The sequence below is a fragment of the Aythya ferina genome (assembly GCF_964211825.1).
Source record: "Aythya ferina genome assembly, chromosome: 1".
NCBI lineage: Eukaryota > Metazoa > Chordata > Aves > Anseriformes > Anatidae > Aythya > Aythya ferina.
The window spans coordinates 89747145-90035502 of NC_140296.1; the positions used below are offsets into that span (position 1 = coordinate 89747145).

At 41.0% G+C, this 288358-nt stretch overlaps 6 protein-coding genes and 2 long non-coding RNA genes across 30 annotated transcripts in view; 5 read left to right on the plus strand and 3 right to left on the minus strand.

Moving 5' to 3' along the window:
- The first annotated feature begins 4421 nt into the window (after positions 1-4421).
- Positions 4422-14656, plus strand: ATP6AP2 (ATPase H+ transporting accessory protein 2). Its single transcript, XM_084526364.1, has 9 exons — positions 4422-4526; positions 6642-6772; positions 8780-8908; positions 10037-10132; positions 10328-10465; positions 10758-10811; positions 11740-11889; positions 12684-12800; positions 13645-14656. The coding sequence occupies exons 1-9, from the start codon at positions 4469-4471 to the stop codon at positions 13837-13839; spliced, it is 1068 nt and encodes a 355-aa protein (XP_084382490.1). The 5' UTR covers positions 4422-4468; the 3' UTR covers positions 13840-14656.
- Positions 13871-22002, minus strand: LOC311440058. Its single transcript, XR_014695186.1, has 2 exons — positions 19692-22002; positions 13871-17268 (listed from the first exon to the last, which is right to left on the minus strand). It is a non-coding gene; the product is annotated as an uncharacterized lncRNA (long non-coding RNA).
- Positions 22003-26014: 4012 nt separating this feature from the next.
- Positions 26015-63470, minus strand: MED14 (mediator complex subunit 14). Its single transcript, XM_084526558.1, has 31 exons — positions 63159-63470; positions 61486-61512; positions 54885-54990; positions 54026-54199; positions 53135-53264; positions 50922-51050; positions 50428-50535; positions 49761-49893; positions 49087-49237; positions 46797-46908; positions 45683-45808; positions 44972-45050; positions 43226-43385; positions 42654-42848; positions 41942-42076; positions 41425-41501; positions 39803-39963; positions 39381-39527; positions 39200-39291; positions 37978-38130; positions 37473-37742; positions 36496-36651; positions 35846-35957; positions 35045-35176; positions 33677-33859; positions 32758-32993; positions 31905-32084; positions 31611-31718; positions 31015-31140; positions 30253-30442; positions 26015-26617 (listed from the first exon to the last, which is right to left on the minus strand). The coding sequence occupies exons 1-31, from the start codon at positions 63338-63340 to the stop codon at positions 26544-26546; spliced, it is 4344 nt and encodes a 1447-aa protein (XP_084382684.1). The 5' UTR covers positions 63341-63470; the 3' UTR covers positions 26015-26543.
- Positions 63471-115663: 52193 nt separating this feature from the next.
- Positions 115664-216560, plus strand: USP9X (ubiquitin specific peptidase 9 X-linked). 2 transcript variants are annotated; one of them, XM_084505698.1, is made up of 45 exons: positions 115664-116013; positions 141722-141975; positions 143885-144030; positions 144350-144429; positions 149312-149424; positions 150190-150408; positions 151477-151592; positions 151841-152092; positions 152169-152307; positions 153898-154050; positions 158602-158706; positions 160137-160343; positions 160911-161047; positions 165946-166079; positions 172292-172379; positions 173664-174006; positions 175641-175736; positions 177691-177902; positions 179572-179812; positions 180010-180159; positions 180265-180385; positions 180818-180948; positions 181212-181490; positions 182223-182348; positions 184899-185024; positions 188067-188233; positions 190797-190905; positions 191474-191620; positions 191740-191886; positions 192626-192833; positions 194478-194698; positions 195107-195297; positions 195722-195895; positions 198177-198318; positions 198498-199248; positions 199769-199892; positions 201160-201385; positions 202465-202594; positions 205775-205960; positions 207620-207840; positions 209861-209949; positions 212189-212345; positions 212721-212933; positions 213435-213530; positions 214984-216560. In XM_084505698.1, exons 2-45 carry the CDS (start codon positions 141880-141882, stop codon positions 215116-215118), a joined length of 7644 nt encoding a protein of 2547 aa, XP_084361824.1. In that variant the 5' UTR covers positions 115664-116013; positions 141722-141879; the 3' UTR covers positions 215119-216560. The 2 variants fall into 2 exon arrangements, with proteins under 2 accessions (XP_084361824.1, XP_084361823.1); XM_084505697.1 differs by having other exon boundaries at positions 115667-116013; positions 192626-192848.
- A 9360-nt stretch (positions 216561-225920) lies between these two features.
- RPL8 (ribosomal protein L8) lies at positions 225921-229518 on the minus strand. The gene is made up of 6 exons (XM_084505712.1): positions 229459-229518; positions 229024-229167; positions 227716-227857; positions 227118-227336; positions 226339-226454; positions 225921-226120 (listed from the first exon to the last, which is right to left on the minus strand). Exons 2-6 carry the CDS (start codon positions 229159-229161, stop codon positions 225962-225964), a joined length of 774 nt encoding a protein of 257 aa, XP_084361838.1. The 5' UTR covers positions 229162-229167; positions 229459-229518; the 3' UTR covers positions 225921-225961.
- Positions 229519-234458: 4940 nt separating this feature from the next.
- LOC311429626 lies at positions 234459-235551 on the plus strand. The gene is made up of 2 exons (XR_014688303.1): positions 234459-234638; positions 234731-235551. It is a non-coding gene; the product is annotated as an uncharacterized lncRNA (long non-coding RNA).
- An 18955-nt stretch (positions 235552-254506) lies between these two features.
- DDX3X (DEAD-box helicase 3 X-linked) lies at positions 254507-274025 on the plus strand. Of its 3 annotated transcripts, none has more exons than XM_084505709.1 (17): positions 254507-254576; positions 258867-258924; positions 259993-260043; positions 264595-264718; positions 265912-266052; positions 266138-266237; positions 266762-266897; positions 267319-267404; positions 268003-268101; positions 268178-268338; positions 268524-268668; positions 268762-268906; positions 269214-269395; positions 269486-269603; positions 270218-270374; positions 270996-271123; positions 271492-274025. In XM_084505709.1, exons 1-17 carry the CDS (start codon positions 254553-254555, stop codon positions 271572-271574), a joined length of 1938 nt encoding a protein of 645 aa, XP_084361835.1. In that variant the 5' UTR covers positions 254507-254552; the 3' UTR covers positions 271575-274025. The 3 variants fall into 3 exon arrangements, with proteins under 3 accessions (XP_084361835.1, XP_084361834.1, XP_084361836.1); XM_084505708.1 differs by lacking the exon at positions 254507-254576 and adding an exon at positions 256217-256401; XM_084505710.1 differs by lacking the exons at positions 254507-254576; positions 259993-260043 and adding an exon at positions 256217-256401.
- A 7871-nt stretch (positions 274026-281896) lies between these two features.
- The window catches only part of NYX (nyctalopin), an 18833-nt gene continuing 12371 nt past the window's right edge, over positions 281897-288358 (plus strand). For 15 of the 20 annotated variants that reach the window (XM_084505650.1, XM_084505639.1, XM_084505651.1 and 12 more), the window contains exon 1: positions 286192-288358. This exon is cut by the window's right edge and continues 1279 nt beyond it. The gene's annotated coding sequence lies outside the window, so the exon portion shown is untranslated. The other 5 variants (XR_014688028.1, XR_014688029.1, XM_084505645.1 and 2 more) reach the window with 3 other exon arrangements.

A 288358-nucleotide genomic window follows, 5' to 3' on the forward strand; every position in this document is an offset into this window, starting at 1 on the left:
CCTTGTTAATCAGAAATATAAAAGGCCACGTTTGCCCCTTTCAGTTGGGAAAGTGATAAAGGCAGATTTCAGAGGCCAGCTCTTAAACCTGCTATAAAGAAAGCATAAATTTGCTTAACCCTTCACCAAAAGGGAGCCAACATACCCTGCATTGCTGTCATGAGTGTGTATGAGTACCACTCATATGCAGGTACCGGTGCTGCCTCGCTAACCTGCAGACAGCCACTGCCCAGCTCACACACCTGAACATACGAGCCTAGGCTGTGTTTTGATGTTATATTGGGGCGTTGTGCCAGAGAAGTGATGATGCTCTTGGTACACTGTGCATTTGGGGCAAGATGGCCTTTTTACCTGTTACTAAAACATGTAACACTCAAACAAGTGGGACAGAATAACTTAAATTCTCGGCTGACCTGGAAGAAAACAGTGAGCACTGATTTCACTCCAGTTCTCACTAATTTTTTGTATTCCCTTGTTCTGACTCAGTTTCTGTCATCCACTTCAGTGATGCTCTTAGCCACTGTTTACCAGCATGGCTGGGTAGTGGGACAGGACTGGGACCCTCAAGAGGCTGCGTTTCATTTAAATTCTGGTTTAAGTACGAGAATACAAATCCAGAGAGGCTGCAGCTGTATTTCTGACCACAAGATGGTGCCAGAAGTGCTCACTACGTACAGAAGCTTACTGACTACCTACCAAAGGCAGCTGACAAATCACTTTGCTCAAGTCTTTACTGCTTAAATTATTAAGAAAATATGAATGAAAATGTAACGAATATAAAATTAAATTTAAATTAATTTAAATATCTTTAAAAACACACTCTCCCCCTACCCTTAATGACCTTAAAATAGCACATTAAAATGTGTTTTGATTAAGCTTGTGACTTTGAAACTACTGAATGCATCTCTTCTGTGTTGATTACAGATCGCCATCTTCCTCAGACCTAAGTGAAAATGATAGCCTTACCAGATTTCAGGGTTGTGTACAGGAACAACATGTTTGTAAAATACATTTATTGAAATCCACCACAATCACTGGAGGCAGAGAGATCACTCAGGGGAGTGGGGGAGATGGGCACGAAATGAGTGCACGGTGGCATGCTGACCTCCAGTGAGCCCTCAGGTGCTAGCAAAGTAATAAACAGGGTTGTGGAGAGAATTGTTATGAAAAGAATCACACACACACAAAATACAGCTATCTTTATATGAAGAACAGCTAGGATCTAGCAAAAAAGAACCCTAAAATGGTGTTCTCATGCATATTTTGAGGCTTTAACTGTAGCTTAGCCCCACAGAAACCTGGCAATTGTCTTTAAACTGACAAAGTCATCTACTGATTGACAGAAGAGAAAGGCACTTCTCCTTCCTTTCACAAACAGTTAGAGAAGACATCTCCACTTTTTAGTGAGGGTAGAACTTACATTTTGCTTATGATTTCAGTCTTCATGAAATCAGCTGATTTAAATTCTGATGCAGCCTAAGCCTTAACTCAGTAACAAAGGGCATTTTTGTTTGTTTGTTTTTGTTTTGTTTTTAAGCCCTTTAGAAATTGAGCTGCCTTTGATTTCATCTTGGTGTCCCCACTTGCAGGAACACTGTTTCTGCTTACAGAGACAGAACCTGCAAACAGGGACAGGACAGAAGAAACCACAAAGCCATTCGATGGCAGGGGCTGGCAACCCTTCACGTGAGACCCATCACTCGCAAGCCGTGTGAATGGCCTGCCAAACTAGGCACATGTGCTTCCAAACAATCACCTTCCCTCCTGATGTCTCAGCATGTCAGCAGCCCCATAAAGGGGCTTTCAGACTTGTCCCAACCCCTCAGGACACAGGCCAGAGGACGTACAACCATCCTGCGTTAAGCACATATTCCACCAGCATGCCAAGATCGGAAAGCACCACAGAAGATGGTGTTTTATCATCTCAGTTTTATTTTAAAAGCTTATGCTTAGCTTCTGTGCATAAATTTTCTGCAGCACCATAAAGCCTGGTACCAAAGTTCTTCTGGACCTGGTAGGTCTAAATGTTACCCGGATCTAGGGAATTCATGCTCTCCTGCAGAATACGACTGGCCTGGTGTCCGCCACAGTTATGGAAATATTCTTCAGTTACCACATGATTTTGGAAATGATGGTTGAGACGATTGCTTCTGCTAGCAACTACACTAGCTTTAGTAGTGATACATGAAACCAAACGATAAGGCATTAGTCCAGTCCAAATGGCTGGCTCTTTGACTTAGTCCTTTTCTCATATTCCCTCTTCTACCATCATTTCATCTTCAACGCTGTTAGACTAGACAGGGCTCTAGGCAAAGGCAGCATCTAAACACCACATGAGCAATTCCTGCTGCAGCCATTTTTGCACAGCAGACTACTAAAAGAGCCAGTGAATCCTGATATTCTGCCTACAGCTGGCACTTTGATTTTGTGACTGCTACTAGCAGTATATGGCTTAATAAAAATTATTTCTGACCTAATGTGCATGTAGTCTCATATTTTTTTACTTGCCCTGAGCAGGAGCTCAAAATGAAATCAGTTTAATAGAATAATTTTACTGCATGTAGATTTTGTCACAAACGTTGCTTACAGGATTACAAAATTCACTCTCTTCGAAGCACAGCTGGGATCTAAATTAAGCCTAGAGAAAATAGCTAGAACTCTGCCAGCCTCTAAAGCGATCGTATTATTCTCTTATACCAGGGCTTCACTGCAATGCAGATACCCAGTGGGCACTGAAAAGCAGCGCACAGAGTTAGTGAGAGCTGACTGTTTCATAATGAAATGTATTGCTTCTATTTGTTATTTTTTGCAAAGAAGAAACCAAGATGAGAACAAGAACGTGTAAGATAGAAGAGAGATTTTTTTTCACAAACCGTCTTTCTATTGCGACTTCAAGAAGAAAAGTAATTCAAAGCAGAAAAGGAATGGAAGAATATCCAAATGCCATACTCTGATTTCTGTTCTATTTCTATTTCTATTAAGACTTAAAAAAATAAATAGTTCTGTAAATATGAAAAAAGTAAGTTGAAACTCTTCATAGCATGGCTTCCATAATTAATGCTTTATGGAAAACAATCTCAAGATAATCCGAACAAAATCTGAAATGACTGCTAACATGCCTAGATTTGAAATGCAGAGATAGTAGCGGATACAAGAGAACTAACTTCATTAAAGCCATCTTATTTACCCTGTCCCCTACTTTAACACTTCACATTTTAAAGAAATCCTTGATTTAGACAAAGGAAGAAACTTCTTCCCTTACATTCTCCTTTCTGCTCTGCACTTTCCACTACATCTCCATCTAAGGATGTCATCACATACCCCTAACGCCCTCCAGCAGTTTCACAACCTTACTGCTTTGAGGCACTGTCCTGCCCTTATTTCTATCAACATTTTGGGCGTATATCCAGTCCGATCGGGGGCTGGACTAAGGGTGACTGTGCAGCTCACAGGAGCTTGCAAATACTACAAATGAGGTAGCACACTTAACCTTCAACTGCAACCCATGGACATACACGTTGTGCGAGCATCGTTAGCTTACAGGATAGTTTTTAACATGTATTTCTGTTTTTCTAAGTGAAGAGAATGGGCCAGGGTCACTGAAAAAGCAGTTATTCAATTTCCTTGTTTAATGATTGTCATCGTTATGTTTTCTTAACCCTGCTGAGAAGGCAGGAGAGACCACAAGCAGTTTGGTCACACTTTTACTGTGGTATCCACAGACTCTTTGCATTTGCTCTACAGAAGCTGCTGTGTGGTGCTGGTTTCGTGATGCGCCAAGCAGAGCACTAATTACGTGGGTGTTAATTGGAAGTGCCCGTGACTCGCACAGCGTGGTTTATGAAGGTTATGGCGATTTAAGGGGAGGCTGGCCGTGGTGCTGAGGGACACGGTTGAGTGGTGGCAGTGGTGTCAGGGGGTGGTTGGACATGGACCCCTGGAGCCCCCCTCCAGCCCTAATGGCTGTGTGACCCCCCTATCACTAACGGCTCCCTGCGCACACCCACTGCCCCTCACAGCGCCTCATGGAGCCTGTGATTGGTTGGTTTGCCTGTCAATCAGAGCTTTTCCCTCCCCCCCGCACGGCCGTGCTGAGGGGGCGGTGGGAGGGGCGAGGCCTTGACCTCTCGCGCTTCGATTGGACCAAGCGGTTGTCAATCGGTCCCACTAGGCTCCGCCTCCTTGTCAATTTACCGGTAGGGGGAACTGCCGCAGAGCTCCCCCCGCGATCTGATTGGCCCAGCCGAAACGCCACTCAAACCACGGCCCCGCCCCCCAGCGCGGCAGCGCCTCACCTGACGGGCCGGGCCGGTGAGTGGGCGGGGCTGTCCCCTCGGTCCCGCCCCGCCGCCGGGAACGCCGCTCTCTCATTGGCCGCGGCGGCTGCTCGTCAGCGCTCGGCAGCGGGGGGCCGGGCGTCTTCCCGGCTGGGCCTGGCAGTGCGGCGGCAGGCGGCGGCGGGGGTGCCATGGGGTGGCGGGGCGCTGTGCCCGCGGCGGTGCTGCTGGCCGCGGCCTGCTTGGCCGGTGAGAGGGCAGGGACAGGGAGGGAGTGAGGTGGGCGGCCGTTAGTGGCTGTTAACGGCTGTAGCGGTCGTTAACGGCCGTTAACGGCCGGTCGCGCGCCTCAACGGCCAGGCCGCAGCGGTTGGGAAGGGGCGCGCGGGGGTGTGGGGGTGGGGGAGGGCTGGGGTTGGGGGGCGAGCGGCGGCTCAGGCTGGGCTGTGGGGACTGGGGGCTAGGGGGGTGTCGTGTTGTGGGGTCGGGGGCTGGCCGGGGAACGAGGGGACCTTAAAGACCCCCTGGTTCCACCCCCTGCCATGGGCAGGGACACCTCCCCCCAGCTCAGGCTGCCCACAGCCCCATCCAGCCTGGCCTTGAGCACCTCCAGGGATGGGGCACCCACAGCTTCTCTGGGCAGCCTGTGCAAGGGCCTCAACAGCCTCCAATTACATAATTTCTTCTAAATATCTATCCTAAATCCATCTTCTTTTAGTTTAAACCATTCCCCCATGCCCTATCACTATCTAATTGAGCGAAACTGTAATTGTCAATTTCTTCTTAAGCAAACTGTCATGGAAACCTGCATGTTTTTCAAGATATGGTTTGCTATGCCATTACGCTAGATAGGAGGCCACCCAGAGAACCTATATCAATTTAAAACAAAAGCGTTTTTGAACCGGCTCCGTATGCATCTGTTGATTTGGCCTCCTGCCTGCCTTTTGCCACCCTTCCCTGACCTGCTTCACAGCACTTTGTTCCTTTAGCGTGTTTATTGTAACATAGCTCAGGTTTACTGTCAACATTGGTATGCATGATCATGACCCAGGTTTAAAGCAACATCTTCAAGGTCGAATTGGTTAAACTAATGTCAAGAAAAATTATAATTGTGCTTCACATCAGTTACTACTGATGCTTGCTTTTTTTATGTGTGTATGTGTAGGGCCTTTAGGTTTACAGATCCCCTGGAGAAGTACTTTCTATAGCTGCTCAGGCTGGTAACTAATTTCCAGTGGTCATGAGAGTAGCTGCTTATATTTTCTTTAAAAGTTTACCACAAATGTGTAAGTTTGAAGCACGTAATCAGACTGATGGTGTAATTGGAATTGAAGCTTAGGTGGCCTGCAAATGTTTGTTGCTTCCTTCCTTGGTTTTCTTAAACATCATATCAGATAATTTTTATGGTAGAAGCATATTTCTGAAACTCTGCATTGTGTGTGTGACTGCTCACATACAGATTTGCACCAAATATGTTTTAGAATTGATTTAGATAAGCTGTTAGGTGTTTGTGTACACACAGTCTTGCTGTTCTGCCTAAGTGACGTTAAATAGGCAGCTAGACTGAAATAACTCTCTCTCTTATTTCTATGTAGTCCTCTCTGACTTTATTACAGCATAAATGTCATCGTACTACACCCTACAAGTATATGTAGTCAGCTTTGTTGTTGAATGTAACAGGGAAGAGAGGAAAGAGGGATCCCAGGTAAGTGAAAAGCCAGCATGAGGAGTACAGCGAGTGGTGGCTTTGCACAGTCAGCCGAGGCCCAGTGCTGCATCAAGCGAGAAGTCTTGTGACCTCCCGTGCTGGAGGAGGCAGGGCAGAGACACCGGAGCTGTTCTGCAGGAGCCAGACTGTTCCTGGCAGCGCTCTGTTTAAACCAGCGCTGATGAGCTCAACCGATCCTGGCTGCTCTGGGCTCAGCGTTCAGGCTGTTTACTACACAAATAGAGGGGTTATGCTGTGCAGATCTGGAAGGAAACAGAGCCGTGTTGGTGCATGGCTGCTGCTGAGCTGGGCGTTTGGATTCTGCCTGGCTCTGCTGAGGGTTGGCTTTGCCAGGCCTGAGTTGTCACACAGCTCGTGGCCTGCTAGTGAGTAGGTAGAAGCCTGCTGTGCTGTTGGCTTTAATCATCGTTCAGTTTTTGTCACCGTGTATTTATCTATTCTTAGTCTTTGCTGTATAGATACCTTGCCTCCTGTTACCGAGCACTAAAGCCAATGTTACTCGTTACATATTCGGCATAAAGTGGTAGGTATGAGCAAGACAAGAATGAATGAAAGCTCTGGTATGCTTTGCTTCTGTGAGGAGAGAGAGAGAGACTGTAAGAAATGTGACAGCTTGCTTGTTTGTCTGTTTTCAGGTGTACGCAGTGATGAATTTAGTATCTTACGGACACCTCAGTCAGTTGTTTTTCGAGATGGAAGTTGGCCAATTCCTGGCGATCGGATCCCAGATGTGGCTGCATTATCCATGGGCTTTTCTATTGAAGAGGTATGTTTGGTATCTTGATTTTTGAAACAACTCGAAAACTGCAGACTTGCTGGGTTAACATGCAAATCTTCCTATCATGTGCTGGAATATATAAAATATCATCCTGTCTTGAGGCATGGATGACTTGTCAGAGCATGGTGTCCAAGCCCGGAGCTGTATCAGTCATATGAGCAGAAGGAGGCTGTGCTAGCTGGCTAGTTTGAATCATCAGCTATAGAAGGAAGCAAGCCTGCAGAGTCTGTAGCAGTCACGGTCATCAGTTGTTCAGAGGCCCAGCTACGTGCTGTTTCCCACCCCCTGTAGTCTTGTAGCGAGAACTTGTGGAGTCCTGTCCAAATTCTTGTGAGCTATCCAGAGGGATCTTTTCTTGGGTATTCTGAAAATGATGAGAAATGTCTTGGCTAAGCAGGCGTTTTCTCAGGTCAGCAAGTTTGTCTGCTAAGCATAGTTAATTAGAACAAGTGAAAAGGTTGCTTAGGAAGTAATCGAAGCACTTGAAAACCTAATTTGTTTCCCAGATTAGTTTTTTGGACAAACATAGCTTTAGTGATACTTGAAGTGGGACAGACAAGTAAAGGTTCATGGACAGATTCCATGTTGCTTACTGATTTTTTTGCTGGGCTGCAGAAGGGACGAGTGACTACTGAAGTAGCCTATGAAAGTTTTTAATGGCAAGGTGTCTTAGCAGTGTCTGTGTGCAGCCAGATGCTGAAAACTGCAAGCTGGGATATCCTCAGAGTGCTGGCGGGGGAGTTCAGTTCCCATTTCTTCCATACAGCAACTGGGCAAGAGGTCTGATAACGCTGGTTTGAATGCAGGTCTGTTTACCCTGTATTTTGGGACTTGTTTAACATAGCACGGTGTCAATTAATTATGCTTGTAATCGTGAAACTAGTAAAATAAATTTCTACGCCTAGTGTTCACAATAACTATATCTGTATTATTAAGAAAAAAAAAAAACAAACACACAAAACAGAGATCACAAGGTAGGCACCTTCCGACACTGCTGTTGAGAATACTGTGGGTCCAAAACACTCGTTTTGCAGTTTACAACAAGGCTGTAGTCTAGGAAACTAATCTGACAGCACAGTAGGATACACTGTAAAGATTTTTAAATATGTACTGCATTAGATTGGCAAAAATAGTCATTAGGTAGTCTTCCCCTTGTTGAGGGAAGGTCAAACTGAACCAAGTTTTCGTCCCTGTTGATGTTATGAAAAGTTTTTTTTCTTTTGTTTAAAGTGACACAGTTCATAATGTCAGTGACATTTTACATCCAAAATCCAAATGATTTGGTTTCATAAAACTTTTTTTTTTTTTTTTTTTAAAAAAAAGGCAGTTCCATCTTTTACACAAATGGAGAAATATGTTTTAATTCATGACAAACAGTTGAGTTTGTATTTGTGTGCCTGAGTAAACTAGCCATGTACCATTAACTGTGCTCTTGCCAATATGTAACTGTAGTTAGTTACTAAGGAATCCTTTTATGTCTCTATGGAAGTTTGTGGGTTTTTAAGTTGGTGATGGTCTGTTAGTACTGCTAACACCCCTCCTCCCATTTCTTTGTGGTACTGACATATCAAGATGTTAGTGTTTTAGTGTGTATAAATATGTTTCTATGCTGTTTTGTGGAAGGTTTTTGTTTTGTTTTGTTTTAAAATCAAAGCTTTACTTAACGAATACAGACTGTACTTTTACTTTTCTATGGGAAATAACTCTTGAAGTATCCAATATGTATAATGTTCTCTCAATGCAGACTTTGTTGTGAAATTGCTGGTAGCTTGTAGAGTTGCAGTTTCCTCATGGTTAACTTCAGACAGCGTTACTCAAGATGGATGCATTCTAGTCATACTTATTTCCCCATGAAATTTCCAATAGGGTGTCCTGTACAGAGTTATTGACAGGATAAGTTATTTTGCTGTAACGGTCAGGGAGGATTCCCCTCTCTCTGTCCTCCTGTGTAATACAAGTGGTTGTTTTGTTTTGTCTTCTACTATTTTGTAACAGGACCTTCCCTGGCCTGGGCTTGCAGTGGGTGATCTGTTCCACAGACCACGAGCTACTGTGTTAGTAACGGTGAAGGGAGTAGACAAGCTGACCTTGCCTGTGAAAGGAATTTCTTACCCTATTGAGAACGTGAGTGTCCACATCTGGAGCAGTCTTTCCACTTCTGTGACTCTTTTGATCTAATTAGAAGTGCCAGGCTTTCTACTGTAGTCCTTGAAGTTCTCATAATTCTTAACTTTGCTTGAAGTTCACGTATCCCCCTAGAATGATGGATCAGGCTGTGTCGATAAATAATCCAGTCTGACTGCTGTACAAGGTCAGAGGCCTTTGAAATTAATGTAGGCTCTCCTGCACTGAGTTTGTTTGACAAAAGCACGACAGAACCCTTACATATAGGGTAGGAGTCTTCAGTCATATTCACGCTTGTAACTTGTAAAAGTTCAGAGGTGTACTTAATGCCTATTTATTTCCCATTAAAATAAATTAAGATTCCTAGTCTTCAGCTTTTTCGCTGCTGTGGCTTCAAATGAGCTGCTTCAAATGTATACTGGTTCTCCAGTATTCAAGAATAATTTCAAATGATTATTGCCAAGTTCATGTTCGGGGCCACTGGGTACTAATTATCCTAACCTACAGACTTAGCAATATCTATTAGAAAAAAGATGTTTGTGCTCTTTAACTAATGAATGGAAATGTCATTCTGCTTCTTTCTGGATAAAACCTAGAAATAAGTGTTTAGAAAAACTTAAGAGTTTTATTCGCATACCTGTAATGGCTCTAATGCCATGCTAGGACTTCTTTTGCTCTCAGTAATTTGCATGTGGTTCATTTCTTTGGTATTTCAGCAATTGGTCTTTCTACCGATATATTTTCATTCCACAGCTTTCTGTGGTTCAAAACTTTCAATTTATGGCAACGTGGGTTCAGCCTTTTGTATTGCTTTTATATTTGTTGGTCTGGCTTCCTTGGGAAATGAGGCTATACTTTCAGCTTAAGTTAGCCTCGTAATGACACAATCGTGGCCTCTTGGAGTTCTTAAAAATGTGTGGTGTTCACCATATTTGCAAGTAGTCTGTTAACAGTTGTGCAATTGTTATTTTGTACCTTGGCTCTGATTGGTATCTCTTTGAGCAGAGTATGAATAATTCCAAAAAGAGTGTCTCCTATTTTTCCAGACTTCCGTAGTTAAGTAGTTTTCTCCTTTGATGTCATTACATCTGGCTTTACCCCAAAATCTAACTAAACTTTGTGTTTCAGGCTGTTCCTTTCAGCCTGGACAGCGTTGCGAATGCTATTCATAATTTGTTCTCTGAGGAGACTCCTGTGGTCTTGCAGCTGGCCCCCAGCGAGGAAGTGAGTATTGCTTCAGTTCTGATTACAAATGTTCTAAAACGGAAGAACACTTTCCACTTGTATGGTTGGAGCAGAAGCAGTTACATGAAAGTATTTTACATTGGAGTATGATTTGCAAGTATGGTTGGTTGTTAATGTGTGATTGGAGCAACTAAAAAACGAATGTCTCTTATTAAACAATGGCTATTCCTGCAGAGAGTGTACATGGTGGGCAAGGCAAACTCTGTATTTGAAGATCTTTCTGTCACGCTGCGCCAACTGCGAAACCGCTTATTCCAGGACAACTCCATTCTCAGCTCCCTTCCTCTCAACTCCCTCAGCAGAAACAACGAGGTAAAGAAAAAAAAACAAAAACATAACCAATGAGTACTTGTAGGTTATTTTTAATATACTTTTCCACTTTCTTCTTCCTTTGCCTAGAAGAGCACCCTTTTTCTAATTGAATTCTAAAAACTATGGTTTAAGTTCTTCTGTAAGTAACTTTATTAAAAGTAATTGCCTTCTAGTATGTTTTGATGCTGGAGCAGACATAACCTGTTAGAAAATATGGAGGCTTGCAACAAAATAAGGCTTCTCTGACTCTCCTTTCATCATAAGAAACACATCTTTTTGTCTCCTTCCCCAGGTTGACTTGCTTTTTCTGTCAGAACTACAAGTCCTACATGATATTGCAAGCCTGGTAAGATTTTTTGTTTGTTTGTTTGTTTGTTTTTTGTGAAACACTTCCTACACCTGAGGTCTCAAACTTCAAAGATACTGTTTAAAGGTAGAGAAGCCATAGCCAGGGTACTTGGCAAACAGTGATATGTGCTCAAGTGTATCATTGTTTGGTTGCATCAGTTTAAATGTGTTCTTGAGGTATTTGAATCAGCCTAATTCTTATGGAAGGAAATGAGAACTGGTTCTCTGTAGCTTCTTTTTTTGTTGTGTTTTGAGGTACTATTTCTCCATACACACAGGAAGTACTCAATGAGGAATTTGCAGGTCTTTCGTAGTTTTTTTTACCTGAGAAGTGTAATGGTAGTTAAGAACATGTTCTACCTGTCTACCTGACCCTGTCTACCATTTCACTTCAAAATGTCATTGTTCCATTTACTTGAAAAAGAGTGACTTCTGTAGCATGAATTGTGATGAATAGATAATACTTCTTAAGTAAAATACTTTTGTATGTGGGCAACAGTAAGGTGGAAGTTGCAATATACTCACTTCTGCAGGGCCAAGCTTCAGTGGAGGGAGTAGTAGTATCCAGGTATTGTAGTTAAGTTTTTTTTTCCAACTTTTATTTTTAAGGCAAGTATAGAGAGAGGATTCTGACAAGAATAAAAGTATGTTTCTTTTACTAGAGCTCTAGATTACATGTATGCAATCTCATGTTGTAAATAGATGCTACATGATGATCGTCTGCTTTCTTCTGTAGCTTAAGGAAAAATAAAAACAACACACTTGTGGACACCTTTGTAGTTAAGTTGGCCAAAAATCTCTGGTCAGTGTGGAATATGACTGGAAAGTGAAGCTGGATTAGTCCCAGCATACTGAATTTGTGAAAATGTTTTTCAAGTAACCTGTTTATGAATTAAATTCTTCCTGTCCTCAATTGTGTCCCAAAGCTGTCTCGACACAAGCACTTGGCCAAAGATCACTCTCCAGACCTGTATTCTCTGGAGCTGTCTGGTTTGGAAGAAGTTGGAAAACGGTATGGGGAAGATTCTCAGCAATTCAAGGATGCTTCTCAAATTCTTGTAGACTCCTTGCAAAAGGTATACTTTCTAGCTAAGGAACAAAACGCATAGCAATACTAAGGAAAGACTTTTTTTTGCGTTAACAACATAGGATTTAGCTTTTTGATCGTGTTCTGCTGTGAACTGCCACTTAATTAGTGATGGCCTTACTGATTTTTTTTTTTTTAATTGATTTCTACAACACATTTGTTCAGTTATAAAATTGAATAATAGAACTTGTTGCTGTATAGAATCATGTCAACATCATGTCACAGTATCTTAAATGCTTTGGATGAAGGAGTAGGAATGTGTTAAAACCTTATATAAGATATGAGCTGATACATCTGTCTTTCCTAAACAAACATCTTGCATTTAAAAACCACCAGCATGTCTCACCAATACTGGCCAGTGAAATGTGGAAATCTTTTTTTATCCTGGGGTACAGTGATTAGTCTCCCCTTGCCATGAAGTTGTGTAAACCTTAATTTCCAACCATTCAAGAAAGTATTGCTTTAGCTGGTCTTACATAATTGTTAGCTGATATTTATTAAGACCTGACACCAGTAAGTTTCAAGTTTCAAAAGCGTGATGGAAAAGTGTAAATTATGAATTTACTAAGGCAAGTAACTGTTTACTCTGAGATGTTGTAAACCAGCTGGAAGTTGGCCCTTTCTTGCTGGAACTCAAAAATAGTAGCTTTTATTTTACAACTTTCTACAATCTTCTTAATCCTGAAACTGACATGTTACGGTTTAGTACATCTTGCTTACAAAGCCCTCCTTAATTCCTGGCTACAGTTTAGGCTTTCAATTAAGTCACTTTTGCTCTTCCAGTTTGCAGATGACATGTATAATCTGTATAGTGGGAATGCAGTAGTAGAAGTGGTGGCTGTGAAGACGTTTAATTCTCCCCTCACAAGGAAGACTCGCTCCATTCTCCAGTCTTCACAGGTAGTATACGTACATTTTTCTGTATCTCACCTATTGACAGCACAAATACATCCAAACTGCATCACTTCTTTACCCAAGCATAACTTTTTAAGGACTAAGGTACTGACTTTGATGTAGGCATGGGTGTGAAGAGGTCAGCTTACCTTTAATGATTTTGAGTAAATCATACAGTAATTTAGTTTAAAGACAGCTTCAAGATGTGGTCTAATCTGCTCAAAGCAGGATTAATTTAGTAGTTTGATCATGCTCCGTAGGTCCTTGTCCAGCCAAGTTCTTGAAATGTCTAGAGAGGCTGCGGAACTTGTAGCCTTGGACAACCTGTTCCAAAATCTAACCACTTTGACCGTGAAAACTTCCCTCGTTTCTTGTTAGAATTTGTACTCCTGCACTGTTTTCCCCAGTATAGTAGTGCACGCAAGCCCTGCTTCATGGGGGTTGAGTAGAGAGAAACCTTCTTTGACCTGCTGCAGCTGAGGATGCAGTTTACCTTCATTGTGGCAGGGGCGGACTGCTGGCTCTGTTCACCCTGTCCAATGGGCCCCCTCTTCGGAGCGGTTCCCCAGCTGGTCAGTGCCCAGCCTGTGCTGTCAGGTGGGGTTATTCTGCCAGGTACAGGGCGTTGCATTTGTCCTCATTGGATTTCATGAGGCTCTTGTCAGCCCCTTCCTTTGGATTCCATTAATGTCAGTCACGTAATCACTTTTGCATTTTGTGCCCTAGCATCAGAGTTGTCTAGACAAAAATGCATCTCTGATTTAGATGGCTTGGATTTTTGATGTAGTCAGAATGCGTTTTGTATGCAAAATAACTTGTTAAAGTAATGCACTTATTTTCTTCATTACAGAGTGAATCAGATAATCCGTATAACCTTGCCTATCCGTACAACTACAACTACTCTGTAATCTTCAACATCATTCTGTGGATGATGATAGGTCTTGCTTTAGCTGTGATAGTCATCTCCTACAACCTCTGGAACATGGATCCTGGGTATGACAGCATTATTTACAGGATGACGAATCAGAAGATAAGAATGGATTGAACTAAAGTGTTCCAGCGCAGGGAAATGATGAAGAGTAAGGTCTCCTTTACTTTGTGTGGAAACAAATACTCTTACATGGTTAACTGTGGAATTTTTAAAGGTGTATTTATTTCCGAGCATCTTTTTTTTTTCCCTCCTCGTCTTAATCCTATTTTAAAAGTTAGTTGTAGCACTAGATTGGGTTTAGAAATTGAAATCTGCTTGTTTAACAATGAAAACACTTCCCCCAAACTGATTGTTATGAAAGTAACATCATTCCATTTTTTTTTTTTAATCGTGTAACATGAGTTTCAGAAATGCCCTGTACTGCCTGTGACCATGTGCAAAACAGACTGAAATTATGACACAGGAAGATTATAAATTGTAGTTAAATTGTTGTGTTGTATATTATGAACCAGTTGTAAATGTTTGATGTAAATATTTATAATGGCTATATGTAACTTTGGAGAGGATAGTTGTTACTCTTTAGTAAAATATTAAATGCTACAAGATCAGGATTCTAGTGGCAGAAATGGCATTTTGATCTCATGATGATGGCTCAGATAGCCAGAAGGGTGCTTTACCAAGAACCGTAACGATTTGGAGATAAATAACACTAGTGTGGCTGGTCTATACAGTGGAGAGCCTGGAAATATGGAAGTAGCACCAGTCTGAGCATCCTGTAGTTAAAGGTTCCTATTATGATGCTTCATGTTCCTTCCATTTGTGTTGATGTTATTAAAAAAATGAACAAACTTCTTTTTGATGATAAGAGTGGACCAACACTTGATTACAGTCCTGCTTCGATCGTTCAATAAAACAAAGAACAGTTCCTGAATGCATGCATTGTTTGTGGCTTCGTGGGTGGGGACACTTCTATTTTGCCTTCCTAGCTCAGCTGAACGGAGCAGCTGCGAGCAGCCTCCCATATCTGAGAGTGGGCCCAAGTCTCTTAACAGCTTAGATTTAACTGTCTTTCAAAAGTAAATGTTGGAGGATCATCTTATATGCGTTCATTTTCTTAAGCCAAAGAGCGGGTGTAGCTAACGCAAACTGTTAATCTGTGGCTTGAGTCTTTTTTAGAACTCCCCACTTTTCAGAAATTTTCAGTTGCTCTTGTGGTAGATGAAATTCCTCTAGAATACAGTAACGTGAGCTAAATCTACTGCTGCACAGTGAATTAATCTGTCTTGCTTCCTGACGTCTGATTTGGAGGGGTTGAAGTTGTGCATGTGTTCCTGTCTTGGAGACACTTCACAATGCTTTGTGTCGACGTGCGTAACTCAGTGCAGCTTTGCCAAAGTCTAGAAAATCCTGCTTAGTTTAGTGTTTTTTCTTTTACAATTCAAAATTACCTTCAACAGGGTTTAAGATTAATGTGGATTAAAAATCCTATTAAAAATAGGATAAATAGATGGAAGAGCGCACTGCTGGTTTCTCTGGACAATTTCAACCTGACAAGAGCATTCTGTAATGTATTTGCAGTGTTTTGATGAGCATCAAATACATCTGGTGAAGTTGTACAACTTTATTATGAAAACAGTGCTCTGTCATCCAGTTTCGATAGTCGTGAACCCTAACGTTTAAAGTGAACTATAATGTGATAGTCTGTATGTTACTTTAAACTTTGACTGCTTTGAGATGACTTAATGTGGAAGACACTATCACAGAACTTCAGTAGAAGCATGATCCAGAGTAAGAAAAGGGGGAGTACACCAATAGTAGAATCTTTCCAAATCAAGGATAATTTAATGAAAATGACTTATGAGGCAGGAGGAGGAGTAACTACTGTCAGGTTACTGTCAGATTATGGGAAACATTTTGCACTGAGAAGTTCACAAACAAAGGAAAGACAGATGTAAATGCTGTGGGAATATTCAGGAGCTTGTGTTGTTTTCAACTGTCTCGGACATAAAGCAGCTGAAGTAGAGTAAGCTTCCTCATGAGATTCTGCTTGTCCTAAACAACACTAAGGGGTTTGAAATGTTAAAATACTCTAAGAAACAATGACATACTAATTCCATGATATTTCATGTCACTCTTTGAAATTTCTTGTCCCTGAATTATGATTTTTGTGTCTTTTTATATTAATTTCCATCTTCCTTAAGGAGATGCTCAAGTTCCATTTCTGAGATTTTTGCTTGAACTTCCTGGTCAATTGCAACATCTTTGCCACAACCTACAGTGATTACAGAATGTGCTGAGATAACCTTATGTACTAAAATCTTGAAATGATGAACTCAGCTGTACCACAGGGCTGCTGTAATTCGTTTAAAGTAAATGGGAAGCATTATTGTAACAGGCTGTGAGGATCTCTCAGAGGTTCTTCACATGGAAGAGGAGTACCCTGGGGGTAAAAGCATATTGCATTGTGGTTCTGATAGGCTAAGTACTGTTGTATCAGAAGTGTTGATCCTTCACCTGCTTTTATTGCTGGTAGGTGGCTCCAATTGCAACTTCCCAGGAGTGTTTCAGGTAGGCTTTTTTTTTTTTTTTTTTAAAAAAAAAAAAGATACTGTATATCTGTCTGGTACTAGGACTTCTAATACTTCTGCAAGATTAGGCTAGTAGCCCTGCGTGTTCCTTATTCTGAGCAAGGAGGAATGTTGATTGTCTGAAAATTAGTCACGCTAAAGCCTTTTTAGTGAGGATTTACTTCAGTTTGCACTTGATACTGGTTTACATCCATTTAATGCAATCCTAGTTCACTTAATTCAGAAATTCAGAGGTCCTTATCAGATTAATAGTCCACTTCAGGTACTGGTGAAGAGTTTCCCAGGAGCCAGTTGTTTAAAGTGACTGTGTAATTAATTGTGTTTCACATCTGCACGCCAGCTAGCTGGGTAGCTATACTGTATTCAGCATGAAGTTTGCAATATAGCTCCTTGAAATGAAGGATTTGCTATTGAGATGGCCATCCCTTCCACTTCACTGCTGCTGCAGGCTCAAACTTTACTTTTTAAAGCAAGTCTTAAGACTACTGCCACTTCCCACCCTCTGTTTGAAGGACACGTTCAAATTCCCACCTCCCGTGTTAGTAGCACACTTGTTCACTTTCATGGCTGTGGGCCCCTAGTGGGTGCTGGAGATGCTTTTGAGTACTCTCGTGTGCCATTTCTTAAATTTAACAGCTGCTTTTAAAGCCACTGTAAGGCCACTGTGCTTTTAGATCGAGCTTTTATATTATACAGCAGTGCTGATCCTGAGCTACTAATCAAATAAGCAATTAGAATACTGATTCCTGAGCCAGGAATAGCCTTTTTGCATTTAGAATTCAATTAATTAATTAGAATGAAAGTGCTGTCAACACCATTAGATGTGCTATTGATCATTACCTTTAGATTTAATCTCCCCAAGAATACAACCTGTTAAAAGGCTTGTGATGTGGCAGAAATTGTAGGCTTTGCGTACCATGCTACCAGGAGAGCAACGAAACTGGCACGAGAAGTTCTGTGAAGAAAGACAACAGTGAAGCCTGTAATTTTGTTTTTGAAAGGGAAATTATCACTGTTTCACTGTTTGCTCAAGGCATTCTGATGAGGCCAGGGGAGAGTGAGGGATGTGGGGGAAAATATGAACACCCTATCAGGATCCTGTCTGAAGTGGCAAGGGCAGGAGCGTGGTCACACAGCACCCACTGTCAAGCAACTCAAGTGTTGCTTTTCATATTTGGATTGAAAAGAGAAAGTAAAACATACAATAAAGGGCTCTTTTAAGAGTCAGTGTGATGCTTTTTCTAGATAATCCCTCAAAGCCCAAACTTGGCAGCTCAGAGTTATAATTTAGGGTTTGGGTTTGCTTCAGCTCTCCAGACTGCTCCATGGTAGACATGGCAACTTTCAAAGTCCTTCCAGCCTCTACCCTGCTGCTGCAGCACACAGGCAAGTAAAGCCCAAACCAGGTCTAAAATACACAAATGCTGTGTTTCCAATTTAATAAAAACAAAAGGAACTGGAAGAGAAGAAAACATTGAAACGCATGTGTTCAACAAGCTTTCATCTGACTGCTGGGATTTATAGGTCAGCTACAACGGAGGTGATACATGCAGTGTCACTGGGCTGCGTGCAGAGATTTCAGCAGCTCCCTTCCCTGCAAAGCTAGCACGGACGCTGGCACCGCTGCTGCCAAAAGCCCAGGTGGCCACAGTCCTGTCAGACAGGATTGATTTTCAGAAGTTCAGGTACAAGAGCGCACTGACTGGAGCAGGCCAAAACAGGAACAGACATGCAGCACTCCGACAGTGCTGTGATCCTGAGGGGTTATTTAACAAAATTATTAGGAATGCTGTTCTCAGATAGATGCTGCTTTGTGCTCCTTATTGACCTATGCTTGGAGTGCCTGAGGACAGCTTTTCGCATATAAATCCTATCCTTTAATAGGGACTATGATGTACTTTCAGAGTTAAAAAGGTTCTTCTGTTGTAGAAGAACAGTTTCACAGTAGAGAAATCAAATTTCGTAATGCCACCAATGTCATCCAACATCATCAAAAAGACACAGCTAAGTTCTTGGCATGAATGCACATCATAAAACACCTTAGAATGCTTCGTAAGGGAGACAAAATTAATGGTTGCACCAAATGTTTTTAGAAAGACTGTCAAATTCCACTTTAATTATGCTCCAGTGCATGAATTTACGATGACAAATTTATATGCCCTTAATTTAGCAAGCATATGCTTTATATTAGGCAATGGGGACAGAGTCGGTATGCTAAGATAAATTCACAGTGAGTTAACTGGGATCCTACAGCCGGCACTGTAGGGTCATGGGCTTCTGGAGGACCTAAGTGCTGCCTATCTGCCGCCCTGCCTTGTTTTACTTCCTTGAAATGGTATGGTCAAAGTGCCCAGGGAACTGACAAAAAGAAAAAAAAAAAAAAGTCTGTTCCAATACCCGTATAATCAATTACAGCATTTGGAACACAGCAGAGCTAAAAGGGAGTGCTAACTACATCCTACAGCAGGTCATCAATCAAAATCCTGACTAATGTATGAGAGCAGTATGGAAATAAAAAACCCTTTAAGTGATCAGAAAGCTCTCAGCTCCTCAGAATCTATTCCTGTCACTCCGCATCCCTGCTGCAAGGGGTGGGGTGGGGAGAAAGGAGGGAAAATATACAAGAACAGCTGTAGCAATTATCTTCAATACCTCAAATATTTCAGCAAGTTGACAGAGCTGGGGAGGCAGCTGGACTCCTGCCACTGCTCGCCACAGCCAAGCTGCCACAGCTGCCTGGCTCTGAAGGGAGCACTTCTCTAAGCTGTGTTTGGGAATGTGCAGCTCTGCCTGACAGAAAGCTTCAGGGAACTGAGAGCTGGGTTGTAGGAGCGATCCTGGAGAGCAGAGAGGCTCTGCCTGGCATCTCTGAATGCTCTGCGCTTTCCAAGGAAAGCCTGGGGGCACCCAGGTGGTCACAGTAGCTTGGGGTAACCCGAAAGGAAAATGCACCAGAAGGAGTGCAGTCACCTGCACGTCATGAAGAAGTGGAGTGAGGAGGTGGAACAGGCCTCTGTATAAATTGGTCTTAATCTCTTTGTGCATACTTGCATGTACACACACAGGCACACACTGTTACATCAACCTTTACATTGGGAGAAGAGGTTTCATCCCTCTATTGAAAACATTTTTTTTTTTAAAGTGGAAATACATTCTTTCCATCTTTTAAAGATTTCAAAAACCATATGCACAATATTTTCTAAAAATGAGGCTTTATAAACTCAGAAGGCTAATAGGAATGCATGCACCTAAAAGGGCATCCTGTAAAAGCATTTGCAGGAAAATTGTTCCCATACCACTGACATTCACAAAGGTGACTCCATCTACTGGAAAATAGCTTATTTTTGGTACTTTGGGAGAAAAGAAAGATCTTCGTACCAGAAAGTAAACAAACAGCAACCTCCTCTCTAGACCATCCAGGCTTATTTCAGTTGTAGTCATCTGAAACATCAGTTAGAAAATATTTGTTTGAAAGCACCTTACTTCAAGCAACGGTGCTGCTTCAAGGGTCTTTTTCCTTGACAAAACTGTGCTATTCTGCAGTATCTATTGGAATCACTACATATATGCTTGTGGATTCTTCTATTCTTTTTTTTTTCTTTTTTTTTTTTTTTTTTCTTTTTGTAGAGGTTATTGTGCCTGGGGAGGGAGGTGGGGGAGAGATTCTGGCCTTTTGCAATTGAAGTCATTATCACGGGACCAGCTTCCTCATCTTGAATGAGCAGCCTAGATGTAAACATTACAAAACATTTTAGTTCCTCCTCCACTTCCCTTTTTCCCCCCCCTTTTGTCCCAGAGGTTCCTGGGGGTTCATCCACCGAGCAGTCACCTTTATGGTGTTCCTCCTTCCCAGCCCGTGTGTGGCCCTTACATGGCCCAGACCTGGTTCTGAGCAAATCCCAGCACTGCCAAGATGCTGAGTGCTGGCAAGGGGTCTCCAAGCCCCAGTCACCATTATTTCCAACACTGTGTAAGAGGCAGTAGTTACTATAACCTAAATTAGCCCTTTGGTGCATGGGAAAAATATCTAAAAAGCTCAAGTCTTTTAACCATACCTCCTTCCTACTTCCTTCACGAGGCTCCCTGTAGCATACAACACAGCTTTTAGCTAGAAAATAAATAAATTTACATTCCTACCTTCATTTTCTTTCCTGCTCAAGTTCTTCTTCTTCAGTCTCTATTAAAATTCTTTTTTAGTTGTGTTTCTAATTTTCAAAGCCTTGTAACCTCTGCCTTTCTTTCCTTCAAGAAGTTCTTTATAATCAGCATCTCTCATAAGTGCCGGAGCAGCAGAAATAAACAGACAAAAATACTCTGACAGAACGAAGTATTCCCACAAGAAGCGCCTCATTTTCTTGGTATCAGCTGTCTCATCTGAAACTGCGTTCTCTAGCCAGAAATAAACCCTCCTGAACTCATTCATGGGCTCTTCCCCCAAACTGCCAAAAAAAATACAGAGGTTGAAATGATTTTAAAAGCACGGGCTGTGATCCAGAGGAAGGATCTAGAAAAGACCAAGATATAGGGAATGCCTGAAACAGGTTCCCGTGATATTTAACCCAAAAGCTGCCCAGGCTGTGGCCAGATGGATTTGGGGAGCTCTGCATTTTACCAGACGCTGCCACAGAAGCTGAGCCTGGGGGCAGCCATTTTGTGGCTTGCTGAAGCCACCACAGCCATGGAGCGGGCTGGGCTGCCGCGCTCACCCAGCCTCCATGTCATGGGTGTTTCATGGCCTCGTGCCCTGAACTGTGCTTGTGTGGCTGAAGGTGGAGCTGCCCAAACGGGCCAGCCCGGCTGCTCCAGCCCTGTGTTGTGCATCAGGCTCCTGTCAGCACCATGTCCCCAACCTGCACCCCCATGGCTGCTTCTGCCCAGCACAGAGGCCAAAGAGGCGGCCTCCGCTTGTCGTCTCCAATGTATTGGTTGAAGCTGAAAATCAACGCTTAATAAGCCACCATCCTATTTACACAGTCAAGAGAGAAAGATTTCCTGATATTGCTGTATCTTCTATACCACAGCATTGAAAAAGCACTGTACCACACTGCCCTGCTCCATTAGGTTGAAGGGAGGCGCTCACATTTCTGCTGCCTCCAACACAGAGCCCACAGGAGGACTGTGGTGCTAAGTACAGAGAAAATAACTCAGCTTCCACATCAGAAACATTTATGAAGATAATCAGTGGGGCCAAATCCCTCAGATTAAAGGCTACAGAAGGCCAGATGATGGCAACGGAGCACCGACGGCCAGGACTGAGATGGAGGAAGACCGTGCAAAGGGCAGGCGACCTTCCCCAGCGTGGACAAGGAGGAAAGACCCTCCAACACTAAGCCTTGGTTTGGAAATACCATGCTGTTTTCATGTTCCATCCAGAGGGATAAGCATGTGTCCCCACTGAGCGAACAGCAGAGCCAAGTAACCAGTAGCTGCAATATATTACATAGATAGAGGGGGAAAATAAATGTTTATTTTTATTTTCCTACTGATCCTCACATCCTAAGTACCCATGAGGTCAGAAGCATTCATATAAATAGAAAGCCTACTGCAAAATTTAGGAAAATATGTGGACAGCAGAGAAAGCCAGGCTGAGGGATATTTTCCTCCACCGAAATCAACACTTCGTGCAAAAGAATATTTTCACTATCATTATCAGAATTGCTGTTAAAAAAAACCAACAAAACAACAACAACAACAAAAAAAAACCAACACACCAACAAACAACAACAAAGCTTGTTGAAGGTAAAATTAGATTTGTTCTATAAAATCATCTGTGACAACAGCAGAGCAGAGGAGGAGGAAATGCCACATTTGCTAAAAGCTTTATTTTAACTCCCGAGCTATGGAGGAGAACAACAAAGAGCTGTGCGTGGAGGAGGGCTGGAGGAAGCTGTTATCTAGACAATAGCAGAGACTGTCAAAAACAGGCTCTTTTGGAGAGCAGGAAAATGGGATTCTGACAGCTCGGGTTTTGTAAGTGCTTGTCCAAAATTAGAGGTCAGAAAGCACAGAAGTGAGCGTTGGTTCGCAACTGAACCATAGCCAATATTTACCTTTTGTTCCTAGGGTTCCTGCATCAGATTCTGCCCAAAGACCCCGAGGTGCAAGAACGCAATAGAGGCATTACAGGGTGTTAAAATCATGACCCAATTTCTCTGTGCAAAATATTACGGAAGCAGCCAAACTTGGGACAACACTGCAGGGTCCCAAGGGCCAGCAGGTGGGCTCAACCTGTAATAAATTCCAGGATAAAATACTGTGAATGTTTTAAGCATCCTCCCACAGATGAAACTTAAAGAGTGAAAGAAAACACGTTTTCCTTTCAACATGGGTTCAGAATGACATTAATATTAAAAAGGGAAAAAAAGAAGCGTTGGGCACAGTGGAAGGGTTCCTAGAGTTCCTCTCACGCACAAGGGCAATGCGAGTCAATCCTCCATGGCTGGCCTCCTTGCAACAGCTCGCCCCACAGCATGCTATCATGAGCTTCATTTAGCCTGCCAGCCCCTGAACCAAGTGAGTCCTGCACGGTTCCACACGTGGGGGAGCAGGGAAAAGATTTGGGATGGGACCAGGGGCTGTGTGTGCTTACCTTTATTTATTTGTCTATGTGACTCAAAGGGGGAGGAAAAACTGGAAAAGCAATGCAATACATACATACATATTTCTTTTTATATCTGAATAAATGAAATGAATCTGAGTTTAAAGACAGGAGGCCACCGACAGGCCGGTATTCCCCACTAAACTCAAAGCATAACCCCCCCCCCCCATTTCACCTTTTTTTACAGCTGTACGAGCAGTCAACCCCTAGGCACCTTCTTTGACCCCTTCTTCTTTGACCTTCCTCTTCCCCCCCTTCCTGGGCTCAGCTTCTCAGCAGCAGGACAGGTGCCAGCACAATGAGGGCGGCTGCCCGTTCCTAGCGGGCTGCCAAGGCGTTACCAATGCTCACGGACATCTTGGGCAACGTAGGGCTGTACAGCACTGTGTCATGAAAGAAAAGAGGTCTTGAAATATTCCGGTGAGCCTCACTTCTGTGACTTTCTGAAGTTAAGGGGCCCGAGGGGTGCTGCTCTAACATCACTGCCTGGCCACAGATACTACTGATGCTTCAAGGCCATGCCATTTAAAGTAAAGGAAACAAACCGAATAATCCTCTTTTAGGATGCCCAGGAGCCCACGTGCTGTGTTTGCTCACCAACAGCGTGTTTGAATAACAGGTTGTTTCCTTCAGACTGAAATCTTTCCTTATTTGACTAGCTGCAAGTGGCCTGTGGCATCCTGTGCCCAAACTACAGACAGCAAGAGGTGTATGTGTCTGGGGGGGGGGGAGGCAAAACTTTTGTTTTTTAAGCGCCCATCTGCAGCAGGAGATGAATACAGTAGTGGAGAGCATCTCTACATACCTGATTTTAGGCCCAAGGAGCGTGCTTTCAAGTCTCAGACGAACAGAAGATGAATTGACATCTGCAGAAATCAAAGGGAATTGCCACCCCCAGAAGCCCCTTTGCAAATCCCGTTTCTGTGCACAGGGACAAGTGTCTTGAGCTAAGGCAGCTGTGTGCAGCTGTGCTGCTCCGCACAGCCCCCAGCACAATCCTTCCTCGCTCAGCATCTCTTATCTCTCCCAGCAGCAGCCAGACGTTTCCTTTAAAATCTATTACATGGGGTCATTTCCCAAAGACGCTGATTACTGCTCTGGAGGAACGTGCGAGGCTGGGAGTACACAGGCAGGCAGCGCAGCACCGCTTCCTCATCAGGTCGTGACATTCGTGGAGACAAGCTGGAGGCCTTAAAAACACTTCCTCAAATACGAGCACACTGCTTATGAGACTGCGTATCCAGCCTATGAACCACCAGCTGCTCTCAGGATGTCTTAGGAAAAGGCCCACATATTTTAAGTCAATGAGATTTAACCTAAGTACACATCTCTCACATTATGACAGGGTTATACAAGTCACAGCTTTGAAACTACAGCCTAGATATTATGTGCTTAACACATTTCAATTCCACATTAATTTCTTGAAATGCATTCCTACCTTAAAAACATTTGAAATTCTGTGAGTACCAGGAAAATTTGGGCAACGAGAACAATAACCACTTGAGCTAAAATAATAGCTGGCATACCACAACTTCTGAAATGACACTGTTGACAGTTTAATCGTACATCTAACCCAAATGGTCCAAATTATTCTCCCAGTAGTCTATTGTACTAGTGATTTTTCCACGTAGATTTTGCTTTAAAATGCCCGCTACCTGGAGTAACTTTTGACTAATAGATGAAACACATGCTTAGAGACAAACTAAAGCTCTTGACAGAAGAACAGCTTCTGGCTTTATGAAGCTTTGTTTTGGCTCAAATACTCATTATCAGAACTTGTTTCCTGCAGTCTTTGAAAACTCAGTTAAAACATTTGCAATTTCAGAGGCAAACCACAGGACGCTCAAACACACAAGGACAACAAGTGATTTAAAACTTAATTCAAACAAATCTCACCTTGATTCAGCTCCTTATCTGAGCGTTTGGTTGGCTACCAGAAAACTGAACACATGGAAAATGAAAATTAAAACTACACATGTAAACAGCCAAGGTTACTTCTCAGAAAGGAACAGAGTTGTTGCTGGCCTGTGGGAAATGCTTCCTTTTTCTAGTAGTCTTTTTCTTTCAGAAATTATTTAGGATAAAGGCTTCAGATGTGGTGTATGGTAACAGAAGTGGTGTATATACAGATACACACACACACAAAGAGCCACGAAAACTCATTAATCTCCCAAGTCTCAGGTTGGGAATGTCACCTCATACCCACCTGTCACTAGTTTACGTGTATTGCTTTCTCTCCACCCTGTGGAGACTCCTCCACATTCATTTTCAAGTGCTGAAGTTCAGTGGGGCCTTCATCCTCCAGTACACTCAGCTGCCCACGAGCACGAACAACATCAGATATTTCTCTGCATAGCAGAAAGCTTCCTTTTGGCCTGGGAATGCTCAGACCTCAAACCCAGCCCAAATCTCCAGCAAAATATCCAGTCTTTTTCAGACATTGTTCTATCACCTCTCAGTCTGATGTCATTGGTTTAGCTGAGAAAGACGGAACTACAAAATCTTTCCCTATTGATTAGCAGAAGCAACATTTAAAGATTGCCAGGGTTTTCACCCCAGTGGATAAGCTTTGTGTTTCAGAAACAAACTGTAATCACCTGTTAGACACAACCAAGCTAGAATAGTACTTACTGATAGAGTACCAACACTCAAAACCACAGGTTCAAGGCTGCAGTCTAAATCAGAAACCAATGAAATGATTGTAAATAATGTAAGGGCCTTGACAGACTCATTCAAGAATAAAGAAAGAAGCCTTGTGACGGTTGTCAGGGCAATAGGAGCCTCGAATCCAGCAAGGTAGGCTAGAATACATTCACAAAAGGATTATTAAAATTAGTTTGAAACATCCTTCTGCTTAGTATTTGAGAATACTAATCCATGAAAACAAATGATCAGATGACAGACTAATTCTGAAGGACAGAAATTTTCTCTGATTACAACTGCAGCCTTCTGTCACCACTCACAAAGTTACCCACAAACAATTCAAAGGGTAAACGTGAGATTGTTTCTAAGGTTCACATATAGAGATAGCCATGTAGGTGAGTACAAGAGACCTGGCCAGTAACTTCAGCAGAAAAGGAATAACATTTAAGATTATACAACATCCAGTTTAAGAATATTTTTTTTTAATCCAGTTTATTAAATATTGCTTTTTGGGGACATGTTTACAACAAGCCCAAATAAATTGTTTAAGGATTCAAAGCAGTCATATTAAAATACAGCTTCAATATAAAGTTTGTCACAGTTTTACAGTATTCAAAAATGACAGACCTGCCTTAAAAAAAGACTATTACACCAAAACATAAGAAAAACAAAAAAACAAACAAGTTTGGCATTTTCATACTCTGTATAGTATAAAACAGAATATTAAATCTATTACCAGCAAGCTGATACTTCAATCTATTACCTAGTCTGAAGTGTCTCCCATTAAAACACACTATACAACAGCACTATACAAAAGTCGTGGTGATACTTATTTGATGAAAGTGCATCCCTGAAAGTTTGCCAGTTTATTAGTTAGCTCTTAAAAAAAAGTAAAATTAGAACGTCCTCTTTTAATTGAAGGCTTAATTTCAGAGAGATTATTTTTTTTTTGCTGTTTTGTCTCATTTTCAGCCTTCTTTTAAAAGTGTCTATGGACGCCCACCAGGGGGCAGCGTAAGATTAACCATCAAATCCCGAACGGCTGCAAATATTGTGCATTCACCTGGAACAGGGAAAAAAGACATGTTAGCATCACACGCAACAGCAGAGCAACAGGCAGGGCTTAATTCTAACAAGCAGGCGAGGCAGCGCGCTACTCGCGCCCCCTCCACGCTGGGACGTGCCCTCTGCCTGCTGGCACACTTCGCAGTGTGGCACTACTGCTGTCGTAGCCCCATACAGGGAGGAGGTCCCAATCATTTACAAGTTTAGCTAACACAGTGACGATACAAGAGGTTCACAGTAACTGGTGGTTGCAACTTGCAGATTCCAGTGACCTCCAGGGAAGGCTGGATTTGAAATGAGTCCAGCTGAAGAAAGTTCAGCTTCCTCCTGTTGGTCACGAAACTGCAAGAAGCCACTGACAGCAGCTCTGAGCTTTTAATAGCTTTGAGTGTCACGAGTCTATGACAGAATTTATCACATATATGGCCCTGCAAACTGTATTTGTATGTATGTTATAAATCAAGAGTGCTACATTTTATCAAGAAAAAAACAAACCAACCAACCCTTTTTCAAATTCCATTTGCATTGATTAAGAACAGAAACTAAACATTTCAGAAGACCCAAGTATGACACAGCTGGAAAATGTTCTTTTGCCCTAAGCTTACTTTTGGAAACACTTTTAATTCCAAGACTGGGCAAAAATCACTTTTTTTTTTTTAAATTAATTGTCTTATTTTATTTTCCCACCCAACTGAATTGCTCTGGTTCTAGCTTTGGCTTTGAAACCGCAAAACAAAATGCAGAGCAAGTAAACTTTGCTTGAAACTGTTGAAAACAGAAAAAAAAACAGCCATAGCTGTCACGAGTTTCAAATACTGGCATTTTTTTTAAAAAAGACACACACATTCTGAAATAGCTTTAAAAATGGAAACCAACAGAATCAAGAGGGTTTACATAGACCAGCAAGAGGTCAAGCATTATTAGACAGAAGTAACTTTCATCTACTATTCCCAATAACAGCATACAATGAATAGCCCCTATTGTACCCTGCCACCACGGGCTGAATTGTTCCTGCATATTTTAAGAAGCATCAAGCAGAAGAGACTGCATTTTGTTGCTGAAGAAGCAGCTGTGTGAGCAAAGAGATGAGAGCAGAGCACGCGGGGTTGTATTAATCCTAACTGCCAAACTAGTGACTCCCAGGACTATTTGGGGCAAGTCATTATCATATCAAAGCTACAAATCAGGGCTAGTATCACTGAAAACCAGACATTAGGCAATGCTTAGTGATGAAGCGTTTTAAGAAATATCACACGAGTCCCTTGAGCTCCTCTCTACAGGTCACCTCCTGCATCAGCAGGGACTTTCCTTACCAGACATCAGTCCACTACATAACGCAGGTTGTAGGCTTAGAGCTCAGGGTTAACCCTGTTATTCCAGGGCATCGATTCCATCTCAGTTCACATAAAACTATTTCCCCAAAATCAAACGTTTTTCTCCCCCATGGAGTCATTGGTAAAGCGATCTCGGAAAGGCAGCGTACTCGCACCGAGCCAGCGCTTTACTGTTAAACACAGCATCACGTGCTTGTCCACAGATCTGAAAATAAAACTCTTCCAAAAGAACTCACTTTTCAGTTACTACCATTTTATTAAGAGGAAAATTAAGCTGAATACAAAATACTTCCTCACAAAGAGAGAAAGGTAAAAAAGATACAGCCAAAATGAGGCAACACTGATTACGGGTTACAATGAAAGTGCCAATAATACCATACGTGCATGGTGGGAAGCCCTGCTCCTTTCTGACTGAAAGAATTAAAAATTCACTTAACCATGCAGATTGCAATTAATGCAGCAGAAGAGCTAACACAGGTAGGAAAATCCTGAGCACAGCACAAAAGCATCATAAGAGAGAGGATATGTGTTTTGGGTCTCCCATGTACTGCTATTGTTAAAGAAGCCTCCCAGCTATCTGCTATAATCTGCTGGCTCTCCCATCACCGTCAACGCCAGAGAAAAGAAGGCATCTTTTCTCTTTTGTCAGATAAAATAATGCAAATTTTGGCAATAAGAACACAGGGAATTGCACGTTCAGTGTCCTCAGGAAAGATCCTACTTTGGGTGGGAGAAATCAACAGACTCATCTTTTCTTTCAGAAATTAGAGGAAAGCCTACTCGAAACATCCTCTGCTCAGCTGGGATTCTTCTTTGCCCGGGAGTAAGGTCCTTCTTGAGGCCAGAAATATAAAAGCTCTTTTCATATGCATTTTTTTCCCTGTCTGTTCTCTGCTCCCTGTACTGCAGTCCTGCGTTACTTCCAGACTCGTATGACAAACAAAGGTTGTCTATCCTAATCTACCTAATGATCACCAGAAGACATCTCACCTAGGATACTCAAGATCAGCTTTGCCAATTGCTCCCTATGCTGTAGCATTTTGTGGAGGGTTTACCTTAAAACACAATTTAGTGCAATAATACACAGCACAACAAGCAGCTACCCTTCCCCATTAGGGGGACTCAATGGGGAAGCACCTTCCAAAAGAAACACTCGAAGTTTAGTCAAAGTGTTTTGAAATAAAAGTGCTATTCAACCAACAGTTCTATCCTACACAGAACTCTTACAGGGAACTCAAAGCTATTCTCTCTTATTTACCTACGCTATTACTACATGTTAAACAGAAAACCTTAATTTAAATCTCATCACAGTTCTCCAAAAATGTATACATATCCATACCAATGTAAGATAAACATTACCCATGTTCTAGCAATCAAAATAAACCGTCAGGCATTGTTAAAATTACCACATAACGAGAAGAATAATTATACAGAAGGAGAATTCAACCTCTGGATTCACAATTTCAAGCTATTCACTGGGTTAATGGCAAAAAACTTCCATCTTCAGTGTGCAACTACAGCAGAACTGAAAGATTTTGGCCTTTTGAACCACGTGGGTATTAGGTCCCCAAACCACTGCTTACAGACAACATACTGCCCAAAGAACCTGCTACTGCCGTTCAGCTTTGTCAGATATTGAAAAAAAAACTGAAAAGCGTGACAAACGAGAGGGAAAGCAAAGTACGATGCTGCTCACAGCGCACTACCTACAGGCCAATGAACATTCAGAACAATCTATTTAGCTCAAACACTTCACAGCACGTTTGGTGGAGGGGACTGTATGCTCCTCTGCTAGCGTACACACTGACAAAAGGAGCACACAATCACACCAGTTACTTTTAAATCATTCACAGCACATGGACAAGTTTTGATAACTATTTTAACATCCCTTTATATTCTACTGTTAAGCTTAATAACTTTATAGTTAACCATGAAAACTGACACTTGACCATAGCATATTTATCGTGATTCATTCTGGGCCCATTTGTAAAAACCTTAGCTCCTACTGTGCAGCAAGAGTCGGGCCAACAGGAGGTGCATCCTATTACTTGGGAGTAATACTCTGACAGTGCTATTCAGCCTGAATCACCAGTGTAACCTTCTGGCATAAAACTCTGCTGCACTGCCAGTACTTGCTATTAAGTTACGTATTGCCTGTCATATCAGGAGTTTGTAATCGCTAAAGTAGCATAATAGGAACCCAAGAAGAATTCAGACTTAAGAGAGATTTAGTTTTACACTGGAGATTTGTCACAGATGTCTGGGTGGAGAGAATATATCTACTGGACATGTACAGTACCTGGTCGTGGTGAATTCAGTTCAGCAAACCTCTTTAGAATATTGCTAACCATCATTGGAGCAGCAACAGAAGAGTTCTGTTGCCTGGGAATGTCAGCCTGTTGAGTTGTACCCGAAGCCATATCATAAATAATTGGGACAATAATACTAACAGCTTCCTGGGGGACTGTCGTTTTCTGTGTTAGCTGGAGCTGTGGGGGAAAAAAACAAACAAAAAAAACAAACAAGAATTGTGTTAAATTGAACAATGCATTTCAACACAACTTCCCATATGGTTAAACACTCTAGACCTACAGATTAAGTTCAGTTCCACCCCTTCAGTTTTCACACATCAATCCTGTAATAGAGACATTGTTGCTGAGGAGTAAACTATTTCATTCTCAAGACCACCCTACACTGAGTGCTGCCTTGGAGCTGACGCCTACACATTTGCTCTACCCATCTCCTTCATGCTGTCCTTTCTCAGCACAGCTCGTGTACATCACTCCACCAAGGCAGTAAGCGCCTCAAAGAACAAAACAACCAAAAGTTGAGCATACAAAGATACCTGCAACTCAGGGGGAACTGAGCTTTAGGATATATTGTCAGCATCTCTTTGAAAGCACAAACGTGAAGAGATGCACGCAGATCTAGGCTTCCAGACATTAGAGCAGTCTTAGCTACTATGATTGCCAGAGACAGCACGTGTATGTTTTGCCCCTCACCAGCGGTGACTTCAAAGACATGCAGCCCACAAAATTTTAAAACAGGTAGCTCTACTTACAAAAAACAACATTTTGGATTTCAGCACAACTGCAGGTGTTCCTGGAGGCGCAATTGGCGGTGCACTAGGAGGAATTGTTAAACAGAACTGCACGTTCCATTTCAGCTGACTTGCCTGATCAGGGAACTGTTCAGAGAGAGCATCACAGAGAAAGAACAGCAAAAGTCTCACGTCAGTGTCATTCATCAAAAGTCTCATGTCAGTGTCAGTCAGTGTCAGGGAAGAGTTAGAAAGTAAAACCTTCCTCTACAGATGTTGCCAGGTTTAGCACAAGTCAGAGCAACTCAAAGAACTGAGCATATGGCAAACAAGAATACAGTGAGAAAGACTCCAGCCAGGCTACACATGTGCCTATAGCTCGGTCACATGCCTGAAGTTTTTCAAAATCATCAGTTTAAAGGGAGAATTTGGGGAATTTCCAGGAGAGCTAATAGTAAAATGAGAACTTCTTCATTAACACTTAGTGACATATATAGAAAGTAATTTATGTGTTTGGAGATAAAGATGTGGCACCTTTTTTTCCTTTCCTTTTTTTTTTTTTTTTTTTTTTAAATACAGTAACTGAAGTTGAGTGAACTATGTAGAAGTTAACTTACCAGCTCAAGTTTCATGATGTGAACGCAGTCCCTGAGGATATGCGTTGGAGCCCCTAGTAATTTTGTGAAGGCTATTAGGGTGTTTGCTTTAAAAGGTGGTCCTGCAACCTAAAGAAAGACACCAATTAGTACTGCCTATTTAGATAACAGCTGCACCATTTAATATGGTAAACAGTATGAACAACTGTTAAATTTTTTTTTCCAGCCCTTAAGGACGTATCGCAGTGCAACTCAGCAGAACTACTCAAAACACCAACACACAGAAATATAAATGTTATTGATTGGAGTACGTACTCTTGTTTCAAAGAACTTTTCCAAAACTTGTAACTCCTCCGATTTCCACTGTCCTGTATTTTCAGGTGTTACTTTTAGTTGCAAGGTCTGGTTGGTTTTGGGATTGAGAGCAACCCTGCACTTCAGTGCCTCTGTCTTAAACATAATTACACCTGGTTCGTTGGAGTTTAGTAACTGTAGCTGTACAAAAAGAAAAATTACGTTCAGTGAGTCGTTCATGAAATTGCCTGAGAACACACACATTCACTCTGAAGATTCTAGTGGTCAATCTGTGGTGCTTCCAAAAAGAAATGTGACATTTCTGTGACCTGTACAAAAATGACAGGTAAACATGCCTTGAGAATGAACCTTAGATTTGGCTTCTTTCCCTACTACCAAATGAACGCCAATGAAGCAAAGAAGCACGCATTGTCTGTCTCACTCTAAAGCATCATTCATGACTAGATCAGTTATTGTCAATTGATAACTAATTTCTCAGGCATTCTTGCCAGGCAGAGGCATCCACAGTAACCCTGTGGCTGTTCTGGTTCGCTCACAATTGATGTGCTGAACTCACAGAAGCCAGGGAATCAGAAAATTTGGTCATAGTCCTGTTATTGTATCAGTTACTTCACCTGACCAAATAGGTTTTCCACTTCTTGCGTGGAAAAGAAGAAGAACTAAATGTTTTCTCTATATTTAGATGCTTGAGATGGCAAGTTTCAGAAGTATAGCATAATAAGTTCAATAGCAAATCCTTGTTATATTTGAAGCAGTTTGTGTCTGATTTGAAAGACACAGAGTACAGAAGCATTAAAAAGAACAGTTACGAAGTCAGACTTGCAAATCAATATTAGAACAACCTAAACCATACCGTTTCCTGTTGTATGATCCTCTGAAGATGTCTCCTCATAATAACCGATCCAAGGAATCGCTCAAGAGGGGAACAAAGATAGCTGCCAGCTAGTCCTGGCACGAGCCCAGGAGTAGGAGAGGGCAACAGCAGAATATTCAAGGCACTGTGGGTGAGGATTGTAGGTATGGATGCAGCCCAAGAGCGCTGAGGTAGTTTACGAGGTGGAGGCATGCTCGTTGGCATTGCTTGGGAACCTATTGGTAAGGAAGAAGTACTTGTAGTAAGGAGGGATTTAAGGTGAAACCTAAGACATGTATTCACTCTGTTAGCTTTAACTAGACAAGCAGCAGGCACCCTGGCCAAAACTTAATCTTTCTTATTTAAGAAGTTGGCTGACTAATGATAGGCAGAGCAAAGTCAAAGAATTGGAGCTTTGACCCTCCACCAATGCAGTCTCAGTTAAATTTAATCCTACTCCTTTCTCCCCTTTTTTTCTCAACATACCACCAGATACCAGCTTTGTACAACAAACTGAATGAAACCTAAAGATGGCTAGATAAGTCTTGCAAGAGCAGCATTACAGCTCTATAATCTGAAAAGTTACTATCTGCATAGGTAAATACGGTTATCATAGTTTTCATTCCAAAGATTTTTCTCTCAGTAATGGAGCTTTCACAGTTTAAGACTAATCTTCGCAGTTCAAGAAGAAGCATCAGTCCTGTTGAAGTTTATGCTGTATGTTTCAACTCATCTTCCAATTTGTTATAAAAGACTTGGAAAAAAGTCTAGGCTGGAAAAAAGGCTTCAACTCCTTAGGTATTTTACTACACAAAGACTGTAAGGACTGTTAGGCTGAGACAAACCTATCAAAAACGATCAAATTAGAAATATTAAACGTGAGTGTTTTGCAGTTTTTAACAGCAGTAACGTAACCTACTTGTTCCAGCTCGTGGGGAATGAGAGGCATCTGGGACAGGTGAATGAAGGGAAGGGTTGGCTGGTGACATTCCAGGCATCCGTGCTGCTGGTGATGGACCAGAGACCTGGGGAGATCCTGGCCAGTTCCCTGCACGCTGACTGGGTGACATCATGGTGTATGGTGAGCTTGGGTCTATGGTACCTACAGATGTTACAAGACCATCATCTTTAAAAAAGATTCAAGGTTTTCTAACCTAGAAGTCTAAAAAAATCACAGAAACATAGAAGGGTTTCGGTTGGAAGGGACCTTAAAGATCATCTAATTCCAACCCCCCTGCCATGGCCAGGGAACACCTCCTGCTACACCAGGTTGCTCAAAGCCCCCTCCAACCTGGCCTTGAACCCTTCTAAAATGCTGATCAAAATCTACTGAGTGTGAAAATGTCTTAGATTCTTTTACATATTACAACCGTATGGATAAAATGTAATGGGGAGAAAAATAAATAAATCAAGATACAAATTCAAAAAGGGTTTCTGGTTTTATTTTTCAAAAGGTAAAATAAAACTGAACATTAAGGCAAATCAGCATGTTTAACATAACTGAAACAGAACTAAAAAGCTCTTGCATCTAGACTTAGGCTTCTACTGTTCCTTAGTAGTTAAAAGCCTCAGAGACTGTTCTTAATCTATGGTGTGTCTTGTAGTAATCTTTGCAACACTACTTTTGGTTTGGTACTCCATTATAACCACTGATTAGATCAAGCTTCTTAAACAATCTACTATATAGCTCTCTCAGGTTCTCTCAGTAATTATAATGGTGTGCTAAAATTACTACCTGAACTTTCATTGATCGTGATCCGTGGAATGGTTTCCAATGCACTGTGATTACAACAAACATTTGTTTTGGCAGCTTTCAAAAAACTTAATACATGAAAAGACAGAGATGTTGCTTCCACGTATGTATGTCAAATCAGCAAGACTTTGATAATGTTTTCAAGTTGCAAGGATTTGAATTTCTAATCTGTTCCAGTTTTATTTTGAGTAATCTTAGTGAAAATAAAGCAACTATTCTAACAAGAGAGCGCTCATTAGAAGCTGCAGCCATGGTTCAGCTACAAGTCCACATGGAATTTCCCCACATTAGTAACCAGGAAACAGCGACTGATAGACAATTTTTAAAATGTTAGTGAAGACGTCAACATGCCACGCAGTTACTTTTGACTACCGTTAACAGTTACACCCACATGTATAAAAGCAGCTGCTTAAGACAAATACAAAACTCTATTTTTTTCCCCAAATTAATTTAAGTATGCCCAGGAACACTTAATTTCAAGCAGCAAACATGCTCCCCCATCTCTATATCCAGACATGCCAGTAAGGAACTCACCGTGGGGGCTGGCAAAGTTAGCTGTTTGTCCCATTGTGATTCCAAGGGAGGAAGGGGAAGGTGTTGGACCAAAGGATGCTGGTGATGGTGCTCTCAAAGCTCCACTAGGTGAGCTCGCAGCATGCAAGTTTCCTAATCAAAGATACAACATCACAACACACACATTTCCCATTTTTCTGGTATATTTTTTTCTATCAACTGCTACAGCTCTCTGCTTTTTAGGGAGACAGCAAACGAGATTCACTAGGATTTGTGCTTGCACTCAAAGGCTGTATTTTGCACATGCATGAGAATTGTATTTTCCAAACTGATTCACCACACAAAAGAAGCTTTTCAAGATATTTGGCTTGAAGAATGGCATTTCCCCTTTGCCCAGCCCTTCCCCAAGCTTAAACACTTTCAGCTGTTGTACTATAACAGCTGGGAACAGAAAGCTAAGCTTTGGTGGTAAAAACTTTTTATGAAGAAACAGGTATTTAAAACAAACAGGTTTTGACTGAGCAAGCTGTAAGCCTTAAGAATTAAATGGTCCCAAAAGATTTATGCAGCTGAAGATGACACCTTTGCCAAGGGCCTTTTTTTTTTTTTTTTTTTTTTAAAAAAAAAAAAAAAAAAAAGCTCCAAAATGTACTTTCAAAGCTTGCCTGGCAGGACTTCACTGTTTTTCCACATCACAAGGTGCATTACCTTGGCTAACCTGGAGCTGAAACACAGCTCAAGTGACAGAAAGCCACGCACACACACAAAAAGCAGCATGTGTGTTGCCAGTACACAATGAGCACACACTCTCAGCCGTCTTACCTGGTGACTGTGTGTGCATCATAGATGGAGAAGGTGTCACTGTGTTGTGATAGGAGGTGGGTGGAGAAGTAAGAGGATATGCTCCTGATGCTCCTGCCTGTTTTGCAAATGGCTGAAAGTGTCAACACAAGACAACAAAAGCCTTTGATCATTTTGAACTCAAAAAGTAAGTATCTGCAAGAGAATACTAAATGAGAGTTTGGTCCCCACCTATGATTTATTCGCCTCACTACACCACCTTGCTCATAGTTCACTATTTTTTCCCAGAGTCTTTGTATAGTTCTTCTGAGACATAACACACCTGTACCTCATTCTTTTTTATCTGCCACATTATAAGGAGATTCCTCCTAACTCTCCGCTCTGTCCCCTCCCCATATCTTTTATCTTAAACAGTTGATTTCCCTCCCTCTGTCCTTTGCTTCTGAAGTAGCAAGTCTCACGTGGCCCTCCACAGCTGCTGTTCACCTGCTGTGGGCTTTTTACACTGGAACAAGAAATGACAAAATAATGTTTTGCCCTAAGGGCAATTCCACTGCACAACACTTTTGTAGTGTCCCTATTTTTTTTTTTTTTTTAATCAACTTTTGGAAGTTAAGTTCTTAAAAACCCACAGTTGTGGAAGACAAACACTTATTTTGTCTGCAGGCTACCTGTTGTTGTGGTTGCTGTGGTGGTTGCTGGGGTTGAAGCTGTGATATCAAAGAATCCATCATGTCACCCCCGATAGGAGAAGGTGGGTTATCGTCTTCATTTACAGATCGTCTTCGTGCATCCTGATTGCTGTCAACAAACATGTTGAGGAACGTCTGTGGATAAATCAGTCTTGTTATCAAACAGTTTCTCTGTTCACATTTTATTATATAAAATGACCACAGTATTTCCTAAGGTTGTTAGCAGTAGTAGAACTAACTACTAGTGGGCATTTAATACACACAGTATGAATAGTTTACAAAATATAGCAATTTATAAATAGTTTTTCAGAGGATATTTAAACTTGATCCCCAATCCCCTTTTTTTCTGTTCAAAAATAAAGGGGCCTTTCATCGCCACCAAACAAGAAACCTTGCTCATGAACACGAAACATCTCTAGTTACCTGAGATACCAACATTTTTTGTTAGAAACAAGGAAAAGTCTACAACTGGTCTTTTCCCATTCCTGTACTTGGGCAGTTCTATAGCGGTTCCAGAACAAGTCACCAGTAGCCAAAACCTACTGGGCTCTTGTACCACACCTACAATTGCTCTGTTTGGTTACAAATGCCCAGATCACCTCCCTCCATAGCATTCTCTTGTACCCAAAGCAATTTAGTGTTCATTTGTGATTGAAGAAAAATCAGCAAACTAATCACAAAGCTTCACCTAGTTTTAATAAAAAATCCTCCCTAAAAAAAGCCTCAACATTATTTTTATCACCTGGTTAAGAAAAAAAAACTCTGATATTTGAAGTTAGCTTTCTTAAAGGAAATGTTTTAATTCAAGCTAATTAATAAATTTACATACGAATCAGAAAATTCCTCCTGCATTCAAAATTTTGGAAGGACTACAGCTCTCTACAAAAGCTCTTCACATCAGCTCCATGCTTCAAGCTCACTTTTACACACATGCCAGAAAACACAGAAATAGTCACCTTTAATCCAGGTGCAGGGTAAAACCCTTCAACTATTTTGCTGTTGTCAAAAAGACTGTATGCTCCATCACGTATCGCTACCACGCCACGACTCCGGCAGTAGATGTCAATGCAGTACATATTCCTAAAAGCCAGCCTGATATGCGTGGGTGACTGTGGCAAAATTGAGAAACACTGATAGGCAGTGTTGGTGCGTTGAGTCAGACCCAGCATGGGCACAGTTGGAAGTTTGTTGATGGCATTTAACGGAGCCTGAGTGTCAAACAGAACCTGAAAGAGAACAGATATTGAGATGAGGTAGCTTACCTTTAAGTACAAGTCTGCAAAAATCTGGGTGGGGGAGAATGATAAGGGCAAGAAAGATAGAATGCTCCCCAAGCCACCTTCTGCCAATGAAATTCATAAGCAATCATAATACACACCTAATTTTGAAGACAAGAGTTTCATCAGAACCCAGCTCTTATTTACCCTGCGCTTTCCTCGAGAGAAATGTTTAAAACATTACCTGTAACAACAGCACCACATTTGGTGTTTTATTGAACATCTCCTGGAGCTGGTGCAGAATTGTGTTGTGACAGTTGCTGCAACCTGAGTTTGGGCCAACAGTTCCCAGTGAAATGTGGAACTTCTGGAGTATGGAGTTCCACTGAATGCTGATCTACAACATCAAGAACATGAAATGATCTTGGAAACTAGAATTAAGAGGTTAGAAACAAGAAAGCTGATTTGCTGTCATTTTCCCCATTTTTCATGAAACCTCAACAGATTCCTAACTCACCTTCCTCAAGTTCCTGAGGTTCTGAAAAGAATGCTGTTAGCTTTGACACAGCTAATGCATTTAGTTAGTTTGCATTTAGTTAGTTGTTGTCAACCATAAAACTGGACAATTACTCTGCCAAGTCAATCAAAATGAACTATCTCAACAAAGGTGAGATTAAGGAAAATAAACTCGAGAGATTCACACCACAGATACGGATTAAGAGTTGCTGGAGGTAGGCTGATTTTCTCAGCCATATCACACACACATATGCTGATACGTAAGGAAGCGACATGCAACATCCAGACTGCTATTCAGTGAGATTAACTGTCACAATCAAATGGATATAGAAGAACTCTTAAAAATTCAGCTTAAAACACGAACAGAAAACCCTTTTAGGATGCAAATTTCAAGTGCATCAACTACTTTGCATCAGTTGCATACAAAAATACATTCTTTGTCTGTAATAAACATTACAGACACCAGTTACACCTCTACCCTGCATTTAATGCAAGGGTATGAGCAAGTACATAGTTGTCGAAGTAATTAATATGCTGTAAATTCGAATACTACAGAATAAGCTAGACTTCTGAACAAGAGAACAGTACTGCTACAAAATACTTAAGGACTGCATAATTTGAAAGCACATTACTACATTTAAAACTAAGTCCTTTCTAATAAGGCAGCATTAAGCATATAACCTATGTTCAGATCAAAAGATTGACATATCCCAGTATAACAGGGAGCAGTGGCAATGCATTTGTTAGAAAAAAAAGTTATTAAGCCATCTTTCACCAGCCAGGAGCACATTAACTGTCCTTCACACTACGTGAAGTACATTATACAAGTTCTCAAAAATCTCCACAATAATGTAACGCAAGGAAATATTTTGTAGCACAATTCTGAGAACTCTACACCTACCCATTCTGTTTTCAAATATACATTTTCAGTGCACTTAGGAAATACTTACTGAGCTCCCCTTGGTAGTTCCATAACAAAGGATAAGTTTTCGGTAATTGTAGATACGAACTTCTGAGAAAACGTTTAAGTGGTTAGGTATGTCTTTGAAGAGAGGAGGGAAAAAGAGAGTGAGAAAAATTGTAGTAATCTGGCAAACACAATTTTCAGATCAAAGGAGATTGTTTCTGTACCTGGTAAGGATCGTGCAAACTCCAGGACACATTCATAGAGCCGAGCGATACTGTTCCAGTCATTGAGGAACATCTCAACAACTTTGCGACCTCCAACTGGTTCAGATAACTGGTTTTCATACGTCAGGTAAACATGACGGGTTGGTCCTGCAATGTTAGGAGAACAGCAAATACTGATTGAACCAGTAGTTCCTAACCAATAGTTTACAGACTATAACCAAACCGTGATAAGCAACCAGGAAGCATACTTAAATAATAAAAAGTTCATCAACTCAACAGCCAAAAAAAGTCTGATTCAGGTGCACTGTGGCTCATGAGAATTCTTAAGAGCAGACGGTTATCCGTATCGCCACAACAGCGGAACTATACTGGAGCAGACAAAGTAAAACACAAAGGAACAAAATTTACCTGACCTCTCTTACCTTGCTCCCTGGATGAAGTGCTATTAAGCGGACAATTTGCAAACACCAGCTCAGCCACCCACGTGCGATTATTTCTACCTTGTAACCGGAAAGTGCAATCAAGAAGAGATCGGTCCAGAGCCTTCTGCGTTTCCTCATTCACACCTTTACAGGGAGGAATTCTATTCGTGAAGAAAAGAGGTCCTCAGTTGTACACAGTATAGCCCCCAAACTGCAAAATACTACTTTTTTACAATTCCTGGAAGACTTTCAAGTCTGGACGTGAAAGAAAGAACAAACCAATGGCAAGACAGACAGCTGGACTGCACAGATGGATATCTTATTCCTCTTCAAGGACTCTAATAACTGTGTTATAAAAGCAATCTGAGTTGAATAAGTATAAAAACTGCTCTTAGCACCTGTGAATTACAGACTACTAAGGGATCTGATGAATTGTCCTGATCTCCAGATGGAACTATAAAGCTTTTATCCAGAGGCACCAGGCCCTACCTTTTTAAGACTGATGCCTTTATACCACCACATATTGCAGCAGCATAAAAGAAGATTATGCTTTAGGAGGTCTATTTTTTTCTTCTTCATTCTTTGGGATTAACACAGAGACCAATAGCATTAAACAAATTCAACAGCCTACATGATGCAAAGGAATATAAAGTTCGCAGGTGATGCAGTTTGCCAAACCGAAGGAAGCACTCCGTATGCTGGTGGACAGGGCTGCCATTCAGAGGGACCTCGGCTGGCTCAAGGATGAGGTAAAAGAAACCTCATGAAGTTCAAAAAAAAACACCCACAAATTCAGTCCTACACTTGGGAGCAGATAACTTCATGCAACAGCTCAGGGTGGAGAGTGACTGGCTGGGTAGCAGTTCTGCAGAAATAGAGCGTGGGGGCCCAAGAGAGATGCTGAACAGGAGTCAGCAGATGCCCTTGTAGCAGTGGCAGACCACTGCATCCTGGGCTGTGTTAGCATCAGCTTAGCCAGACAAATCAAGTGACCACTCCCCTCTGGTCAGCATTTGAGATGTGTCCCACAAATCCCTTGGAGAATGGAAAATTTGGCTGATCAGCCCTGCTTTGAACAGAATGTTGGACCAGATGACCTGCACAGGTCCCTTTCCGTGCTAAATTACTGTAGGACTCTCAGATGTTTCCTCCACAACTTTTTAGCCTTGAGTTTGTCTTTTTTAGGATTCCTTGCATTTTCCTCTGCAGTATTAGATACTGGTCATTGTTAAATAACACACGGAGTAAGTAGGCCTCTGACCTACCTAAAATTACAATTACATGTTCCTCAGTCACCACCATACTGCATCTTCCTTAGCGCTGCCTGAATGTCCTATCTGAAGGACTGAGCACCATCAGAGGCTGTTTTCAGAGCTCCTCAGTTTAGGCTAATGACAGAAACAAATCATAGTTGGCTCTGAATCTACTCTTGCCTTCCTCTTTCTACTACACTGCTTCACACAGGAGTGCAAGGCACACAATAATTGTGTGAAATGAAATGGAACAAACTCTCCCTCCACCCCACCCCTCAACATTTTTAGTGTTACTCTCCAAACAATCCTTTTTATTTCCTCAAGCATATGTAATGTAATGAAAACAGACACATGAGCATATCCTCTTACTTTAATAAACGTATGGCATGGCTGAAGCCATCTCCTTCTACTTGTACTCCTTGGTGAGGAATGTCCATATTAGATAACTACAAATGAAAAAGAAAAACGTTATCCCATACAAAAACAAGTGAAGCTTTTTCAAGCTTCTTTTTCTGTCTCTTTTCTTTTCTCCTTTCTCTAGGGGTGACAGATGTTTCACACCCTCAAGCACTGGAAGGCCAAAAAACGGGCTGTGCGAATCTGGTATAAAGTAGTCTCTCACGCCCTCCCCACAAGGATCTCTTTCATCCTCTCATTTTCCCTTTTCCCTAAACTTCTCAAGTCTTTTGTAGTTAGTGCTTGGTATTACAGAACCAGCTACAGCAGGAATAGAGCAACCCTGTGTAGAACATCAGCCACCCAGGCTTAGCTAGCAAAAGAACTAGGAAGTGAACATGTCCACAAGTTCTCCAGACAGTCACATCTAGACAAGAGAATCAGGAGCAGTGGAGGGAAAGAAGCAAACAAAGTGTTTCTGAATACGTACCTCCATACGAAGCCCTATAAACGGCATATTTGTATCACACATGGCTACTATATGAGCTAGGACTTTATTGAAGGCACACATTTCTCCCGACCGTTTTGGTTTCTTAGGTTCTATGGAACATGTATCACCAGATAACTGGAATTAAAATAAAGACAAATGTACTTGCACGTTTGGAGTAAACATTTTTAAAAGATGTCAGAGCACCATCTCACTCATTCATGTTCTAAATGAACCATGCCCTGAGCACAAACTCCTAAAATGATTCGTTCCACTTCAAAGCTACAGAAATTGAAGTAATTTAATAATCACCTCCTTCCTCAAAATGGTATTTACCCATCACCAAGTCAGGTCAACCTGACCCGAAGTAGCTCTTATCAGCTCCCACAAGTCTTTCAGAGACTACGTGGTCTATATGGCACTAAGCATATCATACAGATACCAGCACTTTGCTTATACTCTAGCTACCTCTGCCCAGCATTCTGCCTTGGCTCTTCAGGCCAGCTGAGAAGGCCTGGCACCAATTAAAAGACAATAATCGTTGCAAAATAGTTTCCCAACACCTCCCCAGGGAAGCTAGCCCAGAGAACCAAGCGTCAATGTAAGTTGTCAGCCACACAAACTTTGAAACAATACTAAAACTGGTACTAATGCTCAGAACACGTCTTTGGTTTCCACACTCTAGTACTAGCCCGAAGGCTTCTGAAGCACATACCTTGCGCTTGACACCACTTTTCATTTGTTTCCCACTTTTTGTGTCTAGTACCAACTCTTCAATGTTTGGTTTGAACTGTTGTAATAAAAGTGCAGTAGCAGGGCTGTCATCTCCTTCAGCATAGCTCACAGAGAGAAAATGGTACTTGTACTCTAGTTCTGTGGGGTTGCCAGAAACGTCAAACATCTCTACAACCTATATTTAAACAAAACAACAAATCAACAAGACCCTCAATTAAGAATATGTCTACATCAGTTCCTATCCTTCCCCCTTTCAAAGAAAACATACTCTTTTTTTTAAGATATTTATACTCGTGGCTCAGAAAGGGATCCAAGAAGAGAAGGCAGACTAAACTTTCAGGAAGTAAGAAAACAATGCTACAGCCACAGAGTAATAAATATTTATGTCCCTCCTCTCTATGAACCTAACTGCTTAACAAACCCACTGACAGAGTAGGTAGAAAAATGTTAGAGGCAAAAGGATTACAACTATGACTTTGTTCCTAAAGTTAGAGTTACCAGTACAAACTGCCTGAGAAAAAAAGATAAAGAGGCATTTTTTCAGTTACTTACAATGTAGTACTGTGGAAGGCGAGTGAGTTTGATAAACAATTTGTGTTTGGAAAGGTTTCCCACTGGATGGCTAGCGTAATTAGCTAGCTGAAGAGTTTCACTGCTTACGGTAGGCAGATGCTTTATAGACTGTTTGCAACGCTGCTGTCCAAGCCAGAACCTTACAATGAAATAAAGGCATTAGTACCCCAAGACTGTTTTTAAATTATTCTAGTACATTGCTGCTCAAAGCATTAGTGTCAAATGAAGACCCAGTCAGATTCCAAGACAACACCTAACATTGCCAAACAAGCTAAACACAGAAAATCACACAGAAAATTTCTTGAGTTTATATTTTCTTACTACTATCTTTATATATGGTCTTCAGCTTAGATAGCTGCTAATTTATGAAGAAAAGCCCTGACATTATTTGCTCAAGGAATATATAATCATTTTTTACAGAACACGATATAAAATTACAATATAAAAAAAGAAGGGATAAGTTGTAAACCATGCAGATTACTGTCATTTTATGATTTAGCATTTTCAATTATTTTTGGTATAGAAAAGTAGGTCTTTGCTCCTGTACGATGGTACACAATACGCTAAGAAAGTCACCTAGGACGGATTAATGTCACTCTAGATTATATTATAAACAAACTCATTCACCTGAGTAAGTTTGAAAGTGAAGAGCCACAGCAAGACACCAAATTTATTCTGATGTTTGGATTTGAACTTTATTCTGCTCCGATGGATTTTGACCATAGTGGCAAGACTAGAAAGCCCAGCTAGGCTCTAAGGGCCTCAGAAATGCGTGGCTTAATTTCTCAGTGAAAATTCCACTGAGCACAGCAGTAAAAGGTGTGGGTGTTCAACGTCCCTCCATCAGGAGAAGCCATGTTTATTCTCATAGATACATATGAGGTATCTGTCCTAAAAGACATTTCACAGGACTGCCTAGCTTCCTCAAAAACAGCAGCACTACCCAAGCCATTATCCGGAGTACATTATCTATAACAAAGGGAGGTTGATTAGTTTCTCCAGGGTGCCAGTGCTTCATGCGTCATCATGCTTCTTTTAGAAGCAAAATTCCTCAAACAGAGGGTTCACTCTGCAATTAGCTCAGAGTCCTGGGAATTTCCAAAAAGACTAAGCAGGTGGAACTCAATTTTCATGCAGATGCAAACCGTATTTGTATTAGTTGCTACAGCCTCTTACAGGGGAGCCAAATGTACCTTGTGCCTAAATCTCAGGGCTTTATAAAGGGCAGAGGTTTAAACCAGCAAGGGCTGAGGTGTTAGAAGATAGACAAGATACTCTTTAAATCATTCCAGGCCAATTCCTGGTTTTCCCTCTGTATTGTGAAAAAGGAGATTGTTCTTGCTGAGAAACAAGCAGAATTCAGCTGTAGAAACAGAGTGGAGTAGAGGAGATGGAAAATGAGCATTGTAACAAAATGAGAACCCCAGGAAGCAAGAGATTTGCTACTGAAAAAGTGAGAAGACCTCACACAACGTGTGCACACAGCAACACCTGAGGCTACAAGCAACACCACAAACTAAAGGAGGACTACGGAATAATCTTCCAGCAAAACCAGAACTTCCTCCATCCATTTAGAGGAGACAGCAAATACTCAAATTTGCATAGAACAGAGGAAGGATATTCCCTACTGTGGCAAAAGCACAAAGCCAAGCAAGTATGCTCATCCAAAATACAAACACGGTGATTCATTCTGCGCAAACTAAATTAATTATACAAGTCACTTACTTGAGCTGCTGGAGCCAAGGAATGATACGTTTCATATCATCATTAACAGACTTCTCTATATCATCCAGCGTCAGCTGATCTGTAAGAATATTAGGTGAGTAAATGATCTTAACAGCTGTTCTTAAAACAGCAAACTTTTGACCTGTTAATGAAAATGTCTCATCTAATTTAACAACCACAATTAAGACACAGAACAAACGACCCATAATGCCTGTAGAACCAAAGTAGTACATTTTTATGCAATTAAGTTAAAAGAATTAACTTTTCTCTCTCTCTCTCTTTTTTTAAGGTAATCTGAAACCTCAGATTACCTTAAAAGTTCGACTTGAACCAACATCTCAAAAAATTTGAAGTCACATAAATGCAATTCTCAGTTAGGCCCATATGAAATGACTGCATCAATTACCAGTACTGCCCAGGGATCATGAGCCATAAAGAACAAGAATTGCAAATGATGCCTAACAATGCTTAAGTCTGTCTTGCTCTTAAAAGATGCTTAACTGAGCCATAGATCTTGAACACAAAGATCCACTTTTCCATTCCCCATAAACTCAAAGACCTATCTGATTAGTCAACATGCAGTGTTTATTTGCTTAACTCTTATTTACTTACAGAGCTTCACAGATTTGACAGAACTGTTCACACAAAATAACCTCATAATACAGGGTTGTTACAAGATATCAAATACAGCCTGTTTTTTCACCTACTTACCAGCACCATAGAGCATCAGTTGAAACATTCCAGAATGAAGATCGACAAAAACATGCAGACACTCTGATCGACCACATGGTTCCAAAATTGGAATTACAAGAGTTGGAAGAGCTGTCTCAATGAATGCTAAAAAAAAAAAAAAAAAAAAAAGGATGTTAATAATTTGACACAAAAATCAAGCCCATCATATTAAAACTCAGCCCATTATAACACTCATACATGTTTGTTTTTAATAGGAACAATCTACTTCCAGCAGTCCTGAATTCAGTACGAGTATTTGCACATTATTACACTCAATATAAAGAGGGAATTGAATACAAGAATTTCTCTATGAAAACAGTGCTAATAATAAACCAGCCAGAAGAAACAGACTAAATTTGACAAAGATTATAAATCCTTGAATAACTTCTAACTCACTGCTTCAAGATTATAGGTTCAATTTGAATCACAAATGTTTTGAAAGCAATTAAAGCAAGGTCTTCACCCAAAACCAATTCAAGAAAGTGGAAGATTTGCTTTCGATTCCAAACAAGTTTCACAATAGACAATGTTTAATCATTCTAGCCAAAATCATAGAATCATAGAATATCCCGAGTTGGAAGGGACCCATAAGGATCATCAAGTCCAACTCCTGGCAGCGCACAGGTCTATCCAAAAGTTTAGACCATGTGACTAAGTGCACAGTCCAATCACTCCTTAAATTCAGACAGGCTCGGTGCAGTGACTACATCCCTGGGGAGCCTGTTCCAGTGTGCAACCACCCTCTCGGTGAAGAACCTCTTCCTGATGTCGAGCCTAAACTTCCCCTGCCTCAGCTTAACACCATTCCTGTGGGTCCTATCACTGGTGTTTACAGAGAATAGGTCACCAAATATAATACTCTATCAACTTTACCTATTATACTACATTAAAGGTAGATATTGTTGCGTATTTCAGTTATCAATGCATAATCATTTAATGCTAGGTCTTATTTTTGAACACACTGTCTTTTATTTTTGTTCATGTATTTTGTTCAAATTAATGAAAACAACAAACAACAAAAAAAAAAAAGGGAAAACATTCCCAGGCATAAAGGGAAATAAACTTGAAATAATGTTCAGGAGAAAACACATACAGTTGTCATTAACATTGTAGCTCTTAAGAATGGCTTTCAGCTCCTGGAGTTTCTGATGAGATCTTGCATGGACACTGTCTATTAGGAGTTTTTCTATTGATAGATGGTCAATCTGTAAACAAACAAACAAACAAAAAAAAAAAACACGTGAGCAAGTTCAAGTTTGATGCATAAGCTTTATGAACTAGCACACAAGAACAATGCTTAATAAGATAATCATTCTGGAATTAATTTGCTGAGAACTGCGGTGAATCAAATAGTATTCGGGTCACTACAAAACACGACAAACATATGATGTTGCCTGTGAAGCATGCAGCGGGAGGGCTTTTGAGAGTAGAAGAAAATGTAAAAGAGAAGTTTTACAAACTATGCTGTTATCACTTGCTGTGCACACCTACTTGTTCTGGATAAAGGCTGGAGTATTCTCCACCTTGGCATTTTTAACTAGCCTAAGCTAAGGAAAAATAAACAAAACTCTATTAGAATGTGATTGCCTCTACAAAATCACAGAATCATAGAATGGTTTGGTTGAAAGGACCTTAAAGATCATCTACATGTAGTTCCAACCTCCATCCCCCAGCCATGATCAGGGACGCCACCCACTAAACCAGGTTGCCCAAGGCCCCATCCAACCTGGCCTTGAACACCTCCAGGGCTGGGGCAGCCACAGCTTCTCTGGGCAACCTCTCCCAGTGCCTCACCACCCTCTGAGTGAAGAATCCTTCTCATGTCTAACCTAAAACTCCCCTCTTTTAGTTTAGAGCTGTTACTTACTGCTTGTCCTATCCCTACACTCCCTGACAGAGTCCCTCCCCAGCTTTCCCGTAGGCCCCTTTAGGTACTGGAAGGCCACTATAAGGTCTCCCCGGAGCCTTCTCTTCTCCAGGCCAAACAACCTCAGCTCTCTCAGCCTCATTTCATAGGAGATGTGTTCCAGCTCCGGTCCTCTGATCATTTTTATGGCCGTCCTTCGTGGTCCAAATACATACATAACTATAGCATGAAATATAACATACTAGTTTTAGTTTTGCTAATAGGGTAACAATAGGGTTAAGATGCAGTGACAGAGTGTGAAAATGAGCTACCCTACTGAATCTAGGAATTCTCTACAGGCTTGTTGCACTTCCAGCACTGAAGCTCATGTCACCAGCTTATATTCAATGTAAGTGACTTGTGCAACACAAATTGAAGCATTCGCATTCATATCCATTCGCATTAGTTACATTCTTTACATATTTTGCATAAGCAAAGCCACGGCTTACTACAGACCCTTTCTCTAGTTAACATCATGCTGTTTTGAAAACTGTTCAAGGTGAATTAAACCCAAATTTTATTCTAGCACAGGAGATAAATGAAGAAGAGTTTTATACCAGTGCAGAATTACAAAGAATTTTAGTACCTGCCTTCAGGTATACCAGAACAACCTTCGCCTAAAAGACAGCTTTCCAAGGCAAGGTCTTAAAATCAAATGTTTATCCATTCACAAGAATATTTCAACTCAGCAGCCAGTCAAGTCCCTGTCTTCACTAACAATTGACTACAGCTTCTACTGCTACAAGAAATTTTCAGTACACTGATGTATAATAACCCACTTAGCCATATGTTTGAGCCAGCTTTGTGTATTATCTTAAACAAACAAATGCAACATGCTATCTACATCATTAAAGCTAAGATCATTATTCAAACAGTAGAGCAGCAGCATTTTTACCATAGCCAATAAAATTTCTAAGCTCTGAGCAAGTAGTTAAAGGGAACCAGCATTAATATTGCTAAATCTCAAATTTACAGCAACTTCATTAGTGATAACTTAAAACCAAGCCTTGAATAACCCTCATAACAAGAAACCCACATTAACTCTTTTGTACATTTCCAAACCATAACGTAAGATTTTCTAAACTCAATAGCACTGCTGGGAAGCCAGCTCAAGCTACATGGGGAAGCTGAGTTTCAGCGGAAGGCTATGCAGCATCTCCAAGACAGGAAAGGGAAGAACTGGCTCCTTACGAAGTATTTCACACCAAGCACTAACCGTAACTGAAACTTTGCTGCTGTTCCCTCCCAGCCCCAGAATTTTGTCATCAAAGGTGGTATAAAAGGCACTGAAAAATAGGTGTAACGTTAAAGAAAGTGAAGACCACTAGTTTGTAACAACAATTTAGTCACAACATAACACACTGTGACCTAGAGTAACACGAGTGTAAATCTTAGTACTGCTAGGAATCAAAGCAGAACAAATGTTTTTAAGTTGCTCATTTATAAAACAGATGCCAATGGCAAAGCAAACTTTTACCTTCATGGCTCTTTCCATCAGCTTGGAATCACACGCTGGCAGTGGAGGTTCATGAGATATTTGTAAGGGTTTTGAAACATCAGTCTCATCAATCTTAATAGTGACCTTGTGAACAGAAGCAGTCCCCGTTTTCCTGCCAAGCACCTGTTGGCTTAAAATAAAAAGAAAAATTAAAACATGTAATTGGAGTAGCACGAAGTATGCTTTCCGATAGCTAACCCTTGATTCTGAGAGTTCTGCAAAAAATAGTATTACCTAAGCTGAACTGAAAAAACATTTTTGTTTAACCGTTTAATGCAGAGAGATTAGTAAACTATACCCTCGTAAGTCTTAGATGGCTGCAAACTCAACGTAGGAATCAGAAGAACCCTTGGATTATGTATTTTATTTTGTCTAGTGTAAGTCAAGCAATAGCTACAGTGAAAGACTAACAAAGAATTGTCCATTTATTTATATATTCACATAAATACAAGCTGATTTTATGACTGTATCCACTGTTCTCATGCACACCCCTCACTTCTTTGCAAGTACAGCAACATGTAGGTACTTAACACGAATCTCAGAGTCCCACATCAAGAAGAAAATACAGTTCTGAAAATTCTGACTCAAGCTTGTAAATGAAAAGGTTCCTATTGTTTCATTTATTGTTAACAGCCCTTTTTAAATCAACTTACTTCCAAACAGAGAGTGAGAGGCACTTTCCTGCATGATATCGCTCCACTTGCACTAGGTCACCCCAGCGCTCTCGAATCAGCATTAGTGTTTGTGAATGCAAGACTTCCAGCTGAAGCGCTAAGCAGAAGGAGTCTGAGGAACAGAGTTAAGAAAATAGAACACATCCGAAGAGTCTGTAAACTACACAAATCCATTTCTGTATGTGACCTAAACCCATTCGTCACAAAAGTCAGACGAGATGCTACCTGAAAACACACTAATGAACTAATCCAGAGATAAACACACACAAACAGAATCCAAGGGTTGTTTTGTTTGTTTTTTACACTACAGAACTACAGTTCTACAGGAAGAATTGTCAGCTCACATGCCTTTAATACAGCACTGTATTCCATCTCCAGAATCAGCACATGCAAACAGCTGCTGCTTCACTGACTTACTGCACTGCCTGATGTTTCAAGCACCTAACCTTTGTTAAGTGTGTAAAATATTTTTTTTTTTAATATACGGGCAAGTGAGAATAACCATCTCCAAGGCCATCACTTTTTACTCTACTTCCAGACGCTTCTCCTTAGCTTAATAGGGCATCCATCTTCCTTGACTTCCAGCTACTAGAAACAGTAAGACTACATCACACAACTTATTCAGAATCAACTTTCAGAAGGATACGCAGACAGCTGTACATGTCCTGAAGTGGCTTTTCATCAGCGAACAGCCGGGACTGGACCAACTGATGGATGAAGTTGATCTGCATACTGTGAACCAAGGCTCGACCATCTTTCAGGAATTAAAAATAATTCACGAGACATCAGGAAAGCAGGTATTTAAAATAATTAGATTATAAAAAAATAAATTAATAAATTATAAAGAGAGAGACAACCGTACAAAGCAACTGCCAGGCTGGACTTTCTAACAAAGTAACACAATCCTTGGTTTACTCTGTAAATTTTACTCAGTCTACTGTAATGCCACAGACTACTACTGGTAAGGTATCAAAAACATACATTGTATGGTGAAAACCAGACATCTATATGCTGCTTCATTATCTCAAGTTGTGATATGCAAGACAGTGTATAAACAAGATCTGCTGTACCAGAGATAAACATCACGTTTAAATTGAAGCGTAAATATTTTATTATTATTATTATTATTATTATTATTACCGCCAGTTTCCTTGTCTTCAACCAAAATTTCCAGCTTGAGAAGGCGCCAGGGGATGTCAGGGTCATCACCCATCACAGTCAAGGTGGCCTCAAACTCCCCCTCAACTCGGAATTTCACACGGCCATTAGCTAAGGAAGAAAAAAATGTTTTATTTTCCTCAGTCTTACAAGATGCCTTATACAGTGGGCAGACAGTGATAAGACAAGGGGTAATGGTTTTAAACTAGAAGAGGGGAAATTTAGATTAGATGTTAAGGAGGGAATTCTTTACTCAGAGGCTGGTACTGGCACAGGCTGCCCAGAGAAGCTGTGGGTGCCCCATCCCTGGAGGTGCTCAAGGCCAGGCTGGATGGGGCTTTGGGCAATCTGGGCTGGTGGGAGGTGTCCCTGCCCATGGCAGGGGGGATGGAACTGGATGTTCTTTCAGATCCCTTCCAACCCAAGCTATTCTGTGATAATATCAGTGTAGTAGCTCCTGGCACTCACATGGATTACTTCCCTGTAATCTTTGCTCTGCTGCGTATGTTTCTGTTCCACTCTGAAGACGTGACAGCTACTTATGTAACAGGACCAGCACCAATAAGCAGCGTGGACAGAAGTCCCCAACTGTCTTGCACAGCAGCACTTCAGTCAGGATAATTTAGCCTTTGTGCTACTTTAACACAGAGTAACATTGAGTTGACTGCTAGCATGTCAAGTTACATAAACAAAATGTCTACGTTAATTTTCCAATTCTTTGCTATCTCAATAACTAATACTTGAAGCAATATCCAAAAGAGGTTCATGAACAAAAAGTCCAGGCTAGCATGGGAAACATATAATGTTAATTAAATGATTTGCAACGACATAAAAATATTTTAACTTCATTTTTATGTAGTTTTTAAGATACACTTTTGCACAATTTAAATATATGCACACAAGCAAAGATTAGGTACGCTATTTATGCAATTGACACATATGTCCTTACACTTTTGTAAACACTTCTATCAGTTTTAAGAGCTGGGAACAAAGATGGCCAAAATTATGTAAGTAAGGTCATAAAGGGAATGAGTAGCACAGCAGACAATTTGGTGCAAATCATTAATATAAACTGTGGGTCAATCTTTTCAATCACCTAGCAAAATGTGTCATACATACACCTTTACAATTATTGAAATTTAGAAAAATTCCTACTGCAATTTTAACCATTGAAACTCAAAGTTGCATATTCTGAAGCATACCAGACATGCTCTTAAAACAAAGTAAGTCCAAACCAGAAACTACTAATCATTGAAATGTTAACTAAACAATCTGAAGACTCAGATGTGTATTTACAATACATTTACACTACAGACAAAAAACAAAGGCTCTATTACTATGATTTTTCAGAAACAGCTTCAGTCTAGATCTGTGGGGTATGAGTTATATGTGCCTAATATTGTGTTAGTGAAAAGTATGGCCTAAGTCCATCCCAGACCTATTTTCTGTCTGCGATTCTGCAATAATCTAGTTTATAGCCACCCTGCCTGTTAAAAAAAAAAAAAAGACAAAACGTCATCGTAATGTCTACCACTACTTAGGCTAAGTGAAAACAGATCTCAAAACAGATCTCTGTTAATAAAGAGATCTGGAGCTGCAATGAGCCACAGAACAAAATGTGTGCAGAAATACGAACAGATTTCATGCGTGAAGATGAATATCAAAACAGACTAAAAAAAGCAACATTTGAGTAACTTGCTTAAGCTAAAATTCCAAGTTTCTACAAGAAACACCAACCAGTATAATTATATCACATTTTTAAAGTAACTTAAGGCAGAGCAGTCACACTGTTAGGTTTAACATGGACCAGGAAATGAGCATCTCTATTTGTTACAGTATTGTCTTAGAAAAGGGGAGAACCTTTCATAATACACTTGTTGAAAGAGCAAGGCAGTGTCTACAACCTTTTGCTACCACCTGCAAAACGTTTCTGTTTGAAAGTAAATATTTCAGCAAGATTCTGAGTGTCCTCATTTTTCAATATGGGAAAAGACATAATTTGACATGCCGAGACAGAATCCCAGTTTTATAGATCAAAGATGCCTGATGACTGCCTAACAATCTCACTTCAGTTTTTAGCTCTTTTTTTTAAAAAAAACAAACAAACAAACAATCAAACAAACAAAAACACTAAAGCAACAATTTTAAGTCAGTTGGAAACAAACTGTTCTTCAAGAAGTAATTCCAGTTCTTACCAACTGTAAGATTTGCCAACTGGGGAGGGAGATCTGTAGTCACTAGTCGATGTCGAAGAATCTGGTTTAGCTGATGAAGGGTGGTTTGCTTTTCACTCTTTGTAATTGGGTCAGGAGGAATAATTTTATCCTGTTAAAATAAACACAAAATAATCTATACATCTCAAACACATTTAATACATTACCAGAAGCAACGACAGAAACTTATCAGAAGTCTGAAAATATGAATACTACAAGCTAATACATCTGAGGAAAGCTGTTTCCAAACCTCCCCCTCCCCCCCAGTTATTTACATTTTACCTGAGGCTGATATCACGGAATAAAACTGCTCAACTTGGATCAGTCAAAACAACTCTTGGCCTTACAACAGGCTAAACTCCTTGTTAAATACTAACATTTGAAAGCCATTCCTTATCTATAGCTATAGGTCTAAGTCACAGATACTGCTGTTTATATTTCTTCACAAGTCTTCTTATTTTGCATTTCATCAGTAAGGAAAGGCAGCAGCATTAAAGAGATCAGTGATTAGTTCAGTACATTTCCAAATATAATATGCTATAGCCAAAACAGAGAACATCAGATGCCACTAATTTTTACACCACATTTTTCTGGGATGGTGTCTTAGCATGTACAAATTGATGAAGAATGCAAAGAAAAGTTGTTATTATACTCACCCTAGAGCAGAACCAGTTTAAACTGAAAGAATGTTTTACTGGGAAAGGAAGCCTTTTTCAAATAGGAAGTGTTCTGTCAGAAACTGACGCTACAGAGACTTGGCGTTACGCCTGTATTAAACTACACTTCCATTTGCACATATCAGAAAATTAGGTTCATTAGCATGCATTTGATTGGGATCCCTCTCACCCCAAAACATACTGTAGTGTTATTTACCCTAATGCAGGTAGGCAGACGTGGGTATGATCCAGTTGTCAGAACATCAATTGCATATGGGATAGCAAAACTAGGTAGCCGAGCATGAACCAACGCATCTCTAGCTAGAGATGCCAGACGATCAGCAGTGTCCACAAACAGAATGGCTTGCTGATCTAAAAAACTTGATATCATCTGTAGAAGACAAGGGGAAGGAAAAAGATTGTCAAAAGAAAAAAATCACAAGTCAATGGCTGTTTACATTCAGCTCATCTGGAGCACATAGGACTGAGATAATTCTATCCCTATCTGTTACTTCCTTTCCGTTCAAGTAATCACATCTGTAAAACAAAGAATGAATGTTCCGGCCGTTTCTTACATTCAGATGCTGAGGACACTTTAAATCTGCATGCCATTTCTGATGCTGCGAAGGATCTGTGAAGCCTCACAGCTCTTTATCTGATTATTCCTACCGGAATGCTACCAAACTTGTTTGTCATCACTCCAGGCTTGGTGTTTGGTTTGCAACATTCTGGGCTGTACTCATATTTAGCCAAGAACAGGATGAAAATGATAAGAACTAACACACTGAGATCGCCACCTTCCCCAGCCTATCGCCTAACCCCCGAGCACTCCTAGAAACTCTGTGCAGACGTGTCTTTTTCATTTGCTGCCACTGAGTTTTTGGGAACATGACCTGTTACGAGACAGTATTATACATTTTTTTAATAGGAGGAAACTGGTTGTCACTTAGTATACCTTTGCCTGTGAAATACAAGTTTGGGTTTGTTTTAAACTTCCATAGCAAGGAAAAGTCAGGGTGTACCAAAATCCCATAGCACTAAAAATTATTCCATACCAACCTCTGTTACCAACTTACCGCACACTTTTCCACCTTTCCAGCATTATTAGCCCATTTGACTAAGGCTAACAGACGAACAAACAGTTGACGAGTGCGGCTTGCAAACTGTACTATCTCTATTTTTCTGCAAAAACAAGAAACAAACAGACATTAACCAGCATTCAGATAAATAGTAAAGCTGCAATTCAACTCTTTACCAGTTAAAAAAAAAAAAAAAAAGCTGCAATGATAACTTCTATTGGTGTTAATGTAGGCGTCACTAATAGACTGCATGTTTGAACAGAGTATGTGCTTAAAACAGTGAGCTGAATTTTTTTTCCATAAATGCTAACAACGTGCAGAGATTCTAACCAACCAAGACTGGCTGGGGAAACAAAAAAGCATACTCATGTGAATTAATTACTAATTTGAAGAGAAACAATTCCCTAGTGAACTCAACTACATTATCTGTTATACCTTCTATGATTAAGTTTAAAGTAACGAGAGAAAGCAGACAAGAACATTCCTCACCACAACAGGTATTAGCCTCTACCAAACAGAACTTGTATCTCTCCTTCTGATCCTAACCTGTAAAATACATACTCATAACACAGATAGAGTCTGCTCCTGCCAAGTGTTGGTGTAATGAGGTAAACCCTTTTGTGTCCTACATAAAGCACAATCTGATTGTAGCAGGTGACTGTTTAGGCCAGAAGTACCACTAATACCATCTATTAGTGGTTCAGCCTCCTGCATTACGTATTATAAGCCTCATCCAAAAACGTGGGCATCAAGTCAGTAACTTCTCTTCATTGCAGAGCATGTGTTTCAGAATGCCATCCAGCCCGATATTAAATTTTCATATGATAGACAAGCTGCTATGTAAGTATCACTCTAATACTACAGTAACTACAGGAATCAAAGCAAGATGTTACAAATTTTAAAAGGTTAACAAAAACATAATGGTATTTGGAAGATGCCTACGGTGAGATTTGAGAATGTCAGAAATCTCCCCAAAAGATCCACCGCAGAGGATGCTAAAATCTAGAAGTAGTTACGTCAACCAAACATTTGTGCTGAAAAAGACACGGTAGCAAGAAAAATTCAAACTGATGTTCTGTGGTTGGAAATCAAAGGGTATCAAAAAAAATAAAGAACAGAAAAAAGTGCAGCAATTTAGTAACATTTTTTTTTAAGTACAGTATTCCAGTAACTGTTTCATTAATACCACTATACAAAACTATAGAAGGCTTGTTATTTCAATATGAGACAATCCTATTCCCATAATCATGGCTATCACCCCTAAATCACAACTGCACTTAGAAATCAACATCCATCTACACCTCTACCAAGAACCCAAAGAGTTTTTCCAATATTGCCGTGTTCTTTCATTCTTCATTACAGATACAGAACCTCATGTTGGGCTGCACAAAAAAGAAATTGTTCAAGGAAGATGAAACTTCAGGAAAGAATACATTTACAAGTCCTATAAATGCAAAGCAGAGCACATTAAAAAGCTTTTTAGTGACCATGTTTAAGAAACCCTTAAAAATAATTCATCTTTAATATAACCAAAAATCACAAATGCTTTGTTTCTAACAAAGCCTGTTGCAAGGAGCAGAGAGCCGAGCAGGTTTGGCAGAGGCCAGCTTGACTGAACAGGGAACCCCTGACCAAACTTAATGCAAATGGGAAGCACAAAGAAGGTGAGAGAAGGCAATACACAAGAACTGTTCAAGCATGCAAGTGTAGGAAAATCAGAACTCAGAAGCAAAACTAACTGCAGATGAAAGTCAAGAAGGACTTCTATAGGTACTTCAGCAGCAAAAGACTAAGGAAACAAAAATCCAGTGCTCAGCAGAGCAAGATGCAATTGACATGGAAAAAGCCATGGTACTGAGTACATTCTTTGCCTTGGTCTTTACTGCTAAGTTCTGATCTCGGATACTTCACGTCCTTCATCCTAGTGGCATAGTATGGGGGTGTCCTGGTTTCAGTTAGGACAGAGTTAATTTCCCTCCTAGGAGCTGGTAGGGTGCTATGTCTTGGATTAGGACGAGAAGAGTGCTGGTAACACGCTGATGTTTTAATTGTTGCAGGGCAGTGCTTACACCAAGCCAAGGACTTTCCAGCTCCTCGCTCTGTCCTGCCAGCGGGCAGGCTGGGGGTGCAGCAGGAGCTGGGAGGGGACAGCATTAGCTACAGTAGGAGAACACCAAGTTAAGGACCACTTAAGCAAGCCTGAAATACTAAAGTCCATCGGAGCAGGTCTTCATGACTGGAAAAAGACAAACAACATGCCAACCTTCAAGAAGAAGGATTCAGGAACCCATGTGCCAGTCAGCCTAAGCTCAGTTAACAAGAAATATTATGTAGAAAATCTTTCCAGAAGCTACGTCCAGGTAAGCAACAATCACGAAAGCGGTTTGGGAGCTGTCAGCACAGATCTGCCAAGGACAAGCCATCCCTGAACAACACAACTGCCTTCCACAGGACAGCCAGCTCCACGATCAAGGGGAGAACAGAAGATGTATTTACATTGACTTTTCCACAGCTTTTGACAAAACTGCCCATTAGTATCCTTACAGCCAAGTTGGTAACATACGAATATGTAAGTGCCAGACATAAAAGGCTGACTGGCTGCCAGTTGGATTTCCTCAACAGTGGTTACTACTCATGTTTCTTAAGGGTCAACACTAGGGCCAATACAATTTAACACTGCCATCAACAACCTGTATGATGTGAAGGAATGCACCCTTTGAAAACTTGTGGGTCACGTCAAACTGGACAGAGCAAACAAAGGGACATCAGTTGGACAGAGGAACTGTTTGACATGAATCTGAACTGGGTTCACTTGGCAATGGTTTGGTAGCAAGGGGGTTGCAGGGGCAGCTTCCGTAAGCATAGCCTCACACCAGATCAGAGCCAGCTCCAGCTGGCTCCAAAAGGGACCTGCTGCTGGCCAGAACTGAGCCAGGGAGCAACGCTGGGTGGGCCTCTGGGAGAGCAGAGTTAAGGAAAGGAAAAAAACACCATGCAACAGCAGCTGGGAGAAAGGAGTGAGAACATGTGAGGGAACCAGCCCTGCAGCCCCCCAGGTGAGTGCAGCAGGAGGGCAGGAGGTGCTCCAGGCAGGCAGCAGCAGCTCCCCTGCGGCCTGTGCAAGGAGAGGCCCCTGGTGGAGCAGGCTGTCCCCCTGCAGCCCATGGGTCCCACATGGAGCAGATCTCCACGCTGCAGCCCCCCCATGGGTGGAGGAGCCCCCGTGGAGCAGGTGGATGTGGCCTGCAGGAGGCTGCGGCCCATGGAGAGCCCCCGCAGGAGCAGGCCCCGGGCCGGAGCTGCAGCCCGTGGGCAGTTTGCTCCTGGGGGATGAAGCTTGAGGAGCTGCTGCCTGTGGGCAGCCCATGTGGGATCAGCTGGGGAAGGACGGCATCCCATGGGAGGGACCCCATGGGGAGCAGGGGCAGGGAGGGAGTGGCAGAAATCAAGCCTCAGGGACTGACTGCAGCCCTAAGGAGGGCACAGGTGGGGTTGATGGGGGGAAGGTGTCTTTATTTTACTTTTCTTACCACTCTAGTCTGGTAGTGGTAGGCAATAAATTACATTAATCTCCCTGTGTTGAGTCTGTTTTGCCTGTGACAGTAATTGGTGAGTGATCTCCCCGTCCTTATCTCAACCCTTGAGCCCTTTCCATTGTATTTTCTCCCCTTTTTCATTTAAAGAGGGGGAGTGAAAGCACTACTGTGGAAGTCAGCTGCCCAGCAGGGTAAAACCACCACAGAACCTCATGAAGCAAAGACATGCAAAGTCCTGAATGTGTAACCAAATAAAATCATGTAACAGCAGAGGCTGGAGACAATGCAGCAGCTGGGCAGATATGCAGAAATGGACCTGAAGGTCCCGGTGGACAGGCATCAGCAACGTGCCCTTGCAACAACAGCAGGCTGTATTACCACAAACCCAGCCTAGCTCAGGGAAAGTGATTATTTGCCTTGAGTCAGCAATTGTCACACTGCACCTGAAGCATTACACCCAGTTTTAACTCCCTAGCCTAGAATGATTATCACCATACAGAAGTTAGGGGCCAGCACACAGGAGATACAAAGAGCAGCTGAGGAAACTTTCTTTGCTTTTGCTTAAGAGGTTATGGTTAGATACTCCTGCTGTCTTCAAATATCTAAAGGGGTGTTATGGCAAAGATGGACACAGATTCTTCTCAGAAGTGCAAAAGGATAAGGAAAGGCAGCCACAAACTACAACATGGAAGCACTAGTTAGATACTAGGAAAGCAAAAACAAACAAGCAAAACAAAACAAAAACAACACACACACAATGAGTTAGTCAAAGACTGAAGCAGGTTGCCCAGAAAGATTGCAGGAATTCTATCCTTGAAGATACTTAGAACTCAACTGGACACGACCGTGAGCAAATTGAACCAGCTTTGAAACTGTCTTTTACTTCAGGCAGAGATTTGGGCCAGGTATCTCCGAAGCACGTTGCAAACCAAAATTATGTATGCCTATGAAATGAGTGAAAAAGTAGCTATTTTGTCATTATTAAGGAATGAAAAATGAACATTTTTATAAAAGACAGGCAATTGTACTGCTGTTGAAGTTATGAATAACCCATTTTTACAACAGCTCTGAACTCTGTTCTCCTTAAAATCTTCTCATGTAGATGATAGCCTTTCTTGCAAATTTGAGAAAGTAACAGACTGGTTCACTAGCTACTGCAAAAGAAGAGGGAAAATTCTTGGTTTTAGGAAGTGTTTATGTAGTTGTTGGAAGAATAATAACAGGAATTGTTTGTTGGGAAACACAGGTATAAGGTTCTACCTTCCATTTGCCAACAAAAGAAGACAGGGCCTTGCAAAGGCTTTGTAATCTGGGTTCCAGTTAAAAATCTTATACAGGCATTACTGTATTTAGAAAAAGAATTTCATGTACATTACACTGTTGGAGGAAAAAGGAAAAGAAGATAAAGAATACTGAGCAAAACAATTCCCATTACCAAGAAGAAAGTCCCTGGATTTTCCCTAGAATTCAACACTATTTTACACCACGTTATGGTTTTTAATCCAATTGCTTTCTTGACAGAAAAAGATTAAGGGTGATTTATTCCTATCAGTGATAATTATGCTAATAAACGATGTTTTGCAAAGAAAAGCCAATATTATATTAAGATTTATAACTTTCTATCAGTTTTTCTCTTCACAGCTTCTCTTAGCTTGGCACCATAGTAAAGAATTTAGATTTTATGTGAACTTTATTAGAGGATAACAGCATCACATCTTCATCAAAGTATGTATGCCATGTCACTAGGCTAGCTTCAAGAAGCAGTGCTTAAAGCACAGCTACTGCTGCCATTGCAGATCTCAAAGCTCAGAAAAAATTGAATAATTTGGGTAGTTAAACTACTCCCCTTAAGAGACATCCTACAGAGCTGGAAAGCCATTTCATCAAGAAGAGCTATATAAGTCAAAGTTAACATGGATATGAACATTTAGTTTCAAGATGCTTTCAATGCAGGACATCCTTTGTGACCATTCAAGACAGTCCTAAGAGAATACAAGTAAAAGAAAGTCAGCCCAACATGTTACTTCAACCCTGCGTGCCCCACACAGCAGGGAAGCCCCCAGATGAGTAAGAGGGAACTCTGGACCCAAGCTGAATGTCATAGCTTCAATAAATATAGTGAAATTTTCAAATACAAGTAGATTTTTTTTCTTTATAAAATATTATGCATAAGAAAAAGGAGGTGCAAGTAATCATCCCAGGTTATGACTTTCTGAAAACGGGATCAATTTCACAACAGGTTATGAGAGTTTTGAGGTAATTGAATTAATGCTCATCCTGTTACACAGAATTCTTTACTAGCATTCTTAGGAATATCGTCGCTGTTATGTGTCTCTGAAGAAAAATAGGTCAATAAGAGTGTTAATACAAATAATAAAGGAAATTAAGTTTATTTAAAAGAATAAATAATGAAATCTCATAAAATTTATTCAGAGAGACAAAAATCAAGCTCTTTAACCTTTGTGGAAGGGGATGGCGGACATTTAAAAAAGGAAAGCCTGTTCTGGTCTCTTACACTTGTACTCTAATAATCTTAATAATGCAAAACCACACAGAACAGGTGAAGAACATGGCTCTCTTAAATGATATCCTTATGATAAGGAAGACAGGTAACACAGAAAAAGGCAGAAAAGTTTTTACCTTGTTTCCATTGTTGAACTGCTACTTCTGATCAAAATGTTTCTTTATCACACTAACTAGAACCTATTTAAGTTCTGCAGCTCCCTTGCACATTAGATTTACTGTCACTTCACTGCCATTAAGAGAGAAATGCCCTTAACAGATTTCACCTACTATAACAACAACAGTACATTACTGAACTGTGCAAAAAAAAAAAAAAAAAAGAGCCCCAAAACCACCCTCCCCCACAAAAAAAAAGTTAGTATTGCCATTGATGCTGAGGAAAATCTTGAAGCTATGTGGTGACAGCAAGACAATGAAGGCTTATTTTCTTGTATAAAATATAAAATTAGGAGAAAAATAGTCTATTGAAACAATTCTTAACATTCTAAATAAAACTGTGTATTTTAATAGGCATTACAGACTGTCTTATCATAACTCACCTTTCCATATCAGTCTTTCTTGGTAATCTGTATTTAAAAAAAAGGAAAAAAAAACATATTACATATTGTTCCATTCCATGTCATACCACTATAAGAAATCACTAGTAACCTTCAACTAAGCGCATGAAGAACTTACACATACCTACAAAGAGCATAAGAGCATTTCAAAGTTTCTACAGTTGCAAATGTTTCCTAAATACAAGGAAATTGCACGTTTGACATCTCTAGAAAATGGTCTAGTTTAGGCAGTAGGGGGTGGGGAGCAGGGAGAATCAGGTGTGTGCTGATACCTGCTGGGACCCTCTACCGGTTAAGCTGGAACTGACCAAATGAATTTAAAAGCTTGAAGAACATTAAAATCCAAAGGCTTCTGCTAAACCAGGAGAGCCACACATACAGTACCACTACCTGCGCTTCGCAATTTAGGTTCTCAGTAAGCATCCGTGACAAGCATTAATTAATTCATAGTAGCGATCCTAAATCATGTACAGCAGGTGTTAAATTTGGCTGTTTACTGACTCGCCTGAAGTGAGTTTCTCTTTCAGCAGTCTAGACGGGAAGAAGTGCCCATACTGCGGAGCTTTCTCAGCTACCTGTATGACAGATTCTGCTGCAGAGAGAAGACTGTAGCCCTGTAAGTCACAGTGTTCTAGAGGTGTTACAGGCACCTCGTTTCACGTAGTTTTCATTCCAGGCCTAGGCTGATGCTGGTAAAGGGGCAAGAACTCATTTTGTTGGAAGGAAGAATACTTCCCAGACAAGCTTTTTATTAGCCAAATCCACACTTTACAGGGAAATACAGCAGAAAACTCTACCTCATTCCACTTTTGGAGGAGACATCACATAGCTTATAAACTACCTGGCGAATCAAAGTGCTGAAAGCAGTCTCCATGTGTTTCTCAAGCTAATTTACTTTGTACCTTAATTACACTCAAGTCAAAAGAACCAGTTCCACACCATCAAACAAGCACAGAAGACATCAGAGGCACACGCTCCTACAAGAACGTGCACAGAATCAATTGCTGCCTGCAGATACCATAAGCATACAGGAAAGATACTGAGTAAATTCTGGAAGCTTTCCGTAGCAAACTAAGAGTCCTTGTCCTTTCTAGAGTTTGAACAGTCTTAACCCCAAGTTTGCATGCTCGCCAGGTATTGTGTTGTATAAGGGTTATATGTGTTTTTGTCTCCCTTTTGCTGTGTGTGTCGCATCTTAAAACACACACAAACCTCACAGGAATCTCTAAAGTTAAGCAGGCTAAAAGAGAAAGAGGTTCGCTCGCTGTCTGAACGCTTTCAGGAAAGTGTCCCTTGGCCCAAAAACATTCCTTTGTTTTGCCACTTCAAACACAACAGCATTAGAAGAACAGACTGCGAAGCAAACGTAAATATTTTCTTTTCCTCCCAAACACCCAAGCGGTGTTTTAAAGAGTGCTTGAGCAACTCCCAGAGCTGCAGCACCTGAGAACGGATTAATTAACGCCTTAGCTGCGTGCATTTCGTGCAGTTTGACATCAGCAGCAACCCCACAGCTGGGCTTTTTGGCTGTCCCGGTGCGAGGCAGCGCTCCACGAACCGGGCACCGCCGGGGATGGCCGAGGAGCCCCGGAGCCCCCCGGAGCCCCCCGGGGCCGGGCCACAACGCGTCGGGGAGGGAGGGGGGTGTCACTCACAGGTCTGCCAGCACGGTGAGCTCGGCGTAGGTGCGGTGCAGCAGGAAGTCGATGAGGGTGCTGAGCCGGTAGCCGGGGCTGGCGGCGGCTGTCACGGCGCCGGGGGCCGGCGGGGCCGGTGCTGAGGCGGGGCCCCCGCCGGCCGGCACCAGCTGGTTGCTCTCCAGCTGCACCGGCGCCATGGCGGCGGCGGCGGCAGCGCCTCAAGGCCGGACAGGAGCGATCTCGGCAGCCCGGGGAGCGAGGAACCGGGAGGAATCGGGGGGCGGCGGAGCCGGGGGAGGGGGGAGCGGAGCGGAGCGGGGCGGGCGGCGCTCAGGGCCCGCCGGGCGCAGGGGCCGCCGCCATCTTGGCGGCACGGAACCGGAAGCGAGGGGCCGGGGCGGACCGGAAGGAGAACCGCGGCGGCACGGCCAGCGGCGGCGGCGGCGCTCCGGGGGCGACTCCGCGAGGGGGCGTGGTTTAAATTGAAGGGGCGTGGCCTCGTGGAAGGGGCGTGGCCTCGCGGAGGGGGGGCTGGTCTCGCACAAGGGGCGGGGCCTCAGGGAGGGGGTGGGGCCTGCGGGGGGAGGGTGCTTGCGGCCGTTGGCGGTGGCCGTTGCGGGGAGCTCGCGCCGAGCCGTTGGGGCGGGGCCGCCTGAGGGGGAAATGGCGCCGCGCAGAGCCCGTGGGGGGGGAGGCTGTGTGGGGAGAGGGGCAGCCGGGCTGCTGCGGGTGTCCGTGCGCAGCGCGGGGAGTCTTCCTGAGGCGCCTCGGGGTGTTTTTGGCTTCCCTAGCAACTGTTTGGTTTTTTTTGTATAAAGAAATATACAAAGAATATATAAAGTATAAAGAAATGATGTGGGGGTGAGGAGGGGAGCGGTGTAAATCCCGGGGGGGGTTCGTTAACGGCTCGCTCGAGTGTTAAACCGTAAATTCTTGCCGGGTGACTACAAAGAGTTCCCCAAAGTAGACGTAATATAGGCAATAAATAACCCAAACCTGCAAGAGGTAGCAAAATGCTACCACTTCTCCAAGTTTTTTAAAATAAATTCTACTTGTTTTTTAAAATGCAGACTTTTAAAACATCTCTTCTTGCTTATCTCTTTCCAAGAGAACACTAAGCAATAAAAAACAGTTTTTTGTTTGTTTGTTTGTTTTGTTTTTTTCCAACGTGAGAAATGTGTAATCAATAGTTAAATAAACATGCATCTGTGCCAGGAGCGAGGAGAGTCAGTTGTGCTCCTGCAGGGAGTGCTCACTGCGCCAGGTTGCGAGCCTGTTGCCGGCTGACGAGGAGCAGCTTCGCCTCTCTGCCGTAACCACTGTGGAATCACAGAATCGTTAATGTTGGAAGAGACCTCCAGGATCACCTGGTCCAACCACCCCCTATCACCAGTATCACCCACTAAACCCTGTCCTCAAGCACCGCATCCAATCTCTCCTTGAACACCCCCAGGGACAGTGACTTCACCACCTCCTTGGGCAACCCGTCCCAGTGCCTGGCTGCTCTTTCTGAGCAGAAATGTCTCCTCATTTCCAACCTGAACCTCCCTGGCACAACTTAAGGCCATTCCCTCTAGTCCTATCACCAGCTACCTGTGAGAAGAGGCCGACCCCTAGCTCCCCACACCTTCCTTTCAGGTAGCTGTAGAGAGCAATGAGGTCTCCCCTGAGCCTCCTCCAGACTAATCAACCCCAGTTCCCTCAGCCACTCATCGAGGCAGTACGTTGAGCAAAGCAGTCTGGCTCTCCATCCTGTGCACCCACCTAGAGCAGAGTGTGGGTTAGAAAGGGGCTGGATTGCTACAGTGGTGAGCTGTGCCAGCCCCATTACTTGGTGCTGTGCTCTGCAAAAAATAATTCTGTAGACTGCTTTGGTGGAAGTGAGACAGATGTACAATCCTTAGACTGGCAGGTGGGCGCTGCTGGTTGTTTGGGAATTTTTTATTCCTAAAACCGTTAAAATATATTCAGAGCTATGTTTTACTCCTGCTTTACCCCCCAGTACAGGTAAAAGAAATGCCTGCTTTGTGCTGCTAAAATTACAAAGGATGGAATGATGAATACTATCGGGATTATATTGTGAACCAAACAAGTGTGTTTTGCTTGGTGTGTATTGAAAGTTCTTGCAAAGATGTGTTTTCCCAAGTGTATGAAAAGTATTTTTCCCCTCTCTGTGCATGAATAAATGCCATGTACCCATTTTATGGCCAACTAGTTGCATTACTGAAGAAAATGCCAACTTCAACATGCACTGGAATGTGATTAGACTGTATATTATAAGGCCTATAACTTAGAAATACAGGCTGTTTTTTTAATTGTTCTTTCTCCTTCTTCCCATCTCTTCTCTTACAATTTAGTCCAGAATAAAATTCCCATTGATTTTAATGGTGCAGGCTGAGACTTTTTGATGAGGCAGGTGGAAACTCGTGATGGGGTCTGACTTTGCCCCTGTGAGAGCTGTTCCTATAGCCCTGGTGAATTCTCCAGCTTTGCTGGAGCGAGGCTGAAGGAGGCTGCCTTTTTCCATTTACCTTGGAGAGGAGAAGGTTCAGCAGAGCTGCTGCAGGGATCACGCTGAGCTCTCCTCTCACGTGGCTGCCAAGGAGAGAAGCCCTTGATACTGTTTTGAAGGAATTGAAGCTCAAGGCTTATGCTTGTGGGCAGACAACAATGGTGCTGTTGGGAGACTCTGCAAGATTTGTTGTTTTGACAGTAAGCTGGAGATGAATATTAGGAGCTCAAAAATCGAGTGACTGGCCTACATAGTACTCATGAGAAAAGAAACATACGTACGTATATATGTGGTTTTGCTTTTTGTTGCCTCTCTGAGGTTGGCAGCGCTCACACCCTTTCTTAAACCACTTCTAAGAAGAATGAGCATTGTATCTAAACTTAAAAATCCTGCCTTAAAGAATGTGGAAATAGGTTTCACAACTCTTTTGGGGTGGCAAAGGCAGAACTATAGGAGGGAGAAAGCAGGGGCTGTTGGGGTTACTGTAAAGGTACCAGGATTTTTGGGGCAGAGGAAACTCCACACCATGTTGTGATAAAGACCTGATGAATTGCACAGCTGTTAGGGAGATTGTAGATAACCTCTGTATAATCTACCGTTCTCCCTAAGGTTGATGAATGGAGTTTGGATTTAATCGAGTTCTAAAAAAGGACAACAAAGCTCCTGCAATCTCACAGATACTCAATTTCTTAACATTTAATTGCACAAATGGAAAACGGTATATCTGGTTGTGGACTGCAGCTGTGGGCTGCAGATCAGGCCTGCAGTCATATCTGCATGTACATAGCAAAATGTCTTAATATTTCGAGACAAATAGCATTCTCTAGATGCAGTTCTCCAAATAAAAAAATGGACTCCCAATACAATATTTAAGCAGAATAGTCAAGCAGAAGCAATGAAAAGGGACGAAAATTAATCCAAATCGCATTCTTTGGTATAGTAATATGTATCTTGGGAGACTGATTGGGAATTAAAGAATTTTGCAGTTAGCAAGTGTAAGAGGATAACAAGGCATAAAATATAATCTGATTTCATTTGACAGGTGTAGTTTATTTTTCTGTTTATAGTTAATCAACTGCAGTTGGTCTGTTTCTGTAGTGCCTTGTTACTGTGATCATGAGAGCTTACTAAAACTTCTGAATCTGCCATTGAATAATTTAAAAGCAATGAAATTTTAACAGTCCTGTATTGCTGTGCTCTCCTGTTGCTTTTTTTGCTAAGAGAGAGACAGTGCCAATTTGTGGGGAGGAGAAGGATGACTGTGTTCACGTGCTCATGTGCCTTTCTTTGTTAGGTGTGGTTTTCCTCCTGCTGTCACCAGCGTAGCTGGCTTGCCTACAGCCCTTGCCTAGATGCAGCGGAGCCCTGCTGGTTTACGGCCCGACTAAGACGTGCTCAGCCAGATGCCAGCCCGGCCAGCTGCTGCTGTGTACATCGTGTCCTCCGCTGTCTGGTAGATGTCTGTCGCTAGCAGCGTGGTAGTTTACCCTGTTATAATGACTGTACTGCAGTTGTAACTGCTTAGTCTGGCTTAAAGGAGGTTTGTGCTCAAAGGAGGATGGAGCATTCCTGCTGCCAGGAGTACACCAAGGAATCGGAACACCACGTTCTCCTGCCAACATTATTATTAATATTCCTTGTGCCTCCAGGCAAACCATTTCCTCTCTCTGTGCCTTGACTTCCCTTCCCTTTACTTCACTTGTGAAATAGCTACAGTAATAATTGCAATTAATATTTACTCAAGCGTGCAGGTAAATATTTTAAATTGGCTCCTCATTGTTACCATAATGGTAAGCCTGACCTCAGATATGGATTTGCTGGTCAACTAAAACCCGTTGCTATTCAGTCACTGTTAGCATCCACAGTCATGGAGCTAACTGTGACAGAGCCAAAAGGAAGGATGGCAGATAGCCTTTGGTTTCCAGAAGAGTTAGACATTTAGTATTCTTTGAAGCTGTGGGATAAATGTTCAGTGGGAGGTATGCAAACCATATTGCACTCAATGGTTGTGAGACAGCCTCCCAGCCATTCTGTGCTTCTGTGCTTTGGAGTTTGGACGTTCTGTTTGTCTGTCAAAACTTTTTTAATCAGAGAACTATCTAATCACATGGATGATAATCACACAGTCCTCCTGGGCTTGACATTTAAGCATTCTTTTAATAGTAAAAAAAAAAAAAAAAAAGCACATGAATATTATATAGTGCAAAGATTTTTTGTTAATCACTTCGTTTATAAAATGTTGTGACATTTCACAATATTATAACCAAATGCCTATACGAATTATGAGTAATAAAAGTTTTGTATCTTCCATCCTTTTCAGAAGACATCAGAGAATCGGATATATTGTGGGTGAGTTTACATCTGTAGTGCTGCGTATCATGAACTTAAAATGCTTCAGCCTTGCATTCAATAAAAGCTGAGGTACGTATTTAAATTCTAATGAGATAACGTGCATCATTATACATTAAACACATAACCACTACCCAAAAATATTTAGCCTTTTCCATTTTAGCCCTTGCATGAATGTAAGTTTTTTTTCTGTTTTGATGGAAGGCCAGTTGAAAAATATTGATAACCTTGTAATCACAAAATAAGGAAGAACAAACAAATGATTTTTTTAGCTTATGTTTTTATCATCAGTGATTGCATTATTCTTTGACAGTTCAGTGCTTCATGACAAATCACTGGTTTGTGACTGTACGAGGCTATTGTACCTACAGTAGATCACACTTTGCAGAAGTGTATTTGTGTGTGTTACAGGAATGGGGTTCATAGCTGGTTACTGCACAAGTGCTCTGTTTTTTTCCTTTATTGAAAGGGTTACAGAGGGAAGCAAATTTTGAAAAAAAAAAAAAAAAGTTTTAAAATAATAAGTTATTTCTCTCTTTTTTTTTTTTTTTTATCTGCTTTGTTCATATGATTAAGTTTGTCAACTATTTATGGAATGGAAGAAAATACATAGTAGCAGCTTGAAAGTTCTCTGGCAGTCATTCACGCTTTGTAAAACAGTGTGCCACTGTGAGATAGAGCATCTCTTGTACAGTGTGTAGTAAAGTACCCTACAGTTCTAATTATATGTTGTGAACAACTTAAGAAAAGAAACATTCTCCAAGTCATAAAATAGAATCTTTGATTTTATTTGAATTTACAAAAGTTCCCTTTCTTATAATAACACAAAAATTGATTATTTTTTAAATGCTGAACATAGCCTTATTGGTCTGAGCTGCTTTTTTGGCTTCTTTACTGACAACGTTGATGTACGCTGTAAATCTTATATTGGTTTGGCTCTGTCAGACTGGAACTAACTCTAGCTAAAGGTCTTGTTATCCTCAAAAGAGTGTATTTTCATTATTATTATAATTCAGTTAATTACAACTCAATTTACTATTTCAACCGTACAAGCTGCATTTTTCTGTGGGTAAAAATGCTTTGTCCACAAGTAATTCTGAAATGGGAGCAAAACAGTAACATCCTTTCTGGACCCCTCATCTTTGAAAAGCTAACAAAGGAGAAAGGACCCCTGATCTAACTCGTGGCAGTGAAACGATGAATTGCACTGTTCAGTCATTGCCTCGAAAAAGTTGACAATATCATCCATAATCTGTGATTCTTCCTTGTCTAACACTTCCTGAGTGTTACTCACAGAGCTTGAAAAAATAAACATACGAAGTAAAAATGCGAAGTGAACACTGACTGCAACATGAAAGTACTTTTGGCAGAAAGAATTTATGTGCAGAAACACCTAAAGAGGTGGAAAGACTATCGGGAAGTAGATCGGATTAGTCATACCCAGTGGGAGAAGGACTGCAGCTGTGAGGTATTCTGTCCTAAACTTAGAAATAGACAGCTCGATTGTATTTAACTGCTGCTGGCTAACACATTCAGACAGTGCAAACTCTTGCACTCTTCTAAGACAAGGGTGGGTATCAGAACGTACTTAATTGCAAATGCTTTGTAGATCTGCAGCTGTGGTCAGATAGCGTTTAAATGCTGATCCTCACACTCACTCAAAAGTAAGGACATACTTAGAGAATTATTCCTGAGTTGCCATCCTCCACACTGACTTTGGAGGCGAAAGGAATTGTCTGAATTTTTAGGCTAAGATACTATCCAAAAAGTTCTTGCACAGCTTCTAGAATGGACTTTTTTTTCTTTCCTTTATTTATTTATTTATTTATTTATTTTTTTCCTGAAAGGATAAATTAGCACTTTTATAGAAGTTAGGAGAAACTTACCTGAACTCTACCTCTGTCAAAAAAACTCCAAGATGTCAGCTTTGACAGAAGGGCTGCAAGAATGGGTTTGACTCCAGAGACTGAAGAGCTGATTACATGTTTAGCTGTGAGACTGCAGACCTGGGGGACTGTGAGTGAATTCCAGGTGCTCTTCAATATGGGGACTGTTAAAATTGAAAGAAAAGCACAGTGAAAAGGCAAAATGTTACATCTGTAGCAGTGCAGGTATACTGGTCCTGTGGAGGATTGCAGTATATTTTGCTTATGGACAAGAGGAACAGGTTGCTCTTGGTAGTCGTTGGAGTACGTAGGAGTCAGTGCCAGTTTTGGAGGCTAATGGAGGTTGAGGGTGGAATCACCTCTGTGAAAGGATCCCAGTTCTCCAGGAAGCACAAACTTCTTATACCAAACTAATTATTGCCTACTATGCCAGAGGGATGTGTGGCATGTTACGTGGGATTGGGCAGCACATAGCCTAGTAGTTGTTTATGTGGGGCACAGACCACGTGTTGAGGTTTGCATATATCCCACCACACATGCACCTTACAATTTACCTAAGAAGACAAAGGTTCCTGGCCCTGCTGATTGAAAAGATAACCGACAGCCAGTGGCATGTTGTAGTGCTGTCCAAGCTTACAAAATGTTAAAAATTGTTACCTTTTCGCATAGCTGAAGAATGCAGAAGATATGGTACAATCTCGCTATATCCCAGCATTTCATTTTAAGCTGAGGTTTAGCCAGGAAGGCTGTAGCCCTTTCTGTCCTTTGTTTGTGTTTTAGAAAATGATCTGAACCTGAAAATGGGTACTTCTTGTGAAAATGCTTTCTCAACAGAAAATACAGCACTGTACAATGGCGCTGTACCACACACAGAATAAATCATGGGGGGGAATGACTGAGCTGCACCTCCGTACATCACGCATTAAAATTGTTTCCTTCGGGCTTGAGAGCATGACTGGAAAGAAGAGCAATAGCAAAGCTATCTCTCTCCCTCTAGTGCCTACAAAGCCAGACTTTTCAGTGTGACAGCTCAAAGTAAGACTGAAAGAGATGGAAAAAAATGGTGTTTTTCTGCAGTGTATTTAGGACAAGCAAAAGAACATTCACAGCTAATTTTAAGCAGCCTTCAGAATGCAGTGTAACACCTTATTAACTCACTTGTACTTAATCCATTGCGTTCTGGTATTTTTAGAAGCCATCATGCAATTCAGCAGTACTTTCAGACCATATCTTCTTTGTAGTGGCTGACACCGCTCTGTTTCTCATTTTAATATAGAATTAGCTTTGACAATAAGCGTAGCTCACACACAAAGTTATACTGATTTCACTAAATTAATTTAGAAACGACATTGAAAATGCCCACTTTTCCTTCCCTTCCCTTCCCCCTACCATGGCATTTTTAAGTTGGCTGAATGCCTTTTGTTGCAAAGTAGGATGAACTGGTAAAGGCCTACCTTCCACACTTGCCCGTGTCTAATCCTTTGCAAAGCAAGGAGAGTTTTGTCTACTTGAACCTCTTGCAATCTGAAAGTGTAGGAGGGTGAAGTCACCTTCACAGATTTAGGGCTCTTTGCCAGAGGGTTAGCTCCCTTGACCGGATTTGTAGCGCAAGTACCCCTGCAAGTACCTGATCACAGCAATTTGAATGGATGCCCTTTGAGTCTTTTGAAGGTAGTGCTTCTTCATTTACTACCATCTATCTTATTTTTTTTTTGATCATATGGAAATTTGGTACATAGTTGTATCAAGTGTAAACAGTCCTATTTTGTCTGTGCATAGTTTTATCTTGATCCACTATCTCCCAGCCAGGAGACGTACGTTAGCTTTGGGCTGCCTCTAATGGGCTGAAAAGGAAAACAACGTCCTCTAAGCTATGGTTTCTCATTGTTACGTATTATCTAATCGTAGTTCTCTGAAACAGGCCTTTGGAAACATATTCTCTGCACCAGTACATGAACTGCACTTATCAGACAGTTTATGTTAAGTCCTCTCAGGAGCAGAGAGAAACCTGCAGGAGTCTTTTTGATGACTTTTTTGACTTTTTTTTTTTTTTTCCTTCTGAATCTATAATGCATTTGCTTATAGATGTACGAAAAAAAAATCCTCTCTCTAATGTCTCCTAGAGCAATAGTCAGAGGTACAGTATGTAAAATACCACCATATCAAGATGTAAGAATTTAGAAAAAGGTACAGTAATGCCCCACTGTTTGTTTGTTTGTTTTTCTGTAGGAAAACAAGAAATGCAAAACAAAAAACAATTTCTCTTCCTTTGGCTTGGTAGAATGTAGATAAAGAGAGAACTAACATTTCTAGGGACGGTTTTGTGCACATAGGAAAGCTGATGGGAAATCAGTGAACATAGGTACTTAAAACATGGTTATTCCACACTTTTCCTTGCATGGATCCCTTCATTCCACAGGAAGAGTGTCCTCTTCCAGGTCAGCTTATCTGTTTCCAAAGGGTGAAAGAAAAGAGACCACATGATGATCTAATGCAGAGTATCTGCTGCAGAATAGCTGATCAGACCCATTTCTCTATGCAAAGAAGTTCTAGTTTAACTGCAGTTAGTGCAATCAGAAAGAAGCGACAGATCTCTGTGCATGAGGCATGTATCAGTCTAAAATGTGACAAGAGCACAAAACTTCCCCCGGAAGTGTTATCTCAGCCCTTGCCTGGAGTTGTCCCTTCATTTTACCCTAAAGTTTGTCTGTTAAAGAGGTTCACAATTTATAGTTGTATTACATTGCTAATTTCTTCATAATATTTCATTATATGAGGAATTCATACCTATGCCATGAGTGTGCTGGTAATTGCATACTCAGCTCTTGGAAAGAACGGCAAAAGGACAAGTGAATGAGTATGCAAATGCTTATCAATTGTAAGTATTTTACATGGCTACTTGAGTATGGGAGAACTTAGATTCTTCACATGCTCTGGACTGTATCTAATTTTGATGGCCAAATGAGCTGATGTGAATACTGCTACTGTACAGCCACACAGATACAGGTAGTGGAAGCGTGCGTGTACACAGTACGTAGCAGCAGGAAGTGCTGAGCTTGACTGGGGCCATTATTCTCTCCTATAATAACAGCCATAAATCACAATTTCAGAAAGTGCAGGGAAAGTAGCAAAGAGCAATGTAGATGGGGGCTGCCGTGTCCCCTCTCCCTCCGTGAGGAAGGAAAGCCTGTCTTCTATCCCAGAACAATTTAATTCAATAGTCTGTTTGGTTCCTCCCTTCAGGGCACCATTTCATTTTCAAACACAGAGCCAACAAACTATCTGGAAGCAACTGACTTCCCAACAGAGAGCATCCTCCATTTGGTCTTTCTTCCGTCTGACTCCAGTCTCATTGTGTCAGAGGCTTTTAAAATGTGGCTGAAGACATGTGATTCACAACTTGTCAAGGCTGATGGGAATGAGAGCTAACTAGGGTACTAATTAGGCCACTGAAGAACTCTGGTCCAAGGAGTCTTACAGAAAGGTGCTTTGTATTGAACCTATTGTTAGGGCAAGCTCTTACCTCTTCAATATCTGCAGTTCAGACTGTGTGTCTGCATGCGTTCTGAGTGTAAAACGTTACCATGAAAATAGGAAATAAATTGTATAAAATATTATAAATAATAAATAAATATTCAGAAATAAAAAAATATTTCTGCTTAACCCATGAAGACAGGCATACATCCTCTGGATGTGTGCATTCCACGTGTGCTCCCATCAGAGCTTGAGCATGAGGGGCTGTGGCAGAGCACATAATTTCTCTCTGTCATATGAGAAGCAGAAATGACAAAAGCATTTCCAGTACGTTGCTAGGAGAATGCTGTGAGATGACACATGTACATTCAGAAATTACTCTTCTGAACAGAGGGAGTTTAGTTTCTGGGATTGCTGGTTCTGTGTTTGTGTCCATTGATAAAGGAAGGAAGATGTTCTCGTGTTAGGGGAAGGAGGAGGATGGATTCAGCAGGTGAAGGGAGCAGGGAGAAGTCCTCTTTGTTTTGAAAGAATAATGGTCAGTGTGCTCAATACCCAAGAGGTCTTGCTTTTTATTTCTTTGTGTAATCTGTATTTCACAGAATTACAGAGTATACGATTATCTCTTTTGAACTTCTATACTAACCCTATTACTGAGCCTCACACGTTCAAATACCTTGTCTTTGACATGATGTGTCTCGAAGAAAGTGTCCTGTCTTGGTCCGAAGATACCAAAAGATTCAACAGCCAAGATTTTACCTACAGTTTTACTTCAGAGAGGAATCGCTTTCACATTTTGAGTACCGTGCTGCTGTTAGCTCCACTTTTGCAGTCCTCCAAAACAGGGTGGGTCATAGTTGATAATGCTTTTCAGTGCTTCACATATTTGGCCTAACATCCCTACAGGCAGATTATCCTAGAGGTCTAGAGGTGCTGTGCTTGAAGGGGGATTCTGTAACACTCTCATGCTCCGACATCTAGGAGAACATGACAGAAGTATAGAAGGGAAAGAAAGGGAAAAAAAATCATTACTGCATATCCAGAACAGTGAGAAACAGTTCCTCTGTTTCTAGGCATCTAGATTATACTCCCATTAGCAGAGAAAAACTGAGCTATTCAGACCGCTTTTTACTGCGAAAAGGGTCAGTCCTCTTTGCTCTTCAGACTCCCTCCTACGTGATCCTGACTTACCCTTGGGCTGATGTGCATATTCACTGAGCTGATTCCTCTTATTAACCCAGCAGAAGACTGTCCCCTTTTTAATTCTCTGGATTTATTTTCAGCCAGTTCAGTGAAGGGTTAGGTGAGTGTAAAACATGCTGCAAGGAAGCATCAGTGAGGAACATAGGGGTGCAATTAGGAGAAGGAAGAGGGAAAAAGACAGGAAAAAGCAAGATGAAAGAACAGGATTGCTTCTTTCTATGACAAAAAGCCTTATTTACTTATTAAGATCAGCCAAATTTACTTTATTTGCATTGTTAGGAAGGTAATTTGATAGAAGCATAGAATGGTTTGGGTTGGAAGGGACCTTAAAGACCACCTGGTTCCAACCCCCCTGCCATGGGCAGGGACATCTCCCACCAGACCAGGCTGCCCAAAGCCCCATCCAGCCTGGCCTTGAGCACCTCCAGGGATGGGGCACCCACAGCTTCCCTGGGCAGCCTGTGCCAGGGCCTCACCACCCTCTGAGTAAATAATTTCTTCCTTATATCTCATTTAAATCTGTCTTTTTTAGTTTAAACACATTGCTCGTTGTCCTTTAAGGGATGGCTAAAAAGGATGTAGCCCAATTTGGATTAGGCAATTTGGGTTAGGCAATGTAAATATGCCTGTTCTTTACTGCAAAGATCACTGTGGATTAAAGATTTAAAATACAGTTAATGTCTACATGCCCAGAAAACCAAAATAATGGTCTCTAGTTCAGATCTCTAAAAGGCAGTCCATGAAGGCCTCAACTACAACCAGAAAGACCATGTAAGTCCAGACAGTAGTGCAACTACAGAAGCACCGGGTAAATCAGCTATGTGAGGTTTTGTCTCAGGCAAGAAGGTTTGTAAAGCTGATGTTACTTGACATTTGCTTAGACTCTGTCTGAGGAGAAAATCAGGAGCAATTTTCCAGCGTACAGCTTGCTTCCACCAGCGGAGTTTTCCCTGCCACTCCCTGCATGCCACCAACTCTTTCCCCAACTTTGTTTTTCTCTTGTTCGTTCCACTTCCGCCATTATTTGTAAAAACTACTATCGAAAGTGACCTACATAAATAAATAAATTGAATGAATAAATTATGAGGGAGAGAATGAATGTGTGAGTGTGTGTAGGTGGATGACACAGAGAACCAGGCTGGTGGGAGCAGCAGGAGCTATCAGCTCATTTGCTGTCAGCAGCAGAGCCCCAGGAAGGGTAAGGACATTAAGTACCTGATCATGCAAGGTGCTGAGTGCCTTCATCTTCTGTCAGTTTTGGTGGTAATTGAAAGCATTTCCATACCTTGTCAGGAGAGGCTTCAAGGAAGGAAGAAGAGGGCAGCAGCCTACACCTGTGGTTTTCAGTCTTTTTTTAGTTTGTAGTTCCCTAAGGATTTTCCCCCATTAAGGAATCTCAGCTGAGTGACATAGGTTCACTTTTTTATAAAAAAAAAACCTTTCATGGAGCCTTTTAAAATAACCAATGGGCCGTCCGTCAGTGGCCAGTGCAGCTGAACTGTTGGCCTTCAGATGAAGCAGCTAAGCAACTCCAGAGAAACTTCTCTCTTGCAAGAGCAAAGCTGGAAGTGACATTTCAGAGTTGATATCAGTTGTGCCCGCTCAGGGACGATCTCTCCATGGAAGACACCAGCCATTACGTTCATCAAATAGCCGAGCCACTGGCCTCTTGCCACACCACCTAACCCTGGGACTTTTGCTGTGCACAATCACGAGGTGAGTGCTGCAGTGCACCCTGCCGATGTGCCACAACTTGCCCCACAGCTGAAACGTGCCTGTTTTTCTGTGCTGTGGAGCCACACATGCCAGCAGCTTTGCCCTTCAGGCCAGGACATGTACACCTGGAATTCAGCTGTTTGCAGAAAGACAATTGTGTTATTATATGGATAAATATAGGGAAAAAAAGTGTTTTACTTGTCAGCAGTAAGCATTTAGTAACACTGACGCTGCAGCGATCCTCTTTTTTTTTTTTTTTTTTTTTTTTCCTGAAGTAGTTCAAGCCTTTGTATGAGATTTCCACAGTATAAGGTTATATTAATGTACCTGGTAGACTGAGGAGCATTTTAAAGAATGGTTGGAGATGTGTGTGTACATCTGTGTATTTTGTATGAGTACAATTTCCTCTCTCCTTCTTCAAGCATGCAGCTCTCCAGCACTTTTCATAGGAGTCTAGGTATCCCTCACAAATGGTAAACAATAGGGCTAGAGCTAACAAAATAGTCTTGATTTTCCCTTCAAAACAAGTGTAGCCTGTTTCTCATCCCTTCTAAAATGTCCAGCTGTTGGCCTGACTTGAACTGTACTCTTTATATCTGTCCCTTGGAGCTGTTGTGGGAGACCCAAATGATACATTGTGCAGCCAACCCTTAGGTAGATTACCCACTCCCTTTGAAAGCACTGGAAAGGAAAACACAATTTTTCAAATTTCCAAAGCATTCATGGCAGCAGCAGAGAAGATAATAGGACATAACGGATAAAGCATCGTTTGTTGCTGGCTGTGCTTTTGAGAAGATGTGATGTTCTGAATCCATTTTCACTTTAGACTTGGCAATTCCATATGCAGGAGCAGAGAATGATAAAGCACGGGATTCATAAATATGCTTATAACTCCGGTCAAGTCAAAATCCCTCAAAGAGTAAGAAAGGGGCATGGTCTGCCTATCAGTCACAGGTAGCACAGTGTCTGCAGATTGCTCTACAGTGATTGTTCTTAATCAAGACTTTATTCATCTGCGTGGCGCTGTTAACATACCAAGCAGGCCTGGCTGTATCTGGCTGTTATTGACAGCCAGTCCAGTGACCGAGTCTAGGGCTTGTTGCAGATGTGTGTGTAAGCTCAAGGTTACCTGTATTAACACAGGAAGCAGAAGGAGAGAATTAAAAGGAAATCTGGGCAGTCACACCACAGCCTCGTTAGCGTAAATCTATGAGACCCCAGAATGTCTTGTAAATGTCACTGCTGAGTGAAATGCCACCAGCTTTCTGTATCCTTTCTTGTCTTGGACATTTTCTGTCATTTTTCACAGCATGACGTCTTGAAACAATGGAAGAAGAAGTAAGTCTTGGCCATAGGGTAAAGTGGGCAGCAGTAAAAAATGCTGCTCTCTTAGAGATCATGCATGTTATCTTCTATTTGAACTCTTTCTCAGGTGGCCAACAAAAGAAATAATAAAATATCTACATGACACAGAACCCCACATCCCCTTTTCAGAGAGGACTGAGCCCTACAAGTACTTAAGGCCTCACTGAGAGTCAGTGGGCCAGATCTTACAGAATATTTAGGTCAAAGACCAAGCACATGCTTAGCAGGATTTCTAGAAGGATTTAATTACTTAAGGATCACAGTGATTTAAGAGTAGTTGCCTAACTACATAAGCACTTTTATAAACCTACCAAGTATGCACTTGTATGTGTAGATGTCCAAACATATATACATGTATTTGTATGGCACTTAAAAACTCTGAAAATAAGGCTTTCTACGCAGCTCCAGTCCTTTCGGACTGTACAGTTGTGCTAACGTGGCACTGCCTCTCAGCAGGGGCTGGCACAACACGGAGCTAACTCAGACACATGACTTCTCAACCAGAACTGCACTTGTATGCTTTTGAAAATGCTACCTTATCTAGCTAGAACAAAACAAGCGGAGTGAGCAACCCACTCTATCAGTGCCCTCTGCTCCTTCGGGTAAGGATTATCGTCACTTCATTGCACTTCATACAGCCTCGATGGGAAACAAATGAGGTAACTGCTCAGCACTTTTCTCCAAGTATATCATTGCCAGCTTCCTGTGTTTCTCAATTCTTGAATGTAAAAAAAAATAATAAATTAAAACAAAACCAAGGCAATTAAAAGGTGCACTGATAACATTTACTTGCAGGGCTTTGTGAATTTAAATAATTCAAACTGCCTCAGCTACCTTGCCTGATAATCAGAACAGCAATACAGAATAGTACGTGCTTCTTTTCACCTGCACTCTTTCCATCAGTGCTGCAATCCAGTACCCAGAACACCATCCTGAATACAGATTTTCTTTTTCCTGCTATGCTTATTTCCTTTAAGCCATTTTTTCCTTTTTTTTTTTTTTTTTTTTTTGGGGTGTGTGTGTGTGTGTGTGCATGGATTGAAAGACTTACCAACACCAGCTAAGATTCACTTAATATGCCTAACATAAGCCAACCAGTATCCTGTCCTGTCACTCCACTCCATAGTCTTTTCTTTGAAGGAATTGTTTATAGCTGCAATTATTTGCATTATCTGCATAAATATGTAGAAAATGCAGTAGTCTGTTAGTCAGGCATTGCTGTAATCTATTTCAAATTTTAACTCGATAAGCCAGTTCTTCAGCTGCCCAGTTGGATATTTGTTTTGTTTCTCCCTTTGTCTCTCCTGAGGTAATATCCCCGGGAAGCAGCAGCACAGCACCACCTCGGGCTGGATGCTGCACTCCCTGTGCATGCAGATCATGCAGAGGAGTCAAGGGAAATCTGCACCTACTAGGCCTGCAGAGTCAGTCCCAGGTGCCAAATGTTGAGATCAGTACCGTACAGCAAGTCTTTGAATTTTCATTTTTCATTCATTAAAGGACGGTTGGAATGAAAGAAACTCCATTCTCACCCTCCTGAGGCCTGTCACACTCATCCATGTCTGCGCTCACACTGCTGCCTTTAAAGCGAGTACCCTGGGATGTAACAGCACAGTAAGCAGAGAACCATACCATGTTTACCTGGATTGTGGGGTATATTTTTATGGATCCCGCTGCAGAAGGTTCTTTCCTATTCTCTTTAGGTTTTAGTATCTTGTAAAAATATGTCTTCTCCTTCCTCTGTTCATCAGAAATCCCTGACATTAAGCAAAATGTTTCTCTTATTAATCCCCATGGGTACATATTGCTGCAGATTTGCTGCTGAGTGTCCTGGCTCTTCCCAAGATCACCAAAAACACTTATTCTGAACGTGCTTATCTACCTGTAGGAGTACAGTCCTTGGCTACCTTCCTGTGGGCAAGCCTCAGTGCAATAGCCAGTCTGAGGTTACGGGACACTCTCGAGTGCTGGTGGAAAGAGTGCAGGCAAAACTGTCAAAGGTGCCTGGTGAATGCAAAGCAGTCACGTGGGTATCACCTCTTGGGTGCATAAACTAATAATAGCAAAGGAAAAAATGCCTTTACTCACTGGAGAGACTGTGACATGGCACGGCCAACTCACCCACAGTCACCCACATTTCTGCGTCTTTGGCATTCATTTCCCAATTTGCAAACAAACTTTGTTTCATTCCGGTGGGTTATGCCTAAATGTAAAGGGCACCACCTGGGATGATGGGGCCATTATCAATATATACATGCATGCACTTTATTCGTGGAAATAGCAGTGTCAGCTTCTGGGGACAGTCCTTTCTCTGCCATTGAACAAATGGCCAGGGACAGTCCCCTCACAAAGTAAGTCTCTTAGGAGTACTCCTTGAACTCTTGAACTTAAAGAGCAGCATTCACATTCTCTGGCCAAAGTGGTCTCTGGTCTTCAGGGGAGTGTGTGGAAATGCATGTGGGTCAAAAGCAATGGACAAATGTTGTCCTTGCAGTTTGCAGGCAGAAATTTGTTCCTGTAAAAAGAGTGTTTTTGTCGCTCTGAAAATCTGTGCCAGGAATGTAAGAACAGGCAAATATTTGAGATGCAGACTGCTAGAGACAGGAAATCAGGAATATGCTTGCCCTCTTTTTATAAACTTTTCTAGGCATCCAGTTTTGACCATTATTGGCGAAAGGGGTGCTGGGCTAGATAGTGTGTAAGTCTAACTCAGTGAGATATTTATTATTGGATATGCAGTGGCTAATGACTGAAGAAACAATGTGATCAGGAAGTACTTCATTCATGTATTTTTGCATCTCCATTGGCTTTCAGTTGAGATGGTAGGTCTCCGACCCAAATCAGGCCAACAGCTGAGAAATGTTTTTTCAGCACAAGTATTTTTTGTTCCTTTTCCAAGTTGTTTGACCCCACTGAATAGCCTCCATAATCTATTTCACAGTTAAGAAGCAAGAGTAAGCCACATACCGCGGATTATGTGCTCCGTTGCAGTTAAAGGGCAGCAGGTAGAAATGAAAGTTGGTTTAGCTACCAGTTAGGGAAAGGTGCTTGTTGGATAAAAAATAGAGGCAACTGATGCAATGTCCCCTTCCTTTTCCAGTCGCTGCACGAATCACCTCACTTTCAAATACAGCACTCAGTCCAAGGAAAGCTCCATTCAGTTTCTTAGTTCTTGGAGGAGTTTTCAGTTAAAAAGTATTGCAGGATAAGGACATTACTTAGTGTGAAGAGTTGTACACTTTCACTCACCACAGATTTTCCTCTTTTCCAGGCTCATGTGGTGCTCTCTTGCTCTGCCTTGTTACTTTTAGATGTTTGCATAAGAAATGAAGAATGGTGAGATAGAGGAAACAACTTTTTTTTTTTTTCTTTGCTTACAGAATGTGAAATAATAAAATACTACTCTTCATGATATCAGTTGCAAAGACATCCCAATTACGCTTGGGAGAGCTTTTTTTTTTTTTTTTTTGCTCCCCCCTAACATTTGGGCTACACTGACCTCTTCCTGTATCATTTAGAAGTTATGAGGAGAGTAAGTGCTGCTCTGGAAAATTTCAGCTTGTCAGAAGTGGTGCTGCGTTGGTACAGGATGGGATTTTCATTGTATTGCCTGTCTTTTCTGTGACTCTCCTCCTGCTCCCAGCCCCATCTATTTCCATATTACAGTCTTGTTACCACGGGCTGGAATACCACAGGAAGAAAATCATCCTAGTATGGATTTATTTCAAGGCACATTTCTCACATGCTCATTTTGTCCTGATCTTCTGTTAACTATCATAAGATAAAATCGGACAGTTTGACATTTTTATTGCGTTTTCCACACAACAGGCTGGATCAACCTGTGTAGGATTCCCATATGTAACTTACCCGGCTAATTCGTGTGGAGAATACCAAATCCATTGTCCTCACTTGGATTGTAGTTTGAATTAGCTACCTCAGTGTAAGAGCAAACCTTGTTTCAAAATGAAGACGTGCTTTTTCCTCATCTGAGGTAGTTTGTCTTCCTGCACAGATGTAATGTAAGGGAACGTATATTTTTTTTTTCTGTTGTTTCGTTTTCTTATTTCCAATTCCACACTTGAAAGGCAGGAGGAGAATGGAAAATAAATGTTCTGAAAAGTCTGATCACTGCTGATACCACACCTGCCACATGGATGAGGAAGAAGGCAGAAATCCTTTTAACGTGAGGTGTTTAGTTCCTATTCAAAGGATCATGCTTAATATTTTAAAACAAAATCCACCTATTTTTGTCTGCATCATGCAAGACCGCACACATCCTGGAAAAATCAATTGAAGGGTTTCAGTGTTACAAAGCATAGGCACTTTTAAATTATTGCTCTTAGCTTAAGGCTACGCTTCTGTGTGACTAGTTAACCTAAATCTGTTAAAACTCGTTTACAGCTCAGAATTCAGCAGCATTAGCAGTTCTGATTGCACTAAGTTGTTATTGGAAATGCTAGTACTGAGCCCAACTTCAAAATAACTAAAGCAACTAGCATGTAGCTCTTACTACTGATTATTTAGCCTGAATACAAATTAATGAGGATGTAGTATTTCGTCTTTATTTAAATATATATATATATATATATATATATATATATATATATATATATATATAATTTGCTTATTTGGAGGGGCCAGAAAATAACTCGTGGGGAATGGAGTATAAAAACCACTTTTGCCATTGAACAAAACCATTCACAGTTTTACCAGAGGGGGTTTGAACAAGCCCATCAAAATGTCTGCACACAGACTGGCCCTGCAGCACAGGAGCAGCAGCATGCACTGCCACAAGGGAGATGTGTCGAGGTATTTATACCATGCTCATTGCTATGGTAACAGAAAGCCTTATGAAATGTAGACATTACATACAGAAGTGCTTGTGCTTTTCCGCCTCTCTCACACTCGCTCTTTCCTTCCCCCCCACCACCACTGGGGCTTTTATGGATGCTTTTACAGCGAGGAGGCCTGGGGTCAGAGCGTGACTTGCACTGATTCCCAAAACCTTGGGATTCCTGTCCAGACCCCCTCTAGATACTGTCCTTCAGCACTGCATCCTCTGGTCCCTCAGCCATCCACCACTAGCCAGCTTTCTTCAGGCCCCTTGAGTGTGGCTGGGGATTTCATTGTCCCCCAGCAATATCTGCAGGGCATAGACGTGGGGAAAGACCATCCAGACTTAACTCATAGGAAGTCTCCTGCCTCCTCAGGGATGGAGTGAAAATAGTCATGTCCTCACTCCTGTCCTCTGAGGAAATGCTGCTGTAGCACCATGCTGCTCTCTGTGCCTTAAGATGATGGAGAGGGATGTGTGCGTGTGTTCAGCCCACACAGCAGAGCATGGTATTTAAAATGTGGACCATCATGGATTTCTTGCTTCTTCATACAAAACATTTTCTTGCTAAGCAGATGCATCCCAAAATGGTTCCAGATAGGAACTCTTCTGTCTTAATATCAGACACTATGTAAATTTTAGGAAGGTAATAATCATGCTTTTGGACCTCCAGACCTCACAGGCATGTCACAAGACTTTGTTCATTAATATCACTGTAAAGTACCTGGGAGGTAATTGAATGAAGCCAATATCAATAAAAGTATCCTGAATCTCGTTGCAAAGAAATTAGTCTATTTCTGCTTCTGCCTATAAACAAGGCTCACCCTAAGAGCTGGGTAATTGCTAAGCTTTGGATCTCTTAACCCCTGTCTGTACAATTTGCAAAGGTGGGTTTAAAATGATGCTTCAAGTTAATATGCTGATACTAACTAATTTTCTAAAGAAAAAGGCTGACTGCAGGTCTACAGAAGGAAATATGTGGAAACACTGTGCTTAGTTTTATGGCAGTCTGTTGCACTAGCCAAGAAAAATTCAGGACCAGCTTTCAGGCATTTTGGAGCACTTGGAGTTAGGAATGCTGTGGAAGTAAAGTGAGTCTTGCTTCACAGGGACTTCTCCTCCATGATACAAAATAATTGCTGTGATAGATTTAAAAGAAATAGACCCCACTGCCCTGGGCCTTGGAGAGTTTGCTAATGACAGGGAAATTAAGGCAGGAGATTCTGAAATGGAGAACAAAGATGACTAAAGCCAGTAAAAAGGTGCATTATGGTTACAGTATATTGTTGCTTTTAGGAGTTTCTTAGTCTTTTAGTTTAAAAATGGTTGTATTGTTAATGTAGCACTTCTTTTGCTATAGCTACACACTTAAGTAGGCATAATCCAACACCAGAAATTGCTTCCTAGAGATCTAGTATTTTGTACACAGTATGATTTCTAATTGCTTGAATAGTACTGCACTATGGAATAACTTCTTACTCAGTGAGAGTTGTTTCTCAGTGCCTGAGATATAATAACCTCTTGGGAAGTCATGGAGCTGCAAACTATAATGATCTATATAGAGCATTTTTGCTCAGTCTGTACTCTTAAAATGCTCAGCATTCAGAAAAAAAATAATGAATCGGGAGAAGCTGGTAAAGTAAGTTGCAGCAACTGAATGAGATGGCTCTTCAGAATTATATATAGAACCCTTTTTAGACGCCCACAGTCCCTATATTAACAACAGTGATTCAGAAAAACAGCCAGCAGATTCCTGAGCTGAACCGTTGTGCGTAATTTTTGCAGTCCACATTTGAAATGACAAATTGTTTACAAGAACGAAGTGAGCATTGCAAGACACTTTTTCAATAAAGCCTTTTTGCAGTGTAGTCTCTTTATGTGGATAAGAGCTCTCTTCATGTTGCTATTTTTAATATACCGGTTCGTTATATGCGTATATGCATTTATAAAACCAAATTTTCCTCTCTGAAAAATATGAAATAATTCACCCATATATTTACACAGTAATATTCAAAACAAACAAAGTGAGCCTGAAAACAGGAGCAAAATCGTATATCTAATGCCTACAGCAAAGAACGCAGAGGTAAGAAGCTATTGTGCTTAAGCCTACCAGCAAGTCAAGTGCTTGCCACCCAGACACAGAAATCACCTTTTATGTTTTGAAAGATGTGTCCCACACTCACTGAGCAGGACTTCAGGGGCCGAGTGCAGCCCAGGCTCTGCTCATCACTCTTCCAACTCTCCTCACAAGAGAGGGGCCACTTGAAACGTTTTGGTTCGTCAGTCAAACCACAGTAGGCAAATGTTAGCTGAACTCCCTGGAGGGACAAAGCCGTTTGCAGTTTTCATGTCAGTTGAGTTGAGCTAAAGGGGAGGTCTCTCTGACGGGGAGGTCTCTCTCTGGTACCATCTGCTCCCCAGGCATGGAGCTACCACGGCTGGGGAAGTGCCTGAAGATCTCCATGCCAAGGCCCCAGCTGGCATCAGCACCTGGTATGGGGCAGAGGCAATGTTTAGGACACAATCCAAAACAGGAACTGTGGCATTATTTAGAAACTTTTCTGTATGAAGACATTCTTGCTTCTTACCAAGCAGTGAGACAGATCAGAGTCAGGAGTCTTCCTGCTGTAATAGACAACGAACCCTAATGGACAGGACAGGAGCCCCATCGGGGCAGACCCACAGACCCAGTCTTTGGTGCCAGGAGTGGGACTACAGCCACTCTTTGCACAAGGAACCGAAGGGATTTTGTGTCCTTTCTGCTTCCTTCTTCCTCATTCATGGCAGCGTGAGAGGCTGCTGGTTCAGCATGAGCAACAGGAAGGTGGCTGTGCACGTCACGTAGCCACTTCAGTGGGCTGGAAACTAAGGCAAGCAAATACATTTTAAATCGTGCCCTGAAATAGTGTTATTGTGGTGTATAGAGGTGAGGTGAGGACTATATCTTGATAAAGCTCTCACTGCTATTGACCTACCTATGCAGGAGGGTGATCCCGGACTGCAGAGATCCCAGAGGAGCGGTTGCTCGATAACTGCTGCCGTCACCCTGCTGACCCAGGCCGCGAAGCTGTTGTGCAAGAGCAGCCAGCACAAGCCCTCGCTGCCGTATCAGGGCAAAAATTCCCCGGAGGGCCGGCTCCTCACTCAAACAGAGCTTGAAAGCCGCAAAAGAGAGGAACTACCTAATACATAAAACCTCCTTCTCCACCAGAGAAAAGCTTCCAGCATGAGGGTAAGAAAGACAGTAACTTTCCAAAGGAGAATCTGTGTATTCACACAGCATGGCAGATGACCTTCTTAAATGCTCTTGCCCAGGTGAATATTTTGGTTTTGCTCTGAATTATATTCCAGATTCGGTATGGAGCAACACTGACGGTGGCTGTGCATATCATGTAGGCATGTAAATAGACTGCAAGTTGAGTAATAAAGAAAAAAAAGAAGAAGAAGAAAAAAAAAAAGACACCCTAAGGACTTTTATAGGCAATTAGGGCTACCTGGTCAGGCTGAAGGACTGTAGGTATTTATTCTTTTCCTGGCTCCTCTGCTCTAACAGCAGTGGAACAGTTTTCCTAAATACCAATGTTTAATCCACTGCTATCTTTCTCTGGAGTGGGCTTTTCTAGATGGAAACTAGCAGTAACCCCAGCACTTCGCAGCAACAATAAGCCTTTGTTTCCCTTCTAATGCCAGCAAGAGAGGTCTGTCATGGAAGATGAAAGTCACTAGTCGAGAGTAAGGTACATATTCACCAACACTTTATTTGCTGTTTCAGACCAGAGATCAGTTCTGTGCCATCTTGTGAGCTAATATGGAGATTTCATGGGCAATTTCTGAGTCTCCATAGAGGTTAAGGAAAGCCAGAATTCATACAGAAAGAAATCAGAGCATATTTCAAGCACAGCCCCTGGTTTATGATTTCTCCAGTGCTTTTCCTGTTCCCCCACGTGCCTGGTGACAGGACGAGGGGGAATGGGCTTAAGTTGAGCCAGGGGAGTTTTAGGTTAGATGTTAGGAAGAACTTCTTCACTGAAAGGGTTGTGAGGCACTGGAACAGGCTGCCCAGGGAAGTGGTGGAGTCACCATCCCTGGAGGTCTTTAAAAGACGTTTAGATGTAGAGCTTAAGGAAATGGTTTAGTGGGGACTGTTAGCGTTAGGTCAGAGGTTGGACTCGATGACCTTGAGGTCTCTTCCAACCTAGAAAATTCTGTAATTCTGTGATTCTGTGATTCAAAAGGTGCTGGTGCTCCCAAAAAGGGCCTGCAGCCCTCCGTTCCCCTTCAGGGCCTTCCTGGCCCTGTATGGGCAGCACGAGGCTTCCTCCCTGGTCCCCTCCTGGCCTGTGCCTGGCCTGTAGAGCTGGTGTTTGACACAGGTAGCACTTGGCCTCTCTGCAGGAATTGCCACCTGGCTGAGCAGCAACAGGGACAGTTTGCCCCAGTATGTGGAGGTGTCTGCTTATGACAGAGGCTTCCACATGACTAGAAAATGCCTCTCTCTAAAACTTCATGTAACCCAGAACCAGGCAAATAAATAGCAGGCAGGAGGTCCTGGTAAGCAAGGTTTGCCTCGTTCAGCACACATCGGAGGCATCCTGCATCTGTGTGATTTGTGGGAAGGGCTGCCTTTAAACGATGCTCCGACTGTGGCGGCTGGCTAGTGTGGGGCATTGTGTGGGGTTGTGTAACCGCAATGAAAGGCCTTATTGTAATGTGCGCTGCTTATGGCATAGGAAATTGTTGTGAGATTTGCAGGCTAAAGTCTCCTGTTAGCGCTATCCCGGCACTGTGCTAGTTGGGCATAGATTTTGCTCTGTGCCATTAAGGAGCTGTCGGAGGACAACCCAAATGGAAGATGAGTACTTTGGAGAGGAAAGATGAAAAGAGAAGAAAAAAAAAAAAAAAAAGTGTATGGATTGCAACAGTGGAGGTATACTGGAGATCTCACCATTTTTCACTCTAGCCTTTCCACAACACAGGATTACATCTACTGAGCACAGCATTTTTATTTCTTCTACTATACATTCTTACCCAGCATTTCTGTATTTAATGGTAAGTGCATGAAGAATACTAATGCATAAATAAATTAGGACAAAACCCCAAAGTTGATAAAGCCTGATGTAGACAGTCTGGAGCATTACAGAAGAAACCAGGGAAATAAACATAAAAGATCAAGACCTGAATTGGACTAAAAATGGTTTAAACCTATGTCTGGACTCCCAAAGTATCTGCAGTTACATTAGATCACATTTCAGATATTTGGAAGCAATACAAAGTTTCCTCTGTTAGCAAATTACTCCCTTAACTGTCCACTACAGAGTTTCTTTCATTTCCCCTCTGAAACATCTGGTAGTAGATGCTGCAGAAACCCGCAGTCAGCAAGATATGCAAGCAGGGACCTAACTTTAGTTCATGAGTCACTGCAGCGGCTCCAGTGGGACAGTTCAGGTGGTTAAAGTTAAGCATGCACTTAAGTACTTTGCTGAAACGGAGCCAGGGAGAGGTTACTGGCTAGGTGGAGAACTGGTCTGCTGCCTAGCAGCGTGTCCTTAGCTGTTTATAAAAGGGATTCTTTCAAAACATCATTAGAGGACGCACCTCTGCCACGAGAGCGGTGATTTCTAAACACTTTCAGTAAGTGGACCGCTGTCAGCCCTCACAGCTGCCCCATTAGGATCACACTGCTAACTGGAAACACTATAATAGGGTTTGGGGGAGCAGGGAGCAATGGCTTGCAAGGGGCTTGCTTGCTTGCTTTCCTTCCAGCTTTCGTGCTACAAACCCAGAAACAGGTAACAAGTTTGCAGGTTATGTGGGGTTTGTGCTTTGCAGTAGGCATATCTCAGCAGCTTTCACATAGAATACACCACTTGTATTATTGTGCCTACACAGGAGCTGTATGATGCTTCCAGATAACAGTTTTAATAAAATCAGGGAATTATTTGTAACTGAATCATTTCAAAACTCGTTAAGAGTATCTGTGTCACCAGTATTTCCCTTTTTTTTCTGAAAAAAAAAAATAAGAAGAAAAAAAAATAAGAAAGAAAACTTTTGCCAAATACAAAGCAAAATACAATTATCTCTATAGTATTTCTCCTTCCACATTTTTTCCCCAACCTGCCAAAATCGTAAGACTGAAAACTATAAGGCCAGCAGCTTTGCTAGAAAATGTCAGGCAGCCAAACATTTTTCGGAAGAACAACGGAGTCTATTTTATCTTGGGCAGCATTGTTTAAAATTGAGTTTCTAAAGTCCCCAGGTTTCCATTTCCAAGCCAAGGTTAGCGGAGAAATTTCCCTTCCAAAGGTAAGATACACAGCAACTGCAAACAGGGATTTAGGGAGGAACGGCCGTCTCAGCAGTCATTTTGAACATTGGTATCTTTTGACGTTTTAATACTGGTGGCAGTGATTCACCTGGAAGAGAGACTTAGCTGGGATTTGTTTATATGTCTTCCAAACACCAAGCGTCAATCACCACTCTTTCATGTTTCCGCTTTTCCTCCACAGGAAAAGCTCTCAGGGCTTCTGCCTTCCACTGAATCATCGTGCGGCACAGGTTTTATTATTTACTCCCCATTCATTGTGTTAGGCAAGCTTTTCTCTCCTCCAGCAGCTTCATTCTCTGCCAACTGAGCAGGGCTTGAGCTGCAGGCATGCTCCCAGGCTCTGGGTACTGAGTTTATGGTGAATGAGGGGGCCTCCATTTCCACCCGCACCACTCAGAGGCCAAGGTCGTGCGCAAGAAGGCAGAAGGCAGCACAACTGGTTGGGAAAATGTCTATGAGTATGAGGAAATGGCATTATTGGAGACTGCAGAAGAAAGCTTTGGGTTGTTGTCTGTAAGAGAAGTTAGCTCAAGGGACTTTTTTTTCATGCAGCATATGGAAATGTTGCTTTGGCCAGATCCTAGGGATGGATAAAGGAGGCATTGCCACACACCGATGCTCTCCTGCTGGTAAGCAAATATCACGGCCTTTATTTGAATACACAGGCATAATAACTCTTTGGCAGATGACTCATAAACACTACCAGGAGTTCCCTTGAAATTAGGAACATTCAAGTATTTCTCCACTTCAGGAATTTTTCTGGCCCAGGAGCCTTCTCCAGTCCAGCCACGCTGTTGAATTGCCCACCTTCCTTTGAACCCGCTGCTTGCAAAACCAGGGTGGCAGCCAGTGCTCCCGGGCTGGGAGTGCAAGGCTGGCAGGAGGAAGACAACGCACACCGTGGGAGAGGAGCAGCACTGAAATAACAAAATGGAAATGATCTTCCGTGGCATGGAAGCAGAGCGGTGGAGTCAAAAAGCAAGGCCGTCCTCTCCGCTGGATCATCACCTGCACCATTTAAATGCAGACAGTCATACAGTCCTCGCAGGCACGTTTCCTGTTTATTTCAGCTGGAGGAAGTTAGGTAGCAGAGAATACAAAAGGGCCAGGCAAAGGACCTGCCCCAAATGATGGCTTGTGCAGCTGTCCTCAGAGCAAGGCGAGGCTGACAAAGAAGGCTGCAGAGGAGAGGGAGCTTAGGCCAGTAGAAATTCTTTTTCCTGCTCCCTTTCCCCTACTGTCTGATTTCCCTCCATGTATCTTTCCCCTGACTTTTGTGTCCTGCTTCCAATCTTCTGACTTCAAAAAAGTTGTGGTAGCTCTTTACCTACCTGGTCACTGTTTCCTGCACAACCGAGTAAAGAGCACAGCCTGAGCAGGAGTGCTGAGCATCTTGCTGCAGAGCCACAGGTTGTCTGGGGTGAGCTTTTACAGCCTTGATTTCCTCTCGTCTCCCCTCCCTGCCCCAAGCTTCAGTTCAACGCAGACCAAGCTGTCCACAACACGGTCCCATGCTGCTGCTGCTGAGAGCTGTCAGTGAGCTTTTTTTCTTCTAGTGGTTGTACATCTGTGGTCCAACAGGCATGTATACTTCATAAAACTTCTTCTATAAAAGCACATGCCTTTACAAGATCCAAAGAGGTTATTTATCACTAGCCTAAATTTTCTCCCATGAAATGTATGCCCGAACTTAGGCATCTGTTTTTGCCCAGATAGACTCATAGCAATCTGCTGGTCCCTAGGGACACGGGGTTATCGCTCCAAACACTTGAAAATGCTTCCACAGGGCAAAGGCTTGTATACAGACCAATTACTTATCTAATGCAAAATTTTCTGAGGATCACTTCTTCCATTTAGAGAAGAGTCAAAAAAAAAAAAAAAAGAAAAGAAAAGAAAAAAAGAAACCTCTCAAAAAAAAATAATTTTCAGTTGCTCTGTACTAAAGGAATGCAAGAGTACTTGTCGCAGTAGTCACATTAATGCACTCTGTAATTCTGTCTGGAATGGGAAAGGAATATAAACAAATTATTTCATACAGTGTGGTTCTGTCTGTGACAGAGAGGAAGTGAAACTGTTCAGTGACACTATTTAACCCTTGGAGGATCAAATATTAGCAGCCCAGCTTAAATGACGGCATTGTTTTGCATGTTTTCTCTTCCCAAGTAGAAGCAGAGGCAAGGGAATACACACTCTTTTCAAGGAGAAACAAGCTTTCGGAGTGTATGCCTACTTCCTTTCAAAAATATTGCAGAATGAGTGCGTGCCTTTTTCTGAAACTAGGTAAGTATGATTTTGTGCCCCCTCATTTAAACTAAACCCCAGCTTAACCCCAAAGTTAAGGAGGACTGTTTAAGAACTTATTCTAAGAATAAATCTAAGTTGAATATATTGCATACTGTTTTATCAAATAATACAAGGGGAATTTAGTAATCTGTGCTCAACTGTGACTCTTCACGCAACTTTCTGAGTGAGAGTGTTTATTGCCATCAATATGCTCAGCAGCCCATCACTTGCAGCTCCAGAACAAACGAATCAAAATCAGCAGTCAAAACCTGTGCTGGAAGAAATAAAATGTGCAGACACCAAGGCCAAGCACAATAGGTGCCACTTCTTGTACCAGCTGTGCACAAGATGTCCAACCAGTGCACTCTGTTGACAAAATATCCCTGATATGGGATGGGGTATGGCTGAATTGATAAAGCTTTCTGGGTTTCTGCTGTAGCAGAACCACCACCCCTTGGAGGAAACAATTGCTGCCAGTGGAAGCGCTGTATTGCCAGTGTCACTCTGTTTGCACAAGGGGTTTCTTCTGGCAGCAGTGAGTATTTTGCCTCGTTATGCCCCTGGGAGATGTAGGTGCGTTGGCAGTTTCCCATCGCTGGCAAAACGCTGTGACGGAGACCTGGGCATCCACACTGAATAGCGCTGATCCACACAGTGTTATTTCTGAACAATTATTACCTTCAGCATTTACACAGCCTTAAAGGTAGATTACTGTTCAGAATGAAAATTGAGTAGCATCTACCTTTGGCATTTAAGTGAGCCAAATAACAGTTTTCTAAACAAGCAACAACAGCAAAATAGATCTTAAGACTCTAATGTCAAAACAAACTGCATTACAGGTGTCAAGGCTAAACCATAAAGAAGCAGCTGTGTGGTCAGCATCACACTGAATTCATCTGACAGAGCTGAATTTATGGCAATTTTTCTTCTTCTTTCAAAAGTTTTTTGTTCTTTGTCCTTTGGAGAATGGAACGCAGCTCCTTCTTTCATCATTACCTTTCCCTCCAAGTCTGACGCAATTTTTAGTTACTGCTTTATGATGAGAATGTGTTTATGGTTCTGCAAACATGCAGAAACATTTCCTCACGTTTCCTCATCCCTCAGGTCCCGGGAGAGAAATGATGGGATCCATCTGACCAAGTGTGTGCTCCCGCAAGCCACAGAAGGCTCTCTGGAGTGTCAGCTGGAAAGAAACAGGCCCTTGTAGGGCACAATTCCCTCGTTTAAAAAATAGCTGCCTTTGGAGAAGGCAGCCTTTTTGATTTTTCAAAGTATTTATCACCTTTACGTGTGTGTATCTACATCAGGATGGGGTGAATTGCATCCCGAAAAGGCTTGCTTCCCTCCAGTTGGCTCCAAAGGGAGCCTTGTCAGCTACAGCAGGTGTAGCTGTCTACACCACAGAGGTCTGAAGTTAGAAGAGACCAGTCTTGCCCCAAAATGTCGTCCTATCTCAGCCTCTTCTGTAACACGGCTGCACAGACATGCAAGTTTACCCTGTGCTATAGGCACATAATGCCAGTTGAGCATCCCTGGCTGCCTCTGCCAGGAAGCCACCTGCAGGTTGGCCTACACACCAAACTTTAAGCTCTTCAGGTCCACCTCTGCAGCTGGTGGGACTCACCCCGAATGTGAACGCTTCCTTTAGGGCTGCAGGTAATGCTAGCCTTGGACGAGAAAGCTGCTGCATTAGCAGTATGACAACAAACCTGAGCTGTCGGGGATGGCCCTGTTACCGCCCGCCAGATATCTGCTGGTAACCAACCCCCCTTACACACACAGCCAGGCTCCGCAGTGGTGTGGTGCAACTCCAGGTGTGGTTTGACATGATGGCAGAGCCTGTCCAGCAGCTCGCTGCGGCTGCAGAGGCAGCCCCGCTCCCCCTCTGCAATGCCCCGGTTCCCACCCCTCCGCCTCCTCCTCCCTGACACTGGGGCTCCTCCTTTCTACCAAAGTGGGTCGTGGTTTTCCGAGTGCCCTAAATACCAGTTTTCTGTTAATCCCTCTTTTTTCTCAAGTAACTGTTGCTTCATCACCACTTTGTCATCCTTAGCATTACAACAGGAGATCTGTTTGATTACTTTGTGTAATCTGAAGTGGTCCTCGGTCTCTGGTCCCTTTTCCTGTCCTGTTATTTTGGTAGCTGGAACCAACGAGGGACCAGCAAAGCAGCTGGTGGGAACATGACACGCAGCAGCATGAACTTAGCTGAGTCAAGCCTGAATCCCCTCCCTAGGACCTCAAATAAGGCTTCAGCAAAAGGGCAGATATGGGCCCAAAGCCCATGCTGAGTCAGAGAGGTCACCAATGCTGTCATGATCATTTTCACGACCATCACGACTTCTCTGCCCAGATCCAAAGAGCACTGGCACAGAGCCAGGGACTTGGGTCTTTTTTTGTGTGTTAAATGATTTGGATAGCTCTATTTATCTTGTATCTATGTGATAAAGCCATTCTGAAAGACTTCTAACCAAAGCTGCTGTGGAAGTCACTCGCCAACGCTTGGTTCTCTGGCAGCCTTGAGGAAGCTCCCAGGGTGAGATGCCACCAGATGCTCTCAGTCCTTGTGACAAATATCAGCAATTGTAAGGGAATCCTGAGGTGTCACTTGAAATGAAAGGTTGAACTGAAGGGTGTACTGTTTGACAAGGCGCAGACACCAAAGGAGGTTGTACTGCTCTCCCCTTACCCCCAATCATCCCACCCAGCCTTGCTGAGTCTGCCAGAACAGCTGGTTCTGGGTTCACATGGCAAGATAGCACCAGGAGACTGACCAGGTTGAAAACAACCTTATTTTCCCTTTCCCTTTCCCTTTCCCTTTCCCTTTCCCTTTCCCTTTCCCTTTCCCTTTCCCTTTCCCTTTCCCTTTCCCTTTCCCTTTCCCTTTCCCTTTCCCTTTCCCTTTCCCTTTCCCTTTCCCTTTCCCTTTCCCTTCCCCTTCCCCTTCCCCTTCCCCTTCCCCTTCCCCTTCCCCTTCCCCTTTCCCTTCCCTTTCCCCTTCCCCTTCCCCTTTCCCCTTCCCCTTCCCCTTTTTCTTTTTTCCCAGGGACAGAGAGAAGCTGCTGGAAGTGAGCAGAACTATTCCATGTGATAGCAGTATCTATTTGCTTAAACACTGAACAAGTTGCACACCAAGGAGAAAGGTAAAAATGACTGTCAGCAAAAGTTTAGAGGTGGTTGTTAAGTGTGTGTCCTATCAAGACAAATTGTTCCTAGAATGTAGTAAATGTTAATTATTTCTGCATGGCAGCTCTAGAAAGGGCAATGTATTTAAGCAGCACTAGAAAATGTGGTCTATCTACCAGCTTCAAACAGTCCCTGCCGATACGCCTCCTAATTTGGGGCAGTTTGAGATGTCATCCTGCAAAGGAGGTCTGAGCAATAAGCAAAACACATTGGGACCTTAGTTTCAGTTCTGCTTTGTGTTGCTTGCAGCCCAGTCATTTTCTAGTTACAGCCTTTGAACTTTTCACAAGCACTCAGAGTGCTCGATTTCAGGACTGGCTGGTAGGCAGGATGTGTTGCAACTGCCAGGAGAAATTAATTGAAAGAGAAGTGTAAATGAACACCAGTAGCTGCACACGCACACACACAAACACATCAATTTAACTACTTTCATTTAGAAAAGATTGAAACAAATTGGTACAATCTTCTTTATGGACAACATTAGAATGCAGAATGCATTTTGTACCCTTTCAGGTACAAAACCTGAGTGTTTGAACTGCACCATCGCTGATAAAGGGAAGCTGTAGCTGTGACTCTCTACCAGTTATAAGATGCAGTTACAACAAAATAGGTGTAAAAGTAGCTATGAGCTACCCATATTTTTGCAGAAATTACCTCCACATGCATTGCACTGAATTTAGTTGGAGTTGCTGACATTTCTCCTGTAGCAAAGTTATCATTTTGTTTTACTGTGGGGTTTTCATTAATTTGTCTGGGATGTATCTGCATGGATGTCCTAGCTCTAACAAAGCCACTAAAAATCTGTCAGTGATGTCAGGATGACTAGGAGTTCACATTAAATGATTTACCGCAATGCAAAAAGAATTTAATAAATGCATCTCTGTAGCCATTGAATTCTGGCTATTATGTAATTCCTGAAACTTCATGGACATCCATATTATGTGTACTCAGCACACAGGTTAAAAGGTACACGCAGAAATGTATTACTGTTTCAAAGAGAACAAAATAGCAAATAGCCTTGAGCAAAATGAAGCACAGGATCATGGAGCCATAGCATGGTTTATGTTGGAAGGGACTTCAAAGACCACCTTTGAACCCCCAACCCCCCTGCCATGGGCAGGGACACCTCCCCCCAGCCCAGGCTTCCCACAGCCCCATCCAGCCTGGCCTTGAGCACCTCCAGGGATGGGGCAGCCACAGCTTCTCTGGGCAGCCTGTGCCAGGGCCTCACCACCCCCAGAATATAGAGTTTCTTCCTTATATCTAATTGAAATTTACCCTTTTTTAGTTTAAAACCATTACTCCTTGTCCTATCACTACACTCCCTGACAGAATCCCTCTCCTACTTCACTGCAGGCCCCCTTTAGGTACTGGAAAGCCACTATAAGGTCTCCCCAGAGTCTTCTCTTCTCCAGGCTGAACAACCCCAACTCTCTGCCTATCTTCATAGGAGCCCTCTGATCATCTATGAACATACCTAAATAAAATTTATCTTGATTATAAAGACTGTATTGACTATAAAGACTATACTGAAACAGGGGTTCTCTGCTGATGAGCATACCATAAATTATTCCAGCTCCGTTTTCAGATACTAATAATTATAATTAATTATGAGTTGGAGCAAATGGAGTCAAAGATAAAGGGTTAGAGGCATCTGTCCAAACATAAGTGGTACCTACCATCCATGCCTGCTTCAGAGACCGGCCCATTGGCTGTGCTGAGGCAGAGCAGACACAGGTTTTGTGGGAGTGATTCCTCAGCCTACAGCAGACCAGGATGAACTTACTTCTCCACATTTTACACTCCCAAATGCCCAAAAGGACACCTCCCGATGCTTTATTTGCTTATTCAGTTTGAATAGAGATCAGACATCAATCTTTACAAGAGGAGAGAAAAATGTGGTTTTCTCAAGTGTGACTGAAAATAGGAAATTACGATGCCAACAGCTGCTCGGTCTGACCTCTGATATAAATGCTGCCATGGGCGTTTGTGAACACATTTAGGAGAAAAGGGGAAAATGGCGCTTGTTAAATTGATTTATCTGTGTTAGCTATGCTGTATGAAAGTGCTGGCAGTCAGATTACCTCTCCTAATGCTGCAGTGAGAGGCCACATCCCCTGCCGTGTTGAACCCAAATCACCAGATTAATCTGGGAGTCCCTGAGGAAAAGTGGGGAAGTTCCAAAAACATCGACAGCTGGTGGAGGGGAAGTTTCAACAAACTCAGTGCTTCCCCAGCACTTAATCCTAGTGCTCAGGAAATGCTTGCAGTCTAACATTGGAGCAGATTTTTTATGGGGTTAGTTTATGTCGCTTGGAGGATTCATGTGACTGTCACTGCTGGGTTTTGCTTTCATTTTCAGTAGCACTGAATTTTATGGCCTGATCACACCAACCCTTTCATTTTTTATTCAGTTTCAAGTCTTGCAAGGGGATGGTTTCTAATATGCCTATAGTTAAAGGCAAGTTTACCCCTGAGCTGCATAACAAACTGATGTGACATCTAATACAACCTGTTTTCCATCTCACAACATTTAGTTCCTCAGACTATAAGCAAATACATCATTTGTCTAGAAAGGACTTTCATTTCCTTCTGATGCACATTACCTCAAGAATTATTAAACTCGGGGCTTATTTTGCGAAATGCAATTTCCGCTTCATCCAACAACCCCCAGTGGCTGCTGGCGGGGCTGTGCACGGTAGCAACAGTGCCAGCAGAGCTGCTGGGCTGCGAGGATGCCCATGCACATCCTAAAGTGTGCAGGGAGAAACTTTCTCCTCCTCACTGCTCAGAAGGACATGGCAGGAATCAGAGGGCTTGGTGCTACCCTCTTTGGAAGTGCAAACAGGACTTCAGCTGCTCCCTGCCACCTCCCTGGGAAGTGCACAGTTCACAGTAGCTCTGAGCATCTCTATCCCTCTCCATAAATATTGCCTAAAAATAGAGCTGAAATGTGACTGTTTAAGATATAGCTTCATGGTAAACAAGGAAATTGAACACATAGCCATGCAAAGCTTTGTTTATTTTTTCTGTTGGGGTATGTAAACTGTTAAAATGTATTGACTGTAGTTTATTATTTTGGAGCCAATTCCCAATAAGTTTAAGAAAACCTTCTGCTCTTAGGCTGCTCCAGCTTGCTGCAGATCTCATTGGCTGCTTGCACATCTATGAGCTTTTCTGCAGTAGGCATTTGGATTCATTTAGCTTACAAGGTAAAAATGTCGCAGACATATGCCAAGTAGTATAAACATTTATATTATGATTGCCTAAAATTGTCCATTATAACCTAATTTTCAATTGCCTATGACTGAGGTAAACATTTTCCAGTTTTTAAATTAGATTAAAAGTAGGAGTCCATTTTCAAGGCCAAAAGACCCCACTCAAGAAGCTCAGACGTTTAAAAATACAGAGACACTGCCAGTCTAGATAATGACAACATATTCTTATTTAAATGTATGTTGCTTAAGCATTTCTACAGATGATCAGGAATCAGCAATTTCAGCCCATTCATAGAGCTGACAGACTTGTCTTTCATAAGTCTTTTGCATGTGCGTGGTGGACATGCTCAGAGCCACAGGGAGCATCACACACTGGACCTGCAACAAAGATCTGGGTCTCTCAGGCAGGACGTACACTAGGCCTCACCTCCAGTACTGTGTGCAATTTGGGGCACCACAGTATAAAAAGGACATTAAACCATTAGAGAGTGTCCAAAGGAGGGCTACAAAGATGGTGAATGTGTATGAGGAGCAGCTGAGGTCCCTTGGTTTGCTCAGCCCCGAGCAGAGCAGGCTGAGGGGAGGCCTCATGGCGGCCTGCAGCTCCCTCACGAGGGGAGCAGAGGGGCAGGCGCTGAGCTCTGCTCTCTGGGGACAGCGACAGGACCCGAGGGGACGGCATGGAGCTGGGACAGGGGAGGGTCAGGCTGGGGGTTAGGGAAAGGGTCTGCACCCAGAGGGGGGTCGGGCACTGGGACAGGCTCCCCAGGGCAGTGGTCACAGCACTGAGCCTGCTGGAGTTCAACAAGTGAAAAACACTCCCAGAGATAGGTTTTAATTGTAGGTACTCCTGTGTGGAGACAGAAGTTGGACTCTATGATCCTTGTGGGTCCCTTCCAACTGGGGTTGTTCTGTGATTCCATGAAAACTGACACTTTTCCAGGCTTGCGTGGCCAAGGGCAACCGTAATTCTGACATCTGCAAACCCTTGAGCACCTCAGTTTGCAACCTGAATGATCCTGTAGCTCAGTTTGCAGTGTAGGCATAATGTGATGTGCCTGCAGCCATGCCCATAGATGTTTGCCATTTATACCTAAAGCTTTCCTATGAAGGCTTGGAGAAAGACTGACCAGGAGTGTCTGGCAGGGCAGATTCTTGAAAGCCTGGCAATAAGGGATTTCAAAATCCTAATGATCAGTCTCCCTCCTTTCCCAGCTTCCTCTGGATGCTCACAGCTGTGTCCTTCTCAGCTGCTGCATGGGAGAGAGCAGCAGTGCCAGCAGGAGTGGGAGGAGGGGTGAGACAGAGATGTGCCAGACAGTTGACCCCAGCTATCAAAAAAAAAAAAAAAAAAAGCTGCTGCCCTCTCTTGTTTAGAGATGATCAGAGGCTGAACTGGCAAGCTTGCTTTAATGATGACTGCATATCCACTGTAACCTGCCTTCCCACTTGCTCATGACAATTTGTGGAAGTAGCACGTTCCAAGTATGAAGGAAGACTCAAATGCAGCTGAACCTTCTCTGGCACAGCTCTCCATGTCTCCTGTGCAGGACTCCTCCTAAGCCTGTAATTCCTGGGAGCTGGGACACTTTGCCATATGTGGTCTTTAACCCTGGTGGCTGTTCTGCTGTTCCCCATGGTTCACCTGTGCTATGACAAGCTAAGGAAGTCTCCTGGCATGCAGGTAGCTGTTAAGAAGAGCATGCACAAAGTCTCAAGAGTCTATGGAAGAAAGACACCAGGAATCTCATTTTTTTTGCCAAACCACCCCAGCTGTTCACTGCTATCATGCCATTTCTGGCAACTCTGGCTATCGATAGGACTGTCAGTGCTGGGAGCAGATCAAACATGCTGACCAGAAATACTTTCAGGTGGAAGCTGCTAACTGGGCTGCCTTCCTTCTCTAACACCAAAGATTCGCAGACAACCCAGAAAAGATGTAAAGAGGACAAAAAAAACAAGAGTATGGAAAGCCACGTCTATGTGGATTGTAAAAGATCATGTGAACCTTTAGAAATAAGCAATGTCTCACCCACTCTTTTTTTTTTTTTTTTTTTTTTTTTTTTTTGTTAATAGATCCTGAATCCTGTGTCATGCTGCCCTGCCTCCTCTCAGCAAGCCTGATGTCCCTGGCATGTTTCCCACCTCATGTAGTACCTTTGGCTCCCTCACCACCACTTCCCTTACAGATACCTCCTGGTAGCCCAGACCCTTCCATAATGCAGGGGTTCACTCCCTAAGCCCCTCCATCAGACTCTCGGCTTTGTCTCATTTCTCCAGCATTCCTGCTGTTTCCCCTCCCGGCATGGGAAGATGACGCACACGCGTTTGTCATGCAGCAGGAATGTCAGTCAGTCTGTGAAGGTAGCCGAGAGGGCAAACTTGGCATTTTTTCCCCTGCAACCAGCTGACCCTTCCCCTCACTGATTTGTCATGCTTTCTTCTGACTCTGAAAAATCCTGCTGGAGTATCACAGTGACTCTATACACCAGTCTGAGATGCCTCTTCCTGGCCTTGCAGAATCTTCTCCGATTTTTGTCTTTATTGGCATGCCTGGAAAATGATCCAGTAACCTAAGCTTAAAATTAAAGCCTTGGTAAGTTATCATCCAGACCCTACGATATGGGCAGCCAACTTTGCTGTATGCTTTAAAATAAATATAAAAAAACATGGTACAGAGTGCCGTAATGTTTACAGATGTCTTTTTACTAAATTTACACCTACAGTTTTTGCGCAGCTGATCTCGCAAACGACAAGCACAGGCATACTAAAAATAAGCTGGAAACTGCACAGAGGAACAAGGATGGAAAAGGTTTTGTTGTTGTTAAGGACTGCATGAAAGAGGGGAGGCGATGAATGCACTGTCTTTCATTGCCTCAGCAGGACAAGAGCTGTGAAGGGGCCTAAGCGTGCTTAGTGCAACAGAAGAGAAAGCGAGAGAGCTGCAGATGACATCCTCCCCAGTACGCAAAAGAGGAACAGAGACTATGAGAAGATGCAACAAAGCAGGGAAAAGGAAACATGGAGACAGTCGGAGAGTCCCTGGAGCAGTGGAGGAGTAGAGAGGAGCGAGACTGGGAACTCTGAATCCTCTGTGCAGCTGCCCTGCTCACAGCTCTGCCTCTCTTCTGCCTAGGGTGGACAGCAGGAAGCTGGGTTATGCTCTCACAACTTCGAGCTGCAAATGCACCTGCCTGGGGAGAGACTGCAGCTAGACCAGGCAGGGAACACATGGGACCATGCCGCATGGATAAATGGGAGTTTTACCCAGCTCAAACTGTTAGGACAAGAGACAAGGTATGGGCATGCAGAGTGGTTAGATGTACTCCTGACTATGTACCATATGTGTGTGCCTTACTCCGAAGAATGTAGCATTCCTAAAGCATGCTATAATGCGGGAGTCAGAGCAGCTATTATCCCTCATCCTTTCAAACGGGCAGACCTTTTCAGCAAAGTCCCTCCCTCAGCAAGAGGGGCCAGGAGGACATGAAAAACTAAAGGTCCAGGGCAGCTGGAGTGAAGAAAGGGAAACCAAAGAGAGAAAAGGGATCCCCCCAGTGAACCACATGTGGTGGAGGCAGAAGGGGGCAAGGGATGGGCAGCGGGGAGAAAGGGAGATAAAGTTATGATGAATGGCGTGGGAGATGCAATTGTGTTGCTGAAGATTGGAAAAGAAAAGGGCAAATGCAAAAAGAAGCCAGCAGAACTAGAGGAGGGAGAGAACGTGCGAGAATTGGGTGATGGAAAACCTTGGAAGGGAAAGGGGTATTGGGGTTTGCAGCCCTAGCTGTAAGAAAGCTTGATCTCCAGCTCTATGGCTTGCACTTGCATCCAGTGGTTGAAACTTGCTTAGAAGTACAAACCCACGTCTCCCAAGTAGTGATCATTTCTTCTGGGCAATAAAGAAGCTCAGAAGTTGGTAATGCTCACGCTGAGGAATTTGGCACTGGCAGTATTCGTTATCGGGTGCATTTACAAAGGTCCCCATCACCAACAGTACCTGAGCACACAAGGAAGTTGACAGAGTCAGGGCAGCCAGGTACAAACCTCCCCGCAGCATGTCATGTTCATTGCTAACAATTCTGCAGCTCATTTGAGACAGCCTCTACCAACATTACTGTACATTATAGATTTAAAAGAAACCTTGCAACACATACATTTAATTTGTGTTCATAACAGGAGATGATGATTTTAAAATATTTGTGAAGAATTACCTAGATCTATGCCAGGTTTTTATATTATATATATATATATATATAATATTTTTTTTACATCAAAACCATTTGTATAGTGGGGGAGGCTGATGAAAAAAAGCTGATTTTTAGATTGCAAATACTGTGGTATCATGACAGCTTTTAACTGAGAGTTGTAGCCTGTGTGTTAGCACTTTTATTACAAATCCTTGCTCAGCAGCCGAAGGAGCTAAACCAATTCTTAGGTTCTCTAAAAGATCTTTTTAATTCTCCGCTCTCCCTGTGGGAGACTGGAGGCCAGGTATTCTTTCCACTTGAAGAGTAGATACCTAGAATTTTTGACAAGTAAAGTTCTTTGCAAGCAGACAGATGTAGACTACAATCAAACATACTTGTTAGGAGTTATTTCATTAAATACAGAAATTAAAAGTAGTTGCTTTTTATCCTATGTCACTCAATTTCTCACACATGTTAAAACAGTTATTCTTGAAGAAAAGAGCTTTTTATTAACAACAACAACAACAAAAAAAAACATATTTCCATGCTCACAATGGAGTAAAGAAAAATATTACTGATAATATTACTGTAACAAAACCAAGTAACGTGTTCAAGTACACACCTACCAAAATTTAAAATATTCACTCAGTTTATGTATTGGTGGATGAAAAATAATTCTTCTAAAACTCCGTCTATAGCAATCTTTTCCTGTTTTTGTGCAGAGTGTTCTCAGATGTGCTCTGGATTTGGATAGTAAATGCAACAGGCAGCATGATTCTAACTGAAAAGGGAAACCTTCATCTACAAGATTTTAGCCAAAGAGAAGTCACACAATTGCAGGCAATGTCAGAGGAGAGTTGGAAGGACCTCCTAAGAAGCCTGTAGCTCACCTCAGCCAATGTTTCAGTGGTAGGATTCCTACAATGACTTCCAAAACATCCACCCTCCCTACAGAATTAGGAAGAAAAAAAAAAAAAAAAAAGGCAGCAGAAAATAATCATTCTTAATCCTTAATATAAGCATTATTAAACATTTAAATTTCCCTTTTAAATATGTCTGTTTTTGCTTTTGTAGCCAGTGCGTGTTTCCTAATTTTATCTCAGGAGACAGTTGTCTAAATCAATATTTACTGCAATGATTCAGTATAACCACTAAATCAGACATATCTCTAGAATCATAGCATCTTAATATTTTATTTTAAAAGACATCAATTCTAAGAATTGGGATACAAGAAATATAACCCTGAAATTGTCCGCCCTCATTTATGCGCACTGGACAAAGTTCACTGCCACAAATGAGCTTCTGTAAAGCAACACCATCACCTGATTTTTATCATTCCTTTTAATCACATTAGATTAACAGCAGCATAGAAACCATTCACCACTTGTCATCTAATAATAAGAAGAGGAAAAATACCACCAGTGGTATCCACATGATGTATTCCTTATGCCACCAGCTCTCCATTATCTAGGACAGCCTGGGCCTGAGATACACCATGGATGTGAAAACACAGGGGCAGTGCTGTTGCAGACCCAAGAGTCACTCTGGCATCTCTGTACCGCATTCCAATTTCTGCAAGAGCTTGTTAGCCAAGCCGGCTCCTCACAGATAAGATACAGAAATAAGACCATACCACTGACACAGTCTGCTCACGGCCTGGGTAATCTTCCCACAGGCTACAGAGCAGGAATGATCTGAGCAGTGAGACTCTCAGAAATTTAAATCTGAAATCTTAGTGATCTTGAGAAGGTATCCTCCTTGTTGACTTGTTCTTTCTTTTTTTCTTTTCTTTTCTCTTCTTTTCTCTTCTCTTCTTTTCTTTTCTTTTCTTTTCTTTTCTTTTCTTTTCTTTTCTTTTCTTTTCTTTTCTTTTCTTTTCTTTTCTTTTCTTTTCTTTTCTTTTCTTTTCTTTTCTTTTCTTTTCTTTTCTTTTCTTTTCTTTTCTTTTCTTTTCTTTTCTTTTCTTTTTCTTCCTTCCTTCCTTCCTTTGCCACCAATCACTCATGGTACCAGCAGGAACAAGATAGCTTCATCACCTCTTTGGTCAAGGGGTTTTGGTGGGTTTCAGATATATCTTAGAGAGGCAGAGAACAGAGCAATTGCATGTATCTAATATCCTAGACGAAACAAAACAAAACAAAAAACAGAAGACCCCAACCATCTGGAAGTGTCCCACCTCACAAAATAAAACATCTTAGTGATAATAACTCAGGATTTTCTTTTTTTTAGCTTTTCCTGTGTTAGTGAGAGTTGAGGAGGTTTTAGATCAAATTACTCCTTTTTTTTGTGTGTGTGTTTGTTTGTTCAGTTCCTTCCTATTGCCCTACATTTTGAGCTTTTACTTTCTAAAACCTCAGAACGTGGTTTTGCCATCTGGAAGTTCCTCACATTAGTGCTTCCATTAATAAAAAGGAAAAACCTGATGCATTTCCTCTTCTGTTTTTGGAGTGAATCCTCCAGGACAGAACACCCTCTTGCTGGTTGCATTAGCAATATCTACCCTTTGCATTTGTCATTTGTTGTAACCTTTTCTCCTTCATTATCTCATTTCTTATTAGAAATGAACACTTTTTAAATGTTAGATACTGCTTCTATCAGTGTGTGTTACCACTGGCAAAAATACAGCAGGAGTGCAGCTGGTGGAATTGTGCTATTCTGGAGACACATTTAGAGTTTTTAAATCAAACCCTTTGTTTTTCTTTCATCCTTATGCAGAAATAGCTCCTTAATATAATAGGCATTATTTTGAAGAGACACTCAAGCACTATGTGAGGATTTCCCTTTTGTTATACACTCCTGACTGTCACATACCGTTTTGCCCTGGAATCTATGTAGGGAGAAAAAAAAAGTCATTAAGAACTTGTATCCTGTACAGGAGAAGATTTTACTCAGAGATGTCCATCCTAGTCTTCAAACCATTCTCCAGTCCTACCAAGCATGGAATCAGAAGCTCCTCATAGCCCAAGGCATACCAATTAGATCTAGGCTGCATCTAATCAGATAATGTAAAACTCAACACTTGAAAAGGAGAGGAAATAGCATCTTCAGCAAAATCACTGGTGTCCCTGGATCCTGTCCCTCTGTGTCCAGGAATGTAAAATACTTAATCCATTGCATGATAGCAAGCAAAGAAAACAAAAAAGAAAACCCTTGGGTTTCAGAAAGAATTCATAAAAAATACCTGCAGAGGGAGAAACACCTCCATGCTGGTTGGGGAACGTTTCTCACAAAATAGTCCTTCTGTCCTAATCCTTCCATCCTGTTCTTCAGGAGAAGCCTCCTAAAGATGAGCCTGGGAACTATGGACTCACTTATAACTCTGCGCAGTCCCAGAAACCAGAGACCTAACATGAAGATATTTCTGACATTTTGTAATCTCTCTTCCCCACAGTTAACCTCTCCATTTCCTACAGGGAGTAAAATACAAGTGTCTCTTTTTCCCCCAGGAGGTAGAAAACCTGAAATTTCTCTGTCTCATGCATTTTCCTCTCTCCAGCAGTTTGCCCCATACTTCCCAGGTACCAGTCACCTTTATTTTTAAGCAATGATGTAAGTGGTACATAATCAGCTAAACTCTGAGCAATCATTCCCGACTCACATTAATCTTTGACATTATTTGCTTTTATTTCAGTTCTGAAGAATGGCTTTGTATATCAAAGTTTGTCTAAATTTCTCCGCTATGACAGTTGGCATTAAAAAAAAAATCCTCTTCCTACAAGCCTCATAGCCACAGAAAAATAGTCTATCATTTTTATCTGATCTTTCTTAATCAATACATCAATGCTAGAAAAGACACAGTACACTTTATAATTATTTTTATTTTATAATTAAGCATGCACAGTATGTAATCACTTAACAATACACTACATACACATGTATGACAGGGAAGGACTTAGCCTGTGCATTATCCTTTCACATTTTCTCATGTGTGAGCAGCTCTGTAGTTGTCACCCTTCATTATGCAGTTGTAAATATTTATCTTTGTTTCATACTCCTACGAAAATTGACACAACTCATGTTTTGATTATGATAGATTTGTTAACTAAAATTTACCTCTGTTAAACACATCATCCATTTTTACTGTACAAAATAACAGAATTGACAGATTAGATGGTCATTTTACAGTGCTGGTGATATCTACGAAGTCAAAGTTTTCTGTGTACACAGAAGGAATAGTAAGTCAAAGCTACTTAGTATGGTGAGAATATGGGAGGGAATTTTCTGACTGCAATAAATGCTTTCTGACAATCTGCAAGGGTGATTATACACTTTTGTATTTGTTTTAAATAATATTTCCATGTTTATATGCAGGAATTTCTTAAGTGAATACATAGTGCTTACTTATGTAAAAATAATACTTTTTTTCTTTTTTGTCTTAAAAAACAGTTGGTTTTAAAATTTTGTGTTCACAGAAGCTGAGTAACACACTGAATGTTTCCTAATTTTTTGCCTCTTAACCCAACAGTAGATTGCAGTTGGAGAAACTTTCTTATGTGTTATATACCAAGAGAAAAAAATGTGCTGCTGCACTTCAGCTCTGTGGGAAATAGTTAAATAGATAACTGTAATATTTACTAAGATTAAGCTTTTATAAAAGCTAAAACTTTTACCTTGTATTTTTCTTCAATGAGAAAGAGAAATATGGGATTTAGAAAAAATAACAGGGTTTTCTAGCATGTTCAAAATATAGCATGCTGTGCTCTGCTGCATGAAATTGGAAATGAGAGAATTGCATGAAAATGCATGAAATGAGAGAATCCAAACAATATTCATTGAAAGTAGGCAACTTACTCTCCCTTTATATTTTTTTATCCAGCCAAAGTGAGAGTGAATATCACCAATCACAAATTTAGATGGTCTTTCATGAACTCTCAAAAGAAAGATGAGAAAGGCAACAAGACATTTTCTGTTCTCTGCTGCTGCTGTTTTCTCTGTATAATATGAAGACAAGATGCAGTCTCTGCATGTGTTCCAAGACAACGTCAAGTGTTACAACAGTAATCCTCAGTGTCTGAGGTACCATTTTTGTTATTGACTGGGAGATTATAGGGTTAGAAAACAATATTGTTTACAGAAAATTAAGAAATAAAGTTTAAGATAAGTTTATTATTATTATTATTTATTTATTTATTTTCAATTTCCAATGGTTTTGAATGAATTAGGTATTTCTCCCAGGTAATAAGATGTGCTAATGCGACTTAAAATACTTGATACTGAATTTTGCCATTGAGGAAATGGCTTTCATGGTCGACCTTTGACAGCTGTTAAAAGTAAGTGAACAAAAAAGCATCAGCCACACATAGGAGAAAAGAAAAAAAAAAAAAAAAAAAAAAAAAAGTAAAATTTTGGTGATTTCTTCACATGTATGAGACTGAGCTAGCATGTCACATAGTAATTCATGTAAGCACCATTGACATCTAAATTTAGCACCCTTAAGACAACTACAAGAGGCTACATCTGAAAAATGTTTGCAATGTGATGAACCCCACATTCCCTAAGTCCAGTTTACATTTTGTAAATTAATTTTAAAACAATTATTTTATATATATATATATATATACGCAGTTTCCAAGAACAACTTGGACCCCAAACCTTCAAACTGCACATAAACAATGGTCATCTTGTAATTTCTACTCTCTGATACAATGAATTAAGCCTTTGAAGCAGTAAAACGAGGAATAATGCTTGACTGAAGTCAAACAGTGAGTATCTTCATGTGCAGGACAGATACTCTCTGAGAAGACCAGCCATTTCCTGAACAGCTGACCAAGATTCGAGTCATACAAATGTCCATGAACGCTCAGTGAAGGGCATGTATCGAACAGCTGTTTGCTGTTAGGATGAGTGTTCTCAAGTACTGTGTAGGTAATATTTGGACAGTGCGTCCCATTGTGTGGGATAAGCTAGAGAAACTGTTCTCTGGACATAATTCTTTCTGCTCAGACTCCCAGTATCACTTCTATTTTCTCACCCTATCTTTCTCCCCCATTAGCTGCGGTGGCACCTCGTCTGTGTCTGGTGGAACAGATAAGTGGTTGTCATCAACCCCACTACATGAATTACTCATTATATCTGCTCTCTGAATCCTTCAGAAGCCCTGGACAGTACATTTCTCTTCCTGTGGACTGAGCTGTTTGTAATACTCTTGCTGTCCAATTGCTGACTAAGGGAAAAGTGAATGCCAGGCTTCCTCCGGGCCCGACCACAGGCACTTGCTTGCTGGCGCACTCCTTGGTCAGCCTGCTTACAGCTGCAAAACTCAGTTTTGTCCAGACATCCGACTTTCTGAGAGCCCCAGTTTCACAGCACCGAATGCTCGCAGAGACTGAAAGCTACGCTTATGCTCTCCCTGCAGTCAGTGGAGGGCAATGGTTGTGTGGGGTGGTGCTGGGGGGATGTCCACCTTTCCCCATAGACTGCTGCAGGATGCCAGGCGGCACCAGGGGATGGGGTGCCTGATTTGTACGTGGTTACAACTGGGTGAGATGTACTCAGCTGAAACGACTATTGTTCAACATGTTACGAGCCTAATTCTCCTTTGAAACATAGAGAGACTTACGAGAGGTTTAGCCCATTACGTAGGGGTTAGATCTGTGCTAAACTGCAATCAGCTGCAGTCTTTCGGCCATATGTTTTTGATGCTTCTAACATTCCTTGAAAAGAGGTTCAAGGAAAACTTTGAAGTCTACTATTCCTCAGTGAAATAAATACTGCTAATGGCATTAACCCATGCACATCAGTCAGACTCTCCACCTGAGAATGATAAGGAATTAGTCTGTCATAATGATGTATAGTCACAAATTAAAATCCCTAAGAACTGCTGGTACTTTATCATTCACCTACTACAAATCTTATTTAGAGAAGGAGAAAAAAAGCAACAACAAAACAACAACACAAAACATCGGTGATTTAAGACTTTTCTGTTATTTCAGAAAATAAAGAAGTAACTACTTTGTCTCCAGGAAGTTAAAACTACAAGTCTGGGGGCTTGTTTTAATTTGGTTTTGTTTTTTCAGTTACAGATTTTTCGAAAACAAACAAGCAGCCAAGCAAACAACAACAACAACAACAACAAACAAAAAAACAGAAGTACAGAAGTACCCCTAAAGGTGTATTACTACATGTGCATGTAAAAGTATAAACACAGGAGTAGACAAACAAATAAAGATTATGATCTGAAATCTGACTCTCATTTTACCTTCGGAAATAACCAACAGTGAGTTTAAAAGCAGAAGAAATGCAGAATTCCAGCAGTTAAGATTTCCAAAGGAAAATTAACTTGTTGGTATCAGATTTGTCCATTTGGTCTCAATTTGGAATTGTGAGCAGTGCAGGAGAGAGACGTAGTGACGAATCAATTGGAATTTTAAAGTGTGTTAATACTCAAAAAGGCAATATGCAGAAATAAACTATTCTTTACAACATAAACTCTGGCTTTTCACGTGAGGTTATTTCCATACATATACATACCTTCCCAAAATAGAATGTTAAAAAAAAAAAAAAAAAAAAAAAAGGAAAAGAATTATTGCTCTGAGAAAAAACAGACTGCCTGTGGATGATAAAGGATCTACTTATGTTTTGTTTCAATAGGCCAACTGATACGTCTAGTAAAAACAGACAAGCTTTGATGCATACAAGGCTGTTTTCAGATCTAATAAAAGATACTGCCCCTCCTCGCAGGTTTTGGCTTGCTTATAGCCTTATACCATTTTGGCTACAAGGCCAGTGTTATTGCTCAAACAACACGATCGCTGCCACTCACCTCCCAGGTAAAACAACACTACGGAAGTCCTAGTCAGAGCCCCTTCATATTTATCACACATTTTAAACGTATGTAAGCTCTCAGAAATGCTATAGGGCTACATGAAATACAATATGGCATAAAGCTAATCTGCATTGTGTTCTGAAACGACCTGTCACAGTGAGATAGTGGAATAGCAATACAGTTGCAGTCACCAAAACTCTTTAAAAATCAGCAATGTAAACTGAAATTTCCTTACTTTTATTGTTTCATGGAAAGACAAATAATGCTGTTTTAGAGAAGCTTTTGACGATGGGAATTATTTTTGTGGCTAACTGACAAAAAGATACGGACAGAGGAGAAAAAACTTCTGACAAAGAAGAAAAGAGTGGAGGGACAAACATGTAACTAAAGGTTCCAAAACCCTATCACTCTGCACGCTGGACTGTTAAATTCCTCTTTAGACTGAAACAACAACAACAAAACTTTAATTCCAGGAACGGAAAAGAAAACTGATTTTACAACATTACGAACTTCCTTAATGTACATATTTGGGGGTTTAAACTTTTCTGACAAACTATTTCATAAAGCTCGGATAGAACTGTTGATCGAAGATGTGAGACAACGGGGCCGTGCTTTGGTTTGAATAATGTTAGTGAGTTTGTTTCAGATTTTGTGGTTTACTCTTGAATAAGCTTTTTCTATTGTTTCTTTCTCGCTGATAAAGGTCACACCTCTGCCTTGTTTTTCCCTTCCAAAACTGCAGTAGCAAGCTTTGTCCTATCAGACTGGCCTGTTTTGAAACTTTTAATGGTTTCTTAATGACACTGGGTTCACATGATCCGGTTGTTTCTCTGTACCCCTGCCTATCAGTTCCCCTTGAGCCTTTCGGCCAGTCCCAATAAACTTTGAACGAGGGACAAAGGCTTTCAAGGAGAAGTTAATTCCTACAAATTTTAGGAAGATGGTTAGCAAGGGAAGGGAGAAACACAAAAGAAGCATGCACTAGTGGAAAGGCAAGTAGGATTTAGCTATTATACACCCTGCTTGCTATGAGCCAATTAAGCTACCAAGTAGCCCAGCATATTTAACATGAAGCAGACACTTTTAGCATGGTAGGGATGTAATTCAAGGCTGGAAGGAGCTCAGGGCTGGAAGGGTGTAAGACGCCCTTGCAGGAGAACAAACTTCCTTAGTTCTGCTCCTCATGTGGCAACCCTTGTGCTTAGAAACTCTGTGTAAGTGAAAATGAGCCTGATGTGCAAGGGATGTCATTTTGCGGACAGCAGTCCCCCTCGAGTTCATGCTGGTGCAATGACAAACACTGTGCAGAGACGCATTCAGAAAAAGTGAGGAAGTTGCAGTAGTTCAGGAATCTCCAAAATTCCTAGCGGTTTGTAGACAGTGTTCTCGTCTAGAAAACTTAGGAGTGACATTGACAAGCTTTAAGAACCATTCCTGTCTTCCCTCACTCTACTCATCAGGCTGGAAGGAAGTCAGACTTTGTTCAAGGTTCATGTGGATGAAGAGGACCATATGGTTGTCAAATCAATTTGCTGAACTCTGTCCAAATCCTATGAGACTGATACTTTTCACATGGACACCACATGGTTTATCCGAGGACAGTTCGGCTAGGAACCAGCTAGGCAGGAACAATCAAGTACACTGAATTGCTTCCTCTCCAAAAGATGGACAAGATGAAGTTTGGGGTCTGCAAATCAAAGTTTTCACAGCCAGTCTCTGTGATATCTTCTCAGAGTCTCTGTTTATGCCATTCATTTAACCCTTATTTGAACAATTAAACAATTAACAGAAAAATATTGTGGCGTATTTGTCTTATTATAAGAACGATTCATAATCAGGGACCATTCTTCCTTCAACTGAAGGGACCAAGGCTCCCTACTGAATCTTTTTCTTATCAAATTTCTATGATTTTTACCTAAGTGTGCATTCTTTTCTAACTGTAAGTATGGAGCAGAAGCTGTGTTTAACAGCTTCAGCAGTGACATTATGGGCTCCCTGCAACATGACTGTTAACATCTCATGCAACCAGAAATCAAAAGCAGAAAGATGGAAAGTTATGAGTACGAAAAGAAGTCATGTATTGATGCGAGGAACAGCAGTTACAGCAGCCATCTCAGTAGAAAATGAAAGAAAATGTCCATACTTGATCTTTATTCGTAAAAGAAAAGAGATACAGCTTCACTCCAGAATGGTTTTTACAACTTCTTGATATATCACTCCTATTGGATTTTATTTTATTTTTCTAATTTTGAGTGTTAATCTGTATGTGCACTGTCTGATACCTCAGGGTGACCCTCCAGACCCCAAGTTTATTAAACACAGAGCAGTATGGAGGGCACAGATTCCAGAGGAGGCCTGGAATATGTAAACAATAGCTAAATTTCTAAATTTACTGCTTTTCGAGTCCAGCTTTTTTCCATACTGAAAAGCCTAAATATATAGTGTCTAGATACATTAATTATATGTTAAACACTTTAAACTCATCCTAAATTTTATTATTAGGATAACTTTATCAGTGTTTGCTTGCCAACATATTGGCTACAGAAGGCAAAGTTCTCACTAAGGTGCACGGCATTTTCCTGTCCAACACACCGATCACCTCCCGCTGTTGGCTGGGAAATGCAAATGGGCCTAGGCCCTGAGGGCATCATGGGCCCCTTGGCAGCCCCACAGCCCTACTTGCGACCCCATTTCATCCCATCCCAGCCAGTGTGTGGGGCTGCCCCCCAGCTGCCCTGCCGGTGGTGCACAACACTGAGCACCTAGAGCATGAGTGTGAAAACATCAAACACCGCCTGCCCTTACTGTGCTGCACGCGGGCTCCGCTGTTTTACCCAAGCTGAAAATATCCCTTAATTGTCTACGTAGTGTTCTCTTCACCTCTGTGATATGATAATGTTTTTGCACGGGAAATGGTACTTGTGAAAAATAGAAGTTCTTTTCTGAAAGGGGAGATATCCTACAATTCTCTGTCCTACCAAACGACACACATCCACACGTCATTAGTGCCAAAATGCTATATAAAATATATGTTGCATAAACCAAAGACTTGGGCAAGCACGAGCTATTATTTTCCTTACTGGTGCTTTCATGCAGGCTTAAATAAGTCAATGAAAAAATTATGTAAACCAACAGCGCTACTCATGTGCTTAAGTGATTTGTTGGATTGGGCCCAAAAATACCGAAAATGTTGCAAAGATTGATCCTTGATGCGATCCCCTAAAACAGATCTTAATGTCCAGGCAGTGACTTGTTTGGTTTTCAAGCGGCATTTTATTTCCTTGTCTGCTGCACTGCCTACTTTGTTTTCTGAACGTCAGTGGATATTACATAGTACAGTGCCTAGGGGGCTGAACCGGAAGAAAAAAAATGATCTTTTATTGGTCCGTGGTAACAATCTGCTTTCTCTTGTAGGTTTTTATTCTTTTATGCTCCTGGGCTGCAAAGCTCCTTAGCATTACTCTGGGTGAGCAACTTTACTTCCATATATTTAGATCCTGAATTTTATTTTTGGCGCAGTATTAAGAAATGGGGATAAATGCACCTATTAAGAGAGACATTTTCTAAATTCTGACTCATTCCTTCTCTGTTTCCTTCTACATTTCTTTTGGTTTAGTCAATGATGAACACAATCAGCCTGCCTGCGACCAGTTTCACTTTTTATTTGATAAGGCTGATTGCAATGCCTGAGCTGGAAAGCCTGCAGGGAAATGCTTCAATTCCCCACGTTCACCCACTGAACTAAAAATGTTGCAAAAGCATTTCTAACCATACCAAAGGTTGTGTACACAGGGAAAGTAACCAGAGCGACTACTGAGGGATGCATTTTTCTGGCATAGTTCTCTGCGTGGACACCTCTTTGAGAACAATCAGTGAGTTTTGCACGTGCCTACTGACTTCTGCCTTCATGCCATGGATTCTCTAATCAGCAATTTCCTCTAACGTGTAGCTTTTTGTTTCCATATCTGCTGCAGAGATAAAATTGTGACATGGATTTGCAGTTCCAGGAGGAAAAGAAAAAAATAAAAAAGAGAGAGAGAGAAAAAGTGAGATTTTTTTCCAGAGGCCAAACAGTGTCATACAAGCCGAGCCAAGGCGATCCCCTCAGAGAGCCCTGGGAGCCAACATGAGCAGGGACAGGCACAAGTTTTGGTTCAGGAGAACGGAGAGGGTTCCCCAGCCAGAGGTCTGGTGCAGGCTTTGCTTGTTTAGCAACCACAAAGTGCCATTGCTGTCCCAATATCTTCTTTTATTTGGTGCCATAAATAGCTGTCTACTTCAGCCTATCGTGACCTTTGATTAGCACGGCTACAAGCAACTGCTGCTCTGTCAAAGCACTTTAGAACGTACTTTTAAAACAGGAAGGAGGTCAAATATAAAAGTTAAGAGAATAAACATGGCATAATGCATGTCTTATTTTTCTGCACACAAACACAACATTTCTCTTATATCTCATTACAGGACAGTAATGCTGTTCTGCAAACTGTACATAAAGTAGAATCTAAAATAAGAAAAATACCACCAAAGGTCCCAGAAAGCTGAAAAGGAATCAATTCTTAAGTTTGTTCCAGACCTAAGGTTTCAATTAAATTAAACAAAGCTTCTACTCTTCCTCTTGGCTGAAAAAACAAACAAACAAACAAACAAACAAAAACTTCTTTACAAGAGGGAATACTTGCTACAAGTTGCACCAGTATTGTTTCTAGAAGTGTTGTTCATCTCCCTCTCCCTTTTTGTTGACTTTTATGCGAACCGACAGTCAATTTCTTGGTGGACAATTGCCCACATTATAAAGCCCCACTGATGTGTCACTATTTGGCTCTGCCAAAAAAGCCATAATAGTGAGAAGGCACATAATATTTGGCATGCCATTAAAAAACGGGGTCTAACTAACAATAAAAAGAAAGGAACATCAATAAACAGAGCGGTTTATTTTTTAAGGACCAAGAACCGTCAAACGATATACAACCAAAATTGTCTGAGGTGCGCTCGTGCCCCTGTAAGTCATCAGAAAGAGTCAAGGGCTCCAGGGAGAGAGAACTGAGGCAAGAAAGTTATATGCATTATGGCTGCAGGAACTTTAAACGCTTCCTAGGAGGATAAACTGGATAAATTGGAAATAGGAGGGAAAGCCTAACCGGTAAGGCACAAAAAAGGAGTGAGGAGGCCAGGCTAACGCAACCATAGGCATGAAAATTGGAGATAAAAAGGCTGCTGTTTCCATGATTAAACGTATTTCTGAAACGAACGGGCGTACACAGACTTTCACCACGGTTATGGCTTTATTATTGGTGAGGAAAGACGTGCTGCAGGCTCCCTCCCCGAATAATCCCCGTGACCAAGCAGCCTGAGTGTAACTTTATTGGAACGGGGAGTAACGGCAGGCACCACCGCCTGCTTCCGAGTCACACTTTTTTTTTTTTTTTTTTTTAACGTGAAAACAGAGAAGGGCCAAAAGATGACGAAAAAGGACAAAAACAAGGCGTGAGGCGCCGCTTGAGGTGAGGCGAGACCGTGTGTGACGGAGCGCGTCGCCGCGGGGCTGCCCGGCGGCCATTTCCTCACGCCCCGCTGCCGGGCGGGGGGCGGCCCCTGAGGCGGAGCGGGAGGCGGGGGCGCGGCCGCGTGACGTCACTCGGCGGCCGGCCCGGCGGGTCACAATGGAGCCCGCGCGGGCCCAACCGGCGTGAAACGGCGGCGCGCGTGACACGCCCCCAACAACCCCCCCCCAAAAAAAAATAATAAAATAATAAATAAAAATCACAAAAACCACAAAATCGGTGTCTCTCCCTCGCGTGTGCGTGTGTAAAAGCGTGTGAGGAGCGTGTGCGAGGGCCGCCGCCACCGGGGCCGCCATCTTGTGCAGGGCCCCGCGAGACTGAGGAGCCGCCGCCGCCTCCCTCCTCTCCCTCCCTCCCTCCCTCCCTCCTTCCCCCCCTGCCCCCGTCCCTCCCTCCCCATCTCCTCCTCGGAGCCGTCAGCGCCCGGCGCTCCCCTCCGCCGCCGCCGCCGCCTTCCTTCCTGCCCGCCCCCGCCCAGCCCAGCCGAGCCCCGGGCCCCCGAGGCGAGCGGCGCGGCGCGGCTGCCTCCTCCTCCTCCTCCTCCTCCTCCTCCTCCTCCTGCTGCTGCTGCTGCTCCATCCCCCCCCGTGGCCGCGGTGCCCGGACGGGGCGGAGCGGAGCGCGCAGGCCCCGGCCGAGCCCCGTCGGCAGCCGGAGCGCAGCGCAGGGCGGCCGGGCAGCAGCTGGTGACGCAGGAAAAACGCCCGAGCCCAGCCGAGCCGCGGGGACGGAGCGCAGCCGGGAGCCGCAGCGGCTTGGCCCCCTTCCTCCTCCTCCTCCTCCTTCCTTCTCTTTCTCCTCGCCTTTCTCTCCCGGCGGAGCGGAGCCGCCCCCCTCGTCGCCCGAGCCGGCAGCGCGGGGCCTGCCATGAGCCCCGGCGGCCGCCGGGGATGAGGCAGGCGCCGGCCGCGCTCCGCCAGCAGCAGCAGCAGCAGCGGGCAGCGGGGCTCCGGGCTGTGGCAGCGGCAGCCGCGGGACGAGCAGGGGACGACGCCGTGCGGGGGTGAGTGGCGGCGGCCAGACCGGGGCCGGGGCCGGGGCCGGGGCTGGGACCGGGGCCGGGTGGGGCCGGGAGGGCGACGCGTGTGGGGAGCTCCCCGGGGACGGGGTGCAGCGAGGAGGAGGAGGAGGAAGGAGGAGGAGGAGGAGGAGGGGGCGATGCCGGGCGGCAGGCCCCGCGCCGCCGGTGTTTTGGAGGGCAAGGGAAAATGGCTGACGGCTGCTCAGCCTCGGCCTCAGCCTCCAACGGCGGCGCCCCCCGCCCCGTTCCTCCTCCTCCTCCTCCTCCTCCTTTTTCCCCCCCCCTCCTCCCTCTCTCTCCTCCTCACCGGCCGAGCCCCCCAGAGGCAGCCGCTGGAGGGCCGGGGGCTGCCCGGCCGCCCCGCTGGGCAGCCCCCGGGTCTGGCTGGGCTCCGCAGCGAACGCCATTACTGAGGTGGAGTGATTGGAGCCGCCTAGGCCCGGGCGACGCCTGGAGAGCAGGCCCTGCCGAGCCGCCCGGGCTCTGCCCTCAATGAAAAACCCCACCAGCAGCACCAGCTCCTCGCTCGCACCCGCTGTAAACATTATTAACGCGGAGGCCACTCCTCTAGCCTCGGCTTCCAGCTTAGCCCGGTGTCGATGCACGACAAAAAAATACCCCCTCCGTGGCTGTCCAAAATAAAGCGGCTCCCTCGGGTTATTCTGGGGGACGCCGGCCTCTCCCCACCAAGTCCGAGGGGCCACAGCCGTTCGCTGTTATTGTCCTCGAGAAAAGCGAGGGTTTTGCCGGTAGGATGGATCGCCGGTGTCTGCCTGTGTTGGTAATCGCCCCGCTAACGTGTGCCGACCCGCTTGGTGCACCGTTGTTTGGCTGCCGAGGGAACAGTCTCCCAAAATCGTTCGTTTCAGTCTGGTTTTCTTTGTAAAAGAGTCGAGGTGGACTTCAAGATGCCATATTTGATTTTCAGCTCGCTCCTTCAGAAGTTCGCTAGAGTGTTTTGGAGACGTGCGGCGATACGCAACGTGCAGAACTGTGCAGGAGGAAAAAAAAAATCTTTTGAAAAATAATTCTTCTAATTAAATATTCAAGGGACTCCCAGGCTCAGCTGCCCTCGTGTTGTCTGTACAACCTGCTTTACATTCACAGCTCTGCAGTTGTATTCGTATTGGACGTTTGTATCGGCCCAAAGACCTCTCTGAAGTCACAGGATCAAAGCTAGCACAAGGCCCACTTTTGCTGACCTAGTTACAGAACTGGGGCCTGTTTTTTTGTTGTTTTTTTTTTTTGTTTTGTTTGTTTTTTTTTGAAAAGCTTTTGAATTTAGATATTAAGATGGTTTCTTCAGAATACAAGTAGCAATACTTGTTATGACAGCTGGACCAGGTAATCTGCATTTTCCAGCAGGCTTCTCAAATGCCCAACAAATGGATGTTGAAGTCGTTATGTTTAGGAAGGGCCCAGTGATGGATTTTTGGATGTTTGACCTGTATCAATTCAAGTGACAGTAAGGAGTATTAGGGGTGACTGAAATCTGTAGGCAGCTAACTTTTTCTTGATCTTTTAAGGTTCTACTTTGAGAAATTGCCTGGACTCGCCAACATAAATGCCCCTGTTCAAGTAACACACTTATTTCAGCAAAATCTAAGTCGTGTATGAGTGGGGGTTTGTTTGTTTTTCTTTTTTCTTTTTTCTTTTTTTTTTGTTTTAAAAAAAAGCAATGCCTTTGATTCTGAGTCGAAGTAACGTTGTTTTCTGGAACCAACAGAGTACAATAGCTAATATCAAGAATTTTGGAGAAGCACGTCGAGTACATGCATTGATTGTTCTGTTGCAATACCCTGGACCACAGGGATCCCTAATGATAGATTTGAACAAAAACGTAAACATAATCATAAAGCTGCAGTGGAAGAAACTCACAGATCAGCATGATTGTTTTGGAGGGGGGAAATACAGCTAAAAATAAACATGTAAGATTGTAGCATAGTCACTTTCCTCTCTTCAGTATCTTCCATACCTTTCTTCTTGCCCTTCGTGTAGATTATCTTCATGGTATTTCTTTTGGGTAGTCTCTGTTTTAATCTTTCCAGGCTGCTGTTTCATGTCTTGCAGAATTTGCCCTTGTGGTGATACTTCTGCCCATTGAATTGACAGGAAGACTACATCTGGAGGTGGTAATCAATGAGGATAGCGGTCCCAAAGCTGTTTACTGTTTCTATATCTGTAGAACACCATCACCCTTATGTAAACATTTTCTTTCCCACATTGTGGTGCATTTGTATTCAGAAGTAGGCCAGTGCAACTTCTCTCTGTTCAAATGCACACTTTAAGGTTTATCTGTTTTGTGTAGCGTGCTGGAATTCTTACGAGTGAGACTCGGGACAAATGAAAACATTGGATTGGTGCACAGACATTTAAAAAAGTAAAGGTACCTTTCTTCCAAGACAAATTTAGACGTCTTTCAATTTAAAATTGAAATTGGGACTTTGCAGCATGAATACAACTTTGAATAAAAATAAGGAGTTCAGTTACTTGTTAGTTGGAACAACTTATTTTTAAATGGCCATAAAGTTACATTTCTGTCAGGTATGTAATGGTATTTTTATTTTTTTTTAAGTTCCTTTGGGAAATATTTCTGGTCTTCCCTCTCCAGTTCAGAAGTAAGTTTTGAACTTGCTTCAGGTATTTGACAAGTGAGTGCTATTGTGTTTGGTAGGATGTTGTAGGTTTCGTTTTGTTTCAGAGACACTCTTTTATATATCCTAATAGATCTAAAGACTCTGGATATATTTTGAAAACATCCTGAGCAGGTTATCCCTATCTGTAATGTAATTGAATCAAAGTTGTCCCTTACTGTTTTTCGTTAAAGCAAGGTTAAAACAGCACAGAAACCCAAACCCCCACCCCCAGCACAAACTATTACATTTACCTTAATTCATTTCCTTGTCAGCACAAACATTGCTTAATCAAACCAGTAGTCTTGCTTACCCAGCACTTGCGGAGACCAGTGTTAGGTGGTCATCTGAAGATACAGGAAACCTCACCGGGCTTCTGATCACTTGGGAAGTTGTACGTGTGAAGGCTTTTGTGCCCTTTAGAAAATTATTTCCTGGACGTTAGTGTTTGTATTCATTTGAACATGTGGGCATGGTTTCTCTTGGTCAGGAATCCATATTTTTCTTACACTATTGGTGCATCTCTGCTTGAAGCTCTGTGTAGGTCCATCCGTTTTTATTATCCACATTATCTTCATTTAAAAATGGAGTTCAACATCTTATTCAGAACACTTGAGGGTATGTTACGGGAACGTAACTTGATGATATCCCCTTTTTGCTGTAGTACCTTGCCTTTTGCAAAACTGGCAGTGCTGTGTGCATTGCTGTGGACTTCCCTTATTTCATACATAACATTTGTGGTATATACATACGCAACATCATCTCTTTTTTTTTTTTTTCTTTCTAACTAAACTTTCTTACGCGTGCTTTCACCCTGACACAAACTAATGAGAAAAAAGATAAAAATTAAGCTACAGTGTTGTACCTGCCCTGTCCCGTCAGTGTAGAACATTCATCACGGTTGTTATTCTGCTCTGTTTTGAACACTTCAGTGGTTGCTTTTCTGCAATATCCAGTAGTGGCAAATGTCCATTGGTTAGCAGGCTGGTTGGGTAGTTAGTTATGTTTAGGAAGGGGAATTTGGTAAACCTTTGCATTGCAGAATGGTAGTTACAAGAAGTGCTTTTTTTCATAGAGCAGCAGGGGATGGGAAGAGGGTCTTTTCATAAACCTATGCTTGCATGCAACAAGACTCAAGTTTTTGTACAAATGACCTGGGAAGTTTGAGCTACTTTGAGTTATAAAAATGCAGTAACATCTTTCATATATTAAATCTCGTTTTTGTTCTCTTATTCCTGGAGGGCCATCTTGAAGTTCTTACGCTGTTATAAGGAATTACAGTTTCATAATGAGTCGAGCTGTCATTTTAAAACTCTTCTTTTATATTGGATGTCTCAAAGTTCTGCTGTGTTCAAGGCTGGAGCTTGACTTGGGAATAGGCTTAACAAAGATTCCCTCTGCACCTCCTGACAAGACTGTTTTGACTGAGGTCCTCTTGTTTAGAGTCGTGGAGAGATAGTGGCAGAAAGCCCTTCCATTGTGACTTTACTCCTGCAGAGTGTCAAATGTTGCGTTTCCTAGACATGCCAGTGTCCCTTGGGCCCCACTCTGCGTGTCCAGCACTTTCTGTGCAGTAGGTCTTGTTTGGTATAAATCGTTAAAAACATAATTATCGGTGAGTTGACAGGAGAGCTGTTAGTAGCTTTCCCCACAACAGAAGAGGGGAGGAAGGTAAATAAGATGTTAAAGTAGACAGTTGTGACTTAGTGTAATTTTTTTTTGATAGAGAGAGAGCTTAACGGCACAGACAGTTCCTTTTGCATTTTCTGTTGTGAACTTTCTGGTATTTTCTCTTTATATGAGCCCATTAGTCTCGTTTTATTTGAGAGTTGAAGTCAGTCGGCTTGGTATCAAAGCTTTTTGGCTACCAGCTGTCTTCGATGTGTTTTCAAATAAAAATTGGAATGCTGGGAATTAAATATACGTGTGTGTGTTTGTGCCTTGCTTGCTGCAGGAAACATCACCGCGCCGTGGTTTGCTTTAAGGATAAGTTATTGTTAATTGTGAGACTGATTAATTGCTTTGCTTTACTTCTTCGTTATTACACCTCTAAAAGAGATCTGTGAGATATCTTTCATTTTAAAATCTAGTCATGTTTTCAATGCTAGTATTTCTAACTTTTTTCATGCAGTTAAAATGTAAACTGCTTACCAGTAATGCATAGCTATCAGGAATGTTGCAGTGGAATACTTTTGTTTGTGGCATCCTTGGTCTGTTTACAAAACAGTCTGTAATCCTGTTTTGTGATTTCGTTCTCCTAACACGTGTAACTGCCAGGAGAAAAATGTGGGTTTCTTGCATGTAAAAAAGAAAAAATAATAAATTAAATTTAACCTTACTTGACATCTTAGCAAATAATATTGTCTGGTAGCTAGCATTTAGCCATGAATTTACTCATAGGAGGGGAATTCCACATTACATCACTTCTTAAAGATGTACGTCTATGAATGGAGAGCTCTCAACTTTTTTTTTCTAAAATTTTTTTAAGCTGATACTCAAAAATATGTTGAAGGCAAGACACAAACATACGACTCCTTAATATTTGCTCGACTTCTCTTACTCTCTGCTGTATCCTCTAAAATACTTCCTGGATAAAAACTCTGCTATAAACTAACAAGTTTTTGTTGTTTGTTTTGTTTGTTTTTAAAGATGGACACTTCAAGATAATGAAAAGTCCATGGTGGCAATTTCATGGCCAACTTTTCATTAGGCTTCGATGTAAATATCCCAAACTTAAATACTAGAAAATATTCCCTAGACGAGGCTTTCTTTTACGGAAGTAACACTTTGTAACAGCTGAATGCCAACACGGAAAGGCATGGAAATGTACATTATTAATTCTGTAGGCCTCAATCCTTAAGACACTTAGATGCTGCTCAATTTTTTGCCTAACTTCAATGGGATTAGACGTGGGATGAGGTAAAGGTGTTATTTTGTGGAAGAGTGGTCTTAGCTATAGCACTCTGAAATGACAAAGGAGTGTTAAGATGTGTTCCCTAAAGAGCAAAGTCGTGGTGTGTGTGCCAGGTAGGATCCCTCAGATGAGGAGGAGGGGTAGGATCCCAATCAGCCGGGCTTTTTTGGTTGGAGGGGAACACCTTTGCCAGCACTGTGGTGTAGGACAGTAGTGACAGATGTGTATTGGTTGTGAGTGGAAGTTTGCTTTTTGCCCACTTTCGCTAGAAATGAACATTTATGGTGAAGGGGGGAAGTCTGTCATTTTTCTAACTCAATACGAGAGTGAACGCTATTGTCAAAATGTTCTGGCATCTCAGCAGATGAGCCTTTTGTCTTTTGGTGTTTAATTTTTCTGCTGTTGTAGCAATGAAATACTTCAATTTTTAATACATTTCAGCAGAACAAGACCGTGAATTTGAATCTTAAATAAGGAGCGTGGATCTGCTTGGCCTATTATTAGGTGACTAAAGCGATGAGAGACCACAATTCCAATCAGCTAAAAGAGCTTAAACTACAGTTTTATTTGCTAGAAGGCTTCGTATATTTCTAATTTAGAAATAGAATGTTAATTGGTTGCTGATTGCTGACCTTTCTGTTTTGTGCATGTTCCTGAATCCTCTGACTGTGACGATCTCCACAATATTTCTGTTTATTTATTTTACAAATTATGACACAAACTCCCTGCAGCTTGAAGGTGAAAACTCCGGTGATTTATTCGATAGTTTCAGGCTCCACTTTTGCACAGCCCTCCATATGCCCGCACCCGTCTTCCAGACAGTGCTTTATTAATCACAGTGGGACCTTAAACTCCCAGGTGTTTTCCCTTGCTGCATGTAGTTGTTTATACAGACGTACACACATATACCATCAGATATTTCTGAGGTGATGCACAGGCTTCTTTCTCCAGGTAAGGTGGGAGCGTCAGATTTCTTCAGTGCTTTAGAGCTCTCTTTGAGTTTCTTCATGATAGTTCTGGTACTTAGAGAGAAAGATAACCTCCAGATTGTCTGAAAGCTCTCTCTGTTTTTATTCCTACTGCAGTTTAGCCAGATTGCTGTGGTTGACAGTTTGTAACGTGTCTAGTGAAGATGTAACTCGAAACATGGATTCCCCTTATGGCATTTGAGAAGCCGTTAATTCCTTTACCTTTCCTCCCTAGTCTAGGATTGGGAAAACACCTAGATTTCTTTTCATACAATTAAAAGGTCAGAAGTAAAAATGAAAAGCTTCGTTTTCCTCAGTGGCAGTAGATGCGGGAAGGCCAGCAAAGTGGGAAGGAAACCTTGCTGTGGTAAGGAAAGTTACTATGACTCGTGTTTTCAGCCATGGGGAAAAATGTGCTCGGTATCAGCCTCTGCTTAGCAGGTATGCCACTGAAGTTTTTTAGTTGTCTGCCCATCCCAAGATTTTTGACTGGATGAAGTAGATTTTGGTAATGCACCCTGTCATGATTTTTCCTTTTTCATCATATTTTCCCGATAATGCAACATTTAGAGAACTGGTAGCAGCTTCTGGATACAGTGCCTGGAGGCAGCTGAATAGCACTAGCGGATGGCCAACCTGTTAGTTTGGTTTTGTTGCTGACAAGCAGTAGCCAAAATCAGTTTGATTTGCAGATTTGTTTGTACTTCTGAAAGTTGTCTTTGGAACTGTGCTGCTGTAGAAAATTCAGTGTAAATAAAGCTGATGTCTTCAGGTTTCTGAAGACTTTTTGCAGTAGTTGGGCACAAAGGAAGGAGATAGAAGATGAGGTAAAACATATCTAAAATTGAAATTGTACTCAGTACCTGTTGTGCTGTTTGTATAAATGCTAGGTGTTTGCTTACGTGTGTGTATCACTGGGGAAGACTGAGATGTTGCAGAAGTTGTGTACATTATTGAGTCCAGCAGCAAGTAGCTAACAGCTGGGAGCAGAGAAGTAAAGTCTCTGCTGTCAGAGTTGCTTCAAACTTCTAAGTATGTTCTTACACTGCCCTACACGTAAAACAATTTGAGGGTTTTAATGTTGATAAGCCCACGTGGTTCCTCATGAGCCTGAAAATACAATATAGAGTAGTCATTCACGCTTACAATGAAAACTGTCTCTTCTATTTTCTGTTGTTCTAAGTTTAATTTTTTGCTTTAAGTATGACTATCATATATTTTTTAATTTCTAAATGACAGTTGTACAGTAGGATTCTTTATTGTCTCTTATCTACTTAAGCTTCTCTAGTGTATTTGCTACATGTAATTTTTCTTCTCAGAACTCCTGCACTTGAAGTAGGAAAGAAAGCCTTACCAACCACCTTAAACAGTTCAGTTGCAAGTTTTTCCATCGATCTGAAGGAATTATGAAGAACTTATTTTTGGGGCACATTTCTGTAGACTGGTACAGTAGATATAAAAAAAGACTTAAGTGTTTGTTTCACAACCTCTGAAAATTTTTCTTTTAAGGTATCTTAAACATCATGAAAAAGAGTTTTAATAAGAAATGGACTTTATTTTAACTTTGTTTACATTTTTGGAGTTTGGTCTTATTCACCTGCATGGTCTAGTGTTGCTTAACTGCTCTGTGGTGAGATTTTATTTATCTTGTAAAACTCCTAGCTATGCCTTTACCTTTTTCTTTTCCTTCCTGAATATCTTCTGTTTAGCCCATTGTATGCTTCTCATGCCATTTTTTTCCTTGGCAATGTTACTTGTGAATTTGGAGTGCCTAACTATTTAAATGCCCATCTTTCTTTGGAGTTTTTTTTATCTTTCTCCCTGTCATGCCTGCATACTGCTTGGTAGCTAATACTTTATTTTCCTCAGATTGGTAGGGCTGGGTGCATACTTTGGGCAGACTTCCTTGCTTGGAAGTAAGTGTCTTATTTACAGACAACAACTTGTCACAGGTATATATAGCTGGTGGCTGCTTTGTCACTGCTAAGCTTGTAAGTATGAGGTACTGTATTTTTGGCCAGATACTTGATAAATGCAAGTGAAAAGTTTAATTTCTCCCACGGCCTACTCCCATATTAAGACTTAAATAGAATTCAGATAGGAGTATTACTCTTTTTTTGACCCATCTATTGTGTGTATTGTTTCATCAGGGCTTGTGGTTTGTAGTACTTCGGTAAAACCCAAAGCTTGATTTAAAAAGCTTCCATCGTGCCTTTTCGGTTGAGTTATCAGGTGGCTCAGGGAAGTCTCTTGAAAATTGTGTGCTATGTAAAGCAAATGAAGCAGAGAGCCTTGCAAAAGTGCAAAGGTCATGAATGATGTAAGCATTTTATGATTTAAGGGTGAAATTTTCACTTAGCTGCAGGTGAACTAAGAAGATTTCTCTAAGTGAAGGTGGAAAATTCAGCAACCCAAGAATTACATTTTTCATTAACTGCTGTTTCCCCCGGTTAATTATGAACTCTTCTTCCCATTGAATCCCCGACTCCATCGGTTTGGAAGATTGATTGAATGGTATTGTCATTCAGTACTTTATCTTTTGACTTAATTCTGCAAATGCATGTCTTACATCGGTCTAACTCCCATACTGATTAGATTTATTAATCTATTAATAACCTTTAGAGGAGCTTTTCGTTCTCAACCTTTAAATTTCCCAAACATTACTGTATTACTTCTCACCTCACCCTGTAAATTAAAAGGCTTGTGTTGTCTTCGGTTTTATTGATGAGGAATTATAACAGTGCTTCAAAAGTGCCTCCTATTGTAATGTTTCTGCAGATTTTTCTTAGACGTTCTTTCGTTACAGACACAGCTTATGTTGGCTTAAGTTGCTGTTCTGCTTCTTCGCTCTTCGTCAGTTTTGCCCATGTAGCTCAATACCCAGAAAAATGGGAAGAAGATGAAGAGATTAATCTGAAAAAAATAGTTCCTCCAGCAAGGTGTATGAACAAGACAGGCAGAATTCGGTTCTCAGGAGTTCTGTATAGCTGCCTTAAAACTTTGAGGCTTTTCTTTGGCTCTGAAGTTCTGTTTCTTTTCCTGTGAACACCATTTCTGCAAAAAATAAGGTATGGGCAATTGTTCTTCCTTGTCCCTCAGTTGATAACCGTCCGTGCAGGGGACTTGCTGATGGAAGCAAACTCTATTTTGGTGAAAATTAAATTACGACGGAAACTAGTGCACTCTGAAAATCCCGAATTGTGGAGGAGAAAAATGGCACGTTGAGCCTTTGACCAGTTTAGAGAGCGTTTGTCTGTCTGTCTGTCTGTATCTCGCACACAGGGTTGTTAGATGGAAATTCCTTTCACTGAAAGGTGCTGAGACTTTGGCTGTCATGGTGGGTACAGCTGCTGTGCTCAGTTACTCACACTCTCAACTCCAATTCCAGTTTTTTTAACCTGTCTGCAGACAATAATTAGATTATGCAGTCTTGTTTACAGGTTTGCAACTGGCCATTTTCTTTGTCAACAGAAATAAAACTTTTGCCTGCTTCTGAGTGATACATCTTGTACCTTCCCTCCTGCTTTGTCACAGTTTTATGAGGTAGTGGTGAGGCTATTCAAAGTGTTGCTGCTAAATCAATTTTCCTGACTGCGTGTCGTTTGCTATTGTTCATTCCAGTGGTGTTTCCATAATGTCCAGGGCAAAGAGGATTTTTTGCCTTTACCTTCGTAATCTTCTCACCCTTTGCCCTATTTGCTCCGGCTAGTTAATGTGACTTTCATGACTGAACTTGTGCTATTTATGAATTGACATTCCTGGCATTTGTTGTGTACTAATCAGCTTTCTCTCTGCGCTTTTTCCTGTGTACTCATTATGCTTGAGAAGAGTATCGGTCTTCGTGATGCTTCTGCATTGTCAAGACCCAGCTCTTGCCCTGGTGTTTGTGAGCTTTGGTTGCTATCGTCACTAAATAGTTACCCATGTAGGGTTTCCTTTCTCCTCCTCTCTCAGATCTATTTCATGATGGATTTGCACCCATGCTAAAAGAATCGTTTCTATCTGTGGATATATATATATATATATATTCTGCCTGCTTCTTGTGCCATTGTTAGTGTTCACATGGCGTGTGATCCAGACGAAATCTAAAATAATTTTCATTCCTTTCCCCCAGTTACCTTTCAGCCAGAAGGGTTTCTTGATGTGGCTGACTATGCGATGATGCAAGGGCTAATGCTAGCAGTGAGGAGGTGGCTGGGATGCAAGCAAACAACATGGCTCTCCTGCTCTTCTCCTGACAGTTGAGACTTACCTGATTTCAAGCAGACTGTGAGACCGTACCTGCAGCTAAGGCTTGTCCACGTGCCGAAATACAGTGAAATTCCTGTTGGAAAATCTACCAGGGTATAACACTGTTATTGGGGAATAAGCTGGCCTTTTCTCACTGAGAGTCCAACAATACACGCTGAGGAGTTTCACTTATGCAGTGTGACGGTACAGCTCTGTCACTGTCACGTTGTGCCACTGTGGGAAATGAACAGTTGGATGCTCTTGTTCTCTCCTGGCCCGTTCATGGATCCAGCTGAAAACTGGTGTCTTTATTAGTCTGGTTTGTGTACTGGAGGGAGGTGGTGCTCGTTAGCAAAGGGGCTTATGTGACTTAGTGTTTAACCATTTTCTGTGCAGGGAGAGGAGTAGTTGTGTGGGTTTGTTTTGGTTTTGTGTGTTTGGGAGGGGGGTTGGTTTGTGTTTTGTTTGGGTTTTGGTGTGTTGTTTTTTTTTGGGTTTTAGTCTTAACTGCAATGGAATTTAAAAAAAAAAAAAATAAAATAAACCAGCTCAGTCCTTGGGATATAGTAGTACTAGTAGATGGTTATCTTCTGCATTTCCCAAGAAGGGAGGTTATGGCATGCTTTCTGATAGGTTTTACAGCTACAGGAATATTAAGTTTCTGGGACAGAGGAGCCACTGGGCTGTGGGTATGAAAATAACTCCCCTGTTTTCAGCCCTATGCTATCTTCATATGCTTTCGGGGGGCTTTCTTACTTGTCTGTATCTGGCTTTCTCTGCTGCTACCCTTTTGGCATTTAAATCCAACAACCACCTTCGTTGTACTGGCAGAAGGAGCACGAAGACAAAACTGTTGCTCCTGCTGCCACTTCTTACTTCCCTTCAGAGAGGCCAGGATTTTAAAGGGGATTTGTTATACAAGTCCTCTGGAGCAGATAGATCATTTTCAGTGTTTCCTGGAGCATTCAGCCTGCTTGGGCAGATGGCTTGTATGAGTTTAATTGGAATAGAGCATGTTTCAGGCAGGCAGGCTTCAAAAAAAATTCTCTCTGCAAAATCTCCAGGCTGAGGTAGGCAGTTGGCACGTTGAAAACTAGTTGGAAGTTTGGCTAAGCTTGTTGAGCAATTAGGAGCAAGCAGCATATAACCAAAAGATCAATTTTAATGCTGGTAACACTTTCATCTGAATCTGAGGTATTTTAATTTATTCTTGATGATGCTGATGGTAATGTCCGAGTGCCTGTGCTTAGTTTGTGCTTTCTAATTCAGTATTACATGAAAAGCAGAGTTAGAAAATGCAGTGAAATGAAGGCTGGTACAATACTGGGAATTCTCCAAGTGTTTGAACACAGGGATTTTTAAATGTCTACGTATTTCATAAAGTTAAATTTGTCATGATTCAAGAGTATAAAATGCTTCCAGCTTAACATCTGGCTTAGGTGCTGTACCATGCTTTAACTCTTTGCATTAAACCAAGCAGTAGGTTTTCTGAATTCTGTTGTTTAAGGGAGAGCTTGTATAAGGTATTGATAATGGCACGGGATGTTATGAATATAGACTTTGAATAATTCTCTTTAATGCACTGTTTAAAGTAGTTTGGCGAAGCCCTTGAGTTCTGCATAGAACATGAAACACGAAGGGAGTCAGAAGGGTCTAGTCTGATTTGGCAGGCTAACTTCAAACTTCACTTTTCTAACAGAATCCTTACCGTGTAATTTATGCTGTTGAGTTGCTTGGGAGTCTTAAGTGCGCTATACTATAAATACTTTCATGTTGTAAAGCCGTAGTTGAAATGAACCTGAAAGATGCCATTAAGCTTCCCTTCCACTGCTTGAGGAAGAATGAAGGTCGGAGAGGCCGTGCAGCGTCTACCCATAGCCTGGTAGGACACAAACCACAGCAGAAATAAGAGCAGCCATGATGTATTAATGTCCTTCTGGCAGAAACCAAGCACAGGGATGGCAGAGAGCATGGGGAATCGTAACGTGAACATTTGTACAGCTCTGCGTTGAGCAGGATCTCCCAAGGGTGGAATGCTGGAGTGCTGCTACCTTTTTCATTCTATCCCGCAGCAAGAAGTTGTGAAATGTATGAAACTGCTCTGGTATAGCAGATCAAAGGGAGTACTTTCGATTTAAACTCTTTTTTTTTTTTTTTTTTTTTTTTCCATCAACTTTTCTTCTATTTTTGTCTGCAGTTGCAGATGTGTGAATTACCTCTCTTTCCTTGGAGGAGGAGCTGTATGCTTCTTGGTTTCAGCTTCATTCCCCTTACTTACAAAAAGCCGCTAAAAACCCTAGGATTTCTTTGTGGGCCCTGCAGCAAAGGAAGAACACAGTTTTCAAGGAAGTTCTGAAGGTCACTGGAGCTGGAGGGTAAAGGGCCTTAACAGTCATTAAGGGCTTGAGCCCAGTTCCATAATAATTTTATATTATTTTGTGGACACTTCTTGAAATCCACAAAACTCATGCTGTTCTCTGGTTAACAGTAGGACCTGATTTAGAAGGAAACTATAGAACTTAATGCAACCTGAAATAACAAGAAAAGCTGCCTCCAGAAGTTGCAGAACTGAACTTATGGATAATGATATAATGTTCAAAGAAAACAAGATTAAGTTAGGCTTAAGCTACTCAAGTTAGGCTTAAGCTACTGAAAAATGTAGTGCTGACATTCATCTCTCAAAGGCAAAACAAAAGTGAGACTGGCAGTTCTTTCACAAACAGAAACTTTGGCCGCCTGTTTCTTGAGCACTTGCTTTAATGCTTTAAGAATGGAAATTCCTCCACGCAGAAGAATGCAAAGGCAACAAACCGTTTTCTTTTTAGTTGAGTTGCTTAGGAGGAGGTTACATGTTAACAAAAGCAATTTTTCTTTGTTTTAACATTACCTTGTAGTTTATTGCTGAGTACTTGCTTAAGAAAAAACACCACCTCCCCCAGTAAAACCAACCAGCCACCTAGATTTTGGGGGTAAAAATAAAAAAAAAAATAAGGCTTTACCGCACCTTTTCTTGCGTGATTTGACTCCTTTTAAGAGCTTTGTTCTGAGGTGCTTTTTTGGTTTTGTTTTTCAACAATGAAGGCTTACCGATATTCTTTCCTGTTTATAGCTGGTAGTAATTTTTTTACACCCCGTTATTACTCATTTTGTTTCAAGCATACTAAGCCTGGCCATTCATCCCTGTTTAACTGGTATTTTGCTAAAATTTCCAATGTAAAATCATGACAGTGTCACAGTACTTAGTTCCTCCTGTGTCAGAAGCTACAATTCCTGACCCCTTCCAGTGTGTTATCCCTGGGAGAGTGGCACTGGATGGAGTTACCCAGTGCTCTGGGCAGGCATTCTGTATCCTCCTTTCTCACCTGGTATGAAGAACAGCGTTACTGAATTTATTATTCTTCATCATTTACAGTTTCAGAGTTATGTTTAAAGATGGTTTCTGCATCTGGGCATTAGTTTTTAATTGAAAATGTATCTTAAAGCTGGGAGGGGTATCAGCTGGTCTTCTTAGCTTTGTGTACTTTTTCAAACATCCAAGAAATGTTTGAGTGCATAACTAGCCGAACTTTTGCAAAACACCCATTTCAGGTGTTGTTTCTGTTCTTGCAGTCTGCTGCTTGAAATCTCTTAGCATGAAATAATACCTGACTGTATTTATAGCTTGGGGTTTCCACACTGTAAAGGACTTATGTTGTGTGGAAAGGTACGCCTCTCCTCCAAAGTTGTAGGGTGGCAGCAGGTCCTCTCTGTTCTTTATGACTTTGTTTACGTGCCTGATTGGCAATGAGTTTTTTCTTTGAAAAGAAAACGTCAGTAATAAATGCAGCTCATATAGGACTTGCCTGCTGAATTCTCAGTTCTTTTTCTCCTCTGATAGGTTCAAAAGTTGAGCGAGAGAGTAGAAATGACAGCCTGAAAAGGACATCTTTATTCCCTTACTGTAAGGGGGTGAGATAAACAGCGGTTCAAAACCCCAGAACAAGTAGGCTGTCTCAGAAGTGGCTGCTGTGTCCTGTGGCCAGTCTTGTAATCGCTTCAGATATTTAATTCAGCATGTGACGCTTTCTTCTCACCGGGCAGCTAATTCATATGGAGGGTATCCGTGTTGTTACTTGTTTTTTTTTCTAGATGTAAAAGGCTGCAATTCACAAGTTTCTTACCAGTTCTGCAACCAAAATGATACGCTTCTTTTAAAAAGATAACGATCCAGAGATTTATACTTGCTAAAAACATGCAATTGTGGTGTTCATATTTGGTTGCTTTTCTAGAATAAGTATTCTTCCAGTCATGTTTCCCAATGTACACAAAAATTTTTATACCCTTTCTTTTTTTTCCTAGTCAAATGACCTGTCACTTGGCTATGTTAGTGCACATTTTATTGTGCCAGGCTTATCAGATGATAATGAGAACTCATCACAGAGTAATCTGTGTGTATCACCCTGTTAGTTTGTATACCATGTGTAGAATTTATGACAGATTTTATAGCTTTTTTTCCGAGTTATCAGTAATAATGAGTAATACAGGATTGAGAATTGATAACCTGTAAGGTTTGGCTACGAGCATTTGTCCATGTTTGTTAAAGCCCTGTTAGTAGCTTCACATTTAATCACTGGATATAGGTTTTTCATTTTATTTAGGAAAAGCTGTTTTGTTTACTGTAAACATATTCAAAAAAGCATATAAAAATGCAGGTAACTTTTAACACCTTTCACGTTCATGATAAAATATTAGCCTGATCTTTCTTACTAGACTGTAGGAAGTTGCATTAGTGGCAACAGGTTTATGTCCAGAGATGGTAATTTGATTTCCTCTCTCTATTCCCCCCACTTCTCCCCCTCTTCCGTTCTGTGCTATTTTGGACGATATCCTGTTTTCAAAGATCTAGTAGAAGTCACATCTATAGATTTCTTAGGGTTCTTGATTATCTCATACTAAATGTATAAATACTAAATACTCAGATCAGCTTCACACAAGAGTTTTTGTAAGATGTTTTAATGTATTACATGAAAAATATTGGAAACAGTTTTTTGTCTTGTGTTCAATCTCATAACAAAATGCATCAGATTCAGAGCAGAAATATTACTTAATATGGCAGAAAAGCTTGAATTGTTTAATGATTTCTATAATGATTGCCAGAACATTTTAAATATATTTCTTAATTATGTATGATGATAATATGCTGGGAAATCCATAAGTGCGGATAAGGATTAAAAATTAAAATAAATTTGTGGACTGTACATTAAATGAATTGGTTGGGGAGGGGGAGTGATTTAGGAACACCTCATTCTATTTTGATAGTATTTTGTAATATATTTACCTAAAAACTAATCGTATTTAGAAGTGCAGCAAAAATGAGGTGTTATTTACTGCCTGCATTGGTATACAAAGCTTTGTATTCCACTGAAAGTTTTAAAGACTCAATATGTCAAAAAATTACCTCTGTTACCATTGCTGTCCAGGTATTGTTTCCTGATCCGCTGCTAGATGTTGTCCCAATGAAGAACAAGAACAAAACTTTCAGTGCCATTACAGACTTACATAGTTTGTGTTTGCTCTTAAAAAAGTGTATTAATTGGCAAGAATTGGAGGCTGTGTTGTGCGCATGCTCATGCAGGGAAGACACGAAGATGAGTACTGCTGTGTAAACATACGTGTCTGGTCTGCTGTCTCTTTCAGACTCTGTAATGCATCCCATTCCCCAGACCTTTCATTCTCCTTTTGTAGTGTGCTTGGGCAGCTCATAGGAGGTCACTGATACCTCAGTGTTAGGAATTTTTAAAATTTCCTCTGTTCCCTAGTGCATTGCTGTAGGAATTCATGCCTTGCTGAGAAAAGCTTTCATTTTTAAGTGGAATTAAGTCTTTATTTTTTGCTACCCATAATAATGAGAATGTATTTTGATGTTTCACGTTGACTATTGAGCATCCAGTAATAATGCTCTTTGTAGCAAAAAGGCAGAGCAGTCAAGTAGAATGTGAAATAACGTTAAAAGTTAATTACACCTTTTCAAAATCAAGCAAAATGAAATCTTTTCAAAAAGTCTAGTAGCGTAGCATCTTGTAATTATTAACATTTGGATTAATTTTTTAAGGAGCAAACGGGGTTCTTAAGGTATTAGGGACTATAAACTTCACTATATCACTTTGAGAGTTGTAACTACCACATCCATTTTAAAACTGGATAAACAATGTGAAGTACTTAATATGGCCATGACTGAGCAACAAATATAATAAGGAACTGAGAGCATTTTATCCATCCTTGTTGCAAACATTAGACACATTCTTTACTTCCTTGCTCCAGCAGTAAGTAGACATAATATAGTGTCTCTGTAGATGGGAGAGTATCAATTGCAAATGTGTATATTCCTTTTAATAAATCCAGAGCACTGTCTAAATATAAACATGAAACCACGATTTGTCCTTGCTTACTGTGTTCCACTGCGGCCTGTAAGGGACTAAGATTGCAGTTGGACCCACGATATCAACTCGATCCTAATTGGCTCTATTGCCAGGAATACATTTTTGGAATGCAGAAGGGCAGCTTCCTAAGTAAATAAACTGTAGCATAATTGGAAAAAAAAAAAAAGTACAGCATTGTGTTGCTCAGCTGGGAAAGATTGAATCTGACTCTGAAGCAAACGTACGTAATAGAATTCTTAGAACTGGTTTTTAATTATTTTTTTAGTTTTGAGGTTGTTTCCTGTTGAAGCTTGTTCTTTTAATATAAAGGTGGAAGGAAATCTTACCCACTTCTTTTGCATATTCATTGTGAATTCAAGGTCTGTGTAGTAAATGGAAGTCATAGCTCAAAACATCAGTTTTTAAAACAGATGGTAGCATTTTCCAGATAGAAATGACTCCGGGTTACTAAGTGTGGTATTCTTAGGCTGTAGTGCATGCATTTACTGGTGTTTTGTTTTATTTACATGACTTCTTGATGTGCTTGCAAAGTCTGGTTTGTTTTTACTATTGTGACCAAAATCATCCTCTCCCAGCGTAAAACACACGTCATCTCGCTACTTACCAGTGGCTTGAATGTAGTTTCTTGATCACCTGGAAGCATTTAAGTACTTAAGAAACAGAATTGCAGGGTCTGTAAATTGTACATCCCTCCTTCATCCGTCATTCAGCTGCAGTAAGTGTCGCTGAGGACACAGTCTGATAGCAGTTGAGCCAGGGGAGCTTGCTCAGAGAGCTCCTGTGAACAAAGGAACAGTCTGCTCAGTGAGAGGCTGTCCCACTCCAGGCTCTGTCTAGGGCAGAGTCCTGACCATGTACATGCAGAAGAGCACAGCAAGGCCGTGGCTGAAGGGAGCCTGGTTAGTTGCCATGAAATTTGCTGGGTTTGTGTGTATGGCATTGACTGTGTTATTTCTTGATGCTGTGTCTTTGGCATTCTACTTGATCTACCGTCACAGGAGCAAAACACTTTTTCTTCTTCAGAATGGGAACTAAAATTGACTTTTCTGTTCAGTTGCCAGAGGAATGATGTGCATGATCTGAACACTTGACCTCTTGCTGATACGCTCTCTGGGGAAAAAGCATCCTGTACCTTAAGTACCCACTGGTATACTGGGACTGAACCTCATTGATTCTTGCCTTTAAGTTAGACAATCCTTCTGATGTTCTAAAGGATATCCTTGTTTGTCTGTGCGTGTGGTGGTTTTTGTTGTTGTTTTTTCTTTCTTCAAGTCCTTTGGGAAGTTACTCCATGTGGAGACAAGATGTCAGTTTTACTGTCCTGATGTGCAGGGCCAAACTGAGTTCTCAGCCTTCACTTGAACACAGTTTGCTTTGATTAAAATTTCTTGGGCTTTAACCTTGGCATTTAAATGAGATCAAGACTCATGGGGCAACTTCAGCCATGGGAATGTGAGAAGAGGCTTTACTTCTGATCACCTGATGAGCCTGTCCATGTGAACCACAAGCTGAGGCTTCTTGTTGTAGCTGGAAGAGTGAAACGTAGCTGGATTCTGCTCTTCATCACTATGTCTCGAGTCCATTTACAGAGGAAACCCGAACAGCAAATGGGATGGAAAACTTCTCAAAAGGTGAAATAATTCACATTGATTTTGCAGTAACAGAGCTATCAAAAAATTTTGCTCTTCGCATCGTCAGTACTACTAGGACCAGTTGTGTTTAAGTGACTGAAAAATCCTGATTTCCATATCCCTGTTCTTGAATTACACAACACAATCAGTATCACAGTTCTCATAACACGTGAATTAGATGCTTTCATTTCTCTCACATTATTGAACTTCGTTTTCTCCGGATCTTGATTCACATTAAGGCTCCAGTCTTTGAATGTCCCTAGAACTTTAAATTTTCCACGAGACTCCTGCATAAAGTCCAGAGTTACCTAAAGCACAGGTGGAAGACAGTAGGATCAGGCTGTCACATCTCTATTTGTGTAATGCAAATTGTATTTGTTGATCAAGCAGCATGATGCATCATTGCTTAAAACCAGCATTTTCTGCAGCATTCCTGTGCAGTCTCTTCAGCACAGAATGCTGCATAGCTGGTACCGGACAAGCTGAATGCATTGAGGCAACTCCTCCTTTGAGAATGCGTTTAGGCAACTCCTTTTTTGAGACTATACTTAACGCAGTTGAGAGCTGTGGTCCCTTTGCTTTCCCCTTGACCTGGCAGCAGAAGGTGATGCTTTGTTATGGAAGCTCATTCTCTGTGCTTTTACAGTTCGCTCGATTCATCTGAATGGTAGATGTAGGAGCTCCTGGCAAGCGAAGCTGCATACCAAGAAGTAGATGTAGGTTAGTTTTCACCTGTCTCAACAGTATTTTATTATTATTTTGACATAATGTATTGTTACCTGCTATAGTTGTCTAAGTTCCATAATGCACTTCTTTACTGGGAGAATGAATGAATTGTCTTTGTAATATAAATTATTTAAAATAAATAACAGTTTCTCCAATCGCTGCTAATGGGGTATATTTTAAACACCATTGTGTGTTAGGCACCTCTTGCTCTACAGAATAGTAGCTTACTGATGACTTTGTATGAATCATGAATACGTTTCAATTTTAGTGCCTGTCAGTGTTAATGAGCAAGTTGCTGGGACCACCGGTTTTATTTGCCGATGATATAAATCATTTCCTCCTTCCTGAAAGGTACGAGGCACGGAGAAGGAGGATAATGATAAGTCTGTGGGGGTGTGTATAGAATGTAACTGCTGAATTAGGTCAGTGTTACACTGCTGGGAACCTGTTTCTAGACGAGAAGGTGTTCTGATAGAAACGGAGGAATAGGGCAGAAGGTCAGGTTCCAAAGTCTAGAATTTTTAACTGAGAAGCACGTCACGACCCGTGTGATGAGTCGGTATTTATGAGGACTTGAAGAAGGCAGTTCCCAGAACCCTCTGTGAAGTGAGGCTGCGATACCTTTCAATCGAACATTTGTACTGCAGCAGTTACAGTTTTTGTACCTACGATTCAAAAGCTCGTCTTCTGTGAGATCCTGGTAAGACAGGAATATAGCTGTAAATGTTGGGAAAAACTCGTTGTATTCATTGTAAATTCTTAGCACGGTTGTATGATTTTTAGAAAGCTCTAGTCTTACCTGTCAGGTAGGTTAGTATCCTGGGGTACATTGTTACCACACATCCAATGGGTTTAGTACTGGGGCACATATCCTTGCTCATATATCTACTCAGATCCATTTAAATAAAAGGTAGGGCTTCGGTAACGCACACGAATGATGAGCTGTCTTTTGAGGTCTGCTGCTATCATCTGTCCCCGTGTTCTTGCTTTTTTCTGGGATTTGAGAGTACATGTAGCTCACCTGGGAGGAAGGCTCTGTGTTATGGGGTATTTTGGTGACATCTGAGGGAGTGAGCAGCTGAGGCATAGGTGTGCAACCACACTGAGCTATTTCTCATTCCTCAGCACAGAGACCCTGACACGGGCAGAGCACTGCCTGCAGTGGCCACGTGGGCAGCATGTGGAGTCGAAGCTGCGGTCGTCTTTTCCCAGTGTGACTGATGTGGCAGGGCCCCAGCAGAAGCAGAACTTTACCTGGAATTTAATGGCAGATCAGCATGATGTAAAGAAATGGGAAGAAGCACGGCGAATCAGGATTTGCTCAGCTGGCAGTCAAAACTGAATGTCAAGGGGATTTATTTGTCTTCATAGCCTCGTGCATTGCTTGATTAACAATGGAATAGTTAGTGGGGCAGGTAATAGGTGTTTGTCTCCATCCTGCCACTGTATCAAGACATCCATTCAAAGCCTTTGGATGAGGATGGTAATTTCTTTAAACCACTGCTTGGTAGGTTGAATCCTAAATCAACTCTAGTAGAAATGCGACAAAAATTAGCACAAAGTCTCCACAGGATTCAGCTGAATACAGGCAGTTAGAATTGCTTCTGTTGGGCTACCTGTGTGCTCAAAATGGGATGGCACTGCATCAGTTTCCGTGTGAATATGGACAGGTTAATTATAACTAGGTGGAAAGGTTAATCTCGGGCTGAGCCAAACTATATCACAGAATCACAGATTCACAGAATTTCTAGGTTGGAAGAGACCCCCAAGATCATCGAGTCCAACCTCTGACCTAACGCTAGCAGTCCCCACTAAACCATATCCCTAAGCTCTACATCTAAACGTCTTTTGAAGACTTCCAGGGATGGTGACTCCACCACTTCCCTGGGCAGCCTGTTCCAGTGCCTCACAACCCTTTCAGTGAAGAAGTTCTTCCTAACATCTAACCTAAAACTCCCCTGGCTCAACTTAAGCCCATTCCCCCTCGTCCTGTCACCAGGCACATGGGAGAACAGGCCAACCCCCACCTCGCTACAGCCTCCCTTGAGGTACCTATAGAGAGCGATAAGGTCGCCCCTGAGCCTCCTCTCCTCCAGGCTGAACAAGCCCAGCTCCCTCAGCCGCTCCTCGTAGGACTATGTGTTAGTGAGTTTTAATTCTTAACATTTGCAAGTGAATAATCTGAATTAAAGAAATGATGGGAATTCAGAATTTCATGGTTAATTGGTTCGACGGAATTATAATTAATAAAACATAATGCCAAGATGAAAGCAGTACTGTGTTCTGTGAGGGTGTGCAGTTCGATGCCTTCTCTATATCATAAATGGCTAAATTGGTGCCTGAAGTGGTAAATGACTCCCTTTTACATGTACTACTGCTTAAAATACCTAAATTGATAATGATTTGTGCTTACAAAAGCATGTTTTCTTTTGTAATTAGAAGGAAAAATTAAAATACGTGGATACTGTAAGAAGCAATCAGACTGCTTATTGGAGGTGCAGTGGTTTCAGTTAGCTGCCGTAGAGCTTGAAGTTACTTCTGTATCTCTGAGTATATCCCAGAGATAATGGGGAGGAGAGGAGAGGGAAGTGAACAGTCCTTGCAGTTGTCCTTATCTTAAGTATTCTGACATGGCCAAACCAGGTGAACTTCTCCCAAAATAAGCTTCTGTGGAGAATGGGAATATAGTATGAGTAGTATACATAGACTGTCATGATTAGTGTCTTCAGCAAAAAGTCACTATGTAGAAGGAAGAAGACGCACCAGAAAGTCATTTCTGTAAATGTTCTGTATTTGCTGGTGTCTACAGAATTCTGGGTATTTTTACTACACAGATCTTGTTTTAACCTGTGAATTTGCAAGATTGTGAATAAGTTGGTCAATGCAATTACTCGTTTTCTTCTGTCTCCTGGTTAAATTACATCACATGCCTTGGGCAGAAATTAATTTACACGAACGCTTTGCCCAGACTTTTCAACAAAGCACAGAGGCAAAATCTGAGTGTAAGTCCATGCCAGTTGCAAGGTCATTGTAACGGGAGAGCTGCAGTTTTGTCCTGGCTTAGCACTCGGATGAGCATTCTGTGGTTTTGCAGTGTTTCCAGTTCAGGTAATTACAGAAGCTGAAAAATAATCAGTGTTTGTTTTTTTTTCCCATACTCTGCAGTGGTTCACTTGAGGATGAGTTGAGCAAAAGAATTCGAATCAGAAGGAGATGAGACGGAAGCAGCTCGCATGGCACGCAAGGCGTAGGGGAATCCCAGGTGTCAGAGGTCGCTTGCTTCTGCATTTTAGGGGCAGCCTAGACCAGGATTTCCACCCTTTCCTCCCGGCCTCTTCGCTGCCTCAGTCAATGTGCCAGCACAAGTTTTTATGCGGCCAAATTGCAGACCAGACCTGTTGAGGAAGGAGAGAGGTGTTTATTGTGGTCATAGAGTTGGCTTAGGGCTGTTGAAAAACACAATGTAAGTTGGCAGAAGTTTGATTTCATTGGCTTATGCAGGCACTTAAAAGCCTCAGTCAGGTAGTGCAGAGGAACTGAGTGCATTGAACTGTGGTACAGCCTGTATTCACATGGTCGGAAACTTAGTCATGCTGGTATTTTCTACCTAGCAAGCTTTCTGAACTTCATCAGAAGAAAAATACTCGGATGAGGGCACCTAAAAAAAAAAAAAAAAAAAAAAAAAAAAAAAAAAAGAACACCAATTAAAACAAGTTAGTTTTTTAAAGTTGCGTTTTAAAAGTCAGATTCATTCTGAAGAAAACTTGAGTTGGTGATGCCTTTTGCTCTAGATTTAGCAGGCTTAGTAAACTCTATGAATGTAAGCCCTGAAGGGTGGGGATGGATTACAATTGACTGTATTCCAAGGACACTGTTTTGTTCAGATGCAAGCATTAGTTTAGCGGCAATGTTAGAGGTCTCTAAATTTGTTGGTGATAATAAGATCAGGGGCCAGGTAGAGGAGGAGGGGTATATTTGGTCAAAATTTGCACTGTATTTGTAACCGGCCTTGCAAATTTGCACAATTTAGGAAAGGATTTTGAAGTGTATTAGAGAAAGACAGCGACAGCGTTGAAAAGGAACTGGCATGAGATGTTGTAATGAAACAATTAGTAATATGCGTAGTGTTTCAGCAGAAACTTTAACTTGTTAACCTGAGTAGAATAAAACAGTTGCGTTGGAAGAGGCCTTCTAAGATCTTCAAGTCCAACTGGCTGACTGCTTCAGGGCTGACCCAAAGTTAAAACTTACCATCAAGGGCCTTACCCAAATGCCTCAAATGGGGGCAGGCATGGGGCATCAACCACCTCACCAGGCAGCCTGTTGCAACGTTTGATCACCCTAACAGGAAGGAAATCTTTACTGATGTCCACTCTGAACGTCCCCTGGGGTGGATTTGTGCTGTTCTTGCATGTCCTCTTGTTGGTTACCAGTGAGAAGAGACCGGTGCCTCTCTCCTCACTTTCCCTCCTCAGGAGGCTGCAGGGAGTAATGAGGTCTCTCTTGGCCTCCTCTTCTCCAGACTGGCAACCCAGGTGTTCTCAGCTTCTCCTCACAGGACGTGCCTTCCAGCCTTTAACAACTTCATTGCCCTCCTTTGGATGCTATCAAGGACCTTAACATCCTTTTTGTCACAGTGGAGTCCAGAACTGCTCATGATATCCAAAGTGAGGCTGCACCACCACTAGAGATGGAGAATCTCTATTCCTGGCCTCTTTTGACCAGCTGCCTATGCTGTGTTTAGTGCACCCCAAAACTTGGTTTGCCCTCTTGACTTGACAGGGCGCACTGCTGGCTCATGTTGAAGCTCTTTTCTGAATATCTGCAGCCAAGCTTCAATACCTGACAGAAGGGTGCAAAGAGGATGGAGCCAGACCCTTTTCAGTGGTGCCCAGCGCCAGGACAAGAGGCAGCAGGCACAAAGTGGAGCCCAGGAGGCTCCCCCTGAGCAGCAGGCAGCACTTCTGTGCTGTGCGGGTGAGGAGCCCTGGCACAGGCTGCCCAGAGAGCTGTGGGGGCTCCTCCTTAGGGATCTCCAAAGCCCACCTGGGCACGGCCCTGGGCAGCCTGCTCTGGGTGGCCCTGCTTGGGCAGGTGGCCTCCAGGGGTCCCTGCAAGCCTCAGCCGTGCTGTGATGCTGTGAATCAGGAGCTTAGCAGCGCCAAATCACTCTTCCTGAAAAGCTTAGAGAATTCTTTCTACCACCCTACTTTTTTTTTTTTTTTTTTTTTTTTTTTTTCCCAAACGTTGAGTACTCTTGTTGGTTTATGTAGCACTTGGAAGTCTGAGTTGGTCTGGAACATAACATGGTTATGTAGTGCCCTGTGATAGAGTGCGTAATTGTTTGTGTAACTTAGTACTGCTATTTTTGATAAATTACTATAGAGTAAAATAAATAAAAAATAAAACTTTTTTACTTAAATGATAAATAGTGAAGTTTAAATATGTAACAATTATTGAACTGTTGGTATATTGTTATTACAACATCAGTAACTAAATCTGATATCCCCACTTTTATCTAATCACCTAAAATACTTGGTGGGGGTGAGATGAGCTTTGTAGTGGGCTTGAGAAGTCGACAGATCCAGGTTTCCATAGGCACGTGCTGGAGCTGGAACAAGGGAATACAGGTCAGATGCCCAGAATGAATACTGGTGTGCTTACAGAAGGTTGGCTGCAGACTGTGTTAGTCTGAACTGAAGTAGAAACAACCTCCCTTAGCTCCCCTCAGACAGCTGCAGTTGGACACTGTCGGGAAGAGAATATTGGAAAAGCTAACAGATGTGCTGGTTTACGCTTAGTCAGGTCATGAGGTATGCTTCTTTGTGGGCCTAGATCAGCGCCTTGAATCCCATTTGAAAATCTACTGTAGCAGTTTAAGCACCATTGTGTCAGAGTAAACAGCTGCATGTGTTTGGCTGTGTGTCAGTTTCTCAGTGGTGTAACGGTAATTACCAGGATAATTTTTGCTTAGAGTGTTAAAATCATGTTAAATATTTCAACTGTTACCTTTTGATGTCAGTTGCACTCAGTAAAAAGAAATACTAAGTCTAAAATAAAAGATCCTTTATAGCAGTATATACTTTTTTTGCTGTGCTCTTTTCCAGGTGTAGATTACTTTTCTTTTATGTATGTGGCAATGTAGCATATTGTCTTTTCTTTTTTTCAGGTTATGCAATGGTCTCTGCAAGATGGCATGTTCTTGAGTTGGAGCTTTTTAAGGCAAGCATATGCTGGTACTTCAACTTTACTAAGTGGACTATAATTTCTTCTCTCACAACAACTACTTAAGCAGACAAAATTGCAAAGATCTGCCCTGTGTCGAGTATGACAGCCACGACTCGTGGCTCTCCGGTAGGAGGCAATGATAGCCAGGGCCAGGCTCCTGATGGACAGTCCCAGCCTCCCCTCCAGCAGAATCAGGTATGTTACTGACTATCAAGTTGTCTAGCAATAAAGGAGTCGTTTCTTTACAGATGGCATTTATGACTTATTTGAACTGTGAGTTTGTATAGTCCTCGAGATGTCTAGTGAAGTTAGCTATTCTTTTTTTCTTTCTGGAAGTACAAAAGGAATTTCAGGGATGGAGGCAGTGCCATTGGCAAATTAGGTACTGTTAGGGAGCATGCAAAAAATGCTGCCTTTTCAGGCAGTGGCGTAGCTTTTTCAAGCATATTTATTTTGAAAAATAAGTGTTCTTGGAATTATATTGGAAGATTGCTTAGAACTGCATTGTTGTTGTGTCTGCCACAGACTGGTAAAGCTACTCTGTGACTTCAGTTCTGCAAAAGCACTTTTGGGGTAAAAGAGCTTATGGGCATAGCTATCTCTTTATTATCAGCTTCATCTAAGTCTGTGTTCATTGCTCTTGACTACCTGAACCCCATAGTGTGTTGTTTGTTTTTTTTTTTTAACGTGATATCCTGCTTTCAAAAGAAAATTAAAAACTTTCAGATACACTACATGATAATGTGATGATGCTTTTCTGTCAGGCAAAAAAAAAAAAAAGGAAAAGATGCATTTAAACATTGTGACCAAGCCTGGTTAAAAGAAAAGCCACACTTTTTCATTTAATGCAGTATGAAGGTGATGGTTTTTTAATATCGTAGGATTTAATGTTTGTTATTTCTTGAGAATGAATTGTTCCTTGGTATGTATGTGGTGGGCCGACAGGTAAGCTCCCACCCATTTACTTGCTCTCTCCATCTATGTGGAATGGGAGAGAGGATTGGAAGGAGAAAGTGAAGAAATTTGCCGGTTGTGATGAAGACAGTTTTAATAAGTGAAGGGGCGGAGGAGTAGGAAGTGATGCAAAAGCCATCACACACCACCAGTCAATGGATGCCCAGCTAGTCCCCAGCCTGGTGCTCCCCTGGGGAAAAAAATGCCCTCAGTCTTATTGCCAAACATGACACTAGGGTATGGAATATCTCTTTGGTCAGCTGTCCCAGCTGTGTCCCCTCCCAGCCTCTTGTTCAGCCATAAGCTACCCACTCTGGGGACAGAGTGAGAAATGGAGAAGGCCTTGACACTCTAAGCAGTGTTCAGCAGCATCTAAAACATTGGCGTGTTATCAGTACTGTTGTGGTCACACATCCAAAACCCAGCACCATACGGTCTGCTGTGAAGAAAATTAACTCCATGCCAGCCAAATCCAGTATAATGTGTTTAAAAAAAAAAATCTTGAGGTTTTGGTCTTTTTGGTCCTCGTTTGTCTTGGTTTTGGTCTTTTTGGTCCTCGTTTGTCTTCTGATCTTGCTCTTCTGATCTGAACCTTTATTTTCAATTTCAAATTCCAAACAATCCATACTGTTTCTGTGCACAAATAAATGTGCATCTACAAAACACACTGTAGTTCGCACAGCCCATCAAAATGGGCTTAACTAATTGTGTGCTTGGAGGTTGGTTAGTAGTCAGCTGCAGTAGTATTCATTTTAAACGTTTTCAGAAAATATTTTCATGATCCTTCTGTGCTGTTGCTGAAGGTTTTCTACCTGAATTATTCATATTTTCTTCAGAAGATATGTAAAAACAGAGCATCCAGGTAGTCTGTTTTCATCTTCTCGATAGGTGACTGAAAGAAAGTCTCAAAAAAAATTCCTCTCTGGGAAAGTACATAAATTCTTAAACCGTTAAGATAAAACAATAAACATGCTGTATGCTTTCTATTATTTTTTGTTAATAGATCTAAAATCAAATTATTTTATTACACTGTGTGATAATAGGCATATAGTTCAAGTGATTCTTTGAAATATAATGTGAAGGAAGAAGGCAAAATAAGTGGCACAGGAGTACACGCAGTTCTTAAAAGTATTTTCTACATCAATTTTAGACATCTTCACCTGATTCTTCCAATGAGAACTCCCCAGCTACCCCGCCTGATGAGCAGGGACAAGGAGATGCTCCACCCCAGCTTGAAGATGAGGAGCCTGCATTTCCACACACAGACCTGGCAAAGTTGGATGACATGATCAACAGGTACTTTCATACTCCATGCTTTTTTTTTTTTTTTTTTCTCCAGTGTGTGCAGATTACTTGTGCAACTGTCTTGACAGCAGAAGTAGGATTTGTGCACTTTTGTTTCACTGGATTTCTTGAATTTCCTTATTGTATTGGATTAGAGTTGTAAAGAGAGGCTCAAATTATTATCTTTTTGAAAAGTGGAGTCTTTATCAGGGCTTTTAAAAATGCTTATTTTTACTCTATATTAAAAGTTTTACAAAGGATTGTGGATTCCTGATTTTTAAGAAGAACAATTGAGTTATGTGGATTTGTTTTATTTTGCTTTTGAATATAGGCCTCGATGGGTTGTTCCTGTATTGCCGAAAGGGGAATTAGAAGTTCTTCTAGAAGCTGCTATTGACCTGAGTAAAAAAGGTAAGCTGAAAAAACAATGAATGGATTTGGACCACTCCAAATCTTTGCTTGAGTTCGTTTGAGTTCCTGGTGGAGGCTTAAAAGTTCTTAATTATTACCATTACAGCCCTGATGTGAGTGGCATGCAGAACCCTCATAAAGCAGAAACTTTAATATATAAAAAAAAAAAAAGACATCAGTGTAGGTAGAAATTAGGTACTCTATGCAGTATGATTAGCGAGGTTGAAGAAGCTCACAGCAATAAAAATCTTGTCATTCCTGTCCTACCTGTTCTCTGTATTCAGTTAGATATCAGACCTACTGGGTTTGGTCTTCATAACAGATACTAACACTTATAGAATTTTTTTTTTGTTTCCAAAACCAAGTTGCTCATTTAGCTTTCCAAATATCTTGCTATGCATTTTTGTTCAACTTCGGCATATAGATGCTTTTGAGACTATTAGAGGAAAAGTTAGAGCATCAAACAGCATGACTTAGTGGTAATTCTGCCATACTGCTTGCTGTAGCTAACTTACTTGGAACTAGGATGGTTCCCTGTCAGGATTGAGTATATGTTTGCTAAATTGACAAATTTGACCCATGTTGTGGAAAGTTGTGTTTCTTGAAGGTTGTTCTGGACAATATTTGTAGCTCCAGTGTCTATGTAATACCTCAAGTCAGATAAAAATACTGTTCTCGGCTATCTATACTTACCAGCCAGTTGTGTTTTATATATAGTGACATACAAAGTGCCTGTTCCTTACTGTGACATAGCTAGACCAGGATGACTTCATTTCTATGATGATAAAGGTTATTCTTAGGCAGTTTCAAGAATAAAAAGCTGGCTGTGGTCATTAAATTCTTGGTTATCCTAATGTATTTTCTATGTATTTTTTTGCTTTGGAGCTCTAGAGAAACAAAAGATAGGCTGCACCCAGGTGATCCAAAATAGGTTAATTATACGCTGTTGCTAACACTGATTTATCAGCTGGAGTTGCATTTGGAATTGGCTTTCATTGCATGTAGTGAGATCTGGCAGGAATTTTAAGGAGAGCGTAGAATTTTTTTTTTTACGAGATCACACCTGTTCAGGAACAAAAGAAATGGCAACTTACAGAAAGAAAATGCAGCCTTTACCAGTGCCTTAATTTTTTTTCTGCTTGTTATTTATGAGAGATGTATGTACTGCCAGCTGTTAGGTCATGAAAACAAAACAAAACAACAACAAAACAAAAAAACATGTCAGCGCAATGCAATGAAGTAATATGAGCAGAATGAGATTCTTGGCTACTCTTAACATCATTGTACTTCACAAAAGCATCATACATGGCTGAAAGTTCCCAGTCATCTGTTTCTTTCCTCTTGAAGCTCTGAAAAACAGTGAAAGTCTAAGCATGTACTTGCTACAGTATGATTTTATTAAATCAGTGTCCAGTTCTGAAAAGTGCTGCTGCATTGCTATTTAATTAATGTTCCTCTTGCCCTCTAAATTCCTTTGTGTGGTCATTCCATGAAAGCTGTTAGAAATAGTTGCTCTTTAACTGTTATAGTGTTAGTTACATTATAGATTTATTTTTTTCCCGTGATACTTGAAGTTGTGCAGTGGCTAAGATGGCACTTACTTCTTTTTAAAACAAGTTTCAGTTCTCAAGGCATATGGTAGGTTGCTCACTTGCTGTAACAGACACTGCTTTTCTAATTCAGAACTTGGCTGACGCTGTCTGTTTCAAGAAGTAATAAAAACGATTTTTATGTAAATTTCTTAACTGGAAAATGTGTTCTGCTACCTCAGTAAGATCAGGAACTGGACATCTTGCTACCTATCTATGGACGTGTTTTTTTTAACCTGAGGTGTTGTATTTCAAGACAAGAACTGAAAGCAGAAATTGAAAATTAACCAACTGTTAAACTGCATACATTTTTATTATGATCTGTAACTCATTAGAGCCCATTGATTTTATTTTGTTTAATCAAGCACCTTTACCTTTTTGTAGTGGTTAGAGTTCCTAAGTAGCTTTTCTTCCTGATGTTGCCAGTGGCCATGGGCATTGGCTTTCTGGAGTGACTCTGGAGTAATTTCTTTCATTGTGACCCTGTCTTTATGGTGATGTTTGCATCCTCTTGAAATTGCTTCAGGAACTAAAATTGAAAGGAACTTATCAGAATTGAAAGTACTTATTAAGAACAAAATTGCATCATTGTTCTGTTCAAGTGCAAGGAGCAAATTTGACAGAGTAGTATGAATCCTGTCTAGACTGTGACTTGCATTATTCCTGGCAAATGCTTGCTTTTATGGAAGATTATCTCTTTATGTGTAGACATCAATGAATTATTCTTCATTAAGCAAGCCATAAGACTATCAAGTGATAGTCTGGAGTTTCTATTTGAAAAACAGCATTGAACAGCCATACTGATGTTTATTTTCACATAATTCTGGAATGCTTACAAAGTGTTTTGAATAATGGGCCTTGCTCCAGAAATAAATGTCATAATGATTTGGATGCTATAAATTTATAAGGGAAAAAATGGTTCTTGTTAGTTTTTTTTATAGGCTAGAATATTCTTCATTCTTTCTTTTAAAATCTCATCGGCTCTCTACTGCTGTCTTTGTTGTGGATTTTGTTATTTGTAATATTTACATTCTGTTTTTAACATGCTGCCAAAACATCTCTGCACAACACACACAAGCAAGGTGCAATGCAATTTAACAATTTGTAGCTTATTGAAACTGAAACGAGATTTCACCACATAACTTAAGCCTTCAATTTCTATCCCAAATCTTTGGCTTTGTTGAATTGCAAAGACTTACAGAGGGTGAAAAAGTAGAGGGGCAGGCCCTAGAACCTATGAAGGGGAAAAAAAAAAAAAAAAAAGAAGGCTTTTTCTAAAGATCATCTTTCTGGATGTCCACTTGCAATTCTGTTGGACCACCCTTGAGTGAACTTAACTAAGTACTTAAATACTTCAGAACATAAATACTTGTGATAATTAAGAGTTCTTCAAGGTGCTAGAATCCGAGTGCCATGTGTAGCCACTGCCTCCATGGGCAAGTGCGTGTTCCTCAGGGCTTATCAGCTCCAGGTCATCTTCTGTTCTGCAGGGCCTGAGCCAGCCCTTGCCAAGCCACTGAAAAGATCCTTTGCTGTACTGCCCAAGGCTTCAGGTTTAGGGGGGACTTTGCAGGCCTAGTGCCATAACAAGGCATGGAGCCAGCTCAGGTTTTGGGGGTTTCCAGCTGTGAAGTTATGAAATCCGGAGTCCTAGAGAGGAGCTGTTTGATTCTGCTTGGGGCTTTGGTGCTCCACCTTTTCCTTTTCCAATCCCCCTAATTGCAGCTTGCATTTACTGTATGTTGCACATCGCCTTTTTAATTCATGTTTACTTTTTTTCTCATTGCACAACCCTTCTCTGAATACACAGCTCAGAGCTGCATGCATGCAATTCTGTCTTGTTTTCTTCCTCATCATTCTCTGCCTTCAGAATTTGGAAAATGAGCGAGAAAGGGCTGCTTGTGGTCTTACCTAAGAGTTACTGATATTGAATCTGATTCAAGCAGTAGATACCAGGTGACTAATAGAACTGCTGCTTCTCTTCTCACTGCCTTTGGATTGCTGCTCCTTCCTCTCCCACCCTGCTGTCTTCCTGTACCTTGCTTTTGTTGATTCTCCTGTCCTTGTAGATACCCAGTCTTGGTTCCTTCCATGAGTAGCATATGTTATTTCAGCAGCACAGAGCATTGTGGAAGAAGGTAGAAGGTCATTTTATATCCAGGAGTTAGTTACACAGGTACCTTTCAAGGTTCTCCAGCTTTCCTTTCTTCCCAAGTTCAGTGAAACATAGAAAGGACAATGCATTTTGAAACATAATCTGTTTTGGTGTTCCTAAACTTCATTTGAAAAGTCTTGCTGACTGAAGCTGTCCCACCATTGTGGGAGGAGGTGGTGCTGGAAGTACTTGAAAGTTTTAGAGATTTTAGTGCAATGTACTGGTATTCAGAGGAACATTAAAATCACTTGAGGGCATGCTTTAATTTATATTTGAGAACTAAGTTCATTGTTAAATTTGAAAGGAGCATTTCCTCTAGGTCAAGTTGAGTGGGTTTGGATGCCTTCTCTTGTCCTCTTCTTTGTATGTAGGCTGAAGTTGTCATCTTTATGCTCTTGGGAAGTTAACTTAAAGTTCTTTGTTAACTACCAATGTAGAAGTTTCAGGCAGTGTCCATGTTATAATGTGCAGGTGTCAGACTGAGCTAGATGGGAAGCTAATGTGGAATTTTTGATAGTTGGCTACACAGTGTATATCGTGCACCTCTGGTAGTGGTAGAAGAGAGAATGCTGGTGTAGTTCTCAAGGTGTAACAGTGACTTTCCAAAGATTCTTGCTTTACTAGAGCTGCACCCACTGTAAACATATAGACTGCCAAGCCTTGTTGTGAGAGTTTGGAAAGTCTTTATGGCGTGTAATAATACCATGGTGGACAGATGTTATGTGATCACTTTTGAAAGGAACCTTTATTGTACTGTTGTTTGCGAGTATGAGGAACTTCAATTTGATAAAAATAAAGAAAATACTGTACTGATTTTTGCTACTATACCTTTAGTTTCACAAGCATGGCAAAAAACTATCATGTTTTTCAAAATAATTGAAAAATAAGCTAGAGGAGTGCAGTTGTTCAGGTGTCCTTACTAGAACATTAATTCACCATTTATTTTGTCCATTCAATCTTACCTAAGTTTGGCTTCATACAAAGTATCTCTTAAAAAATAACTCTGAAACATTGGACACCAAACCTTTGATGTCTAAGTCACTACTTTCAGTATTTAAAAGTTTGTGTAACAACTAATGAAATTACATATGTAATAGTTGTGGCTGGTTTTCTTTTTTTTTTCTTTCTTTTAAAATAGGCCTTGATGTCAAAAGTGAAGCATGCCAGCGATTTTTTCGAGATGGGTTAACAATATCTTTCACAAAAATCCTTACTGATGAGGCAGTGAGCGGCTGGAAGTTTGAAATCCATGTAAGTGGTTTTGTTTGTTCTGTTTCTGAAAAAAAGTGAGAATGGAGACTGCATTTGTGACTGAGGAGATTGAATGTCAGAAATCATCACAACTGGGAAATGGAAATGTTCTCATATACGTGGCTCTTGGGAGGAAAAATCACCCTTGTTGCATCATTATTTCATCTTTATTGCCTCTGGTGTTTTTGGAAGGGAATAAAACACAAGATGATATGGACAGGAACTGAACTTTGAATGTTCAGTATGGCAGTTCTTGTTCGCAAGACTGTCTTTGGTCAGATGTATAGAGAAGAGACCTGCTTATTTTTATGTGCATAGTATGAAAACTTCATTTTATTTTTTTTTAGTAAAAGCTTTCATCAGTCTTTAAATTCTGAACGTTTGTAGCAGCTACTTGAATGTGAAAAGCTGCCTCTTGGACAGCTGGTCATGTGCCAAATGAGAAACTGTAAAGATCTTGATAAGCAAATTGAAATCTGTGAGAGGGATGGGTGGAAGAAAGAAAAGTCAGTAGTTCAGTGTTGATTTGTGAGTGTTTCAAATAACCAAAAATATTTGGGTCTTTTTCCCAAATTATCTTTTTAGCTGAAAACAGATATAAGTTTTTTGTTTTTTTTTTTAAACCCTTTATTGGAGGAAGTACAAAGTTGTAAGTACAGCATTGTAAAACTCTTATGCAACTCTGCATGCTAGGTGCAAATGGTTCAGAGTTTATAGTTCATGTTGGAGTAGTCACCTGCCATATTGTTTGTTTTTTCTTAATAGAGATGTATTATTAACAACACCCATCGACTAGTTGAACTCTGTGTGGCCAAGCTGTCCCAGGATTGGTTTCCCCTTCTTGAACTTCTTGCCATGGCCTTAAATCCTCACTGCAAATTCCATCTATACAATGGTACACGTCCCTCTGAAACAGTTCCTGCAGGAGTACAGCTTGCTGAAGATGAACTTTATGCCCGTCCTCCTGACCCACGATCACCAAAGGTATCAGCTTTTTCAGCCCTGAATATTGAAATGCTTATTTTATTACCTACTGTTACCTAGCTACTCAGTAGCCATAGAGAAGTGTTTGGGAGTAGGGGGGTGTACTTGATTTTTGTATATCAGTAAAATGTTGTGCTGCTTTTCACTCTTCGATCAATCATGATTTAATACATGCTTGCTCTTCTGACTCTTTCAGTCTTTGGTCCACAATGAAACCGAGTTGTGTTTCTGTGGTAAACTGGCACAAGTCTATTGGAATGCTATTCCTACTGTGTTAATGTGATTGCTTGTATTTGCCAGGTGATGGATTTAACTTCTCATTCAATGAGATTTTGTTGGTGACACATCTTAAGGAGGGGATTATGTGATAACATAGGAATTTTCCCTCCCTTTTCTTAGAGTTCCAGAAGATGAGAGCTAGGGATTTTTTTTTTCAACTGGCAGTTCAGATCAGTAATTTATTTCAGTTCTCGGGTCTGAATTTTTCAGCATTGTTTGCCCACTGGTATTGGTATAAATTCAGGAGATGCATGAATTAAATTTTTGTTGCTTTCTTCTTCTTTTTTTTTTTTTTTTTTTCTTTTTAGTAGAACTGGTAGCTATTGATATGTGAGAACAGAAGATAAAGAACTCTGTGTCCTTGGACTTCCTTGCATTGCTAGCCTTGTTTGTAAGAATGTTATTTTGTGTTCTTGCTGCATTTTTATGCAGCATTATCACATCCAGGACCAGAAAAGAGTATCAGAATCATCCTGTTTTCTGTAGAAATTTAGCAGCCAAGCCTGAAGTACAGGCATTTAAATTCTTACGTATTTGTTAAATTTCCTTGAATATATAACATACAGTATGTTTGCCATGATAATGGGAAAAATAGAGTTGTCTATTTCTAAGCAGTTCCATAAAACTGAATATTTAAACAATATAGGCTCATTCCCTGGTAATTGTTACCTTCTTACAGTTTATTCTGTAAATAGTTTTTTAAAGTAATTTTGTTACCGATAGGTACTTAAAAGTACTTCTAGATGGTTATTTGTAAAAGTCAGATAATAACTGATTATTATATTTCAGGGTTGGCTAGTAGATCTTATCAACAAGTTTGGCACATTAAATGGATTTCAGATCTTGCATGATCGCTTCATGAGTGGATCAGCATTGAATGTTCAGATAATTGCAGCTCTCATTAAGTAAGTTTTTTAAAGAGTATGTTACATAGTTCAAGTTTTCCAAATATGTTTAATAGAATAATGAATTAGTACGAAACTGAGTCTTTTGAAGCACTCCCATTGCCACACCTCTTAACTAGTTGCCTTTAACTTTGATGTTTCGCATGCTTGTAAAGAGACTTAAGTTTCTAGAATAAATTGCTCCTTACTATCTTAATATTATACAACTATTGATTATGGCATTTGATCACTTTTTTCTTTGTTTTTAGGCCATTTGGACAATGTTATGAATTTCTAACATTACATACAGTGAAGAAATACTTCCTTCCAATTATAGAAATGGTTCCACAATTTTTAGAAAATTTAACAGATGATGAACTGAAAAAAGAAGCAAAGAATGAAGCCAAAAACGATGCTCTGTCAATGATAATCAAATCTCTAAAGAACTTAGCTTCAAGAGTTCCAGGACAAGAAGAAACTGTAAAAAACTTAGAAATATTTAGGTTAAAAATGATACTTAGGTAAGATGCTACTCCTAATATGATATGATCCCATTAATATTTATTTCACACTTCTTACGTTTAATTTCTCTTACAGGTTGTTACAAATTTCTTCTTTCAATGGTAAAATGAACGCACTAAATGAAGTTAACAAAGTAATAACCAGTGTGTCATATTATACCCATCGGCATGGTAATCCTGAAGAGGAAGAATGGCTCACAGCTGAAAGAATGGCAGTAAGTTCTCCTCTTCATCATAATTCACTGAATAGGTTCTCTTCCTTCTTATCACTTAAACTGTAGAAGGAGCAGTATACGATGGATCTTGTACAGTACTTGTTTTCATATGTCATGTTGTAAACAGTAGGTATTGCATCATAGTAATAAGTCATTTTAATATCTTTCTGTGAAAAATGCTGTATTTGTTTCAAAGCTTCTGTTAAGAAATATTTTCAGTGCTGCTAAAAACATGCTCTAAAAAGGGATCCTCGAATAGCATGTTTTTTATATAGGGTTTAAAAAGGAAAAAAAAAAGATGAAACAGGTGTTATTTATTTGAAACTTCAGTGACACTGTACCTAAACATTGAATGTTCATTTAAATAAGAGTGTAGTCCACTTTTTATGCTTCAAATTATTTTCTTCTACTCAGAATTCTGAATGATTACACTCCTTTCCACCTTTCAGAAGCTGAAGTGTGTGGAAAAGTAAAATGTTCATCTGTATTCCTTTGTACAGAAAGTTCTAGACATCACATTTTGTGATTTTATTTAACATTCACAAACTTTGGATACTGTTCTATGCTTGAAAGCATATGTGACTAACAAATAACATGAGCATGTATAAAGTTAGAACAGTTTTGCTCTTTTCATCTTTGCAGAAGAACTTATTTTTGTTATTTTTGCACTATTCTGCCTCAGCATTGTAAATAGCTAATGGTTTATAATCTGCAGAAGGACTGCTGGCAGAATGGAATCATTGCTAAATTTGACCTTTTCAAGCAACAGGGAGAAATAGCTCTTTTCTTATGCACTCTTTATAGTTTGGCATCTCAGACAAGACCTCTGTTTTTAAATGAAAGTATCTAGGTTTATATATTTTGCAAGACTAGATCGAACATTTTAAGTCTGTAATGAAGGACACTGCATTGGACAGTTTGCTGTGTATGTTTTTCTTTTTTGATGCTCAAAGTGCACACAGCTTTGTTTCAGTTGGAACAAAAAAATAAGTGTATGAAGCTATTTTCAGTCAATGACACCACTGAAAAAAATTGTATCTACTCAAATAGTTTGAATATTTGCCTCTAATTCAATTAGAAGCATTAAAAAAAATGCAAGTGGAAATACATAAATAATCTAAGCTTTTTACACATCAGTCTTTGCTTATGCCCTTCTTGTGTGCTATAGTATAGGGCATAAAAAAGCTAAAAGTGTCTTAAAATGGTTTTGATATTTAATGATTTTGAATCGGAAAAGTTTTGTTCCTTGAATAGAAGACGTAACTATTCTTCCTATTGGCTTTTTGTTTGAATTTGTCTGAACTTTTTTTATGCTTAGAGTTCATGATTTTAATATGCCAGGAAAAAATATCTTCCTTAAGGTATCACAATGTTGGGCACGTTGGATTACTTAAAACACTGATATTTTTAAAAGAGGAAGTTAGAGATAAATACCTTCCTCTTGTTCTTAATCTTTCTAGCTTCTCACAATTAGAATATTATATATAAAAACAATCCTTAACAGTCTGATTTATTATTATTTTTTAATTTGCTTAAATACTGATAGCACTTCAGTAATTTGAGATGGCATTACTTTCTTTTTATATTCAGGAATGGATCCAGCAGAATAATATTTTATCAATTGTGTTGAGAGATAGTCTTCATCAACCTCAGTATGTAGAGAAGTTAGAGAAGATTCTTCGTTTTGTCATCAAAGAGAAAGCCCTCACTTTGCAGGATCTTGACAACATTTGGGCTGCACAGGTAAAGAATTAAGCTGCTAGTCTGCTTCTGAGCAAGAAGGAGCTTATTCTATGTCATGTACTGAGAAGAGGAAGACTTGTGCTTCTTATGATTGGTACCAGACAAAGCTGAAGAAAAATCTGAAATCAAGTGATGGTCTTTTTCAGGATTCTGTATCTGAGAATTGTCTTCTCAAATGTGGTCAGTAAAAAAGATCAAGTATCTATGTATACAAAGTCTTAAAGAACAGCATCCCCTGGCAATCTGCTTTTAAGGGCTTAAGGGTCCACAAGAGCTGGTTACTTCTCAAGAACCACCTTATAAAATCACAGGAGCAAGCAATTCTGGTGTATCATAAGTCAAGTAAGCCGGGTGGGAGACCATCTTGGCTGAGTAGGGAACTCCTTTTGGAACTCAAGCAGTGAAAGAAAGCATGTGGTCTCTCTAAGGTCACACAGGAAGATTACAGAGCTGCAGTTTGCATTTACAGAAGAAAACACAAAGGTCAAAGCTCAACTAGAGTTAAAACTGTCCAGTGATGTTTCAGATAACACCAAAGCTTTTTAAAAGTATGGTAATAGCAGGAGGAGGTCTAAAGAAAATAGTGGAACATTACTGGATAATGCTGGTCACTCTCCAGATGGGGCTGCACCTACACAGTGTTCTGTGTAGTTCTGGGCTCAACAACTTAAAAACTTAAGTGTTAAGATACTTGACTGTGTCCAGGGGAGGACAACAAAACTGGTAAAAGGGCTGGAGGGCGTGTCCTGTGAGGAGAGGCTGAGGACACTGGGTTTGATAAGCTTGGAGAAGAGGAGGTTTTGGGGTAACCTCATTGCTCTCCACAACATTGTGATGAGAGGAAATGAAGAGGGAGGTGCTCATCTTTTCTCTTTGGTATCTAAGTGACAGTTTGCATGGGTATGGGGCAAAGGTACATCAGGGGAGGTTCAGACTAGACATTAGGAAAACCTTTCTTACAGTGAGAGTGGTCAAACATTGGAACCTGCTACCTAGTGAGGTGGTTGATGCCCCATGCCTGTCCGTGTTTGAGGCATTTGGATGAGGCCCTTAATGATACGTTTTAACTTTGGGTCAGCCCTGAAATACTCTGACAGTAGGACTCGGTCTTTGTAGGTCTGCTTCAGCTAAAACTAATTTATTCTATGATTCAACTTTATTCTGTGATCCAACGTTATTGTTGGTAAGTCTTCAGGAAACACCAAAGTTGAGCAAAGTCTGAATTATGAAAAAAAAAAAAAAAAAAAAGATTATGATGTAATGTTTTAAAATACAGTAAAAATATAGATTGTTATTCTCTAAATTTGCTACAGTTGTTTCACGTGTTTGTTTTTGTTGTTTTTTTTTTTTTTACTCACTTTTTTTTTTTTTCCTGAGCAGGGAGCTATTAATGAGGCTTACAATAATGACTGTTCTGGAAATTGTTTAACAGCAAATGCTTTCATTTGTAATTTTTTGAATATTCACTTGATTACTTAAATGATCAGTGAAAATTGGCTTTCTAGTCTTGGGCTGCATGAGTTAGATCCCATAAAGGGCAGTTGAAGAGACATAATGATTATTAAATATTGAGTATACAGAAAATACACAGAAAATGAAGGGTAGTTTTAGGATAGAAATAAGCGTGAGAGCACATATCCTTGTTCATAAATAATTGGTAGTAAAACTGTTAACGTAATTGTACAAGCCCTTTAGTCAGGTCAAGTGTGGGAAGGCTAAATCCTGTTTTCAAGATAGAGGGCTAACACAGCAATTGGGTACTACTATACCCCCTGTTAATATGTGTTTACAGTCTTCTGAACTTTAACAGTTTGACTTAAACAGATTATAGGTGTCCATATTCAGGCACCCCCTGTCCAGGTTTGTTTAAAGCACTTGGGACTGCAGGCAGTGTAGTGGCAGCTTGACTTGACATCTCTGATGTTTCAACTTCATAATCTCTAGACTTCAGTTCCAGCACGATAGTAACTACATAGGCTGAAACTTGAGACTTTTTTTTTTTTCCTACTTATCCTCAAATATCATGTCAAAAAAAATACATCTTGTAACTCAAAGCAATCACGGATCACTTGAATTAAGGTGATCATACTGTTTGGTTTCCAGATTGTCTGTGTAAGAAATCTGGGCAGTGGGGAAAGATTTAGAGAAGTAATTATGCTACTTGTAGGCTTGTGTTAGCTATATTAGAGCCTCACCTTCTATAGGACAAAGTAACCAAAATTTGGGCAGAGGGAATCCTAGTCAGTTAAGTATATTACTCAGAGGCCCTGAAAACAGGAACTTGTGGATAAGTTAAAGCTACTTCTGCTGTTCCAGAAATGTATGAACAAGTGGTGCAACCCTTAAAAGACAGGGATAGCCCACCGCAACAGTTAGAAAATAAGTATAGGAATAAATCTTCCATGCTTTCAAATCTGCTTTACTCTGCTCACTTTTTTTCTTGCTTTCAGTTAGATTGTTGCCACGGTGCAGTTGCAGGTTTGTTCTGTGTTTTTGCATTTCTTTTTTTTTCCATTGAAAATTGGATTCAGTAGGCCTTACTTGGGTAGATGTTTTCACTGTGGCTTTAGCCATGAAATTAAAACAGACTTTAAAAAAAAAAAAAAAAAAAAAAAAGGGGGGGGGACGGGGGGGAGGGTCTGGGTTAAGAATAGCCAAGTCTGCTAATATAGAATTTTTTTTTCCATGTTCACTACTTCGCATGTTTAGTAGTTTTTAGTAGTTCTTATTACATGATTGCCTCTAAGAGCAGCTGGAGCATGAAATTCGGTAGCGGGAGTTGATTTACTGTGTAGCTTTATATAACAGGCAGGCTATTTTAGCTCTGACTCAGTGCAGTACTGATGTGGTTTTGCTTTCAGACTGGAGCCATTATGTTTTTGCCTGGGTTTAGAGGGTGAGCATGCACAAATTTACAGTTAATGATACAGTAGTGCCCTGAGAATCTCAATATACAACTGGAATAAAAATAAGTAGTCCATGAGAAGTAATAAAAATATGCTACTTTTGGCCTTAGAAGGCAACATAAGCTTTAAGTTTTACCAGTCTTACGAAGACAGTGTTTACAAAATACAAATATGTTTGATTCAAGGAATAATGTTGAAGTCTCTAAAGGCAAGAATTAAGTTGCAACCTGTTGAGTTACAGGAGTTCATCCAAATGGACAAGAAACAAAATCGCAAAGATTAGTGTTGAGATTTTATTACTTACATTCTAGAGCATTTAACTGGAACTCTAAATGGGCTTCCCTGTTTCCATACAGTAAGCTCACAGTTCACACACCAGGTTTTGTATCTCCTCTTGCTGTGTTGTGCAGCTCAGTACATGCTTCTCCTTTCATATGTTACACTAGAGATGTTTTTTCTGTCCTGTACGCTCTCAGTTTTTCTTTCTATCCAGAAAATGGACTGCTAAGACAATAAAAATAGGAGATGTTTTGCAAAATTGAGTGGTATAATTGGTTTAGTAATTCTTTCTCTCATAATCTGACTGATAACATGAAAATGAATGTTGCTACTTGTTTTTTTTTTTTGTTTGTTTGTTTTTTTGTTTTTTAGTAAATTTAGGGCCCACAATTAAGAATTCTACAGTACGTAAGCGGCTGTTTTTGTTGTTTTTAAGTGAACTACTGATGCGAGCTTTTAGAAGGAAATTATTTCCAAAACTGCTCAAGCATGTATTTTTAATACTGTAAAAGATTAATTACATCAGAGATTTTTTTTTGTGTCTTGCATATTTTATTCTACACTTGGAGGAAATTTTTCTATAGTAGAGCAGCTACTGATACATATAGTCCAAAACTGTTGTTTTTCATGATTGTAGATTTAAGATGTGCTATCCTGCTGGGAATTATAGGAAGGAAATGTTCTTCTCACCCAGAGTCAAAATTCAGTTAGCTGTTTTTTCTGTATTGTCTTGCTTCTTAAATGTCAAAATTGTGATATAGGCCAACCTAATATAAAATATTATCTAGTATATAACTCGACTTTGCCATTAGTTGTTCGGTTGATAGATTTTATAAGGTTATAAGCTGCTGTTGGCTAACAAGTTGTTCATGAATCTGCTAGCACAAAAGAAATATTTTAGCCTAAGAAATCATGTGGAAATATGTGGAAATACTGAAAATGCAGCTTAAATGAAATGCAGTGAAATTTCATCGAAAGTAGATTTTGAGTCCTTTCCTTTAAAAAAAAAAAAAAAAAAGAAAGAGAGAAAATACCGATTTGTAAATTTAAATGCTGGTGTAGACTTCATTTTACCATCCCAGATTTAAAAAATAAATATTGTGACTGCAGTAGTCATAATTCTAAATAAATACTTGTGTACATGCACAATGCACACACTTTTTGAATAGTTACACATACAAGGCAAACTTAAATAATATGATTTCCCAGTGAAATAGATACCAGTTTGACGCTGCTCCCACAACATCAGCTACTATTGCTGAGCACTTCAGACAGCCTTCTTGTAAAACCAATAGAGGATGTCATACTACTTGAGTTAATATTGATTGTTACAAACGTTGGTCAATTCTTTTTGTCTTCTTGACAGGCAGGAAAACATGAAGCCATTGTAAAGAATGTACATGACCTCCTGGCAAAATTAGCTTGGGATTTCTCTCCTGAACAGCTTGATCATCTGTTCGATTGTTTTAAGGTAATTATGCATGTTTTGACTATACTCAGGAAATGGATTGTGAAGTTGGCTACAGATTTGTGACTCTTTCAACATGTTCTTTATGTGGGCAGTTTTCTTGTGTTAAAAGGCTTTTCTGTAGATAGCAACAATTTGTAATGTCTACTGTTGAAACTGCTAGATTGTGTTACACTTTATTGAGCATCCACTGTGAGATTTTGTTTACTTCTTGTCTAAAGCAAAGGTTCATTATGCTAGTTTAATTGATGACCACTTCTGGCTAATGCACATACATGCTGAGGACTGTAGGATTGCTAAATGTCACTTCAATGCTATGCATATTGACCTTTTCAAATAAATTACTTACATTTAATACCGTATTGTGTTCATTCGAAATTATTAATTGTTGGTGGTTTGATAAATAATGTTTTTATCTTAGCGTTAGAGTACCTTTCATGAAATTTATCAGTTATTGCTACTTACCGTCTTCAAGTAGAGGAGGAAGTGAGGGACTCCTTTCCCCACTTCATCTTTATCATGTAATAATTTTGCCCTGGTTAACATACACATAGGAGGAAACAGTCTCAGGAAGATAAAGTAAAATGTTTATAAACATAGAATGACTCGATTGTAGCCATTACACAAAACAACTTGTTTCTGAAAGATTGTGTTATTCACTGGCTTTTTGTGTATGCTAACATTTACATTTTTAGCTTCTAGTAGTAGTCATATGGACTGTTCTCCTGTTGCACTTTCAGGAGGTGAGAAAATGCAAGCGAGCTTTGTAGACTCAGTTTTCTGTTTTTAGATAAATGCCTGACAGTAACATTTTGGCTTTCATGCAATTTGTGCTCCAATTAATGGGTGACTTCTGATTTAGTAAATACGAGCGGAATGCTCCATAATTTAGATATTGACATAAATGCTCAGAAGTTTTATGGGTAAGCCATCATGTCTGACTCAGAGATGGATATGAAGCAATGTTATATTGATAACTCACTCAGAAAAAAGGTTAACTTGATAGAGAGAGCATTTGTTTCTGTCAGATTCAGAGGCACCAGTAATACTGCATTTTTACTCATTTAGTGATTGTAAGTTAATTAGGAGTGTTTTAAGTATAAGCACAGGAGATTTGAGAAAGCATTTGTAAGAAACAGCTGAGTCCAGTATGTTTTGACTACTTGTGAACTGGTCAGTGTTGTTGTTAACTTTTACAAGCATATCTGTGGTGTTTATATAAAGATTCTTAATTTCTAAGTCTCAAAGTTAAATACATTTTAACTGTAAATGCTAGAACTGTTCAGTTTTGACTTAGGTATTTCTGTAATGTGGTATTTTTAATGAAAAAATGTGAATGCTATTTATATTTTTACATCATTTTTAATTGTTCATGTTACAGCATGTGAGATTAAAAAAGCGTAACTTTGATATTGAATAAAATCTTTCTTTAGGCAAGTTGGACAAATGCAAGCAAGAAACAGCGTGAGAAGCTACTTGAGTTAATCCGTCGTCTTGCAGAGGATGACAAGGATGGTGTGATGGCGCACAAAGTGCTGAACCTTTTATGGAATTTGGCTCATAGTGACGATGTACCAGTTGATATCATGGACCAGGCTCTTAGTGCCCATATTAAAATCTTAGATTACAGCTGTTCACAGGTGTGTAATCTGGTATGATTCTGTTCTGAAATCAGGCACTAAAAGTCCTCCCCATTCCCCCTCCGTCCCTCTGCCCCCCACCCCCAAAAAAAAAATGTAAGGGTGTTGGTAATACAGCAAAAGTCATCCAGAATATTTAATTCATCATGCTTAAAAATGAATCTATTATACAACTTTACAGCCATTGGCAGGTTTTGTTTTGTAGTTGAGAAACTGCTCCTCCTGGTTTCTTGATATTTTATAGCAGTTTAGTCTAACCAATTAGTAGAAGTATTTGAAAGGAGAAAAGGCAAATTAATTTAAGATGGATGATCCTATCTAACTGTAGTTTCTCTTGAATATGTACTGAATTCTTCAGTGGTTGTTGCAGGAATAGTTTGTATCACACTGATGGCTTCTGCTAGGATGCAGTGCTGTTCAGATAATCTTAAGAATGAATGCTTGAGAACTAAGCTGGTCTAGTAGTTGTGTGGCTTTGTATGTTCTGTTCTGTTGTGGAAGCAAATAAAGTAGGGGAATGATTATTGTTTCTGAAATATACTTGATTGTGAACACTTGTTCTTTAAGGATCGAGATACACAAAAGATCCAGTGGATAGATCGTTTTATAGAAGAGCTTCGCACAAATGACAAATGGGTCATTCCTGCACTGAAACAAATTAGAGAAATTTGCAGTTTGTTTGGTGAAGCACCACAGAATATGAGGTAAGAATGGAATGCAAATACCGTGTTGTCTCTTATAAGTTGAGAGAATTGGAACAAAGCATTTTTTTGCTTTTTTCTTTTTTTAATTTTAAGTGAGAGGCAGGGAGACCTTAGTTAAATCATTACATGTGTTTGAAGATGTTCTTTTGTGTTTTAATGTGTATAGACCACATCTAAAAATTAAAATACATAGTGTTTTGTAAGAGAGCATTGACATGAACTCTTCTTCTGAAACATGCTTTTACTTGTTTTTAGAAGAATAGTAGTCTGATTTGCAGATATTTGCAGAGAATCTGGATTTGTTTTCTGTTACCTATGGGCTTCAGTGCTTAACAGTGAAATTAGATTACGAAGTATAAATAAAATATATCGTGTATAATTAAAAATATATATATGAAAAGCCAAAAAAGGACTTGTTCAATGAAACCAAGTTTCTAGATTTTAAGTATTTTCTCACTACAGAAATTGTTTGCCAAAAAAATTTTGTATCTGCATGAGAAATTTTACAAACTTTAGGAAACTGTTGTTTATTTATCAGTGCTATACAATTGCTTTGTTTTCATTCCTGTAAGCAAGTAAACTATTCAAATCGACATTGCTGTTAAAGTCTGCTTACAAGATCTAAGCAGGGAAAGTTGAAGAAAACAAACCTTCAGTTTGCCCAACACTACCTTCTTACTGATACTGGTTGAAGTAGCTGTGATGTTGCATTTCTGGCTCTTGGAGGCTTCTTTATTAATTTAGTTTGCAACATATTTCTCAGTTTTCATGACACTTTAATCCATTACAATTTTTCATTAATGATTGCTTGTGGTTTTTGCAGCAAGGTCACAAAGATACTAATTTTATTAGCACATGTGTCTGTTTTCTGTGTATTAGTTCTTAACTTTTACAGGCTCTAAGATCTAGGGGAATGTAGCTACCTGGTTACTTGTGGTACTTGTTCCAGTTGGACACTTCTTAGCATAGTGCCTGAACAAAAAAGTTTTGCTTTCAATTCTTGAAGCAGAGCTCATTCAAGGCACTGATTGGGTTTCTGCTCTGAACTAATCTTGGAAGGAACCTAGGTTTTGTGTTTTGTTTTGTTTTGTTTTTTTAGACTACAGAAATTTAATTTTGTTGTAAGGTAAGCATATGTACAGTTGGATGGCTTGAATCTCTCCCTACTTCTGGTCAGATCGTCTCTTCCATTTGTCAAACTTCATTGATATCTGCATTGCAGTATGTGGTAATACGTCAGTTTTATGCAGAATTTGAAAACACATGAAGTAGGAAAGAAAACTTTGGATTAAAGGTTTTAAACAGGGAACTCTCATATGAAGAAGCATTTATTAGGAAGATGCATTTGAGGGAGTTCTTTAATCAGAAATTATTGTACAGGTGACAGGGACACCATAGTGAGTTAAAACATGATTTTGAAGTAATTAGTGACTTTCCAGTCCTCCAAGTTCCAGATAATTTGTAATATTGATACAGTTGGGAAACTGTAATGCATGCATCTCACACACATCAACTTAAAACCTAAATCTCTAATGTCCTCCTAGAATTTGGGTTGAAGATAGGTTGAAACAGTTGGTCATTGCGACAGTTGTCTTAAAATATCTCACAGAGCTTTCTGTGTGTGACATCAGTTCCATAATCCATATACTACTCTTTTGGGTGTTTAAATTCATTTGCAATTAAAAGTTTAGTCCAGAAGGAGTAAGGCTGTTGATGGTTGGCAAACATAAGTATAAATTACCTTCTGTCATTGGCACTGTAGAGATTCTTTTGGGGAGGAGGATCTAATTGTTGACAGGTATTTCTGAAGTTGAGCAAAGTGACAAATAGGTTATAAACGTTGCCAAAGCAACTATAACTTCCTGACCACAGGGAAACACTGTATGTTTTGGGAGTTTAGCTTAACTAGAATTGCAGTAGCATTAGAAAGTAGTTCTTGGATAGGTGCAAGGATACCAGTTAATGTTAAGAAATAGTCAGCTTCGTTACTCAGTGATTCTTAGGGTACAGAAAATTACCCATTTTTCTGTGTTGAAAAGGAGAATGTCTCCAGTAGACCACTCTCAAGTGCTTAGGCTTGACCTGTGTCTACCCTAGCAGTACAAGGTTGGTCTCCAAAATTACTTGCCTAGAAGAATTAACTGAACATTGATAGGACCTTCTGTAACAGTTTGAATTTTGTAACTGCTTTAAGACAATGATGAACTTAGTCTCAAGTAACTTTTTTTTTTTAACCTAAAAGAAGAATTTGCTGGTTTATGTCTCTGGACCTTTAGTGTCTGTTTTTAATGGTAGATAGCATTTACTGGCTTAATAGAAAATCCCTCGACTTTGAAAGCTGAGTCATACGCAGTATTATGCGAGGCAAGTTATATGGGATAAATCTTACTCCAAAAAAAAAAAATCCATTTAAATTAAGTTGGTTGGGTCTTTGGCTTTGTCACTGTGAATATTTTTTGTAGAAAATAAAGACAGTCTAATTACTGTATGTTCTTCTTAGCATTTCCAAAGTACTTTGGCATTCATTTCAAAATGATACCTTTTCTTCCTATACGTTGGCTTTTGCTATCCATTTAGCAGAATAGTAATGGAAAGACAGCAGTTTTGCCCTTAACATCCATTTTCCATGTTTCTCGGTTTATTAGTAAAGCAGTATATTATAATGGAAACATCATCAATTAGCCCAACCTTAGAGGCTTATGGAATGATTTTGTAGTTTTCTGTGGAATTCGCTTTAACTGTAGAAAGCAAACTTGAAAAGTCTTGTCAAATTAGTTTTTTTTTCTGTGCATTTGTACAGTCATCTTGCCTTTGACTCCATCCTAGCAGATGATTAAAATAACAGCTCACATGTTGCTCACACATACGATGCAACAACTCCTAGCTCGTAAGTCGAGTTCTTACAAGTACCGACTTTTTGAACTGGTTGCTAACCCAGGTGAATCCAGATGTCCAAATTTTCTGTTTGTGCATGTGATTGAGGGGTGTGAGGGGCAAAATGTGAAGTGTATCTTGGAAGATCTACTTAGTCTTCTACAGATGAAGCTTTCCCTTGGCTATATTTGGAGAGATGGATACAAATAGCTAATATTATGAGCGTATGAACCAAGCTATCGGCATCTAAATTCAACAAAATACACCTTGCTTATGCTCATTCCCTTAAGTGTTTCACCACCTGTCTTTCCGAAATTGTCAAAGTTCTTCGTTAATGTTACCTTTTGTCAATACATCTTTCTCTCTAGAGCTAGTGTCTCAGGTAGCCACTAAAACAGACATACAATCTTTTGCTGCTTTTACTGCTAGTTTATACTTAGATGGGGGGGCTGACAGAGTTGGAATGAAGTGTACTTGGAAAGTTGCTTATGGTGAAAACAAAAGACATTCTTTCTGTATATATGAAGTCCTGTATGTTTTCTGCCTTCATGCTTCTATGTATTTCGTTTTCTGTACTGCAGACTTCTGCTTTTTTTAACACAATTCGTGCTTTAAATGCCTCTTCCAAGCTGTTCTGGAAAACTCTGCATATTATGAAACGATCTTTTGAAGATGTCTCTGCTTAGCAGGCCATATTCTGTTGGTAGCAGATAACAAAATTACTGGATATCTGGGAAGAAAGTTGATGGCTTCTGTCTTTTAAACCCAACTTGACAGTGATCTTTGTTCTGATGAAGCAATTGAGCTGTTGTCATTACATCTACAGTGCAGCCTGGTTATCAGCTGCAAGATCATTAGCAGCTGATTATGGAACTAGGATTTCTTGCCTCCCCTACTGTTCTCATACTGCGTGGTGATATTGCCAAGTGTTGTAGCTCATGTGGTACCGAGACCAGGTTCCCCAGGAAGGATGAGAGTTCCTACCAGCAATCTAGTCAGCTAGCTCTGGAGTGTACTCTGAGAGTTGGAGGAAAGGAGAACAGTTCTGAAATCTCAAATATTTCTTCTGGGCAGGCTATTGGGAACAGCACTACAACAAATAGCTCCTTTTTCCCCCCTTTCTCTTAGAAGAGCCATGCAAATTTGCATTGGCTACGCAGCCAAGACGTGAGTGCCGTGATATAGAGGAGTTGAAGCATTTTAAGGTTACTCTGCAGGGGCGATGAGTAGTCCCACGTTCTAGAATTTGATAGTGCTCATGGCACGTGGGTGTTGTACTCAAGCTGTGTATTTGCTCTTGCAGTTTACTTTTGCAAACTAAATACGACTAATATCCTTGAAGAGTAGCATTTTGGTCAGATTTTTTATAGTAGACATAAATTATCATTTACTTGTGGTGTTTCTTTTGAACTTTCTTTTTTTGTTGTTTTTTTTTTTCTTATGCTATACGTTGCATGTAACTGACTTTTTGTCTGTACCAACTTTTTTAGATATTGTCAGGGAAGGAAAAAAACAATGTAGAGTTGTGCAGCGTTTTGAAGTACTGACAAATATAAGACTGTGAGCTTTCATTCTGAAAATGAACAGTTTTAGTTTGTTTAAATATTAAATTAAGAAAATAATATCGGATGTGGAGGAAACTGTGGTTATGCATATTGTAGCTGTACTACAGCTGAGAGTCTCCGTCTTTACTGTGCGGTTTGCAGGAAGGTATTTCTATTCCTGACTTGCTGCAGATATTCTGCCTCCGGTCTATTTAACTGCTCAGATTGCTTCGATACCTTTCATATGTACTACAACTGTATAATCCTCATTATGTAACTGCTTTTAATAACTGGTAAAAACCATTGATGCATCAGAAGAAAAATAAAAGCATTGTCAGAGACCTAGTATGCTTTTTATTTTAGATATTGTAGCAAAGTTTAGAACTTGCATTGAAGACATTAGTTTCTTGAATTAGCTTATGGACTGTTAGGTGCAAGACTTCTCTGTTTTTTCTTACAACACTTATATTTTAATTTCAGTCAAACTCAACGAAGTCCCCATGTGTTTTACCGACATGACTTAATCAATCAACTTCAGCACAATCATGCCCTAGTTACATTGGTTGCAGAAAATCTCTCTGCCTATATGGAAAGCATGAGGCAGTATGCTAAAGGTAAGTTATTAAATAAAAATGGGCCTCATAAATACTGTGTAAAAACTCCAGTTGAAAATAGAGTTGAAAGCCAATTCTCCTAATGAAATAACTGTTATTGTTTGTTCACTCAATTTTAGAGCATTTGTGGGTTTGATAGCATTTGTGGTGTCATACTGGTCAAGAAAAGCTTAAAATGCAAATGGTTTGTTGGTTCATGATTGAAAACCTGGTGGTCTACAGCACAACATGGGGAAGTGACTGCACAGGTTTATCTGTGAGTTGATAAGCATCATCTTGCCCTACTTAGATTAGGGTGGTGGTTTTTGTGGAAAGCCATAATAATAATCTTGAATATACTCCCACTCCTAGTTTTGAATTTTTGTAGGGTCCTTTGAGAAGTTTAATAAATTCTGTTTGAAGCCATTGTTTGGAAGTTGTCACAGAGAAGGACTTAAGACCACAGTGGTACCATTTTATTTTATTTTTTACCATGCAATTCTGTTTCTGTTTATCTGCTTTCTTACTGTGTTTGGTACCAACAATACTTGGGCAGCATATTGTGTTAGTATTTATATACTTCGGTTTAAACTCAGCCCTGCACTGATGAGTTTGCATTCTTATTCTTGAAGGAAGCTAGCTTTCTAGCTACTGAAGTAGGAGTAGGGAAATGAAGGAGAATGTTGGACAATAACTGTCCCTGTAACGCTGGACCAACAGTACTCTTATGTATTGAACTAAGCCAGCAAAACTGAGAGGAGGAAATTTACCCCCACGTGTGTACCTTGTTGACTGCAACCAAGGACCATTCTACCCTATTCATACACATGCATACCCTACATAGCAGCCTACCAACCTGTTAGTTACATCTCAAAAATGGCACTATAACACGTAGGAATTCAGTTCTGACTGTTTGGAGAGAACGGGATATGTGCATTTTGGAAAGTCTGTCTGTGTGGGGTTGTGTCTTCCTATGCATAGGTAAGTTGCCTACAAACCTTTAATTCTGTAATTCTTTTAATTTTGGAGTGCTTGATACAGATACCTAAAGTATTCTTTGAAATCTTGTTTTACGAGTGGTGCAATGTGAAAATGATAGTTTCATCCTGGTGTAGGTTAATGAGTACTACATTTAAGCTTAATCTGCATACCATAGCTATATTTTTTTGGATTCAGAGGTACATGGGAGGGTTTACCCTAATCTAAGTGTTTTCATTAATGATAACACCGTACTAATTAATATTTAAATGGTACTAAATGGTTTGTTGTGTTCTCAAGCAATAGTGTCTTAAGTTTAGTTTTGTCTGGGAAGGTACAAGAGTGTGTGTGCCTTGCTTCATGTAACTTCTATAAGCTATCGGAGTGCTGTTTAACTTTGCAAAAGTGATGCAAAAACACAATTCCATTTATAGTGAGCTTTGCATCTTAACTCTTTGGATAGCTCTCTTTTTCTTGGACTTCGGCCAGTGATGAAAATCTGGGGTTTGGCCTCAGGGTTTTAAAGGAAACACAATCAGCAACTTTCTAATGCATTTGTGTTTGTCCAAAAATACCCTACACATGCTATTCATATATAAACTGTTATTCATTGATTTCAATTAATTTTTAACTCAGAAGCCAAAAAGTCATTTTTGACGATATTTACCTATCAAATTGTCAATGACTTGAGCACAAAAATTAGGCTAATGTCTCGAATATTTTTTTTCTTAAGCAAAAAGCTTCATCCCATTCCCATATTCTCCCAGCTCCCCCTCCCCCCCACAAACATGCACAATGACTCAATAAAGCAGTAGTACAAACGTTTTTGGCACAGTAGAAATTAAAAATTTGCAAAGAGGATAACTTCAGTCTACTCGGAAATCAATTAAATTGTGCTTTCTTGAAATGAAGCTGCTGCAAAATTTCTTCCCTTTTATATCAGTGCAAAAACAAAGGAGCAATAGTGCAGCTTTTTTTTTCTTCCTTGGTACTTTGTTTGCCCTTTATTATGTATTACACCATCTACTAATCTTCTAGTTACTATACTAAGACAGTAATACATAATTCCTGCCTATACAACTTAGTTCAGGTTTTGTAGAATAAGTAGAGCAGAATACAGAGAAAACAGCATCAAATTTGCACTCGTCCCAATATTTCCACCCCTTCCTGGAGGAGGGGAGAAGATAATGGGAGGGGAGAAGATAACGGGAGGGATGGGAATGAATGAAAGGAGAAGGAAGTTTGTCGTGATTGTACAGACAGATGGTAAGAACCGGACAGCTGTAGAATCAAACTGAGGTGGTGAAAGTGAATGGGACAGAGGAAGAAGATTGAAGGCTAAAACCCAAACAGCCCAGGACAGAGAAATGCCATAGGAAAAAAAAAAAAAAAAAAACCAAAAAAAACTCCTGTTGCCCTCAGATCTTTTTGATCAACTCCAAAATCACTGTGTATTTTGTGAATTTTTTGTATTAGTTTTGAACTTGCAGTATTTTTATTTTATGAGGAAAAGGCTTCTATAACTATATTGTGTGAAGAAGACAACAGATGTTTCTATTCTGATATTCATCACATGTCATGGGATAGTGGAATTGAGTACACCCTCAGAAAGTTCATGGATAACACCAAGCTGAGTGGTGCAGTTGGTAAGATAGAAGAAGGGATGCCATCCAGAGGGACATGGATAGGCTTTAGAAGTGGGCTTATGTGAACCTCATGGACTTCAACAAGGCCAAGTGCAAGGACCTGTACCTGGGACAGGGCAACCCCCTGCTCTCCATACAGACTGGGGGATGAATGGTTTGAGAGCAGCCCTGCAGAGGATACCTGCGGATACTCAGAGATGAAAAATTGGATGTGAGCCAGCAGTGCCCGCTTGGAGACCAGAAAGCCAAGCCTATCCTGGGTCACATTAAAAGAAGCGTGGTCAGCAGGCTGAGGGAGGTGATTCTTCGATTGAGGGAGGAGTGTAGGTAGCAATCAGACAAGGGGTAATGGTTTTAAACTGAAAGAGGGTACGTTCAGATTAGATATAAGGAAGAAATTCTTCACTGTGAGGGTGGTGAGGTTCTGGAACACATTGTCCAGAGCAGCTCTGGATGCCCCATTCCTGGAAGTGTTCAAGGCCAGGTTGGATGGGGCTTTGGGCAGCCTGCTCTAGTAAGAGGTGGTCTTGCCTGTGGTGTGGGGTTGGACTAGGTCATCTTTAAAGGTCCCTTTCAACCCAAAACCATTCTGTGTTTCAGTGATTCTATGGTTTTCTATCATATCCCCTTCTATATTTATTTTGTTTGCCTTTTTAAGGTTAAAGAAGAATCTAATCCATGTATCAGAATTCTCCTGATTATTGGCACTCTACTTTCTATTGAACTCACTTCCACCCTATTCTTCAGAGTCCTCTGTGAGATTAGGTGACTGTTATTGCATCATAATCTTGAAAGAGGGTGTTCTTTTTAAAGTAACTATATATTTTTTTATGTGTCTGTCCTTACTTCATCTCCTTTTAATGTAGATATTTTCAGTTCTTCCTTTGCACTGGTTAAGAATGTCTTTGTGTGTATTTTAACAATACTGTTCAGATCTTGAGTTGATATAAATGGTAGAGTATCCTGAATTGTAAGTACTTTTAATTTTTTTTCCTTAACTTTGCAAACACCAGAATTGACATATAGTGTAATTTATTGAGTACAGTAAGTTAGATGTTCTTAATTTTACAGTTCTCTTAGGTTCTTGATTGTTTCTTGATTTCTTTTGCTGTTCAGCTCTTACCATCTTTGCAGATCATCTTTCAGTCCATTAAGTTCTAGACATAGTGTAGAAGCCTAAGGTGTAAAGCTTGCCACTTGTATTTTTCCTCCTTTCTGCTGCTTTTTTGTTCAGTGATAAGTTGTATCTTAGCTCATAGTTCCATCTTTTTGCCTATTGATCAAAGATCTTTTCAAATCTTGAGTGGATTGATAGCCAGTTCTCTTTCATCTTCTGTTTCCTAATGAAATTTAAAAGTCCAAATCTCTTAATGTAATCATTTAGAGAAATTTTGCCATATAATCTCTTATATGTGTTTATCACTAATTATACATTAACTTTCAACTATTTTTTGATCTGTAGTTTCTCTGGTCATTCATTTGTTCTTCTGCATAGAAAAAAAACCTTGAAGATCACGGTTGGGCTTGCTGTGAGATGCACTGCTAGAAAGTGAATAGGAGAGATATAGAAACAAGCTGAGACAGCGAATAGATTGAATTTTTGTAGTTCAGCATTTTCCAGAAATCTTAAGTACACTCAGATTGGCTTCGAACAGCTGACTGATCTTTAATACTTGAATTCTTCTATCACTGCCATTCTTGATACTTGTGTCTGTGAATTAACATATATTCCCCCCCCCCCCCCCCCAAAAAAAAAAAAAAAAGCCCAGACAGTTGGCCTCCACCCCCAAATAAAAATAAAATAACCACCAAAAAGCTACCCGACATTTGAAGGTGACTAGTTATATTTTCTCTGCAATTTACTGATCTGCCTTCATTGTTTCCTCTGTTGGTCCCACAGCATATTCTTCAAGTTCCCTACATCTAATAGTTAAGTACTGTTTGGTTTGCTAGTTTTATATACTTTCTTTAGGAATCTCTTTGTGATTGCCCCTTTATGCTGACTTCATTAAGATTAAGATTTAAATTTCTGAAGGATTTCTGGTGGCTATGTCTCCACTTTCCTAGACATTATCAATTAACTGCTAGTCTTCTGATTTGCCTTTTATAAAATATTTTAAACTAACATACTTTTTGTACGTAGAGTGCAGTATTTACAACAATTTTTTCCCCTTAATTTTGAAACACTTGGTGCACTTCAGTTGTTAGGCTTATATCAAGAAAGGAAATAAATACAATAGGAAATACTGATTTATTTTTCAGTTCTGAAGATCAATTTTATCATGAGTGGATGCTATCATGATACAGTCTCCCACAAGTGGGTCATCTTAGCTAAACGTAATCTGTATAACTCTTGCAAATAAGTAATACAGTAATAATTAGTTTATAACGGAGCTGTAATGCAACATGTCACGATGAAATACTTCCTACTAGTACATGTCAAGTACCAGAGTCCTGCTTATAATAGGAATACATAAGAAGGAAGTGTTTCCTGTTGTGAAGAATTCCAAAACACACAAAGGTGCAATGATGGCTAATTTATTGCTAGCAATTCTTATCTTAATTGCTGAACAAATGGAATATTTTTCTGAATTTGAATTTAATGGTTTTGAAAATCATTCCTCTGAAGAGGGGGGTTACTTTTGTATACAGTCATGTTTTAACAAATCCAGATGAGGATCCTCAAGCTCTGGAAATAAAACTAGTTCTCGATGTAGCTGTTCTCTTCTGTTTTCACGAGGAATTAAAGATCATTACATTAACAAGTTATTTGAGAGACACCTAGATTGTATCTCTTGGGGGGGTTAGAAATCACAATGTGTTTGTGTGAAACAAACAACTGTTTGCTAAACAGTATTATGCATAGATTTGACAAATTGCAGATAAGAGTTTGATTGATTGCCTTATTTTTATATTGCACAACATTTTCTGTTTCAAGCTTGTCAGTATTACAGGAATTTGTTTTTTTACTTGCAAGCTTGCAGTAAGTAAGCTTGTCATATACTTTATTCCTCTGTGTGTTATCATGTATATAGCTACTTAGAAAGGTGTTGAGGAGCTGGAGATGTGGGTTCCTCTGGGGAGAAGAAACCCTAGAAATGTAAAAACAAGTTATGGAGAAAGATGTTCTGTAATGAAATCAGAGCATCCTTAAAAAACAAACAAACAAACAAACAAAAAACAACAAAAACAAAAAAAAAATAGGATAATCTGAGTGATACGCTTGATATGCTTTTATTTTAACTGACTTACTTCCCAAAGAAAATGTGTTTAACTGAGGAAGAAGTAATTTGAATAAGTAGAATGAAGTTTCTTCATTATTCTGTAGTAGTTCCATTATACTGAATGATGAGCGCATGTATCTGTACATAAGTATTCGTGGATGTGATAAGAGCCCTCAGCAATCTTTGCCTATACCCATTTTAATTTAGAATGTAGTATTAACTGTTAGGAGGCTGCTGAAAATGATTTTCATAATCCTTCCTGAAAATTTATTGTCCCTTGGTATTAATTATGTTTTGGCTATCAGGTTTTCAAATCCATCCTGTCCTTTAGAGTCAGCATGTCTTCTCAGCGTGTATTGTCTAATAAAACTTCTTATATTTGCAGAGCATGGTGAATATGATCCACAAACTGTAAGACCAGGAAGCAGATACAGTCATGTGCAAGAAGTACAAGAACGACTTAATTTCTTAAGGTTAGTTTTGACTTGATCATTTTTTTTGACTTCTGTAGGAATAGCTTAAATACTTGAAAGAAAAAAAAGTCACACTAGATGTTTTTCTTAACTTTAAGCTGTTGTATTAACTTCTTTCAAAACTCGGATGCAAAAATGCACCAATTGAGTGGGTTTTGTTTTGCTTTTGTTTTTCCAGAAAGTTTCTGTGCTAGTATAGGAATAATCAGTTGAAGTTCATTAGCATCTGTGTAATCCGTAACTCTCATTCTGCCCTAAGATATCTATGGGCATTTTCTGTCTGTGTGCAGAACCCTACTGACTTGAATACAATGTGCACGAGGTTACAGCTACATGCATATTAGGATAACGTAGCTGAAATTGTGGAATGCTCCAAGTGAAGATATGCCCACATGTACTTACTTGAAGTACCACGTCAAATCTCAGTCCACGTTCATAAATAGATATGTACTGGTGTCATACACTGATACTAGGTTGTCAGCCTTAGAAAGCATTGGAAAAGATTCACACGCAAAAAAAAAAAAAAAAGGATGACTTTTTAATACTAGCTGTTTGAATAAAATAAAAAAGCAAAAGATCTCTGCTCACAACAGAGCTTCAGTATATTGATGCTATTCAGGTGCAGACTCAAAGCTTTTTCTTGCTTGGTTTTAACTTCGTTAAGACTAGTAAAAATATTTTTAAGAACTTTCATTATCCTTTGTTTTTCTTGAAGCACTCTTAGTGTTAACCTTCATAATGGAAGTTTTTAATAGTTCTTTAATAATAATTTACCACAAATCAAAAACTTACAACTAGATTTTTTTTCTTTTTAGTTTTGACTTATGCTTCTAGTTCTATTCTATAGAATTGATCCCTTATTTTGTGGTTTTGCTAAAGTGTAATTGTGAATGACTGCAGAAGTGATTTAATCTCTTACGTTGTGACCTGACTTCAGAATGAATTGTTTGCCTTAGGAGATGTGCATTTATATGTATTATTTATACAGTGCTTGGTATTTTAGTGTAAAACATTTTTTGCCTAATTTTATTCCTTTCTTGTTTGAAATATAATGTTCTGATGGCTACAAACTTTTACCAGGAAATCATGGGGCTAACTATGAGAGGACTGATGATGTAAATATAGTTTTCAGGACTGTACTTAGATGATTGTGTGTGTTCGTGGGTGTGTGTATATATACATATATAAAATGCATATTCAACTTTTTGCTTGTATTTCTTGCTGAATTGTAACTGTGGATGTCAACTAGACAGTGTTGTTAATTGTCTCTTTGTTTTGCTCAAGATTTTTATTGAAGGATGGTCAGCTGTGGCTCTGTGCCCCTCAGGCGAAGCAAATATGGAAGTGTTTAGCTGAAAATGCGGTTTATCTTTGTGATCGCGAAGCCTGTTTTAAATGGTATTCCAAACTAATGGGGGATGAACCAGACTTAGACCCTGACATTAATAAGGACTTCTTTGAAAATAATGTGCTTCAGCTGGATCCTTCCCTATTAACAGAAAATGGAATGAAATGTTTTGAACGTTTCTTCAAAGCTGTGAACTGTCGAGAAGGGAAGCTAGTAGCAAAGAGACGAGCCTATATGATGGATGATCTGGAATTAATAGGATTAGACTACCTTTGGAGGGTAAGTTAATGGGAGGAAATAGCTGAAAAGTTAACCATTAATTCCTTCTCAATTTTTTTTTTTTAATATTTTAAGAATATGTAATTTATTACTTATAGACTAGAATTACAAAAAGCATCCTTTTCCATTTAAGTATATAGGTATTGACTCTGCTGTCTTTCCAGCAGGTAAGTTAGTAGCTTTGCAGAGTATTCTGTGGATTTGAGAATTTAATGGGAATTTATTTGAAACATCAAGTATATTTATGTGTGCATATGAGATCAAAAATTTGTCTGTATTGTTTAGAAAGAATCATTCATGGTCTGTAGGTCTCTCTCCCTGTGTACACACACAATTCATTTTATGGACTCCATAAGACTTCATAAGCTTACTCATGTTATTCCTTCCAGTATGGTAAACTGGAGTGATTCCAGATGAGACCAAGTGATGACTGGTTTGATTCCTCTTGTATCCACAGCCTTTTGCCTAAACATAGTTATAGCTTTTCGATGGAAGCATTATAACTTTTTTATAAAAGTGCTCTGAAGCTTGCCAAATCCAGTAGTGAAAAACATCAGTATCCAATTTAATATTTAGTTTTTCAGTCTTTCTAGTTTTGAAGAGCCGCATAGAATCCACAGTAGTACGCTGTGGGATGGTTGTTGTGACTGTGTTTTAGACAACACGCTGTGTGTAAAGCAGGAGTCTTCAGTAGTTTTGGTTGTGGCTTGTTGAAGGGTTAGGTGTTTTAACCATCATGGTTAACAGTTAAAACTAAAGTAGATTGGGATTTTTATACAAGTAAATTTTCACACAGTGGTTGAGTACAAAGTGCCCACGTAATGCTAGACACAATGCTAGCGTATGTTAGTTGTGGGAATCAACTTAATTGGATCTGCCCTGTCGTTTGGCAGCATGACAACTCATGACACATCAGCCCAGTATCCTGCAGAGGTTGCCTGTAGGGGCTGCTTTCAGTGTCCATGAAGATGTGGTAGATATTAATGGAAATCTGGATTATCAGAAAACTAACTCATTCCCCTATACCTCTCCCACCCAGCCCTGGTCATTTGAAATACTTGAAAATTCTGGTTTTAGATCTTTAATACGGATTGTTTAAGCATCTCAAGGTACATGTTTTATAATGCTGTTCTTAATTCCATAGTTCAAATGCCCAGATATCCTAAAGGAATACTAATACAGAGTTTGCAAGTTTGGTATGTCTGGCTCATTTAAGAATAGTGTTCAAGAATACAGTCAAGAATGCGTTCAAGAATACAGTCAAATATATGTTACTTGAAGACAGACTTGAATGCTAATATTTTAACAAGTTGTCTTATTCTCTTACATAAAAATGGAAATGTAATGTGAAGGTGAATATATAAATACTACTTCCATTGCGTTTATGAAACGTCAGCTATTTTTTCTAGCTATAAACTCCCTTTAAATACTTAATTTTTAGTTTTGACTCTTACACAATTAACTAGTATAATTTGTATCAGTTGTATGTAACTAAGCATTTTTGCTACTTCCACCTTATAAATTAGACTTAATATTGTGCCAAGATATTTGTACTTAGTTGTTCATAAATTTTATGCCATAAAGTTATAACATGCTCTAATACATTTTTTTTGTTTGTTTTTTAATTACACAAGGTTGTGATTCAGGGAAATGATGACATCGCAAACAGAGCAATAGATCTTCTTAAAGAGATCTATACTAATCTTGGCCCAAGGTTACAAGTTAATCAGGTAAAAATAACAAATTATAATGTGATAGAAAAACAGTAGTAAAATTCAGTTCAGCGTTACTATAATGCTTGAAAGCATTGAAATTGGGGGTGGTTTCCTTGTTTTAAAGAGTATACTTTTGAGTCCAGCTGTCAGATGTGGAATTAAGAGAATTTTCTGATATGTATGGGCTGAGCTCTGATAATTTTTTTTTGCATTAAATTGATCTGTTGTATTTGTGCTTTCTACTTGCAGAACAGCTCATATCATATACTTAAGAAAACTGTCTATTGAACTTCCAGTTGTAGTACTTGCACCACTTTGGCTGGCTCTGTTGAGTGTTGTCACAAGCTAATTGTAATAGTTTTTGTCCTGTCCCTTAAAAAGGATCACAATGTTCTGCATAATCGTCAGGCTGAACTCTAGCAAATCAGATATTTTCTCCCTACATTAATTTTTGCAGGGAGATGCATTTCAGTGAACAGAGAGAGAACATAATGAGTTTCTGAAAGGTCAGGGGAAGTAAAGTCTTGGGATTTCTCAAATTTGGGGGTGGAATATTGTCTCCAGGCAAACTCCAGTTGATATTTTGCCAGTTTTACTTCTTAAGACTCTCATTCTCTTAGTTATTCTCAAAAAAAAAAAAAAAATTATAGACTTATAAACTGCCAGTTTGGTAGCTAGATTATAGCTGCAGTAGGTGGTACACTTACAGCCATGCAAGCTACATCTTACTGTAGTGGCTGGACTTAGTAAGCATGCGTAGATCTGTTTTGCAAGTGGTTACATCTGACACTTCCAGGAAGCGTTAGATTTGCTTAACATACGTGCAAGTATTGGGCTTCAGTGTGCTGGTAGTTCCTCTGATTCTGAGTTACTATCAAGAAAAGTGGCTAGTGGATTGGGTTTCTTGCCACAGAATCATAGAACAGCTCAGGTTGGAAGGAACCTTAAAAGAGCACCTGGTTCCAACCCCCTGCCATGGGCAGGGACACCTCCCACCAGCCCAGGCTGCCCAAAGCCCCATCCAGCCTGGCCTTGAGCACCTCCAGGGATGGGGCACCCACAGCTCCTCTGGGCAGCCTGTGCCAGGGCCTCACCACCCTCACCATGAACAATTTCTTCCTTCTATCTAATCTAAATCTACCCTCTTTCAGTTTAAAGCCATTACCCCTTGTCCTATCACTACACCCCTGTCAAAGAGTCCCTCCCCAGCTTTCCTGTAGCCCCCCTTTAGGTACTGGAAGGATACTATAAGTCTCCCCAGAGCCGTCTCTTCTCTGGACTGAACAACCTCAGCTCCCTCAGCCTGTCTTCTTAGGAGAGGTTCTCCAGACTTTTTATCATCCTTGTGGTCCTCATAGCTATAACTTAATATAGTCTGCAGTGGAAGCATTTTCTTATACCTGGAGATTTCAGACCTTTTATGATGATACTATAGGTTGTATGCAAGTCTAGGTCAGGCACAAGGTGATGCTAAGAATCTGGCAGAAGGAAAAGATGTGCTGCAGCTGCCACTATACTTACTGTAGCTTAAAGTCCATTTATGCAGAAAAATAGGCTATTTGGAACTAGGCTGTGAGATATATAAATAAAAATTTGGTTTTCTCTAGCTCTGTGTTCACTCTTAGTGTAAAGAAAGTTAGCCTGTCCTAGACTCTCATCTCAGGATTCTTCAGTGAAGTCTGAGTTACTGAATAAGAGGAAGTCCAATTTAGTATTCCCTGTGCAAACTTCCATTTTTCCTATTGAAGTGCAGGTTTGCTCTTTACAGTTACAGCTACTGATGACCTGTGCAAGGTTTTTGAAGTACACGCTAAATTAGAGCTCATTTGCTATGCGAGCTTATTCTAACACGGAATAAAACTGCTTTATGGAGCAACTTAGCGGGTTTTTATTTCTACCATTTGATTATCCAGCTGAATGATGTTATTTAGCATTTGTTGTAAATACGCCATTTTTTTAATGTAAATAGGTAGTGATTCATGAAGACTTCATTCAGTCCTGTTTCGATCGTCTCAAAGCCTCCTATGATACATTATGTGTGTTGGATGGAGATAAAGACAGTATTAATTGTGCAAGACAAGAAGCAATACGAATGGTCAGAGTGTTGACTGTTTTAAGAGAGTATATAAATGAATGTGACAGTGATTACCATGAAGAGAGAACTATCCTACCTATGTCAAGGTATGTGGGAAAATGCACTATGATGATTTTGATAGTTCTGTTAACTATAGTATTACTAACATCCTTGATTTTCTATTGTGAAAGATTTCTGTTCATAGGTTATATTTATGGAATTTCAAAATTCTATTTCCTCTTTATCTCTCTTATCCCTGTATTCTCTATCTGTAGTTTTATTTTTATTTTTTTTTGAAGGAACAGGTATTCTGCTGTACATGAAAGGTACAAGAGACCTGAGAATAATAAATAGTTACTTAAAAGTAATAACATTTCTTTACTTTAGCATGGGCAAACCCTCTTTGTTTTTCATAGTCCTTCCTTACTAAAAACCAGTTGCCAGTGTGTGTCTTATTCCTCAGGACTTGTTTAGAGATGCTGATATTACTTGGCAAGCTTAAATGTAGTACTATCTCTAAATGAAATATTCTTTACGTTCCCCATAAAAAAGGAAAGAGGAGAAACGATACTTCAAAGTGCATTTATTTTCTGTATACCTTCACTCTTCTGTTTGCAATGTTAAGCCTTGGGTAAAAACTTGAACTCTAGCTGCTCCTTCTCTTCAGTACAAAGAAAAGGGAAGCACTTAAATCCGATGTTGTGTAGATTTTTTCATAAAGAAAATAATTATCAGAGAGGAAATCAGACTAATCAGACAAGAAGGCAGAAAAGAAGAAAACTAACTGTTGCAGTGTTAGTAGCTGCTGCACATGGGAAGAAATTCTCAAAAAGAAATCAGGAATATACTGAGTATGGATTTATGATAGAATATCATAATATATAAATGAGGAATATACTGAGTATATGGATTTATGATGCAGTTAATGTATTTTTTAGTAATGACTGGGGGTTACTGCCCCCCTTTTTATATTAAATGCCCTCTTTGTCAAGAAATCTGAAGAAATTCTGTTTCTTCATGGTGTGGTAGTAATTGTAGTGCTCCTACAGGATTTGTATTGTATATATTGATTGCAAGTGCATCTTGTTTATATGGGCACTTAGTTATTTAGACTTTTTCGCAGGTCTTGTTAGCAAGAATCTTTTATGAAGGATTTTTACCTTCTTTCATTGTATGGCATTAGTTTGTTGGGATTATCTAGACACATCTTTCGTAGGAGGTGCCCTGCCAATGGGCAAAGTGTAGTCGCTGCTAGTGTGAAAGTGTTTCATCCTCTTTTTTTTTTTTTTTTTTTTTTTTTTTTTTTTTTTACTTCTGTTCTGATTTTCAATTTTAAAAGTGGAATTCTAATATAAAACTTTTAACAGCCGTTTACAGAAGGCATTGGTGACCTGATGGCTTTTTCTCATAGTATATTTTAAAACTGTTATGTTACTAAAAGAGCAAAGCATAGTTGCCTGTTTGATTGAGCTTTATTTCCTTTTGATCAGAAAATTACAAGCAAGAGAAATGATCTAAAACTTTATAAGAGACTTCTTACAGTTCTGTTAGTGTTTATAACCTGACTGTAAAGTTGACTGTTTTAAGGCAGTTGTGCAGCTCTTGAAACTTACTGTATATGTTAAGTTTGCATGATTGCTGGTGCCTTCACAAAATAATGTTATGCTGGAGTATATCACCATATATAAAGATTTGGTGAAATACAAAATAACAGCAGGAAAAATCAATGTATTTCATGAGGGCAAAAGAAACTTTATCTGGTTTGTTTATTTTCAGAGCTTTCCGTGGTAAACATATCACACTGGTAGTTCGTTTTCCAAATCAAGGCCGACAGGTGGAAGATTTGGATATTTGGTCTCACACAAATGACACAATTGGCCAAGTACGACGTTGTATTCTCAATCGTATTAAAGCCAACAGTGCACACACAAAAGTAGAACTGTTCATTGGCGGTGAGCTGGTGGATCCTGCAGATGATAGAAAATTAATTGGCCAATTGAATCTCAAAGATAAAACGGTAAGTGTTGCACGTTGATTATTTATTTTGCTTGTCTTTTGTAAATGCTTAAAAATGCCATGTATGGAGATCACTTACTCTTTTGAAGCAGATCCATTCCTCCTGGTAGTATGCCACTAACATTTTGTCAGATGTTTATTTAGTAAAGAGCCTTCATTTTTGTGTAATCTTAATAAAGCTGTGATTGTGTTTTGCAGCTAATTACAGCTAAGCTCACACAGATAAATTCTAATATGCCTTCAAGTCCTGATAGTTCTTCTGACTCTTCAACTGGTTCTCCGGGCAACCATGGCAATCACTACAGTGATGGTCCAAACCCAGAAGTTGAAAGCTGTTTGCCTGGAGTGGTAAGCATGTACTGACGTGATAGTTTAAAAACATTTCTTCCCCTATACTTTGTCCTTAAAACTAATTATTTTTTGTGTTTTTCTGTTTAATTTGCTTGTTTCAAGATCATGTCACTGCATCCTCGATACATTTCTTTCCTTTGGCAAGTTGCAGACTTGGGCAGTAGCCTAAATATGCCACCTCTTAGAGATGGAGCACGTGTTCTTATGAAGCTCATGCCACCAGGTAAAACTGCATTTCACCCTGTTTTGTCTTGGTGACTATATTTCTCACTTGTTACATAAAAAATGTAATCAGGGAAATGTTTTCTGCTTCCTGCTAATTTATTGGTATTGTAATTCATGGCTGTTATGCTAATTAGGGTTGTAAGTGTACTTGCCAAATCAGTTACTTCTTGCCTGTCATGTAAATGTACATAGTTTGTAATTGATGCTGGGATTCAGTCCCACAGTGCCATGAAAATAAAGAGAAGCATTCTATTTTAAAATGATTTTGTGGCACTACTTTAGTAGGATAGCGTTTGTACTGACAGAAATCAACAATGCACAACACTTTATAGTCTGATGTCTGTCAGTCACATTGGTAACTGTGAATGGTATGTGGTTGTTCTAAAGTAGCAGTATTACAAAATGTTTATAAATTGTGTTTTTATTGCAGATAACACTACGGTTGAGAAACTAAGAGCTATTTGTTTAGATCATGCAAAACTTGGGGAAAGCAGCCTTAGTCCATCCCTTGACTCTCTATTCTTTGGTCCTTCTGCCTCACAAGTGCTATATCTAACAGAGGTTTGTGGTGCTTTGCCTTTTCTTTGAAAAATAAAAATCTTCAACTTTTTTTTTTTTTTGACAGTCTTTCCTGTAACATTATGGAAATCTAAGATCATACACTGTTTAGTAATGAACAATACCTAATAGTTTACTGGAGTAAACTGGTGCATGGCCAGTACTGTAAAAGCATTGCTTAATAAGTATATCAGGATAGTCTCATGTTTAATCATCCACATTTGAGCTAGTGCACCCCTGTTAACTCTTTGTGTTTTGTTCTGTAGGTAGTTTATGCCTTGTTAATGCCTGCCAGTGCGCCTCTGGGAGAAGATGCCAGTGACTTCCAATACAACTTCTTGAAAAGTGGTGGTTTGCCTCTTGTACTGAGCATGCTGACTAGAAATAACTTCCTGCCAAATGCAGATATGGAAACTCGGAGGGGTGCTTACCTTAATGCTCTAAAAATAGCCAAGTTACTGCTAACAGCAATTGGATATGGCCACGTTCGAGCTGTGGCAGAAGCTTGTCAGCCAGTTGTGGAAGGCACAAGTACAATTTCACCGGTAATATGAATCTTCCTTGATGCAAATAGCAACATATTGTGAATTTATATTGTCTGACATGATATCTGTCTATACTCCCTGTTGACAATCTCTTAAAGCAAGTTGCATGTCAAGAACTCACAGTACTGTCAGATAAAGTTGTGTGAGAAATCTTATAAAAAAAAAAAAAAAAAAAAAAAAAAAGAGAGAGAACAAATCCTGTTTCTTTGTGACTGTAGAAAGTCAGGTGTGAGTTCTACCAGGCTTTATATGTGCTTTTCAAAAGTTGGCATGATTGTCAGTGCAACTAACTACCAGTTTTGAGGTACATTTATCCCATAGATGTGACCTCGGATTCTTTTGGTCTGCTGAGTCTTTTGAAGGGCTCGTGGCTTCCTTTTCAGATCACCTCCATTACCGGTCTAAAGTAATAGATTTTGTGCTTGTTCAACATGTTAGTTTTTCTACATCTGAATAAATATGGTGTAGGTCAATATTTATTTCTGTTCTCTCATAGTAGGCCTCTGGCATAGAGCCCAAAGCTTAAAATTTGCTGCAGTCCTTCTTGGACAGTTGCTTTCATGTATTCCACCTTTTTATTTCTTTAAAGTTCTTTCCTGAGTAGTTGCTTCCAAGCAACTTTTCCTTCCAAGATCTTAGCTACTATTAGTAAACCCTCCCAAGTAACTTCATACTTTCATATCTTCTTTCTTTTTTTTTTCCCCCATGTAACAATAAAATACTTTCTTACAGGTAAACCAGGCTACGCATGACCAGGCAGTGGTGCTACAAAATGCCCTACAAAACATTCCTAACCCAACTTCAGAATGCATGCTAAGAAATGTAGCAATACGTCTTGCACAGCAAATATCTGATGAGGTCAGTTAATTCCTTTGCGTATCTTTCCTTTTTTTTTTTTCCAGAAGTACCATTTTTTTTATTAAGTGTATAGCTTTGTAATAAATGGAATTTCCTCCTTCAATGTCATAAAATGTTTTAGGTAATGTTTTTATATGGTTAATAAGCTGTTAACTAATTAAAAGTATTTCATGAATTATTTCCATATTGAATTATGAAATTTAGAATCTAATAGCATGAAGAGACTTAAGTGAGCTAGGTCTCACACAAGCTCTTTAATGGGATGATAAATTAGGACTTTAGAAACTCAATGCAGTAGATTTAAAGAAGCTAGTGGCACTGAGGTTTGTTTTCAAAAATATTTTTGTGATGTTTTCTTCTATGTTTTGGGTTCTAATATTCTCTTCTTGAAACACAAAAATCAGGAGGAAATTTTAAATATTAAGCATGGTTTTAAATACTAGAAGATAAGTCTAAAAATCCTTACCAGTGTAGCTTTATGTATTGAAACCACTTTAATAATGGAAGTGGAAAAACAAGTTGTGGAGATGGGTAAGGTTAAACAGTGTGCTTTGCAAATATAGTACTCTATTTGTATGGTACTTCATGGTGTGACCAACCATACTTGGATTTCGTGTTGAGTAATATTAGTGAAAATATTAGTTAATTCTGCTGAGTTCTGAAGGTGAAGCTGTAATCAGATCTTCTGCAGCTTACTCTGTCAACTTGATTTGAGATTTCTCTGTTTCCAGTGTGGAAGCAGTGAATGTAATTGTTAGATACGGTACAGAATCTGCAAAGCTATCTCCAGAGCATTTCTGAGATATCTAAATAAAAGCAGTCTTATTAGCGCAGTCATCTTAATGCTGAAAAGTAGACAGTAACTCTTTTATGAACAAAGAGAATTGTCTGAAAAAGCACAATGTACTAGACTGCAAGACTGAACCATCTGTCTTCCATTAGTGGTGGTATTGCATATATAGGTGATTTTATATGTAAAATCAGCCAGTTGAACTCTGATTTAATTAACTTTCTTCCACAGAAGAAGATCTTTTTGAGATGAGGTATGAATAAGGGCCTTTTAAATGATCCTCCATTTAAAATGGTCCATTTTGGAGGACTTCTAATTAAAACATAATTGCATTTTTTTTTCTTTCAACAGGCATATCAAAGCAACAAAATCTGAATATCTTTTACAAGTGGCTAATCGGTGTTGCTGTTTTTGTCTCTAATTTTCCGAAATTATTAGAACCACTGTAGATCTAGATCTCACATATGTTCTAATTTGCCTTTTCTTTTGCTTTTTTGATGGTCAAAGACTCTTCCCTCCTGACATCACAATTAATAAAATAGAAAATAAAATCTGCCATGGTTTCTGTAGGCCAGGCAGAGTACTACAGCAGAGAGAGAAATCTCTCACCTTTTTTTTTTTAAAAAAAAAAAAAAAGGTTTTGGCGGTTCATGATTTTTTAAACTATGATGATGTTAAATTAGAAAATGTTCTTTGTCAATTTTTTCTTGTATTGCTGCTACTGTAGTTTCTTTGCTTGTGACAGGTGAAATACCTATTTTCTTCTAGCTACTGTTAATGTTTAAAAGCAAGAATTCACACTGCTCAGGTCTTCTGATGAGGGTGGCTTATTTGTTAAGCTTCTAGAGTCTCGTTATTAAATCTGACCGTTAGAAAAATGAAATTTGAAATTTTTGAAAACTGCCTACCATTTGTTTTTAAAAATTTCCCAATCTTTTGACAGTTCTACTTTCAATATGGACTTGAGTTGATGCAAACTATAAATAATGGCAGTAGTATTTTGGGATTAATTGTGTTGAAATGTGCTGTGACTTAAGTACATCAGTAGAAACTACTGGATGTTAACTCAGACCACATCTAAAATACCAGAGTAATTTTACATTTATAAAATGTGTGATCTGTGTTCTTATTCATTTTAAACCCTGTATAATTTGAATTCAGAAGAATCACTTTATATATTAATGAGGTACTTGGTAGGCTTTAGTTTGTCTACCTGTCAGCTAGCGTGGTAATTAATATCACAGCAAGGAACGAATTCTGAAGTAACTTGAACTTGTTACATTACGTTACAGGTCTATTGCCTTCCAGATGCATGCTTGTTTTTGTTTTCAACTCAAGGAATTTTTAGCATTGAAGTAAAAAAGCAAAAAATGAAATGTTCCACTCATCGCTGAAGTATCCAATAGCCTGTTCTCAAAATTTAGACTTAAATTGGTAGCTTCTGCTAGTTAGTTATTTATCAAAAATATTCATTTGTAGCATTATGATTTAAGATTGTGATACATTTAAAATACATGCTACATTATATCAACAAAAAATAAAATATTAACTAAGTCAAGTACAAATGTTCTTCATATTTAAGGAAGAAATCAGAATGTTATAGAAAGTTTAAAATTAAAAAAATTATAAAGTTCATTATTTAGAGAAAGTAGAATCCATGGTAACATTATCTGCAACTGCTTTTTTATGTTACTTATGTTTTTGTTTACTTTGGCTTATTTCTGTTTGTTGCTTATTTTTGGTGTGTGTTTTTTTTTCAGGCTTCAAAATACATACCTGATATCTGTGTTATTAGAGCAGTACAAAAAATTGTCTGGGCATCAGGTTGTGGGTCAGTTCAGCTGGTGTTCAGCTCTAATGAGGAAATCAGTAAAATTTATGAAAAGGTAAGACTGTTTTCATTGTGGCTTGATTCTGGTGATGGTTCAAAAATGCATCTGCTGTGTAAATTGCTGTGACGTGTTTCCAGTACACTTATGTTCTATACCTAAATAAGCAACACTCATTTTTCTAGACTTCAGATTAGAAAGGTCTGTTGTACAAAAGTTGATTTAAAGCATATATGCAGTCTGTAACAAGAAACAAGAACTAATTCATCTGAAATTGACACTGGAGCACTGGTAAAACTATGTAAATACTAATTACATCTTTTTTTCATTTCATTATGTAGATAGGTAAACCATGGTTTCACACCTGGTTTACATAAATAGTTTGGAGTTGGGATATTTCATGATGTTATCACATGCTGTGTTTAACCAACGTTGCTTATAGTTATGAGAAATAGTAAACTATTTTGAGAGTCATTTAATTTTTTGTTCCTGTTCCCTCAACATCTCGTTTGTCTTATAATATCAATTTTACTACTCATTAATAGTTTCCTGAGAGTAAAAGGGAAAGGAATGTATAAAGAGATCTAATTTTTGGTGTTACTAGTGGTTGTGTTTAGATGATCTGTTAGTGTACATGAGCAAAATGCAACACCTTTCAATTTAGCTTATGTAGTGGTATGATAGCATCTGCTTCTGTTGTTACTAGAATGACCATGAAACTAGTTGCCCTCCATACACACTTTTTATTTTGAGGTGATAACTTGCATTTAAAATGTGGTATGATTAATATGACAGTCCAGATGTGCTCTTCTGTCTGAACATTTGGTATGTATACTAAGAGCCGTAGAGCAGCAGAGAAAATACACCTGACCATAAAATAAAGTAAAGTAAATAAATCACTTAAGTAAAATTAAAGTTAAGTAAATAAAATCACTTAAACACTTCTTATCCTCCCAACATGCTGACTTACATTACAACTCATGGTACAGTTGCGAGTATACCTTAAATTGTAGATTTAAATATTGTAAAGTTTATTTCCTACTTGGGTCAGTGATCAAGTTGCTCGAGGGTAATGCAGAAGGATATTGTCTTATTAAGGCTTAATAATACTCTGGTAAGCCATGACTGCTCCTCCTTCACTAACAGTGTTGTAGCAGTTGCTTCTGTTGTTAACATTTTGGACATTCTTGTGTCAGATGTGCCTTATTTACTGTGTGATTTTAGAATCAGGTGTTGAGGCGTTAGAGAAATAGATTAGGTTTCCCTTGATTTCAGTATCTTGCTTTTTTTATTATTGTTTTTTTCCTGTGAAAAATTTCCAGTTAAATTTTGTAAAAATATTTTCTAGCAAGTGAAGTCTTAAATGAAACTTAACTGTGCATAGATCTCAGGAAAGGCTTTTCAGAGTTTCATAATACCATTGTTACTGGTCATACTTCAGAGTTGTTTGTTGTGTTTTTTTTGTTATTGGTTTGTGTTGTTTTTTTATCAATTCTTGATGCTTATATGGAAATAAAAAAGAAAAAAAAAATGCTTTCTGTTTCTTAAGTCAACCACTAAACTAGATTTATTTATTTTTTTTAACCCTTAAATCGTAAGAGCACTTTAAGTCTAGGGGGGAGAGATTTATAATTAAATGCTAGTTCACAAGAAAAAGCAGGCTGAACTTTGAGGAATCATGAATAAGCAGCGCTTCGGTCTGGTTATGTCAACTGTAATGTCTGAAGAATGTTCTCGAGCAATTTAAGAGCATTCTGAACTTCACTGGTGAATTCAGTTCAGCTCTAAAGTCAAGATAATTTATTTTGAGAGCACAGATTTTACAGAATTTCTTCTGACTACTGCCTCAGAAAATACGTAATGGCAGTCCTCTTAATAGTGAATTGAGAAGGACTGCATGCAACTTTCTGTCTGTCAGACTGCCATTTCATTATTAGCTTAGAGAAGGCCCATAACTTTCTGAAGTGCTACTCCAAGTGTGCTGTTTCTACAGACAGTCAGCTCCTGTTGTCAGAATATAGAGAAGTACTTTGAGTACAAAATTCACTGTACCTTGCTACTCGATTCCTGCACCCATACAGAAATAATTCCTTTTCTAAACAAGGCATCGGTGCTAAGCAGGCACAGTTCCGAACCTGTTGAAGCATTCTGCTTTTACCTTTGTGTCTTGAGACATCTCAGAATTGCAACATCCTCCCACTGTAGTGGTAGGGACCTTGCCGATATTCTGATTGCACAACTAAAACCAGTGTTTCTGGCTGGTCTGAGACATACTTGTCTTCTGCTGCTACTGCTTATGTTTAGTCCTGTCTTTTGTATTGTTATCCTTTCTTTCTGCGTACTTAATCCTTCAACGTATAAAACATGCATTTACTTTGTTCCTCTGGTTAACGTTGCTAACCTGTAGCCATGTTTACCGATGAATTAGGATGGAAACCTACTCACATTTATTTTCTTCAGAACTTCTTCAAGCTAATTAATTTTGACTTAAGTGGAGAAGGGGGCTTTCTTCTATTCATAAAGCAGTTATTGGTTACTAGCCCACAAATCAACTCATTGAAAGATTAATCTATGCACAGAAGCTTTGTTATGAAACAGCTGAACCAGGTTTCAGTTTCTTCAAAATAGTGAAGTGCTGAATTAATTCTAGCAATGCTAAGAAGCTGTTGGTAAAGTTAATTGTGAGATTCAGAGCTTTGTAAAACTGAACTTCTTGATGACTTACACAGCAGTACAGCTTTTATCTGTTTTAATAGTAACTACATTCAAAGCTTTCAACTCCAGATTCTAAGTAGTGCAGAAAAGCATCTTATTTAAAAATTAAATAAACAATGAATTGCTGCAACTTCTGCCTACAAACTTCCTATTTAACTTCTGAGTTAAAGGAGGATTCAAACACAAACTTGAGAATCTAAGTACTGGAAGTTCAGGACATCCTGAATAGTGCTTTGAATCACATCTGAGTAAAGTGCATAAAATACATGGCATTAATAATCCCTTAGTAAACAAGTTCGTGGTTTGGGTTTGTATTGGGAAGCTGGTTGGATTTCTCCAGATTTTTTGCCATCCTACATCGTGCTCTCATGTTTATTTTCACAGACAAATGCAGGAAATGAACCAGACATGGAAGATGAACAAGTTTGCTGTGAAGCGTTGGAGGTGATGACCCTATGTTTTGCTTTGATTCCAACAGCACTGGATGCACTCAGTAAAGAAAAAGCATGGCAGACGTTCATCATTGATTTGCTATTGCACTGCCACAGCAAGTAAGTTTGGATGGTTGTCTTTGATCACAAGTATCATTTTCCAATTCAAAATTGGAAACACAGAAACAACTCTGTGCCTAAACACAGAGAAGTGACTTTAATAATTTTTCCTAAGTTACTGTTTAGGAATATAAATCTGTAAGTTGGGTACCTATCATAAAGTGATAATGTACAAACGAGGGCAACAAAGAGCTGGAAAGCATGGCCTATGAGGAGAGGCTGAGGACGTTTGGTTTTTCTAGTCTGGAGAAAAGGAGGCTGAGAGGTGACCTTGTTGCTCTCTGCAACTTCCTGAGGAGGGGAAAAGGGGAGGGAGGTGCTGGTCTCTTCTCGCTAGTAGCTGATGACAGGATGCTCAAGAACAGCACAAAGCTGCATCAAGGGAGGATCAAAGTGGACGTTGGGATAAAATTCTTTACTGTGAGGGTGGTCAAACACTGGAACAGGCTTCCTAGAGAGGTGGTTGATGCCCCAAACCTGTAGGTGTTCAAGAGACATTTCGATAAGGACCGAAGTTTTAACTTAGGGTTAGCCCTGAAGTGGTCGGGCAGTTGGACTCCATGATTTTTTTAGGTCCGTTCAAACTGAACTGCTCTCTTTTATAAGTCCTATCTTCCATGTACTCTTACGGAGAATATTGTCAAGCCTGACAATGTTCTGCTTGTAGCTTTTGAATAATTCATTTTTATTTTGAATAAAATATTAGGTGCTTTACAGTTTTTCAGAAACTGTGAACACTCACTACATCAGAACACAGAAGTGGCTTAGATGCAATAGAACTTTCCAATAATTACTTTCTTTCCATTATGTACAGTCCTGGCAGTTCGAGGAGGTGGAGGAAGTTTAAATTTAATCCTTTTGGTTTTCTCGCATCAGAGCGGTAACACTTGTGACTCATCACATGACTTGCAAACATTTATATAAAGCTGTCACATCATAGCTGTCATGTGGCACGGTGGCAGCATCGTTGTGGAACTAGTCAAGTTGTAGGTCCCTCAATACATTTTTCATGGAGTCAGGTTGTGGTACTCACAGGTGACTGGCGTCAGAATTTCAGCACATGTAGGTGAAACTGTGGAGCGTTATAAAGCCTGTGGGATTTTCACTATCAGCACATTTTATTACAACCTGTGATGCAGGATGTTGTATTTTTGTCTGTGAGAAACTTTATGAAAACATCAGCTCAGCAATCAGATCCCATAAAGAGTTACCAATCATTAAGAACAAAACTGACACCCACCATCCCATGGTCCTTCTGCAACTCAGAGCAATGCAGTAGAACTTGCAAAGATCAGAGAATGGTGACAAGGAAGATCAAAGCTCTGAAATAACTTCCATCTGAGGAACAGCTGAATAGCTTGGGGCACTTTGTATTGGAGAAAAGATAAATGGTGGGAGGAGAATACCACAGAGACCTTTAAAATCAGAAGTAGCAAAGAGAATAAATAGGGAACAGTGTTTCTTTCCCTTTCATAGTTGTAAAAACTTGAGTGTAACATTTAAGCAATGTAAACCTTCAGAAATGGTTTGAGGGGTTCTTTCATGAATTTGTCCAGTGGGGGCTATAAAATCCTACTTCTGGTATTTTTGCTGAATCACAAGCTGCTAGAAGCTGAGAGAACATTCTGGGGAAGTATTACTGCTTGCTTTCCGAAGTGTGTACCAGAGACACTGTCTTAGCCTAGGTACTACTTCGCTCTGACCTCATGGTCATTCTTGCATGTCTTTGAAGCACAATTAACCATACGTAGAAAAGCTCTGGAAGAAATAGGATTCTTCTGTGCGCTTTCCACAGTGACCCAAAGGGCAGAAAACAGTGACAGGCACACCAAAAAGACACTAAAATTTAGTTTCTTACACGTTGCGACACTTTCATAGAGCAAAATATTATTTTTTTCTCTTCCCATGCAAGCAGTTACGTTTATAGGTTTTACAAGACATGATACTAAGGCAATCTTAAAATTTTGAATTCTTAAAACTTATAATAGGTTTTATCTTTTTTTTTAATCCCTTCCCCACTGCAATATAACTGGTTAGAATGAAAGTTTATTTTGATGCTAGCCATTTGAATTTTCAGGGGTCTTCTTTTCTTTAATCTTCTGATGATAAATTTTGATCTCATTATAGATGCTTAGCAAACTACTGTAGTGAAAGGTAAAAGTACTTTTAGGAGGATTGTTTTGTTTTGTCTTTTAGGCACATCTTAGGCTTGATTAGATAGAAAGGTAAGTCAACACTTATTTAGGGTTGCAAACTGCTTTTTAAGCTATCCAATATTTGCTGGTAGATGTGCAGGTTTAGTGGTTAGTTGGTGATAGTTTCTTTTACTTTGAAACATTTGACTTGTGGAACAGATTTTGTAATAGTAACTCATGTCTAAAATATTACTTGGAGAAACAAAATGAATAGCCAATGAATAATTAAAGTATTCTTTTTTTTCTTCTTTTCTAACACGCAGTTTTAGGAAAATGGCATTAAGCAGTGTGACAGATGAGCACGCTTTTTTTTTGACTGTTCTTTTTAGATAGATTGTATTCAATTTTTTTTATTAAATGATTTTCAGAACTGTTCGTCAGATGGCACAGGAGCAATTCTTTTTAATGGCTACGAGGTGTTGCATGGGACAGAGACCTCTCCTTTTCTTCATTACCCTGCTGTTTACTGTTCTAGGGGTAAGTTGCCAGAGGTAAAGGCTTAAGTACAATGTAATTCTCTGTAAAAGTAGTAAGACAAAATACGTGCAAAAGAATGTAAATTGCTATTAACAAGTCATTAAAATACAAACTCCTTTTGACCTGTAGATAAGCAGCAAAATCAGTTTCAGTTTGATGGAGGGGGGTGTTCATTTTCTGATAAGAGTTTCAACAATAAACTTCATATATTCAGTCTTCAGTGAATGTTAACCTTCAAGCAAAAATCATTAGCAGATGAGATACGTACAGATACTGCCTTATTTTACTGGGCCTGCTAGGGATTTTAAATTCTGCATGCTTGTGGCACTCTTCAATGTTTGCTCATTTCCCTGTTTCTTCCCAGTGAAGTATAGAAGGAGGTGCTAAACGGTCCAGAAACAAATAAATTGTTAGCAGCTAAACACAATTGTAAACTCCTAAAAGGTTAAAAATTGTCTTTTTTTTTTTTTTCTTTCATATTTACTGTCAGTTTTACAGAAAATGTTAGTGTTGCACTATAAACAGAAGCATGTATGAATTACAAATCATTCATTTTTGGTTTACGTAGAGTACTGCAAGAGAAAGAGCTAAGCATTCTGGAGACTACTTCACGCTCTTAAGGCATCTTCTGAACTATGCTTACAACAGTAATATTAATGTACCTAATGCTGAAGTTCTTCTCAATAATGAAATTGACTGGCTGAAAAGGATTAGGGTAAGTTTTAGGATCAATTTATGTCTAATAATCAGCTTTTTTATGCTTTGCTGTGAAGTATAGTTTTAAGCTTTACTTAGATGTATTTTACAGTATCCTAACTTTCTCTTAAATGGCAGGATGAAGTAAAAAGAACAGGGGAAACAGGTGTTGAAGAAACTATCTTAGAGGGTCACCTTGGAGTAACAAAAGAGTTGCTAGCATTCCAGACACCTGAGAAGAAATACCATATTGGTTGTGAAAAAGGAGGTGCTAATCTCATTAAAGTAAGCTTTTTGACCTGTGTAGTTTCTTGATTGTTACTTCTAAATCAGTAAGAGAAGCTTTGTTTCTTGTGATCTATAAACACAGAAGGTCCCAATTTAACTGTTTGATGAGGGTTTCTTATTGGAGTTCAGTGTTTTCTTATGAATGAAATATATATTTCATTCTTAAGAGTACTTGAGATTCTCTTTCTTCAGAATCATTGTGTGAGACATTGTAAACTTCTTCCAAGACTCATCAAACATCACAAAAGGATAGCGAGATAGATGCAGGATAGACCTGTATAGGACTACTCTCTTTCATTACCTCTGTATTTTTTTTTCCACATGTTCTTAACTAGCGCTGTTAATGTTTTGGCAGATTTGAACAAATGCACGACGTCTGACCATCTCTTCTATCAGATGTTTTCTTTATATATCTGACATAATACAGCAGCAATGTTTTTTCCAGCAGTAATGGATAAAGAGCTTTATATAATACTGATTTGGGAAAAAAAAAAAAAGACCAATCAAGAATAATACAGGTTTATTCTTAACTTGGGGAAGGAGGTTCTAGTGAACCACTTCAGAGTAGAGTTATTCTGTTCTAAATGTAAAAGCTCACTAGGTTATCGGTCTCAATTTTAACTCTTATTTTTAAGTACTCCAGTTCTCAGTCATTTATATAATAACTTCTGATCTGTTACAAAGTAGGGTGTATTTTTATGTTAATAAGTGATTTATTTTCTTCTGTCTTTTTCAGGAGTTGATAGATGATTTCATCTTTCCAGCATCCAATGTTTATTTACAATACATGAGAAATGGAGAATTGCCTGCTGAGCAGGCCATACCAGTCTGTAGTTCACCAGCTACTATTAATGCTGGCTTTGAGCTACTAGTTGCACTAGCAGTTGGATGTGTCCGAAATCTCAAACAGATAGTAGACACCTTGACTGAAATGTATTACATAGGTACAGCAATCACTAGTATGTAATATTTTAAACTATTTTCTATTTTTTATATATATAAAATGTATAAGTTTTATTTGTATTATCGACTGAACTAGATTTTTTTTTATGTTGTGGTTTGTAGCTGCTTTTAATGTTGCAAAATCAGGCCATCAAAAGTTAGAAAAGTTTGTTAGTGTAACCTATATTTACTCTTCTTTATTCATTAATGTACTGATTGCATTATATGATTGTGTATCTGTTACAGCCCCTGTCTCTTAGGAAGAGACTCTTCCTACTCTGATCTCTGCCTATCCCCCTTTGTTCCTACCAGTTCCCAAGAACCTCATTCTGTCCGTCTGCTACATACGTCTAATTGTTTAAGGCTCTGCCTAACCAACCCCAGCACCTCATCAGATACTTTCCGCCTCGTTTTTATGCCAGTGTCTTGGTTGCTCACCTAATTTGTCATCTTTGTACACAGATATAGCTGCACTGTTCTGTTCTGCTTTTTAGTACCATACTAATTCCCTGCTTGTCATAGTCCTTTCTCTAAAATTTTTGTCTCATTTTTGGCTTTGCCTCAGCACAGCTCTACACTTAAAGAACTTTTTCCGTCTTAGTGGAGAAAGATAATAGCAAAAGTAGTATGTACAAAAATATAGGCAAGTTAGTGTTTTAAAAGCTTACAGTCATGAAAAATGGGTGAATTTTCACAGGGATAGCAAAAAGTTTGTGGTTAACACATTTTTTATCAGTAAAAAATATATGAAGGATTTTCTTAAACAAACAAACAAACAAGACAATATTTTGTGCAACCCTGTATAGGATAACTAAACTATTTTGGCTGTAATATTAACAGGGGAAAAACAGGCTGATATTTCACAGAATTTTAAAACTTGCAGAGTTTAGCAAAACTATAAGCAACGAGAAATAGCATCCCATAGTGGGAATTGTCCGCTGCCTCTCACAGTAGCATTGCTGCTTGCCAAGTTGGTGGTATCAGTGAGTCTCTTGAATAGTTAGTTGCCTGTGAAGTTTTTCAGTCTCTTGTTGTTTGGTTCCATTTCAAATGAACGAATGAAAAGGGCGGCTATATGTTTTTCCCCCCTTACCCTATCCATTTTTACTCACCTTTTTCTATTGGGAAACAGTGTATTCCTTATCACAGAACAGTTAGACAAAGAAATCTCTTACAAGTCATATAGATAACATTATTTAAAACTGTTTTCCATCCAAAAGCAAGGCATAAGTGAAATATTGTAACATTTAACAATATTATAGATATATGAAAGACCTGTAAGTTGGTTATGTATTCTAGATTAATTTCTTTCTTCTAACAAGTCTGTAATGCTTCAACTAAGAAATTTGCTAATGTAGAGGGGAAGACTTACGTTTGGTACGTAGACTGTTTTTTTGTCTAGCCACTGTTTTAGTTGCAGAGCAGAAGAAAGTGGTGTAGCCTTAAGATTAAAGAGAGTTCTGCAACGTATGAAAAGTGTGTTAATTTTAGCAATTAATGTTCTAGTGAAATATTTGTTTTGTTAAATGGCAGCATGATTCAGACTAACAGTGATTTTTTGCAACTGTCCTCTGTACTGCAACTGATAGTCTAATATTTCTATAACAAAGTAATTTTTCTAATCGCGTTCTGCTATTTTTCCTTAGCTTGTGAAGCGCTTACGGAATGGGAATATCTACCACCTGTAGGGCCTCGACCACCAAAGGGATTTGTAGGATTAAAAAACGCTGGTGCCACTTGTTACATGAATTCTGTCATTCAGCAGCTGTACATGATTCCAGCCATCAGAAATGGGATTCTTGCAATTGAGGGCACAGGCAGTGATGTAGATGATGATATGTCTGGGGATGAAAAGCAGGACAATGAGGTAAATTTAATTACATACAACTTGCTAACATCTTTCATCAAAAATACTTTTTATTTTAAAAGCTTGTAATAAACCTAAGTGACTGCTTTCCTTTGCTAGCAGTGGGGACAATAGCATGATATTTCTTATTTGAATAGGCTTGCTGTCAGAGAGACAGTTGAAGAGATCCAAGTAGCAAGGTTTGCAGAATTCCTTCTCATAGATGAGTACTTGAAAGCACCATACACTCTTTCTGTCACTAGTGCTCCACTAATGCATACAAACACATTGTTTACTTATTCGTGTGGGTATGTGAAACACTTTAGATGGTTAAAAAATAAAAAATAAAAAATAAAAAAGGGATATAACCAGCTATAATATAGCTACATATCAAAGTTAATTGCACAGACTTTTTTTTCTGCTTTTCAGAGCAACGTTGACCCACGAGATGATGTGTTTGGCTATCCACATCAATATGAAGACAAACCAGCACTGAGTAAAACAGAAGATAGAAAAGAGTATAATATTGGAGTTCTGAGGCATCTCCAAGTAATTTTTGGACACCTAGCAGCTTCCAGGCTACAGTACTATGTACCAAGAGGGTTTTGGAAACAATTTAGGTAAATAGAAAATTCATTATTGATGTCTGTTTGCTGGAACACTGAAAGAACACAAAACAAATTGTAGTAGAAGAAATGTTAACAGTGTAAATTAGTAGAATTTCTGCAACTTTGTATCTGTTACCCTACCTTTTCACTATTCTGTAGAAGTCTGTTAAAAAGCCAAAATTTACAGCAGGGTAATTTTAATTCTATCAGTTCTTGGGCTTGATATTTAATCTTTAAGTATGAAGTTTGTACACAAAAGCTGTTTTCTGCTTGGCAGTGAATGAGTGTCAGGAACAGAGTGACAGTTGATAATACTACCTCACAAACCAGTAGTTTTACTCAGTCAGGAGGAAGGATTAGTAGCTTAAGTGATTCTTTGTAAATAAATTGTTGAGGAACAGAATAAAAAGTGACAAGAATATGCTTTTGCTTTCAGACTTTGGGGTGAACCTGTAAATCTGCGTGAACAACATGATGCTTTAGAATTTTTTAATTCCTTGGTGGACAGTTTAGATGAAGCTTTAAAAGCTTTGGGCCATCCAGCAATGTTAAGTAAAGTTTTAGGAGGGTCCTTCGCCGATCAGAAGATTTGTCAAGGATGCCCACATCGGTAAGTGTTTTCGGATTCCTTCTTATAGAAAAATAACTTATGTTTTTATATGAAAACTATAATGAAGATGCTGTAAAACAGACAACCTTATAAAAGCGAGTGGAGAATCAAGATGTTTGTTTTTTTCTAAAGCTCCTAGAAATTACCTTGTTTTTCCACAGCCTTAAAATTGGTCTTGAAATGATTTGAAATACTGAATTATTACTGCTTCTACTTAACCAGTTTGTATGTGAAGCGTTGTGTATTGATTAGGGGAAGAAAAGATACAGCTTTTTCATATTAAAAGTGAAAACACCTCAGGGACCAAATGCAATGTATAAAATTCTGTGACATGGCCAGCAGCTGTTGCTCTTTTCTATCTTCTGTAGTGTGCAGATAGAGCTGACCCAAGTATGAATGTTTTTTTCCAATGAGTAAACTGCATTTGTACTGTGTGTAAGCTTTAGTTAAGCAGAGTGATGTTTCCCTTCTGATTGCTGTTGCATTTTTTTTAATAAGAGTTGAATACAGAATACTGGAATTTCAGCTTCGTGTAGAGCATGTATTAAAAACACGGAGCAGACTGAATATCTCTAGCCTGCTGTCTTGTTGATGATGGTGATCAATGACAAACGATCAGGCGTTGTAGGTATTGTAATGTTTTACTCTAGACGTTTTCTTCTGTATCCTCCAGAGATAGATGATCAGAATCATATGCAAAATTCAAGACAGTCTGATGGATTTGTTGTTTCAACAGTTGGCTTCTTTATTATTGAGTTAAATTTGGCATTGCTAACAATTGGCCTTCTTACTGTTCAGTACCTTTTTCAGATCATTTGTGACTTTTACACAAGATAAATCTCTATATGCATTACTATTGCAAATTCTCTTTGTTGTGAAAATTGACCATTTAGCCTTGTCCTTCAATTAGCAAATAAAAAACAGGGAAGAACACTGATACAAACTGATTTTGTTGTGATAATCTTTCAACTTCAGTTGAGTTTGTGTGTGAATTAAAAGAACTTCTAAATGGAATTGTGTAAGTTTCATGGTTTAAAATATATGGCTAGAAATAAGTTGAATACTGTGAAGATAAAAATAAAAATGTGGATTTCATTTTATGTGTAATGACTAATAAATAGAAGATAAAGATGTGAAGCAGCCTGAGTTACCATTCTTTCCTGATGTTATGTACTATCTCTGTTATGTACTACCTTTCTTTTTGGAACTCTACTAAATTTGCACAACTGTACTTCTTAATAAAAATGTAGCCTGATTGTAGTTTTGGAAGGAGAAAACTGATGATTAGTTTAACTAGTAGAGTATGGCAGATTAACAGGTTTTCTTTTTTTATTGTGAGTTATTTAACAGTGAATGAATATTATTGTTTTGTTTGGTCGAAGTGTTTTTAAATATTAATTTGTTCACTGTTATAAAAACTTTTGTACGCTTGATTGTTTGTCAAAGAAACAGGCCCTGTGGAGTTATGTTTGAATAGACGTGACCTTTTTAATTTTTCATTGCTTGTTTCTCTGTTTAAAAAACAAACAAATCCATGCTTGTCCAAGATGCCTTAACTGGTTGTCTCTCAGGCATTTCTGGTTCATTGTTTTGAGTTTGTTAAAAGGTTGTATCAGAACACAGCAAAAAGTTAGACGTAAGTATTCAAAGTGGTGTTTATGAAGACAGCTATTTAGTTTTGTTCAGTTAGAAAAATTAAAAGGCATGTTTAAAATTTTTTTCAAACTGTTGTGTTCAGGTATGATACGATGTTTGTGCTTATTAGTCTAATTCCTGACAGCAAAGTTCAGCAATTGAAACAAGTATTGCTAGATTTGTATTATAGTACTCTACTTTGTTCTCTGTACTTCTCTTCTACTGGCTCAAGGATGCTGAGAGTCTGTCATGATACTTCAGCTGCTTTAAAAACAAGATGTGCTACAAGATTCAACTTTCACAATCTTTTCGTCAAACTTAGAGACGAGCAAGCAATTGCAGTCTTCATATAGTAGCTACTGTTAGTGCAGATGGAAAAATACAATGTGCAGATACAATAATGTAATTGTAGGAAGACTGCAATTAAAAAAGAGTTCGGGTCTTTTTTACTGTTTAACTCCTTTTGCCAGAGGTTGACATCAAATGCTGAATAACCTATTTGCAGTAGGGTACTATGTAGCAGCATCAACGTAAGTTAAATATGTTTTCTCTTATTGAGAATATGCCTTATTAATAAGTTGAATATGGATCTGAATATGAATAAGTTGAATATGCCTTTCTCTTATATTTGCCTATTCATTGGTAGGTATGAATGTGAGGAATCCTTCACAACTCTGAATGTAGATATAAGAAATCACCAAAACCTTCTTGATTCTTTGGAACAGTATGTCAAAGGAGATTTACTGGAAGGTGCAAATGCATATCATTGTGAAAAATGCAACAAAAAGGTAATGATTCCTTATATATTAAACTTGTATACAAATGTATGGTTACAGCTGTTCTAGGTTCAGTCATGGTTTGTGTTTAGGAAAAAGTTACCAAATTTAGTTGTTGATAAAAGCATATGGATGGGAACTAAAGAGCTGATAATTGCCAATGTTTTGTGGTTTTTTTTGTTTTTTTTTAGGTTGATACAGTCAAACGCTTGTTGATTAAGAAGTTGCCTCCTGTTCTTGCGATCCAGTTGAAACGATTTGATTATGACTGGGAAAGGGAATGTGCAATCAAGTTCAACGACTATTTTGAATTTCCAAGAGAGCTGGACATGGAGCCTTACACAGTGGCAGGTGTAGCTAAATTGGAAGGGGATGATGTAAATCCTGAAAATCAAATAATACAAAACGAACAGTCAGAAAATGAACACTGTGGGAGCACAAAATACAGGCTTGTTGGTGTACTTGTACACAGTGGCCAGGCCAGTGGTGGACATTATTATTCTTACATTATCCAGAGGAATGGTGGAGATGGTGAGAAAAATCGGTGGTACAAATTTGATGATGGAGATGTGACAGAGTGTAAAATGGATGATGATGAAGAAATGAAAAATCAGTGTTTTGGTGGAGAATACATGGGAGAAGTATTTGATCACATGATGAAGCGTATGTCCTACCGACGCCAGAAGAGGTGGTGGAATGCTTATATCCTTTTTTATGAACGTATGGACACGATAGACAAAGACAATGAACTAATAAAATACATTTCGGAACTTGCTATCACCACTAAACCCCATCAGATTAAAATGCCATCAGCCATTGAACGAAGTGTCCGGAAGCAGAACGTGCAGTTCATGCACAATCGTATGCAGTACAGCCTAGAATATTTCCAGTTCATAAAGAAGTTGCTCACGTGTAACAGTGTCTACTTAAATCCTCCTCCAGGTTAGTACTTGAGTGCCATACTTACGGGTTAATTTCTTGCAAGGAGAGCTTTGATTACGTTGTCAAGAATTTGTCTAGCCAATGAAAATTTTACACATTCTGCTTTGAATACCTTCTGGATTTCTGCAATTAGACATCTGTTGCCGAGTTGGTCATCAGTGATAGCACGTGGGAATATTGAGCAAAAAATACTTCAATAACCTGGCAACCATTGGTCAGTTTATGTACTAAGTTACATTAAAATACTTAAGTTTTTGAGGGGTTCTGCTGAAGACAGTTCTTACAGGTGAGATGCTGAAAGATTTCTAAACATCAATAACATGTAACAGAAGGTTTACGTATGCCTGTCTTAAAGCTTACGTTTTCAAATGACACCTTATAGAAGCTAAGGCAGTTTTGATGTTTCCTATTAAAATTTGAACACCCGTGCCAGACAAAATGTTAATCTCGAATCTGTTAAATTATTAAAACTAAATCACTTTTACTTTGTCTACATGTGAGCATTTTGTTTTTTCTTTAGGACAAGATCATCTGTTGCCTGAAGCAGAAGAAATAACTATGATTAGTATTCAGCTTGCTGCTAGATTTCTCTTCACCACAGGATTTCATACAAAGAAAATAGTCCGTGGCCCTGCTAGTGATTGGTATCTTATCTTTTTAACAACAATTACAGTTTTGGAAGTTCAGTGTCTGTTAAAAGATCCTAGTTGTGTACACATGGCAACAGAAGGTGTTAGTGGTCCGTCCTGTCTTCCACCCCTCCCCCAAATCTGTGGTCAAGCTGCACATGAAAAAGGGGGAAATACTGGGAAGAAAATGAGCCTTAAAATAAGCTGCTGAGCTGAACAGCATTTTTTTTTAATAGAGCTTAAATCTGCTTTTTCATTTGTGACAATAGAGTCTGCATTTTTAGAGCAAAATAATAGGTTGTGTATTTTGACTTCAATTCAGAATGGTTTGTTCATAGTTCAGTTAGTTTTAAACAAAGCTCTTTTCAACCCAAAGTTATGCAGCTAATATTTGTGTCCTGTTTCTGAAAGTCTGTTACTTTCATACTCTGCTAAAAGAGTCTAAAGTTTCAGAGTGCTTATAGATACTGCTGAGGGGCCTGTGATTCAAATCTGTGTGGGTTATAACAAACTGCAATAGCCTTACAGCACCACAGCATTTTCACCACTGTCGTTCTTTAAACTGTTACTGGGTTCAGGAGAGAAGAGAGCAGGTTACTTCTGACAGAGCTAGGGAGAAAATCTAGTATTCATTATCAATAGTTTCCCAGAAACAAGTAAGTAGTTCTGTAATACATGGCAAATGTGTGCCTCGCTTTCTTCTCCCAACAGCAACCTTCAGAGCAGTTGTTACCCCTGTTATTTTAAGAGATCAAGAGGTGTTCATGTATTTCTGCAGAGGACAGAAGTCACACAAGACCTCTCCAAGACAGATATTTTACTCTTCTTTTTTTAATGATCTGTAAAAGAATATAAATTCCTGATAGGAATAATATGCTTGGTTGCAGGTCTTATACACAGCTTGTAAAGTCCACCTCAAGCATTCTCTGTCGTTTACTCCTCCCCCATTTCCAATACAGAGGGAATGAGGACTGCCTGTTTACAGCTGTGTTGAGTAGTGGTTTGGAGGTTAGGGAACATAATCCTTTGTTCATTCTTATGGATGGTAGAAGTGAAATGCTACACTTTAATACCTTTTTTATTGATTTTTTTTTTGTATGTGTGTGACTGTAAAAAAATATATATATATTGCTATAAGAGCTACAGTTTATCTGATTGTAAACATTTTGTGAGCAAAAATGTTTGGAGGTCACCTTTAATGTGTATTTTCAAGTTCTGCAAAAAGAATACATCTTTCAATTTATTAGTGTCGCAGTCATTAAGTTGTATCGTTTATTTTCAGGTATGATGCATTATGCATCCTTCTCCGTCACAGCAAGAATGTACGCTTTTGGTTTGCACATAATGTCCTTTTTAATGTTTCAAACCGCTTCTCTGAGTATCTCCTGGAATGCCCTAGTGCTGAAGTTAGGGGTGCGTTTGCAAAACTTATAGTATTTATTGCACATTTTTCGTTGCAAGATGGACCATGTCCTTCACCTTTTGCCTCTCCTGGACCTTCCAGTCAGGTATTTAATTTTCTAATGAAAAGCTTCTGAAACTTGTTCTTATTTCTTCATTATAAGTGTTTAATATAAGCTAATTCTGGAATAGATGCATTAGTGTTTACAGGAAAACTGTTCTACGTACCGTTAGGCAACTCGACCAGTTCATGAGAGGTGCTGTCAGGGGGGTTCAGTTTCATCTCGTTTGTAAATCTCTGTCAGGACTAAGTAGCAAGAACTTTGAGTTTAGTTGGAAGTATGAAACTACAAAATAAAAGGAATGGCTTGTAGCTAGGTAATGAAAAGGAAAGTGAACCCTTGTTTTCCATTTAGAATTTTAAAAAGTAGGAGTTACCTAGAGTACTTTCCTTGCATTCTGCAACACTGAAATAATCAAAAGTTTTAACTTTGCATAGGAGTAGAAAGTGAATTGCCTAGTTTTATATGCCCAGAACTGCCAAACAAAACACAAAAAAGCCGAAATCTTAATGTTGTAGTTGGCATAACAATGTTTTTGTTTGCACTGTATTGAAATCGAACTGTATTAAAATCTAAGGGAAAAAAACAACTTTTATGAACCTTTGCTATGTCAAATTTTTAAGGTTTTTAATGTCTACAGTAAGACAATTATTTCATTTGTATTATTCCATTTTTTTTTCAGAGTATTTTCACTACTGAATCCAACAAAAGAGTTAGTTTTATGTTAAGGTTACATATATTTTGATAGTGGGTTGTTTGGGATTTTTTGTTTTGTTCTGCAGGAGGCATTTGAGATAAACCTGTAGGTGTGATTTGGTTGTTTATTTTATTCTGTGAAGTTCACAGTGGAACTGCACGTGCTTTTTACAGTTAAAAACTTACATACTTGTATAATTTCTCAGACTTGTATGATACTTAGTGATGCAAGTCTTATTCATTGTATATCTACCTTACTAGTATATTAGTGTATTGCTGTGCTCAGGACTTTTTGTGTGAGGTTCAGAAGACAAGCTGCTAGTGTTTTAAGTCCCTTCTGTTTGGCAGCAGAAAGCAAGAATTAAAAGTATAAACTAAACAAAGATTTTACAGGTTCTGCTGCTAATAATCAAACTTTTTTTTTATAGGCTTATGATAACTTAAGTTTAAGTGATCACTTACTGAGAGCGGTACTAAATCTTCTTAGAAGGGAAGTATCTGAACATGGACGTCACTTGCAGCAGTATTTCAATCTGTTTGTGATGTATGCCAATCTAGGTAAGCAAATCACACACACTTTTTCTGATGTGCTGTAGTAAACTGTTTTTTATTAACTTTTCGGTTTCCCAGGTAATTGCATGAGGATCCAGTTTCTCAGCTTCGGGTAGATTGTTATCATGAGGTGTCTCATAAATTCTCTGTAGAGAATCTGCGCTCTTCCAGTTTAGGATTTGGAGCTTTTGTCTTCCTGCCAGCTTTGGAAGACTAACACAAGAAGCTTGGGGCTATGTGAGCGTGTCCTTCTAAAGACTGTGGGGGTGAAAATCTGTGGCAAGAAAGATTATGCTTCATTCAGGTTTCTTTGCAGGGAGGTCACGAGATCCAAGAAGCATGTGGGACTGTCTTAACTTCTGAAACTGAAGAAGTTGAGAGAGGTGAAAGTTCAGGAAAGAGAGGGATGATTTTTCCATAAAGAAAATGGAGTAGTGCAGATAGTCGTGCTTTATCTATGTGCTCCAGTTGTGCCCCATTGATACTAATTTCTTTAGTTAACCAAGAAACTTGACAGCTACAAATGCAAAACTCTAGCTCTGCAACTGTCTTCCCTTTAAAACCTCTTCATGGGACTGAGGAAATAGCTTAATCTGTGCTTGTTCTTAGACATCGCTTGCCAGAATGCTTTCAACATAGACATCATATGAGGTAAAAGAATGCAAAAATCAGGAAATTCCACTCTGAGTTTATCAAGTATTGCAGTTCATCCAAAATAAACACAAGCAAGAAAAGCCAGTGTTTTTGCAACATAGGAAGGCTTAAGTAAAGTTTTCCCAGGCTTGGGAAAGTGTTTCTGTTCTTAAATGCTAGTATCCTACATTTTCTAATGAAAGCTTAAATTAGAAATTGAGTATGATTGCATATTAATATATGTTTGATAAGCATATTTGAATGCAAGGCTAGTAGGACGACCTGTATTTGCAGATGCTACATTGAAGACCCATTACAAACAAGGTGAAATACAACTGACATGAGATGATTATCAATTTTGTAGTGATGAATGTGAAATACTGGCTGTGACCCTTACAGCATCAATCATTTCTGCTGTGGGTCTTAATTATATCCAGCACTACAGAAAAAGTAGTAGGCATGGATTTAGAAGTACAAAAGACTTGTAACAAATTCTGGATTGTGTAGGTTCTTTGCGTAGAGAGTCACTATCCCATATGCTAAGAATAGAATGAAATAATATCCAAAGTAATTATTCAAAACAAAGATAATTTTTGCTTTTAAACTGAGATCGGTGTTACTCACATTCAAATGAATGGCTGTATCATTTTCATGTAGCATTACCAGCACACTGAAAAATAATGCTAAGCTGTTTCTCAGGTGGGTTAAAACATTGCTGCTTTATGTATTTGTTCTCAGGAAGAGCAATTAAGAGGATTAAAATGTTAGCCAAATGAATTAAGGATTGTTTCTGCACTCCAAGATGGATGAGGGTAGCCACAGGTTCAGACCTAGTGAACTGTCACCAACCTCTACATTTTACTCTTCCAAGTTATGAGGGTCTTCTATCAGGGGCTGTTCTTCTTTCTCATGTGATAAGTCACAAAGTGTCTTTTTCTACAGCATGTCCTACCCAAGATATGGTATTGTTTATAGTGATAGTCTATTAGACCCTCTCTCTTACTCTAACACAAGATACTCTCATCCTTTTGTGTCAAGTAGCATGAAGTGAGAAAATCTGTTCCCCTGGAAAGCCTACAAAATTTTGTAATACGTATTGAACAGCTCTGCCATTGCTGGTTATCACCTCATGCAGGCTATAAATCTGAGGTTCTGTTGGATTCCTTTGTGACTAAAGTGTTAAGTAAGTGTATCAATCCAAATGGTTATTTCAGCATTCCCACATAGGATTGCCACAAACATATGCACAGAGTTTTGGAAGGTCTTTAAAATTGTCTACCCGCACAAAAGGAATTTAATATTTTAAGATAACCCTAGGTAATCGTGTTAATTTAATTTCATCTATAATGTACAATATTTTGATGTAGTTTGTCTATCAAAGCATTCTCAGTCAAGCAGTGTTCCATCATTACCCCCAGAATGGACTTACTGTCACTATAGAAAAGAGATGCCATTCTGCTGTAACTTTTTTCTGAGTTTTCCATGTCATTCAGCGCATTTTGTGTTACTTGATGTGTTTGAAGGCTCTGACTAGGAAAGCACTCAGAATGCAGATGAAAAAGCATAACTTGATTTTATTTCTGGGGCTGGTTGTTATCCTAATCTACTCTGCAAAGACAAACAAAGAAATACTAAACAGTTGTGCTTGTCTTACTACTGTTAACTGAAAGCATCTGTGTGGATGTGGAGTGCTCATTCAGCAAAATATACAATCCACCCTGCCTGCAACACCCCAAGTTGTGTGAGAGAGTTCCATTCGTAACTACAAAACTATCTAATATAACCAAAAAATACTGTAAAACAGCTCTAATAACATGGTATCTGGATTCCTTCATCCTATTAGAACGATGGTAGGTAAGGCTCAGTTGTATTTCAGATTAAGAAAAAACTTTGCAAATGTATGAGAAAGCATGACTTTTAACCAAACTGAGAAATAGAATATAAGATCGAAAGGGGCATATCTTGTTTAATGGTAAGTATGTGCAAGGTACTTTTGTAGTGACACCAACTGATTGATTGAATTAGTTGAATTGTTGGTTGGCTTGGCAGGTTTTTTCATTTTGTTTTTTCTCTCCTTGAATTGATTTTTGTCGCTCTTATTTACACTTACTGCAAAGTATGCCACGGTTGGAAGTGTCTTAAATTTGTAACTGATGTATCTATCTTGTGATGGACAAATCATGGAATATAATATGGAGGGTGTTCATCCTCTTCTGAGCCCCACTATAAACACTTATTTCAAAAAATGACTATTTTTTGTCCCAAAAGACTTCTCTGAAACTTTGCTATTAACACAAATGCTAGTTACTGAAGCGTTAATGAACGCTATTAAGAAATCGTAGTCATCTACTGCTCTTCTTCATTGTGATTTTTTTCATCTGAACATAATTTCTTGTGCGTCTTACGGATTTTCTTTTTTCAGAAAGCATAATGATGATGATAAAAAACAGCAACTGCGAAGTTATCAATTGTGTAGTTATTTTTCTGAAAAAATACATTGTCGGTGCTAAAAATAGGATTTTTTCTTAATTATTTTTTTTTTCCCCTCTAAAGGTGTAGCAGAGAAGACACAACTTCTGAAACTAAATGTTCCTGCAACCTTCATGCTTGTGGCTCTGGATGAAGGTCCAGGCCCTCCAATTAAATACCAGTATGCTGAACTGGGGAAGCTATACACTGTTGTGTCACAACTGATCCGTTGTTGCAATGTGTCATCGCGGATGCAGTCTTCTATCAATGGTATGGTAAATTTTCCACTTTCCTGAACTATTAATTGAGTATATCAATAAATGTCTTTTGTACATATTTTGTTAACCGTGTATGAAATGGATCAGCTGGAAAAATATTTGACTTCTGTGTATAGCAATCCCTTTGTTTAAAGGCATAAATGTTTGTTTTAGACAAAACTGATTTTATATGCTGACAAACTAAAAAACAGATGAAACAAACCTTGGCTTACTACTTCAAGATATGGGAAAACATCTAAATAGTGAAGTAGTTTTTTGCTGATGCAAGATATTAATGATTTAGTTTAATAGTTTAAACTCATTGCAAAGACTTGCAAAAGGTATTTTGATTCTGAGTAGAAAATAATAAATGACTTTCATGTTACCAGGAAAAAGTAATCTGTACAGGAAAAAATTGTACCATGTTCTGAAGTACCTAATAGCGGTTATTGGTAAAGAGATAATGCTTTGGATAGCTCTTGAAAATATCCACTTGGTGCTCATTTGCAGAAAGACAAACAGAAGCCACCACTTTCATTTATAATAGATGAAGAATCAGTTAGAAATTAATCTACCACAGTATAAATCATTAATATCCCCACTAGTTGAAGAGAATACACAGTTACTTTTGAGAAATGGTGACAGAATATTCGGCTATGTGAATTTTATAGCCTGTATATGTACGTGTTCTATATTAAGCATAGTTTAGAAAACCTAATTAGGAGCCTGTAGAGAAGCTATTTAACAGTAAAGTCATTACAGCTCAATGTGTCAGGCTGTAAAGTCAATAGGCTAGAATGCGCTACAGTAAGATTAATGAACTGAAAAATTTACTGTGCTATAATAAGCTGCAGAATCATTTGGTGACTTTGATTTGGTTTTGTTTCCAGTGTATTATTTGAGGATAAGACAAAAAGATACTCTACCTGTGAAAATGAGTCATATATTCACTGTATTCTTAATGTTCTACTTAAAAAATAAATAAAAAAAAAAGTTTTGTATGAACATTACTATGCTTATTATTACTGTTTTCAGAGTAAATTTATGCTTTAGCATTGTAAGATGGGAAAGTTCTTCCTTGGACTTCTAAGCATCCTCCTATAATAACTGTAAACGCAACACTATTAAATCAAGAAACATTAGGAGCAAATCAACAGTCTCTCTACACAAAATAAAGCTTACTAAATAAGCTATATTAATTTTGATTCTTTCATTAGTCCTCTTAATCTACACTACTCAAACTGGAGTGTTATATTATAGACATTCCCATTGCCTAGTGAAATAAGTAGATGTAATGTGTCTTAAATTTTGATAGGCTTGGGCTGTGTTACACAAGGTTAGAAGCAGATTCTGGAAATAAGAGGATTCTACCATCGAGGAAACTCCCAATAATTCCTCCTGTTGCATATGAATGTGTTTCCAGCTGTTCTGCACTGATTGTCACTGCATAATCTCTTCTGCGAGGGAGTAGTAGTTTTCTTGGGCAGCACAAGTTGAGCTGCACAATCAGAAAATTGAGTTATTTCATACCATAGTATTTTTCAAAGCAAACTGACTGCTAAGTGTATTTTTCCTGTATTATATTGATTAGTTACAATAACTTATATTTTGTTGTCTCTGCACATTGAAAGTGTTCTGGTACCTTTTCATCTGGAATAACTGCTTGTTCCAGGTAATCCTCCGCTTGCCAACCCTTACGGTGATCCTAATTTATCTCAACCTATAATGGCACTTCAGCAGAACGTAGCAGACATTTTGTTTGTGAGAACCAGTTATGTGAAGAAAATCATTGAAGATTGCAGCAATTCTGAAGAGACCATCAAGTTGCTTCGTTTCTGCTGTTGGGAGAATCCTCAGTTCTCTTCCACTGTCCTCAGTGAACTTCTCTGGCAGGTAAAAATAAATGTTAGAAGGAAGATGGGCATATGAATGTGTATGATGCAAGATCTGTATGTATAGGAATGTAATACAATTAAATACTGAGTTCCATAGGGTAGTATCTTCTGTCACTATTTTTTACTCTTGGGTATACATCATAATGGAGTATTAAAATAAATCCTTTTATAAATTTAGGAAAGCAATTAACCATTTTTGAGTTAGGAACACAGTGTTAAGTCCCTCAGGGCTACATATTTGTTCCTCAGGGATCTGCATTAGGACTGGTGCTGTTTAATATTTTGGTACTGCTTAGTGTTTTCATTTGTGATGTGGACAGTGAGATTGAGTGCACCCACAGCAAGTTTGTGGATGACACCAAGCTGAGTGGTGCAGTTGGCACTTCAGAGGGGAAAGGATGTCAGAGGGATCTGGACAGGCTTGAGAGGTGGGCGTATGTGAACCTCATGAAGTTCAGCAAAGCCATGTTCAAGGTCCTGGGTCAGGACAATCCCAAACATCAGTACAGGCTGGGAGAAAAATGGATTGAGAGCAGCTCTGTGGAGAAGCACTTTGCCGAGTACTGGTGGATAAAAAGCTCACCATGAGCCAGCAGTGCATGCCTGTAGCCCAGAAGGCCAACTGCATCCTGGGCTGCATCAAAAAGAACATGGCCAGCAGGTCAAGGGAAGGTGATGCTCCCCCTCTACTCCACTCGTGAAACCCCTGCTGGAGTGCTGAATCTGGGTCTGAGTCTCCCAGTATAGGAGGGAGACATGGACCTGTTTGGAGCAGGTCCACAGAAATGATCAGAGGACTGGAGCACCTTTCTGTGAAGAGAAGCTGAGAGAGTTGGGGTTGTTCGGCTTAAGGAGAAGGCTCGGGGGAAGACCTTACAGCAGGCTTCCAGTACTTAAATGGTATCTGCAAGAATGATGGGGGAGGGACTTATTATCAGGGCCTGTAGTGTGCGGACATGGTGTAATGACTTTAAACTAGAAGAGGGGAGATTTGTGTTAGATACTAGAAAGAAATTCTTCACAGTAAGGATGGTGAGGTGCTGGAACAGGTCACCCAGAGCAGCTGTGGGTGCCCCATCCCTGGAAGTACTAAAGGCCAGGCTGAATGGGGCTTTGGGCAGCCTGGTCCGGTGGAAGGTGTCCCTGCCCATGGCAGGGGAGTTAGAACTAGATCATTTTAAAGATCCTTTCCAAATCAAACCATTCTGTGATTCTAAGTAAGTAGGCTGGGGTGGTCTCTGTATTGTAAGTACATTTAATTCGGCTTTTCTCTTGTTATCGATACAATGTCTTCTTTCAGTAGAATCAAAATTTAGCATCTTAAGATCTCCCTTGTATTTATTTTGAGTATGTATGTAAGAACCTTTTTTTTTTTTTTTTTTTTTTTTACAAGTCTGCAAAATACGCGTGGCTTCAGGCTCAGGAAAGAATCATTATTTGGGGCTGTTTTGTTTTTCCTTTGTAATCTCTGTAGGGTTAATCACACTCTTCCACTCCAAATAAGGTTTGTTTTTGACTTGTATCAGCTAGTCTTAAATCAGTGCATTTTTTCTATGTAAACAGAAAGTTTTCTGTGTCCTTCTGTTTGGCACTTGAAAAAAATCATAATAAAATCACTACTAAATTTTACTTAGCCATATATTTTGTGTTTTAGTATGGACTTGAACGTAGTGTCTAGAAGTAACAATATTAGTGGAAAGTACTGTTTTGTAATTTTGTGTTTCTAAAAGTATTTTTCAAGGTAGCTTCTCTGGCATCTCATGATTGGTCCAGATGCTTCAGATCAATTCTGTTAAAAACTAATGATAAAACACCTGTCCTTTACGAAATCTGCTATGTATTAAAGAAAAAAAAAAAAACCACCTACCAGCATTTAAACTAATAACAAAGTATGCATTGTATCTTGAAATATTCCTTAAGTAACAGTAAACTTCACATGAATTGTTCTTGTATTGACCATGTAATCTACACGCTTCAAAGAATGCTTTCTTGTGTTCTCTGCATTTTTACTTTTTAAGGTTGCATATTCATACACATATGAGCTTCGACCTTACTTGGATCTGCTTCTGCAAATCCTATTAATTGAGGATTCTTGGCAAACTCACAGGTTTGTAGTTACCTGTCTTTTTATGATTCATTATTATGTTTGATACAGACTGTTTTCCCAGTGTTTCTGTTGCTAATCCTTTTAAGAGGTTTGTTTTAAATTTATATAAATCAAAGTAGAGGGATAAAGCATTTTTTTCCATTTTATCTCAAATATTGAGACAACTTGAATCTAGATTTTAACCTGTATCTTCCTTACTATTGAGAAATTTGCTACTCAGTCCTATAAGTGCAAGGTTGTTCACACTCAGAAGACGCTTACTAATGTGCCAGTTAAGCTAAACACATTGGTATTTACTGTTAGTTGTTTAGATTGATCCGTGGAAACTTGTCGTCTAAGAGGGTTCAATGATGTTCTGGTCTTACTGCTAACAAGCACAACAATCACAGGAGTGATACTGAGACATGGATGAAGTGTGAACCTGGGAGAAAAGCAGATTTCATAGGCAAAGTATTTTCTACAGCCATATTTCAAAAGAATTTTAACTAAAATATGAAGTATTCACCCAGTTTCAAACCTAGTTTTCGTATGTCTAGAGAATAAAGTTTTTGAAAACTATGAAAAGTGGGATTACTACAAATAATGACTATCCAAGAGAATGCATGTAAGTCAGTTACTTAGAAGTTTTATACAGTAATAGTAGTAGTAGGTGAGGTAACACAAAGCAAAAGCTACTTGTCAATATTTTGAAATATCTCTGTTTCATAATTAGTGAACTTAGATAATACTGGAATTACTAAATTGTTTGCAACCATGTCCCCTATGGCATTTAAAATATTTTAAGTAAGAACACACTTCAAAAAACGACAGTAACAGCAAGGGTATTGGAGTGAACTCATATATACTTGTAGAAGTAGACTACCCTCTTAGGACTATACTCAATTCATTAGTTGCCTAGCCTTGCTTCAAGAAATATTCAGAGAGAAGATGGGGATCTGGCTTAGCACACTCCAAAACCTCAAGACTAGGCTGGAGAGACTTTTTTAATTTTCTTTATAGGAACTACTGCTTAGGTAAGGGATGAGAATACCTTTTATAAGAGGACTTTTCAAGCTTGCATATATATGTATAAGTAATGCATATGTACTATAGTTTATGTTTTCTTCCTGCTAAGCAAATACTTCCATGAGAAGTCCTAAGTCTTCTTATATTTTAAGAGGTGTGAAGTAAAAAATATATATATTCTACGGTAGAAATGCAGGTGAGAAGTGTTTGTTTAGGATAGTGCTATGTTAGAAATAATGGAGTATGGAGGAGGTTGAATGTTGCAGTATGACTTGCTGTACTTGAAGATGTACGTCACTGTTATTCTTGAGACTGCAATCTTAAATATAGTGTTCATTGAAATTGTGCTAGGCCTCAGCAGAGGAGTATAAAGTTGCCAACTGCAGTCACCCTCTGATTTTTTGCTGCCACTTCTGGCAGTAGCTTGGAGCATTGGTCTCTGTCCTGTTCTTAGTTTTGCTCTGATAATCATAGTTTAATAAATAGTGTAACTACTCCATAGTTAAATAATGTGACTGTCCATAGCAAATAGTAATCTCTTCCAACTTACAGAAAATAAGAATCATCTGGTCTTAAACAGCGCACATCCTGTAGTTGCTCCATTACTGAGATGTCTGCTGCTGTTCTTTGGTATTAGAACCTCTCATAGATTTCTCTTGATTTGAGAAGCTAATGTTACAAGACACTCTCCTTGTCGCAACCTCTTTACAGGTAGTTGAAGAGAGCAATGAGGTCTCCCCTCGGTCTCTGTCAGACTAAACAAACCCAGTTTCCTCAACTGCTCCTCATGAGTCTTGTTTTCTAGTCCCATCACCAGCTTCGTTGCTCTTCTCTGCACACACTCAAGCAATGCAATCTCTTTTTCGTAGTGAGGCCTAGGATGTCTGCTGCCTGGGGACTATTTGCTGATTATTGACAAAGATGAAACAAAAATAGGTCTGCTACTTTTCCTACAATGAATGCATCTCTTAGAGATGTTGACAGTGTAGGTTCTATGTCTCCCTCCAATGGTTTTTCAAAGCCAAAAGCGTGTGAATTTGGAAACCCTGCAAGAAATGAGGATGGTAATCAATTCCCCTACCCGTTGTTCAAGAGCAGAAGGCACTTCTACCAGAGTCAGAACATTTAGAATGAGTGATCCCTTTTATAATTGCATGGTAAGTGAAGGCTGAATTCTAACTCCTGCTTTTTGTGTTTTTGTTGTTGTTGTTTGTTTGTTTGTCTTTTTTTGTAGGATTCACAATGCACTTAAGGGTATCCCAGATGACAGGGATGGGCTGTTTGACACCATTCAGCGCTCTAAGAACCATTATCAGAAAAGAGCTTACCAGTGTATAAAATGCATGGTAGCCCTCTTCAGCAACTGTCCTGTAGCCTACCAGATTCTTCAGGTAAAAACTTGTTCTGTCTGTTGCTGCTTTTTCTCCAGTTCTGTGTAAGAATAAAATAAAATTAATTCAATTTTCATTGACCTGATGAAATTTTGACTTGCAAGTGAAACTCATGCAGACCTTCTAATATCGTAAGGTCAGTATTTTGTACTGAGCAGTTTGATTAAACTTGCATTCATGTGATGCAGCTGCAAACTGCTCAGACTTCATTTCAAATTTGAAGTTTCTTTGTGCAAAAAAGAGTATTTGAGGGAGTCTTATAAGCAGTATATTGGTGGTCTAGTGATGTCGGTGGTCTGTTCTCTTGAGCTGATATATAGAAAGAGAAATATTTTGAAATAAAATAATTCTGAAGTATTAACTTTTCATCTGCAGAGCAATGGGGATTTGAAGAGAAAGTGGACCTGGGCAGTAGAATGGCTTGGAGATGAGCTTGAGCGTAGACCATACACTGGCAATCCCCAATACACCTATAATAATTGGTCGCCACCAATACAAAGCAATGAAACATCAAACGGCTACTTCCTAGAGAGATCACACAGTGCTAGAATGACTCTTGCAAAAGCTTGTGAACTCTGCCCAGAGGAGGTAAAGAACTAATTTGACATCTGTTAAAAACTTCGAGTAAAATATTTCTGTAAATAAATGATCAAAAAGGAGTTACACTTCTGTTGGCTTTAGTTACATACTCCTGTGTTGTTGTTGTTTTTTTTTACTTCTTGTACTGTTTTTATGCACATCTGTCATGTAAAGAATTAGCAATCTAGAATTTAAATTGACCATTTAAAGTAGATTATGAATGATTACAAAGTCTATTTTTTTCCAATAATATGTTAATAGTGGGAATTTTTATACAACTAAGTATTATATGTAATAAATACAGTTTTTATACAATACAACAGGACTTGATGCTCTTAAAGGTCTTTTCCAACCTAAATGATTCTGTGATTCTGTAAGTTACTGGGGACAGGGGGCATGTCTTTTCTTTGAGCGTACCTGGAATGATCGTTTGCACATAGGATTAGTTCTGGATAGAATAATCCTAGTGCGTTTTACCTAAGTAGATGATATGTTTCTTTCAAACTTTAGGAACCAGATGATCCTGATGCCCCAGATGAACATGAGTCTTCTCCACCTGAAGATGCCCCGTTGTATCCCCATTCACCTGGTTCCCAGTATCAACAGGTAAAAGCTGGAGAGTTTGACCCTTTATTTAGAGTCCCAGGATAGCTTTTTTTAGTTGACATTCATGATAAGTCAAATTATAGGCATTTAGCCAGAAGCGTGGTACTATGAAATGGCACCTTTAGAGAAATAAAGATTCAGCTCCATTTTTCCAGGGATGGGTTTGTCATCAGTTTCATGTGAGAATTTTTGTGTTACCAGATCAGAGATTAATCATCCATAGAAACAGCAGGGGGACAGACATCATCCCAGGCTCATGCATACTAAATCTGATTCTGTCTTATTATTCATGTTGATATTTTGTGAGTTGATTTCTTTTTATTTATTTATTTATTTAAAATCAGGTCCCAACACCTAATTTTCAGTTTGAGTAATTGGAAGTCTTTCATAAAAAAAAAAAAAATAGTGTTTTTGTGATGTGCAACTTGATGTAAACACTTATCTCCAAATACTTACCAAGTACATACAAAATCTAAATCTGTTTTAGGCTAAGTGGCTGCTTTGTCAATCTACCAGTGGAAAGCCAGATCTGAAAGAAATCTTAAAAAGATTTTTTTTTAACTGATTTGACTCAATTAGTAAATCCCCTCCTTAGATGCCATTTTTTCTTTGTTCCAATTAATTTTATATATTCTGAATCTGCTAATTTAATTTCCTCTCCTGCCCAAACCTATCTTCCCTCCATCTTGCTTTCCTTACTTGGTGTTCTCAGCAGAGCAGTTGGTAAGTCATGCAGATTTTCCCACTCCTTTCTGAGCTCCTGAGTTCAGACACATACTGTAACCTCACCATTATCTGTGTGATGTGTTCACTTTCTTGCAATAGACAGCATTTCTCACTAACACGCACAATCCTCATGTTCCCAATTTCTCCACAGTTGTTTAAATTCTGTAAAGCTATAGGTATATATTTTCATTTGCCAGATGTGCGTATGACTTCTAAAATTGGGACAGAGCATCTGGAGAGAACAGCTGGTCTAGATTTCATTCAGTCCTGTAGCATTGAAGTTTGCCCTCTTAAAGATCCAAGTATGCTACACAGACACAGATATGTTTGTCTTAGGAAAAACATTCATGCAAGTTGAATGTGTGAGTCAGATGTGCACAGGTTAATGCCCAGACCACATAAGCAGCCTCTTCCAGCCTCCTCCTTTTCTGCTTTTGCTTTGCATGTAAATGTTTTTTACTCCAAAACTGAAATTACTATTTAACTAATCCTTGTATCTTTACAAGTTGAAAGTCTGTTTACGTTCTGTGTAAGTTAAAGGTAAGTGAAGGATGTGATTCAGAGGGATGAAGGAACTGATGTATGTCCGTACAGATACTACTACAGAAGTTCAGTGTGCTTGATAGTACGTCTCAGTAGTTTGAATATAGAGGTGAAAACCGAGTAACTGGTTAGGAAACAATCCGCAGGTTTAAAGTCTTTTTAAAATGTTTATGCTTTATTACAGAATAACCATGTGCATGGACAGCCATATACAGGCCCGGCAGCACATCATATGAACAACCCTCAGCGAACTGGCCAACGAGCACAAGAAAATTTTGAAGGCAGTGAAGAAGTTTCCCCGCCTCAGACAAAAGATTAGTGAAATGCACATAATCAATTAACTTGCTCCATCAAGACTGTGCACCCAGGCCTTACAGTCCAACCTTTCTCTGTGTCTGGCTAATATTTAAAACTAGAAAAACTATTCCTAATCAACATGGAGTGGAGAGTCTATTCACTGTCTTATCTGCAGAAAATTGCTGTCAATATATAACCCGCCTGCAGTGGAAAGTGTATAGTGTTTTGTAATAAATGGCCTGATGCTAATGTGTAAATGGCAAAGGTGTATATAGTATATTAATGTTTGACTGTTAATTCTTAAGCAAGAAACATTTTTTTTGTCTTGATGAGACTCACAGATCTACAAAAAAAAAAATCTTGATATATCTGCTGCGCTCTGCAACCAGTGTTGCCTGCCTCATGGCAGTTGGATCAACTCCTTTATGAAAAAGCCTATCCATGTCAACCACAAAAATAGTTTCATGTTAATTCTTTGCCACTGGAGTCGATTTTACTATGAGCAACGTAATGGCTGGTAACCTTTTAATTATTTGGTTGATGTGGAAAATTGGTGATGTAACATTGTTTCTAGATCTTTTTTCATTGCCTTTTTCATTCTGGTATTAGGTTAATCACTTTGAAGCTATAGTTATGCTGTAACATTTAGCATGGCTTCACACCAAGTTAGTGTAGCCAACGAGGGGGAAAAAAAGTGACAGCAGTTGTCCCAATGTGACAACTGTATCGCTCAGAACTTTTTCTTCTTACACCTAGACTATAAAATGGGGAGGGAAGACGTGACAAACAAGTGGTTTTCAGTTTCACATGTGTTCCTCACATCTGATGTTTGACAGTTCTGTCTCTGGGTGGGATAAAGAACACTTAGTTTTCAGTAATAGGAATTTAAAAGATTTAAAAACAAATATGCAAAAATTTGCTATGCCAGGATGCCTGGAGCATAATAGACTGTATTTGGTGTGCTTGTTTTGTTTCTTTGGTAGAGCTTATTAGATAAACTTCTAACACTTTCCTTCTACTGCATCCCAGTGAAGTGGAAGTCAACAAAATCACACAGTACTTGTGAGTGCCACTGCACCAAGTTAACTTGCTGGTTTTCTGCTCGTTCACAGTTCTACTTGAAAGCAAGAATTGTCTTAGCTCTTTATCCATATACAGGAAATCTTAACATTAGAAGCAGGGTTTAATTATAAAAGAAACTACTGGTTAGTCAACTGCAATTCTGAGGTATCTCTATTCCAGAATAAACATTTGTTTAAAGACTTCAAGAAACGCATCAGTAAATACTGTATTTAAATGAAAATTGGTAACTTGAATGTGTGTAATTTTTTTTGGAACCTGTCTAAAAACCAAATACCCCTGCAAAACAGATACAGCCCACCCTATACTATTTAAATATTTTGCTGTTTTATTTTATAGAAATTATTTTGCTGAATTCACAAATAGAATTTGATTTAAGAAGAATGTTTTGTCCTGTGGTGTGTGTGTTTGTTTTTTTGTTTTTCTTTTTTGGTTGGTTCTTTTTTTTGTTTTTTTTTTGGTTTTTGTTTTTTAATGGACTGCACAGAAAGATGAATTCTGTGCAGTGGCACTATGCTGAATTCTGGAACAACAGTGACATTGAGATTTCTGTGCACAAAAAAAAAAAAAAAAAGAAAGAAATTGGCCCTTAAGAATAAAAGTAATCAGGACAATTACACTGTAAAAGTTTCTTAATGTGATTTATCTTGTACTTTTTGTATGTTTTTATATATACATATATATATTTAATGAGCACAAGCTTGATGGTGTTTTTTACAAATGAGTTGATAGAAACAAAGCTGCTTATCAAATTAAAGATCTGTAGTTTTGAAACGAACAAAGGAAAATTCAGTCGCAAGTGCATCCTTATGCATTTAGTGTAAGGAAGGGCCACAGGTTTTAGAACATGCTATGTAGCGATGATCACTTTTATGCTTCCATGTTTTCTCTAGTGCTCGAGTTAATTCAGATTTTTTCATAGTTTTTTAGTAATACCATTTTACCTGGACTCAGTAAATCTGGGTAGTTTTCCCATTTATGTTTGGGAACGCTTGTTGAAGGTTTTAACTCAAACAATTGCTAGCCTGAGTACACGAGTTGAAATAGTTCATATTTCTTTGGACCAGTAATTGTTAAACAAGCTATCTCAGAGGTGGTGATGATGTATTTTTTACTCTCTAGGTAAAATATATAATGTGCTAGTTCAGCCTTGCCAAATGTGTTCACTTTTAATAGTGCAATGATTGTAGAGACATGTTAAAACCTGTGACATTTTAAGGCTGTGATTTTTTTTCAGTCATACACACCCCTGCCCCTGAATTGAGGGTGACTGCAGTGGCAATTACTTTTCAGGTGGAAAACTGAGAATATTGTGCTTTTTTTTTTTGTGACTTTGAAGGAGGATAGTCTGTGTTGTTTGTTGCAGCTGCTACTTCTGAACAGCTACAGCTAAAGGTGCAATGTTTCTTTTCACTCTGCGCAGAATTTTAAATTGTATTTAACAAATACTGTACAAACAAAAAGTTTCATGTACATGTTAAACTGTCGCAGCATTTTGGCAGTGGTCATTTTCAGGCGATACACAGTACCTCGTTGTTGATGGCACACTTTAAAACAGTAGTCCTCAAAGTGCCTACGGATTTAATTCCCCCATCGCTGATTTCAGTCCTGTTTTCTGTTTAGAACAATTATTAGGGAATCTTTGGTCTTCCATTAAAAAAAAAAAAAAAAGCCAATAAACAGTAGAGCAATTACTCATGTTCCTGACAATGTAAAATGCATAGAAACTGAACTTTCATAAGTGGTTTTATATGGTGGTTAATGTGTAGTTTGACCTAGGGGGAGATCCATAATCTTACCAAACAGAATTTCTCCCTCTGCACGCTTTGGATTGTGGTTGTGTAGTGATGAGGTTTTAACGCTCCCTCCTTTGAGTGTTTAAACAAAACCAGGACAGCCATATGCAAAAGGAGCTTTGTTACTGCTTGTGGATCAGTAAAGGTACAAATCTTCAGTCACGGAAGGGGTTGCCCACAACTTTGTTGCCCCGTTGACAAAAATGATATTGCCCAGGGCTCGGTGAAAGCTTATTTGACACACACAGCTTCATCTGGTGGTGCGAGCAGGAAGAGGTGCAGCTTGACTTGGAATTTTTTTGGGTATTTTCCCCGCTATAACTACCAGCTCTGAAAATTCGAGTCAGCTCTTTTTAAAAGCAGTATATCTTGCTGAAATTGAGCCAGAAATAGATGAATTTCCACAATGCCATTTCATATTAATTTTCAGAACTTTGGGACATGAGAAAATTGTCTTGAGGTAATTGTTATTACTATGCCTTGCCAACCACTTTGTTGTGCCTCGCTTGTGTGTTTTGGCTTGTATTTCATGAAAAAGCATTCGAGGTTCGAAAACTTTCTACATATTTCGTCAGTTTTCCAGGAGAGAATAAGAAGAGCCATTCTGCCACAACTAAATGGGCAGAAATCGGCTGCTGTAGCAATTCACTTCATTCTTGGTTTCAATAAATTTTTGTCTACCTCCCGAGTCTTTTGCCAGAAATGAATAGATGACAGATAATAATGAATCATAGGTAATTAACTGTGTAAGGCAAAACGGCTCGTTGTGTTCGCTGGCATGTATTGCAGTTAGTATCCACTGCAGTGAGGCTTTCGGTGGTGGTTTACATTGAAACAAATGAAAGTTAGGGATAAGCTGTACAAATCACAGAAAGGAGTGATACTAGGACGTTTGCAGAGTAAGCATTTAAATACATTTAGTTAAACTTCTAGTCCACACTTGCAAATCCACGATGAAAGCAAAGTCACTCCTGTGCTGAAAGACGCGTACCTTATTTTGGGGGAGGCTGAGACCCTGGCACTGACCTCGCTTTTCCTCAGACGCTGCGGGAGTTTCCTGCCACCCGTGGTCCTGCTCCAGCACGGTGTAGTGCCTTGAGTCAGGACAGCAGTAATTTTGGCTCCACCTTCTCACTTTCTGGGCTTTGCATCGCGTTCATGCCATCGTTTTTCTCACAGCAGTGAGGTCTTGGGAATAAAGTTTAAACCTGCCGGCTACCTAGAGTGAAACAAAACAGGTTTTCTGGGGGACAAGCAGTAAATATTTTGTAAATACTGCGTGCTGCCAAATGGTACTGTAATAAACAATGCAAGGGGAAAGAAATCCAGCTGTATCCTCCTGCATGATTGCTGTTCCTCTTGCAAGTAGTCCCTCAAGCAAGATGACAGCAAGCAGAGCTCTTGAAAGCTCAGTGCATCTCTGACATGCTGGAATCGGGACGCTATTGCAGTAAAGATTGCTCTGCAGCAGCAGCACAAACAACGTGTCCCATATATGTCCTTGACACTGTTTGGGGGTGTTCATTACGCCCTCCTTACCTTGTTCTTTGGGGATCATCATGTTAATGTGTTAATTTCTATTGAGACCAGCCCTCTGTTGCAGAGTAAGGTCCTGCGCTACTAGAAGGGCTTCGACCCAGTCTGAGCACTGTCACTTTTTACGCTATGTATCTTCTTAAGGTTCCTACTATAAATGTTCTTTTATTTCTAAGATATAAAAAGCGTTGTGGACTTACCATTTTAAAACGTCAAAGAGATTAAAAAAAAAAAACAAAACTTTTTTTTTTTTAAAAACAATAGGAAATGTTCAGTCCTGCCCTCCGAGCATCTGTTACAGCCGGCAGTTCGGAGGAGTGTTGGCATGGATGCCAGCACGTAAATTCGGAGAGCCTTGTCCTGTAATCAGATTTCCCAGTGCAAGTCGGGGTGACTCTTGGATCTAAGGGTTTCAGTGGGATTTGTATGAGTCCCATTAATGTTGGCATCACAGAGTTGATGTGCGGCAGGGGTCAACCCCCTTCGCATTGGTATGGGACAAAATCTTGCTCCTTTATTTACATTTACCTGCAGATGAGCACAGGAGAACCTGTTGCTGGAGGAGCAAGATGCTCCTGTCAGTAAGGGCTAACTTTTTGTTAGATTTTAGAGACCCAACTCCCTATTTTTTAGCCTTTGAATTCCTTAAAGCCGCTTTTTGAGAATGAAGCTGACCTACAGGCCGTTTCCTTTGATTGATTTGATACAGCCTTAATTGCATCAGCACAACTCTAAAAGGACAAGTGTCATTCTTAAATGGTTGAAATAGTGGGCAAATGTCTTCTAGTTCTACTAAGGAGGTAGTCATGAATAATGAAAGCAAGATTTTAAAAAAAAGATTTTATGAATTCATCCAAAATCTAGCCATGGATAAATACTCAGTGCAGAAAGATAAGATCGTTCACTCCTGATCTGTGTGCAATTTATAATGTCTGATAATGTTATTTTTTATTAACTTACCACTTGCTGTTCCAATAACTTTGTTTGAACAGCCCCCAGCCCTGCAGTTTGCAGCTTCCTGCTGCGTGTGCAGTTGCTCCCCCTTCAGTCCTCATCAGCAAAATCTTCAAATGTCTGTCCCCCCTACCCCAGCCCCCTATAACCCAATTCTTTAAACCTCATTTCTGTTGCCTTTGTTACGATGTGCTGTTTGTTTTTATAAAAATCACCAAGACTGAATGAGTGCTTTACAAGTGTGGTTTCACCCGAGCCATTAAGAGCAGTTAGGTTCCTCTTCTGTAACGATACCTCTGTGGAGGCAGCTTTTAAAGGTGTTGGCCTTCTTTGTAGCTTTATTCATTAAAGTGCTGCTCAGTTCTTCTCCATCGCTTCCAAATTCCTGTCCATCATTTCTTACAGCTCTTTGTAACCAAGTTTCTCACTCTGGCTTGCCAGGATCACTTCCCAGTTAATATTTTTCTACTAGAATCGAATCCCCTTCCTCACCGTGATGGTTTTCACTTCTGTTTCTACCTCCATCTGCTGTCAGTTGTTACAGAAGAACAACGTTCACCAGGCTGCCTGGCTCCCCGAATCGGAGCCTCTTGCAGTGCAGTAGCAGTCAGAGCCAGATGGGCTTTGTCATCTCTTAAATCTCTCCTAAACTTACCTGGGATATAACAGTTTCATGCTACCAATGGTCATCTTGAATTCAAATAGCTCGTAGCTTGCTGTTCTGGGGAGGTTTTGCTTGCTTTGTTTTGTTCTGCTTCGTTTTCTGTCTTGAACAGTTGGTTTCTGCAGGCGGATAGAAATGTTAGGTAGGTCTAGCTAGGATCTGTAAAAAGACGGCTGATTGAAAACTTGGACACTTCTTAGTATCCCTGACTGTATTTAAATACCTGGTAAGTGCTTTAGAGTCCTCCGAGTCTTCTGTAAGTAAATTGAAAAAGCCGAGAAACATCAGGACCGAGTCTTCAAACTGAGATAGAGTTTATGGCTCTCACATTGCACTTAACCTTCCTGCTGGGTGACCGAGGGCAGGTGGAAGAGCAGGAAAACAATCTTTTCATGGGAGGCAGGGCACTCAGGCTATGTCAAATCCCTCAGGATCTGGAAGTGCTGGCTGCGCTTCGCCTGGCCTCACCCCGCTGGTGGCAGCAGAGGCTGAGCCCTCCTGGTGCCAGCTCCTGCGAGCCACGGGGTTCGCCAGGCTGTGAAATCAGTCCCTAGGCCCTTTACCCACAAGAAGATGGTAAGTAGCATACAAGGCCTTTCCTGTTACTTTTTTTTTTTTTTTTTTCCTCTGAGACGACTTGAATCCTTTGAGTAAACACAGACCAGTGGTAGTGGACGGAGCGAGAGTCTCCGGGAGCTTTTTCTATTCCTACTTTCTACCTCTTGACGTTTATCGCTGATAACGCCGCTGCGAGGGGCTCGAAGAGCGAGCATGGCAGCGGGGCCTTCGGTGCCAGGCCAGTGCAGGAGCAGAAACACCCGCTCATGCAGGGGCAGTGCCTGCCTCCTGCCAGCCAGGACAGCTAAAACCATCTGAAGCACGGTTGCAGCAGCAGGGAGGCAGGTTCATGTTGAAATGAAGGCCTTGGCATCTTCCCAGTGGCACCACGGGGACTCGTGAACGCTTCCACCCAGTCTCGTGCTGCCTCCTCACCCACCTGAAGCAGCATAATGTGCTTGGCAACTAATATTGTTTAAATAGTGCAGTTATAGGGAGGTGTACCAGTTTCTACCGATTTTGATGTGGTGTTGAATGCTAGAAGGGCAGGGTATTCATAAGGCAGGCAGCCGCTACTCCACACATTGGCCTGAGTGCTCATTTAGCTACAGCCCTGTTGCTAACTGCTCCCCTGGTTGTGTGTAAGCCTGAAAAGCTGCAAGAGAGCCGTGTAACCCTTCTGCGGCCAGTCTGTGAGGAGCCTGGCACCGGCTTCCCGAACACTTCTGCCATCTGAACCAAAAACCTGCTGTTGGAATGTAGCCTTACTGTAGAGCTGTGGAAGAAAACTCCGGTCGTGTCTCTTCTCTCGGTCTTCAGAGCAGTCAAAATTATTTTAATGTAGGTTTTAGATCATGTATATAAATCTGATTGGAGTACCAACAGCAAAGCGTGAATAAAATGTGGACTTAAGAATGGGCAAGATGAGAAGTTTTGTGTTGAATTTATTGAAATAGTACAAAATGATGAAGGTGGTGATGGAAGGGACTCGCTGCGATGAAGATGGGAAACAAAGCTTGGGTCTCCTCAACTCAGCAAAGGAGCCAGGTTCTCTGTTGCCTTTGAACCTATCGTGGCATCAAAAGACTGACGTGGTCGCTGCAGTCACCGGAGCATTTTGCTGCATGGAAACACTCCTGGGTGTTACCAGGTCCTCGTGGCTGCTGAGGAGCTGAGGTAGGCTGCTGAGAAGCTGGTGTGGTCATTGTGCTCCCTGATGTGCTGCAGGGGCTGTCACAAAAAATGAGCTTCCAATGGGTGTAACGGAGAGCTGAGGGAAACTTCTGCTCTGCCCTGCTTGCTAGTGGCACTCGCTTTGAAGACGTGTGAACAAAAACACAAACCAGTGGCCAATTGCTGAGAATATGTAGTATTAATATTAAATTAAAAAGAAAAAAATACATCTGTGTGGAAGCAGGTAAGCCACCCAAGTTTATCACAGCTCTCCATGCCTTTGCTGTGACCCACTGCAGTGGATGTGCATGTGAATTCCCCGTGCGTTGGCATGGCAGTAAAAAGAAGGATGCGAGAGTTTTGTGTGGATCCCAACAGATCGTTACCACCGGGGGGGGGGTTTGTTCTCAACTGGGAAAAGAGCTTTTGATGCAGACAGCAGAAAAAGTGGTGACTCCCATAAAGGTTTGTCTGTTCTCGTGTTTCTCTCTGAGAATTCATTAACGCCACAGGACAAAAAAGCCAGTTGTTAATTTGACCTATATAGAAACTGTAAAATATATAATGGTTTATTGATCACCTAGCTCCCTGAAACCTTCCAGAATTTGGGCTCCTGTGGTTTTTACATTAGCTGAAAATACAGCCCAAAGCATTTCTCTTGTTTCTGATACTCGCTTACCTAGTAATTTTAACACCACAAAGTCAGCGTTATACTTTCTGTTGCTGAAGTTTGCTTTCCCAAAACTCTCTGGATGGAGTTTTTCTCAGCTTTTTCTACCTTGTGCAGTTTTCTTGCATCTCCTCGGTGTTCTCTCTTTCCCCGGCACCGGTGTGCTATGGATCCTCCAGAAACGCACCGACCCCTGTGGTTTATCGAAGGCAGGCGGTTAATTCGCGGGCATCCTGGTGGCACAGGAGCGTAGATGCTGGTGTAGAAAGCCCTGGAGGGTTGAGCCTGCCTGGTGTGTGTCAGCACAATGTGTGCTCTCTGCCGAGGTGTTGGTGAAGTGGTGCTTCAGAGAGGGGGCATAACGTTAACGAGGTGTTGTATCGTGGTACTTGATGCTTAGGGCTTAGAGTTTTACAGTAGAGCCTCAGAAAAACATTGAGGCAATGCTGTTTGGTCTTTCAGGAGGTGGAAATGAGAAGCACCTCGAAAAAAAGATGGTTAGTGCTTCACTGCTGTGGTTTTTTGTTTGTTTGTTTGTTTTACAAAGCCATGTACTGGAAATAAGCATTGAAATTCTTGCAAGAACGCTTAAAAATCTTTTAACAGTGTTCAATTCAAGACTTCTTCCAAAATAAGATGTCTTTGTTGCCCTGCTGATCATTACTGGAGGTTATTTCCTTTTCCCCCATCCCCTTTTATTTTTATATATTTTTTTAATTTTAATAGTCAGGGCTGTAGTTTTTGATGTTTGACTATATGTATAGTAGTTCATGTTCTCTGTGCTGTGTTAGGGCTGGGAATTGAGACATTTGTCCACAAAGCAAGTATCCTGGATATAAGCTAAATGAGCTGATCAGATGTGTGATCTGTCATGCCGATAGTAACGGCTGGTTTGAGCAAGAGGCTGCTGAATATACGTGTAATGTACGCTTAAAATATAATTACTAGGCGTGAATATAAAAGCACGTGGTGAGTTATGGGGATTGGAGAAGCACAAGAAAATGCAAGGATGCTGTGTGTTTTCTATTGAACAAGGTTGGTGTTTATTTTGCTAATTTACATTCCGAAGTGTTTTTTTTTTTTTTTTGTATTAAAGCTTCTTCAATAAAACCAGGAGCAAAGACGTCGTCCGTTTCGCCAGCAGGCTAGCGCTTCTCTCTCTGCTGCCCATGGCCAGGAACTTCTCGGCACAGAGGGGGCTTTGGAGCTGAGGGGGGGGGACCACGCTGCTGGAGGCCAGCCAGGGCACACATGGAGGGGAAGGAGGGTAGGTGGGGATGCGTGAGGCTTCGCTGTGTCCCTGCGTTTTAGATGGTTTTAAACTAAAAGAGGGGAGATTTTAGGCTAGACAGAAGGAGGAAATTCTTCACTGATGATGGTGAGGCTGGTGGGAGGTAAATTGCACATTTCTGGACCTAAATCTCGAGTGATTTCCCCTCTGAAAGAACTAAGGGCTGAGACTGCTCTTTCGTATTTTGGCCTGTCAGATCTTTGGCAGCCTGTGTGCAGGTACCCACTGCTTCCCCAAAAAGCTGCTCTGTTCGTGCCTCTCCGTTGTATGCCAAGGGGCTTGGCTCAAAGCCCTGAGGGCTGAGGGTTCCCAGTATGACCTCTGCACGATCAGCACCCCCATGGCACCGCCCTGCTGCTGTGGGGGCTTCCTGCAGCCTGGCACTTGTGCCTGTTACAAACTGTGTGTGCATGCACTCAGGCTTCCCACAGCTTTTTCCAACCACTTCATCCTGAGCTCCTCTGCTCTTCTAGGTCAGTTTGAGAACCCTTGTCCTATGCTTCTGAAATGTTTGTTGCCTCAAGAACCGCTTTATTACTTGTTTTTATGCTTTATTACTTGTTTATCCTGTTTAGCACAATTGGGGAGTAAGCTCTGAAACAGCTTCCTGAGGACTTTTCCCAACCCTGACTTTTGTTTCCAGGCATCTCGCCAAAGCAGTCTGTGCATACTCAGGCCCGTAAGATACAAACTGTAAAGAAGTTTGCTGCACATTGGAGGCTTATAAGTATTATTGAAGCCCAATTTTGCTATGTGCAGAGCAATTGTTCCGTTTGGAGAGAGAATGGGCTCAACTCGAGGGTGTGGCTGGAAGCCGTGGCTGCTGAGGGTCCTTTAGGTGCTTGTAACACAGTTGGTGCTGGCAGTTTTTGCACCAACAGCCTTAATGAACTGCTCTCCTGCAAACAAACTCCTGACGCATTTGAAGCACCGTGAAATCGCAACTTTGCAAGAGCCAAGTTAGCCATCTGATCACTAAATCCTGCTCTTTCAGGATCGCAGGAAATACAGCTACCTTATCGCCATCCATACCCTGCCCTGTTGCACATTACCCCTCTTTTATCAGCACTTTACCAGCAGATAACTTGGACTTCACACAAGCTCTGTTTTAAAAATTTATTCTTTGAACTCCGCGCTGGGTCTTTAGTTCTCCTTTTCCTGCACAGTCTTTGTTCCACGCAGCCTACCCGTGCGGCGGGCAGCAATGAGACCAACTTTGCGCCCAGCAGGAGCATCTCTCCTGATGGTTGAAGGCTTGCCGATGTGCTGATGGTTGCCACCACCAAAGGGATGTTCTACAGGCTGTGGAAAAGGAAATCCAGTCGTTAATATAAGGAACAACGTGATGTTTAGCAGAAATAAACTGAACTGAACAAGAAATTTAACTGCTTCGGTTTTGATGCAATGCAGAAGCTATCAAGTGCTGATAATTATCTTATGCCCAACTCCCCCCCCACAGCAAACAAATCCTTCCGAAGCAGTAAGAAGGTGAAGGGAAAACTGATTGGAAGTCGACTTACGTTCATGGCCACACCACGGACACGCGGCCAGCAGTTCCTCTTTGCCTTGTATTTATGGTAGGCACGGCCAGCCTTCAGGATAGGCTTGTCGATACGACCTCCACCAGCAACGATTCCTGGAATACACCGCAGAAATGGTAACACACGAATACAAGCAGGATGTGGAAGAAATGCGTAAGAACAACTCTGAATTCCTAATAATATTCAGTTCTAAGAATAAGCTTCAGAAGAGCAGCCTCAAATAATCCCAACTGTATTTTCAAATGAACGTTTTCCAGCCAAGCCAGACAAAATCAATACATAGCAGCAGCCGCACGTTCAGTGGTCTCCAATCTTTAATTACCGTGTTTCAGTCCATACGCACAGCACCGAGTTTAACACTCTTTCTGAAGCATTTCCAGTTTTACTGCTGTAATTTCTTGGCTAACACTAACCACAGCTTTTCAACTAAAGGTGTGAACTGGAAGAGCTCAGTGGGCTCACAAGTCCTTTGAGGTTTAACTGTCTGTTATTTCAGCATTTATTTAGTCGATTTTATTGGAGTAACAGACCACAGACAACGCATTTTGATGCCTTCTAGGTCCAGGAAACCTCTGCTTCCTAACAGTGGTATTTCTACTCACTGTCAGGCTTTGCAGGATATGGCACCTACAGCAGCTTAAGCACACTCAGCACTACCCCTGCAGGCCATCAGTGCACCAACGACACCACAGCAGTTGTGAACGTGGCCCTGTCTGGCAGCTCACAGAAAAGATGAGCTCCTAGTTGTCGCTGCTTACCAACAACAGCTCTGTTTGCAGAAGAAATCACTTTCTTGGAGCCGGAGGGCAGCTTCACCCTGGTTTTCTTCGTTTCGGGGTTGTGAGAGATAACAGTAGCGTAGTTGCCGGAAGCGCGGGCCAGCTTTCCGCGGTCGCCGGGCTTCTCCTCCAGGCAGCAGACAATGGTGCCCTCGGGCATGGTGCCGACGGGCAGGACGTTGCCGATGTTCAGCTGAGCTGCAGGGAGCAAACACAGAGCAGCCACAGCTTCACTCGGGCTGCCGGGCAGCACGCAGACCACAGCTCTGTTTCACGTGGGGCCCTGTGCCATAAACGCTTCCGCAGCAACAGGCAGCGGCACGTCCCAGTAGCTGAGTTAAAGCCCAAGTTTCAACATTCAGCATTTTAAGAAAAAAAAAAAAAAAAAAAAAAGGAAAAAAGCTACATGAGGAGACTTCGATCTCCAAAGGAAGATGTTGGGTTAAAGCAACTGGAAACTACTGCTTTGTAAAGGCTCGCAGCTGCACTTAACCATCCTGAATTTTCTTTACTCAGTTGACATCTGCTTTCTACTTCTTGAAACCTCTCACGCGACACGATTCCAGCCTTAACTCACCCTTCTTGCCGCAGTACACGAACTGCCCGGTATGAATCCCCTCGGCAGCAATGAACAGCTCGGTTCTTTTCTTAAACCTGTACGGGTCACGGAATGCGATCTTGGCAAGGGGAGCGCCTCGGCCGGGATCATGAATGATGTCCTGTTGGAACACAGACGCACGGCGTGGATAAGTTGGAAAGAAATTCACATTGTAAGAACGCCAAACCCAAATAAATCCTTATCACGAAATAATGTCTCTGGCCAGGTGTGCTGCTTCAAAGTGACCAGATCCAAACCGTTTTTTTCCTGACGTTCTGCAGTTATCAGACTGAGCCATGAGATGACATTTAACTGACCAACATCACCACGAAGTTGCCCAAACACTCACATTTGTCAGTGGAGACAAAGCTGGACAAAAGCGATGATTTCTGTAAGTCTTACCACAGAAATGTTTCTACGCTGCTAGCTGATACTAAGCATACTGAATTATCTAAGCCCCCAGAGGAGGAAGCAGAGATTTATTGTTTCTTCTTCACTCATCAACGTGTCAGATCTGTCCCTCTAGAACAGAACTTTGTTCATTCAGATCCCATCACACAACCATGCAGAGACCACAGAGAAGTGCTGAAACCCCTCAGATGTGCAGATTATTTAGGAAAGCCTCAGTTTCCATGAGTGGCAATTATTGACGTGTGTCCTGCCCTTTTTAATCTTGTTGGGCAAAACCTTCACGTGTTTAAGTTTCAATCAAAGCTACATACCTACTTCTTTCATCAAACTCAATTACTGTAAGTGTTAAATCTGCTCTTCCTGCACTCTCAAGATAAGCATGTTCTGAAAGGATGAAGAAATGATGAGGTTCTGGGGGCATCTAGCTAGGTACACACTGCTTGGGGCCTCAGTCACTGACAACCAGAAAACAGCGCCAGCGCCCTGCCTGACACACTGGGGCACTGCCCACATGGCAGCACGGCCTTGCTTCAATCGGTTGTGCTTATAATTATAACTTTTGTTAAGATGCAGCCTACCATCAGGGCAACTCCCTTCCCTCTCAGGGTTTGTGCGTTACAGAGAATTCAGAGTGGTGCAGAAGGACGCTCAAATGTCTGCATCAGCAAAGCTCTAACAGAAAACCGTGCTGCTGCCTACATGTCATCCACTTTCCTGCTGATATACAACCACAGATTTCTCATTTAATGTTTTAAGAATCAGATTTAACAAAACGTCAGAAGGGTATATAACAAGGAGCCAGCTTTAAGCACGATCCCTCACACACGCGAAGTTTGGGGGGAGCCGCAGCCCCCTTTAGCCGCCCCCCGGCCGTACCTTGACGATGCCCTTGATGTAGCCGTGCCTCTCGGCGAAGTCGACGGCGCGGAGCTTGGCCGGGCCCTTCCTGTGCTTGACGTGGGCGCGGAACACGGACCCGGCGCCTTTCCTCTGGCCTCGGATGACGCGGCCCATGGCGCCCTGCGGGCACAGGCGGCGGCACGGGGCCGCCCGTTAGCGCCGGGCAGCACCCGGCAGCTCCCCCCCCTCCCCCCCCACCGTGTCCCCCCCTCAGCCCTCCCGCCGCCATCACCGCCCGGCTAGGCCGCAGCGCGCCCCGCCGCCCTCCGCGGCGCAGCCCGGCCTGGCCGCGCGGGGAGATGGCCGGGGCAGGGCGCGGGCAGGGCCGGGGAGGGCGGCCGAGGGCCCGATGGCGCCGGCCGGGGCCGGATGGCGATGGATGGCGGCGGATGATGGCGGCCGCGCTCCTACCTGCGCTGCGGCCTCGCTGGGAAAGGAGGAGGCGCTGACGTCACCGCGGCGCCAAGGCTCTTCCGGCGCGCGGCGGTGACGTCACTGCCTGGCAACCGGGCGGGCCCGGCTTCGGGCGGGCGGGCGGGCGGGGGGGGGCTGATGTTATTTATTTTATTTTGTTTTGTTTTGTTTTATTATGTTTTATATTTTATTTTGTTTTATTATTTTTTATGTTTTATTTTATTTATTTTTATTTTTTTCCTTATTTTTCTTTTTCTATTTTTTATTTTATTTTATTTCATCTTTATTTTATCTATTTTTTCTTTTTTTCTTTTTCATTTTATTTTTATTTTTTCTTTTTCTTTTATTTTTATTTTCTCTTTTTCTTTAACTATTTATTCTTTTTTTAAAAGATTTCTGTACTGTCCTGTTCACGCTAAGAAGCGACTTAAAATAAAAAAATAAAAAATCCAGCCACTTCACGCTGCCTGTGTCTGATTTTTATCAATACCGTTTAGAGTGTAACTGGGAGATAACACAAAGCACGACGATTGCTTTAGCGCTCCTAATCAGTTTGTGCCGTGCCCTGGAAGGTGCAATGGAAAGTGCCTTCATGCCTTTAACACCCCACTATGTCTTCAGCATCACAAGCCCTTCTCCTTCCCAAAGAGGTCGCTACAGCTGACCCAATTCACCTTTTCACTACTAATGGTCTATCTGATTGCTATTTTGCATGAGATTGGCTCATGGCAAATCTGCAGCATAGGCCCCACGTAAGCAATCACTTTAAACTGAACCTAAGCATCCAATTTCTTAACAGCTAACCTTCAAGGTGCCAGCTGCTCAGCCCAAGCCCCATTTGAGAGATTACAGCTTGAGATACTACCACAAACTGCTGCTGATTTTGGTTTACATTGATGCACAGAGTGACTAACTTGAGATTTTGATTTATGGCTCCTGTTGGCCTTAGATGTGGGGGCAGCTTTTGCAACTAAATCTGACAAAAGTCCAAGCCTTAAGGAACTAACCACATTTCCAAATAATGCCCATAAATCCAGGAGATTGTATTGGTCACTCCCCTTTCATGTTCTGTGTAGCAAATTAATTAAGGACTCAGTAATCAATTACACAAGAAGAGACATAGTTGTGTAATGATTTAGTACACTCATTAATTTTATTATCCTGCACCAACTAAACCCTGTATTCATTTTATTATTATTTAATTCACGGTGCAGTCTTGCACTGCTATCACCAGGAAGGTGCAATCTTTCAATTATACCATGGGCTTGGTCAGACACCTAGCAGCTAAGGCAGTGCTGCAACACGGACAGTGAGTCTGAAACCAGAACAGTCCCTTGTTCCTCCCCACCAGCTTTTTGAATACTCTGAATATTTTTAGAGATGTCCATACCACGAGAGCTCTGAGCTCACCATCTCAAGGGATGCAGTTTTAGCCCTTCCTCCTGGTAATGCTGAACTGTTACTACTCATGTGTATCACTGCAGCACCTCAGGCTGTGTTGCCACGTGTTGTTTTTTTCTGGGTCAGAGCATGCTGCATGGCCAGAGATGGTTGCAGTCCCAGTATCACTCAAACCAGCTATTAGCATTTTTCTGTCAGAGAAAAACGAAAGGAGGCTGGGAACAGTATACATCTGGACCTCACCTCTGCATGAGCTCATGTTTTCCTTAGGGTGCACAGCTGGATGCAAAACTGAAAGCCTCAACAGAGTTTGGAGATCCCAGGGAAGGAATGTAAATAGATGTCAGAACTGCACCAGTGATGATGTAATTTCATAGTCGATTTCTCCTGCTGTAAGAGATATCTTTGACCAAACACTTTGATTATCAAGGAGTGAGAGGATTGTATTACCTGACCCAGCCAAGTATGGGCTGAACTCACAGTAAAGTTAAATATTTTAGTTAACTTGCATTACCTTCAAATACGCACAGATCTGAAGAAATGCAAGGAAGTAGTTTACACCTATTTGCAATCCAAAACACTGTCCAAACAGGGTTTGTCTCAACAGGGTCACTATGCGTGATACCGTTTGAATCTTGGTGCTGAAGGAAAAGAAGTCCTGGGCACTACCAATGATTACTGTGCTGCTCAATTTTTAGGACAAGGAGGTAGTGGAGATGCCATGGTTTGAAGCGAGGCTGTTTCCCTCCTCACAAAACCCCATTCCCCGGGCTGACGTTGTCTCCCCATAACCCATCCATTGAGGATTTTGCTGCATGAGGAGGAGGTGACAGTGGCAGAGGCTCAGTGGGACAAGCCCACGCCAGACAGCACAGCATGAGACATGGGGCTTCTCAAAGTGTGGAGAAACATCACCTGCCCGTGTGTGTGCCACCTGGCTTTGTCCACCAGCAGCACTGCTGTGCTGTCACCGTTCCCTGCTGCAGCCTCGAGGCCGGAGATTTTGGGCTTTGGGACATCAGCTCTGGTGCATTGGCTGAAGATCTTACTGCCTTTACTGGAGTTACAGCTGTGTGGGAAGAGGAGCAGAGGCCAGGCCAGCATGCTGGATTTCCCTGGAGAAGGCCTCTTTTTCCACCAGAGTTCTCTGTTGGAATTTGAGGAACTTGAGAGCTCTCAGAGGCCTGGCAGCAAGCAGAAAGCTGTCCACATAACCTGAGCATGTCCAGCACATCTGCATAGATCAGCTCGGCTATGCAAAGGCCAGAGGTCTAAGGCTTTCCAGAAGCCTTGGCCTCTGTGTGCATGCATCATTCCTCTTAGACATGCGCATGGAAAGCTGGATCGAATCTGACAGCGCTAGGCAGCATAGGCTACATGTCCAGACCCCAGCTGCTGTGCATCACAGCCTGATATTTTGGCAGCAACTTCCTTCTTTGGCTGTTTAAGCTACAACATCAAGTTGAGGTGGCTGAGGCATGGCCCCCCATCCTTGCTACCAGGGCAGCAGAGGTGAAGCACACACGCTGGGGAAGGCCAAGTTGTCTGTCTCCTCAGCTGCTTCCCCTGGCCTGTGTCTATCAGAGCCCCTCCTCACGCATCTCCCTGTAGTTGGCCAATTTGCCAGTATAACATAAAATGGAAAAAAAAAAAAAAAAAAACTATGGGCTCCATTGTGGGAGGTTTTTGGCAGAGTCATGGGTATGCTGTTGCAAATTCAGCACACTACTTGCACGGTGGGAACTAGTCAAGGGTGTGCTGTCTTAATTAATCCTTTCGTGACACTCACCGGCTAATTTGCTAAAGGTTAATCTCACTGTAAATAGCAAAAGGGGTGGTGTTCTGTTTGTTACGGATGACAACCAGGGAGAAATTTTGATGAGACTGCTGTTTGGAGAGGGGGAAGAAGAAGCAAGGATTCTGCAGGACCCCACCGGGAAAAGGGAACTGAGAAGAAGGGAAGCCCCTAACTCTATCCACGCATCTCTCTCAAGTGACAGGCAAAAACATAAAGCATAGCCGTAAGACTCTCAGGAGCATTTCCTCTTTGGGAGTGGAATGCCACGATGAAAATAATCCTGATCTCCTTCAGGTGGGCACATTCCTCTGTTTATGGTCTGGCTGACCTCTGCAGGGCTTTGCATGGGATTAGGAACTGACACGCAGAGTTCAGCCAGGCTGCAGCGTCACAGTTCCAGTCTGCAAAAATAACGTCTATGCTGATCTTGGCGAGCACGCTCAGGGCAATCCTGTTACTGCCAGCTGCTGCTCCCGGAGCAGGACACAAGGGGTGCAAACCACCTGCTGCCACTGAGGCAAAGGGAAAACCACAGACAGAAAGGTGGAAGTAATTGCAGACAGTTAAAGGGGCACCTCCTCACTTCCTGCTGCTTATCCCGAAAAATTTCCCAGCCCTGGGCCGGCAGTATCCTGTATTCAACAGTGAAGAAGCTCAGTGTGAGGATCCCCTCCCAGCAGCCTTCCACACCACCTGTAGTGACCCTATGAGACACAGGTCACTTGGCTGTGTTCAACTTGTCTGGCTTTTCAGAGACAAAAATGCCTCTGGAGAGACACCACAGGCCTCTGTTCCAGTGACTGCTCCCAAAACAAATACCTTTGCTCTTTTCAGAGGAACTTCTCCTGAAAGGACCAGCTTCTGTTTGCTGTCTTGTAATAAATATTTCTCCTCAGCTGTACCCAGCTCCCTTCTCCCCAGCCTGCCTCATTCCTAAACCCTGGAAAGAGCTCCAAGAAAATTACTTGAGCTTTTCCTTCTGTGCTTACACAAAGCAGATGAGGTCTCTGGCCTCATGGCCACCACTTAATCATAATTAAATTGCAGCTCCTCTATAAACCTCAGTAGAAATACCACTGGGTGATCTGGAAGGCAACTTTACCCTTCACAGGGATTCCTGCCTTTTCAGATCATAACTCACAGGGTAAAAACATACGTAGAAAAGTCTTTACCAACTACCTAATATGTACACACAGCCAGTGCTCTCTTTTGAGTCATCGCTTTTGTGTGTTAGCACTAGGGAGCGAACTGGCATCCCTCACGGTTTGGTGACACTTCAGGCATTTGCTGGGCTTACAAATGTGTGGCGTCAGCCGTGGGAGGCCAGGGAGCCCAGACTCCAGCTGTGCGGGGCAGGTTTTGTCACAGAAGTGCGCAGGTGAGATTCTGATGAGAGATGCTAAGCTGGGGACCCTGCTTCCTTACACAAAAGGGACCTGGCTTCTCTGTAGTGGAACCTCTCCAGGAGGTTACGGCTTTGCCGGCATTTGATGTTATTCGCAATCTAATGATGGCTCGATTCCTTGCAAGAGGGGAGACCCAAAGGTGTGGAGTCTCAATCAAAACAAAGCCATTTACGCTTCCCATTCGGGGCTTAGCTCTGCCTTATTAATTAGGTTCTGGTGACCTCTAGAGGCCTTCACACAAAAGCACCTGATTTCTGAGGATCAGAAATCTTCAGAATTTGTTGTTCTGGAACAGCAGGCACGACAAGACTTCCGCATTATTTTAGTTTCAAACAGAGATTAATTTTATTTTTAACTCTGAAGGTATCGGGGAATAATAACTTATGGTTATTCTTTTCACAGAGCATCCCGAGCATTTCATAGAATACCCCGAGTTGGAAGGGACCCACAAGGATCATCAAGTCCAACTCCTGGCTTCATACAGGACCACCCAAAAATCAGACCATATGTCTGAGAGCCTTGTCCAAACACTTCCTGAACTCCAGCAGCCTTGGTTTTGGTTTCACATCTGGGTAAGCTTTCTTCTTAATGAGGTTAAATAATAGGGGCAGCTGATGGAGAAGAGGAGAAATCCGCTAAGCTAATTTTCTTTCCTCTTGAGCAGCTGAGATATGGGATTGAAGCGGTACCGAGGAACTAAGAGAATTGGAAGGAGAGGCAGAGGAGCACCGAGGCACTGCCCAGAGACATTGGGGAGTTAATTGACAGAGGCTTACAGCCATCGAGAAGCTTAGCAAGAAACGAATAGAAAAGCTGGAGGATGTGAAGCATATCTGGAGCACTGCACAGCTCAAAAAATTCTTCAGCAAGCTTGCAATCTAACAGTGATGTGTGGGAGACCTCCTAAAGATTTCTAATTTAAGAGTACCCGAGCTGTACTTCCAGGTTTATGTTAGCTACTTTTCCTACCCGCCTCCCCACCCCCCTCCCCAAATTGTTTTTCTCCTTTCATTTCCTAATGGACCTCCTACCAACACTTTAATGGCAGCATTTGTTTGGTGACAACATCCCTGGAGGCTACAGCCAGGGTAGTTTGTTCATCCAGCTCAGAAACCAAATACAATAGCGCAGGATTTTCTCTTGATAGATGTGACCCATAAGAGGGGGAAAATATATGTCCTGGAATTTTTTGTTTTCTCGTGGCATAGTGCTGTATGATGGATTTATCTTAATTCCACCCCCCACCCCCAATCTTTTGCCTTGTTCATGCTCTTTCTGCTGTGTAGGTAATAACGCTGCAGAGATTTCACACCTCAAACCAGAAAGGAATGCTGAGCTACTGAGGAGAATTTTAAAAATGGAGTAAAGGGGAAAGATTTAAAGAAACGATTTTAGAAAAAATTTTATTCAGACTGTGTGAAAGCTCTTCTGAGATTGAGCCCAAACTCCTGAGCAATATAGGGGCGAAAAGCTCAATTTGTTAAAGATTTGTGTTCTCCTGTATCTTCTGACTACAAAACTCATGTCACTTCTTTGGTCCCCAGCGAAGTCCTCTAGCAAATGAAGGGTGGGGGAAACCTTCATTTTTGATATTTGTGAGATAAAAAAAAAAAAAGAAAAAGAAGCTCTAAAGCACCTAACATAACCTTTGTAAAGCACTAAGAATTAAAAATTTGTATATTTGTAGTCACTCATAAATGCCAGATACAGTGCACATGCATTTTTATTTTACACAGATTTGTTGGTTGGATATTGTTGATCAACAGCACAACAGTGCTAACCTGGAAATGACAGGTACTTTTTGTGGTGGACATTTTCTGTGTTAAACCTTTTGATTTTTTCCAATTTCTTAATGAAAGAATGAGATAAAAAATATGGTTCCTGCCTTTTCTCCAGATACCGCTTTTCCTTCCATTTTCAGAGATAAAGTAGGAGAAAGGGTAAAAGGAAAGATGGGAGAGAAAAAAGAAAAAAGAAATAGGAAAACAGAGAAGTGAAACTCCTCCTTCCTCCAAGTATTTTTTTTTTTTCATTCAATATGCCATTAGATTTAAGATTTCCAAATGGGAAAGAAAAAAAAAATGTGATCAGCTCCAAACATAAAAACAATGCTTGAGGGCAGGTCTAAAGAGAGCAATAAATCAGAGCAGAAAATATTTCGCTCAAGGAACACATAATGATTAGAACATAAATAATCTTATTTTCTTCTATATACAACATAAAACAAACACAGCTGTGTGCACAGAGGCACACGCACATGCTCGCACACAGACGTCTCAGCCCCCGTGTCCCCAGGGCGGTTCTCTGATGGCACAAGAGACGAAAGTCATGACAGAGGGGTCTGCCACATGGTGTCTGCTGAAAATCTCCGTAAAGAGGAGTGGCAGCGCAGAGAGAGCTCAGGGATGTTTGTTACCTGGAGGAAGCAAGCTCCTGGCTGCTGGCCAGCAGGAAACTGTGCACCGGTCCCTGCAATAAAACCCTGCTTCTGTGTTAGCAGTCACGACAGGGACGAGATGCTTGCTTCTCAGTGTCTTCAGGGATGCTTTCAAAATGCAGGTCAGGTAGATGTGCAGTGGGCCATGCAGGTGCAACGCTGGGGCAACTGCAGTCCAAGGTGAAAACAACTTAATTCAAAGCGAGCCTGAGGCATCCAGGTGGATCCTGGGTGAGATAAGGCTCTTTTACAGAGAGAAAAACAATTTTGTATACCTTCCAGCAGAACTTCCTGGCATTTGTGTGACAATTTCCTCCCTCTTCCCTGTCCCAGTGTATTTTTCCATGACAGGGATAAGCCAACGTAATCACTTCCATTTAACCCAGTTTAATCATCCATCACCTTCCTGCAACGGAGTTAATAGGTGCTTAATGATAATCAACAAGCAAAGAAGATGGCTTTATAAATGATCCTGGAAAATCTCTCCATAGTTCCTAACACACTCCATTCTTTTTCTTTTAATTTACTAATTAGAGTTGGTAGCTTCTGGGGCCTAAACCAAAATACATCTTGGGCTTGCTGAGATAAAAATACTGTCCAGCCAAGGACATGATACTAATCACAGGAAAACTAATCTGGCACTTCTCTCCCCACAGAAACACACACAAGTGGTTAAACATTTAGAGATTTCATACAGCTTCTCTCCCTGGAGCACTGCATGCTGAGATATTGATCCAGATACCGTAGGCATTTATTTGCCTTCCTTCGAGATTTGTTTTTGGCTTATTATTCGGCATCTGTCAGCCGGCAATAGAATTAATTTAATTCTGCTTTGAGGATATTGGTGTTCATAAACAGAGTCTATGTTTTTGAGGGAGCAGCAGGAGCGAGGCTGCTCAGAGCATGAAGGCAAGCTCACTTGACCTGCTGCTGCTGAGCAGAGGGCCTTGGCATTGTCTGTGGGTAGGGTGCATTTGCTCAGCTCAGCATTGTTGTGACCATCAGGGGTGAGCTGGATTTGATGTTCACACAGATACTCTGTCAGGGAGACTTCCTCTCATGCCCCAGCCAGAGGTGAGTGTCAGGGAGCTGGCAGTCTTCCTATCTGGTACAGTTCCCAACTCCTTATTATCAGAAACTTATTTGTGGCAATGTTGTTGTTTTAGGCAGAGGCTCAAAGAGCAGATGCTTCTCTCACCACCCTAAGATCCCCAGACCTGTGAGACTGAAGGTGAGGAGAGGCATCAGGGGCAGCTGGAAGTCTCGTGCTGCCTGTGCATTCTTGCTGGGGGAACAGTTGCCAAGGAATGGGAGGCAGTGGAGGTGAACGGCTGGGCTCTGATAGGTGTCGATCCTGGAAAATTACTATTTATAAATAACCAGACAAGACATTACTTCTCCAGAAGCACTGTTGGCAGAGAATGAGGTTGCTTGTGGTGCTTGACTGCCAGCTAGAATACGAGGAGAGTCTGCATTTAATCTTTTGAAACTTTCCGAATAAGAATTCTTTCAGTATGAACTGAAACCTCTGACCACCAGAAAACATATGGTAAGGTTATATGTCCCCGCTTCCTCCCTGTTGCCGCAATATGGCCTTCATACTTCTGTGACTGAATCATCAGGTTTCCAGTGCTAACACCCAGCCTCCAGCAGCGCTACTACACAGCAGGGAAACAGAACACACGTCGGACAAAACCTGACAAAGCAAAACTTGGATTTAGGTCAGGCACAGCAAACAGGAGTTACTTGTACACTATACCTGGCTCCTGTTCAAACACGGAGCCTGATGAATTCACACTAGCCCAGACATGTGGAATGGTATCTCCCTTTATGCTCTCCGTAGAGATTTCTTTCGAGACAGTACCTTCAGCTCCTCGTTTCTGTGCCCCCACAACTACCATTTTTGCAGGCTGCCTAGCTGCTGCCCACCCCCATGGCAAGCAGACAACTCGCATGCTCCTCTGATTAACGCAAACTGCAGAATTCACGGCTGACACAGGGCATGCCTGAACCATCTAGATACACGTGTACCTCTCTTCTTACTGCAGCCAGGGCTCTGCCAGCATGCTGCTACTCACTCACCCGTTTACCATTCAATACTGCTACAACTGCTGCCACAGAACGAGCAGCGGAGTGCTGAAACTCAAGCTACTCGTTGTGAACCATCCAGATTGTCTGGCTTGGCCTCCGACAACTCAGACCAAGAAACCCCCTGCTGAATCTAGTAGCTTATGTTGAACTATAAAGGCTCATAGGGCATGCAGCCTTCATTTCATGATGCCTAAGGTGGCAAATTCACCTCTCCTCCTGATGGTCTTTTAGCTTTTGTCTCCCACCCTGCTGTTTCTTGATCCTTTCCTGTTCCCCCCTGGCTGCTATTGCTTCTGGAAGAGCAGACTTCAGTTTGTGTTCCAGAGTTGGCAGAGCCTTTCAACTCTGTATCTTAGTCTGGTTTTGCAGAGACCTCAGTTTGTAGTACCTTAACTCCCTTTTCAGTGATTTCTGGAGTTTTGAATGTTGTCCTTTCCTATCTTCTGGACCAGTTCAGGACTCCTCAGCATAACTCAGTCTGCAGTAATGAAGTTCTGGACATATGCTACAAATCTTTTGATTCCTGCAAGTATTAGTATTCCATAATAAAACCATATTGAGTTTACACATTTATAGGGATTATTCCTCACTCATACATTCAAAACAGAAAAGTACAAAAGTCACAGACATTTAAATATGCTGACTTTAGTCATAAAGTATTTCTCAGCTTTGCCAATTCCTGATGGAACAGTGATTGAATCAGACTGAGAATTTAGCAACATCACCTAGAAATTTAAGATTGATTTGGTGGTTTGATTTGATTTGATTTGATCTGGAGATTGCATGGATGCTGTTTTTTTATGGGTGCACTTGGAATTAGGTTGCATCTTGAGTATTTTGTCAGGCTGTACCAGAACCCAATTTAGTACGGTTCTGTGTGTTCTTCAGCTTATACTCAAAGTTTAACATGTACACGCCTCAGTCTTGAAACAATTTTTGATGTTTCTATTGAAAACACATGCAAGCTAGGCACATTCAACTGCAGCATGATTTTTCTGAGGCATATTTTAAGCGCTGGGATTCCTGAGAAGCTTTCAGGCTGTTCTGAAAGGAAACCCACGGCTTCTCTCTACAGCACATACTCTCCCTCAGCTTCTGCACCGGCAGGTGGGCCTGGAAGGCCAACTTTGTAGAATGCAATAACACTTGTCCTCCCAATTTCCCTCTGCTTGGTACTTTAACATAGTTAACTAACATGGGTTTTCTTCACATCACTAAATCTGCGTTGGCTTTCACATGCTTGGGCACCCCCTCCACGGCAGGCAAAGTAACTGTATTTTCAGAGCACATCTAGAAGCCTGGAACAGGGCAATGAAATTGGACCCTAATGGTTCCTGTGTGCTGTAATTGTTGCTTTGGATGTATTCACCACTTTCCATTTCTACCGTGATTGTGTACTTGTATAAAATTTAAGAATTCTTGTGGATATTTTTAATGAAGGCTCCAGAGACTTTGAATTTTTATTAAAGTGTTTTTTTTTTTTTGTTTTTTGTTTTTTGTTTTTTTTTGTGGTGGGTTAATCTTGGCTGTTCGCTAGATTCTCACCAAGAGGCTCTCTCACTCCCCCTCCTCAACAAGATGGGGGAGAACATGTGATGGAATAGCTCATGGGTTGAGATTGCTCACCAATTACCGTCATGGGCAAAACAGAAAACTTGGGGAAGGTTAATTTAATTTGTGTCAAGTTAACACAGAGTAAGGCAGTGAGAAATGAAAAAACCAGAAACACCTCCCCTCCACTCCCTTTTATTTCAGGCTTAGCTTCCCTCCTGACTTTTCTATATCCTTCTCCCCAAACAGTGCAGGGAAATGGGGGAATGGTGGCTGCGGTCAGTCCCTGAGGCTTGGTCTCCGCTGTTCCCTCAGGGTCCCTCCCTGCCCCTGCTCCCCATGGGGTCCCTCCCACGGGATGCCGTCCTTCCCCAGCTGATCCCACATGGGCTGCCCACAGGCAGCAGCTCCTCAAGCTTCATCCCCCAGGAGCAAACTGCCCACGGGCTGCAGCTCCGGCCCGGAGCCTGCTCCTGCGGGGGCTCTCCATGGGCTGCAGCCTCCTCCAGGCCACATCCACCTGCTCCACGGGGGCTCCTCCACCCATGGGGGGGCTGCAGCGTGGAGATCTGCTCCATGTGGGACCCATGGACTGCAGGGGGACAGCCTGCTCCACCAGGGGCCTCTCCACAGGCCACAGGGGAACTGCTGCTGCCTGCCTGGAGCACCTCCTGTCCTCCTGCTGCACTCACCTGGGGGGCTGCAGGGCTGGTTCCCTCACATGTTCTCACCCCTATCCCCCAGCTGCTGTACGGTATTTTTTAGCCTTTCTTAAATATGTTTTCACAGACACCCACCTTGGCTGGTGGGATCAGCTCTGGCCAACTGCAAGTCCCCTTCAGAGTTGACTGGAACCAACTGTGTCTGACATGGGGGCAGCTCTTGGACTCTTCTCCCAGAGGCCACCCCTGCAGCCCCCAGCTGCCAAAACCTTGCCGTGGAAACCCAGTGGGAGACTATGAGTTCTTTGTCAGCCAATGCTCTGTCTGTACTGGTGCCATACATTAAAGGAGCTAGGATAAAATTGGCACAATATCCAGTTTCGCCCGACTGATGTTGTTGAGCAGGATCCAGAAGATTTCTATCCTCAGAGGGCAAACATAGTATTTAACAAAAACAAAGCCTGTGATTTATTTCATTATTTACTAAGTGCCGTCATGGTGCTCAGTGCTATATAAACATTGGCTGCCCCAGGTTATTAACACTACTAGACACAAGCAGGTTCAAGAGTCAAGTATCTTACAAGAACTGTTCCCAAAACAAAACCTTTAAGAACAAGTTAAAAGTTTCTGCATGGCAGAAATCTATCCATAGAAGAATCAGGCAAAAACAAACAAACAAGCAAAACAAAACAAACAAACAAAACAAACAAACAAAAAAACCTTTATACATCAAAAGTCTTCCAGTACGAAGAAATTCCCGTTTGAGGAGCTAACTTTCTCCTTATCCCCTATAATTACTCCTCAATGACTATTGCTAAAATGCATGGTCTGCCCTGATGAATGTATGAGTGAAAGCATATACATACATATATACATATATATACATAGAAAGCATCTGGTCTTTTTGTTGCATGATGAGGAACATCCATCCTTCCAACAAAATACAGAGAACAAGCAAGAGAACAGATTTTAGGGGTTACACTACAGAATGATCCCATATTTAAGAGGAACATTAAGTTTTGGTCTGTAGTCTGCCCAGCTCTGGAAATGCTGGGGAGTCACTACAGGGTCCCCAGTTCGTGTCATAAGTGGGTGGAGAGCAGAATGGAAAATGCCGAGGTGGAGGAAAGACAGTGTGAAAGGACTGTAAAAAGGCAATGTCTTTAATTGTTACAGGACAAAAAGAGACAAGCTATCTGTAGACATACTGACCAAAGAAAAATAAACTGTTTTGCTTAGAGATAACTTGAACACATTTTAAAATCTTAAGAAAGACTGAGAAAGTTGTAGTTTTATCTCAAGGTATCAGGTTGAAATAACCCTAAAGGTGTATGATTCCTTGATGAAGACATCAGTGAGTGTAAAAAATGTGCCTACATGCTTAGGTCAGTGAAGATTGTATCTTAGGTAAGGCCACTTAAAAGACAGAGCTCTCCCAAGAATTACAAATTATTCTAGACCCATGAAAATTATCCTGTTTTTAATTATAGCATTAAAGACAAAGCCACAAAGTTTTAAGTTCTGCTGGCACGGCAAGTAATCATTATAAATCTAGACAAGGGATCACATAGAAATTGTAAATAATGACTGAGGGATATTTCAGTACTAGCTATTTTTGTCTTTAGAAATGTTTTTCATTTCAAAAAAGTCATTAGCACTTGTGCTCAGCCAAAACTTGGTCATGGGATCTCTCAATATAAACTATTCTTAAAAGGACACTGTCAACTCACAACTAGACTGTTTTTCAGAAGAATTTTAAAGAACTTTCAGTTTATGAATCCCTGGGGCAATGCCTGTCCTTTTGTCACAATACTTTATTTATTTTTATTTTTTATTTTTATTTTTTTTTAGTATTTTACCTTGCCTTGTTGTAGCATCAGAGGCTCCATACCAGCTCAGGGAACCAGGAAATGGGGAAGAAACAGCTGACATCCTGAATAGCACTGTCAAAAGCTGAAAATAAACCAAGGGAAGTACACAAAGAGCTGAAAAGGTGTATTTTCTTTTATTAATTCTCAGGGCAAGGAACTGTTCAAAAAAAGAAAGAACAATGTCAGGTAATGATGTCCCTGTCATTTAACATGTCATTATAGCAAATACTGTAATAAGGAGAGGAAAGACAGACAGAATAAAAACTCTCTTCTGAAGATTTTTTTTTTTTTAATTAAAAAGATGAATATTCAGCCAAAACAAGAGCGCAGCATGTTGTGGAACAGTTGTACACTGTGGTTTCTTTGTCTTCTTGGCACTTAGAAACCTAAGTTTGTTATGACTATTGTGATCCTATGCCAGGATAAGTTGTTGGAGATAGTTATGCTGAGTTCAGTGGGTATTGCAGGCCAAACGGGGAATGGCTTCCCTCAGGCCACCAGACAAGAGTCATACAACTTTGTCGTGCATTTTATTACATTACATTTGTTTCAGCAAGCCTATCTTGCCAATAGGTTTTGTGTAGCTGTGCCCTGCTTTTTGCAGGGTCCCTAAATGATAATCTCAAATCTTCCAGTAAAAGTGATGCTACAAGGCTGTGGCCTGAGATGACGGAACAGGATGGAAAGCCCTCCAAACCTCAACCTCCTAGAATTTAGACTACATTGCTTCTGCCAGGTTTATCTCAACACTAGTCACATAGTCAGTATCACGTCAGGAAAAAAAAAAAAAAAAAAAAAAAAGTCTCTTACTGATCCTAGCTGTGCTGTCACTTTGCCTGGAGTTTGACAAAGATAACTCTGTGTTTATCCAACTGTTGCTGATGACTTTCTTGTAAAGTCATTTGCAAATTTGCAAAGGTAGGAAAAAAAAAACAACTAACTCTCCCTGTTTATTGAAGTAGAGTCTAGATGCTTAGAAATTTGTGACTGACAGGACAAAACTTGTACAGCAAGACCTGTGTAAACAAGGAGCCTGAACAATTACTGTGTTCTGGTAAGTGGGAATTCACTCCAATAAAATACCAGCATATCAGTCTCTATGCAAGTGAAAGGCAGAGGTGGGCAACGAGGTAGAACTGCTGACAGAGGGGTGGATACATCTGCTGTGCGATCCTTTCCCTTGTCCCAGCTCCATTTTTGCACCTTCCTTGACAGAATTCAGACTCTGCTGTCTTGTTTCTAGCACTAGATTTGCGTGAACACAAATCCTACTGGGACTTCCATTTGACTTTTTCCCACCTTCTGCACTTGCTTGAGAAAGGCTGCAAGGAGAGCTGTAAAACATTGCTGCAGACCCCTGCCCGGCCCCTCACAGAGCTTACTCCAGATGAAAAGAGTTTGATCCAGATCACCCATGCAAGATGAATTTCATGCATAAATGAGCATTGCGCACGAGCCTATCATTATAACTTTAGCTGTCTAACTTTAGACGACAAGTGGGCAGAGGCACCCTTTGGAGGTGCTTGTGTCTCCTGTTGACTCAGCAGGATGACTAACCCCCACGCTGGTGCCTACAGGCAGGCTGGGCGTGTTCCCCCTCCCACTGTGCCAGACCCTCACTGTGCAGTTCTCCGTGCACAGCAGGCAACTCACAAGCTACGCGTACATCACACACAGTCTCTGCTGAGATCTTAAGACACAATTATAAAACAGTTGTTTGGAAACGGCTCCGTTTCTTAAAATGACAGACGAAGTAAAAGCTTGGGACGCAGCTCTTTTCCTCTGCCTTCTTCTTTCCATTTGTCTTCCCAGCTGCTCTTGTCTAGTATTTGGCAGTGCAGTAAAAGTTGATATTGCCAGAGTATTTGAAAAAAAAAATAAGATAACTTTCTGGTGTGTTTTATACTGGGTCCATTCACCAAGACCAAAACTTTCTGTCCTGCAATGGCAATGAGTTAATCTTCCTGAGATGCTCTGCTATTCCACAGCCATGAAAAAGAAGACAAATCAAACCTAAAAGCACTTTTTGTGGAAAACATATTCCAGCTTTAATGGCAGACTAGGATTTTGTTTTGGTTTCTTTATTACAATGATTTATATTACGTAAGCTTCACATGTGGTTACTGAAGTCATGTGTCTGCCTTATTTTAGCTTTGGAAATAGCCGTAATGTCAATATCCTTTGCTGCCTTACTGGGCAACTTGAGAAGTCCTGAAAGGCGACAACCTTATGGTGCCCTACAAAGCAATGTGTTGCTTTTCCACCCTTTGGCTGGGGAATAAAGTGGTAGGTTCTCCAGAAGGATCCTCTACATGTTAAGTCATCCTATAAACACCTTGACATTGCTAATGCTGGCACAGCTCCATGGTTGTCAGCAAAGGCTGGATTCCTATTTGGGATGATCTGACAATAGGATGTCTCATTCTGTATCTGTCTGGCCTGCCTTAAGCAGAAGTGAGCCACACACAGGTAAGAACACCAGAGCTCTCTTAGTGTTGGTAGCTCCACTGCTTTCATTATTGGAGCTGTGCTGATAAGGAACTCCTTCAAAACAAACATAAATGGAATCCAGAAACAAAATCCCCACCCTCCTCCTTACCTTTCAGCTAGGCCCTGCAGGAGACTTAAACTAAGCACTCTTCCACTGTTTGCATTTGAGTTTCCTGCAATGCTCCTCTGCAGTCCTGCAAAGAGTCAGAGGGAGAGGGAGAGGTGGAAAGGCAGGCAGAAGACTTCCCTGGTTCAGTAAATGCGATGCCTATTCATTCTTGCAGGTATAAAAGGGCAGCATGCAGTCATCTATATAAAGAATGTTCTTCAGATGGGTTATGTATAACTCCCTGATGGCAAGGGTATCAAATGAAGGTCGAACATCAGAGACCTTTAGGCTATTACGAAATGTGACTCATGGATTAGTTAACTGCCTGTCAGATTTTCCATTATGAAACTTTAACCATGTTCCGTATCTGCACAGGACCAACACCTGTAAAAGTACAAACAAACAAGTGGTTATATACGTATTTGCACTGAAGTGAGTCAGGAGATGTGCTGTGCTATCACAACAATCTTTTTTTTTCTTATTTACAAACCAATAACTAAGTAATAAAAATGAAGGGAAGAAAATGAAGACGATTCTACAGTAGTAAAAAAAAAAAAGAAAAAAGAAAAAAAAAAGATTATTTTGAAGCACACATTTTCAAAAGATTCTGCAAGATAAATCTTTGCAATTCAACTGTATCAGATGAATCCTGCCTAAAAATCCTTCTCTGCAGAATACCATTATTTTAGCCATGGTGAACATCAGTGCTTCCTCCACATGCTGGCAAGAACATAAGTGAAAAAGCAACTACTTCTGTTCTGAAAAAAAAGATTATTATTAAAAATGAAGGGGTTTATTATTTTTATTTTGAAAATCGGCAAGAAGATTCAGCCATTCAGCGGAAGACTCTGCTATGTCTCTCAACAGTCACTGCATCTCACCGTTTTGAGGTGGCTGTGAATTCAAGAAGGCAAAAGGTGCGCTCTGAAAATTCACCACAGGAAGCGCTGCTTTTGACCTGTGTGTCACCAGTTTAATAGGTGAGGTTCAGCTCCCCTAATTTTAGATGTCTGCAGTGTCTATCTCTACATCTGTTACCCCATAGGCACTTTAAAGGTATGTCTTATCTGATCTGGGTTAGATATCTACCTGAGGATGAGATGATTCATCACCTCAGAGTGCCTTTTTCTCCCAAGGGGCTTCAGGAGTGGCGTGAGGTGACTAGCTTGGCTGGACAGCCTTCCCTATAGGCATCTTCAGCTGATTAGAGGAACCCTACCTGAGTGCTCTGCCCCCACAGTGCTGGCAATTTGTGTGAAATGAGTTGGTTAGCACTGCTCGTTGCTCTTGGGATGTTTTGTCTGTATCACAGAAACACTACCACACCTGGCACAAACAGATCCTAGTAGGCTGAAACAGCCTAGAGGCTATTGATTAAAGAGGAAATCTGAACCACTTAGGTAAGCTTCAGCAATACTTTATCTTCTTGCCTCTAGAGATGTTCCACATCAGGAGTTAGGTATGGAGCTCTCACTACGCCCACACTGTAGCATCTAATCTGCGAAGACAGGAGTCTCAGTTTCCATGCCTGCTAGTCCAGGTCGTTTCTGCTCTGGCAGAAGTTCAGAAAACGTGAACTGTGAGGACCTATGAAGAACAATTTAGTCTCGAGAAGAAAAATCTGAGGAGAGGAAAGATAGCAGTGTGCAAATATATAAAAAAGAAGCTGCAAAGAGGAAGGAAAAAACCTACTCTTCCTGTTTACTGTGAGTAGTCTAAAAAGTGACAAGCCTGTAGTAGAAGGAGAATTAAGTTAGTCTAAAGCAGAGTGCCACAGAGCAACAAGCCATGCAGCCACTTCTTTGAGCTGAACAGCACCACCATGCCATCTTTTAGGCAAAGGGCTGTGTAGATGGGAAGTCAACAGGTGCTGTTGTCCAACAAGAGCTGGGAGCCCTCGGCTTGCAACCCAGCTTTGCAGTCCTGGCGTGATGCAGGGGTTCCTGGCTTCTGCAACTCTCCCTCAGTTTGGGAATGGGGTTGTTCTGGACATCCAGTTCAATGAGCATCCATCCAGAGTGGTTGGATATATCAAAGGCAGTGTGATGGACTAGATGTCTCAAAATGCCTTTGCCTGATATGATTTGTTAACTGCAAAGGGTGCAACGTGCAAACTGAAGCCTGAGCTAACCTCTAACCAGGGAGGGGGCCAGAAGTCCAGTTACGTGAGCAGCACAGCTGGCCAAAGTGAGCAAAGGGGACATGGTGGCCTTTGAAGAACCCATCTAGAAAAAAAAAAATGTTTTGTCCTGACATAAAAAACCATTATGATTATTTTTTTTCTCTGCTGCCATCACAAGAGAGATGACTGAAATAAAGATTATGCAGCTGAATGCTCCTATTTAATGCTCCTTTTTCCTCTGTATATTTTCCTCTAAATACTGTTGCAACATGGTACCTACAATGTAGAAAATATGCAGGGTGAAAGGGATCTTAAGGAAGACAAAGTGATTTTATTTAAAACAAAAACTGAAACAGGACAGGTTTCGCTCACCCACATTCACAGCTTAATGCTCATCAGTGTGTGGCCCCCAAGAACTCCAGCCAGCCACTATGCCAGCGTATTCAACCCCAAATCCATCCGGATGTGTCCAGATGATAGGTCCAGGATCTGTTGTGATGGAGAACAAAGGATGCCATCTGTCAAGTTGTCCTCAGGTCTCCTGAGTTAATTCTTAGATCGGTGGCCTTGCACAGGGTTTGGATGTCCTTTTGTATCCTTTTAGAGCTGACAGTGATGCCATCCTGCCCCAGCTCGGGGAGTCATCAGGACTAATCGCTGTTCTTTGTCTCCAGATCTGAGTGTCTTGTGAAACAGCAAGCAGATGCCCTGGGGTCTTGATGACCTGCTAATCCGGTGTCATTGACACAGCCTTCCCCTCCTGAGTGCTCCTCCTGCTGCCTCCACCCCTGGGCTTCCCCACTCCTCCCTTCACACCGATCTGAACCTTTCAATTTATTACTATGAGCCTCTGCACCACTTTTATTCCCTTGTGGTTGCTGGGAATCCTTCACTGTCCGAGGGATAGGCCTCGGATACAACAGTAGCAGTGAGGAACTAGGAAGATGGCTTTCTTCACCCCTTCTCATGCAAACCAGGGTTGGGTTTGGCTCCTGTGCCCCCGAGGTTGGGCCCATGGTGGGGCAGGGCAGGGCCTGGCCCTGCTGTGGCCTGGCTGGGGAAGGGGCTGGCAGCCCTGGGCTGATCTGAGGACCTGGGCAGGTGGGGGAGCCTCAGGGGGCTGCCGAGGTACTGTCAGGGTTCGTGGTGCCCTCAGGGCCCTGATAATCCCATGGGCGTTTTTGAGCTGCCATCACCCTGGTATTTGGTCATGACCCTCTAGAGGGGCTGTGTTTTTCAAAGAAGACACTTAACGTGACATGAAAGTTGCATTTGGTGTTTAGAAGTTGTAATTGGAAGAGAAAGAAGTTTACAGGAACCATACAGAGAGGCATTAGTGCTTTCTTCAAAGTATAATATTAATGCTGCTGAATATAGGAGCCATCCTGACTAGGTGCCTATTTGGATTTAGGTAATTGCTAGCTTACCAGTTCAAACCAGTTCAAAATGAGAATGCACAGCATCCAAGACTTACTGATGCACCTCCATATTTTTTTTTTTCGACTGCTATAAGTCTCTATTATTTTATCTTCACCTTCTGTCACTTTGAGCTTGCCTACAAGAGGACGACACAATTGTAAACTTGCAATCTGCTTGCAGACCACTACAGTTAAGTCCAGGACATGGAGTATCCAAAGAGCAATATCTACTGCCAGTAGACAGATATTCAATACTTTTTTTTTCTTTCTATATTGGGCAAGCCCATACTCTCTCTCTCTCTCTCTCTCTCTCTCTCTCTATATATATATATATATATATTTGGCAAAGAGCTATATTTTTAAGTATTCTACTCTGTTCAGCAGATTCTGCCTCCTGCTGATTACAAGACCATGCCCTACCCTTTCTTTCCATCTGGAGGACAGAATCCACAGAAGAAGCTGCTGGACCCTCCTCGTTCTGGTGTAGGAAAATGTATTGCTTTGCGAGTTCTTCCTGTTCCCGATTGACCTGAACTAACCTGAAATAAGCCATTTGTATTCCTGCAAAGGAATACCAGGTTATCCACATGGCCTTTTGCCCAGGTTTAATATAATTCCTTTAAAGCACACAGCAAATTAATAGTAGTGCGGCTTTCCTGTGCAGGCAAGCCCTTAATCTAATTGGAACATGGAAAGCATTATTTGGGAAGGCAAAGCAGCGTGCAGGCTTGGGGAATAAGAGAGGGAGGCAATATAATGTAGAGTCCATTGGGGATGATGCCGAGATCTGAATGCAGAAAGCTAGAAGTGGTTAAGGTTTTGAAAATCCAAGCTAGCAAGGATTCCAGGGACGTGAAAAACAGATCCCAGGTCAGAACTTTGCAATGTTCAGAGAGCTTCCAGCTTTCTTCCATTTGTTCTTCCACTCAGGATGACAACCCTTGATATTTAAGTCAGAAACCACCCCTTCCATCCCTATGACCCCAAGCCACAGAAAAACAAACAAACAACAACAAAACCCACCACCGCCACCAAAAAACAAACCCCAAGATGGTTTCGACAGGGCTAACTCTACAGCATATAGTTAGTGCTGCCTTTCAGTAAAAATATTCACTCCTTCCAAATGCAGCTCTCACTTAATGAGGAATAGTATCAGCCCTGGGCATTCCTGAGATAGTTGAGGCCATGGCTGCTTAACCTGAACACCTCTGGCAGCCGCACCGTGTTGCACAACCACCACCTGCAAAGGTCAAAGCTTGTCAGGCGTTCACACCTGGCAGCAGGAGTCAAACCTGTTCACACCAGAGGGGAGAGCAGCAGCGAGGCGCCTCCTCAAAATGCCAGGAAATACCTGCCTCAGCCCCAGCATAGCCGGGGCAAATCCCCCACAGCCACATGAGGTGCACGGCAGAGTAAGAGATTCACATTTAGCTGGGACTTGGGCCTGAGGCTGTGAGCAAGGGACTGGACGTCTCATCAAGCTCTGGTCTGGGTACTAGCCAGCAGCAGCAATCCCTGCTAGGCTGGGCTGAGCACAGCCTTCTTCAGACCACCCAGCAGACACATCAGAAGCCTGCAGAGCTAAAACTAGCTAATTATTTTTTTCTTCCCACTCCATTTGCCCATACTCTTTTTCCCCTCCTCTGTCATTTCAGTGGCAGGCTCCTGCAGCACTCAGGTCACCAGTTCCTGGGCCCTGACCCCAGCTGAGGAAGTATCCGCTGTCAGCCTGAGCTGCAAGGAGCTCTTCTCAGAGCAATGCCCTAGGGAGGCACTCAGCATGGGGATGGAAGTAAAAGCTGTGTGAAATTCATGGATTATTCTTCCCCATGTCTGATCTAACGGAGGAAGTAAGGACAAAACTGTACTTGTACTTCCCCAGTTCCCACAGGGGCCAGTGACTACTTGATCTTGTCTTTAAACTACTGAAGAAAAGAAAAAGAGTACTCCAACAAAGAAAGCATCGAGTGATGCTCGAGTACATTTGTTTTCTTCAGATGCGGACTAGCATATGGTTGGACTGGTGAAATCCTCTTTGTAGGGTCATAGTTTACAGAACTTTTCTGATTCTGTGTCTTCTTTCTGTAAAGAGTTTCTGCTTTCTGTAAACAGCCTGTTGTGGCTTTTCAGGACAAGATGCGAAACTCTTTGAAGTTTTCAAACATGCTCCGGGCATCTTTTCAGAGGATCACCCTGAATCTGCTCTTGATCAAGGCTTCCCCAGGCCATTATGTATATTCCATCAGCCTCTGCTGGTCTGGGACTGAAGGGAGACGAGGTAAGAGGAGACAGCAAGGCCTGGGTGGCAATACGCTAACAAAAGAACAGAGGAGCTCTTAATCAGATTGTAAATTAAACACATAATGTTCATCCTAGGAACTAGGGTTGAGGTGTGCTCAGCATAGGCAGCAACAAACAAAGCACAACGTGGAGGATTTTGTAAATGTGCTGTCAAAGCCTGTCCAGTTTAATAATCACGTTTTTATTTCTAGCAAGCTTGTTTTATTCCTCAGAGTAAGATTTTGTATCAAAACAGAGAGGAAAGACTCAAACCAGAAAACCAACTGTGCATATTTTGGCTAAAACACAAGATGCAGTTCTACAGGCAGCAGCAAACGTTGCCCAGATGTTCCTGCAATTCCCTGCTGACTCCCCTAGGTTTGTGTAACTTGCACTCCCGTGCATTCCTTCCCTGAGAAAATGTGGATGAGCATCCTTCACTCTCCTGTCCATCCCTGCCGACCCAGAGAACAGGGCTGTGGCTACACACAGGCTCCAGGTCCCTGTGCTACTTGCCTGGGGCTAGTTACCCCTTCTCATGTTGGATTGGCATGGGTGTTTGTGTAGCCTCCCCAGCCAGGTGGAAGGACTACTCCCGGTGGAAAGTAAAACCCCCTTCCTGATGGTCTGTTTGAGAGGCTGAAATGAGCTGGGGGTGCAGAGTGAGGCAGGGACAAAGTGGGTAATGCCAGTGACAGAAACGCTTGGATTAGGCACACCAGCTTTGCCCTGTGCACTGGGTTAAGACAGGCATGGCAGGAAATATGCACTAATCTGAGGAAAGCCATTGACTACAGAACAGTATCCCACAGGCATTTCTCTGGGCAGCAGAGTTGACAGTTTTTTTTTTTTTTTTCCTCTAGCCCTACAAACAGTTATTTTAAGTTCAGATCAGCTCCTCCATTCACTGCACTGCCTAGCATCCTAGCATCACTGAGAGCTACAGTGGGACAGCCACAGGGACACCTCGAGGGCAGGAACAAATGGCAAGTGCTGGCAACTTGCTGGAAGTGCTGGAAGAAATGTCTGAAGAACAACAGCCTCCCAAATGAAAGGAACTGGGGGAGGCCATCTAATCCAATAGGCCTGGCTTTGTTTTGAAGTCAGAGGAGTGGTGCCAGCTTTAAAAATGCTTGTTATCCTTATTCTGCCATGAAAATTGCCTTTACATACATTATTTAAAGCTTCTCCATTCATCAGAAGTTGTACATGCCGCTGTAGGGAAATGCAGGCTTTGTAGTGAAGGCTTCACTAACAGCATATCAGCGGCTGCATGTGCTTCTTCTTTTCCTGGTCCTCCTCCAAATTGGTATGGCTCTGCTCTTTGATGCCTAAAAACGTCCCTAGAAATCTGGGAACTGATCAGATGCAGCATTCAAAAGTTATGCTGTTAAAGACAGATCTCTGATAATACCGAGAGAGATACAGAATAGACTAAGGACTGTTTCTCGATTGTTCCATTAATTTGTGGCTGGACAACATTGGCTTTGCATTCTTTATTGCCCTACGTGCTTTTGAAAGTCACTCTAGCTGGCCAAAGTTGTTCAAAACCTTTTGAAGAAAAAAGAAATAAAAAAAAAAATGGCAGAATTGATGCTAGATCAGATAGTCAAAGTCAGAGTATTCAGCCTATTCTCTATTTAAGGGATCTCATTGCTAGCCCTTCTCCCTTGTCTTGAAGAGCACTGCTGAGAATGTGTCTGCGTGCTTCAGGCTGGGGATGTCTCCGGCCAAAGGCTGGTCCTGAAGACTAGGAAAAAATATGGTAGAAGAGAAAGGCAATGGGGGTGGTCTGCTGTGGATGGGATGGACATGCACTTAACACATGTGGGTGGGAGACAGGAGCCTACAGAGATCAGAGGAGACTTGGCAAGATGAATGTGACAGCTATGGCGTGAGCAGAGCAAGCCAAAACAAGCTTGAAGCATGGCCAGATGTCAATGGGCTGCCCAGTGGGACAGATAAACATGTTTATGCTGTCCAGTGAGGGGAGAGATGGAAGTTCACGGAGATGACAGCTGTGGTAAAGAAGTCAATAGAGATCAATAGCACCTATCTGGAGCATCACGTGTCTTTGATTAGGAAAAGGATGGGTGAAATGCCTCGTACATCCTGCCAGACTAGCTAACAACAACCAAAACGAGACATTCCTGATGGTACTCAATGCACAACAGATACTCCTGGTTGACTGAGAAGTAGGAGAAGCTGAAGGGGGGTGGAGGGCAGAGAATGTCTGCCTGTTGACAGTTTCAAAACAGATACAGAAACCCATGCGCAAGGTCGGTGCCCATTAGCTTAGGGGAAGAATATTCTAAAAGGCAGCTACAGCTTCCTAAGCAGGGCTGACGTTACAGCCCCAACTGATTGGTGGTGACCAGGGATACCACTCCTGTAGCGCACAGCAACTATCTCCTCAGTCCTCAGAAAGAGGCAGCCCTAGCTGTTCTGAGGCTAACAGCACAGCCTTTGAGAACAGACAGCAGACGAGGATCTGCAGGTGGGGGCACAGAAAATCTGTGGATTTTCTAGGATTTGAGAACTGAATGTCCAAGCAGCTGGTAGCATCATGTTTTAAGCATTTTTGTTTGTGTGCACCATCAGAAACTTGCTGAGTTTAACAGACACGGAAGAGTACTCAAGAGGACTCCGGTGCTAGCTAAGTGCTTGGCTCAGGTACTTGTTAGCTGCTCAACTTCATCTAACAAATTGCCTCTGACTCAGCTGCAGGAGAATAAAAAGTGAAACCGAGAATACATAGTTCTGTCCAAAGGGGATGGTAAAACTTACTGACAAATAAAGGGAAAACTGACTTTCCTAAGCAATAGGAGCACTTGTGTGCCGGCAGAACAGGACTCCAACTTTGTAATTTGCTCTGCCTTGGGTAGACTACATCGAAGCACATCCAGCACGACACAGCATGACAAATGCACACAGGCCCCTCTACCAACCTACTGCTCTATCACTTTTTGTGGATGACAGACGCACGTGGGTGCACCTGCTTTCCTGACCTCAGGCCTGGGACCTGAATTACCCTGACACTTCTAAAGCTTGCACAGTGACAAAGGATTAATTAATGCCGTTTTCTAGGGTGTATGAATTATATCAAACAACGCTATTGTTTACAAAAGCCTTGCAAACATTGTAGGGATGTAGGTATTGCAGGCTTGTTGAGACTTTAGAATTGCCCATAAAGCTGTAAGAATAAAAGGAATTAAAAGTTTTATTTGAAATTTGCTTTTAAACAACCAGACAAACCAACAAACAAATTTGGGCCTAAACCCAATAGCAGCTTTGTTTACAATATAGATTTTTTTTCTTTTTTTCCTTTTAACTGATCTTAGGCAACCTTGGTGACCACACCTACAAGCATTTAAATAATATAAATAGGTGCACCTGGGGCAGAGCTACAGCTATAACCCTTTAACTCAGGAGTTGTAGCTAGCTAAGGAAGCACTATGGAAGACCTAAGCAGAAGAATGGTAAATGATCTGTTTAAAGATGGCACTTGTCTTGTACAGTATTTGTCTTCCCCTTTTCCATAATGTGTGTGAGTGCTCATTTCAGGAGTTGTTCATTGGTGTATACATTTTGTAGGATTTAATTTTTGGAATGGAAAGACTTTGACTCTGAAGGGCAGCTAGTTAGAGGATCTGTATATGCAGGAAAAACTAAGTGAAGAAATATAAATGTATATATTATGTGTAAGTGCTGTGGAAATGTTTTGTCTTGCTTTTAAATTCCGTAGTGAATTTAGCTGTGCCTCTGGAGTAGGTGTCTTCCTTATAAGCTCTTGTTGAAAGAGGCAGAAACCCAAGGAGGAGAGAAATGGAGGAGTAATTGCTACGTGTGCATCAAGGACAAACACAGCCCGTTTCCTTTTCCTGATGACCTAATAGCCTCTGAAGTATCTTGATCCTGTCAGTGTTTGTCAGTACTTTTACTGACCCAAATGTAACAGCTCTAGTACTTTCTGTGTCATTAGGCTGTGATGCAGTGGGAATAGAGGTGTGTATATATATATATATTTTAACAGTGAAAAGTATCTTGATACTTATTATTTTGCTGGCGTTTTACGGACTAGCAGTAGACGCAAGTCTTGATGAGTTCAAGGTGGGGCCTTTTGCGTCTGCAATGGAATAGCTTGATAAAACAGTCACTACCTGGTCACAGGGGACCTTTGGCATCTCAGTGGATTTGATGGTCGAACAAGGCTTTGGAGTGGTAAAAAGATGAGACTTTTAATAACTATTGTTGACTGCTAACCCCAGCATATTGGGGCAAGTGGCTCAGTTATGTGCCAGTGGTCAGATATGTAACAGAGGTGTATGTAAATAGAGGCACACGAGTGATTTGTGCTGAGGGCAGCTGAGCTGTGTCAGGACCTCTCACGAACCATGCACAACGAGGTCTACAGCAGAGCTCAGCCTCCTGCCGTGCCCTACACGGGCTGCACGAGCACCCTGTGGAGGCTTCAGGGCAGGAGGCCACGAGGCTGGGCGAAGCAGCCCTTCCCCCGCCGATTGATGCTCCGGGTCTAGGTAGCGCTGTAACCCAGAAAAGCCCTCAGCGTGCCACTTCTGGGGCCTTTCCCCTCCCCACGCCGCGGTCGGGGCGGGCGGGGCGGGCCCGCTGCGCCTCCATTAGGAGCTGCGCCACAGCGCCGGCTGAGGCGCACAAGATGGCGGCGGGCGCCGGCCGGGCCGCCCACGTGACTCGGGCTCCTGCTCCTTCTAGAGGCATCGCGGCGCGGGGCCGGCGGGCTGCTCTCGCGAGAGCACCGAACAAAGCGCTGGGGAAAGAATGGGGGGGGAGCGCTGTAATCTCGCGAGAACTCGGGACCGCCAGGCTGGAAAGGAGAGCGGGCCGCCGGCGCGAAACCTCGCGGTGCTCGCCGGGCGCGCCAAGTCTCGCGATACTTCCGGAGCGCCCTTCATCATTGAGCTGCTGTGCTGGTGGTGGGGCGGAAATCTCGCGAGATCTCCGCGCCGCGGTTCGGTTTCACTCGCGAGAGCTAAGCGGAGGGGGGGGAGAAAAGGAGGGGGGGGAGCGCAGCGTGCGTGCTGACGTCAGCGCGCGGCGGCGGGCGGGCGGGGACTATAAAAGGGCCGGGCCCGCGGCGGGGGGGGCTCAGTCAGGAAAGCGTGTGGTGGAGGGCGTGCGCGCGAGCCAGCAGCAGCGGCGGCGGCAGCGAAGCTCCTCGGCCCGGCGGATCTGTGTTTCTCGAGGCGGAGCGGGGCACCCCGAGGACGATCTCTCGTTATGAGTCATGTGGCGGTGGAAAATGCCCTCAGTCTAGACCAGCAGGTGGGGTGGGGGGGCACGGGGCCTGGAACGTGACGTGATGGGGGGGGGGAGGGGCGCTCCGTTAACCGGAGCCGGGCCTACTTATGGGGGGGGGGGGGTGGTGTCTGTGTGTGTGTGGGGCCCGCTTCTCCCTTCGCTCCCTCCATCCGCGCTGCTTGCGTCGTGATTTTATCCCTTCCTTTTCTTTACTTTTATTCCTTTAAATCTGTTTTTGTCGTGGTTTCTATTCCCGGTAGGCCCAGCTTCGTCATATCTTTACCCCCTCCCCCCCCCCCCGCACCGGGTTTTGTGGCGCATTCGGTTGTTGCGCAGTTACCGGCGTGCGGCGCCTCCCCTCCTCCGTCCTGCCTCGGGGGGGGCCGCCCCGGGGGCTGGGGGAGGGAAGGGAAAGGAAGGGGGGGAGGGAAGGGAAAGGGAAAAAAAATAATAATAATAAAAAAAATACATATAAAAAAGGGGGAGGGGGGCGGCCCCGCCGGGCTCCACGCGTTGCCCCTCGCGGCCTCCTCCTCCTCCTGCTGGCCACGCTCCGGGCCCGGCTTTTGTGTGGCGGGGGAAGCGACGATGGTAAAGTACAGGCTGGGCGCCGGGACCCCTGGCGGCGGCGGCGGGGAGCGGCCGGGAGTTTAACGCGGGGGGGGGGGGAGGGAGGGAGGGAGAAGGGAGAGGAGGAGGAGGAGGGAGAGGGAGGGAGGAAGGCCCCGATAAATGGCGGCCATTGTGCGCCTGACGAGCGGAGGGGAGCGGGGCGGGGGGCGGGCGCCGCTGCTTTGTGTCGGCAGCCCCCCCCCTTCCTCCCCCTCCTCCTCCTCCTCCCCCGAGCCGAGGGGCGGGGGCGCTGGCGGCCGCCTTTGTTCGCGCTGCGGCAGCGGCCGCCTCGCCGTGCCCGATTTCCCCCCCCCACTAACCCCAACCCCAACCCCACGGCCAGCTGGGCTCTGAGCAGCCCCTCGGTGTTGTTGTTCCCTCATCCCTTTTTTTTTTTTTATTTTTTTTATCCCCACTTCTTCCCCCTCCCCTCCCCCCCCCGCGGGGCGGAGCTAGGAGCTCCAACGTGGGGGGGGCTGTTATCTAATCTCTTTCCTTTTTTTTTTTTTTTTTTTTAAATTTGTGGGGGAGCGGCGGCCCGCAGGCTTCGTGCAGCCTTGGGCGAAGTAGGTCAGGGGGAGCCGGTGCCCTGCGTTCCCCCCCCCCCCCCAACCCCAAAATCTCATCGTGTGTCCCCCACCCCCCCCACCCCGGCGGCACGTGACGGGTGCCGGCTGCAGGATTAGCTGGGCGGCTGCGGCTGCTCCCTGCTGCGCCCAAATCCCAGCCCGCAGTGCCGGCTGCTCCGCCGCACTGAGATGGCGGCTGAGCCGAGGCGCCATCTCCGACAGGAGCGCTTGGCGGCCCTCCTGGCCCTGCGGGGGGGGGGGAGACACGGGCAGCATTTCTGTTCTCTGCCCGGGGACCTAACATCTGCCTCTGTTAACTCTCCAAACCCATTTTTTTAAACCTCTTTTTGATGCTCGGATGAGCTGAACAGATTGAGTTTTAACTACTACCTTTAAGTTGGGTGACGCGAGTCCCCTATCAGGATTTTTCAGACGTCTTGAGGGAATAATGCATTGGGGTCTTTGGTTTGGATTGACTCAGGTCATGTTGGCAGATGCTCCCTGCAATTGGCCTTGCTTAAAATTCAGTTGCATGTGAACATGTTTTTGTTTTCATCCAAGTTGGTTTCTCATCCTGCCGTGTTGGTAAACAACTACACTAAGTGTATACCCAAGTTTTGTGAGTTGCCTACAGCTGTCTGCTTAAATGCGCCTGTATTGTGCTTGACCTAAAACATTTGTGTTACATACCAGGGCATGACTTTAAATACCTTTTGGTCAACTGAAGGTTGCACACAAAACTTTAGAAAAGCAAACCAAAACCAGTATTTGCTGGGGTGAATGTGGGAAGAAGTCATCTGATGTTTTGGGAACAGTAGCTGTCTCCAAACTGAAGATGCTGATCTCTAGGTGTTAATGCTGTCTAAAAAAGATTGTTGAGTCTCTGCCAATCAAGTAACTCCAATTAAGTGGAGCACCTGAGCTGCAGTCTGTATGTTTGAAAAAATTGTTTAATTGATTTCAGAATGCATTTTAATGTACTGAAAGATGATTTTAGGTTGGTGCTTAGCCTAAATACAGTGCATTGAATAAAAGTCAGCAGTACTTGATTTGGCAGATGTAGGAGTCTTCTGGCCTTGAAGACAGCTGAAGATGTAGCCTTTGGTTTTACTGCTAATGTGGTATCAAAAGATAAAAAGTCTTGGTTCTTTGTCTTTACAGGAGATGCAATAGACATAAAGCAATTTCTCTGCAGCAATAACTTATCAGGAGTTCTGCTTGCCCTTGATCAGCAGAGCTTTGTTTTATCTTAGTAAAAATGCATGATACAACACGTGGATACTTAATGAACTATTTCATTCTTTCCAGTTTTCTGGTCTAGACTTGAATTCCTCAGACTCCCAGAGTGAAGGAAGCTCTACAAGCAGTAAGTATATACAAGTTCTCAAGTTTGCAATCACCTAGGCAGTTCTTAAAAACAAGTCAGGCTTTTGTAGCTGCAAAAGTAATTTCTGAAGCCAACACTCACAGACTTACGGGAAAATCTAAGGCAATTGCTAAATACATGCCTGCTTCAAAATTACATACTTGAGGTAGGCACGCTTAATTTGTAGTGATTGTGTAAATTGAATGTTCTGGTAGTGCTTTTACTTAATTGTTATGCCAGCTTGAGAGAATCTGGTCTCCCAGGTTTTCTGTGGCCTCTGGTCAAACAACTGAGGCCAGTGTTTGTAGTAGTAATGTGATGATCTCTCTTCTCATAACATCCACCTGAAGTGGGAATGTTTGAAGGGAAAATGTTAATAGTTAACAGCAGTAGTCTTAGTATCTAACTGTATTAATCAAGATTCACTGAGCAGCAACTGTGTTCTGACATGCCAGGCTGAAGTATGTTAGAAGAGGGGATCTTCCAGGAATTCCCGTTCAGTTCGTGCCTGGTACATTCTGCTTTGTGTGCTGCTTAGCAGACAGATGCTTCTGGATTGTAACTGAAGAATGCTATTCAGAGGCAATTACATGTGGCTTCTGGTTAGATCTAAGCTGAACTGATTGGGATGATTACATTCAAGAGGAAGGAAAAATACTGGTAGTAATACCGTGAGTGCCAGTGTTGCAATGACATAGTGAAAATCTTAAGCTGCTCAAATAACCTGGCACCAGATTAAGTCTTAATCAGTTCCAGGAAGACAGGCTTTCATCACAGATACTGTAACATCCATAAAAGGCATGTGTGACTTGGTCAAAGAAATAGCACACATGAATGTCTTTTTTTAGAGGGCAGCTAAGCAAATGAATGCAAGAGCTTTGTGGTCACTGCTCCGGTCCTCTGTGAGATGTGTTAAATGTTGATGGATTTTTGTTTAAAGATGCTGTTAAAGGCCTTAAAACTTGTGGGGCAGACTTTTTCTATGCAAAAGGTGGTGTTGCAAAGGCTGGTGTCTGTGAAGGTGCCAGTGCCACAGTTTTGTAATGCTGTTTTTCTTTTGTCCTCTAGAAGGCAGATACATTCCTCCTCACTTACGGAACAGGGAAGCTTCAAAACAGGGTATGTATCAGAAATGGTGGCAAGGCATGTGACTGGTTCTTTGCCTGCTTCTGAACTGCCATGAGCAGGCTGTTAAAGGCTCCTTTGACACTGCTGTTAAAAGTGACTGTGCAGACTGCACAAAACATTGCAAATTCATCTGTTTTTAGCACGCTGTTGTTGGTTTCTTTTCCAGGTTAATTTAAGCTTGAATTCAGTATCTGATTGGCAAAGTGTCTTCCATATCTCACTAAGCAATTAACTAAGTAAAGCATGATGAAGTCTCCTTAATTTGCCTAGTTATGTAATCTTGTTCATCAGTTTGAACAGATTTTGGGAGTATCAGTTTTTCTGAGAATGACTGCAACATGGAAAGTGTAGGAACTAGCACAGTTTTGCTTTATGAACGTATGTTTTATGCAGACTTGCTCTCAACTGGGGAGCACATCAACCAGAACAGTTACAGATGTTGCCTTCCCTGTACAAGCTGTCAGAAGCTAGGCAATCTACAGGAGTAATTGCAGAAGGCAAGATCTGATGCTGGAGCCTGAAACACAAACGTATGGCTGTACACTTGCATGGAGGGGTTGTACTGAGAAAAATCAGCTTTATATAACGTGCACTTCCTCTAGAACAAAAGATTAAAAAGTGCATGGAATGCTTCAGTGAAGTAAATGATGATTTTTACTGCAACATCTGCTGCCTTTCAGAAATAGTTACTAGACATGATGACAATGCATGGTGTAGATAAAAGGGAAACATTTCAACTAACAATTACCGAGCTGCTAGCACGGAAAACGAAAGGTTCAAGTTGTAGCATAGTGGTAAGGAATTAAAGCTTCATGGTATGGCATGACTCATTTCTCATGCTTCTAAAGCAGTGCTCTGGACTTTGAAGGATTCTGTTTCAGATGGTGCAGGAGGACTCTTATTTCCATTAGCATGTATTTCGATACTCTCCTCCTACATACACCTAATGTCTCATTTTTCTTCTGGAGCTACTTAATGACTAAAACAAGTGTTCCACTCCAGTTTTATGCCACTTGAAGAAACAGCTTAGTCTTGTCTTCACATGCTTCTGAGCTATTTTTTATATTTAACAAAGATGTGGCCTAAAGCACCAAATGAAGCCAAGCAACCTGAGACCTGAATCTACTGGGGAAAGTGCAAGGACTGTTTGGCAGCTGTGTGCCTCTCAAGTTTCCAGTAATTTTAACTTCAAAAATGAAGAGTCTTACAGGAAATCTCCTAGATAAACCCAGAAGGAATGTTTGTTTCTTAAAGCAGTGCAGGAAATCAGAATTAAAAGTTGGCTTGTAACTTGTACCAAAATCTGATTTTTGGCTACGATGGCATTTTAACCTTGCATTGAGTTTCATGCCCTGTGTATATAGGAATGTCACTCAAATTTAGCTTTGCACAGAATCGAAGAAACATTAAAATGTCCTTTTTTTTTTTTCTGGGGACTTAAATGTTGGATGACTTCCAGCTGAAAAGTTGCCTGAGAGATGGTTTAAATGTCCATATTAAAGGCTGCCCTCCAGAAAACATACTGTTGTACTGGAGGCCATCTTGCCTTACTTGATACTTACTTGTGGTTTACCTTCAAAGTGCAAGTTACAGAGGTGTTTGAGGTGTTCCTTTGAAACACGAGGGGTGAATGTTGCCTTTTGTACTTGACCAACTTGGAGATAATACTAGGATCTACTCATGATGTCACTCAGGATTGTTCATTTGACATTCTTTTACTAACTAATATTAGGTACTTAAATAACACCACGCAAAAAGGCAAACAAGTTATGTAATTTATTTGAACAGGCCATGTGCCAAATTTAGTTGGTTGTAGGCTGTCAGCTTCTGTTGGTTGGCACGCTTTATCACTGGATTCCTCCTGACTCCCTGTGATAAAAGTTCGTGATAGCTATGTGGAGAAAGCCATCCAGTTCCGGGATGCACCCCGGATTCAAGGATTCACCTTGCAGCAAAGTGTGTATTATCATCAGCACAGTGATGTGAAATTGAGTTATTTTCTAGGATGATGTGAAGTATGTAACAGTTGTATACGTTCACAACTAAATGGTCAGTACCTTTTTGCTGGCTGCTCTGAAGCTGTTTTGTATATTGGCTGTACCTTGAAATCCTTCACAACAGATTTTTCAAGGTAAATGTGTTAGAAAGCAGCCAGCAAAATAGACTTTGGATAGTAGTGGTTCTGTAATGGAACTCTTGAAGCAGTGTTACAAGCCTAGTCACCTGATAAAATTAATGGATCTAGAAATGAAACCACATGATGACTGTATTTCAGTAATCCAGCAGGATTGTCTCATAAACTGTCCTCCTTGACTTCTGTGAATGTTAAGTATTGCTGCATTCAGATGGTAAAGGGACTTAAACAACGTATTTCTTCTGTGTGTTGTTTCCTTAGACATACTCTGGAAACAACTAGTGTGTAGTTTCTAGCTTGGGGTTCTCAATTTCCTCTGTAGCTGATGATGGTTTAGTAACTCAGAGACGCTATTAAAGTTGCACAATGGACTTGTGGCTAAGAAATTACTTAAGGCAGTGGACTCTAATCATTTAAAAACAGCTGTTTGTTCTACACAAGGAGTTGAGTATCCTCAGGATTACATAGGTGTGTTGGCTGAGGAAGGGTAAAGGGTCTAGAATACTCATTTAAAACATCTAGAATATTTCTGTTTAAAAACGTTACAGTGCTTTCCTGATCCATTAGGTAAGCTTCAGCTTCTTCCATACACCAAGATATCTGCCTCTATCATAATACTAATGCCAGTTTGCTACCTGGGAGCAGGACAGCACAGCTGCAGGAAATAAAAATGTATTAAAATCCTTTAAACTGCTGAAAAACAAAATGGCCATTAAGTAGTCCAAGCTACAGTACATGGAGCTCAGACATGGAGCTCAGTATGCAAGGCTGCTTGCTCTGAAGTGTTTTTATTTCCCTGAGCTTCACTTGGTAATACTGAAGTGCCTTATCTTAGTGCTTTCTCATTAGACTTCTGGAAGCTGCTCTCATATATTTAGTCTGACCTGATCTATAAAGATCAAGCAGTAAATGTTAAGAGTTATTTTTTCTTTATTAAAACAATCTATTGCTTCTGCGTGTGGCAGCTTTTCAAGTAAGCTGACAGTGATTGGTGACAGATCATTATAAAGTGTGACCTAAAATGCTGATTGAATAGTGTGGCAACTACCAGTTTGCATAGGTGCAAGAACTACAAAAAATGATTAGGAGTTCATTAACTTACTGAACTCCAAAATTACCTCCTTGGGAAGAAATATGTACAGAAAGGAATCTGTGTATGTCTTTGATAAAAATCAAACTATGCACAATGATCTGGAAGTGGAATACATGTTTCTAACTGTTAAAAATGGTACATACGTGTGTTCACAACTTGGGTCTAGACATGGCTGTGCTAACTTAAGGAAAACTATGGTGAGTTACCAGCTTACAGTGCTGTAGATTCAGAAAACTGACAAGGTAAATAAACCTACTTGGTATGCTATTGGGAGTATAAAATGGACTCCTTTCTGAAACTTCAGACTTGGAAGGTCTCTGTATGTGCAGAGTCAGCCCAAATTTCTGGATCCAGGCACTAATGAAAAACATCTAGATCTTCCTGAAGATTGCTCTGTCAGTACCACTACTGTTAAGCTTGCTCAGCAGGAAGATACACTCCCAGATTTTTAGTAAGTTTTGGAAGTAACTCATGCTAAAGCTTGCATTAATGAATGATTGTATTCCTTATCTTCGGTATCTCAATGTGAAGTTAAGTTTTTTCTAGTCCTTAAAGGTAAACTCTTTGGAATAATTTTATGCTAGTTGCTTTTGTTTTGTCTGGCACAAAAATCTTCATTGGCTTTGTTTTGCAGAGCTTGCAGAAAGCATGCTTACTGATAAGTGATGATTACATTGAATTTCACTTATTCTCTCTGCGTCCCGCAGCTGAGACTTCAGGTCTTCTAAATTTGTGAGCATTGAACTGTTGATCAAAGTTTTGTAATGAGGTCCTTAGTCTAGTACCAAAATGTTTCTTAGTGTTCTACAGTTCCACTGATCTTGTTCCCCATGAATAAACTCCACCAGGGGCATGGTTAACTTAACAAAAAAAATGCTGTGGAGGATTTGTGTTGAAGTTGCAGATAAAATGCAGAGCTAAGGGTTCTGAATGCTTGGAAGTGTCATAACTTCTCTTGATATGCTTGAGGTCCTGGTCCTCCGTTATTTCAGTTATTGCTATCAGAGTACAGCCATGAATGTAATGGATTCAGTTTGTACCTATTTAATGTAAATAGGTAAATAGAAACATTAAATACTTAGAATGTGAAAGTGTGTGAGGCCTTACACAATTCAGAATCAATTCCCCAGCCATATTAGCAATTCGGCTAAATCAGTATGGGCAATGAGGAGTGTTTAGTGCCTAAGTTCTCTACTTCTACGTCTTCCTTTTTTAATCATATAGGTAAGTCCAGTGAAGACTTACTGGATGGACTGTTTTCTTGTAAAAGTCTGGACTGTGTAATACATCACTAAAATATTTTTTTCCCCACTAGGTTTTGATAGTGGTGGCTGGAGTTCTAGCAGAGATAAGGATGCATACAGCAGCTTTGGTGTACGGTCTGATCGTGGAGCAAAATCAAGCTTCTTTGACCGTGGAAATGGATCAAGAGGAGGAAGGCAAGTGCTTATTTGTATGGGCTGTGCATTCTAAGGCTGTCTTGGTTCTAATAGCTCACCTGTGATCTTGCTGGAAAAAGCAAGTTCTAGCTGTCCTTCTAGGATAAGGTACAAGGAACCTGGGAGGGGGAGAGAGTGAGAGAACCTTGTTTAAAGCTGCAAGAATTCAAGGAGGGTGAGCTTGCATGTGTTGGAAGATGTGCCCTGTAGCTTACCACCAGCCACTTGCTGCAGCTGTAATGACGTGCTGACTTTCTGTTGCCCCAAAAACGGCTACATGGGTGGATACTATCAGGGAACAATTTAAGAGATGTTGGGAGGAAAAGATACATCAGAACTGATATTTATTTCAATATTTTTTTTCCATGTTGAAAAGTGTAGTTAATAAAACTGGGTGAGACTCTTGCAGGTTCTCTGCCTTATTTGATCAGTCTTACACACATCATGCGTTGTATGCACAAGTGTGGTGAGTGACCTTTATCGACTAGTAAGGCTGATGCTAGTATCCAGACTTTTCTCAATCATGGTTTACCAGACCAAAAACTAAACAGTTGAGGTAAGGATGTTTTTCACCTTCTTTCCAAGCTAGTAGTACAGGTGAGCTCCCTCAAAAAAAAAAAAAAAACAACTCATAAAATCTGTAATGTGACTTGTAATTGTGGAATTCAGTTTGATCATGTATGTGGTGGGGGAGTAGAAGAACAAATTGAAGCGCTTCAGGGTTTTGTCTGGACTTGGGAGGCAAATGTAATCTGAGGCACAGAGAAGGGGGGTGGTACCAAACAATATCTTACAAGAAGCTCCCTGCACAAAAAGACTCAAACTCCAATTGCAGCTTTATAGGCAGATAACTAATACTTTTAAGTAAACAACAAAACAACCCTCAAGCCCTGGCTTCTTTTGATATGTTTCAGTGTGTTAAGCTGAAACCCAACTGCTAAACTGTAGTTGGTACAAACTTCCCTGTCTAATACAGAATGGATATGACCTAGCCTGACATTGATACATAGTCCTCATTTCAGTTCACAGGTCAATGTATGAGTACAGATAACTTGATTACTTAGATTGTGCTATGGTCATGTATCTAATATACAGAGCATGCTCCACTAGATTACAGTAGCTCTGACTCTGCTTGCATGTCAGAAAAATCCTGGTGTCCAGGAACAGTGGTCTAATACTCTTGCTGTACTTAGATATGAAGAGCGTGGAAGAGGCAGCGACTATGACAGGAGTGGCTTTGGTAGATTTGACCGTGGTGGAAACAGCCGCTGGTCTGACAAATCCGATGAAGATGACTGGTCAAAGCCTCTTCCCCCAAGTGAACGCCTGGAACAGTAAGTAGTGGGATGGTGTAAATTCACGTGATAGGGGACTGGTTGATTTATCTAATAAATAAAACGCCATCTCTTCTGCTTTTAGGGAGCTCTTTTCAGGAAGCAATACTGGCATTAACTTTGAGAAGTATGATGACATTCCTGTTGAAGCAACAGGCAGCAACTGTCCTCCACATATTGAAAGTGTAAGTGTTTGTTTAATTTGATGTAATTAATCTGCACTGTTTCGAGTGTGAAACGTGTCATGCTGCGTTATGTTCAGGGAGCAAGAGAAACCTTGACTCTCTACAGCTAAGGTCTCTGAGAATTTCAGGTTAGGTATAATGAACAAGACAAAGGAGAAGTTGTATAAGCTTGTTTGGTTAACACTTGTAGTTCATTTAACTGTGATGTGTCTCTAAACAGTAAAGAAGGAAAAGTGCTTGGAGGTGGTAGGGTGTCGCAGCAATTTCTTAAGTGTGGGTGCTGTCATGTCTCAGGTATATAGGCTTGTGTTGCCTGTACTCAAGACTTGGCTTTTTAAGAATTACTTACATGATAATTGGACGAAGTACATAATTTGTCTGGTAACTTAACTCCTGAGTATTTGTGACCTGAAGTTCTGTAGTAAGAAATACAAACAAGCTACTTTATGGAAGACTGTGTGGATGGAATGATGACTTCATTCAGGGAAGGATCCCATACTTAAACCTTGCAAAATATCTTACAGTTCAGCGATGTTGACATGGGAGAAATTATTATGGGAAACATTGAGCTTACACGTTACACCCGTCCTACCCCAGTCCAGAAACATGCAATACCTATTATTAAAGAGAAGAGAGACTTGATGGCCTGTGCTCAGACAGGTAAGTTTGTAAATTCTTACTGCTCAGTCTCTATCAGGTTCTGTATTCCTTGAGCAGTCTGTGAGAGATCTGGTCTGTAAGGTAGTGAACTCCTTGTTTAGAATGAATGTACCTGTTGTATTGGAAACTATTAGCTTAGTCTTGCTCATGCATTAGATGTGACTTGACTGGTTTTACCTTTTATCCCTGGAGAGATGTTAATAGATTAAATCACATTTACTTCAGGGTGTTGCAATGCTGAACGAGTCTTGCAGATGTCTTCCTCTGGGTGAACAGTGCAATCCAGTAGCATGGGCAGAACATCTAATGTACTACATCTAATGCAGATATTGATGGGGATGTTAATGATGCAGGATTAGGCACAGTATATGGCAGTAGTTTTGAAAATAACTCATTAATAATACTAAATTGTATCTAATAGGGTCTGGGAAAACGGCTGCGTTTCTTCTACCAATATTGAGCCAGATCTATGCAGATGGACCTGGTGATGCTTTGAGAGCTATGAAGGCAAGTATTTTAGTAGTCCTGGAGAAGCTAAGACCAGTATAATTTTGTCATACACTGTCTTCTACACAGCAGCTAGCCTATCATCATTTTGGTTATATTAAGCAACTTTCAGTGTTCTCCTTCCCAAAGTATGGGCTGTGGGGCAACGTGTTTTTCTGCCCTACCTAAGGAGTTGATGCACATAATTGTGTAGGCAAAGTGGTTTACAAGATGCTTTGCTGCTTAAGCTTTTAGGAGCACTTCCTTGCTGCAGATAACTGGTCATGTATCACATGTCTATGCTGTAGTGACTTCAGGATAGGAAGAAGTAGGCTTTTTGGTGTTCTGTGGCGAGGATTTCTCTTACATCAGTTATGGATGACAGTGCAGGTTGTAGAGGACAAGCTTTGGCAGCTGTGTTACTGTTAACATATTAACCGACAGTTTAATCTTGGACCCTGCAGCAGGGCAGAGTCTTGAGAAGCAGTGCTTTAAAACAGTTGACTCTCAGCCATGCACAATTCCTTGTGCATGGAAGCTCAGTAACCTTAGGTAGCTATTACAAAAGCAGTGTTGTAATTCCACTTGTAGCTGGGGTACTAATTGCAGTTTGTTTCAGGAGAATGGAAGGTATGGACGCCGTAAACAATACCCAATCTCGCTGGTCTTGGCCCCAACTAGAGAACTGGCTGTGCAGATCTATGAGGAAGCCAGAAAGGTATGTCTAGGAGTTGAATATTAAATAATAGCATAAAGTATAGTTTTCCTTGGAGCTAACTTACTTGTTTTTATAGTTTGCATACCGTTCCAGAGTTCGTCCCTGTGTTGTGTATGGTGGTGCAGACATCGGTCAGCAGATACGTGACTTAGAACGTGGATGTCACTTGCTTGTGGCAACTCCAGGACGACTGGTTGACATGATGGAGAGGGGAAAGATTGGACTGGATTTTTGCAAGTAAGTGAAGTGATTTTTGTCCATATCCTCATGGGTTGCTGGCAGGAAACTCTCCAAGTGAGATCTAGAGAAGATAACACTTGATACCTTGCTTTTGAACTGTAAATACCTAGTTGAGAAATACAGTCCCATGTCTATATTAGGTTACTGCTTAAAAATCACCTAAAAAAAACCTTCTTATTTAGATACCTAGTGCTTGATGAAGCCGACAGAATGCTTGATATGGGTTTCGAACCTCAAATTCGTAGAATTGTTGAACAAGATACTATGCCACCGAAAGGGGTGCGTCATACCATGATGTTCAGTGCGACTTTCCCCAAGGAAATCCAGGTACTTCACAAGTTCAAATACCTTAATAGTTAAGACTTTTTTTCCCCTTCAAGAGGTGAAATTACATACTGATTTCTTTTTCCCTTTCTTTAGATGCTTGCTCGTGACTTCCTCGATGAATATATCTTTCTGGCTGTTGGCAGAGTAGGTTCTACATCTGAGAATATCACACAGAAAGTAGTGTGGGTGGAAGAGTCAGACAAACGATCATTTCTGCTTGACCTGCTAAATGCCACAGGTAAAGACTGGTTTCAAATAAGCAAATCCTGGAGTAGTAAGATAAGGCAAATCTGACAGTGCAAGTAATGAGAACTTAAATTGAGTAGGGGAAGGAAAAGACTACATTTTTGTGTTTCTTTTGTGCAAGGCACTCTTCTTATATTGACTGGCAGTTAAGTAGATGCAAACTCTTTGGAAGATCTTAACTTCACATTACTGGTTTAGAACTAATGAGAGCAGATAAATGAAATTAGCTTTTTCTAGGTAGTGAAGCTAAGTATTTGTACTGCCTTTTTCTTGCTAACTTATGATTGTTTCCTTGTTAGGCAAGGATTCATTGACTCTGGTGTTCGTGGAAACTAAAAAGGGAGCAGATGCTCTTGAGGACTTCCTCTACCATGAAGGATATGCCTGTACAAGTATACACGGAGATCGCTCTCAAAGAGACCGAGAGGAAGCACTGCACCAGTTCCGTTCGGGCAAGAGCCCAATTCTTGTTGCCACAGCTGTAAGTGAAATCTCTGAAGCTTGAGCCAGTAGGCATATTGCATCACTTACAGAATTTTGATCAATTTGATTTAATCTTCTTAACCACTAGGTAGCAGCAAGAGGACTGGACATATCAAATGTAAAGCATGTCATAAACTTCGACTTGCCAAGTGACATTGAAGAATACGTACATCGTATTGGTCGTACAGGCCGTGTAGGAAATCTTGGTAAGTACAGACAGTATTTTATATATATATATATATCTAACATGCTAGGTGTAGTACTACTGGCTGAGTGGCACACTCAAACTACAGAGTGCTTGAGAAAAGCCTTCTGTGACAAGGCAATATTGCTAGTAAACGGTACAGTGCTGCACACAGCTTCCCTTCATAGGGAGTCTGGAGGTGTTTTGCTATTAAAGTGCTACTCAAATCTAATGTTTGTGAAGTGGTGACACCAGGAAGTAGTGTCTTGGTGTCGCTTGTATCTGTTAAATCAAGCAATGCTTCTACATTATGTGGATGGACTTGAACCATTGTCCAACCAGTGTGGAAAGTAACCAGTTCGTTCAGCTAGCGGCTTTGCTATTCAGTAGAGCTTTGGTGCCACATGTAAACTTGGTATCTTCTGTGTCCATAAGGAAGTAATAAGGGCTTGTGTGAGTGTCTAGGGTGGAGAAATGGTGTTTAAAACAGATTTTTCTTCAGATAATTCTCATGTTCTCAAGCTTGACTATGATGAGCATATTGTACTTGCCACAGCAACAAGTGGGATATGGAATGGGATTAAGTGCTGTAATGTATTTGCTTCGTGTGGGGTTAAAACTGAATATTTACTTTAGGTCTTGCCACCTCGTTCTTCAATGAGAGAAACATAAACATCACCAAGGACTTACTTGATCTTCTTGTTGAGGCTAAGCAGGAAGTACCATCTTGGCTGGAAAACATGGCTTATGAACAGCATCACAAAGGGGGTGGCAGCCGCGGGCGATCTAAGAGGTAATGATCAGAACTGATTTGGCTAAAGGTATTCTTCCCCTGTTGTGAGAGGCAATTCTGGGACTTGTTTTCAAAGTAAAAATACAGTTAATGTCTGAGGAAAGACAAGCCAGTGCTGTGTAAATTGAAGTGAGGTGCCATCATCAGAAGGTGACAGCTTTAATATGTCTTAATTTAGCTAGTGCGATTTGACTTCATGGATTTTTGCTGTTTTTCTTCAGAAACGTGCTTTTAAGATGGTTTTTCTCCTTTTCAGTATTAGAAGGTGGTCATAAGTGCATCACTTGAACTAATTATAGGTGACCTAATTATAGGCTCAGGAAATCTGCAGAACAGAGGAGGTTGCATCAAACCTCATGAGGACCTGATAAAGTAATTCTTGTTGTGTAACATGTCAAGTTCAACGTGACCTTGTTTGAACAGTAAATTTCCCTTTGCTATTATTGAATGCCCTTTCCCAGATAGTATTGGGATGCTTGTGAAGAAGTGCACTGAGCTCAGCAGTGGTTGGCCAGCTGTAACATGAATTGGAGAAATTGTGTACTTTGATCTTGATGTCTGCAGTGCTTAAAACCTGAAACTTTTACTGAAGTGTCTTTTTTTTTCTTTTCCTCTATACAGCAGTAGATTCAGTGGAGGATTTGGTGCCAGAGATTATCGAACAAGTAGTGGTTCTGGTAGCAGTAGCTTTAGCAGCAGTCGATCAACCAGCAGCCGCAGTGGAGGAAGTGGCAGCAGAGGATTTGGAGGTAAGAAAAAGAACAGGGTAATCGTGGCTGGCAGCTATAAAAACAGATGTAAAATGCTTGATAGTAAAACTAGTGGAGGTAATAAAGTAAAAAAAAAAAAAAAAAAAAATAGTAAATACTAGGTCACCTGGTGCTTGTTATGCAAAGCTTCAGTATCTGTTGGGTCTCTTAGCACAAGTTACCTGTATTTAATTAGTTTGACAGGACATGTCAAACTAATGTGGTTTGGTTTGCATTTGACAGTGCTTCTGGGTGGGTTTTCTTCTATAGGTCATAGATGTCTATTTTGTGCCCTGGGCTTTTTCTTTTTGTGAAGGCTCAAGTCTTCCGCAGGTTAATTAAGCATCGCTTTCTCTTGCCTTTCATAGGTGGTGGTTATGGAGGCTTCTACAACAGTGATGGATATGGAGGCAACTATAACTCCCAGGGGGTTGACTGGTGGGGCAACTGAGTCTGCTTGCAGCAGATAACCTACCAAACAAGCTAATATGGAAACCACATGTAACTTAGCCAGACTATACCTTGTGTAGCTTCAAGAACTCGCAGTACATTACCAGCTGTGATTCTCCACTGAAATTTTTTTTAAGGGAGCTCAAGGTCACAAGATGGAAACAAAGGAACAAGTAGCCCTATCTTGAAGGTGGTTTTGAAGACTCTATTGCTGTAGTCAGGATTAACTCCCCTCCCACCCATCCCCACCCAGAAACTGCATTTATAATTTTGTGACTGAGGATCATTTGTTTGTTAATGTACTGTGCCTTTAACTTTAGACAACTTTTATTTTGATGTCCTGTTGGCTCAGTAATGCTCAAGATATCAATTGTTTTGACAAAATAAAAATTACTGAACTTGGGCTAAAATCAAACCTTGGCACACAGGTGTGATACAACTTAAACAGGAATCACTGATTCATCCATAATATTACAAAGAAAAACTTATGCGGTAGCCTGCATTAGGGCTTTTGGTATCTGCAGATTTGAAAAATAAAACATCTTGAAGCATATCAATGCAATTAGTTTCTAATGTGGCAAAACTGTACTAAGTTAAAGTTCTGATTTGCTCACTCTATCCTGGATAGGTACTTAGAACCTGATAGCCTTTAATAAAGCCATTCCAGTCATGATGAGATGATGTATGGATACATGCATACATTAAAAGCACTGTTTTTGAAGTTAATGCAAGTAAATACAGCAATTCCTTTTTCAATATTTAGGCAGATCATTAATGTGAGCTAGCCAAATGTGGGCAGAATATTACAGGGAACGTTTAAAGGTCTGATAACTTGAAATAGTTTTTAGGAGAATTCATCTATTTAGACTTTTTAAAAATGCCTGCCATATGAAATTGAAATGGTAGAATGGCTGACCATGGCAGTGATTGGTCCTCCTTAAGGGCCTGACTGAATTTTTGGTCTAATAACGCATGCTAGTGTTGATGTTTTTTGGTCAAGAGGGTATGAACAGGAAGAATTATGCAGCAGGCTTTATTTTAATGCAGATTCACATTACTCTGTTCAAGCTGCGTGGAGATGTTAAACTGGCTTACTGTAGACTTTGTAAAATGGCTCCAGAAGAGTAACAAACAAACCTGAGATCACAGAGGTTGGAAATGTACATAAACTGCACAAGGTTTCAATTCTGCTATTAAAGTGCAGTTTTAGTCAGTTTTAGTTGCATAGGTTTCCATTGTATTTATAGTCTGTTTATGCTAAATCTGGCCAAAGATAAGTATTGTCCACCAGAAAAATGCCTCTGCCACTTGGAATTTCTGTGCTGACTTTGTGGCCAGAGCAGTTAACAACTCTAATCTACAGTGGCGTAGGAAAATGGCAAAAATCTCCTAAAGTGCAATAGATTTTTTCAAGTGTATTGTGCCTTGTTCTAAAACTTTTATTAAGTAGGTGCACTTGACAGTATTGAGGTCATTTGTTATGGTGCTATTTCAAGTCTAGGTTTAGGCCCTTGTACATTTTGCCCATAACTTTTTACAAAATACTTCTTTTATTGCACATTCAGAGAATTTTATATATGTCTTGTGTGCGTGTCCTTAACTTCCAATCTTATTTTGTCTCTTGGAGATTGAACGCAGCTTGTTTAAGGAGAAGGAAATAGATTCTAAAACTTATTTGGGACCATGGGAATGATAGCTGGGAAGAAAACTATTTGCACACGACAGATTTCTAGATACTTTTTGCTGCTAGTTTTGTGTAATATTTATTGAACATTTTTGACAAATATTTATTTTTGTAAGCCTAAAAGTGATTCTTTGAAAGTTTAAAGAAACTTGACCAAAAGACAGTACAAAAACACTGGCACTTGAATGTTGAATGTCACCGTATGCGTGAAATTATATATTTCGGGGTAGTGTGAGCTTTTAATGTTTAAGTCATATTAAACTCTTAAGTCAAATTAAGCAGACCCGGCATTGGCAGTGTAGCCATAACTTTCTGATAGTAAAACAAAAATTGGCAACTTAAAATTAAACATGCCAAGGTTTTGATACACTTGTCTTAAGATATTAATGAAACACTTCTAAACACTGATGTGAAGTGTCCAGATTCTCAGATGTTTGTTGCGTGAGTTTTGTTTAGTTGTGTGTTTTTTTTTTTCAGTGAATGTCTGGCACATTGCAATCCTCAAACATGTGGTTATCTTTGTTGTATTGGCATAATCAGTGACTTGTGCATTTTAGCAAGTTTTATCAGCCAGCAATATTTTCAGTTCAGATACAAGGATTCAAAACAATATGCAAGAATGGATTTAAACTTGCTGAATGTGAAAATTTGAATTTCAAGTCACTGTAGGTTTAGAATTGCTTATTGTATTAGTTTAGATGCTAGCACTGCATGTGCTGTGCATATTCTTGATTTTATTAAAATAAAAAAGTTGAACTGCACAGTCTACTCATTTGTGAAGCGTCACTCTTCTGGTTTATGAGATCTGTAGCCTGAGTAATCTCATTCGCAGGCAACTCTGGAAGCAGGTGAACATAGTGTGGTACACATCAGTGTGCTTAGGAAATGGCAGCTAATTAGCTATCTAGGTTACAGCTGTAGCAAGCACAGATTAGCTTCTGCCCACTGTGTAGGATGCTTACAGTCTTCTAGAGAAGCTAAGACAGCAGGTAGAGGACAGATGGGGAAAATAGGCTTATACCCCAAAGGGGAAAAAAAAAAAAAAAGGCCAATTGAAACTGATTGAACTCATGCTCAGACTTGGATTCCTTCAGGTACCTCTAATATTACAGGTCTCATCTCACAGTTGTGCCTCAGTTCAGTGTAGACATCGAAAAGCCGTGTAGAGGGCATGCATCTTTCTTACTTGCTGGTGGTTGCTAGGTAGCCTTGTTGAAAATAAGTATGCATTTCTGGGGGAAAGCTGTGGTACACACAGTACGTACAGTTGGAGGGTGGTAGCTTTTCTGTTCTTCCCTCCATCACAAAATTCAGTCTGCCCTTAAAAGCTGGCAAATCTATACCAGTGGCTGTGGGTTTGAATGGGTTTTAGAAAATGGATCATGAGCTGTGACTAGTCTGGAATGAGACATCCATGGGCAGCAGATTTAGGTGTTCCAAGTTTTTATTCGGAGGTGTGCAAAAGTGTCCCTTACCTCTTTAAAAGAAATGGGATTTAAAGTTTTCTACTGAAATCACTTGAAACGAGTCAGTTCTTCATAAGAGGAGAGAGAAAGTAATGCCTGTCCCTCACCTGGTGAAGGTGCAATGTGTTCTCACAGTCCTGCATCCATATAAAACCGTATCTGCAAGTCTTCCCTAATTGAGTTGGTTCCCCACTAGTCAGAAAGTAGTGCATGTGTTCTTTCATGTATCATGGAGAGGAGGAAATAGCTGTGCTTACCAGGATAACTTTCTGGAGGTTCACTCCGTTTTGAGCACACTGAGTGTGGACCACACTATAAATTTACCTGCTTTAGACTTGTGCTAATTACCAACCTCATCCTGCAGGGCTTTGTGTTGTCATGCTATGTCCCTGGATGTGCAGCATGCACTTAAATATCTTCCAGAAGCTCTAACGTGGCAGCTCTTTACCCTCTTGTTTATCAGGTAGCTTGAAGTCCTGGAAATTCTGAACCACAGCTGGGAGGTAACCTGGTGAAACATTGTGCAGTGCAGAGGTGGCCCATGGGACCCAGCAGTTGAGCCTCAAGCATAAGGATTTGTGTTTATTGCTTGAGAACGAGGCTTGTTCCTGGTGAAAGCCACTGCAGGCAGCACAGGTGTGGCAGAAGTCACAGGGCAGCTGAAGATACAGGAACAAGGAAGCAGCTCTAGGCCAGACCTGTAGGTAACACTCTGTACCAGGGAATGTACAGGTTCGTGGTAATAGCATAAAGGAGAGTGAACTCTGCTAGCTATGTGAAAATGGAAGGAGGAAGTTGCTATATTTTGGCAGAAATACTTGAGAGGAAAAGTACTATGAAACCTTGTTTGCTAGAACAATTTCCCTCTAGCGGTGTGAGGTTGAAACTAGGCCGTGGGGGAAGTGGCATATAGTGTTAGGACACCAGTAAAAGCAACTCAGAGCATCTTCTCACACAGGGGAAATCGTGCTTTATCAGTGCACTTTTGAAGCTTTTGCCTAAGAACTAGGAAAAGAGGGTGGGTGGGGAAATTGTGAGGTAAAAAGAAAAGCTAGGAAGTGGCAACAACTACCTCTTGGAGTATTGTTTCTGCCAGTGTGACTTCTGTGACCAGTGCATACAAGCCATGGTCTTGAAACCATCTATTTGACTGGGGATGGGATGGAGTTAGAGTAATGTGATGTGGATTTTGGTTTTGTCAGGTGCTAGCATGAGCTCTAGGCAGTGACTGAGTGCAAGAAAGGCTTGAGCAAGCAGTACGCAGCTGAGGCTCTCATCATGGCAATCAAGTTGCGCTGTATATCTCATTAAAAGTGTGTGTCTGTAGCCTGCTGAGTTTGTGAATCCTCCCATCAAGTGCAGTGTTCACTGTTGCTCATACTGATCAGTGTGTTCATGAAAATAACCTGTGGCTAGCTACTGCGCTCTATTAAACTACAAATCTCGAGTGTTAGCTTATTCTTCGGGAGGGGGAGCAAGTGAGAGGTCTGTAGTTTCACATGATGCTGTTCTGAGCTCATCCACTTCACTGAATCTGTTGTAGAATCACACAAGTCAACCTCACCGGACAGTGATTGATAACTGGATAGCTGGAGTGAAATCTGGCTGGTGAATAGTCACTAGTGGTGTTCCCAGGGGTTGGTGTTGGGGACCATCCTCTTCAGTATCTTTATTGATGACTTGGATGAGGGAACTGAGTGTAACCTCAGTAAATTTGCAGATGACGCCAAGTTGGGGGGAAGTGTTGATCTGCCAGAGGATAGGAAGGCCCTGCAGAGGGACCTGGACAGGTTGGATCAACGGGCAGAGGCCAATGGGATGAGGCTCAACATGGCTCAGTGCTGGGTCCTGCATTATAGCCACAACAACCCCATGCAGTGCTACAGGCTTGGGGAAAGAGTGGCTGGAAAGCTGTGAAGAAGGATCTGGGGCTGCTGGTTGATGCTTGCCTGAACATGAGCTGGCAGCATGCCCAGGTGGTCAAGAAGACCAATGGTATCCTGGCTTGGATCAGGAATAGTGTAGCCAGCAGGAGCAGGGAGGTGATCGTCCCCCTGTACTCGGCTCTGGTGAGGCCATACCTTGAGTGCCACGTTCAGCTTTGGGCCCCTCGCTACAAGAAGGACATCGAGGCCCTGGAGTGTGCCCAGAGAAGGGCTAGGAAGCTGGTGAAAGGCCTGGAGCACAAGGCCTGTGAGGAGCAGCTGGGGGAACTGGGGGTGTTCAGTCTGGAGAAGAGGAGGCTCAGGGGAGACCTCATTGCTCTCTACAACTGCCTGAAAGGAAGCTGTGGAGAGCTGGGGATTGGCGTCTTCTCACAGGTAGCTGGTGATAGGACTAGAGGAAATGGCCTCAAGTCGCGCCAGGGGAGGTTCAGGTTGGAAATGAGGAGACATTTCTGCTCAGAAAGAGCAGTCAGGCACTGGGACAAGTTGCCCAGGGAGGTGGTGGAGCCCCCATCCCTGGGGGCGTTCAAGGAAAGGTTGGACACGGTGCTTAGGGACGTGGTTTAGTGGGTGACATTGGCAGTAAGGTGATGGTTGGACCAGATGATCTTGGAGGTCTCTTCTAACCTTAGCGATCCTGTGATGATTCTACGATTATTGTTGAGGGAAAGATTGCTAGGGCTGTAGAGATGACAAAAATACTGCATGAAACTCAACGTTTTTGTCAGGAAACATACCAGCTTGGATTATTCTTGTGGTCGTGCCAGCCTCCTAGTTGTTTGCTTGCTTTTGTTGAATTATTTGCCTCATATGTTGCAGTGCTCATGTAAGTAGTATCTAGAAAGTCATTACTATAACTATCCCCAGTTCACAGGAATATTACTCAGTAAGCTGGGGTAACTTGCAGATGATTAACAAAGCTGGACCAGAGCCAAGGCTAGGAAAAGTCTGAGTTGTGGCAGAGTCGTCCACTTGTTCATCTGCCAGAATCTGGTTCACTACTCATAGCCTTAGCCATTTCTTAGCATTATTTAGGGAAGATTGGGAAGACTTAAAAGATCCACAGCACTGACAGCCTTGGCTATCTGTTTAGGATAAGCTTGGAAGGAAACTATTGCATATTTAGTCATAAGGCATGCTGCATCGCTGCAAAGAGTGTTTGTAAGCAATTAAAATCCTGCTCTCAACCGCATTTTGTCAAGAACGGATCCACTGTTAATCCTGCCATTTTGGGGGAGATTTGCCATGTGTATCATCTGGGTTTGTTAGCAGAAAAATATTGCCGCCAAGTGAGTTCCGTTGTTCAAATAAATGTTCAAGCAGTATGTTCAGAGCACAGATTACGCTGTGCTGAATCTGGTTAATGATCTGTACAGGTTTCAGCACAGTGGCAGTGTCAACATATTTGATATGGTGGAAGCCTTGTTCTCGCTGGTTTGTACAAACTAAATTTTCCAGGGGAGGTGTTTTATCATTTCTTCGAGGGAGAAGCTCTGATAGCTGAGGAATGCAGACTTTGCAGGGAAGGCTTAGGTACAATCTGGAGTAAATTGATAGAAAGCTTTTGGCATTATGCACCTAAAGACATTCAGTACAGAAACTGTTTGCGAGTACTAGCGTTTTTTTCAGTAGCAAGGGAGCTGATCTCATCTCCTTCGGTAGATGTCTCGGTGGGGAAGACGTAGCCATAAGCTTGAGGAGGAAGCAGTGAGAATCAGGGTTAGGCAAAGACACGAAACAGCTGACATCTCTTCCGAGGCATACCTTGGGTCAGTTGCATCATCGTGCTGCAACTGTTCCTGTCTTGCTCGTCCTCACAGCGCAAGATGTGAACTTTCTCAAGCACGGACTGTGGCACCCCATCCTATCTCATCTGTCATCTCAGCTGGGACTTCTAGTTTCTACTTGAAAAGCAATCTACGGGTGGATTCAGCTTGAAAAAAAATCTGCCTAGTAAGAGCATGGGACTTTTCAGCGTATTCCTTGAGACAGCATAACAAGACAAGTAAATGAGATTTCAGATAGCATTTTTAAAATAATTACTTCTTATTTCCAATTCAATTCCCATTGCATACTTTGTTTTTTTTTTTTTTTTTTTTTTTTGTCTCCTTCTTGTAAATTCTTCTTGCACTCTAAGCAAAAGCAAATATTGCTTCTGAGTGCTTGAGATCTCAGATGTTCATGTGGTTTGAGAGCATTTCTTTGAAGCAAGGGAAGCAGGCATTTAGAAAGGGCTATTTACAGAGAAGGAATGGCCAGAAACTAAGGGGAACAGGAGTTATAATCAAAGTTGTTTACTGCATTTGGGCTGAGCTTAGTCAGAGATAAGATTCAAGTTATGGGAAATGTTCTCAGAAGAAATGTAAAAGCACTTCCAAGCTGAGGACTAGCCCATGGAAAGAGAGCACCTCGTTGTTGAGGTTTCCCAGCTCTCTTCTATTCATCTGTGTTTGGAGAAGGTAAGCTATGGATTTTCTGGGTGAAACAACTCTGTGTGTTTGTAGTTTTCAGTTGTGCAGGTCTAACAATAGAGTGGAATCACGTACTTGAAAGTTTCCTTGACTTTCCTATCAGCCATTCCAAAGAAGGACACATCCTCTCCTCCCTGCTCCTTAAACTGCTGAGAAGTCTGATCATTAGACTTCTGTGGAATTGCAACATGCTTTAGGGACAAAATGGAGCAATTCCCAAGGGGACTCGAGTACATGCCTATTTTATAGAGATAAATTAGATGGTGGCCCCACCCCAACCACTGGAGCTTCTGCAGTGCTTCTCACAAGTCACAGCATGCTTTGAAAAAAAAAAAAAGCCAATGTTACCAGGGAACAGGCACAAAGCAGCCAAGCAAGAGGCCAGTGGTCGAGTTAGAAACAGAACCCAGAAGCCCAAAGTGTCAGTGCATTCTCTGCGAGTGACCCCGCGTTGCTCTTGTTGTGCAAACACCAATTTCCTTTCGCGATGACGTGGGGAGCTGGGAGCAGCGTGAGGCCCTCTGTCTTAGCCTGGGAGCCAACAGGCTGCAGCCATCCTTTGAAATGTGGTCAGTCCTGTAGCAGCAGCTCCCTGGGAATCAAAAGTTCCCCACGCAAGATGAGCTTTGTGTGATCATCAAGGTGTTAGGAGGTGTTTTCTGTGACCGCTGGTCTGGTTTTCGGTGGTACGTCCTTGCTTGATAAGACATATCTCTTGCTGTAAAACTCTGGGCGATTTTGAAAGGAGTTAATCAAGATTTTGAGATATGCTTTGCCAAAACCACTCATGAAATGGAGGCAGGTTCACGCTGTATGCTGCAGTTTAGATAAAGACTTACTAAGAATTACACAGATATATTGTGCTTAGGGATAAGAGATGAGTTTCCAGGTGGATGATTCAATTAGAGCTCACATTTTTGTGTGGTACATAGTCTTCCAGCTTCCCTGGCTGTTGAGTGATTCTCTTTCTGCAATCACTAGATGCTCTGTGGTGAGGGATTAGTTCTGTGCTAGGTTTAGCCCCCCACCAGTGTGTCTTCCTTAGAGTCCCAAAGATCTGCCCTCATCCTTCTGAACCAGGGAAACCTTTTTGCCCCAAACTCTTCAGCCACCATTTGCAACCTCTGCTTGGTTTGGATATTTTTGTACATCCACCTGCTTTCTCTAAAGCCAGAAACTTCCTATCGTTTCTCTTGGTATAGCTGTGGTGCACTTGTGGGAGACAAATCCGTGCCTCCAGATGAGGGGTTTGCAAGGCTAAGGTAGGATCTCGTAAGTAATAGGTTCTGTCTGAGCTACAGGAGTATTGCTGTTCAAGGCTTTTTTCCTTACAGAATTACTACTTTAGGTTATTTAAACATAGCTCCTCCGGGTCGTTGAGCTCTTTTAACCCAGAGCAGTTATCTGGTGGAACCGTAATGGATATGGCTGTAAAAATTTGCACGTAGTCCTCCAAAATAGCTTTATGAGCTATTCAGCATCTGAATTCTTAGCAGTTCAGGAGAAGATATAGTTGTATGTTGAGAGATGCTTTTTTTAGTGCTTTTTTCAGTAGTATAAAAATACCAGAATGCAATGACTAAATAACCTCCGAAGTAAGGAAGAAGCTAGTTTTTATTTGCATGATATGTTTAATTTTCTTTACCAAAGCGTGCTGTATTTTTAAAATTAGACCTGGATGGGATGCATTATCCCTTTTACATGGAATCTTTCAACTTTAATTTTTTTTCCTCCATACCGATTCAAAACATAGGATCTAAATAGCAGCATATTTCACGTCATATTAAGTTTGGGTTGTTTGTTAACTTCAGGCTATTTTTTGTTCACTGTACATGTATTAGAAATCTCATTAACGTGCCTTTCTTTCTAAATCCAGTTCTCAAAATACACTATTTTTAAATGCCCAAGGTTGACATTTTGACATCTCTGAACCACTTCTTACAATTGCATCATCTTACACACCTTTTTTTTTTTTTTTTTTTCCTTTTTTTTTTTTAAGAATCAGCATTTTCTTTCAGCCACGAAACAGTTCTGTTGAAGAATTCCTGACCAGCTCTATCATCATTTCACATCGATGTGCCACCCCATTTTCTTTGTCATATAACCGGAAATTTCAGTACGGGGGTGACATGGATTCGGACTCGGATGCTCTAACTTCAGAGCTCATGAGTGGGTGTTCTCTGACAACAAAAATGTGGGGGTGAGCTGCTGAACTCCAGCAAGCAGCAGGTGCAGCTGGGCTGCCAGCAGTTTTATCTTCTTCATTGTATTTTTTTCTATGTTCATTTTACGAAGTTAGCACCAATTTAGAAAATACAGCCTCAGCAGCCCCTGTATTTGGTGTATGGATTGTAGAGGATATCGAATTTATAGCCCTGACCTGCTCTCAGAAATGTAGTTAGAACTTCTATTGGATTCTTGAAAACTGAAGTGGACTCTTCTACTTTGGACTTTTCTTTTGTGGTTTTGTGTACCATACAAAGCTGATTTTGCTGAGGCCTTTGCTAGAGTTAGAACATCTTGGTTAATGCTCTAGCAAAGCAATTTTCCAAGCATGGAGGAGATGCATGGAGGAAATTCATGCCTTGAAAAAAAAATAAAAAGACAGCTCAACCTTCCTGCAGCAAGCTGTGGCATAGGCTTTGTTCCTTGACATCAATAGCAAAATGGGAATAAGATCAAAGCTGCGGCTCTGCCTGCTTGTAGGATGTGGGAAGAACATGACAGATCCCAGTGGCGCGTCCTGATCTGTGAGGATGTGAGTTGTGGTGGGTGAGGCAGGGAATGCTGGAGACACCGATTTGTGGGGGAGGTTGGAGGGGTGGCAGCTGCGTCCATTGGCACTGGTACAGGCTGGCTGCTGACACCCATGGGCTAGCGGGAGGATGTGCTCCAGCAGCTTTGTGGGTAGAGAAAATGTCCTGGATTAGTGCTGACAAGAGCCGGGGAGAGAAATACTGTGAGAAAGGAGTGATGGATGTGAGTCCCTCCTGGGCTTTCCGTGCAGAGTACCCCCTCCTCATGAGCAACATACCACATTTTTGCTTTAAATGTCCTTATGTATCACTTCCCACTTCAGACATCTCTTGGTTTGCTTCCCAGCATGAGGGTTATTTAAGCCATTTTGAGTCATTTAACTTGGGATAATTCAGTTTGCCTTGGACAAGGCTTTTGCACACTCAAATGCTTTCAAAACTTTCTTCTGTTCCAGTGTTCATGTTTTTATGTGGAGGCATGTGTCACATGTATTGCAGCTACTCATGTGCCTGTGTATTTTGGTGGAATGAAGCCAGGTCAGAGGAAACCTGAGGCCTCAGAGTGCACAGGGGTGTAAGTCACGGGGCTGCACCTGTCCCAGCCTCCAAACTTCTTCCATCTGTTTCACCATCTCTCTCTCACCTTGTTCCCAGCTTTAACACCCACAGGGCTCCTGTCTAAACTCTTCCAGATCATCTTTTTATCCCTTGTCTAAGCTTGTTGCTTGTGGGATATACCTCCTTTTCATCACTGTATTGAGTTTATGTGGCAAGGTTTGGCAGTGGGGGGAGGTTGTATGGGTGGCCTCTGTGAGCAGAGCCCAGCAGCTGCCCCCTGTCAGCGCAGAGCCAGCTCCATCCGGCTCCAAAAGGGGCCTGCTGCTGGCCAGAGCTGAGCCGGGGAGTGACACTGGGGATGGATGGACCCCGTGGGACGGAGCCATGTGGGAGCAGTGCTTGAAGAGCTGCTGCCTGTGGGCAGCCCCCACAGGGGAAGGACAACATCCCGTGGGAGGGACCCCACAGGGAGCAGGGACAGGGAGGGACCCTGAGGGAGCGTCAGAGACAAAATGCTAGAGACTGACCCCAGCCACCATTCCCCGTTCCCCTGTGCTGCTCAGGGGGGAGGAGGTAAAAGCATGCTGTGGTGCTCCACTTGCCTCCCATCTCCAGCAACGGAGTTGTGAGCCAGCAAGAAATCCATGTGGCGTGCAGGAAAACACTGTGGTCCTGCAGCCTCTCGTCCCATGTTTGTATAGCATCCAGTGGAGTAGTCTCTTATCTGAAGTGCTATACATGTACAAATACATAGTATGGAGGATTAACTCTATAATTCATACAGATTGATGGTAATGAGAGAGCTTCTTAGGGAGGATGCTTCACAGCACTTTGTTAGGCCTGCTTTTCCTCTGATCTCCCTGAAGTGTATCACCTGTGGGCTTTGACAGTGTCATTTGCTTTAGGACATTCCAGGGCTACCTAAATCTGTGTTTTAAACCTCCTCCACACACAGAATCCAGCTGTGACAACCTTGGGCTCTGTACCCTCTTGCTCCAAGCTGCTGTGCCAAAATAGAAACAGGCTTTTTCCTGGACGGGCTTTGTCCTGAGGTGACCTCTTGGTTTGTGAATGTGTTCTGACTTGGCAAAAAAGCAGCCATTTGAAATATTCAGCATGACAGCTGGGAAACTGTGTGCACCGTGGTCTGGTGACTGACCGGAGGAGCAACAAGTGCCCGCTGCAGAATGATGCGGTCGGTGCCGGAGTCAGCCCTGGCAGGTTTGTGAGCACATCTCTGCTCTTCTTCTGTAGCTCAGGCGTGGAAACGCTGCTTTTGATGTGAGTTAGAGAAGCGGGAGATGTGAGATGAAAGGCAAAGGTCATAAAATCCATCACTGGCCCAGGGATGGACTGGTGTTTACATGGCACCTCCTATTTATGTAGCCTCAGGCGTGCAAAGCTAAAAGAGGATTTGGCTGCATGTGGCTTTATAGGGGCAAAGTGCTCCAGTGACCTTCCTGGGCTGTAAACTTCATGCTTGATTCTTATCTATTTACAGGTAAAGAAACAAGTATTTGAGCAGCAAAGGCGTGTTACCCATTTGCCACAAAACCCATTTGTATAAATCTCAATTAAGTCATTCTTGTTAGTGAAAAAGAAAAGCCAGCACTTATCACAAATCCCATGACAGTGCATTTATGACAGTTTAAGTCAGATGAATAAAGGTATTTGGAGGAAATTTCTGTTAGCTCCTTGGCAGTTACTGTAGTGAGTGCTGTATTGGAGAAATATATATGTGATTTATCCCAGTTGGAGTTACTGCTGGGCCCCCAGTTTAAGCTCATATACAGCACTACAGACAATATGCTGGGATGGTTTGGTGTGAACAATGCCCTTCGCTTGTTTAGAGATGTTTGCTTATTCTTTCTCTTGGATTTTTCATGTCCCAGGTGAAAGCACTGAGTTTTCCAGGCTTATCAGTAGATTAAATTTGGTGAGAAAGCAGAAAACTCAGTCATTTCTTTTCAGCTAGTTTATGATATATAAGGGAACACTGAACACTGTGTTTCTTTTTCTCCCCAAATGAGGAATGTCAGGTAGACTATTTCCTGCCTTTTTCATCTCTCTTAAGAATACGGCATGGGAGGCCTCAGAAGTGTAAAACTGCTTTTCGTTAATCAAAAAGACAAGAGTCATGGAGCTTTAATAGTAATTGTTTTTCAACAGTTCTCAAACATTTGTGCTACATTAATTTTGATGATACAGGGGTTTTAAAGGGGCTGAATTAATCACTTTATTTTTTTTTGTTAGTCAAGTGACACACAGGTGATGATGTATCCTCTGCCAGAAATCTGGTAGATCCTCCTGGAAAAAGACACAGCATTAAAACCAGACCGAATTGATGGTATTTAAAAAACAGAAGTGGAAAACATGCCTCAAGTCCCTGACTGTTACTGTCAAACAGAAAAATGTAAAATGTGCGTTTGGTCTCTTGTGTTCTTGGAGACCTCAGCTGCGTTCAGTAAATATATTCAGTTACTAGGGGTAACTTGGATGATGCTTAGGCGCGGGGAAGCAGAGGGAAGGAGGGCTGCTCAGACAGAAAGCCGACACGTGGGTGCAGCTGGGTGAGCGTGTGTGTGCTGCCTGAAGCTGCAGCCTCGCAGGGAAGGGATGAGTTAAAGCGCTGGTGGCTCACGGCACAGCTCGTTCCTTCTGGAGTATGAATACCAAATGCAGAGCGTTTTTTCTTTGCTATGTTAATGGCTTCGGGAGCGCCTCCACGCCTGAACTGGGCACATGTGTTTTGTACAGGTGTTGGACGGTGACAACAAGCAGGCAAATCGTGATCTTCATGCCCACTTGAAGAGCCTTGGCTTTGCAAAATGTAAAACCAGCGTACGCCACTCTGTCTCCCAAACCAGACCCTAAAGAGGTGCAGTTGTACCTAGTAAGGGCACAAACGGCTCATATTTGCTTTACATTTAGATCAAGCTGTGGCGCATTACCATGAGAACATTACAACCTGTATTTCCAGCACAGTCACTCGGCTGTCACGAATAATGCTGTCAAGTCAGGGAGAAGGAAAATCGAGGACGCCCAAAATAAATCTAACAATGTGCTTGCACACACTGCAGCTGTATTGCATCTTGTTTATTATGCGCAGCTCTTCTTCCGCCGCTCCTCCCACCCTGTTAAGAAAATGTTCTGAAGGTTTCAACGTGGCAAGCTCCACGGTTGCTGATGCAAAATGACAGCAGTAAAGTGGTTGTGATTGGCACCACCTCCAGACCGGGTCTGAAGGCTTTGTTTACAAGCTGCAGGACTCTTTGCATGAGGCTGCGCTCAATATGGTGCGCAGGAAATCTGGTGGTGAAACAGTATATTTAGTTGTATTAGGAAATGGAAACACATCCTAAAGGCTAAGAGCACTAAGTGCTGCTTGTGTAATGCTGTGTTACGTTTACAAGATATCCGAGCCTGGCTCTGACTGGCTGCAAACAGACTTCTGGTGAAAAAATGAAATAAAAATGCAGACAGCCTGGGAGAACGTCTTCCAGATTCCTCGTAAAGACTTCATACCAATTAGCAAAGTTAATCCCAATGTGGGTGCAGCAGGCTTTGCATTAGGCCGTGCAGATACTGGGGCAGGGCTTTGGTGTTTACAGTACCAATACCAATATTTACACAGGCTATAGGCTCGAGTGATAGGCAACCAGACTTGCCACGAGAGCAAGGGAGGTGGTATTGCTTAGAAGGGGATGGTAAACAAAGTTATTACTACCAAGAAAGTGGGAAGTCAGGGCTGTGTGGGCTGAATTTTGTCCTTATTTGGCTTGGGGGAATTATGTGATTTTTTTCTATGACTCAGAGTTGTTTTTACAGCATTTGCGTCACCCAGCGAAGTTGAATCTGCATAAGGCCCAGCGTGTTCCAGGAGGGAATATTTTGTTCTGTAATGTGAACTCGCTAACACAGACTGGCAGCTTTCTTGTTTGGCTTTTTTTTTTATTATCACCACCGCTCAGGCACAAACTGCAAAATTTCTCCGAGCTGTCAGGTTGTGTTACCACGGGCAAGCAAACGCAGCATCAGGGAAAATCCTGACACCACTCGGAGAGGCTTTTTATAATTCAGCAGGAGTGATTTTCACTTGCTGAGGGGGCTGTAAGCTTCTGATTTGCCTCCTTCAGCCTCCGTTCGCGTGTGGAAAAACACAAGCCTGTGCGCTGGTTAGGTAATTTAACTGCTCTCCTCAGTTCCACCCGGATCTGGCCTTATTTCACTTTCAGAGCCTCTCCCATTACAAGTCATCCCATCAGAGGTGCCACAAGTTAGTCACTGCCCTGGAGTGCCTGGGGTTTTTCCATCCAGGAGGGTTGCTGCGGGCTTTGGCACGCGGCGGCGTAAGGGGATGTCAGAGCTGAAAGGTGAGCTCGGGCACCGGTTTGAAGATCCAGCAAATCCAAGCAGATCCAAATTTAGGGCTCTTCAGGCCAGATCGCGGGCGCCGCAACCCCTGTGATGCAAAGTGCTGATCCAGTCCTGGCACACCCTGCCTGTTCAGACGTGTCCGCGTGTTTCTGAGAAGTTATTTTGGTGCTGGCAGGCTTCGCGGCAGGTCAGGCGGTGGCTGCCCGCGCGGCTCTGCGGGGCTGGATAGCGTTTCTCTTCCTGCAGCTGGCACGGAGCTGTCAGAGGAGCATGACGCTGCCATAAACACCCCCCACTGGCTAATTGGACAGAAAGGAGGTTGCCATGCCCGCACCCGGTGGCACCGGGCAGGTGGGATTTTATTAGGGATTTTATCCCAAGACCGAGCGTAAGGTGCAGGCGTCCTGGCAGTGCTCGCTCCCCGGCTCCCTGCCTCCTGCGTCCAGAGGAGAAGGAAACAAAACGCAGCCGATGCGATTATCGGCTCATTAGCCGAATCCCATCAGGAGCGGCCACTCCGCACGTTCTTGGTGATTTAATTCCCCCGTTTAATTAAGCCCTCCCCTAGACACGATTAGCTCACATTAGAGACTAATTACCTGTTAATTTTCAATTTGGCCCTGACTGAGCTTTCTTGCCTCGTGTCAGATTTGCTCCAAAACTGCCTCTTCATCTCTCGGTCGGGGTTTCTGTTGATCTTGCTGCCTCCCATGCCACCTGCACGATGGCAGCGGTGCTGGGGGGGCTCCTAGAGATGCTGCCCCTTCCCCATCCTGCTGGGTCCTTCCCACCCGGCTGGGAGCTGCCACAGGGACATGAGTACCCAAACCAGAAATTATTTACAGCACAAAACTTTCACCTTTGCAGCTCCTGCTCCACTGGTGCCCACTGACTGTGGACCTTGAGGTTTTATTTGCTTATTTTTTTAATCTGAGTGTCTGTCAAGCCAGGCAGGCTGGAGCTGAGGGGGCAGCATGTGTGCAGGGCTGGCTGCAAGGGGAACTTTCGGTGCATGGTGCACGGGGAGGTTTTCCTGGGGTCTGCTCTCTGCTCCGGAGGGTGCTTCTGCATTTTATTCATAGGACGGTACAGTGCAAAATGCAGAAGCTGTCCAGGAAACAGAAGGCAACGCTTCCCCCACCGCCACACCCCCCTGGATGTGTTTGCAAGAGCCCCGCTGCTATTTCGGTGCATTTCTGCCATGCAGAAACCTCCTGGCAGTATCTGTGAATCGTGCAGCACAGTGTCACGGTTTCGACAGGAGGGGGTGACAGTCCTCTTCTGATCCACGCCAGCCCACAGCTGCTTGCTGTTAGGGCACTTCTTCAGAGGATGGCAGGCTGTGGGTTTGCCTCTCCCTACACCACGGAAAGCAAAAACCTCGCCTCTGCTGCTGGCCAGTACAAAGCCCAAGGCTGCTTGGAGCATGGTTTTAATTTTTTTAATTCATCAGTTCCACAACCTACTCATTATTTTGCAACTTTCAGAATGCACCACTAAAAATCACAGTGGCAGTCCCAAGCAGCA

Excerpts from the sequence above, each read along its gene's own strand:
- USP9X (XM_084505697.1), top strand. The coding sequence starts at position 141,880 with ATGACAGCCACGACTCGTGGCTCTCCGGTAGGAGGCAATGATAGCCAG. Across the intron at positions 151,593-151,840 it reads ATAATTGCAGCTCTCATTAA|GCCATTTGGACAATGTTATG; the intron begins GTAAGTTTTTTA and ends CTTTGTTTTTAG. Across the intron at positions 154,051-158,601 it reads ACAACATTTGGGCTGCACAG|GCAGGAAAACATGAAGCCAT; the intron begins GTAAAGAATTAA and ends TCTTCTTGACAG.
- RPL8 (XM_084505712.1), bottom strand. The coding sequence starts at position 229,161 with ATGGGCCGCGTCATCCGAGGCCAGAGGAAAGGCGCCGGGTCCGTGTTC. Across the intron at positions 227,858-229,023 it reads ACATCAAGGGCATCGTCAAG|GACATCATTCATGATCCCGG; the intron begins GTACGGCCGGGG and ends GTGTTCCAACAG. Across the intron at positions 226,121-226,338 it reads TCCGTGGTGTGGCCATGAAC|CCTGTAGAACATCCCTTTGG; the intron begins GTAAGTCGACTT and ends CCTTTTCCACAG.
- DDX3X (XM_084505708.1), top strand. The coding sequence starts at position 256,357 with ATGAGTCATGTGGCGGTGGAAAATGCCCTCAGTCTAGACCAGCAG. Across the intron at positions 268,907-269,213 it reads TGACCTGCTAAATGCCACAG|GCAAGGATTCATTGACTCTG; the intron begins GTAAAGACTGGT and ends TTTCCTTGTTAG. Across the intron at positions 270,375-270,995 it reads AGCCGCGGGCGATCTAAGAG|CAGTAGATTCAGTGGAGGAT; the intron begins GTAATGATCAGA and ends TCCTCTATACAG.
- MED14 (XM_084526558.1), bottom strand. The coding sequence starts at position 63,340 with ATGGCGCCGGTGCAGCTGGAGAGCAACCAGCTGGTGCCGGCCGGCGGG. Across the intron at positions 51,051-53,134 it reads GTTGGCAAATCTTACAGTTG|CTAATGGCCGTGTGAAATTC; the intron begins GTAAGAACTGGA and ends TTTCTTCCTTAG. Across the intron at positions 33,860-35,044 it reads TAACTTTGCCAGCCCCCACG|GTACCATAGACCCAAGCTCA; the intron begins GTGAGTTCCTTA and ends TAACATCTGTAG.
- ATP6AP2 (XM_084526364.1), top strand. The coding sequence starts at position 4,469 with ATGGGGTGGCGGGGCGCTGTGCCCGCGGCGGTGCTGCTGGCCGCGGCC. Across the intron at positions 10,133-10,327 it reads AGCTGGCCCCCAGCGAGGAA|AGAGTGTACATGGTGGGCAA; the intron begins GTGAGTATTGCT and ends CTATTCCTGCAG. Across the intron at positions 12,801-13,644 it reads CCATTCTCCAGTCTTCACAG|AGTGAATCAGATAATCCGTA; the intron begins GTAGTATACGTA and ends TCTTCATTACAG.